This window comes from Staurois parvus, unplaced genomic scaffold, assembly GCF_062004578.1.
Source record: "Staurois parvus isolate SC_StPar_1 unplaced genomic scaffold, SC_StPar_1.0 ptg000106l, whole genome shotgun sequence".
Taxonomy (NCBI): domain Eukaryota; kingdom Metazoa; phylum Chordata; class Amphibia; order Anura; family Ranidae; genus Staurois; species Staurois parvus.
In genome coordinates, this window is record NW_028317902.1 from 7,734,962 (window position 1) to 8,010,882 (window position 275,921).

Genomic DNA, 275,921 nt, shown 5'->3' on the forward strand with positions numbered 1-275,921 from the left:
TCCCTTACCCACCTCTGTCTCTCTCCCTCACCCCCCTGTCTCTCTTTCTAATCCCCCGTCTATCTCTCCCTCCTTTTCTCTATCTCACCCCCCTTCTCCCTCTCACCCCCCTTCTCTCTCACCCCACCTTCACTCTCTCACCTCCCTCTCTCTCCCACCCCCCTTTCTCTCTCTTACACCCCCTTTTCTCTCTCTCGCACCCCTCTGTCTCTCCCCCTCACCCCTCTGTCTCTCTCCCTCACCCCCTGCCTCTCTTCCTCACCCCCCCTCTCTCAACCTCCCTTTCTCTCTGTACCCCCCTCTCTCTCACCCCCCTGTCTATATGTCTCTCTCCCTCACCCCCCTTTTTCTGTCTCTCTCCCTCACCCCCCTCTTTCTGCCCCCCCCCCTCCACCCTTCTCTATATTACCATCTGCCCCTCTCTATTTAATTTACATTTTTTTAAATATTTAATTTATTTTAACAAAGTAATGTTTGCATTTTCATTTTATTTATTTGCGGAAAAAGGCCAACCAAATCTTCAGCACCAGGCCCATGATGCTCTTAATCCGGTCCTGATCACAATCTGTGAATGGGGAAAGAATCCAATGACTGATCAAACTCTTCACCACTCACAGATCATGTTACAAGCACCGTAATCAATGAAATATTTTTTTTTCTCAATGGACGAGAGGGCAGGAGGAGCATGTCCCTGTTGGATCATCTTTAGTGCAGCTGAGCCCAGAGACCTGAAATTGTTAATCCCCACAGAAGTTCAGCAGTGGGAAGAGGACAGGGCAGCCCTGCAGTGAAGATTTCTACAAAATCAAGCAGCCCGCACATCATGGGTCATAGTCCACTACAGGTAAGTAATGCAACTGAAGCTGTGGAGAAAAAAAATGTTTTTAGCTAAACTCCAGCTTTGGGGCCAGTTCACAACAGGATGCACATTAAACACGGGTTTACGGCACCCAATTCAAAGTGCACTGCAGTTGTGATCTGTAGTGGGTGTCAATATTAGGTTAATGACACCCCAAACAGGTCGGAAACACAGTGCATTTACCTGCACTGGATTGATTGCATGGAATGAAAGTACCATGCAATATGGTTGCAGTGAGTTTCCAAAAGTAGTGCATGCACTACTTTTGGTGCAGTGAAGTACAATTTCAGCCCATTTAAAATGAATAAGCTGAAATTGCATCACACAGAACTGCATTCCTGTTCAATTCCCAGTGTGAATTGGCCCTTAATGTGAAATAAGCATTTAACTGAAAATTTTATTTTCTATTGAATTATTTTTTTATCACAAAAAACAAGATATAATGCATAATATTTAGGATACATTTTATACACATCTTGTTCTTGATTTTGTGTCTTGCACAAAAAAGTTGGAGCTTTCCCTTTGCATATTTGTAGCCTTAGATGGACTGTAGATGGCAGCGGATTTCCCCCTATCTAAGTTGATGAAGCATAGGAAAAGCTATGACTGTAAAGATGTATTGTGATTTGTGTGTAGAATCCATAATGAAATGTATACATGTACATAATGTATACAAATATTGTAATATACACATGTAATGTGTAGAAATGATAATATTCCATTTAGAAAACAAAACTGAGACGATCCCCAAACTGGCACAATGTGACATTTACTGCCTCCTCCCCCCCTCCGCTGCCACATTTGGCACCTTTGGGGGGGGCAGGTACCTTGTTTTGACAGGCACCCACTCCAACTTCTGGCTGAGTTTGCCGTGGTGAACTGAGCTGGAAAATGTCAGTGTAAAAATGTCCACCGCAATATCGCAGCCCCACTATAAGTCAGTGATCGCTGCCTTTACTGGTATAAACAAAATTCCAGCATATGTCCCATAGTTTGTAGACGCTATAACATTTCCACAAACTATTCAAGATACACATATTGGGATTTTTTTTTACCAAAAATATGTAGCAAAAATAAATTTTGACCTCAGTTTATGATATTGATTTTTAAAATGTTTTATTGGATATGTTTTATAGTAGAAAATAAAAAATATTGTTTTTTTAAAAAAATGTTTGTTTATAAAGCAAATAGTAAAAACCGCAGAGGTGATAAAATACCACCAAAAGAAAGCTCTATTTGTGGGGAAAAAAAGGACATACATTTAATTTATGTACAGCAATGCATGTTGCGTTGACATGCAATTGTCAGTTAAAGTAACGCAGTGCTGTATCACAAGAAATGGCCTGGTAAGGAACGGGGGTAAATCTTCTGGAGGTCATGTGCTTAAAGCAATTATGTTGCCAAAATAAAAAAAAATCTAAAAAGGTAACCTGTAAATGAAAAGAGACAATACTTACCCAAGCTCTCAGTCACTATTAGGGATGGAGATCCTGGTTCAAGACGAGCACAGGTTTGCACCAAATTTTGCTTGTTCAGGTGTTCGAATGCCAGACTTTCAACCCACTTGGCAGTAACTGAACATCATATACAGTAGCGGATGTTTCTCCTGCTACTATAACTGCTATCAAGGTTGAATGTTGGCACCCACCCTCATCCTTAGCAATCCAATGACACCATCTCCTTCATTTATTGGCTGGAAATTCCCGGCCATGAAAACATAGTGGCCGAGATAGTTAAGAAAAAAAAAGTGTGGGGTTTCCCTCCATATTTTATACCAGGCCCTTCAGGTCTGGTATGAATTATAAGGTGGATCCCATCCAAAAGCATGAAGTCCCTGTTAAATTTCATACCAGCACCAAAGGGTCTGGTATGGCATAAAAGAGTGACCCCATTGCAAAAATCAAGAAATATAAGCATGGGATACCCTCAAAAATCCACATCAGACTTTTATCTAAGCATGCAGGATAAAGCCAATCCTTAACTGGTTTGAATCTCTGCTGATTCAGCAGGGATTGGCTGAGATTTGAATCATGTATGGGCAGGGGCGGACTGACCATTTGGAAACTCGGACACTGCCTTAGGGCCTGTGACAGTAGGGGGCCCCATGAGATGCCCCTGGTACCTTTTTCATGGGCTTTTTTGAGTTTGGGCAAGGACACAGGGGCCCCATGATCCCCTATTGCCCAGGGGCCCCATGAGTTGTCAGTCCGCCCCTGAGTATGGGTACAACCAGCACGTCGGATTTTACATGTGATTTATTTCTAGTGTCTATTATAGCCATTAGCGGTTACAAATGTGTTTTCCCGACAAGGACTGCTCCCTTCGCCCTCATTAAAAAGTGAATAGAAAAATAATCAGCAGATATAGATACAGTATCTGGGCAGATGAGATTGTTTGGAAATCTCAACTTCTGCTTTAGTAGTCAAACTTGAGCTCTTCCTGCTTCCAAAGCTTTCCTAAGGCAGCCCACAGATTAATCTGGTTTTTTTTTGTTCAACCAGCCAATTGAATTAAAAAACTGACCTGATTCCCTAATCTACACATTCTAGGTGTATGGAGGAATCATCAGTCATTGTATTCTGACAACTGAGAGACTTCCCTGCTGTCACTGATCAGCACTGCCAGTTATAGCTTGCAGTGCTGATCAAGTGGGGAAAATCCAACAGGGCATTTGTATGGACGTCAATTGATATATTGGCATCTGTACAGTCACAATGCCCATACATGGATCAAAATTCATCCTGTCCCTGCTGAACCAGCAAATTTCAATCCATGCCTGGCTAGCTTAATGAGTAAGAGTATTGGGACGGTCCTTCCTGTAATAGGCCAGTACCGTTCATGACATCAATTGACCAGTAGAGGGGCTGTGGAGATGGAACGTTTTATAGGTAATGCTGAGATTTGAGTGGTATATCTGGATTTACTGACTGCTTTATAACACGGTTTTTATAGATGGAAGCCTCAGCATATGCACTGTTCAATTTTGTGACAGGTTTACTTTAAATATGCAGCTTTGTGCAAACTTGTGTGGTTTACAGCCATTTTGCAGCACACCCACCAACACCGTCAGAGGCCTTTATTTACGCCAAATACAAAACCACAAACTCAAGCTGGAGCAGGTGGAGTATTGTAGAGAAGAATATAAATTGGATGGAAAGATGCTGCAGAGCCACCTTGAAGCCCAGTCAAACATTTAATAAATAATGCCACACTGCAACTGAAAAACGTAGATGGAGGAGAAATTACTGATATTTTTGTGTTGTTACTATGTTTCTGTATAGTGTTGGCAGTTGAAGGCTGACTTTACTGAAAAATAGTTAGAAATGTAATGAGAATATACTCAGTGACATACAATATATGGACCTAACTGTAAAACACACTCAATATAAAATACCACTGATTAAAGTTGAACTCCAGGCAAACAGCTAAATAGAAAGATGTGATATGTATACAGGATTTGTCTTACCTGTCAAATGATTTGTATTTCTGTCCATCCAGGCCTGAGATTCTGTCCAGCCAGCCTGGTGGCCCAACCTTTCTCTGCTCTTTTTAAAGAGGAACCTGAGGTACCGGAGTTACAGTCTTTTTGGGGGGAGAGGAGTGGGTACCAATTTTTATTTGTACCCCCTCCCACTTCTGCAATCCTCACCTAGGAGTTTGTAAGGGGTAGGGGCAGCAGGGTGGTGGTTGTTTCTCACATCCTCCATGTTTTCCAATTAAGTCATTGGGTGCCAAGGTTGGGAAACATAAGAGGCCTACTCTAGGCAGGTTGTATAGGGTCTCTTTGTCTACTTCACACACATGGGGTACCTTTGCTTGAATGCCATTTTCACCAACGCCGCGGGACAAGGCTGAGGGTGCCATCAGGGAATACTCGACTTAGGGAGGGACTCTACTCTTAGAGGTTAAAGTACAGCATATATACTTGCACAACAACTGTTTTCCAGCTAACTCACGGGTCCCCGTGTAAATGTATATCTTTCAACTGTATCATGCAATTAGGAGGGCCATGCTGAACACTAAGCACAGCACAGCGTTTCCCACTACTGGTTCCGGTAGCAGCATTGAACCCCATCGTGCACATAACAGAGGGTCCAACGTTCACTTGACTTTAACTCTTGATTTTCTGTACCTCTGTACAGCATGGGGACCTCTGCAGTGCAATTCTGCTACAGTTGGACCACGGCGTAGGGAGTGGCGACAACATCTCTGCAGCTAGAGGCAATCCCACCTATCACAGGGACGTGTTCCGACAGGCTGCTTCCGAACGGTACCTTTGTTGTTCATGCAGGGGCAGACTGACCATTTGAAAACTCGGGCACTGCCCGACAGCCCGGGGTCAGTAGGGGGCCCCATGAGATGCCCCTGGTACCTTTTTCATAGGCTTTTTTGAATTTGGGCAAGGAAACAGGGGCCCCATGATCCCATATTGCCCGGGAGGCCCCATGAGTTGTCAGTCCGCCCCTGTGTTCATGACAACTGCAAGTATATCTTTCACTAGAAAGACTCTCTACATGCTCACTCTTCATCCTCTTTAACAACTTCCCAAATGCCCTATAGCAGAAATACTGCTACAGAGCAGCAGGGGTGTGCAAAATCACGTGTATATATATATATATATATATATATATATATATATATATACGTGATTTTACAGTTCCAGGTAAGGGGCGAGTGCGCCCTACCTACGCTGCCATTCACGGCTGTCAATCTCCGGGTTCCGGCTGGTGATTACTCGCCAGCGCCCGGTGACTGCCGAGGATCTCTGACGGGGAGGAGAACTGTTTTGTTTACTAACAGTCCTCCTCCCTGTCAGCTCATGCACACTGCTTTGGATGGCTGTGCACAGCACAGCCATCCAAACAGTACACTTACAGTGAAGCACACAAATATAGCCCCATAGTAAAGCCTACAGTTAACTCTTTGAGCGCCCCTCATGTTAACCCCTTCCTGCCCAGTGCCATTAGTACAGTGTCAGTGCTTTTTCTAAGCACTAATCACTGTATTGGTGTCACTGGGGATGTCAGTGACACCAAGTCAGGTACCCCCAGTGTCAGAATGTCCACCGCAGTCCCGCTATAACTCGCTGATTGCTGCCATTACTAGTAAAAATAAAATAAAAAATCCACTATATATACCGCCATTTGTAAATGCTATAACTTTCACGTAAACCAAATAATTTACACGTATTGGGATTTTCTTTTAGCAAAGACATGTAGCAGAATACATTTTGACCTAAATTTATGCTGAAATTTGATTTTTTAAATTTTGTTACTGGACATGTTTAATAGCAAAACGTCAAAAATATTGTTCTTTTCCTCCAATTGTTGGTCTTTTATTTATAGCGCAACAAATAAAAAACACACAGGCAATAAAATACCACCGAAAGAAAGCTCAATTCATGGGGAAAAAAGGACATAAATTTAATTTGGCGTTGCATGACCGCGCAATTGTCAGTTAAAGTAATGCAGCTCCGTAATGCACAAAATGGCCTGGTCAGGAAGGGGGGGGTGGAATCCTCTGGAGGGCAAGTGGTTAAACAACACATCTAGCTCACCTCTATACTCCCAGTCTGTTACAAGACAGCAAAGGAACAGCAAAGACTAATGAGGGCCATCTCTTTGCTCTCTCCTGGTAACAGCATGTTCCTCATATGAGTGCAGGACACCTGATTGGTCTCAAATACTGCCACACCCTCTATCAGTTGGAAGTTGCTGCACAGTGGGGGTTAAAGGATGGTTTAAGAACTTTTACTAGTCATATAAATAAAAATGCATAACTGCATTTATTTTTATTTTTTTTATTTGCCTGGTGTTCAGTTTTAACTGTCTGAATAAAATGATCAGAGACTGATACAATGTCTGTAAAAATTGTGAATTTACGCTGTCCTGGTTTTGAATGTTTTGTAGCAATAAGCAGATGAGTTCTATTTTAGAAGAATATTTTAATCTGCAGCTCATTTTGGCCAGAAAAGGACAAAAGACACCTTGTCTTCCAGAGAGCCTATCTCTGAGGTGGGCTGCTGTGTGCATAAGGAGGTTATAGTCAGCCTGCACCTGGGTCTGGCACACTGGAATGTCAGGGATCTGGGCTTGTGATCGACAGGACAGGCATGCAAGATAGCGCAGATGAAGCCTCTGTATACCTGCCATTAAAACATTGTTTCTGCAAACACTACCTTATCCGGAATGAATAGCATTATTATGTTTAATAAACTGAGATAAAACTCCAAATTTTCTTAAATCATATAAAATGAACGGTTTTGTGTTCTAGCCATGGTGTATCTGCAAAATGCAATACTCATCCTTTCTTTGATGCTATACTTTGCTGAATCATTGCTTTTCCATCCAGTGCTGGTCCTCTTCTTGACTGAATGACACCTAGTATCATTCAACTTACTTCCTGTGAGTCCAGGATGTCAGGGACCCACCCCTGGGGGGATGTCATCAAGCCGCCCCCATGGACTCACAGTAGGTTGCTGCAGGGAACATCACCATGTCATTATGTGGCACTGCTCGCTGCAGCAGGAAGGACCCACCCATTGCCGAAGAGGGAATTAGAATCAGAGGACACATGACATCATACAGTCAGACCAAACACCTCTTTTAAAAACATATATATACAAATATTTTAATGTTGTTGGGGTCTGTGGTGAAGGGGTACTGAGGTGTAGGATGCTTAGAATAAATAGCTCCTTAAAAAATGTTTGAATACAACTAAAAAAATGTTGGAATACAACTAAAATATGTACCTCTCTCTGAGTTTGATGTATACACTGCATCAGCATTTAGCAGAATGAACAGAGCTGATGAATTACAGACGTACCTCAGTTTACGAATTTAATGCATTCTGTGGGACTTTTTGCTTTGCGAACAATTCGCAAACCAAAACGCGGTTTCCCATAGGAATGCATTGAAGACCAATTAATCCATTCCGGAGATCAGAAAAAAGTAAAAAAACATATTTTACTGTTCAAAACTCTTTATAAAGTGCACTTTAAAGGCATAAATACTGTACAGGGACATGATTAAAAATTAATTCATAAATACATTGAAAACCAATTAATCCGTTCCAGAGGTCAGAAAAAAGTAAAAAAAAAGTATTATCTGTTCAAAACTCCTTATAAAGTGCACTTTAAAGGCATAAATACTGTACAGGGACATGATTAAAAAAAAAAAATAGTAAATGCACTGAAAACAAATTAATCCGTTAAGGAGGTCAGAAAAAAGTAAAAAAAAGTCTTTATCTGTTCAAAACTCTTTATAAAGTGCACTTTAAAGGCATAGTACTGTACAGGGACATGATTAAAAAAAAATTTGTAAGTGCATTGAAAACCAATTAATCCATTTTGGAGGTCAGGAATAAGTAAAAAAGTCTTATCTGTTCAAAACTCTTTATAATGTGCACTTTAAAGGCATAGTACTGTACAGGGACATGATTAAAAAAAAATTGTAAATGCATGGAAAACCAATTAGTTTGGTCGTATTGCGAAACAAATTCGTAAACCGAGGCATTATTTTCAATGGATTTTCATTCGTAAACCGAAAATTATTTTAACCGAGGCGTTCGTAAACCAAGGTACGCCTGTACCAGTGTGTTGCTGCTTCTCCATTGTACTCAATTGTAGGCTGGAGGGGGGAAGGTGACACCACTGTGTCAACATCCTGGCTGTGCTGTCTAGTAGAGGTATATGAATCGCACAATTTACTGAACAAAATTGCAAATTCTTAGCAGACAATATAGTAAACATGAGTATTTCAAATGTATTTATCTATGTAGCTGGAGTTCAGTTTGGATAACACATTTATGCAATTTTAAAAGAGAAATATGACTTTTTTTTTTTAATCATACTTATGTAGATGGATGTAGCATTGAATCCAATGCTGCTTCTGCCACTCGCCGGCTCTAAGGGTGAGAAATGAGCAATCAAATATTCATTGATCGCTCTGTTCTGCCCGCCTTTCTGAGCAGAGAGCGGTGACTGTCGGTCACCACTCTATGCTCGCGCCCCCTCCCAGTGATCATTGGAGCCCTGGGCTGTGGAGGGGGTGCGAGCGTCTGGCTCAGGTTTTTAACGGCTTGCTGAGACGCAGAGCCAGGTGCCGGTCCAAGCTCGTAGGTGGATCCCTACCATATGTTTGTGATCCTTCCCCAGGCTGGACTGGCTCTGTGATGTCAGCCAACAGCGGGCCTAAGGCCACTGATGGCTGAAAATGGGTCACAGGAGTGCAGAACAAACTGCACTCCTGTGATTCACAGGATGAGTACAGCCAGGCTGTACTTTTCCTTTAAGCATATTAAGACAAAATTTTTAACCTAGCCATAGAAATGAGACAATGGTTAAACATCCAGGCCCAGTCTGGGTATACATGTTGTTCTTTGCCACAGTTATTGAATTGCTTGGGAGGAAGGAGGTGAGCCTGACATGCTTCAACCAATCATGGCATATGCTTATCAAAGGGAAGAAATTGTGATTCTATAATGTTTTCTAAACTGTCCAATCATTTTCTCTCCTGAGATTTATCAGCCAGGATTGTCTCCAATTGTACGTCTACCTGAATTTGTCTCCAGACATGTCCGAAGATGTCCAGATCAGAAGGTAATCTTGTGCTTTAGGCTATATTTATTTCAGAGGTATTATTTGCCAGTGGTTAAAGTGATCCTGTCACCAACCTAGAATAAATATAGGTAAAAGCACAGAAATTCAGGTATTTTAAATGCTCACATACAGTGTTTTTCCTTTTCCTAAACAACTATTTTATTGATTTGCAGTGGTATTAAACTACAAAATTTGATGACTGCACAAGAGTCAATTCCCTAACAGAGCTCCCTCCCTCCTTCAAAGCCCTCCCATTTTGTGGGAGTGTCTAATTACTTTCCATGCTGACCCAGCATCTCTGCCCCTCCCATCACCTCCTTAACCTCTCTGTAGCTGCCAGGGGAGGAGTGAGGAAAATATTATAGAGTGATAGCTCTGAATCTGCAGGGACTGCTAACATCACATCCAAGATGGCACACCCCACAACAGTCTCAGGGATTTTGGATACCTACAGGTAAGTTGTATACATACTGTCTAGTCCTTCCCATTTCCTTTGCCAGGCACATAGGCTCATTTACTCGTTTCTCTAATAACCAGTCCAGGGGTATTGTTTTTTGTTTGTTTTTTAATTTTTGGAGAACTTGGATAGGGCTGAGGGAGATGAGTGGGGCACTCCAAAAAAAGGCACTATGTACACTTCAGGACTTGATCTAATCTTCACAATAAGCTATGTCTGTACTTGAATCAAACAGTGGACTTCAGGATTAAGGCAGTAGTAACATTTGTAGTAGTAGCAATAACTTCCATAGAACCCCAGAGCAGTGTCTCTTTAAAGTAGGCCAGGTGGACAAAGCTCTTCAGAACACCAGACAGTGTTCCCTTTGCTAGACCCACAGCTGACCTCCTAGTACCAGAAGGAGTTAAACAGCGCATAGTCTCTAAGATTCTTTAGTCTGTACTCACAAGGCCCAAGAGCAGCTGGATGCCTTCCTCTGTGACACCAGACCAGATCTTCAGTAGACAGCCCCTCAGTTAACATAGAAGAACCCAGATCTCATAATCCAGGCCCTCAGGTCTGCATAACTCCACTACTGTCATCCAGAAACCTCCATAGTTTCCTGAATACAGAGGAAGCTATAGGCAGACTAGCAGCACCTGAGCACAGCGAACAGACCTAACTAAATGATCAGAGCTCACCAAGTACAGTTATCTAACTATGCCTTTACATAACAGATAATTACAGCCACTCTGAATACAGAATGTAATTAAATTTACCTATCAAAAACACAACTATTTCTATCTATCTAACACTAGCACCTACCTAGGTGAGAGCTACACTCATATGATCCTATGGAAAGATTGTTGTTGAACATGTGCTGTGAAGGGCTCCATTCAATCGACTTTTTAGGAAAAAGCACAAAAAATATAACAGAGTGCAGAGCGTTGGTATGAACATGACTAGCTTTCAAACAATGGATTGCAGTTTTCCAGGGCTGGAAATTGCAGTCTTCCCTGGGGATGACTACTACTTGCCTAAAACCACATGTGGAAAAGGAGCTAGGAGGATACCAAACGGGATTTATGACTGGAAGGTCAACAACAGATCATATTTTCTTTTTGAGTTAAGTGTATTAAAGACCTTTTAGAATACAAACACATCACCTGTTTGTTGTTTTTAAAGCAGTATAAGATAGTATCAAAGAAACATTTATATAAAGCCATAAAAGCATGCCAAAAAAAGCTAAACAGTCAGAAGGGTGCAACTTACCAGGCCAAATAGTACAACACAGATATGCATCTAAATATTCTTGGCAATGAATATTGTTAATGTACTGTAGCAGAAACATCAACATTACCTTTAGAAGTCTGATTGCATACAAAATGATTCCTCCTATCCTCATTGGCTGGAATTATTCTATTTTTACTATCTGACAGCTCACTGTACTGCTGTTTCATGTAACTGTCAGCCAGTAGAAAAAAATAATTTCAGTAAGAAAGAGGGATAATGACATTGTAATAATACCCAGGCAAATACATCCTTGCCAACACCTTCCAGTGACCCTTTAAGTGAGGGACCTTTAATGCCTGAGAGGGGGCTTCTGTATCATGTGACTGCTGTCATTGGCCCTCACAGCAGTCACGTAATTGGGGGCCCATCATATTAGCTCCCAAACAAAAGCTGTGACAGTGTGCTGCAAAAGAGCCGAGTGAGTTTTAAAACAACAAATATGAAGACTTTCTAGGTTCACATCGAGTGAGCCTAGAAAGAAAATGGCAGCTGCGACTAACATTGCTTTGTTGATAAGCCATGTTGATGGGCTAGATTACAACGAACAGTGCATTAAGGCACTTCAAAAGTCCAATCCAAATTGAGCTGTTTTGACATTTTGACTATACACTTGATATAGCTTTTGACAATATGTATTTTTTACTTGAAATGTGTAATTTAAATACCTCAGCATGCCATACCTATCTAAGCATTCCTTCACTGTCACTTACATGTCTACCTCTTCCTGTCCTCTTCCTCTTTCTGTAAGGATCTCACAAGGCCTTGTCCTTGGACATCTTGTGTTCTGTATCTACACCTTTCCCCTTGGTCAGCTGATAACCCTGCATGGCTTCCAATAATATCTCTATGCTAAAAGCACCCACGTTTCTTTCTCTAATCCTAAATTCAATGCTTCAGTTTTCTTCATACTTTAATCTACTAACTGACATATCATGGATGTCAAACCACTTTTTAAAATGTATTCTTTTAAAAACCGAGGTCCTAATGATGTCTCCCTACCCACTGACCCACACACACACACCCCAATGCTCCCTCCCCAGGCTTTTCTTTCAAGATTAATAGAACAACAATATTTCCCTTCCCTCAAATCAGGGTGCTAGTTGTAATCCCAGACTCTGACCTCCCCTTTAAGACCGACATTCAATCACTTTCCAAATCTTGCCACCTTCACCCCTTTTTAATCAATGACACTACCAAACTATTAACTCACTCTATTGTTATTTCTTGTCTCAGCTACTGCCACTCCCTGCTCGTTGGCCTAACTCTACACGAGCTTTCTCTCCTTCAGTCTATCATAAATGCTGCTTCCAGACTTATCCACCTTACCAACCAATCCCTGGCTTTCAACTGACCAAGGAATACAACAACTTAAAATATTAATTACTTTTACCCTCTTCCTGCCCAGGCCAATTTTCAGCTTTCAGTGCTGTCACTGATGACAATTGTGCGCACATGCATGCTGTACCCATATGAAATTTTTATCATTTTTTTTTCACACAAATAGTGCTTTCTTTTGGTGGTATTTAATTACCACTGTTTTATTTTTTGCTAAACAAGTGAAAATTAAAAAAAAAAAAGTTTTTCTTTATTTCTATTATAAAATTTAGCAAACAGGTAATTTTTCTCCTTCACTGATGTGCATTGATGAGGCTGCCCTGATAGGCTGCACTGATGGGCACTAATAGGTTGCACTGATGAGGTGGCATTGATGAGGAGGCACTGATGTGGCTGCACTGATATGCAGCACTGATAGGCGGTGATGGGCCCTAATAGGCAGAACTGAAGTGCATTGACGGGTGGCACTGCTTGGCATAGATTGGCAGCACTGATTGGCAGCACTTTTGGGGTCTCTTTTTACAGTTGCGGTTATCAGCAGTAGTTTCCTCACACTGTAACAAGTGTATTTACATGGTGAATATATCACAAACCCCAGCGCATAAGAAAAACTTTTCAATAGGTGATATAGGTAAAAGTATGCTGCTGAGCACCGATGTAATACACAAATTAATAGAGATAATATATAAACAGCGCAAATCAAAAAACCTCCTCACCAAATATATAGCATCAATCAACAAAAACAATAACAATATATAAATCAATATAAATATCGTTGAAAACAAATAATTTATAATTTTTATTTTTATATATTTTTTTCTTTATTTTTATTTTTATATTTTTTATTTTTATGTTATTCCTTATTTTTATTTATATATATTTTTATTTTGGTTTTTGCATTGCGAGTATGTGCACATATGTGTGTGTACATGTAGTGTACATTGATCCCGTATGTGTACACAGTATATGTGGATTTGCAACCTATATTGCTTTTTTTGGAATTCCTGTTTTAAACATATATTTATATGGTTTGATCATTGGTCAAGTGATCTTGCAGTTAGTCTTATGACATTGTTTTTTAATATTAATAAAGGTTTAAATGGTGAATTCTTGTTGAACCATATATCGGTTTACTAAGTGTGAAAGAATCTCACGCTGGGGAGCAGAGGATGACAGTGAAGGAGTAAGCGTCATATGGGTAATTAACATATGGGAGAAGAAGGGAGGGATCCTGTGCTGTATAAAAAGCGGCTGATGACTGGAAGTGATGTCTTGAGAACGCCCTGTGGGAGGGGTGAAACGCGTCGACGCACTTCCGGCCTGCCGTCCATACGCCCTGCATCACTTCCGGTGAGTGGAATGCACGCTGAGTGGTGCGTTCCAGGTGGCCATCTTTGTTGCTGGAGCTGTGTTCTGTTATCCTCTGAAAACCAACAGGCTGTGAGGTCTCTGGATTGAAGTGTGGATATGTGGACTTGTGTGAGCCAATGAAGGCAATAAATCAATGCTTTTTATTATCTTTGAACATGTGAGTGGCCTTAATTTTAATATTGCATATGGCAGTAGCAATATCACACCATGGTATTTTTCTCTTTTGCACCGCTGTGGAGCTCATATTAGGAGTGAGTGGAAGGAGAACAACAAGCCTTAAAAAGCGGATAATGAGCTCTGGGGGATATAGAGGGGGTTTAGGATCCCTAAAATCCTAAAAGGTGCAATACTCACCAATATCTGTGAGTGCGGTTGATGTTGATTTTACACTGGTGGATAGTGGAAGCACATTTCTTTGGGAGAAGATTGTTTTATTATATTTTTTGGGAAGAAGGACTCTTTTATTTTATTTTTATTTAAATTTTTTTGTACACATTTAATATTTTTTTGGACACCTTATAAATTATAAATTATTTATTTTCAACAATATTTAATATTTTTTTGGACACTTTATAAATTATAAATTATTTATTTTCAACAATATATATATTGATTAATATATTGTTATTATTTTTGTTGATTGATGCTATATATTTGGTGAGGAGGTTTATTGATTTGTGCTGTTTATATATTATCTCTATTTACCTGGTGATCACCTGTGATTGGACACAGTTGATCACATGGTAAAAGGCTGCTATCTTTGGCCCTAGGACACATCGATCAAAGACAGCGCCGGGTGAGCACCGCGGAGGGCACGTTCTGGGAGTATGTCATATGACGCCCTCCCTGAACTGGACAACCATGCTGTAGCTGTCATTCGGCTGTAGTGCAGTCAAGGCGTGGTTAACAATTTAAAAAGCCATTCACAACCCCCCGCTATATCACTAAGCTCATCTCAAAGTATCAACCAAATTATCCACTTTTCTCCTACCATGACCTCCTGCTCTCTTGCTTCCTTGTAATCTCCTTTCATGTTGACATCCAGGACTTCTCCAGAGCCTTTCCCATCCTCTGGAACTTCCTACCCCAAGTTTTATGGCTATCTTCCACACTGTCTGCCATTAGATGATCCCTGAAAATGTATCTCTTTAGAGAAGCCTATCCCACCTCCTAGCTAGAAACTAAATCTTACATTCTCGGGGCCTTTCTAACCCTTTCATCTTGAATTGTATTGTGATTGTACTGTCTACCTTTATTTTGAAATGCAGTGCAAACTGTTGGCGCTAAATTAATTCTGTAATGATATACAGAACATTGTTGGAAAAGCAAATAACATGACATTTTAGAAGGGCCACAGAACATTAGGTACTCTACATAGCAGATACTGCATAGCCACATATCTAGAAAATGTTCTATGTATATAGAAAATCTTTCCACATAACAGAATCTGATGAATTCATGGAAAATGCACTCTAAAATATAGATCAACAATAAAGAATAAAATGCCAAATTTTGTATCAATACAAACATTCTTTACAAAGAACACCTGGGCCTAAAGACAAAGCATTTTTCACTATAGTATTGCACTGTAATTAATTGATCCATTGATTTTAACAACCTGAGCTTAGGGCAGCATATAGTAATTAGCATGGCTTTGCAGCACAGCACATAACCATTTCCTTTATTTGTTAGTTATTCCATAGCAGGGGTGGACTGACCATTTGGAAACTCAGGCATTGCCCAAGGGCCCCATGTTTGGGCAAGGACACAGGGGCCCCATGATCCCCTATTGCCTGGGGGCCACATGAGTTGTCAGTCCACCCCTGTTCCATAGGTGGGATTTCTTCACTTGAGTCTGCTTTTTGTGGCCATTGCAAAGGCACTTATGGATTTTCAGTATATTATGCATTTATAACATAAGGAGTACAAGGTGAATGTGAATACTTAAGACATGAAGGTAGGTGGGAACCAGTCATGAAGGATGGCAGGGACATCTCACCAGTGGAGTCCCAAGAGATATTAAAAGCCAGTAAATGATATAGCCCACCAGACTCCTACAACTAAAATGCTACTTTTCAGTAGACTGATCCTTTAACTATCTATCACAAAATGCAGCTATAATGCACCCTTCACTAATATGTATTTCATTTCTTGTCCAAATGGTAAAATCTCTGAGAGTGAAATCAATGTCGTGTTTATCTCGAGATGTAGATACCTGATGTACCAATTACTTTAATTCAGGGGCTACCGTATATCTTTACACAGAACATATATAACCAAATATAAATCAAAGATGTTATGATAGTACTAAAAATTGCATGCATTTTATGTTTCTTGAAATGCAGAAAGCCTAATGTTTGGAGATTGTATATAGATCACTATTGCTTATCCTTCCAGCTGCTATGTACAACATTCTGTTTATCTAAACCTTGGAGAGGAATTAGCTTAATCTTACCTCTCTAGAATCTCTTTGATGCTGGCATTCAGTGGAATGTTTTGAGCAGTTAACCCTATAGCAATAGAATAGAACTGAACATGCAAAATCATCATTTTTTTCAAGGAGAACAAGACAAGTATGTTGGATGTATTTAAAGGTGGAATAAGTAAGCAGGTTTCAATCTTCTCTTTGCATGTACAATATGTTCCTATTAAAATCAGTGAAGAATCAGTGAATCTTCAGGCACATAAATTACCAAAGGCAAATTGGCTGTTAATTTTGCAAGGGAAGTTTGACTTTGAAAGGGGTTTTTCCCTTAACTTAGTGAATGTGGGGAAAAAAAATCACTTTTCAAAGAATACCCATGTGCAAGGAAAATAAAAAAAAGAGCAGCAATGTTGCTTGCACATGATTAGATGATGGAAGTTGGCAGAGCTTAACCTCATTCTCTAAGGTAAGGGAAAATTCCCTTGCAAAGTGAACAGCAGATTTGCTTTTAGTAAATCAACCCCTCGACCCCAATATTTTCACAGTTAAAATGGCCTAAAGACATCGGAGAGAATTCCAAAATCATTGTATCCATTTCCAACTAAAACTATTTTATCATTTTTAGTTGCATGTTGTAGCTTGTTGAAGTACAATAGGACTTGCTATTTCAGAGACGAATAACCTGCAGCGGAGAGCTACAGGTCATTTGTCTGTGGTTTATAGCAAGTACCCCCCTAGGTACAGTTGTGTTCAAAATAATAGCAGTGTCTTGAAAAAAGTGAATAAAGCTCAAAATCCTTCTAATAGCTTTTATTTCCATACACACAAATGCATTGGGAACACTACACATTCTATTCTAAATCAAAACATGAAGAAAAATATATCAAATTTGTGTTGTTCCTCTAAAAAAATCGAAGAAAAGTGAATATTAGACTGTTCAAAAAAATAGCAGTGTTTGTATTCTTCTTTACAAACTCAAACATTCACTATATAAACTGAAAAATGTTTGAAGATTTTGCTTTCCTTTGAATCACTTAATTAATATTTAGTTGTATAAGCACTGTTTCTGAGAACTGCTGTACATCTGTGTTGCATGGAGTCACCCAACTTCTGGCACCTGTGAACAGGTATTCCAGCCCAGGATGATTGGACTACATTCCACAGTTCTTGCTCTATTTCTTGGTTTTGCTTCAGAAACTGCATTTTTGATGTCACCCCACAAGTTTTCTATTGGATTAAGATCCAGGGATTGGGCTGGCCACTCCATAACGTCAATCTTGTTGGTCTGGAACCGAGATGTTGCATGTTTACTGGTGTGTTTGGGGTCGTTGTCTTGTTGGAACACCCATTTCAAGGGCATTTCCTCTTCAGCATAAGGCAGCATGACCTCTTCAAGTATTCTGATGTATTCAAACTGATCCATGATCCCTGGTATGCGATAAATAGGCCCAACACCGTAGTATGAGAAACATCCCCATATCATGATGCTTGCACAACCATGCTTCATTGTCTTCACAGTGTACTGTGGCTTGAATTCAGTGTTTGGGGGTCGTCTGACAAACTGTCTCCGGCCACTAGACCCAAAAAGAACAATCTTACTTTCATCAGTCCACAAAATGTTGCGCCATTTTTCATTAGGCCAGTCAATGTGCTCTTTGGCAAATTGTAACCTCTTCAGCACATGTCTTTTTTTCAACAGTGGGACTTTGCGGGGGCTTCTTGCAGATAGCTTGGCTTCACATAGGCGTCTTCTAATTGTAACAGGACTCACAGGTAACTTTAGACCTTCTTTGATCCTACTGGAGCTGATTGTTGGCTGAGTCCTTGCCATTTTGACTATTCTTCTATCCATTTGAATGGTAGTTGTTCGCTTTCTTCCACGTCTTTCAGGTTTTGGTTGCCATTTTAAAGCATTTGCGATCATTTTAGCTGAGCAGCCTATCATTTTCTGCACTTCTTTATATGTTTTCCCCTCTCCAATCAACTTTTTAATCAAGGTATGCTGTTCTTCTGAACAATGTCTGGAACGACCCATTTGCTCAGAATTGCAGAGAGAAATGCACTGTAACCAGCATGTACAACATTTGCTGCCTTCCTTCCTTAAATAAGGGCAATAATTGCCACATGTTTTTCAAAGAATGACTGACCTCACTAATAGAACCCCACACTGCTATTATTTTGAACATGCCCCTTTCAATGAGTGATTCAATTACACAGAATCAGCAGCATGCATGTCATGACTGTTGGGTCTGTTGGATTTCTATTACTCTACTACACCTGCTAGTACATTATTTGCAATGTAGAAATATCATTTCTACCAAAAACAGTGATTGATCAGGTTAGTGATGTCTGACTGCTATTATTTTGAACAGAACTGTATATCTATATATTTTGAGCTGAGGGTGACAGAGCAGCCAATTAGAAAAAATATGTTTTTCTTTACTGTTGAGGTCAACATTTAGCTCTAACACTACCTATAAACAGGGATGGGCAGTTGGATGTGGAGGCACAATAACATTGGCAAAATGTCCTGCTTGAGCAGTTCACACTTGAGCATAATATCTTAAGCAGATGGAAGGAGGATTTCCCTACTTCAGCTTGTATCAGAAAAAATTAAGAGAGGTGGGATGGAAGTCTAATCAGGATAATCAATTTTTCCCCTTCTCGGGACACAGGTGTGTCCCGAGGTTATCAAAGGCTCATAGATGTATGATAAAGCTTACCTCCATCCTTAATAATCTTTTATGTTGTGGCAGCCTCATCAACCAGTGGAGAGACACAGGGGTTTACTAAAGGGTTTACTAAAAGCAAATATGCTATGTATGCAAATAAATTTTCTCCAGAGCTTCGTGAATGCAACAAAATGCCACTCTGCAAAGAATAACCAATTTTGCAAGTAAGATTAAAAAAACTGCTTTTTGCTTGCACATAATTGCATGATGGAAGTCAGCAAAGCCTCACTTCATTCACTAAGAGCTGGTGAAAGTTTCCTTGCAAAATGAACAGCCCAGTTACCATTAGTAATTCAACCCCAAAGAATTCCATATGATTTCAGCTTCGGAGCTATTGACCATTTTAGCACGCAGTTTTTTATGGAGGAGATATCTGTTTTTCATCATATGGCCACATTAAATTGCCCGTGTTTGTGACAGGTTTATCGTAAGATGTCTATCAGTACATCCTCATAGAATGTAGCCACTTTTCAGTTGATCATTTCCCACCCGACTCAGTTGATTTTTAAATCAACTTTTGTGAAGCCAGGTGGTGCTTTCTGGGCTGCACATGGCTGCCTATGGCAAGATGAGGGTTGATGGTTGAAAGTAATGGTAACGGAAAAGACATACAGTGGCTATAAAAAGTCTCCACACCCTTGTTAACAATGTCAGGTTTCTGTAATGAAAAAAAATGAGACAAAGATAAATAATTTCAGAACTTTTTCCACCTTTAATGTGATCTATAAATTGTACAACTCAATTGAAAAACAAACTGAAATCTTTTAGGGGGGTGGGGGTAAACTTAAAAAAACTAGCTGGAACTGGGGCCTTAGTCAAGGTAGAGGGAATTATGAACAGTTCCAAATACCAGTCAATATTGGCGCAAAACCTTCAGGATTCTGCTAGAAATCTGAACAAGAAGAGGAACTTCATCTTTCAGCATAACAACAACCCAAAACATACATCCAAATCAACAAAGGAATGGCTTCACCAGAAGAAGATTACAGTTTTGGAATGGCCCAGCCAGAGCCCAGACCTGAATCTGATTGAACATCTGTGGGGTGATCTGAAGAGGGCTGTGCACAGAAGATGCCCTCGCAATCTGACAGATGTGGAATGTTTTTGCAAGGAAGAGTGGGCAAATATTGCCAAGTCAAGATGTGCCATGATGATAGACTCCTACCCAAAAAGACTGAGTGCTGTAATAAAATCAAAAGGCGCTTAGTGTAAGTATTAGTTTAAGGGCGTGCACACTTATGCAACCATATTATTTAATTTTTTATTTTTACTTCCCTCCACCTAAAATATTTCAGTTTGTTGTTCAACTGAGTTCTACAGTTTACAGGTTACATTAAAGGTGGAAAAAGTTCTGAATTGATTTATCTTTGTCTCATTTTTTTTACATCACAGAAACCTGACATTTTAACAAAGGTGTGTAGACCAGCATTTTAGCCATTCTTTGCTGCATTAAAAATAAATAATTATTTTTTTTGGCTAGACATACACTTTCAGGGATACCTAAAATAGCTCTGACATTATTAGGAAATTATGATAAGATAAATATGAAGACCATCTTTGTTGACCTGTTGTGATATTGTAGTTGCCTTGCTGTCATGATAATCTAATGAATTCAGTACTTCTTGAGCTACTGACCTGACATAAGCATGCCCCTCAGGAGTTCCAACTGTCTTAGACCCCACCTGCTGCATGATTGCTCTGGTTCACTAACTCATAATTCATAGAAATCGTGGATCGGTAGGACTTCCAGGTGGCTAGAATTTGTAGAAGACAGTCAACAATGGCTGTCCTGCCCAAAGGCTTTCTCAGATGATATGAGATTGTTGGCGCTGCAGTGAAAGTAGATGTTATGATCTCCAGTGAAGAAGACAGCAGTGTCCAATATAGCTTGTACTCCTTCATTCTTACAATCATTACCCTAACCCCACATAATGGACATTGGATCCTTTCACTACACTCATACATTTGTAGAAATAATGTTAAGGTATTTTAGGTACATGGTGATTGTTTTGAACACAAAATCTAATGATCCGCCTATGTGTGGTCTACTTATGTTTGGTGTTTAAGAACTATGTCATACGTCCACCAGTTTCAGACCATCCTAATTCAAAAGAGGCATCTGATGCCCAATGGACAGCAGTTCTCTGATAGCAAATACTGAGGTCTGAATGATATTAATCAGTCTGCAGTGTAGAGAAGCCCCTGCAGGGCTCAGCAGGCATGCTTCATCTAGGGTTTCAATAACAAAACCTTTTTAATGCGTCTGACTAGTCATCCCCAGCTTGAACTCGGCTCTGCCGGCCAGTGCCGAGTAACTGGATCTCAGGAGGTGCACAATGAGAATACTATTTTGGGTGAGATGTTATCACATTAGGGTTGGCCTGTTGCACGTGGTCACATAGTGTTTAATCCAAGGTGGCCTGAGATACTGTCTTTATTCTTATTACAGTATACATGGAGCTTTGATTAAATGCAGTACAAATTGATAAGTGGGTAGAATAAAGGAAGCATGCATAGACAAGATATACAGTATAGATAGATAGATACTGTAGATAATTACAAAAATTGTAAGGCAGGGATGCCGTATTCCGCTTTGCTAGTGACAAATGAGATCCACACATCATGCATATGAAATGCAAGCATGTGCCCAACACAGAGCCACACACAAGCATACTGTACAATGGAAGTAGCAGCATATTTCTAAATATACATCCTCTAATGTCACAGGAGAACGTGAGCATTGCTCATTGCTCTAAAAATGTTTTAATTCATTTATATTGTTAGATTATTAGCCTTTGTTACTCAGACTTCGAAATGTGCCATTGTAACAGAAATAAATAAATAACAGAAATAAAATAAATATCAATATCCTTAATAATCTAATAGTACTATTTTCCTGATAAAATAAATAATTAATTTGTTGCATTCATTTCCATACTCAAAATTTGATATGCATGCGATCATGCAAATCTGAAACCTGGCGATTCTGTTATTCCATCTACACCTAATTATTTCTAATACGATATATGCAATGTCTTTTTCTAATAAAAATTTTAATAAATATATATATATATATATATATATATATATATCTCAAAAAATTAAAGGAACACTTTGAAAGCACATCAGATCTCAATGGGGAAAAATATGGTACTCAGTAGTTTGTATGGCCCCTACATGCTTGCATGCATCCCTGACAACATCAGGGCATGCTCCTAATGAGACGACGGATGGTGTCCTGGGGTATTTCTTTCCAGATCTTGACCAGGGCTTCATTGAGCTCCTGGACAGTCTGAGGTGCAACCTGGTGGCGTCAGATGGACTGAAACATGATATCCCAGTGGTGTTCTATTGGATTTAGGTCAAGAGAGTGTGGGGGCCATTCAATTGTATCGATTCCTTCATCCTCCATGAACTGCCTACATACTCTCGCCACATGAGGCCGGGCATTGTCGTGCACTAGGAGGAGCCCGGGACCCAATGCACCAATGTAGGGTCTGATAATGGGTCCAAGGATTTCATCCAGATACCTAATGGCAGTCAGGGTGCCATTGTCTAGCCTGTAGTATCCCTCCATTGATATGCCTCCACAGACCATCACTGACCCACCAGCAAAACGGTCATGCTGAATGATGTTACAGGCAGCATAATGTTCTCGACCTGCTCTCATCTGTGAAAAAGCACAGGGTGCCAGTGACAGACCTGCCAATTCTGGTGTTCAAATGCCAATTGAGCTCTATTGTGCCAGGCATTGAGCACAGGGCCCACTAGAGGATGTTGGCCCCTCAGACCACCCTCATGAAGTCTGTTTCTGATTGTTTGGTCAGAGAAATTCACACCGATAGCTTGTTGGTCATTTTGTAGGGCTCTGTCCAGCCCTGTCCAGCTCTCCTAGAGTAACTGCCTGTCTCCTAGAATCTCCTCGATGCTCTTGAGACTGTGCTGGGAGCCATGGCAAACCTTCTGGCAATGGCACGTATTGATGTGCCATCTTGGAGGAGTTGGACCTCCTGTGCAGCCTCTGTATGGTCCAGGTATCATCTCATGCTACCAGTAGTGACACTGACCCCAGCCAAATGCAAAACTAGTGAAAAATAGTCAGAAAAGATGAGTAGGGAAAAAAATGCCAGTGGCCTCCACCTGTAAAACCATCACTGTTTTGGGGATTGTCTCATTGTTGCCCATCTAGTGCACCTGTTGTTAATTTCATTAACACCAAAGCAGCTGAAACTGATTAACAACCCCCTCTGCTCAGTGGTGTATTTAGGTTTTGTGCTGCCCTAGGCAACATAAAAATCATGTGCCGCCACAGTCACCGACCAACACCCCTCCCCCTTCCCCCTCTCACGGAGAGAGACAGACATTGACCAACAACACCCCTGCCGCCCCCATATATAGATAGAAAGGAAGATCCCTGGGAATGAGAGCCAGGCTCTACTTACACCATCAAGCAGCCTCTCTCATATCCCACCTAGTTCCCATCTCGTGTGTCCTTTCTATCATCTCTTCGTCTGAAGGGAGGTGCTGCCCCTCCTGAAAAATGCAACCCTAGGCAAGTACCTTGTTTGCCTTGTGGTAAATACATACTGCCTTTGCTACTTAACTGACCAAATCAATATCCCAGGAGATTAACTGACTTGATGCTATACTCTGATTAAAAAGTGTTCTTTTCATTTTTTTGAGCAGAGTATATATATATATCAAATAGAGCCACCATATTTAGGATGTCATGCTGCTTGCTGCATTGCAAATGAGTATCTGTGCAGCAAGTATGGTAGACAGTTAACTAAACATTTCCTAAGTCCTATATCATAACCAATGGGATGATTTACTAAGGAAATCAAGACTGTTGCCTTATCTGAATGAACATTCACTGAGGTTTGTAAATAAGATAAAGCTGTGTTTACTTAAATCAACCAATCATGAGCTAAAAAATAAATGTATTCTTTCAATTTATTAAAATCTCCAGGTCTGTGGTGTACCAGCTAAATTTGAGGACTAGTGATAACATTGAGCAGATCCAGGTTTGATTCATAGCCTGTCCTATTCAACATTCAGTAAACAAGAACTTTGTGGCTCACTCCACTGAATGGGGAACAAAGCTTCTTTTGCATTTTAGGCTATTTGTAGTGCTAATAGGTAACCTAATGTCAGTGAAAAGGAATGGAAAGGACACTACTGCTATGAAGAACTAATGCCAACATACAAAAAACACTACAACCACTTTACTCCTGCACTAGCAAAGGACTCAGTAGACCCAATAGGAATGTTCTGGAATTTTCTGGAATATGCACCGCTTGCTGCCCTCAACAGACCAGGGTGGTCCAAATACACTGGATACAAATGGAGAAACAGAAAAAGGGCGCACTGACCTAGTGAATTATCATTTAAAATAATTTAATGAAGAAACAAAATAGGTATCATACTCACAATGGACATAATAACACAGGCATGTCAAACTAAACAAGATGTATGATCCAAACAACATCTGAGTCCATACGATGGAACCCTGGATGACCAACTGGCTAACGCGTTTCGAGGACACAAACTCTTCCTCAGAGCCCTGTGTTATTATGTCCATTGTGAGTATGATACCTATTTTGTTTCTTCAATAAATTATTTTAAACGATAATGCACTAGGTCGGTGCGCCCTTTTTCTGTTTCTCCATTTGTATACAAAAAACACTGCAGGGACAGGGTTTTTCATGTAGCTTTGAAGGCAACATTGATAAGACACATGATAATTTAATTATGAATTAAATTACAAACTGCAATTTTTGTATAGAACAGTATAGCACAGTATAATACAGTATCTTCTCCTACAGAGACTTGGCAGCTCTTTTAAAACCCCCAACACACATGGATAATATGGCTGCCATGACCCCTTCCTTTTATAGTGTGGGGTGTGGGTTATCTATTCCTTCTGACCATTGGCTGTTGTGACCAGAAGCAAAAACTAATGGGTTATTCATAACTGCTGGTGCAAACTGCAAACATATCAGTTAATAGTCTGGAGTTTGACCTAGTTGAAGATCCTGGGGATCTGCTACAAACCAAAGCAAAAGTAAACTCAAATCTCATCCCTAATGATGCTACTGCCAGACATTGGTGCAGTTACAGTATATCTTTTTAGTAAACTTAACATGACTTTTCTCCACTCTGAGAATTTCCTATGGTGCCATACCAATACACATTCAACCCTTTCTGCCTCTGCTTGCCAGTTAACCAAGAAAGCACTGGAAAATAAATGATGTCAAACTTCACAACTGTTCACAATCCCGAAAAGCAGCTTCCAAACTCACTTCCAGCTCAATGAAACAGAGAAACAAGATGGCTATATTCCTGGAGAGGACTGGGAGGACTGTTACCACTAGACAAAGGATTGGTTTCTTTTTATTGATGTCAGAGTGACCCTTTTCTGCTTGGGGCTTTTTGGACCATATAAGTACCTTGTCCGATGCGTTTCCTATTGTGGATTTGTAATTCTGTCAAATTGGCAGACACCTACATTTTTGATTGAAGGACCTCTTCCACTTCTGTCTGGATTCAATGCTCATGTTCTCCACTGGCCTCCTACAAAGTCATTGATGTTACTAATGGAATATATACTTTGTCTCCCTGAAGAAGTGGGCTGTGTCCCGTGAAACGCGTTGGAGAAACAAAGTATCAACTTGGAATGATTATGCCAACTATGATATTCATGCTATCAAAGGCCATATTCTGCAATGTTATACATTGATTTTGTCTGTTAAGCAATACATGCTTTTTATGATGAATGTATTATCTGCTCAACTTTCATTACCACAACTGTGGTTTGAATCTTAATCATAAAGCTGTAGTTGTTATATCCTTCGAGTATTTAATTTTTTGGTATGGTGTCTTTAAAACCCCATTAGTCTTTCTAGTTAGGGTTATGTATTTTTCTGTGTCTTATTATTAAAGGGCGTGGCACCAATAAATCCTACTAGCAAGGAGGAGACCTTACCCCATCACCCATTCTCTTTTTCCTCTAATATTACTTAAGATTAGTAGAGCTGTGCCAATAGCGTTCTTGTAATACCCAATAGGAAACACACTGACCAGAAGTTGTGACCATCTAAAAGTTAAAATGTAACAGAAGAGGAACCTTATTCAATGAGTTTTAAACCAACACAATAAAAAATAAAGGAGCATAAAAAGCAGAGCTCACATGCACATAAGAACATTAGTAGATGCACCCTTATGTGTTTAATCCCATCACCTATCTGATCTGGCCTGTGTTGAATTTAACAAATCTGATTGCATGAAGACCCATTGCTATTTTCTCCTTGACTTCCTGGATGGGAGACCTCACAAGATTGGGAGCATTTGTTCCTCTTGGAGAATGATGTAGATATTACTTTTGATGGACCGTAAGCGTAGTGAGCGGGAAGAGCAGTGATGCTGTACAGAGAGGGCCCAGTGCTTTTGAGCTTGAAAGACTGCTCTCAAGGGCATTTTTTAAGCGTTTATTCATTCAGGAGTTATCATTAATACTACCAGTGTGTTGGCTAATTTATTCTGGTGAGTGTGTTTTGGGTACTACATGTGACCCTATGACTTAACTTCGGGTCCTCGCTCTCACTTGTGCAGCCATATCTGGTGGATTCCATCTGGGGTGCAGGCTAGGTTGAGAGTCCATCTAAACTCCTGTCAGAGCCGAGAATGAAATGACATCAGAGAGATATCAGCAGCCTCAGTCTATCTCTATCCTGGCCACATCCATTACGTGTTTCACCACCTGGTGTAGCCAGGATGGAGATAGACTGAGATTGCTGACATCTCTCTGATATACAGGGTTGTTTGGTGTGCAGCTTGTGGAACACTTCGTTCATTCTGTGGCTTGGGTACTACATGGAAGGTATTGACTTTGGTTTACTAATAATATTACTTGTAAAACACTGCTTGATAGTTTAAAGACATAATAACCTACCTTTATTTAACAGGTAGCGTGCAACTCAGTCAATATAATGCTATACACTCAACTCAATGGAAACAAGCCCTGGCACCATCTCAGTACCTGAAACTCTCTCCAACTTCTGCTGGCTAGGTTCCACCCGCTGAACCAATTGCTACATGAATTGGATTCCTATGGAAAAAGTCCTCAGTCATGTAGATATTCAAAAATACTTTACCTTTCAACTGTAGGCTTCATTACAGTGCAATGCTATAAGCAATGCTATTGCTATATGAAGTTCTGAAGATAGAAGTCCTCAATGTAACCCCTGAATACCAACATTATGTACTGTAATTCCTTTTTTTTTGTTTTTTTTTAGGCAAACCATTATTTGACAGTTTAGAGCTGTTGTGATTCACACGTGCGGTCCGGATTGAAGCTCAGGTTGCTAATTGATACGGTAGCTGTTCACAGGTTCATGTCAGGTTTATATCAGGTTCAGGACAGGATTAGCTCAGTATCATATCATGTTCACACATATGCAGTTTAGGAACGGTTCCCATAGCAGTCAACAGCCTGTAGTCTGCACCTGAACCAGACCGCACTGCTCAGAAACCAGACAGGACTCTTTAAAACCGCACTGAATATGCACCGGTTATGCACCAAACATATGTGAACAGGCACCATAGGAAGCAATGGTATTTCACATGTCATATGGATTGGATGAGGTTCAAACCGCATCCAATCCAGATATATGTGAATGGGCACTTAGTGTATTGCTAGGTGCAGAAAACATGCACAATAGCTGTTTGTAAAGTATACGTGGGCTGTTAAAATATCTTTACATAAAAAGTATTGTCATATTTATTTATTACCAAAAAGAAAAAGTTTACAGAAATGTTAAATTTTTATGTCAGATACAGTACATTAGAAAAATTGCAAATTAATCTTTTGTATTATTGTTTTAAACCAGGAGCAGGAGCTTTTCATATTTTTCAGCCCCCCCCCCCCCCCCCCCGTTCATTTCTGATGTAAAATGCCTTTTGTTTAAAGAACTTAAAGTGGAACTTCACTCTCTGACTATTTTTTATCCTTATGCATGCTGCTAGCACTAGTAAATAGTGTTGATAGGAAAATATATAATATTTACTTATTTTATCCTTTTTTCAATATACATTTTTTCATTTATTTCCTTGTTCAAAGGCTTAGGCAAATGATGTCATACATCCCAGGAGTCTTCAGCAGGAGAGGAAAGATTTTCTCAATAAAGCATACTCTCTTGCATGCATGCCTGAGATAACGGCTGATGGATTCCAGGAAGTGAATGCTACATGAAGCATGTGCCCGTATTTAAGGTGATTGTAAAGGCTTCCATTTAAAAAGAAATAACAAACAGGTTATAATTACCTGTTCTGTGCAATGATATTGTACAGAGTGGCCCTGATCCTCCTTTTCTAGGGTCCCCCCGTCTGCGCTCTCAGCTCCGCCACTTCCTTTGGGGGCACATCTCCCAAGCTGAGCGAAGTGCGTTTATAGACAAACACAGTAGGGTTCAAACCCACCCTCACTCCCTCCTCACAGGATTTGATTGACTGTAGGTGCTGCTGCTGCCTTTGTGCCTCTATAAGGAGGGAGAGAGAGAGCAGTGCTAGCTGCAGACAGGCACAGCACTGGACCAATATAGAACTCAGGTAAGTGTAAAGGGAGGTGGAGGGACGATACACTTACTGAGACAGATTTGATCTTAATGCAATGAATGCATTAAGGTAAAAATTATCTTGCCTTTAGAACCACTCTAATTTAAAAAAAAAAATTAAAGCAAAATTTTAAAAACATAAACATCCAGGAAAAAGAATGCATATAAAACTGAGCCAAAGCCATTATAGTTATTTAACACTTTGTAACATTTTTTGATACAACAACATTAGTTTTTTTATTATTCCTTGGTGTATTCTATTTAAGACCCAGGTCAGACATTTGTGGTGCTGGAAATGCAGTGATACCTGCGCATTTCCTACACCTCATTGCAATTGCTTTGTTTGCGATCTGCTGTGGGTGTCAATACAAAGTTAACACCAATCCAAACACATCGCAGTGCAGTTTTGTCGCACCGGGTCTCATGGTACAAAACTACCATGCGACGTGGCTCCAAAAAGGGGGCCTGCACTTCTTTGGTGCGATGCGGTGCCATTTGAGCCCATTCAAAATTAATAGACTCAAATCACACCGAATTGAATCACATGTGAATTCCACAGGAATATAGTGCGATTCACATGCGGTTCATAGTGTGATCCTATGCTAAAACTGACTGAAAGAGTCCTGGAGTTAAAATATTGCCCATATTCCGTTACACTATTACATAGGCTATCCTCCCTTCAGTCTATTATGAATGCTGCTGCTAGACTCATACACCTTACCAACTGATCAGTGACTGCTGCCCCTCTCTGCCAATCCCTTCACTGGCTTCCACTAACCCAACGTATAAAATTCAAAATACTAACCACAGCTTACAAAGCCATCCACAACACTGCCCCTAGCTACATCACCGACCTCATCCACAGATACTGTCCAAATCGCCCACTCCGCTCCTCCCAGGATATCTTCCTCTCTAGATCCCTCATCACCTCCTCCCACGCTCTCTTCCAGGACCTCTCTAGTGCCTCTCCCATCCTCCTGAACTCCCTACCACAGTATGCCCAGTCAGCCCCCACCCTGTCTGCCTTTAGGCGATCTTAAACTCACTTATTCAGGGAAGCCTACCCCTCTTCCGCCTAAGAACTGTACTTGAATCACCTCCACCAGATCTTTCCCTGCAGCTTTCACCTTTTGTATCACCTCCCCCTTCCTTTAGATTGTAAGCTCCACGAGCAGGGCCCTCATATTCCTTCTGTACTGAAATGAATTGTAATTGTACTGTCTCCCGTTATATTGTAAAGCAATGCACAAACTGTTGGAGCTATATAAATCCTGTATATTAATAATAATAATAATATGGTTACCATGCACTATTGAATTTTGTTAAATAAACCAATCTATCTATTATTTTATAATAAATATATATATATAATATTATGTGTACATTTGGCAATGCTAATGCTATTTCCTAAATGCTATTGTGTTGTTAAAAAAAATTAATAAAAACATTTGATTTTGCGTATTTTATTCTCTACGTAATATACAATTTTTGGGCTAGGTTCATCTTTCAGAACGTTGGTGTGGGACTCATAAGCAGAAATAGCTAGAGCATACTTTAAGCATAAACTTAATGCACGGCTGAACACTCCTTGCTCAGCAGCTCCTATGGAATGAATGACCCCTTGTTTTCAGGAATACTTTTCAAACAGAAAGAAACTAGATCTATTCCATAGATCCCAATGAAACTTCTTGAAAATGTATTTTCTCCTCAGTTTGACCGCACGGTGGTATTTGATCGCTTGCATTGTTGTGACGCGGCTTTTGTGCTCTCACCACAGTCTGGGGTGAACGGTACTTCAGCTTGTCAATCTCACCTGAGAGAGGAAAAACATGGAGGACTCAGCCCAGTAGACAGAATCCCTCAGTGAGATCACTTGCTTTATATGGAAAGATAGGATTTATTGTAGTTTAGATTAAATTATGTTTCATTTATGTTTCTAAATGTTTCTAAGGATTCACAGGAGAGCTATAGTATTAGTGTATATGTTATTTGTGAGACAAGCAAAATTTTCACTGTTACATGATACAGGAAAGGCTCCAAACACTTGACTGGCCTTATCCTCCACAGCAGTATCGGATGCCAACTAGGGAGCCTGTCTCCACTCCAAGTGCAGTAACTAATGGGAGGGCGCACACCAGTGAAGTCACTGGATAAAAACTATTCTAACAACTGCCAATATCTGTGATGAAGCCCATCGAGATGAAACATGCCAGAAGGGTGGTTCCTTGGTAGGAACTCGCTGCTGGATGATTGTGGTTAAATATAGTTTTCATCCAATCATGTCCTTAGAATTATCCAGTGATGTCATTCATCACAGTGAAATTAATATTTCTAATTAGATATAAACTTGGTGGATGGTTATTATGGTGCGCTATTGCAGGTCCAAGCATTTTGAGTGCATTCTGTATACTCTACATTTACATCTGAGTAGCTACCATAAGTCTAATTCTTCTATGCATTATTGCTTATGTTATCTTATTATTATTATACGATATGCAGATACTCACCTACGCTCCAGCAATGCTATATCTGTGAGCTCCCTTAGCGGGCTAAAATCTTTTCCAGGTGCAGGGTCTTTGACCATCTGTATTGGCTGGTAGGGTATGATGTACCTTCCATGCATGCACATGTGAGTTTATTTGTTCCAGCACTGAGGTGTGCATGCAGTCAATGGATTTTTAATAGTTATCTGATCTTAGTCAAATTCCTGGAAGACTGGCCCAGAAGGTGTGCCTGGGGAGAAGATAAAACTTCTGGAACATCTGATCAGAGCTTTCTTCACCTGGAGCTTCTCCCCTCGGAGGGGAAAGCGTGTGTTCCAGAGAGTTATTGCTACTAGGCCTCAACATGTGCTATGGGTTTAGGGCCTAAAGAAGGTTTGCCTGAAAGTAACGTGCCTGTGAAAGCTTGGCTGGAGAGGTGCTTTTTGCCTGAAGCTCCAGATGTAAAAGTATTTCTTGAGAATGAGACGTCAGAAGATGCTGCAAGGGCTGTGACTGTCATAGGTTCTCAGATTGACTGGCTGCACCCTTTTTCTTAAGCATCATTTTGTGGCTGTAACTATAGGGCTTTATACTGCTGGCAAAAGTTTATTCAGGAAGCTGTACTCCAAGATTTTTGTACGTGCCTTTGGGTATTCTGCACCCTAAACCCTCATCAAGTGAGCAGCCTCTAGACAGGTAAGGGGGGTACAATTGATTTCCAGCAGCCTCTCTGGGGGTTAGTACTACATTTAGATGGGAGGGGAAGAGTTAAAACCATTGGTAACAGAAAATAAAATGATAGGAAATTCAAAATGGTTTTGTTTTTCTCCAAAACAGGAGGTAAGAGGTTATTCTTCCAACAAGGACAGCATTTTAGTAGGTTGTCCAATTCAGTAACAGTTGTCCAAGGGGGTGGGGGATTTTCTCAAAATGTTTGTTGTGTCTCTGGGACAAAAACTGATGGGAAATCTCCCCTATGGAGCATGGAAAATGAAACAAAATAAACTGACAATAATTCATTCCCTATGCTAGAGAGAATTAAACAAATGTTTTGGCTTTAGATATACATCACATTTTATGTTTTATGATTGTTAAGAAATATGACCCTTACCCTCTGCCTATTTTGCATATGGCTATTATGGTAATACAGAAATGCACAGATTTAGTTATTGCATATTCTACAATTATAACATGTTACATGCAATTTGTAAGACCTGGTATTTTAATTTTAAAAATGTTGCAAATTAAATTAAATATGACTGCCATATTCAATGGTTAGCCAAGCCTTCTTTAGTGAGTTGGTTATGACCCACAATCATTTTTGTAACTTTAATTTATTGTGGACACACATTATTCAGATTGTTTCTTTACACTCACTTGTTTTGCTGCCTGTTTCTTTAACATTTGCTGTGTTAAAGTGCTACAATCACTAGGAGACCCTTCACATTTCACACACATCAGGGTATGACAGATATCCATGTCTTGGATATCTGAATACCCCTGCCCCTCCTTGTGCATGCTATGGGTTAATCCCCTGGCCCCTCCATCACTATATCCTATAGTGATATATGTGGCTTGTGAACCACTACATAGAAATATAGAAACATAAAAAAGTGACAGCAGAGAAAAAAAAAACAAGAAATGGTCCATACAGTGGTGAACCATAGAACAATCTCAACCATGGGCTATAGGTCTCAAGCAAAGAATCTAGAAATGTATAATGGGCAGACAGGTGACGGACTAACAATCTTCAATTGAAGGAAACACTTTATTTAAAATTTTAAAAGGCAAAAGAGTCACCTTGCTGTGAGATTCTTGCTAGCCACTGGCATTTTTTTTACATGCTGGAATATATTAATCTCTGTAAATTGCATCATTTTGAGGCTCTAAGGAAATGCCTTTCCTAATAATATTTTACCTCCAGCCCTTCTATTCCATTTTCAGCTCAAGAAATTCATCCTTGCTCTTGTCTTTTGACAACAGCATTAGGAGGACCCAAGTGGGCAGTTTGACCCCTGCTAATGTCTAATATTTGGCTGCATAGACAACAGACTTTTGTAACCTTACAATGCTGTTTAGAAAACATAAGGAGGGTTATCAAGATAGCTTTGCAACATGTGAGCCAAATTCATCAGCTTAATAATATGAATGTAGATTCCATACAACACAATGGTTCTATGTCATGACTGCCAAAAGTTTTACAGCTTTTTATGAGTCTCTTTCTTAAACCTTACATTATTTTGAAAGTCATCCAAACAGAACCAATTTTGGTAATTTTGGAAAATGTCAGTATTTTTTCTCTCTTTATTTTATCTCAGACCTCTGAAGAGAGAAGCTAAACATAATTTGCTTCATCCTGAGAGACAAGAAAATGGTGGTGGGCAGAGCTGAATGTACAAATCTTTATTAAATATTCATAAGACTTAAAGAGAACGATAACTCTTTACTATTTCATAGCAATAACAGTTGTGTAGCGTCAGGTGTGTCCTAAAGTGGACCTGTGCTTGCAAAATACTTAAAGTGGACCTTTCCTCCCAACCTAAAAATCCATAGTGCAATAAGCTTTGCATGCTGAGCGATGAACATCCAAGACACACTTGGGGGGAATTTTTTTTTTTCTCAATAGATGATAGATCAAGACCAGATGTTATCAGTGGGCCAGCAGGGAGTAAGGAAGAAGCCGGCCATTGATGATGTTTTATTTTACATGGCGGTGCAGGTTTCTAACCCATGGAAAAAATGACAAGAAAGTGGCAAGTAACTTCAAATAACTTTATTGTTTAAACTAATGCTGCATTAGTGTAGTCAGGTTTGCTAAGAAGGGAGATACGATTTAATATTTATATTGTGGTCTTTAAAGTTTTGTAATACCTAAAGCGAATGCTAATAAATAAACTAGCTGAAACTGATGTGCACTCAAGGAAGATCGTAATAAAGTATATAGAAAGCCAACCCTTTTTCTGTACTTGGATAGAATTTTTGTTATCTGTGTCTAATTAGGGAGATTCCCTCTTCCCATCCTGTTAACCAAAAAAGTACATTTGAACACACACAGAAAAATTGCACTTACAGTGTGTCTATGGTTCACCTCCAGACTAAATAGAACCCCCCCCGGGGCACAAGGGTGCTGATAGGGGTAAGGCACATTTAGGTCCACCTTAGCCAAAAGGTCCGGAGGATCCCTCTCCTCATGGTCAGCTGAAGAGAACCAATGAATACTAGGTGAGGAGCTCTCCTGACGACAGACCCCCAAGGAAGGGGAGGAAGGAAACTAAAGGCCAAATAGGTTAGGCCCGAAGACACACACCCATGGAGAGAAACATAAATAAACGTGCAAAACAAAAGGGTGACAGTACACTGGTTGGGCCTTGCAGCTTGGTAACAAAAACTGCCTCGGTCTCAGTCAAGAGGTCCACCCCATTAGGCGTAGTGCAGAAGAAAGCATTTGGTGTCGTGGCCTAGTGCAGTTCACACAGTGGGATCCCAGACCCATGGTGCTACTCCAGCACCCACAGGGCACTACCCCCGGGGTGTGTTTGACATCTCAGGCTCTCTGCCTTCCCAGGCACTGCCTAAATCAGAAGGCACAGGGCCCCGCTGAACCCTCCATGTCTGGAAAGTACTCATGAATTACCTCATATGTGGTGCATGCTAAATTTGATTTCCTTGCCCATTAAGAAGATCCCTCAGGACCCCCATCATACCAGCAGGAATACTATACAGCCAGCCAATCCAGCTGTAAGGCCAGAGTGATGGCGGGTCACCCCTACTGAACACTGATAAGAACAGATGCTACTTTTGATCTTAGCCAAAAGGCCGAGAAGCACTTCTTGTACAGTTGTAGAGTTGTCACAGGAACAAGTGCCCTTACTGGAAGATTCCTCTTCTATTTTTGTACTGGTGGTGACTTCAAATATTGGATTTACCCATCACTATAATTCCCGATGCCATTGGTGATCAGGCCAATTTGAGAGAATGAATCTCCTTAACGAGGACGCAGACAGCCTCCAGTGTCCAACCACTCCTATAGCATGTACACCTTTTGACCATTTCCTCTAGTAACTTTGCAGTCATATACAGGGTTACATACAGTATACTGTATTTTGTATGTTTAGCTCGGCCTAAAGACCTAAAGGCCCCATGTCATTCACAGCTTTACAGGGACAGTGGGCCAAAATCCTACACTAGTCCCACCAGATACAAACACATTTCAGGTTCTACTTCTCAGGACATTAGCCTACATAGAAGTAGTTGGTCACTACTTCTGTGTATCTTGTGTCAAGTGCTTTTCCTTTTTAGAATTTTAGAACTTGGAATAGATAGGGTTAGCAGCCATTGACCTGGGCTTGGTAATACTTGCTGCCAACGCATCAAACCACATATTACATGGGTTTTGACATGCTTCCATTGACTTCTTTGGGCCTCTCCATGCACTAAAACACAGAAAAAAAGTGTACATTTCATATTTTTCAAAACATACTGCAATGAGATGGGAACAGACACTATTTTAAATTATAATGGGGAAGTTGGATGAATGCATTTTAGCATATTTTTATGCATGTATTAAAACAACAAAGTAAATGGGCCATAAAATAAAAATATTAAAATAAACTACTTCAAAAACAAATCTAAATAATGGAAAAAAAAGGTAGATTTTTTTTTTCAAGCATGTTTTGCCCAAGTAGTTTAGAGAGTGAATGTGAAAAGTTTCTACTTCAATAAAATTTGACAGACAGTAAAATAAATAATTTTGCAGCAAAATCAATGTGCGGATATGATTTCGCTCATCCTTAACATTGGTAAGTTAATACTTACCAATCTCTGCCATTACAAACTCTTGTGAAGTTCTTATTTATATTATAATTCTTCTTTAAGGCTTTATTGTTCAATGCCCAGTGAGTCACACAAGTGAAGTACCATTTCATGATGATACACAAAATATTTAATATATAAATATAAAGCTGTATACTCGGTGTTGTAACACGAGTGGTTTATATTGCATGATGTACAATGGAATCTGATACTGAATCTTCTTTCTGTTCCACACATTTTTACCTCTTCCACCATGTGCTGAGAAGATAAGCTGTGTGCAGGTCAGTTCTCTAGTTAAGTCTGTCATCAGGTGCTAATTTATGCGCTGGCTGATCTACTACCCCCCCTCTTATCTGAACATTTGGACCAGGTGTCACCTGGAATCCAGCCACCTCCTCAGGAATAAAATAATATGTCCTCCATTCATAGAGCTACAGAGCTTGGCCAGTTCAGGTCGCCAAACTGTGCTTTAACCCTTCCTTTGATGTGTACTGTTTCAGCAAAAAACAACCTTGAAACAAGTTGTGGACATTAATTGCCCTGAAAGGAACAATTATTGCAGTTTTTATAATTAATGCCTACAAACTGAATTTTCAGAAAGTGTGTATGTGTTCAGGTTTTGCAAAATGGCCATATACAACAAGATCAGGTTACCTGACCTAACTTGAACCAATTCAAAGTTCAGGCCAAATACAAATGTTTAATTACTTCAAAAAGGCCAGATGATTGCTGATTAAATGGTCACTGCAGGAGAGCTGCACAGACAGTCCTTAGAATTCATAAAGACTTAGATTAACAATTGCAGTGGTTGAGCAGCATTTTTACCCCCTCTAACTGCCTACCTTAAAGCAGAACTCCAGTCAAATTTAAAAAAAAAGTCAGCAGCTACAAAAACTATAGCTGCTGACTTTTAAAATACAGACACTCGCTCACCTGTCCTTCGATCCAGAGGTGTCCTCACCAGGTTCACTGGCTATCCTCTCTTTTCCAGAGGCTGGCAGCTTCACAGCCAGGTGCCCACTGTGCATGCAAAAGTAGAACTGCGCTTTGTGAATGGATTTGTAGTCTTCTGGGTAGAGGCGGTGCTTCCACAAGGTAAACTAGGGGCGCACTGCCACCTAGTAGCCCCTGGGCACAGCACAGTGGCTCTGAGGAAGAGGCAAGTCCTCGAAATGCGTCAGCCTTTTGGATGTCTATACTCCCTATTGCGGACTGTTACTCAGCGCGGTGTTGACCCAGCTGTTCTTTATGATGTGCCTTGACTACATTGTCGTTTGTGAGTACAACACATACTTTATTTTTTATTAAATATTTTTTATGATAATGCACTAGGCCTGTGCGCCCTCTGTTTTCTCTTTCGGCACTCTCTGTGTTGGATGTCGCCATGTCACGAATGATCCTCCAGCTGAGGAGAGGGGTGGCAGAGGGGAGGAAGAAAGGACAGAGGAAGATGTCAGGTGTCATTGTAGCAGCTGAGTTGCTGCTCCTTCTAGTGTTCCTCTCAGACTCAGTCTCTTACTGCAAGCTGGCTGGCGGCTGCTGATCACTGTGGAGTTCCAGCCTTTCTCTTCCCATTCATCAACAGATGCAAAGCTGCAGCTGCGGAGGAAGGTAATGTTTGACTCAGATGTCTCGTGTTGGTGTGAGTATGACCCGGCCGGCCATCCATCAGATGTGCAATGTGTCAGGGAGTGATGACGTTATCACAATCCCACAGCCTGCTGTGCGTGTGTGGGTTTTATCTCCCCCCATTGCATGGGGAATCCATCATCCTTCACTCACTGCAACTGTCACCCTGCCACTGCCAGCCACAGATACAGTCTGTCCGTGACACTGATTTATGTCTTTAATATTGGTGCTGGTGGCATCTTATGGCACTTATTTTTGCAAATTAAAAAAAGTATTTGTTTATTTGGTGGGGGGGGATGCAAGTAGCTGGTCTTGCCAAAATAGCCTAGCATTGGCCCTGCTTCTGGGACCTGTTGCGTGGGTGGGAGGGCAACTTCTGCTTCTGATCACAGCCTAGGTGATCACAGCAGAAAATTTGAGTACACACTCCCCAACTGTGCCAATCCTTAATGAGGAGCAGGCAGGGGATGAAGCCTTACAGCAGAACTTCCCCTTTTGGGTGGAGCTCCACTTTAGGGATGTGCATACACCATAGCCACAATGTTCCCTGTGCCTGTGCTACAGAAAATCACCCCCTGCTGCGTTCGGCATGCAGTACATATTCAGGTGCATAGGGCTGTGCAGTAATCTTGAGCCAAATGTTTTGCTCACGGCCATGGTGTGGAATTTCTATTCAAATAGCACATTGGCTGCCAAGAGAAACTCAGGAGGTGTCAGTATTACCTCCTGAATTCCTGTCAGCCTCCTCTGCACCGCTCTATGAAAAGCAATCCAGCACAGATTGCTCTTCACAGAGTGAACATATGTAAACAAGCCCAAAGACTGTTGTAGACGGAAACCTATCTTCCGCCCGTGCAACAAACAACACAACTTGTAGAGCGACATTCCAATTCTATCAGCCTATTTGGCCAGCAAAAAATAAAAACGGCATTCAGGTGGCAGCAGTATCGCCTCCTGAATCAGCCGCATGATTTCCACCTCTTCCCTTTAAAATAGATCACATATTAATTACACAGGTTCTGAGGCTAATTTAATGCACATAAGGCATGAGGTTCAATTACCACCTTAATTAGCCACAGAACCTGTGTAATTAATATGTGATCTGTTTTAAAGGGATGAGGTGGCAACTTTACCAGCTGCGCCTGCACTGCTTTGTGAAAAGCATTTGACTGCGGAGAGTAACGCATGTGTAAATCAGCTTAAAGAGCTACACTCATCAGAAATCTGTGCCCCGTCCATGCAACAACTGGCACAGCTTGTGTAAGGCTCCATGTACACGGGACACTTCTGAACGATGGAAACTGACTGCTGGAAAACGTAGGTTAAAAAACGTCTGTTTAGCCACATTTGCATACCACGTTTATGCACGTTTATGAGCGTTTGCGTTTAGAAGCGTTTTTTTTAAGATTACCTCAGGAGTCCTTCCAAAATGCCCAGAATGCACTGAAAAACAGTAAAAAATTAACTATTTCAGACATTTTGAGAGAAATAGAGAGAGCAGAAGCAGAGAGAGCAGTATTTGTTGAGATTAGCTGTCCTTTTTTTTGTGGTGTTTGGATGTGTTCCAGCTCATTTCTGTGCAAAAATTATTGCAGCAGTGTCTAACATATTTTCTTTCATGCAAAACCTCAAAGTATGGTGTACCAGGTGCATTTGAGTACCGGGAAAACGCTTTGCATGCATTTTTCATGATGAAAAAAGGCTCTGGACAGCATCTGGAAATGGAAGAGTTAAAAAAAAATATCCAAACATAAACGCTTATAAATGTGGCTAGCCACGTTTACATGCGTTTACAAGTGTTTGGCATTTGAAACGCTGATAAAATCTATTCCTGCACACGTTTGGTGCGTTAAAAAAAATGACTGTAAACTCAACTGCCTGTAAACTACTGTAAACGACATAGTGTACATGGACACATAGGAAAACATTAGGGAGAGTTCAGGGGCTGCTGAAAAAAATGCAGAAAAGCTCCTAAACGCAAGTTTATCAGCTGCAGTGTACATGGAGCCTAAGAGTCAGGTAACTGTTAAGAAGGCATGTATGAATCTGTTGGAGAATAACCTCAGACAGAACCTAGCCTATGACATAATACATACAAATCGGCACAATTTATTCCAATATGGAAGAGGTCCTATTTATCTGTGCTTTTGTTATCACAGATATAGCGGCATTTCTTTTTTATTTATGGTAGTATTTTTTAATAATTTTTAACAGCCACAGTGTCAGAACCTAAAAGTATTGCACATACAAATTACCTGAATTGGTTGCATTCATTGGAAATAGAAAGGAAAGTGTTGTACAGCTTTCATGAATTTGGGGCAATGTTTTTTAATATGGCCATAATGCCAGAAAAGTGACACAAACGGGCGGACTGACCATTTGGAAACTGCCCGAGGGCCCAGGGTCAGTAGGGGGCCCCATGAGATGCCCCTGGTACCTTTTTCATAGGCTTTTTTGAGTTTGGGCAAGGACACAGGGGCCCCATGATCCCCTATTGCCCGGGGGCCCCATGAGTTGTCAGTCCGCCCCTGGTCACAAATGCTTTAATAAATCACTTTCAGTATTTAGCAACTTAAATAATGAATCAACAAACTCTATTAGGTCTACGTGCCCTTTCATATGGACATTCTGTTCATTCAAATAGGCTTGCGGATGTAAACGGGCTCTTGTCACTTTACATCCACCTGTATCCATACCTTTAAAGTTCAGTTTTTTCAACAAGACTGTCAGTGTTCTTTTTTGCTTAGATGGATCTGATCGGATATAAACGGATGTAATTCATATACTGTATGTCTGTTCCATTTATTTCCGTTTTAGGCAAAAAAACAAACAAATTTTTTTGCTTCTAAATTTGTCACCTATGATGAGTTTCTTTAACAATTTCTGTAAAAAGTTGGATGCAAAAACAGATGTAAATTGATGTAAGCTAAAAACGTGACCTAAAGAGGAACTTTACCCATAACATTATGATAACAGTTAATGTTCTTTAACAACGAAAATACAGTACATTCCACATTAATATTTATGCTGCCAAATTGAGTATGTGCTGTAAATTGCCTCCAGTATGTCTTCTGTTTCTTTTGCTGGAGACTGCCATTTTATTGAAGCCCAAAACAGTCACTTCCTAATTGGAAACTCTCCCCCTCTCCTTGGACAAAAAACTGTATGTCACTTACTCTAATTAAAATGTGTGCATTTCCAGCCTTGATTGTATGTCTTGGCTCAGCTAGAGAAGAAGGCTGACAGAAGCTTTACACTGCTGAAGTTCATAGTGCTGCTGTTGCCCAGTGAGAAAAAGATAAGGCACTATCCTTGTGAGTTTAACTCTTTTGTGTCTCCATAGCAGCAGATTTTGTCCTGCAACCTCTCTACTTTTCTTTTCTCTCTCCTTATTCAGTGTTCCCTCAGCACAATCTGTGTTATTCCTGTTGCGTCTTCCCCCCTCATCAGCAAAAGCTGTCAGCTAATCAGCCTCTGGTGACTTACTGATTTTAGGCACAGTGCCAAGAATATAGGACAACTGAGGCTGTGCAAAGCAGAGTGAGACAGTGTATTACTGGATTTTAAACAATATAGGCACTTATTTCTAATGTTTTACATAGCTATACCCAGTGGTGTATTTAGGTTTTGTGCTGCCCTAGGCAACACAAAAGAGCCTGACATTGACCAACAACACCCCTGCCTCCCACCCAAGAGAGCCTTCCACTACCACTGCCCCCCATACACCAGCCACTATCCCCCATGGCAAGAGAGAGAAAGACACTCACCTTCACAGCTCTGGACATCCCCGGGAATGAAAGTCGGGCTGTGCATACACCGTCATGAAACCCGCAGCCTCTCTCAGAACACACCAGGTCCCCATGCCGTGTGTGTCCCTTCTTCTTTCCCTTCTTCTGAGGGGCAGTGCTGCCCCCCCCTGAAAAATGCCGCCCTAGGCAAATGCCTTGCTTGCCTTGTGGTAAATACACCCCTGGCTATACCGTCACAAGGGGCCAGCCTGAAGTGATCTATCAGGACTTAATTTTCTAACTAAAGTTCCACTTTAGCTGCTGACACAGTGTGAAAAGAATATTTTCAGACAACATTTACCTAAGGTCCATGCAATTTTCTAATTTGATTCTATTGAGAAAACATGTGACTCCTGAGTTGTGTGAATCTTTTCTGAAAACATTTTTATGCAAAACTAGAAAAAAATACAAAGTTGTGACTTTACATACACTTTAATACAGGTGTGCAGATATAGCCGTTTTGTGGTTTGATTTGAATTCAGTCTCTTTCGTATCAAAGTAAGAAAATATTCTGGTGTGCAGCATATTCAGGCTAATATGTCGCATCAGGCCTGAAATAATACGTCAATGCTGATAAATCCAAACCTAGCCCTTCATATTTTGCTATGATATATAATTTTCTGAACATACTAAATCTGTAATGTGCTTTAAGCCCAAAATTACAATACTATTGCAGATATAGAACGGGCAAAAGATAATCTTTTTTGTACTGATAAAGATATCAGATAAAGACACAAAGCCAGGATTCTAGATTTATCCAGGATTTTTTGAGACAGTTTAATCACGGCTAGAAGCATACCTAATAGCTTCTGGGTCCTACAGTAAAGTCTGATAAAATATATTAATCTAAAAAACCTTTGTTGTTGTTGGCCCTTAGGCTTCTCATTTTTAAATTTCTTGAGTTTTCTTTTTCAGTACAACCAGAAGATAACAAAAAGAAAATAGAACTAAAGTCTTTTTTTTGGTAGAATGTAATGAAGGCACACTGCCGGTAAATAAGAGGATGCAGCTACTGTGGATGGACACCTAAACCTCATAGGTCTAGTACCAGCTGCCCCTTCTGTGCACTGTTTGCCAAAGTAATAGGTAATAGCAGGGGTGCTGCTATCATTTTGAAAGATTTAGGGCACCCTGGGGCACATTGGAAAATTAATTATGTGTCTGCCCTCACAGTGGGAGTGGCTTAAAGGGAGATTATTAAAGGAGATGCATAGTCACAGCATACACTTTCATTTTGTAACATCAGCATTGTAATACCAATACAAACAATAGTTATTTTTGACAATCTAAGATAGGCTTACTTGAAGATTTTTCTTTCATGCTGTGATTGCTAGATGTCTGATGATCATCTCTTTTACAGCTTTTTGGATTTCTTGCATGCTTAGCGTCTTTACAACTGCTCATTCCTTTGGTTTACTTTCAATTTCTGAGGACAAATGCTCTGGTGTCCTGCTGCCTCAAAAAAGTAATTCCTGTGCTGACTTGGTGTCCTGAAATTTCTCCTCTCAGCGCCCCTCTATTTCAGAAGGCAGGCTCTGGGAAATGTGTGACACAGCAGTGCTAATTCCCAAGGCATAGTGAAAAGATGTATATTTATAAAAACAATTTGTAATTTGTAATTCACCCAGTGAAAGTTTATGTTCTTTGAAAATAGGGCAAAAAAAGAATGTTATTAACCACTTCCCGCTCAGCCTATTGTCAAATGAAAAGCTGGACAAGACCTTTGTAGTGGGGCCGTGCTGGGGTGTGATCTGTCACCAGCTGTATCCAATGAATGATCACAGTACTGGCCCGCTGCCGATACCATGTGATCACCGTGACCAATCACAGCAGATCACATGTCAATTGTAAACAATGAATGGCTTTGATTCATGTCATTCATTGTGTACAATTGTATTGCTAGCTGTGATTGGTCACAGCGATCATATGCTATAGACAGGGTCAATCACAGCCCATATGTACTATGTTATTAACTGTGGCTAATCATAGATAATCACAACAATACACACTGAATGAAACAATTTTCATTCAGAAAAAATGGATATTCACTGGTATAAGCAATCATAATGTGTAAAAAAAAAAATCCTGATTCCTTCCCCAGGGTAGTACAATATTACTATGATAACACTGTATTCCTCTAGTCACAGTGTGTTTAAACAATTGTAAAAAGAAAACAATTTAATAAAAAAAAGAAAAGAAACTGAAAAAAAATAATTAAAAATTATTTTTTTTGTTGTTTTTTTTACATATTGTCACTAGTCAGTGTTCATGATCAATGCCACACCAGTTATATGATGATGCTGTACTGCACTGGTGACAGTATGTAAAAAAAAAACATTGTGACAAAAAAAAAAATACAACTTCAAAAAACTTGCCATGCCTTTTACTAAATACCTTGGACTGTCTACTTTCCATAAAAGGGGTCATTTGGGGTTATTTGTACTGTCCTGATAATTTTTCAGATATATAGCTCATAGTTTGTGAACTATATAACTTTCCTACAGACTAAATAATAGACACTCTTATTTTCATCAAAGAAATGTAGCAGAATACAGTTTGGTCTAAATGTATGAAGAAAGATTATTTATTTGCTAAATTGTATAACAGAAATATTTTCTGTCTTTGTTTGTTTATTTAGCAAACAATAAAAACCCAGTGGTGATTAAATACCGCCAAAAGAAAGCTTTATTTGTTTGAAAAAATGATAAAAATTTTATATAGGTACAGTGTTGAAATTGTCCTAATTGCGAAAGTGCTGAAAGCTGAAAATTGGCCTGGACAACAGGGCTGGATCTAGGAGGGTGCTGGGGTGGGCTATGCCCCTCCAGAGTTTAGTTGTGCACCGCTAGGTCTCCAAGTGCATCCACTGATCCACTCTGATGAGGACAGTTGATGTAAGGAGGAACACTGATGGGAACACCTGATGTAAGGTAGCACTTTACTAACAGCCTAGTGCATAGTAATGTTTCTCCGGTTGTGGCACAGTGTGACAGACTGTCAGAGACTAACACACAGTATTGCCATTATGCCACCTGACTTTTTTTCGTTGCACCTCCAGATCAGATAGGCTAGACCCGAACCTGCTGGACAGGAAGGGGTTAAAGTGCCCTGCATTGAAGTGGGTAAGCTGTTCTCACTGCCGGACAAATGTTTTATATTGATTTAAAATGTGGCCACTAGATGGTGCTAAGTATCATAGGAATTTCTATCGCCATCTAGTGGTCCTCTATTAATATCTCCACCAGACATTCATCTAAGATAAGGATCTGGTATAGGTAAAAGAATCCCGTTCCTAAAGCTGCCAAAACAGTCATTTGTCTGCCATTTAAACTGCATTTTGTTCTTTGTAAATGTCAGTTTTGCTATAGTAGGTTGTATACATTGTACAGATGCACCACTTCAGGTACAGGGCATTCCCAATGCATGTTATTTAACCCTTTCCCTTCCAGGTCTGTATGTTGTTAGGACCTGACAGGAGGTTTTACACACACTCCTGGTGGTTGCAGCCACCAGGAGTGTTTGTATATCTGACAAGCCAACTTCTGGCTGTCAGATGGAAGCAATCTGGTGCCTCCGCAGCCACTGAATTGCTTCCATGCTACCCAGTAACAGGGATCACGGACTTTGCTTACCCTTCTGCAGGCCTGGAACCAGCAGATGGGCTGTGGAAATTTATTTTAGAACTTTCATTTCTGCAATGTTGCCTAATTCTTTAATGGGTAATGGGGACAAAACAATGTTTGCTTTTGACCGTAGTGAGAAGAACAAGGTAAAGGATAGGAATTTTATTTTTGTTTCTTATCTTAATGAACACAATTCTAACTGTTATAACTTTGATTTGCATTATACGTTCATTAATTTTGTAAGCATTAAAAAAAAGAAACTGTTTAGCATGGCTGGGAATCCAATCAAAAGCAGGTCTGGATGAAATTTTTAGGATCCTTCAAAGAAAATTAGTTGACTCAATAATGGCATTATCAAAAGATCTGGTGAATGATTTTTTGGAATTCAGTATGAATGTTCCAACTAAATTGGAACTGTGCTTGGCCAGCCAGAGTTTAGCAACTGAAATATTATAGTGTGCAATATAGCAATCAGAACGTTGTTATGAATGGATGAATGGCACAGCTTGCAGGGTGCTAAGGTCAGGTGTGACCACATGGTTCAGAATCAGGCATTCAGCAAAACCAGAAGCATGTCCATTAGTGGTGAGAGTGAGTTGGATGGCACAAGCAGCAAGACAGGTAAGTGTTCCATGTTTTTCAGGTTGGACATTATTTAGTTGTAGATGTACCATCTTTATTGGTGACCAGAAGTTAATCTTACCCATTGATACATAATCTAAAACCCACAACCACTATTATGTTGGCTATCAAGACCAAGTCTCCCAAACCAAAAAGGCGGGTTGATTCAATCCAGATGGGAGACCTGAGGCACATGCCCCCAAAGATAGGGTCTAGTGAAGTCACTGGGTAAAGGAGATATAATTAAATTTATAGGCAATCATTTGAATGTGGTGGTTTTATAAAAAACCTAAAATCCAATCTTATAGAAAACTTTTCAGCACAATATACTTAATAAAGTGATAGTTACATTGAATAGCAGGCATTTACAAATGCTGCCTGTTAGCTTCACTTTCTTTTAGGGTATCCCAAACAGTAACCAAGCCATTATGGCCATTGGTTTTGGTCTCCTGCTTTAGTCTCATATGCTCCTCTATTGGTCAGTAATGCTGCCCATCACACTGATAGGCCAATTGTGAGTTGTAGATAGGGTTGCCACCTCATCCCTTTAAAACCAAACACATAATATCTGTGGCTGATTAAGGAGGTAATTAAACTCATTTAGTGCCTTATGTGAATTAAATTAGCCTCAGAACCTGTGTATTTAATAGTGTTTGGTTTTAAAGGGATGAGGTGGCAACCCTAGTTGTAGAAATTGATGGGAGTTCGGACCAGAGCCCGAGACTACAGAAGCTGGATGCTATTTGGTTAATGAAGCACGCCAAGCTTCAGGGCTAACAGAGTGCTCTAGACCATGGAAAATGGTTGTTGGTTAAATTCTTTTATGGGAAATTCCTCACACAATATGGAAGTCAGTAAACCCTTAAATCAGTTCTAAATTTGAATATGTGTGAATTAAGGTGATCCTTGACTTCAGGAAGAATCGTATTTACAAGCCAACTGCATTACCTGGACAATGAACTGCATTACCTGGACAATGGAAAGGCAGTGTTCTGGGTTATAATATGATTATTGGATAATTTCCTTGCCTGCTGTGTGGATTAAGATACTCTGTGATTATCTGTGGTTTATAAATTCTTCAGCTCATGTCATGGAAAAGAGCTTGTTTTCAGTACTCTGCATAGTATAAATTCTTTGCTGGTGTGGCTATGGAGAATCGAACCTTTTATTTCATTTGTGTCTTGTACTACGTACTATTGCTGTTAGGGTCTGAGTACGGATCTAACCAATCAGATTATATTTCAGTATCAGAGGGCAGTTGGTTAGAAAAAGTTGAATTCTGATTGGTCTATATGGATTAGTGATCAGCACACATTATACTTTACTTTAAAGTATTTGTAAAACTCAAACAATAAGCTTCTTTTGTTTGCTTTGTAAAATATACCATTAAGAGCATTTTGTTCAATAGTGTTCAATATCTGTTCAATAGTGATGGGTCAAACACCCCCCTGTTCGGTTCGCGTTCGAACATTCAAACATAACGAAAAGTTTGACCGCAAACTTCGACCAGTGGGGACAATTCACTAAGCTGTATCTTACCACATCTGAGTATGCAATAAGATACTGCACAGCTACTAAAACATTTCTTAAGTAAAAAAAGTGTGGATTTTGAGGGGAACCCCCATGCCAAGAATGTAAAAAAAATGGTGTGGGGTCCCCCCCAAAATCCATACCAGACCCTCATCCGAGCAAGAAGCCCGGCAGGTCAGGAAAGGGGGGGGGACAAACAAGCACCCCCCCTTCCTGAATCATACCATTCCACATGCCCTCAACATGGGGGGGTTGCTTTGGGCAGGGGGGCTCTCCCCAGAGCACCTTGTCCCCATGTTGATGAGAACAAGGGCCTCTTCCACACAACCATGGCCAGTGGTTGTGGGATCTGCGGGTGGGGGTGCTTATTGGTATCTGGAAGCCCCCTTTAACAAGGGGGCCCCCAGATCCCCCCCTCATGTGAATGAATATGGGGTACATGGTACCTCTACTCATTCACAAAAAGAAGTGTAATGTAAAAAATGATGGACGTTAGTCTTTGACAAGTCTTTTATTAAAAATATAAATTAAAAAAATGTCCCCTGAAGTAGATCCAACGTCAATTGTGATGCCCACCACCACCGCCAACCCCAAAAAAAAAAATGCTCCGCTTTTGACGCTGGCTCCAGCCATCTAACAGCTGCACCAGGATGACAGTTCTTAAATACAGTGATGATGTCACAAGGGGGTGGGGTCACCCCTGCCCCCTTGTGACATCATCATGCACTGTGATTGGCCAAAGCATTGCACCTGACCTGTGCTCAAGTGCATTGCTTTGGACAGTCACAATGCACTATCAGGGAACAGTACATTGTGGGGTACGGCGAATGAATAGCCCACCAAACACCCTTACCGTTTGTGTGTTCGGCGAACACACGAACGGCCGAAGTTACTTACGTTTGACCCGAACATTTAGGCCAATGTTATTGTTCAATAAATGCAGATAAATAACTTTACCCTGCCAGAAGTTAAGTGCTGTAATGTGCTCTCTGCAGCATTATCTTAAACTAAGTTATAAGGAAGTGTGACAAAACTACAGAACACCTCCCTCTCTGTTATGGAGAAGAGGAGGTGTTCTGTTATCCTAACACACGTCCTGCTTTAGGGTGACAATGATTCTTCTCCATTGATACAGTGAGTGTTGGCATCTTAGGGCAGTAAGAGTTTTACTGGCAGGATAATCAGGTGTAAAAATAAAGAAAAAGAAGTCTTGGAAAAAAGAAAACTAATGCAGCCACCTTGAATATTGAACCTTGAATATTGAACAGATCTAATAAAATGTTCTAAATGGTATATTTAACAGACCAAAAAGAGACAAAGAAAAGAAGTTTATTGTTTGAGTTTTCCATATATTTGAAACTACAGTGAAATGTGCACTGAACGCAAATCCATATCGGCCAATCAGGATCCATTGTTTCCTAACTAACTGCACTCTGCTACTAAATAGAAGCACTGATAAGATACAACCGGACAGTATATATTTTTTGTTCCTGAGTTAAGATTTCCTTTATGCATAAAGCCAAGAAAAGCAGCAATTTTAGAAGTAGAGATCATAGATCATTATACCAGCCTACAAATTTCTTTTATGACAGGTAGTGGTATTGCCCCCACCCAGGTTATTCCTTGCCCCCCCCCCCTGTGCCCCTCGCTAAATTAGGCTGCTAGGTTATGGAGGAACTATTAGGGTTGCAGTGAGCAGTCCCTCGCATTCTGCCACCAAAAGGGGGGGGGGCTGACAAGTTGAATGGGTCCCTGCTGCCATCACAGGCATTATTGGGGCCCCTCCTGAATGCCCAAGCACCCGTGCACCCAGTGGGGTGTAGGGGGTACAGACCGCACCCGGGTGACACCCACCAGAGGGGTGACCCTGAGGGCTGTCTTTAACGTGAGGCAAAACGGTGCAAGGAGGCCCCAGCATTTAGAGGAGGAAGATATAACTTCTGATACTTCTAGTACTTCTAGTGCTGTACTTCATGGCTCCAGGCTTCCTGCTGACCACGGAACAGGCCGGGAGTCTGAGAGAATCTCCGTGCTGTCCGGACCGGACAATGCTGCTAATGTGAGTGAGGGTCCTGGGGGGAAAGTAAGCAGAGGAGTCCGGCTCCAACAACCGCACAAAGAGGAGGGCAGGGATCACACAGGTGTAGAGAGAGGAAGGACAGGCTCTCCCATGTCTCAGAGCTGTGTACACTGACAGCAACATCACCACACCATCTGCAGTACTTGTACTGTAGTCTCTGATACTCCCCTGTAGTATGCCTGCAGTCTCAGACCATCTCCTGTAGTATGTCTGCAGTCTCTGACCATCTCCTGTAGTATGCCTGCAGTCTCTGACCATCTCCTGTAGTATGTCTGCAGTCTCTGACCATCTCCTGTAGTATGTCTGCAGTCTCTGACCATCTCCTGTAGTATGTCTGCAGTCTCTGACCATCTCCTGTAGTATGTCTGCAGTCTCTGACCATCTCCTGTAATATGTATGCAATGTCTGTTCATCTCCTGTAGTATGTCTGCAGCCGCTGACCATCTCCTGTAGTATGTCTGCAGCCGCTGATCCTCTCCTGCAATATGTATTCAGTCTCTGACCATCTCCTGTAGTATTTCCGCTGTCTCTGATGATCTCCTCTAGTATGTCTGCACTCTCTGACTGTCTCCTGCAGTATGTCTGTAGTCTCTGATCCTCTCCTGTAGTATTTCTGCAGTCTCTGATCCTCTCCTGTAGTATGTCTGCAGTCTCTGACCATCTCCTGTAGTATTTACATAGTCTCTGATGACCTCCTGTAGTATGTCTGCAGTCTCTGACCATACCCTGTACTATGTTTGCAGTCTCCGATCCTCTATGTACTATGTTTGCAGTCTCTGGCCATCTCCTGTGGTATGTCTGCAGTCTCTGACCATCTCCTTAATTATGTCTGCAGTCTCTGACCACCTCCTGTAATATTTCTGCAATCTCTGATCCTCTCCTGTACTATGTCTGCAGTCTCTGATCCTCTCCTGTAGTATTTCTGCAGTCTCTGATCCTCTCCTGTAGTATGTCTGCAGTCTCTGACCATCTCCTGTAGTATTTACATAGTCTCTGATGACCTCCTGTAGTATGTCTGCAGTCTCTGACCATACCCTGTACTATGTTTGCAGTCTCCGATCCTCTATGTACTATGTTTGCAGTCTCTGGCCATCTCCTGTGGTATGTCTGCAGTCTCTGACCATCTCCTTAATTATGTCTGCAGTCTCTGACCACCTCCTGTAGTATTTCTGCAATCTCTGATGCTCTCCTGTACTATGTCTGCAGTCTCTGACCATCTCCTGTAGTATTTCTGCAATCTCTGATCCTCTCCTGTACTATGTCTGCAGTCTCTGACCATCTCCTGTAGTATTTCTTCAGTCTCTGACCACCTCCTGTAGTATTTCTGCAATCTCTGATCCTCTCCTGTACTATGTCTGCAGTCTCTGACCATCTCCTGTAGTATTTCTGCAGTCTCTGACCACCTCCTGTAGTATTTCTGCAATCTCTGATCCTCTCCTGTACTATGTCTGTAGTCTCTGACTATGTGCATTGTTTACAATAAATCGACTGACTTAGTGGGGTTGATTTACTAAAGGCAAATAGACTGTTTGCACTGCAAGGAAATTGCTTAGTTAATGTTGTAAAAATTCACTTTGCAAAGCATATCCAATCACGTGCAAGGAAAAAATATATATTTTTGCCTGCACTTAATTAGATGATGGAAGACAGCAGAGTCACTAAGATAAAGAAAATCCTGTTGGAAATGTAGCCCAGCTTACATTTTCTTTGTTATTTCCCCCCCTCTTCGCTGCAGCCAAGGCAGGCCATAGATTATTCAGTGTTCTTTTGGGTTGCAAGAAAGAAAATCGCTTTTTTCCCCTATAAACACAGTCAGGCCAGGTTCACATTTGTGCATTTTTTTATGCATTTTGCAGGAACGCAGTGCATGTCATTTATCGTGATTTCCTATGGATCACGTTCACATCTACGCGTTTTTTGCGGGTGCATTTTTTGGAAAGGGTCACAGACTTCTTTTCCCACAGCAGTTTTCGTTTTAGTCCAATAGACTTCGATGGAACCACATTTAAAACGCAAGTGCTGCATTTTGCGTGCATTTTTTATGCATTTTGAATCTGTCCAGCAACAAGTTGGCCAAAAAAAAAGCAAAATGCATCAAAAACCAGCCGTCCGAGATTCGATCCATCTATGGCTGGTCTAATAAATGGACAGGAGTGGTTGCAGTAGGAAGGAAAGTACACTATAGGGCTGTGAGCCTGATTAAGCCCTGCCCACCATCCAATAGACTTCAATGGAACTACATTTAAAACGCAAGTGCTGCGTTTTGCGTGCATTTTTAATACATTTTGAATCTGTCCAGAAACAAGTCGGCCAAAAAAAAGCAAAACGCATCAAAAACTTGTAAAAAACGTGCAAAAACGCAAAACGTACCGACCGCAAAAAGCACTGCAGAAACGGATCAAACGCAAACTGCATAGGTGTGAACTTAGCCTGAGTGTTGATGAGGAAATCCCTCCCATGGAGCTATTGTATTATGCAGACAGGAAGCCTTCCAGTCCAGCAAAACACAATGATTGCTGCTAGTGGCTATAATGGCCGTAGTAATCGCCATAGTAATCGCATCAGAAAAATCTTGACGGCTGGTTGTACTGAAGTCGATCCATCAATCGATTTCAGTACAACCAGCCTGCCCATAGATGGATCGAATCTTGGCTGCTCTCTTCTGAACTGTCCGAGATTCGATCCATCTATGGCTGGCCTAATAGATGGACAGGAGTGGCTGCAGTAGGAAGGATAGTACACTATAGGGTTGTGAGCCTGATTAAGCCCTGCCCACCATTCAGAGGACACAGAGGAAGAGGATATGGATTGCTGTGCCTTCTGGAAATGACAAAACGCCTGCTAGGAGAAACTGGGGTTGATGGTAGATGTATTCTTCACACTGTGGCACAGTTCTGTAGAAGGAGCAACAGGAACTACATTTATCAGGGTGCCTAGGGAGAGAAGACAGACCAAGGAGGAGGGGGAAGATAGCTGAGAACCCGGAGGAAGGGGAAGATAGCTGAGAACCCAGAGGAGAGGGAAGATAGCTGAGAACCCGGAGGAGGGGGAAGATAGCGGAGAACCCGGAGGAGGGGGAAGATAGCTGAGAACCCTGAGGAAGGGGAAGATAGCTGAGAACCCGGAGGAGGGGGAAGATAGCTGAGAACCCGGAGGAGGGGGAAGATAGCTGAGAACCCGGAGGAGGGGGAAGATAGCTGAGAACCCGGAGGAGGGGGAAGATAGCTGAGAACCCGGAGGAGGGGGAAGATAGCTGAGAACCCGGAGGAGGGGGAAGATAGCTGAGAACCCGGAGGAGGGGGAAGATAGCTGAGAACCCGGGGGAGGGGGAAGATAGCTGAGAACCCGGAGGAGAGAAAAATCACACGTGCAGAGACAGAGGTTGCAGGCTACAAAATGTGCTGCAGACTCAGGCATGAAGCAGAAAAGGATCTCAGGCTGGCTGTTACTGGATCAAAGAGGGTCACTGAACGCAGGCATGAGGTCCCAGATTGCACACCTCCCTATGTGAACCAAACTGCTTTATTTTTAAATAAAGTCTTTCCATTTTTATTACATACCATTTTTGTACCCAGTGGGTCTCCGTGCTTCCCTCTGCAATGCGGGCAGATCATAGTTGGTGGGAGGGGCTGATAGGGTGCTGTACATAGATATTTGAAAATATCACAGCACCCTGCCCTAGTGTAGGTTTTCCGCTGTGTTTTGCGTTTTGCAAAAATGCCCAGCAGTCCATTTTCCATGATTTCCTATGGGACAGGTTCACATCTCAGCATTCGCTTGTGCTTTTTGGAAAGGGTCAGGGACTTTTTTAAACACAAAACGTTGTGTTTTTGGTTCTATAGACTTCAATGGAGATGCTGCAGAAAAGCATGTAGTGCATTTTTGATGTGTTTTTGATGCGTTTTATTCTGCCTAGCAACAAGTTGCCACAAAAAGCATGGCAGAAACAGATCAAATGCAAACTGTATAGGTGTGAACCTAGCCTTAGTACTCCTCTCCAGACCCCTCAGTCCTGAAGCAAGCAGTGGGATTACTGTTGGGAGAAGTTGTACAAAATATCAAAATGCCTTGATTGGTGAATGTCAGTCTAGAGGAGAGGGTGTTCCTAGAAAGGCCATATTTGCAAAAGGACCACCCTAGGTAATGCCCACATGTGATGCTGAACCTTCATGATTGAAATGACTGAAATCTAACGAATGAAAGGGGTGGGCCAAGGACAGTCAGTTTAGGAAGGAAAAGGCAAGAAGATATTGGATATCCTGTCAATCTGACTGCAGCTTTTAATGCACACTGTGAGAAGCTTACATTGTGCAGTGAAATCAGAGTAAGCAACATCAGTAGAGGAGCTTGTAGAACTGTGCAAGACCTAAGTTCAGCTTTAATTTTCAATGTTAACTGGTGTGCACCAAGAAGAAGAACACTGGTAAGATGTATAATTTTTCATCTATTTCAATAATAACATTAAACCAGGAACAATCAATGGGCAAAAAAATGCTTGAGATAACCTTCTTCCCCATCCTAACATGACAGTAAAAAGAAATAAGCTATTTTTTACATAAATAAATGCACGGATGTGCAACATTAAATACTCCCAATTGGATTGGGTTGTATGCTCAGTGTCAAAGGTAATGCAACTAATACACTGAATTCATCAGTCTACGTCCTTCCAGTGCATGACTGGTGGTACAAGAACTTACAACTAAATGGATTTACTAGTTAAAGTCTCATATCATGCCTTCATATTCGCCGTGGGCCAGGGAGTCTTGTGTCCATGTCTATTTGGAGTCATCTGCTTTACTGCATTTTCCATGGTAAAACAAGTCATTTTACAGTATTTCATGAAGCCCCTTTATATACAATGAACACAGTTAATATGGGTAACTAGACCACTGGATTCATTTCAACTCCGCTCTTTTTTATCAGGCAATTGCTTTTTATGAATTAATCCCATACGTCATTTCTTGAGATGAAGGCTCAGGTTGTATAGATCAGGTCTCAGCTCAGCAGGAGTTTTTTAATATTTCTTCATGACGTCCAATGATGTCTCCGTTGTCTAAAAGCAAAATAGTACTGTTCCAGTGGAAGATGGTTTCATTTTCTTGAATAGATATTTGCAATGTGTGTCGTATTTCAGGATGTAAAATAGGAGTTTTGCATGGAGTAGAGACGATCAATGGGATTCCCCACTCTGGATTGCAGAGAACCTACTTCTGGTGCTGCTAAGAGACATTCACCAAGGCTGAGAGATGCATCATCGCTATCCATATCATGGAACAGGGTCTCTCCACCTGAAAAGATGTAAAACCACAAAATGTAACTGCTATCAACTGCTTAGAAAGAACAAACTGAACAGTGCTGTCTAAAACAGTGATGTTAACACTATGGTAAATATTGTAAGTATAAGGACCCTTTTACACCAGAAGTGTCTGTTCTGATTAGTAGAGGATGCGTGAACAGACGTCACTTTTATGACATCCATGTCTCTTAGTTTTGCTCATCCAGAGCTTAATAAATCCATGTTAGAGCTATGTGCAGGCAGATGTAAACAGACTTGCATCCATTTACATCCGACTACCCCAAATCCATTATGCTTGTGTAAAAAAACAGAAAAAGACATAGACCTTTTTGTTTTTGTGGGGCCTAGATGGACATTGAGGTAATCACATGTAAACAGACCCACATCAGCCTGCTCAAAGCCTGACATGAGGCTTCCGTTCAGACCTGTCTGAAAGGTGGATTTGATCGGAAGGCCCATTTTAAACAACATTGTCCTGGATGCTTTATTATAACAATGTTAGATCTCAAAAGATAATTGTATACCACTTCTTTTGGTCAGGGATAAGTTTCAGGTCCCATGGGTCGAGATAAATAAAAAACCTAAAGGATTTATGTGGCACAGGAACCCTTGGTAGTGTGGGGTGGTGGTCATGGAAGAGTCAAAGCCACCAGAAGTATTGAATAGACATTTATTGGTAACACCAAAGATGCATTTATTGGCTAATACCCCTCTTCATCAGTGTATGCAGTGTTTTACAGAGGTTCTGTGCCTCCTGGTTGTGTAGCAATCCTCAGGTTGTGTCTGTGTAAACGCAACCAGGAGACACTAAACCTCTGTGAGACACCTCAAAAACTGATAACTTTGCCCCTTCCATGACCACCACCCCACAATATCAAGGGCAACTCTGCTGCATAAACCCTTAAAGGCTATTTCTCTTCATCCACAAGTTCTACCCACAACCCTAACATCTCCCCTGAGGATTGGACCACTCAGTGGCATCGTGTATAACTGTCCACTTCCTGCATGGAGACAGGGATATTCTCTGCAGTCTAATCTGGATGGTTGCATTTACCATAGTTGGCTACTTGCATCCATACCGAATTGAAGTGCTTCTCATATCAGATCATCACACTCCTAAAAATATTTAGTACATTATAAGGGTTCTCTTGTTTCTCCTCTTGTCTTCTCTTTTTTTCTGGTGAACATTGCAGAGTTTTTCTACTGCCTCAGCTGCTATGGAGGATTACCACTCTACAAATATCAGATTTCAGGTCCGCACTGTGTGGTTAAAAGTTCCCAGGAGCCTGGTATGGAAATCTATTTTAACTCTCACTGCAGCCAAAACAGACCTCTCAACTTAAATAGACTCTTGGGTTAATTTGATAAAGGAGTTTAGAAACTTTGCACAAAAATTGTATAAATATCCACTTCAATTATTCAATTATGTTCAGATGAAATAAATGAAAAGGAATTTGCTTTTCACGGTTGCCTTTGGAAACTCAACCTCTTTGTTTGAAGAAACAAGCAAACAAACTGCTGCAGGTCTAAAGTTCACACATCTTGAGATGCCTTCCTTAACTGTAGAACCTCAAAAAGCCTTCAGACATGGCCAAATGCTGGGCAATTATGACACGTTCTCATACTGCCTAAGTTTGCCCACCCCTTCCTGCCTTCTGGACATTCCTACTGGCTAGTTTGGCAGCCCATCAGAGTGATAGGCTAATAGGAATTTGGTGGGGCAGGATTTAGCAGCAAGCTTTCATACTACATGGAGACGTTGAAGCTTTCTACATCAGAATGGCCCAGAGTTCAACTGTATCTGTGGACTTTTTGAAGCTATTAGGGGTATGTGCTGGCACTTCAATGTGACCAAATTTTATAAATAAAGTTTTTCTTGTTCTAGAGATATTTAGATTTAAAGTATATTGCTACATTTTCAGACAAATTGAGATAACACCAACTTTATATTTTTTATGCGTTCTAATTCACATAGTATAATAAAAAAAAATAAAATAAAAATAGCTTCTTACCAATTTATTGGCTTTTTACTTGTTTCCCCCTTGTATGTGCAGAGCTTGAACCAATGTAAGTATACGTATTTTATGCCCAATGGGTGATCACTGTGATCTTCTGGGTCATGTGTGGCTGCTCCACTGTATACTGACCACAGGTAGGCACTTGCTCAGCACTGCCTCCATTTACTGAATGCCTTATATTTTTTCAGTGTATACAAGATGTTTTCTGACTGAACAAGGCAAAGAGGAGAGGCAGGAATATCACAATCTCTACCTTATCCAGTCAGAGAAAGCCTTGTATTCATTGAAGATACCTGGAGTATAACAGCAATTACTGTACTAGCGCCAACTACTACAATGATTTCCAACTTCCACAATGGTCCCCCAGATATGGGATTTGCATACTTACATTGGTGTACGCTGTACCAACGAAACTATGCAATTAAGATCATACCTAGAGTTCAGCTTTAAGGAGGGGACTGGGGATTAATGTTTGCGATAATTAACCCTGTCTGTCCTGTGCTGTCCATTTTTCATTTGCAGTTGTAAACTAGATGTACAGGACTGTTTGTCCTAACAAAGATTACAGATTCCAAGACACACTGTTAATGCAAGAAAAAAAAAAAACAGCCTCACTTTGTTCCTTGTCTTCACATTGCAATCTATTCTAAGCAATAGACCCTGCGTATAATGTCCTATAGAAACCTGCTTCAGAAAAACAACTAGAAAGGTGAAATTCTTTAAAATGACTTTTAGGTTTGCCTTGTGAATGGGAACACATAACAAACATGCACTTTGGGTTTCTCACATGTGACTACAACATTGAAAATACACTTTAAAGAACAACTCCAAATTAGGAATTAAAGGATACGTTCACCTTTAAAAAAAATATATTTTTTTGCAGGTAAAAAATGTGCATTTACTAATTTTTTTTAGTAGCCTAAAAGCATTGCGGCAACAATCAGCAGATTGCTGGTGCCATGCAGGACTCCTGCAGACTGTCAGGGTCTTTGGGTGTTTGCTCGTACATCATACATGCAGGCAGTTTCACACTGACAGAAAGAATCAGTGAACTACCAGCACATTCCACAGTGCTGTAGTTCATTGAGAACTACAAGTGAACAGCCGCAAAGGATGCTGGTACTTGTAGTAGATTAATTCTCAGAACTATGTGAATGAATGACACGGCCGTGTGAGTGGAGTCCCGCATGGCCATGCTCTTTTCAAAAAGTGACAGCTAGTACGGGGATCTTCTCCCCATACTGCTGTCACAGGGAGAGAGGGAGAGGGAGAGATGTTACATGTTCCACTCTAAAAATGGATGGAACATGTAACAGGTTCCCAAACTGTAGGATTCTGCCACTTTGAAAAATGTTCAGGATTACTAGGGGTTAAGTCCAGCAAGGTTCATGCCACCACATGGACTTATCTCTTCAATTTACAACTGACATTTTTAAGGAATGCCTGGATGAAAGAAAGGTGAAAACGAGTATTTTATTTTAAAAATCCCTATTGTTTTTGATACACCATGTGCTAATAAACAAACTATATTAATTTAGGATTTGCATTTACTATAAGACTCTACTCTTACCCTGCCCGCATCATGTTGTGTTTTTAGTAGCCTCAGAAGCTGCTGCTTATAGCATTTATTCGACATATGCATTTGGCTGTATTGCTAAGTACAATGCAACACATCTCAACCAAAATCCATGCTATTCCGATGCTTTGATGTGTGCTGAGCTTGAACCTGAACCAGGGGCGGACTGACAACTCATGGGGCCCCCGGGCAATAGGGGATCATGGGGCCCCTGTGTCCTCATCCACACTCAAACCACACCCAAAGGTACCAGGGGCATCTCATGGTACCAGGGGCACCAGGGGCCCCTGGTACCAGGAGCATCTCATGGGGCCCCCTACTGACCCTGGGCCCTCGAGCAGTGCCCGAGTTCCCAAATGGTCAGTCCGCCCCTGACCTGAACTATACATTTTGAAACTTGATTTTAAGCAGCTACACTTAGCCGCTACAGACAAAATGTTGAAGTGTAGCTCAGGGCAGTTTGGTCTCTTAAATAACTGTTTATACCAGCCCTAGGCCAAACAACATGCATTTGGTCTACGCTATATGCTCCATATCTTTTTGGGAATCCAGTAAGACCAGGTCATGGTGCTTAGATCTCCTCTCACTACCCTTATGTATATGCAGAAGAGAAAAATAATAAACCAATCTTCAGTATTATGTCCTCAACTCAGCTTTGAAACCTTTACAGAACTATATTGTGAGATCCTGGTAAATGAACAGTATGTCATCTTGTTTTCTTGGGAATACATGGACTATATCTGAAACAAAATCCCAAAAACAATTCATGTAGAATATTTCTATAGAAAGGAAAAAGAAGTAACCTTACCATAAGGATGCATGTGGTCTCCTGGCATCTGTGGTGGAGTGAGGCCTTGCTGGAATGGGTCTGTACTGTACATGTTCTGTTCCACAGACAGTAGTTGTTGTTGAGGAAGAGATGTGAACACATTCATGATTCCTTCAATACTGGAGTTACTTGAACTGTGTGTTTGAGCTGTAAGGCATTAAGAAGTCATTGTAATTTTAATGTATACATATACTAAATGTGGACAGAAAAGAAAAACTTCAAACTCCAGGACTGAAGCTGGTCCTAGGACCAGCACAAGTTAAAACTAATTGTATGTTAATTCCTACATGGGATAAACCTATCCCTTCTACAAATGCTAGTTTCCTGACTCTGGCTGACTTCAGGACCTTGAGATCACAGACCTGGAACAACCAAGCAAAAGATGAAAAATGTCCTTATCTCTACACCTGTTCCTGGTTAGTTGCTCAAAGTACTGAAGCCAAAGCTTAAATTGTATGTAAACCCGAAGAACAAATTTCTCTTATATGACATCTTTTTCTCTGTTAAATATACACCTGTTTATATATACACGTTTTTGCTGTATACCGTACATTCAATGCTCTCTTTATGGACTGCAGAGCACTTTTAGCCGGTGTTATGGAGATCAAGAGAGGGGGAGGTGTTCTGTCACTTCCTGTTCTAGGGTGACAATGTGGTGGCAACTTTGGGAATACCAGGTAAATTCTGGAAATTAACTTGAGGATAACAAACCTTTTATTTAACCAGCACTGGTTGAAACTTAGCCATACTCATGTCTGCAAAGTCTCAACAGTTACGTCACAATGCATATTTTTCCTCTTTCACTTTCTGTACATTCAAAAGACTTTCTAAACTGTGCACAATATAGCCTTGAATACCAGCTACAGATAAGGATACCAGCTACAAGCTGGAGCACATTACTTCACAGGAAATAAGGGAGGGGGGAAGTGAGCTGATGACCTTGCTTTTGCAAATACAGGCTACTAGGATTAATAAAGTTTAAAGGGAAACTCTGCAATATATGGGTGCTGCCACAACAATACTGCTCCTCCATTGACAGAGCACAGTGAGTGAGTACTGTCACCCAAGTACTGGAAGTGTGTTAATGGTTTATTCACTAGGTGAAAAAAGCCTGAAAAAAGAAAACTAAAGCCGGCCATAGATGGCTCAGAAGGGTCCGGCCAAGATTCAAACCATCTATGGGCAGGCTGATTGTACCCAAGTCGTTTGTTGTACAACTTGGGTACAACCAGCATGTCAGATTTATACACGCGATTATTGTTACATTTTTGTTCTTGAGATTGGAAATATGACCACCAAAAAACTAGCAATTTCAGAAGTAGAGGTTTGCAATGACAGTCTACATATTTCTTCCATTACTGGTTTTCTATAGGAATGCAGTAAGTTAGAGGATAAGTTCACCTTTAAAACAAAAATAATAAATGCAGGTAAAAAAATGTGCATTTATTATTTTTGTCTACAGGAGCCTGGAAAGGATTGTACCAGTGATCAGTAGATCAAGCAGACCTGACAGAATATCTGCTTGCTGTATGGGATGTACAAGCAAGCAGATATACTGTCAGGAAGCTTCAATGAGCTACCACAGCACCATCTGGACTTGCAGTTCATTCATTCATGGCCGCACTGTTTTCAAATCTGACAGATAGTACAAGGAAACTTTTCTGTCGGGGGGGGCAACTGCGGCTATGGGAACATGTTACATGCTCCACCTTAAAAATGAACATGTAACATCTTATCCCTTAAGCATTTACACAACTTACTTGATGTGCCAGATATTAAAATACCAAGCATATTAGGATTCCTACCATATATGTTCTGAATAGATACACTCACTGGCCAGTTTATTAGGTACACCTGTTCAATTGCTTGGTAACACAAATTTGCTAATCAACCAATCACATGGCAGCAACTTAATGCATTTAGGTATGTAGACGTGGTAAAGACGACTTGCTGAAGTTCAAACTGAGCATCAGAATGGGGAAGAAAGGGGATTTAAGTGACTTTGAACGTGGCATGGTTGTTGGTGCCAGACGGACTGGTCTTAGTATTTCAAAAACTGCTGATCTACTGGGATTTTCATGCACAACAATATCTGGGGTTTACAGATAATGGTCCTAAAAAGAGAAAATATCAAGTGAGCAGCAGTTGTGTGGACAAAATGCCTTGTTGATGTCAGAGGTGAATGGGCAAACTGGTTGCTGTGACATGCGGATGGTAGGGTCAGAATTTGGCGTAAACAACATGAAAGCTTGGATCTATCCTGCATTGTATCAGCGGTTCAGGCTGGTGGTGGTGTAATGGTGTCGGGGATATTTTCTTGGCACTAGCAAGGTTTACCTAATAAAGTAGTCAATGAGTGTATATTGTTCTAATTGGGATTATTATTATTTATTATTATTTTACAGGATTTATATAGCGCCTACAGTTTGAGTCCTCTGGGAGTCCTGCTCTGAATCTTGCCATAGTTATCAGGAAAAGCTTGTCATAATGGAAATGTGATGATATAGTTGCACTCAGAATTAAACGTTCACCAAGCTAGCTAGACCTGCTATTTGTACCACTCATGTTCTTTGAGACTGCAAGCTAAACCTTTATTGACAATCTGCAATATTGTAACTATTCAACAATAAAGTACTGTATTTCAATCTTATATTGAATCTGTATCAATCAGGGGCGGACTGACCATTTGGAAACTGCCCAAGGGCCCGGGGTCAGTAGTGGGCCCCATGAGATGCCCCTGGTACCTTTTTCATAGGATTTTTTGAGTTTGGGCAAGGACACAGGGGCCCCATGATCCCTTATTGCCCGGGGGCCCCATGAGTTGTCAGTCCATCCCTGGTATCAATCATTTCATACTACTAGGATTATTCATTTGATATGTCCTATTTTAATTGTTGTCATAAAATGGTTGCAGGTATCCAGAATACGCATCCTTGGCTTCCAAAGTAAGCCTTTAAAAAATGCTGAGAAAACTTGTACAATCGCCCTTTCTGGGAGCACAACTTACTGAAGTTTATGTCTTTATGAGTAAGCATTATTAACAGCAAAAATATATATAACATATCATCTTAATAAACTGTATTTATAATTTAAAGAGAATACAATATATTTAATACACGAAAATATATGTAAACTGCATACTTTTTTTTATCCCCTTATCAAAATCCTAAACTCGCCCCTTGTATCCCTGATCACCTGATTGAACTGAATTGTACGTTTTTCTATTATAGAAAGCCTAGCAATGCTTTTGTAAAAGGAGACCCCTCTCCCTAATCTTTCCGGTAGGAGTGACAACAAATTTTCAGCAGCAGGAAAGCCTTGAGGGGCCAGTCCCTGACTCATTAAAGCGTGCATTGCCGGGAAGAATTGTTACCATACCTGCTGGTATCCGTGAAGGGTTTTGCTGATCTTGCTGCTGTTGCTGTTGCTGTTGTCTCCTTGCCAACTTCTTCATCTAAGTAAAGCACACAAGTGAGATTCTAGAAAATAAGCATGCTTGCATACTATTCTAGTAATTCATTCAGGTAATGTGCGCCATATAAATATCTAGTCCGGGAACTGCATTGTGTACTCTTTGCACAACTTCATAAAGAGAAACCATTTGTACTTGCATCAGAATAATAAAGATTTTCTGTGTATACAATATGCAGTTTCTACACTTTTTTCAAACAATTATCAAAGTGATATTACAATAAGTAGCAATGAGTAAATCTGTCCAGGTTCAGTTAGCCAAAAGTATGGCAAACATTGTTCAAAATTTAACAAACCTGAAGTTAGATGAGATTTGCTTTGAAGTCTCTGGGGAAGGGGGTCAAATCTTGTTAAACTGGCCATTTTTAGGGCTATTAGGCAAACTGCTATCAATAAAGGCACTACTATGGGGGACATGTACCAATGTACGAAAAAAAAAGTGTTCAGTAGGGAGAGGGTCATTTTATGTGGCTTCAAGGGCAACATTGAAATGACAAAAATACTTTACAAAACATGCTTGTGGACATAAGCCAATTTTTTTTTCTAGATTTGGATAGTGAGATGGGGAATTTGAATTCCTGTCAAGTTTTTAATGATGTCTGTAACTCTATTAGAGACATTTACCCTTCCTTGCTTCCCAGCTCTTCCCCCAGCTTCTTCCCAGAAGCAACACAAGGTAAGGGGGTGCACTGTGATGTAAAGAAAAAAGGTGGGGGACCCATGACTTCTGATGGTGAGGGCTCTTGACATCTTATGTAAGGGGGGCTGGGGTGCTCTGGATATCTAGTTTTACAGACACAACCAGCCCTTTGTGGGCAACCATAATGCTGATGTGGCCCGCAATGAAATTGAGTTTGACATCCCTGCATTAAGCTGTTAGTTCCCTGTGGTTTAAGGAGATGTTAATGGTATGATGTTGTCTGCAAAGCACAGTCTACAAATGTAGAGCACTGAATACATGAGTGAAATAAGTCACTATGTATATAATCAATATTCTATACCAAATACTGCAGCCCTTAGAAGATGTAAAGCTTCCAACGTATCACTGTAATATATGGCATTGATTACATAGGTCTGCTTGGTGTCTCACCTTTGCTCGTTGATTTTGGAACCAGACTTGTACCACACGAACACTAAGACCAGTTTCTGCCGCAAGTGTCTCTCTCACCTTAACCAAAGGAAACAGATAATTGTTCAGCTTTCAGATTTGGGTGAGACAAATTGGATGGCAGTCAGGCAAGCATACACCACCTCATCCAAAATGGTGTTTTAAAAAAAAAACATTATTATAGAAATGCATAAATCTCTAATGCCAGAGGTACAATATGGGGTTGATTTACTAAACCTGGAGTGTGCAAAATCTGGTGCAGCTGTGCATGGTAGCCAATCAACTTCTAACTTCAGCTTGTTCAATTAGGCTTTGAGAAAAAAACCTGAAAGCGATTGGTTTCTATGCAGAACTGAACCAGATTTTGCACTCTCCAGTTTTAGTAACTCAGGTGTCCGTTTATGACAAAGAGAATAGCTGCGATTCCGAGGATCGCAGATATTCTCTGGTCATTCACAGTTTATGACACTCAGGAGATCAGTGGAGAACTGTTCAGCTCTTCACTGAAGATCTGTGTTCTCCCTCCAGATTTTCCAGCCCAGAGCCGGCGAATCAGAGGAACCGCAAACTATGCAACTATAATTTACCTCTGCTTAGTAAACTGATCCTTTACTATAATCTCGGGAGATTATAGTAAAATCAGCCGTTTTCTACCATTTGTAGACCGTTCTCCAGCGTTTGGAGACCGTTCTCCCTTCGTTCGGAGAACTGCTTCATAAAAGGCATTCACAGGAGAACTGTGTTCTCCGAGAATGCCGGAGAAATGAGCAGCGATCATTTATCCCTGGTTCATAAACGGACACCTTCATCCCCTATGAACCATAGCAAATGAGAGATCTTTTTTTTTCTGAAGTCCATTTTTTTTCTGCAATCTGAGGTCACCACAATGTGGTGTATTGCCTAAGTATGCTATTTTAAATATAAAGTCAGTGGCAGTAAAAGTGATACTTTAGTTATAGCCAGGTGTTAGGGAATTTTATCACATGCTGTTCTCTTTTATTTGTGAGAAGGTCCCTACACCTGATATCCATAGGACTTTCTGCCTGAGAAGGTCATAACAAGAAGATACAGGAGTTTCCAAAAGACATGAGCTAGTAGGCTATTCAGCCAACCAGCTTGCACCCATAATTAAAACAGCAGTTTTGGCTGGCTGATTGTATATTTTTAATGAATAATTTGGGTTCATGTATTAAAAATACTAAAGCGTATTTTTTTTCTGCCATCCTGGAGTCAATACGTGAATGAGTTTATCAGGAAGTAGTAATAGAACAAAAGTTTTGTGATTGTAGAATATGTCAAATCTAGGTAAGGTGTGCTCTTTGCAAGCCCTGAGATATGGAGTGTTCCATTAAACAGCAATATTCACCAATCATTTCAAAGTGAAGATAGAATAAATATATTAAATTTCTGTGCAAAAGTTAAAATTATGTTACACAAACCTTCATGTTTTAATGATTTCAATGCATAGGCAAGGTGCATATAGACTTTTGAACTCCAGGCGTTCTTAGAGAGATAGGTAGGGCTTTTTGGCAGAAGAGATATGCAAAGCCTCTTCTGCCAAAAAAAGTCTTCCTCTTTCCCCAAGCCAGGGGCGGACTGACCATTTGGAAACTCGGGCACTGCCCAAGGGCCTGGGGTCAGTAGGGGGCCCCATGAGATGCCCCTGGTACCTTTTTCATAGGTTTTTTTGAGTTTGGGCAAGGACACAGGGGACCCATGATCCCCTATTGCCCAGGGGCCCCATGAGTTGTCAGTCCGTCCCTGCCCCTAGCATTTTTTTTTTACTGTGTACACTGTACAGTGCATGCATTTTACAGTATACACTCTCTGTACCCTCATTCTAGGCACTTTAAAGATGGGGCAGGTGCTGGGGAACAGATAAGTCCTGTGTGCATGCCCAATGGCCAAAGAGAATCGCTTCCGGACCAAGACAAATAGGCAGCAGAGAGGATAGTAGCAGGGGGTGCAGATGTGACAGATGCCTGAAATAGTACTGTAAATGCTATAACCTGCAAACATATTTGCTCTAATCTGCAAGTATGCTGTATATGCTACAGATTATGGCAAAAAGTGTACCACCACCAATGAAGTTTAATTTTGCTAGAAAGTTAACCTGTGCCAAAATCATACACACTAAAGTATTGCCATATTCCAAACAAGCAGTAAAAGCACTTTAAAAGGAGCCCTCATTCATCCCTGTATCTAAAAGCATTGTGGAGAAATTTTATTTTCAAAGCACACAACACATTGTTGAAATCTTAGTTGTTTCCTTATTACTTTCTGTTGCATTAGAATCTTAGGCGTTTACAAGACCTGCACTTTAACTAAAAAAAATTCCCCTAAAGTGCAATCTCTTGGAATAAGGATGTGTTTTCTAGCTGATGGGTCGTTTAGCCTGGTATTGATATGAAGGAAAAAAAATATAAGCAAAAACAGATTTTCTCTAAGTTGTTCCTATTTTATTATGGTTATCAAAAAAAGTGCTCCATCTAAAGGGTTAGTTCACCTTTACAGAATAAAATGTAAAAGTGAAGTAGCATCGTACACCCACCACCCCCCTCCAGGTCCCTGCTGTACTTACCGCCGGTAATCCTGGCAATCCTAAATTATCAGGGCTCCTTAAATTGGTTCAATGTTCTGGGGATTTGAGAATTTTGCTCTTCTCTCTCTTCTATACACAGAGCTTCCGGGACAGACCAGATCACTGACAACAGAAGCTCTGACAGTTCAGGATTGCCAGGGATACAGCGGGGAACGGGGAGGGGGGTTGGTTTGAGGGTTTACAGTGTGTTAGTTCACCTTCACATTTTTTCTGTAAAGGTGAACAAACCCTTTAAGGGTACGTTCTCATACTCCAGGTCTATTCACATCACCGTGCTTTGCTTCCCAATGCAACAGAGATCACCCAGGTTTCAATGGTTTCTTGTTTCCTCTGATGGTCCCAGGCACCACTGTCCAACACTTCAAGTAAGCTTGAATATATATATACTTATATATATAACTCAATATCTGTCACTATGGTCAAACCAAAGTAAATGTGTGGTTTACTGTCATACTAAGGAAGACAGAGTATCTGCTCACCTTTCTGCATGGCTTGGAGGAGACCTCAAATGACGCTTTAAAGGCTCTACGCTGCTGTGTTGTCAGAATGGTTCTGGGTCTCTTAGGCCTTTTCTGATCTTTGCCATCTTCTCCTTTGCTGTCTTCAAATTTTCCGCCATCTTCATCATCATCACTTTTACCTGATGGTAAGTGAAAAGACAATACAAACTCAAAAGAACTGTTTTTGGCACAAGGCTCCCAGCTCATGGAATGCTGTCCTACACTATCCCCACATTAACTCTCCTGTAGTCCTACCACTAACACTCAAGCTATCCTTCTATGTAACAATAACCATCCTTTATTCAAAACGTGCTCTTCATTTGCATACTCACCTCTCTTGTATGGGAATCCTCTGTGCTGAAGACTAACCTTTCCATAGAAAAGACAATCTTCCTGCTTTCATTTGTGCTCTAACCATAAATAATTTGCATGTCTATACCAATTTCTTCAAGCAAGGAATACAAATCTTATTTTTTTATTTATTAGGAAACAATGATTTTACATGGGATGTAGTTTCTACAAGTATGGTAAGGAATTTACAATATTAATTGAACTGTTATATGACCTGTTCTAATAACAATTTTCTCTGTTCCAAAACAATCAATCTGAATAAAATTTTCATTCTGCAACTGTACTTTCCACTGCAGGCTTAAATCTAATTGGTGGCTGTGAAGGTATTCAGAATACTTTGTGAAACGATACGTTAAATTGAATTTGAAACCCAGTTTTGGATAGAGTAGAGATTATTTTAACCCCTGTTCATTTTTTAGTTTGCGGTCTGTGTCCCATTAAGGAGATATCCCCTCACTTCTTTCCCTGCAGAAGAAGACCAGGAATTGAGAGGAATTCTCTCCAGAATGAGAAAAAATAGTCAGTTATAACCAGGGGCGGACTGACAACTCATGGGGCCCCCGGGCAATAGGAGATCATGGGGCCCCTATGTCCTTGCCCAAACTCAAAAAAGCCAATGAAAAAGGTACCAGGGGCATCTCATGGGGCCCCCTACTGACCGCGGCCCCTCGGGCAGTGCCCGAGTTTCCAAATGGTCAGTCCGCCCCTGGTTGTAACTGAAACAGGTTTACCCATTTAAAAAGATTTCCCTTTGTTCCTGTTTTGTTGACCAAAGTAAAATGTCCATCACCTTCTGTCCCTATTACAATAGTCAGGAGTGAATCCTCTTAGCATGAGTATAGACAGTAATAAAGAACTTAAAATGGAATTTTAATACTTTCTATCTATGTACAAAAACTAAAAAGAAACTACTTTAAAACATTTTGGAATAGAAGGTGATGATTGTCATGAGCCTCATTTGTGGCGAGAGTTCCCATATGGAAGAAAAATATATTTGAAATATATTTTTAAAATATATTGACATATATTTGAAATGCTACAATTTTGGCCATATTCCATATATTTAAAAAAATAAATAAATAAATTATATATATATATATATATATATATATATATATATATATATATATATATATATATGTGCTGCATATGTTGAAATGCGTTTTTATTACAAAATATATGAAAAATATTTTTAAAAATACATTTCAAATATATTATATTTCTTTAAAAATACAATTTAAATCTACATTTTTGGAATGCATTTACAAATATATGTAAAAATATATGTTAAAATTACTTTTTTATATGTTAAGAAAAATCTGAAGAATATATTTTAAAAATATATTTAAAAAAATATTTTTCATATATTTTTTATTATATAAAAAACGAATTTCAACATGCAGTGTATATATATATATATATATATATATATATATATATATATATATATTTTTTTTTTTTTTAATATTGAATATGGCCAAAATTGTAGCATTTCAAATAAATGTCAATATATTTGGGAAGAATGTTTTTAAAACATCTCAAATATATTTTTCTTCCATATGGGTTATAATTAGAATTTTCCATTTTCAGCCTTGCACAGGAAAAATAACAATTGCAATCAGATGTCTTCCTTTAGACTATTTGAAAAATAAATAATTTGCATAATAAAAAAGACATCATTTTTCTTTCAAACACTTTTATAAATAATGATCATTATTTTTGCTGCTGTGATTTTTTCTTTCTTTCTTTAATATGCTTTTATAGAGCTTCATGTGGTATAAAAAAAGATAACCCAGTCAATACTCTGTAGCTGGTCATATTCTCATCTTTTGATTAATTGTGAAGATATAGAAACACATCGGTATGTTTCCTGCTTTACCAACCACAGAGGCATCTCCCATCCATGTTTGAGTTGTATAAAGCAGTATCATAAAACAAGAGGGTGCAGTTCCACCCGAAAGCATGAGAAACTGTTACCACTCTTCCTAATACTTTGTTTAAGATAGATTTTGTAGATGTTCTTGCTTTTTGCACCCCCTAGAGATGTAGAGCAAAGGATGTGCTAGCTGTTTGCTTAGGCTTTAGCAATCTGCCTATATATGAGAACTTGGATGGATCTATAGGCAGCCTACAGCAGCCAACTGAATTCCAGCTAGGGCATGTACAGTACTGTACCTAGCCAGGTAGGAGGTGGATATGTAGACAAAGCAAGAGCACCACACAGCCCTGCCACCTAGGGCAATGAAGCGTTTAATCCAAGGTCTACATGTTTCATTACTAAAGTGGTGGGATGGATAAAGGGGGGCTTTGGGGGAAAACATTATAATGTCAGTTTCACCAGTCCCCCTTTAAGCTGACTATGCAAGCTACAGAAATGGATTTCAGTACATGAGCTAAATATTTATTTTAAAGCTAGACATTTCCTTATTGTGTTGTTTAAATACTTCTTTCAAACATATTTCTTAAGGGACTGATTTAAAATGTGAGGCTTATCTGCAAAACTAATGAATATTTTAGTTCTTAAACTACCTGTAATGGAACATAAATTATTAATAACACTTTTTCTAGCTTTCCATTACAGCCAATTTGGAAAGGAAATGATCGCGGAATTAAAAGAGCAAATTCATAAGCCCACAGGACTTGATTTAGAACATAGTACAGTACTGTAAATATCCTCTTAATTAATAACCAAATAGGAGATAATCAGCACAGGGTTTTCCTATTATGGTCAGAATTAGATTATTTTTAAAGGGAGCCTGTCAGAACAAATTCCTCCTATTGCCAGCTCTGGGATAGGCCCATTACTCTGCAATATGCTACACAGGAGTGTACTGCTCCTGAACTAGTACAGTGACCAGGAATTGGTCTATTGAAACCTCTAGCAGTGGCTGAGGACCTTGGATGTGGCAGGCAAAAATCTTTTTCTTGAAAATTGATCATAGGACAGGCTTTAAACTATTATTATTTAACAGTTAAATAACATTGAATAGGTTCAATATTATTTAACCTGTACCTAAGCCATCACTAGGTTCCTCACTTGTACTAAACCTCACCCCAATTCGTGCTGCTTACTTACCTCTGTTGCAGCCTGCTCAGGTGTGTACATCCCTATTGATGAAATTCATTCCACCAGGGCAGTACAGAAAAGATATGCAATTTTGATATACAATCCCAAGTTTATGGTGCACAAATCAGTGAGAATTTTGTTGGCAAGAATGTAAACACCAAAGTGAGCCATGGCTGTGCAGAGGTAAATAAGAAGCTGGAGTGTATGTGTGTGTCAAGCGAGGGGGTTAAATGCCATGTGGGACATGTAACAATGCAAAAAATGTTTTTTTTTTGTTTTTGTTTTTTTGTACCTGCTGTGGAGAGAAGGTTGTTAATGTGATTTAAAGGGCAACACTAAAAATACACAAATCCTTTAAATCACATGCTTGGGGGGTGCCATGATTAAATAATGCCATAAATGTGCATGTGAAAATGCAAATGCAATAAGTTGTACTCCTTTAAAAGTGACATTTTGTGTTTACAAACTGTGGCCAGGGATCTGTCATTAAGCAGTGGTAACACTACCGCCTCTAAATATCAGACCGTCCCAGCTTCCATATGTACACAAACCCATAGATCTGTCCTTTAGTGGTGCTATCACTACCATCTCTAAATGACAGATATCCACCAGTTCATTATCATAGTTGGTCAATAACATTACCCAGTATTCCACCAGCTTTTGTATGTAAGAAAGCCAGCAGGGATCCTGGGTTTCTGTCATTTGCAACATGAGTAGTGGAAGGTTAAGATGGTCAGGCATTGCAGATCTAAGGGGCAACATCGACGGGATTCACTCATTGTGATTGATATTGATCTACATTACTGGACAATATGGTTGATCTTGGATTTACATTGGGGAACATTTTTTTTTTATAATAAAGGATGTTTTTCACATTATATGTGTTTTCTATTTATATTTTTTTGTGAATGAGTAACAAGGGGTACTATTTATGGAGCAGCATCTGTGAGCCCCCAGAAGGGGACTTCCAGATAACAAAGTCCCCAAAGAATCCCACATCCCTTTTGGGGAACAGGATGTGGCGATAGTATATAAGGGGATGAGGTGTCTTTCGATAGGGAGAGCATTTCCATTCCCTTGGCATGGTGAAGTTTGGCATGGTTTAGGAAGGGAGGTGCACACTTGTTGCCCACTACTTTCCTTGCCAGCCAGGCTGCATTGCTGCATAAGGATCTTCTATGAACCTTTAAAGGGTCTCCATGTGTTTAATGTTTTCTCTTAAAGAGATTTATTGGAATTTAAAAGAATGGCTTCTGGCTGTGTCAGCCAAAGGTTCAGTCTGGTTGGCTAACTGGCCAAATCTGCCCATTTCTTTGGCCTGTTCAGCAAACTGGGAACGGCCAAGGTTCAGGTTAGACTCATGGATGGCCCAAAACACATTCCTTGTAGGGAGGTGAGAGGATGAGTAGAGGAACTGGGCCACACAGACAGTAATTAGATACTCCCAGAAGAGGGGAGGGCTATGACATACATGGAATTAACAAAAAAAATTAATACTGAAAGCATAAGAGCTGACTCCATTAAAGGTTAAGAAAAAATGTTTTGCTCAAGGTGGCGAATTAGAATTATTGCTTATTCTTGCCTAAAGATGAAAAGTCAAAACTACTATTGCCAACAACTTCATTCTCCTGCTAATTTCTTCCAGTTTTAATCCATCAGCCTCATAAAGTTTTAAGAAGTTAGTAGTTTAGTAAATCAAGTAATTTGAGATCACATAAAGTATTAAAATGGATAAATCTTTTACTATGAATGTTCTTATATATGGATTATAAGGGTAAAATAAAATATTTTTCTTCAGTAAGCTACTTAATATTGTATTCTGTATGTGCAATTAGAGCACTGTATCTACACATTGAAGGCCTGTCTATCAAAAGACCAACCAAGAAGTAAGACTGGAAATGAGCAAACAAGAGCCCACTGGGAGCTCTCCACACTATGACACCCTAATATCGCACAGCTTGTCACCACCTGCCAGAAAAGATCATATTCAAGTTGAATAATAGTAAAGAGCTCCTAAAACCAATGCAAATTCAACAAGGGGAGACTTTTTAATTAGTGAGAAATCTGCAGTCTTAAATGTCTTAGGCACTAGAAGGGATACTTAATTAAGCCTTAACCCTCTTCTCTTAGTCCTGCCTGAGAAGCCGAAACCATATTGTGCTTGGTGACCTTTACAGGAGCTGGTCTTGGATGGCTCTAGACAATTGTAAGGTCCATATAGTACAAAGGATGTTTATTATCACTATGAGATGAAGATGAAGAATAAGGGGCATCCTGAATAATGAAGCTGCACTTACCAATCTCTTTCTTTCCTTTCAAATCACTGCCTCTGTTGGTTCGGGAGAATTAGAAGAAGAAGCAGAGTTAGGGCACTTAATTGGAAATGGGGATGGTTTTTGAGTTGGTTCTGTTTACATAGGATTGAGTGCTTGAGTTGACAGAGGCTGTAATTGAAGTGTGAGCTTTGGAGATTAGCTGCAGCATATGGGATCTGTGGCTCTGCTCTCCTCCTTTCTACGTTTTCCAATAAAATTGGGTTTAACTTATGCTTCCCCTCTCTTACCCTCTTGTCTACAGAGAGCTCTTTCAAAGTTAGACATCAGAAGGATACAGAAGGCGATACAAAGCAAGAAAGACCAATCATGGAGAACGGAGAATGAAAATGATCATGAATAGCCAAATTCTAAACGGAGTCTGCAGAAAACTATAAACCTGTTGAACTAGCAAATATTTTATATATATATATATATATATATATATATATATATATATATATATATAAATTGTGCTGTTAAAGAACCGTATTTATGTATTGCACACATAGTCAGCTTGTAAAGTGCCATCATAAAACAAATCATATCATTTTAATTAGACTTGTATTGAATCTTCCTACTTGCATTTATTTTACCTAGTAGAATAATGTTTCGTAAGCTCTATCTAAGTTACTAGAATTGGTGAGAAGTGGCAATGAAAAAAAAAATTAAAGATGTAAACAACTTCTAACATACATAAAAGAAAATAACCATTAAACATGACAAAAAGCAGATTTTGTTTCCAACTGCTTACACCTAACACAAAATGTACACCCAGAAATGTAATAAGAAGCCACAAAGCCCAGGCCACATACAATTAAAGTTCCATGGCCAGTTTTGACTTAATAATAAAAAAAATAATACTAAGTAAAATGTGCTCTTTATAAAACGTACATTTTTTAAAAAGAAAAAATTCATAATATACACACTTTTATATGACCTATATGGGAAACTCTTTAAGAAGCTGATAAAAAGCAACCATAGCAATTCTTTTAAAAAATATGCTTTATTCTGTATAAAATGTGTTCTGGGCTTATAGCTGCCGAATAAGGTTGGGGAGCAGTTACAGTATGCTGTGCCCCATCATTTCATAGAAGACCCTTCATCTTCAACAGTAAAGTCAAAGTTTTAGGCTCACAACTATGTTATTTACTATTAAATACGTTAGTGAAATTATTAGAAATACTTTGATTTACAGTGCAGGAATTAACCATAAAATGTTGATAATAAATAAAAGTGTTCCTATTAAATGAAGATCAAGACAATTGATATGACAATTTTAAGTAAGGGCAGGATTTACCATAAGGTGCAGGCATTAGGTGACACAGGCAAATAGATTGGCTTCCCTGTATATTTATTGACAACACTCTTTTGTGTCTTCAGAAAGGAAGTGAGGGGAAAACGTGCTCAACAGTGAAACTGGCCAACATAATTTTTAACCGTACCACTTTATTGAAAACAAACAACAAAAAGTCCCTGGAGTTGCACTTTGTTTAACTTTGCACGAGACATACCTGAGTCAGAGGCCGCCGGGCTCACCAGGCTGAGCAGATCCCGTTCTCTTTCATAGTCACTTTTACAGAGAAGCTGTCCATCTTTCAGCACAAACTCATCACCTTTCTGAAGCTGCCTCTCACATACACAGCAGCAGAAGCAGGAGAGATGATAAACACTCTTTTGTGCCCTCATGACAAACTCACTGGGAGTGATGGTGTCTAGGCAGGACCCGCATTTTACTGCGAAGAGTCTATAAGGAAAAAAGAGAAAAAGTTCTAATATTGTACACATTAGGGCTGACAAATAATAATCAGGAGCATTTCCCATTACCTAGCCCTTTATTTATCCTTGTCAAAGCATATTACCATGATCTAATATTTTAGTTAGGCAAATGACCAGGCCATGAAATGCCTTATTTAGATGACGACAGCATAGGCTGTTGAGGTCATTGTCAGTCTATCATATGGTTCACAAAGTATACAAATTGTAGTACTTTACTTGGTAGCCTACCTAGCCATCCATGGCTCATGAAGTAATAGATACCTGATGTTAATATAATGGTTTGCTTACACTTAATGCTATTCAGATATGCAGTGCAATGTATTTCTACAGGGTAAAGTGAACTGAAAAGTCCCAGGACATGGCTCTGTACACACCAATGCATGTGTTGCCTATTTTAATGCATGTAATTTGCTGCATTCCTGATCATGGTAATACAGATCATGTACGCTTTAACCAGAACAGAATATGCTATGTTTAACCTAATTTGAAATATAGTTCAGAAAAAAAAATCCAAGGTGACCTGGAAGTTTGTTGAGTTGCCCAATACAAAGATATTACATCACCTGTTAGACTACTATGCACAGAAATATTTAGATAACCAGTCAAGCATGGGCATTTGTAATCCTCCACATGTTCACATTTAAATTGCAATGCTGCAACTAGGTTTACATTTACCACAAGCCACAGTAGGCTTGTAGCTATAGGCTACACAGGGAAAGAGTTGGCTTTTTCCTCTGCAATCATTGACCACATATTTGTTCCTCATCATTAGCAGAAATAATGGTCATCACATATTTACACAGACACAATATTCTAAGCCAGGCATACACCTGTAAAATAAGTAACTGTTCTGAGTAAATCAAGGTAATCCAAGCAGTGCAGAGTTTGTTTGGTCACTAAAGACTGTGTGCTGAATGGTTCAAGTGATAGAAATGCCAGGTTATTAAACCCCTGCCTAAACTTAGTGCCGACAGCAAAGACCTCAGGTTGCTTCATGCTGAAAATGAATTTACTTTTATGTAACCCTGAGAGTACCTTTGTTATATTACAACTTTTTAAATGTATGTTATCAGCACTGAGCATAGGCAATGGATAAGACAGCTTGTGTAGATGCTGAAACTTGTAAGGGACCTGGATTGGATGGCAGTTTGCGCAAATCATTCAGGTCCTGAACTGCTTTTTCTTAAAATAGAGCAACCATATATCTGCCTTTGGTCCACCATCTTGGGCACATTTCTCCCTGCCATAGGGCATCTCTCTGCATTCCTAGCTAGAGGCTCATTGTTCGAAATAATGTCCACTCCATTTGCATTTCTCAACAGTTCACTGCCTTCACCAACTTTTTCCAACAAACATCACATTTGACATACTGACAGCATATTGCAGTGCAGAACACTTTGTAGTTAATCATAACATCCTGATAGCAGTCATAGACAGTGTAAAGCACCATTTTCCTTAATGGAGCCATCTTCCCTACTCTTCAAGGAAGCACCAGCAAATTGGTTCAGCTCCCTTCTGGAATGCTCAGTTCTAGGCCCCAAGGCCTTACTACTCCAAGCCACAAACCCACAGCTGAGGATCAGGGATGGCAAGGTCCCTCCAGTTAGCATCCTGCTTGATCTCAAAATGTCCCATTCTCATTCTCTTGCACTGCTGGGCACTCTCACTTACTATTCCTGGGATATGCTCTTCATGGGCAGAACCAGGGTGTCCCGTTCTCATACCCCACTCTCCCGGGCCCCATCCACAGCTGGTATTATATGGGCCTTAGCTTCACCCATGACATCACTACAGGAGGGTCAAAACTAAAAGGGGCATGAACACCAGCCAACAAACTCAACCTATTTTTTCTAATAGGACAGGGAGAGAATATAGGCAAACAACCAAGCATTAATATAACAACAGCTTTCAAATAAGTCTTAACAATAATACATTTAGCTAATTGTTTTAAAATGTATAAATACCTGGAAATTGGTAAGTTAGACACTATTAATGTTTGTGTATATGCAGATGCCCAATAATATTTTAAGATAATAACGCTATCATCAATGTATCATGTTCAGATAAACAACAATTAATATTTAAAAGCTGAGATAGTCTAAAAGCTTATAAGGTCATAGAACCTATGGAAAATATTCAGTTGGTTAACCCTATTTTGGAGCATTAGAGTAAGATTGTTTTACTTTTTGGCATCAATCATTAGCATAGCCACTATTCAACCTGTCCCAGGAAACAGAGGGAAGGTAACAGATAACTATTGATACACTGCATAACTGCTCAACCTGTGGCTTGTGGGCCTTCAGAGCCTTCTGATGTGGCCCTTGACCTTGAACCAGGGAAGTGTACTTCTAATCTATCCTGCACACCAAAACTCCAGAATTCAGGAGTTTTGATTCACTTTCAGAAAGTGCACCACACCTGCAAGATATAATAGAAGTCTATGGCAAAGCCGAGCTAACCCACAAGAAAGCCGTAGGTGCACTGAGCTACATCTGCTATGCAGGTAAGCCGCAGAGCATCAGTGCTCAGGACAGTAAGGGCTTGGTTACATTTGCAGTTTGGGGGTGGTATAAAGCCATAGTTAAGATGTGTTTTTATCCCACAACCCTACCCCCGAGCACTAGGGTCAACAAGGTGAGAACAAAAGAACACCAGTAACCTCCTGCGCTCAGAGACCCAGGTCAGGAAAATTTGGACAGACCCCTGCTTCTCAGGAGTTATAATGCAATGGTATGTTATGTATATTTCTTTGTTACACATTTTAATACTTATTTATTTGTATGCGCTGTAAACAGGGATTTTAATCATGTATTTCCAATAAGTGCTATGAAAAATTATTATTCTATAAAAATTTTTATCCATCTATTTATATATCTATTTGGGCTAAGCATGCAGAACGTGACACCCCTCGGGAGGGAGGATTTTACATCATGTTAAGTTGGCCCTGAAGAAGAGCAGATCTCTCTTCGAAACATGTCAGCCATTTCTCTAGCGTCTTTCTTCAATCGGGACTCGCACAGAACTCTGGTTCCATTGACCAGTATTTGATATGACATGTTTGTGATTTTTTGGAATTTTTTGAGTATACATCTGTTTTATCCTTTAATAAATACGTTGTTGCTGAGGTAATGCACAAGGCTGGTGCACTTTTTTTTGTTCTTGCTTTGAGAACAAAGGAAGTCCGACCGGCTGCACTCCAAACAATCCACTTTATTGAACCAAGATAAAACCAATACAGACAATGGAAATACAGTGGGGGACTGCCAGGTAAACGTGTTTCACACCAAAGACAGTGCGTTATTCATTACCCAGGGTCATCAGGGGTCGCAATGGTGACCCCATCCCATGCTCCAGTGGGCCCATGTGGCCTCTCTGTCAAATTCTGTTTTACACTTGGACAGGAGGGGCGGCATATACAGGAACCAATCCTCTCCATTTTCCTGCTGCAACTGCTGATAGCCAGCTTTTCTTTCTTCAAACCCCCACCACCACCAACATTAAACTGCAGAAGGAAAAAGTTCAATATGCCATTCAAAATAAAAATTCAAAATTCTGAACCTGTTTGTTGTGGCCCACGACCAGTTATCAAATTTCTTAAGTGTCCCTTGCTCTTCAAAAGGTTGTGCACCGCTGCTGTATAAGCATTCTCCTTTTCCTTTTTATTTTGAAACTGTTTTGCATTATTAAAGTATGCCATTTTTGTAGTATGTTTTATTTGTGAATGCTCTGTCTTCTTCCGTATCTTTAAAGTCGTAAAAGTCAACTCCAGCCTAAATTAAAAACTGACTCTTTAGATGTACACAGAGAAAACTGTCTTATTGCAATGCTCAGTATTTCTATTTTTTCCCAGGCATTAATGTTCTGTACCAGTCTTCCTCACTCTTTTTTTCAATAATTTAATAGTCCTGGAATGTACCTGCTTAAAATGCTGGACCATCCACTTGCTGTTTCCCACATGCAAAATGTATTGAGAAAATGGCAATACTAAAATGTTTTTTACAGCCATCAATACATTTCAAACCAGCCTTGTACATTTGAATGTGATTTATGATACAGGAAGCAGAGAGAAGATGCACAGGCGTCAGAAAGTATACTCCTCCTGCTCTCCTCCTGATCATGTGAGGTGGTCTGTGTGCTGCTGCTAAAATGGATTACAAAGAACCAAGAATAACGTGAATTGATTGAATTACTGATGTAAGTGCAGCTACAGTGTGCTGGAATGTGTTGGTAGCTTGTTATTAGCTCACTGTTTGTGTTTGCTTATTTTTTAGTTTTGCACTTTAATGTAATGCATTTGTCCCTGATGCTTGAAACATGTTTATATATGAGGATATCTAGAGTATCTAACTTGCCCTCCGGAGGATTTTCCCGTCTTCCTGACCAGACCATTCTTTGCAATATGGCGTTGCATTAATTTAACTGACAATTGCGCAGTCATGCAACGTTGTACAAAAAATAAATTTATGTAATTTTTTCCCCACAAATAGAGCTTTCTTTTGGTAGTATTTGATCACCTCTGTGTTTTTTATTTTTTGCGCTATAAACAAAAAAAGACTGACAATTTTGAAAAAAAAAAACAATATTTTTGACGTTTTCCTATAAAACATATCTAATGAAAAATTTAAAAAATCAAATTTCGTCATAAATGTTGGCCAAAATGTATTCTGCTACATGTCTTTGCTAAAAAAAAAAATCCCAATACGAGTAAAATTAATTGATTGATGTGAAAGGTATAGCGTCTACAAATGGCGGTATATATACTGGAATTGTTTTTTTTTTATGCTAGTAATGGCGGTGATCAGAGACTTATAGCAGGACTGCGGCGGGCATTCTGACACTGGTTGGGAACTAACTGCCACTGACATCCCAAGTGACACTAATGCAGTGATCAGTGCTAATAAAAAGCTCTGACACTGTACTAATGACACTAAGCAGGAAGGATTAACTGTGTGCTGTGTGTGTTTTACTAGGGAGGCATGCTGCTTTGTATTTCTCTGCTTTGCAGAGAAATACAAAGCAGCATGTTCTTGCTGACAGGAGAGATACCTGTGTTGTTTACACACAGGTCAGCTTTACATGGCGATCGCCAGGTGCCAGCGGGGAATCTCCAGCTGGGACCTGGTCATTAACATACCTAGCTGCCAATGGCAGCGTGGGTAGGTTGAAGCGTGCTCTCCCTACCCAGAAATGCAAATCATGTATATATACGGGGTTTTGCGCAGCCCTGCTGCCCTGTAGCAGTATTTCTACTATAGGGCGGCAGGCAAGTGGTTAATACATGTTAACCCTCTGAATGTTGCTGGGCCTGGTAGTAGATCGTTGATTGCTGCAAAGCAGGATGCTGTTAGCACAGAGCTGCCTCAGTAGGCCATCTTAGTTTTGATTTGTTATAGTATTCAGGATTGTAACTTGTGCAAACGTTGAGAAAAAGACCAAGCAATGAGCATTGAAAGTTTTTCCAGCACTGGATGAATGCTGGGCACAAAGTGACCCTGACAACTATTAACATCCTCTGGTTACTAGGATATACTACACATACAGTAGGTGGTACTAGGCCTAGGCACCTTGGTCTTGAGTCACCAACACCACCATTATTGGAGGTATAGTATTGAATATTTACCAATATGTCTTATAGTGGCCAAATATAGTTGAAATAATTTTTTCCAGTTTCCCCTCATAGAACTTTTTCTCAGATGAACAACCAATGTGCAATGACCTGATTTCCTCTATGACTTGTGTAAAGAAACATTGATGATTCAAGAAGTCAAGCCTTTAGCGTGGAAAAGCCTTGTTATTTAAGGCTCTCTAGGCATTCAGTGGTAATCCAATGAAGGGCTATTTCCCATAAATCAGTAAAGCTGACCCATTCGACTAACCATTCGAGCTCTCGGGCACTGCCCAAGGGCCTGGGGTCAGTAGGGGGCCCCATGAAATGCCCCTGGTACCTTTTATAGGCTTTTTTGGGTGTGCTTTGAGTGTGGGCAGGGAAACAGGGGCCCCATGATCCCCTAATGCCTGGGGGCCCAATGAGTTGTCAGTCCGCCCCTGAGCTGACCATATATGGGGTGATTTTCTTTTCTACAACCACAGGTTGCAGGAAAGGATATCACTCGATTCCCTCATCAACACAGTGTTGATGGGGGAATCCCTCCCGTGGAGCCATAGTGTTCTCCCGGCAGAGATGGGGGGGCAGGGGGAGCAGTATCCACTGGGAAAACACAGTGATTACTGCTAGTGGCTATAATACCACTAGCAATAATCGCATGTAAAATTCAACAGGCTGGTTGTATCCAAGTTACAGAAAAGAAAATTGCTTGATTCCCCTATCAGCACAGTCAGTGTTGTGTATACTCCTCCTCCAGTCACAGGGTAAGGGCTGAAATGTTCCATCATACTCAAAAATATTTAGGCTTCTTTTTTTGCAAAATCTTTGGAATTTGTTTCAGTTATTTCCTCTGTATTATCATAGCAAACATACACCATGTATGCTTATTTTCATGTGATTATTGCTAGCGGCTATTAGCCGCTTGCAGTAATCACTGTGTTGTCCCGGCAGGGACTGCTCCCCCTGCCCCCCCCCCCATCCCCGCTGAAGGCTGGTTGTACCCAAGTTGCAGAAAATAAAATCGATTGATTCCCCCATCAACACTGACTGGGTTGAAGGGAGAATCCCTCCCACAGAGCCATTGTGTTCTCCTGGCGGGGATGGGGGGCAGGAGGAGCAGTCCCCACCGGGAGAACACAGTGATTATTGCTAGCGGCTATAAAGTAATAGCCACTAGCAATAATTGCATTTAAATTACGACATGCTGGTTGTACCAAAGTTGATCAATCAATCAACTTGGGTATATTCAGCCTGCCCATACATTATTATTATTATTATTATACAGTATTTATAAAGCGCCAATAGTTCACTCAGCGCTGTACATTACAATGGGGGACAGAGCATGTGACAGAACAGTAACAATACAATGCAAAACATGGGGGGATCGAGGGCCCTGCTTTTTCGAGCTTACAATCTAGGAGGGAGGGGATGGTGGCACAGGAGGAGAAAGCTGTGGGGGATGGAGTGGTAGGAAGAGTGGAGGTCGTCGGCAAGTTAGCAGGGGGTGGGGTAGGCTTCCCTGAATGGGTGGGTTTTCAGGGTGCGCCTAAAGGAGAGGAAAGTAGGTGATAATCTGATGGGTTGGGGCAGGGAGGTCCAGAGGATGGGTGACACCCTGCAGAAGTCCTGGAGGCGGGCATGGGAGGAGGAGACCAGGGAACTAGAGAGAAGGAGGTCTTGTGAGGAGCGGACTGTGCGTGTTGGGTGGTACTTGGATATTAGGTCGGTGATGTAGTTCAGAGCAGTATGGTGGACGGCTTTGTATGTCAGTGTTAGGATTTTGAATTTGATCCGTTGCGCAATTGGAAGCCAGTGGAGGGATTGGCAGAGGGGGGTGGCGGAAATGGAGAGGTTGGAAATGTGAATGAGTCTGGCAGCCATATTCAGGATCGACTGAAGCGGGGATAGCCAGCGGGAAGGCAGGCCAGTAAGGAGGGAGTTGCAGTAATCGAGTCGTGATATGATGAGGGAGTGGATGAGCTGTTTAGTGGTTTCTGGAGTTAGGAACGTGAGTATTTTGGTAATATTGCGGAAGTGGAGTCTGCATGAGTTTGTTAAAGATTGGACTTGGGGCTGGAAGGATAGGTTGGAGTCCAGAATGACACCAAGTACTCTGGCCTGCGGGGCGGGTTTGATGGTGGCGTCGTTGGACATGATGGAGAAGTCAATGGTTTGAATCAGTCTTTGGCCGGCTTTAGAAACAATTTTTCCTTAAGCATTAAAGCTGTATCATCTATTAGACCCACTTAGAGAGCCAAAAGAAGGGCAACTTGGGTAAACTGTCTATTGCTTCACTAGTGTTATCCGGTTTTATGAACAGCATCTATGGTGTATGTTAACTATGATAATACAGGGGAAATAACTGAAACTAATTCCAAAGATTTTGTAAAAAAAAGAAGCCTAAATATTTTTGAGAGTGATGGAACATTTCAGCCCTTACCCTGTGACAAGTCTGGAGGAGGGGGATACACAATGTGTACAGATTTCATTATTAGAACAGAACAGAGCTAATCTTCTTAAACCCAGCAATAACATGGCTGAAGATAACAGCACCTCTCAGCTGAGCTGTATAACCACACACGTCCCATAACACAAATGACCCTTTACAAATCCTGATCCTGTCCAGCTGTTTAATCAGCAGAAGGACACCAAGTTACACACTGCCTATTTATTCGGATATTGCATCTAAAGGCCACAACACAAATGCTATACTTCTTCTCGGTCTGCTCGCTTTCACATATTGTACATGAAATGTGTTGACATACAAGAATGTTAGAAGAATACATGATGTTCTCAGTCATAAAAGTTATTTAAACAATGCCCATGGAGGAGAAATAGAAGGTATACAGTAGCCTTTTCGTGCATAGGTGCCAGGTAACCTGTATTTGGCAACATAGACCCATTAGACATATGTTTAAAATGTGGGGATTGTGTATTTTGCGGTTATGTTTTTTTTTTTTTAAAAGGCTGACACGTACATATGGACATTGATTAGTACTACTTTTGTTACACACAGTAGATATAATTATCTGTTTTGTTCTTTCTATATAAATGTGGCACAGTACCAGTAAATGTCTTGTGTATGCTGGGTGCAATTCTAAGTATTCTGTAGGTAAGGGTGCTACCTACTAGTCCTTCTCTTTTTCTGTACGTTGGGTGTAACTCAGCGACCCTGATTTCACTAAGTGAATGTGCTGACAATCCCCTTTACAGAGAATACCCAAACGCTTACAAGGAAAATTAATATTGCAAAGTGAATACACTCAATTAATTTAGTAAATCAGGGTCAGTATCAGGAGCGGACTGACAACTCATGGGGCCCCCGGGCAATAGGGGATCATAGGGCCCCTGTGTCCTTGTCCAAACTCAAAAAAGCCTATGAAAAAGGTACCAGGGGCATCTTATGGGGCCCTCTACTGACCCCGGGCCCTCGGGCAGTGCCCGAGTTTCCAAATGGTCAGTCTGCCCCTGGTCAGTATACAGTATGTTATTATTCTGTATGTATGGATGCTGCCCTATAGTATCTTTCTGTATGCTGAGTGTATAGCACTTACCAGTTAAGAAGCTGCAGGAATTTTGGGCCTTCCTAGTGTCACTGTTAGTATACTAACTTACTGCTCCAAAGCACTTACCAGCAAAGACAGAATGAATGACATCCACTCTGTCAGTCTTTGAGTGCAGTTTTTCTAGCTCAAATCCCAAAGGAGAGAGGGATAGGGTTGCAGGATACCCAAACAGTGACCAAACTCAAAGAAAGAACTAGCTGCAGACCCTCTCACAAGCCAGAGATGTGACTTTAAGCTGAAACCTGTAATTATTCAATGTTTTCCTTTAAGCTGAGACCAGCAATGGATGGAGCAGTCTTTTATTCTTGATGGTGCTCTACTTTTACAGCCTCCTTCCATTCTTCTAAGCCCTAGCATAGACCCATTCCCATTCCTTGGCATCTGGCTCTGGAACTGTTCCCTCCCCAGGCAGAAGGTCTGGTATTCTATTGCAGGATCTCCTACACTGGCAAAGCCTGGGAGGCAAAGGCCCTCCTAGAAAGGTTCCCCAAATATTTATGTCCTTCCCCAGTTCACTTCGCTGGCAATGAATCTCCTAGTGATCATGATAATAAATATTCATAATTCATAATGCAACTAATGTGATCCCAGTGGTGACAGAGAAGGGCAGGTGAGGGGTAAACAATGATGCTGTCCAGGCCGCAATGCCCTCCTTATCAACCAAGGACATCATTGGTTGTTAGGATACTGGTGGCTGAAAGGTTATAATGGTGTACAATGAAAACTTGTGGTTTTATGTAATTAAAAGGCAGGCTTGATCCACCCGCTGGCTTGTATAAATTTTAGGGCACTTTTTAGACATTTTACCAAGGCCCCCCTGAAGAAACCTGAAGGCACCTTGGTTAACAAAAAAACAATAACAATCATAGCTCAGACTAGCTACAGCCCACCAAATGTAAACTGTCCATATATGGATCACAATTCAGACAGTTCAGTAGGGAATGGCCAAATTTTGTTCCATGTATGGGCAGGCTCGATTGACTTGTGCACAACCAGCCTGTTGGGTTTTTCCCAGCAGCTCAAAGTTAGTGTATGGTAAGGGATGAGTAAAATCAAGGGACCAGCCCTGCTAAAGAAGAGAATGTGTTCAGCACATACCCCAGCCTTCCTTTACAAACCATACTAAGTGTGAAATTTGGCCACACAAGTGCCTCTACTCTGAATAGTCTTAGGGGCCTTAATCCATTATCTATAGTGTGTTAATATTTTTATTTATGTAATATTTTAGGTTTTATATTGCAGAGGGAGTACTGGTCTCTTCAGGTACCTGAACCCAACAAACAGAAATGGTACGTATCCACTGTCATTTGTCTGTGTCAGTGATTTGTAAAGGTAGGGGAGCATTTTTACCAATATGGCTAGAGATGAGCGAATTATTCAAAAATTCGATTCGGCTGATTCGCCGAATTTGCGGGAGAAATTCGATTCGATGCAAATTTATTCGCTGCGAATTTAACTTATTAAAAGGGTTTCTAGGCTTCAGAGAGCCTTTATATTAGTGCAGAACACTGTACCTTTAATTTAAATGCCCTTGGAGTCTGCTGGGGAAGAGAAATAATACTGTCAGTCAGTATGACATGCAGATGAGTGCCGTCGATCTTAGAATCACCGCACACTTCACTCATTTGGGCAGTCACGGGGCACGACGAAGAAGAAGAAGAAGAAGAACAAGAAGAAGAATGAAAAGAAGAATGAAAAGAAGAAGAAGAAGAATGAAAAGAAGAATGAAAAGAAGAAGAAGAAGAATGAAAAGAAGAAGAAGAATGAAAAGAAGAAGAAGAAGAATGAAAAGAAGAAGAAGAAGAATGAAAAGAAGAATGAAAAGAAGAAGAAGAAGAAGAATGAAAAGAAGAAGAAGAAGAATGAAAAGAAGAATGAGAAGAAGAATGAAAAGAAGAATGAAAAGAAGAATGAGAAGAATGAAAAGAAGAATGAAAAGAAGAAGAAGAAGAATGAAAAGAAGAATGAAAAGAAGAAGAAGAAGAATGAAAAGAAGAAGAAGAAGAATGAAAAGAAGAATGAAAAGAAGAAGAAGAAGAATGAGAAGAAGAATGAGAAGAAGAATGAAAAGAAGAATGAAAAGAAGAATGAAAAGAAGAATGAAAAGAAGAATGAGAAGAATGAAAAGAAGAATGAAAAGAAGAAGAAGAAGAATGAAAAGAAGAATGAAAAGAAGAAAAGAAGAATGAAAAGAAGAAGAAGAAGAATGAAAAGAAGAATGAAAAGAAGAAGAAGAATGAAAAGAAGAAGAAGAAGAATGAAAAGAAGAAGAAGAAGAATGAAAAGAAGAAGAAGAAGAATGAAAAGAAGAAGAAGAAGAAGAATGAAAAGAAGAAGAAGAAGAAGAATGAAAAGAAGAAGAATTCCAGTACAGCAAAAAGTGTCACTGCAGAGAGCTCCGCTATTTCTGACAGTTCTCTGACAGTTATTTCACATTTACAGCGGTTGAAACATTGTATCTATTTGTTTCCGAATAAAAACATCTGTATCCTAAATGGAAACAAATAGATACAATGTTTCAACCGCTGTAAATGTGAAGGAACTGTCAGAGAACTGTCAGAAATAGCGGAGCTCTCTGCAGTGACACTTTTTGCCGGCTGATCGGGGAAAATTCGATTCGTGCATCCGAAGTTTGCTAAAATTCGGATTCGGTGCGAATCAAATTTTTCCTAATATTTGAAACGAATTCCACTTTGCGAAGTTCGATTCGCTCATCTCTAAATATGGCAACCACTAGTCAATAAAATTTTAGTTTACTGTGCTCAAATAAATGAAAGTATATTTTTTTGTGGCTTCTTTGGGTTCCTGCAATTTCTCTAGTGTTCAGCCCTCTGGCCAATTAGACTTAATTTATGTTTTTTTCTAAAACTTAACTTAAACCACAGTGATTTATTAAATAAGCAAATAAAATAGCCTTTGCTTGATTTCAGCTCTGTAAACTATATTATTGTAGTGTATGTCCAGAGGAATGAAGACGTATTCAGCAGAAGTATGCAGCCACGACTATCTTAACAAGCATGTATATACTAATGGTTCCGGTATGAGCTTGATAAAAAGGTACATCCCAGGCCTCCCCACTGACAGAAATAAAACACACTCTGTATATCGAAACTATTCCCAAGGTCAGGAAATACTTTAGTCCTCCTACAACGCTTCACACTATCCTTTCTACAACACATACATACTGTAAATGTTGCCATCTACAGTCAGATGTCTGTATTCACTCTAGAATGCATATATATTAAAACAAATGCAATTTTGTTGTGGAAGTATTGGGAAGCATTTTCTGAGCTTGAATTAGCATTTATTTGACAAACTGAAATTCTGGTTAACTGATAAGATTGTGAAAAAATCAACACCGATGTGCAAAATACAATCAAGTAAACAGACTTACGTTTAATCAGAATAAAACTATTCTTCTTTGAAGAGAAATACTAAATATGTATCTTGTAAGCCATGATTATTTTCTGGACTAGAAGAGCACCCAATTTAACATGTTTTCACAGTCAGTATTTTGTCCATGAATGGGCTTCTCCAGGCCCCCACCGTAAGAAACCTCCGTAGGCAGTCACCATTAATACTGCTGATATTGCTCAGATGTCTGTGACATAATGCCTCACCCTCCAGTCTCAACGTGTAAATTGAACTATTGGAACCACCTGTTAAGAGCCAGAAAACTATCAAGAATGACTGTAAAGGGATGAATGATGTAATGAATAAGTTCCCTAAGTTCATGCATACCCTGCAGCCTAGCCATTTTACCAATAACCAGGTCAGTACAGTTCTGTTCTAGCTAGGATAGGAACAAGGTGCTTTCTGCACAGTTCTGCAGGTTAGTGAAGATTTCATCACTGCACTGGATGGGGTCATCCCTTCTGCCACAGATATTTATCAAAAAGTGACACTCCGGTCTACTTGGTCCTGCAGCAGATGCATGGGATGCTATGGATGTAGTTAAGAACCTAGCAATGTTACACTGAAGAAGTGTCTCCTCTCACACTCAGCTAGCCTTCTTTGGTACGCAAAAATAAGAGAAATTAATCAAGCTTGGGACTTTTAGGTGTGAAAATGGCTCCTTAAAATACCAAAGCTTGTTTAATTTCCTTTGTTTTTGGGCATGATATTGGGAATGTGATGCCATGTGAGGGACTATCAGTCCTATTGTTATATACGGTATATATTCTAGCTTTCTTTGTTGGCTGACACTTTAATTCCACTTATATTTTAAACTACTGATTGATTGATTGATTGATTGATTGATTGATTTGTTATTTATTTACTTGCATAATTTCTTTGTAACAAGGGCTGTGTCTTTTTCTATATGTTTATGTAGTAGCTAGAGTAGAAACACATACTGTATTTTAGTCAAAGGTTGACAGCTCAGAATTATGAGATTCTATTGAACTGTTATCAGATGAAATTCTGTATATTTTTTTGCCTCTGGTAAAAGTTTATTTTTGCTCTGCTTTTTGCACGTTTAGCAAATCAGTCTTAAATCACAAAGAAAATAAACAGGAAAAATTTCTCTAGCTCTAGTTCTTTTATTTAACTGTTATCGGAGATCGGTATATTTTTCCTAACATCAGCCAATTAAACAGTTTACTTTCTTTAGTTATTACTGTATATATCAGCTGATCGGCTAGTCTGGGTCTTTGCTAGGCATGTGTACCTATTATCTGGTCACCAACATAATAATTAACAATCCCTCTCTCGTTACTCTCTATTTTCTAAAGGATAAATGGAACTCCATATTATAATAATATGGCCTTCAGAGAGCCCAGAGTGGCATGTGTTCCCTGATACTGTAAACCATGGATCTTCCTGCAAGGCTAGGCAGTCTGCACCAGTCATGACGCACTATGAATGTTACCCAGCCAAAAATCCAAAGGACACAAATGATTTTCAGCCCTAATATGCCCAGACAAAAAGCCAGGGGTTATCCCTAAAGTACAGTTATAACTATGCAGGCACCATCATTTTTTGCTTGATTTCAGAAATGATCTTTCATACTTTTTTTACAGGGTAAAAATGTTCTGTCACATGACCATGCATTCTTTCTGACAATGGGGGTGGGTTACAGGACACTGTATAGAAGAACAGTGTGCCTGTATTCTATAGCCTATTCAGCTAGAGGCAGGAAGAAGGCTGTGCTTGAGCAAGAGGAAGAATGTGATTGGGAGGAGGTGTGTGCCAGACGCAGGCTCTGATTGGTAGGAGAGAGTGGTGGTTGAGTACACTTTTCAATACAGGCATGCTGTGTGCTTGCACAGTGTCCTGTAACTCTGAATGTCCAGTCAAAGGATGAAAACTAACAACACAAGCAAAGATCAGCTTTTGTGTTTTGTGTGGTCAGTTTGGAACAAGAAAGAAAGGTGACTAGCAGGATCAACCAGGTACTTCAGGTGGAAGAAGTACATGAAAATGATAATGTCCATGCTGTAGACCCCTATTGGCAAACTGCACTAAACAAAGAATAAGTACATCCCACTACAAGTGTTTGGACTAGCTGATAATATTACAGATGCTGTATTAACTTGAAAAGGTGCTTCCTTTTCTGTTTCTTAACAGAAAACCTGAGACAGTTCCCTGACAATATTGTAAATACCAGGTTTATTCTATATAAAGAATGTACATCCTTCTTTTATAAATCAATTAATTAACTAAACCCCACACTGCATCTCATACTTAGGGCAAGGTCATACTACCCTATTTAGAAAGACTTAATGCTGCTGAAAATTAATAACATTTTGTAATAGATTTTCCAGGCCCTTTGTCAATGAATTCTCAGAGCAGTACTTGTGATAAAGGTAGAAAAAGTCACATCAGCATACATTTTTTATTAATAGTACAACCGTTGTTCAGAGATATTTATTTCAGGATCTTCAGCAATAAAAATTCTAAATGAAACAAACAACATGCTACCACATCCAATGCATGGAAAGATGCTTAGAGAGAAAGCATGACATCGCTCTTACTGCTATGAAGACACATAAGAGTTGGATAAACAGTAAGAGCTGAAAAGTTCATTTAATGACTTCAAGCCAGATGGCATCACGTCTTTCCAAACCTTTCTGGAGCTATTTATAGAAAGTGATCTAATTACATGCACAATTCATAGTAATTGTAAGTAATTTAGCAGTGGATGCCACCATGGCTAGACAGCACATTAGGAAAGTAAACCTGTTTGGAAAACATTGCAAAGGGATTTAGGCTCAATAAAGTTACACTGTTTGAAACAACTAAATTTAACACTAATTTGTTACTAAATTTTGCAGCAACAGATTGTCTAATTTCTTCTAATTAGTCATCTCCCTGAGACCTTAAATGGTGTGAGAGTAAAATCTTTGAAGTTATGTTATAAAAAAAACAGAGCAAGCATAAAGCTATTGTCTATGAAAGCCAATCATGTTTCCTGTTTCATTTTCTTTAAAGTTGAAGCAAAAATCAGATTGGTCTGTATAGGAAATAGTGCCACTTTTTATATGGTCTAAATCACCCACAAATATCCAAAGTTACAGCCAAATAAAAAACTAGTAGTACTTAATTCAGACATTTAATCAATTGTTTTTCCTATATGTTAAAAAATATGTGTGCCTTTGTGACAATTTAAAGAAAAAAGTATACAATCCACACTGGCTGTTTGCATGTATTACTTGCAAAAGTTTCAAATCTCTAACGAAACTTAAAGGATATGTTCACCTTTTAACAAAAAATAATATATGCACATTTTTTTGCAGGTAAAAAAATTAGCATTTATTATTTTTTGTTTATGGAGTCTCTAAAGCGCCATATAGGTAAAGTTGATCCAGGGAATATCCGATTGCCTCTCTGGGGATCAGGAAGGAATTGTTTTCACTGCAGGAGCAAATTGGATCATGCTTTGCTGGGTTGTTTTTTTTGCCTTCATCTGGATCAACTGTGGGTATAGGATTATAACTTTTTTTTTTTAATGGTTGAATTGGATGGATTTTTGTCTTTTTTCAGCCAGACTAACTATGTAACTATGTAAAGCATTTCACCAGCGATCAGCAGATCACTGAAGCCATGCAGGTCTCCCCCTGACCTGTCAGTATATCTGCTTGCTCTTACAGCCTGTACTAGCAAGCAGATACTACTGACAGGAAGGCTGCCAGGACTTGTAGTTTTCCCATTCACAGAATGCTGTGAATGAATGACGCAGTCAGGTGGGCGGAGCCCCGAAGAACCACTTTTTTTTAAATTGTGACAGCTAGCAACAGGGGAAGAAGATCCCCCTCCAGCTGTCACAGCAGGCATCAGGGGGGTGCTGGGGCCAGTCAGATCATAACATGTTATAACCTGAATATGGGTGTAAAATGTAACATGTTAGGAAAGGTGAACTTATCCCTTAATTTACTGAAGAAGTAATATTTACTGTTTTTAGTCTATGCCTGTAAAACGTCTAATACACAATCACATGCTGGGGAATTAAAAAAAGAAAAAGAAAGAAGGGACTTTATCTACATACGTGGCATGAGCACAGGTTAACTTTAATAGGAATTAAAATTACTTTTGGCACTGGAACACATATCTGTGTCATCTTTTAGACAGCCAGTCAGGATCCAGAAATACACGGTATTCCATTTTACACGGATACAATAGTATTGTTGCCTACTGTGTATATTTGTTAATCTTCATCTGTTGTTATTTTTGTATATTTATGCTGTGGTTTAGGAAAAGATAGTAGAGTCATTTTGTAGACAAAATAAACAGTATATACTTTTGTGCCAAAAACTGACTTTAACGATAATTTGGGCTCCGGACAAAAAAGTGTCTGGTAGATCACTTTGGAATGTATTAGAAGGGCATTTCACTAAGTAGTGTACCAAGTATTCTTAGCTAATAAATTGGTTTTGACAGTTCAGGAAATACAACATTTTTGATGCGCTATGCCAGGGGTGAAAGCCAAGAGTAAATGCAACTAGACTGAAAAGCCATCCCATGAAAAAGATGTGCAAAACAGGATCAATAAAGACACCTGACGCAATTCTTAAAGCATTCGAATTTTAAAGCATTTCTTATAAAAAGTTTATGTTTGCCTATACTACTTGGAGGATATATTCACAAAAGTGTAATTATGTAATTTTTTTGGCCTACTGCCCAAGCACAAACACTTAAAGTGGAAGCAAACCGACTTTTGTATCTTTTACCTACAGGTAAGCATATAATAAAGCTTACCTGTAGGTAAACGGAATGTCTCCTAAAGTTGCACCGTTTAGGAGATATTCTCACTTTTTGACAGCCTTGCACTCTGAAGGAACAGCATACTGTTCCATCAGGGCACTGTGCTGTGGCCCAAGACTCGGGAGTGACGCAGGAGTGACATGGGAGTGACGTCATCGCATCTCGGGCAGTCAGATGGCTGGAGCTTGCAAACCCTAAAAGACCGGGTGAAGATGGAAACCTCTGGAGGGCTTCATTTTAAGGTAATTCCTTCATAATGTGCTAGTATGCCATGCACATTGTCTTGAAGGGAATTTTTACCATTTTTCTTTCAAGCTGCAGTTTACTACCGCTTTAAGCCAGGTACACACGTAACGAAATTCAACCAGTTCGGCAGGAACTGGCCGACATTGGGTATGTGTGTACTCTTCTCTGTTCAACAGAAGCAGATCTAACTGTTGGCATCTGTCGAATTGTCATGCTGGAAAACTAGCATTACCAGCATCAGTGCTCACAGTCAACCACTGCAAGCGCTGCTCAGTGTATTCTGGGGGGGAGAATCCCTTGCTCATTGGAGGGGGGAGTCCCATCAATTGTGCTGATGCTGGGATCTCTCAGGTGTTTTTCATTCAGCCTGCTGGTTGAAAAAAAAAACTATGTGTGTATACCCAACTTTATTCACTGTTGATAGATAGATAGATAGATAGATAGATAGATAGATAGATAGATAGATCAGATGAAGAGTAGGCTTTTTGATACCCTGAATACTCCTGTCCCATACAAATGATGACAAGGGAAAATGGGACAAACATTCTGTGTGTCTCTACCAGTCAGACAGGGAATCCAATTAAATACTGCAAACCAGGAGTGTATAGTTTGTGCATTAATTAGAATGTTTGCCCCTTCTTACGTTCCCTAGAAGTGAGCAGTGTGTGTGACAGCAGGGGGGTCCCCAGCACCGGCTCAATCCGCATAAAGCATTATTGCCCCCCCCCCTCCCCAAAGCCCTTGTACAGCTGCAAAGTCTGCGATTATGGTAGGTCAGTCCCTGCATAATATTCCATTACATTTTTTTTAAGTGTATGTATACCCTAAACCTTTTTGTTCTTTTTAGAAGGGGGAAAGATTAGAACCCCTGTCAGGTTTTCCTGCTATTCAGAGATGACTTTGACGCAGTTGGCCAGCTTAAATATATATTGCAATATATGTGAACTAAAAATCCCTTTTTTTTTTTTGCAACGTTTGCTGGAAAAGGTAATTAGCAGTGTGCAGAGGGTTCCCCTGAGATTTCTACTGTTAAAGAGATGTCCCCTGTGAGGATAACATTTTATCAGACAGGAAAAGTGTGAAACTTTCACAACAGGGAAATCACAGTCAAGGTTGAATTAGTATTTCCCAAATGGCAACAAGGTGTTTGTTGAGCATTTATTCAACATTCAATGTTGCCGATACTCTTGTGTTTGTATTTTATGTACATTGACACTTACTGTATATTATATAGATTGGCATATGTCATTATTTTTATGATATGAAATGATGGCCATATGTATGAGCCCTCAGGGTATGTAAAATGCCACCCGAACTGCTAATGTTACCCCCAGAGGTGAAGGCCCATTATAAGTGTGCCACAAAAGACAAGTGTTGATCTCCTTCAACAACTCCCCCCACACTCTCCTTTCCTTTACCTCCTCGCTGAGTGTGTAATAGAGGTGTGCTGGCCAGTGTCATTGTGTCATTCTCTTCATCTCCTCTCTTCCATCGCTGTGTGGTGAGCTGCTGCAGCTGTGGGGTTTTCTCCTCTCCAGTGCAACTGCACTCTGTTAGAGCAGGCTGTGTAATTCCCATACTCACTCGTGGCAAGCAACACAGGGGCCAATCAGAAAGGCTGGATGAGGATCATGGGACATGTAGTCCCCTTAGGAGTGCTGCCAATAGAAATTATTAGAACTGCAGCCCCCACCAAGGCCTACAGAAGAAGAAGGAAAACTGAGGCAGTTCACCAGAGGTCTGCATAGAGAGAGCATGAGGACCTCTACAGCTACACCTGGGGACTACCACGCATGACCTATGGGCTAAGGGACTATGCCACTACCAGCATACAATCAATCATTTGCTAAGGACTACAGTTGCCCAGGCAACCCAAAACTGATCAGACATCTGCCAGAAGGATCACTGCCATTGTGTCGTTTGGTAGGGTGAGAGGGCCTTGTGGCCATAATCTTTCACTATTAGAGAGTCTTTTAGGAACTGACCACACAGTCAACAAGTTGCTTTGTTCCTGATTGCAGGTTTGACTGGGACTGAGGTACCTCTCAGGGGACATTGCACCACATCTTAGGCATTCTCCTACAGTGCACTCTAGACTAGTTAAAATAATTACAAAAACAAACAAAACTACCTGTGCCACTGATATTTTCTTTGTTTTTCTTTGTTCAATGTATAAGGAATAAATATATGTTTGTTATAAGAGTATTACAAACAAAATAACGCACAACACACAGTGGTATAGCATTATTTGTATGTTTGTAGCACATCCACAACACTTTGAATACAATCAAATAGTTATATTATGATTCAAATGCAGTTAATGCTTATATGCACTCTTTATTGCTGACTTTGCTGATTCATGAGATAATTCCAGTCTAGTGGTACAGAGCTCTATCGTAACTAACCTTGGCATAGTGAATATACTGTCTAGCAAACTGTGTGTTCATTTATGCTCAAACCACCAACCCTAACCAGGGGCGGACTGACAACTCATGGGGCCCCCGGCCAATAGGGGATCAGGGGCCCCTGTGTCCTTGCCCACACTCAACAAAGCCTATAAAAAAGGTACCAGGGGCATTTCATGGGGCCCCCTACTGACCCAGGGCCCTATGACCATAACCAGTACCAATACATTGAGTTAATTTGCCACTAAACGGTCTTGTGTCTATTTCCTGATACTAACTCACAGTCAAGTTAAAGGTATTCACACTTGTCTTACTATAACTTCCTGCAGTAACTTTCACTCAATCAGGTGTGTCAAAGGGCATGAGGTTGTTCACAGAGTCAAGACGCAGAACAGAAAACCCAAATTACCAAGCTGTTCCTTTGGTGGTAGTGCTACAGTAAGAGCAACCCAGCTTTTAAAGTTTGTGATACTCCATAGGCATCCCAATTTTTTCATATCTGACAATAATTATCTATGTGCACTTTTACATTGTTGCTGCTCTCTCCCTTTTCTCTCTGCTCCTCCCCGGTTCTTATCTGTTTCCACAGCCAAGTCAAATTCCTCAGCTAATACACTAACCCTTTTCTAAAAGACTGTGCTTTAGGCAGTTTACAGCACGCTCATGGCCCCCTATACCCAGCAGGACAGTGGCAAAGTGAGGAAGGAGGTAGGATTGGTATAAGAGGATTTAACACATGGATCTAACTGATTCCTCTATGCTTTTATCCCCCCCTATTGTGAAGTTACCGGTTGACATTCTGTTCTAGTAGACCAACAATAGCATTACTCACATATTCATTTTTTTTATTTTTCTTTAATTAAAATAAAGGATTAGCTATATTATAAAACAACCACAAGAGATGGAGAACAAATGTGTCTGTTTTCAAGACCTTTACACAGAGGGAAGAGCAGCTGCAAGATGGTAAGGCATGGTATAGACTTTACCAGTCTGCATGGTAGTGAGCCAAGAGTCTCAGCTGCTTCTTTGCTTTGCAGACACATAAAGATGTTCTCCCCAAACGGGCAAATTTTTATCTACTTTTTGGAAAAGCCATAACATCTATATAATCTAAAATTAATTTCTAAACCTACCCCAAGAAAATTATAATTGAAATCAGTTGTATGGGAAATGTCTTCACATTCTTTTCCCTAGTTCTTATACTTTAGGCCCTGAAACATTTTAACACTGCACCTTTACTGCCTCCTACAAGTCTTTCTTTGCCATGTTAATTGATAATAATAATGTGTAATTACCTAAAATATTCATAGGTCACTAACAATTTTGCAGTTCATACCAACATCACTCATAAATGTCTTCTAAATAGTGCACTGAAATTATCCAACAGCCTCAAAGACTAAATGCACATTATACCATGCATTGTGGTGGTAAAGTAGAGTATACTGCATACAATAATTATTAAATGAATGCTGATGGCTGGGTCACAGGAAGAATAGTAGTGATGATGACATGGAGGATAAATATTAAAGGTTTCATTTTATTTCACACCTTTCTTTCAAAAAATTGTCATTGTCTGTCATGAATGTTATCAAAGTTACATATTGGAAGCCATAGGCATAAGAGATTTAAATATCCAACATCATCTTTTATCAAATAAGAAGTTGCTTACCCAGATTTCACCATGAGCCGGACACTTTTTTATTCAAACACTTTCCATTCACGTTGTGACCTTGCACACTTAACCTCTTGCGCATAGCTTCTTAAGTGGTCTTACCTACAGATACGCTACTTCTTAAATCACTCCAGAGTTAGAGAGGCATACAGCAACCATGTTCTCCCTTTCAGAAACTCTGCATGTCAACGACTTCGCATAAACATCTGACCTCAACTATTTATACTATCTTTTTATTGACCATACACACAGACCTGAGAATGGATACAGACAAATGGGCAGCAGAATTAGGTGTTTCCTAGACTGACCAAGACTGAGAAGGAATTTGCACCACTATACATAAGGGCTCCCTGAATGTCACAATGCAAGAACATAATTACAAATTGTATCTTCAAAGGTATAGAGACCCCGCTTTCCTTCACAAACTCTTCTTGCAAGTATATATTGCAACACTGTTGGAGATGTAATCCTAGAGCAGGGTTCAATGTGGTGGGAGTGTCCTGCTCCCCACTGCAATACCTACTTCATTATTCCAAAGTCATGAAGTGTTCTTACCATAAATTGTTGGCTATGCAGCACATGTGCACACCAGTGTTCTGGGAAAAAAGAAACACGCTCCAACGCTAAAAGATTGTTTTGTACGCTTAAACAGGATTGAGGATATGTAGGAAATTATTCACGTTTCACAGGACCAGCTGACAGCATTCAATAAAACATGGACACGTTGGCTTTATTATAAGACTATGGTGGAGTATAGGGCTGGTACTTTCAATGCCCTTCGCCCACCTTCTCAACACACATAGGTAAAAAAACTTGATTGCCTATCTGATTATACTCTGAGTCTTGCCACTATTGCCTCAACCGTGTGTACGGTGCAAAGTGAACTGTCTTGAACAAATTTTGCAAGGTTCCCCCCCTGTTTCTAGCACATTCATTTTTTCTTCTTGAGCACCAAACATCCCACCTTTTTTTCTCTCTTTCCTATTCTTCTCTTCTTACTCCCTCTTTTTCTTTACTCAGATTGCTATTGGTGACAGAACCCATATTACATGACTTAGATCCCCCCTCCAGTTTCACTATTGGACCTAAAGGAAGGTAGTCGAAAAGTCTCCTCCTATTATCAGATGTATATACATGCAATCTCTTTTGAGGTACAATGGCTGGTTAGATGGCACCAATTGCTTGAAATCCATAATCCATATTTCTCAGGCTTATATTTTTGTGTTAGTTATGCTTCATACTCTTGCCATCCTGTATAGCTGCAAATTCACATTTTTTTTGTTCCACTCAGATGATTGTTCATTGTTATTCTATTGTTCTTATAATCTCAATTTATGCCTCTTTAACAATTTATGTTATTCTCATACCAGAATTATCTTCTATTGCCATGGCTTTGTTTCTTTTGAGGTACAATGGCTGGTAGGATGGCACCAATTGCTTGAAATCCTTATTTCTCACCTCTACTTGGAAATACTTGTGGAAATATTTCTTAGGTTTATATTTTCATGTTAGTTATGCTTCATACTCTTGCTATCTTATATAGCTGCAAATTAAACATGTTTTGTTCATTGTTATTCTATTGTTCTTATATTCTCAATTTATGCCTCTTTAACAACTTATGTTATTCTCTTGTACCATAATTATCTTCTATTACCATGGCTTTGTTTCTTTTGAGCTACAATGGCTGGTAGGATGGCACCAATTGCTTGAAATCCTTATTTCTCACCTCTACTTGGAACTACTTTGTGAAAATATTTCTTAGGTTTATATTTTCATGTTAGTTATGCTTCATACTCTTGCCATCCTATATAGCTGCAAATTAAACATTTTTTGTTCATTGTTATTCTATTGTTCTTATATTCTCAATGTATGCCTCTTTATCAACTTATGTTATTCTCTTGTACCAGAATTATCTTCTATTACCATGGCTTTGTTTGCAATGCTATAAAACCAAATAAAATTGAAAGAAACTAAGAATTAGGACTCATGCACACATGACATTTTAAAAACACTCCTCCTCTTGGCAGCAGCGTTTTGGCAGAAAAAATGTTCAACGCTTGTAAAAGTGTCTAATGCTTTTACAAGCATCTAGGTGAGTTTACAGGTGTCAAGTGCTTAGGCGTTGATTCATTTCATTAGCCAGAATAGTAATTTATTCTGGCCATTGAAATTAATTAACACTTAAGCGCTAAATGCATCTAGCGTTAACATACGTTTAAGTGCGTTTAGATTCATTTTTCTGCCAAAACACTGAAGCTCCTGGATGCACTGGACCTGGAATTTTTTTTTCCTGCTGGTAAACTCCCCTGCCACTAAAAGCTGCTAAGTGTTCATGGACACATAGGATAACATGGAAAGGCTTTTGGAAGCAGTAAAAAAAAATGCCTCGCACCCATGAAAGTGGAGGCAAACATACTCTGGATGCATGAGGCCGCAGGCTTACATATGACTGATATATAAATGTTTTTTTAAACTGTATTTTCCCTGGTTTTCCATGGTGTGAACAGTAATTTAGTTTGGTCAAATCTACAGTATACTGTATGTAATTTTATTTCTTGAAAAATGCATGGTATGATTATAAAACATATTGCCTCACACACAATAAATGTTGGTAGGCTTATTAAATGAAATGATGCAGCTGGCATTGCTGACCTCCTTCAAAAAATATTAGTTGCTTGGCTGTCATGCTAATACTATTGCTTGAAAGTCACCCTCCCAGAACAAGAAGGCAGAACTGGAGGTTTAAATTCACTCTAACACTGGCTCTCAACTCACTCCAAGTTAGTGATACAGAAAGCATTGAAGGCACATGACCATCCTGGTAACCAGGCAGCAATCATTTTTATGATGAAATTGGAAATGGCCTATGTAATTCTTCTAAAACAGTTTCAAAGCAATTATTTTGTATTCCGCAAAATGTTCACATCTCCCAAAATTGTAAGGCAAAAACCGCACCCACTCAGTCATAACTCATAAGTCGGGGTTGTGCTTCCATAAAGCAAGGAAAGCACTTGCCAGCACGTACCAGTCTGCCAGCAAAAAATAAATAAATAATATAATTTATATACATATACACACACACTCACTGGCCACTTTATTTGGTACACCTGTTCCATTGCTTGGTAACACAAACTGCTAATCAGCCAATCACATGGCAGAAAATCAATGCATTTAGGCATCTAGACGTGGTGAAGACGACTTGCTGAAGTTCAAACTGAGCATCAGAATGGGGAAGTAACTTTGAATGTGGCATTGTTGTTGGTACCAGATGGGCTGGTCTGAGTATTTCAAAAACTGCTGATCTACTGGGATTTTCATGCACAACCATCTCTAGGGTTTACAGAGAATGGTCTGAAAAAGAGAAAATATCCAGTGAGTGGCAGTTGTGTAGATGAAAATGCCTTGTTGATGTCAGAGGTCAGAAGAGCATGGGCACACTGGTTTGAGATTATTACTGGTCCAAACAAGCTTCTTCACTAACACCTGCAGCAGCTTTCAGCACTGTATTAACTGTATCCTCAGCTATATACAGTATATAGCATCGTGTTCCTGCAGCGGGACAGGGAATTCCTGATAACATCACAATCTCTGACTCCACCAATTAGAGGAAGCTGTGTATTTATATCACAAAATACAAAGCCATCTGAGAATGGCTGGGCAGCACTCAGCCCGACTTGATTTTGCTCTGGGGGGGGAGGGTGAGGAGGTCCCTGTCCTGCTACTGGAACACAGCACTGTATAATGTATGTAGGTGAGGCTACATACAGTTTATACAGCGTTGACAGCCACTGCAGGTGTTAGTAAAGTAAGTAGTTCAAGCTGGTCCAAACAAAGAATTTAAACTTCACTAAAACCTGGGGATCAGCTACTGTATAAACTGGCTGTACACTGTTCGATTTTTTTTTTTTGTTCAGCCAGCAGGCAACAGATTTACCTTGTATACAAGGGAGAGGTGCAGCGCTATCTATATGAATATACTTATATACTTAAATATAAATAAAAGTCAATAAAGGTGCTATTATAGTGCAAATGGTGACTAAATGATAAATTCAGTCCATAACGTGCTCAGAATCCAAAAGAGTCCTTTAAGAGCTCCAGTCCCTGGATTCGTGGATAAGGTGATAAAAGTAAGAATTGCGCACTCACCAAATGTGCAATTCAAATGCGCATTAACAGCTGATATTCCAGGGTCCTCATATGGATCTGGTCAGGTCTGGTCATAGAAAGCCCTCCGCCACCTGGTAGTGTACTCCACACTTAGAGGAAAAAGCCGTTCTGCAGATGTAAAGGACTCTCACTGATAGGCATTGCAGATCCTGCAGGCAGTGCTGTCCTCATCTGATCAGGGTTTCTGATTTACAGATTTACCTTGTTTGTGTGGATGGAGGAATCACTCTATTGGGACATTGTAATTCCCCAATTGCAACCACTGCTGTCAGAATACACTGATCAGCAACTATAGCAGATTGGCTGCAGCCGATGATCGAATAAAGTTTTGCTTCTACAGCTCCCTACACACTGAAAGCCACCAGTATAACACTTAACCTTCAATAGAAATTTTTAATAAAATGTATATTGATAACTGTGTGTTGGGCAGCACAATGGCTAAATGGTTAGCACTTCCACCTGGCAGTACTAGGGCCGTTGGTTCAAATCCCAGCCATGGCACCACCTGCATGGACTTTGCATGCTCTCCCTGTGCCTGCATGGGTTTCCTCTGGGTACTTTGGTTTCCTCCCACACTTCAAAGACATGCTGGTAGGTTAATTGGCTCCTGTCTAAATTGTCCCTAGTATATGTATGAATGTGACTTAGGGACCTTAGATTGTACACCCCTTGAGGGTTAGCGACTGATGTGAATGTTCAATATATATGTAAAGTGCTGCATAAATTGATGGCGCTATATAAGTACCTGTAATAAATAAACTGTGTGTGTTTTTTCACTTTAAGGGAGGCGTTATCCCAGACTCCAAACCAAATTACAAGTTAGGCTCCATGTACACTGTAGCTGCTAAATGGACATTTAGGAGCTTTTCTGCAGTTTTTTCAGCAGCCCCTGAACTCTCCCAAATGTTTTCCTATGTGTCCATTTACACTATGTCATTTACAGTCGTTTACAGGCAGTTGAGTATACAGTCGTTTTTTTGAATGCACCAAACTTGCGTTCAGGAGTAGATTTTATCAGCATTTCAAAGCCAAACGCTTGGAAATGCGTGTAAACACGGCTAAACAAGGCTAACCGTGTTTATAAGCATTTGCATTTGGAATTTTTTTTAACTCTTCCATTTCCAGATGCTGTCCAAAGCCTTTTTTCATCATGTAAAGTGTTTTCCCGGTACTCAAATGGACCTGGTACACCATACTTTGAGGTTTCGCATGAAAGAAAATATGTTAGACACTGCTGCAATAATTTCTGCACAGAAATGAGCTGGAACACATCCAAACACCACAAAAAAAAAAAAGATAGCTAATCTCAACAAATACTGCTCTCTCTGCTTCTGCTCTCTCTCTCTCAAAATGTTTGAAATAGTTACTTTTTTACTGTTTTTAGTGCATTCTGGGCATTTTGGAAGGTCTCCTGAGGTTATCTTTAAAAAATGCTTCTAAATGCAAACGCTCATAAAAGCTCATAAACACGGTATGCAAATGTGGCTAAACAGACATTTTTTAACCTACGTTTTCCAGCAGTCAGTTTCCATCGTTCAGAAGTAACCCAAGTACATGGAGCCTTACTGTATAATGATATCGGTGGTCAATAGTTGTCCAAGAAAAAAACTCCCCACTGCAGTACTACAAAATCACTTTGTGCAGGTCCAGGGAATTTTTTAGGCAGCCTCACACCCAAATGGAGGTCCCTGTATTTAAAAATCATGAGCTAGAGCAGTGTTTCTCAACTCCAGTCCTCATGGACCCCCAACAGGTCATGTTTTCAGGATTTCCCTCAGATGAAACAGCTGTGGTAATTACTAAGGCAGTGAAACTGATCAAATCACCTGTGCAAAATAATGGAAATCCTGAAAACATGACCTGTTGGGGGTCCATGAGGACTGGAGTTGAGAAACACTGAGCTAGAGGTACATTCATGCCCAATTAGATCAGACGGTAAAAAAAAATCTTCATTTACATTAGTAGATATATGGCACAAGGAAACACATCACTTAGAAAAATCACTTAGAAATGGAAAATGGAGGTATCTGGCATAGATTCAGACAGCTCAGTAATTAGAGGTCCACAGCATCACTGTGCATAACACTTGGAATGACTTCAAAAGACCACCAGATATCAAGAAGTCATCAAAACCCCATCCCCACTATACCATGTGAAGCCCCAAAGTAATGTTTCCAAAAAAAGTGCTCCCATAAAGATCCTACATTTTTCTCAAAAAGAGATTTATCAGGGGTGCAAATAAATAAATATAAAGGTACCACCAACATAAATAAAGAAAACAAGACGACAAATAAAGGGGTGCAAATAATCCCACATGGCAATTGTTCCCACATAGTCACTTTTGACAGACGTTGTTCAATTAATCACCTTATGTTGAGCAGGGTGGTCAACACACTGATTGGAATTCATCTTGTCCCAGCTGAAATCGCTGAATTTCGATCAGTGTATGGCCAGCTTTTCCAGCCAACCAACAAGAGCAAACAAAATAAACAACAGAAACAACAAATGCGCCTTCATAAGTAATTACAATAGAGGTATAACTGTCAACAAGTACATGTCAAGCTCTTCAAGAAATAATTTCAAATTTGAAATGCATGCTGGGGGTATGTTTTCTAATATCCCATGCTAAAATATTCTATCTAGGTAGCTTTCATTATTATTTAAGATATTTAAAGTTCTACAGTGTTTAAAAGGGGAGGAAATAATCAAACATATCTCATATAACAAGTCTGCATTGCTATATTCCTCAGGGAAAGAAAAGGGAACTGTTGAAACTTTACACATACCTCCTGGGGCACACTACTGTATGGGTCTCTACCTTGGCCAAAGAGCTGTCTCCATAGCTAAAAGCTGCTTCACGTGACTGTTTGGCCTTCAGTTTGTTTTTCACCTTAGTAGTTAACATGACCCTTTATTCTCTCTCCCTGACCCTCTCCTCCTGTGACAGACAAGTTTTCGTTTAATACCTGGCAACCAAGGGAGAGTTAAGCTTCCTCAAATATGAGCGTTTTTTTGGCTGGAATGGCACAGGGCCGCAGCCCAGCCGAGAGAGAAAAATTAAACACCACAGGCCGTGGCTCCAGTGAAGAGGAGATAAAGTGTTCCCATGGAGTAGGCCGGGCACAGCTTTTCTCTAGTTAATACTTAACAAGGCCCCTCAACAAAGACAGCCAATGTAGCTTGCACTCAGCAAGCTGATTCCCAGCATTTTGCTGTGTAATGGAGAATTCCTTCCCCAGTAACCCCTTCACTCCCACAAATCTGTCAAGTCTCACTTCACTTAACAGTTAATCAACTGACCCAAGTCTTGTCCAGCCTTTGGTTTCATACTGTGAGCTGTCAAAGGCAGTATAAGTGATATTTTTCTCTATTTAATGGAGAGTGCTGTTGTTATTAATTAAATTCCATTAATGCCTCTACACGACAAAATATCTCTGCCTCTTGCCTTAAGCCTGAGATGACCTGATGTACCAATGAATAAAGACGTTCAGATTCTGGACAATCCTGGTGGTAAATCAGCCTTTGTTGTCAGACAGGTCTTTGTACAACATTCTAAACAAGCCAGCATATCAATGAATGAGACCTCTGAGATTTGTCACTAAAGACCCTCCTGAAATGAACACCCGTTATATTGTAACAAGCTGCCTGCAGAAACTAAAAGAATAAGAGCATCCAAACACTGAATTTGTGTGTATGTGTCAGATGATCCATGCCAACAAAGTCTGCTGCTTGGAATACATATAATTAATGACATTTTACCAGGCTGGGTGGCATATGTTTGTGCAGGGCAGCAGCTGTAGGGCGAATTTTATAGACGTCTTCTGTCTTTATTTCCTCATTTTTTTTGTCGTCAACCTGTTTGTACTAATTACTGCCTATGTGGCTCACAGATATGTGAGTGATAGACACATTGCATTTCCCATAGTAAGTTTAACATGCATTGCAAAACAAGCCTAAAGGCATTCTTTTTTTGTGGACCTACAATACGCAGGGGGATATTTATTATTAGCAGGTGAGTTTAGGCACATTTGTAAGGTCTAGATGTCACTGTTTTGATCAGCGATCACCAGCCAATTGTATCACACATTTAGGGAAATTAAGTAAACCAGGAGCAGGCTGGGAATGCACATAAATGTAATTGAGGAATTTAAAATTAAAATCCTCACTTACACTACAGCATGGCTCTGTAAAAGTTAAAGTATGTAGTCACCGAATGTGCATGAGCTAGCAGGTAGATCCTCCATAGGGATCAAAGCTCAAATCACTCGCCATAAATTTGTGACTCTAGCATTTGCTTATGTTTTGATAACAAGTGCAATGTATTTTAATAAATATTATATATAATTTTCAAAATTTGCTTTTGTGTTTAAGCCTTAAACATTTAAAGTAGATCCAAAACCCAACTGAGTAACATTTAGTTCTCTAAATCAAACTTTTTACTGTTTTTGCTTTTTTCACCTTTTTTTTGCTGATCTCCTCCAGTCTCTTTATATCCACTTACTGTCTACAAGCACTAGCTACAGCAGTAGCTACACGTCACTGCTCAGAGTGTACTTCTGATCTTTACAATGGCAGAGTTTACAATTTTAACATATCAACATTTTAAATGTAATTAGGAATTAATTATTTTAATGGCGGAACTTGCCTACATAATTTGTGTCAGTGTGGACGGTTTTAGTCTTCACCAGAGGTGCATGTGTCAGGATGACAATACAGGAGAGCAATTGGGAAACAGGGACAGAATGTAGTTGTCCTGCCCAACAGGAAGTGACTGTACAAGGACCATTCTCAGAAGATTTCCAGATAATATTTTATTCAAAGTTTTAGATTTTAAAAAATGGCATTTGGGTTTATTTTAAATATTTAATGATGAACGTCTGTCCCATTTTTTAAAAAAAATTAACAAATGCTGTAACTGTTGACTTTTGGAAAACAGACACTTACCAGCCCAGGAGTCCACTGGAGCTAATCCTATGCTGGGCTTTGGATCCTTGGTGCCACCATATTGGATGAAGGAGCCACCTGTGACTTCCTGAAGCCTCACATTCACCTCCCCACTGCACAGGTGTGAGATGCTGCAGCTTCTTGGGATGTGTGACTTGTCCCAGGAGGTTGCCGGCCAAGTTGTTGTCATTCTTGCTAAGGTAAGAATTAAGTAAGTGGGAGTGGGGACCTGTCAGAAAGAGGTACCTACTCCCAGAAAAAAGAAGGAGGGACATGAGCAGAACTTTCACTTTTAAGCGAAAGTCTGTTTAAAGTAGATGCATAATTTGTGCCACTGCTATTTTCACATATTGTAAACTGCCTTCATCTAGCTCATCAGTAACAATGTTAAAGCAAATAATTTAACAAACATTTGAATCCTAATATGCTTTGTCATTATATAACATTTTTTAACCCCTGATCCAATCAACCACCAATCAATCCATACTTGGGTAATTCGAACATTCTGCAATACGATTTTACCTACGGTATGTCATCCTGTTATATGCCTGCCATTAAATGATGCAGACACACATACAGTGAAGCAAAAAAGTATTTAGTCAGCCACCAATTGTGCAAGTTCTCCCACTTAAAAAGATGAGAGAGGCCTGTAATTGGCATCATAGGTAGACCTCAACTATGAGAGACAAAATGAGAAAAAAAATCCAGACAATCACATTGGCTGATTTGGAAAAAATGTATTTGCAATTTATGGTGGAAAATAAGTATTTGGTCACCTACAAACAAGCAAGATTTCTGGCTCTCACAGACCTGTACCTTCTTCTTTAAGAGGCTCCTCTGTCCTGCACTCATTACCTGTATCAATGGCACCTGTTTGAACTTGTTATCAGTATAAAAGACACCTGTCCACAACCTCAAACAGTCACACTCCAAACTCCACTATGGTGAAGACCAAAGTGCTGTCGAAGGACACCAGAAACAAAATTGTAGACCTGCACCAGGCTGGGAAGACTGAATCTGCAATAGGCAAGCCGCTTGGTGTGAACAAATCAACTGTGGAAGCAATAATTAGAAAATGGAAGACATACAAGACCACTGATAATCTCCCTCGATCTGGGGCTCCACGCAAGATCTCACCCTGTGAGGTCAAAATGATCACAAGAACGGTGAGCAAAAATCCCAGGACCACACGGTGGGACCTAGTTAATGACCTGCAGAGAGCTGGGACCAATGTAACAAAGGCTACCATCAGTAACACACTACGCCACCAGGGACTCAGATCCTGCAGTGCCAGACGTGTCCCCCTGCTTAAGCCAGTACATGTCCGGGCCCGTCTGAAGTTTGCTAGAGAGCATTTGGATGATCCAGAAGAGGATTGGAAGAATGTCATATAGTCAGATGAAACCAAAATAGAACTGTTTGGTAGAAACACAACTCGTCGTGTTTGGAGGAGAGAGAATGCTGAGTTGCATCCAAAGAACACCATACCTACTGTGAAGCATGGGGATGGCAACATCATGCTTTGGGGCTGTTTCTCCGCAAAGGGACCAGGACGACTGATCCATGTACAGGACAGAATGAATGAGGCCATGTATCGTGAGATTTTGTGTGCAAACCTCCTTCCATCAGCAAGGGCATTGAAGATGAAACGTGGCTGGGTCTTCTAACATGACAATGATCCCAAACATACCGCCCGGGCAACGAAGGAGTGGCTTCGTAAGAAGCATTTCAAGGTCCTGGAGTGGCCTAGCCAGTCTCCAGATCTCAACCCCATAGAAAACCTTTGGAGGGAGTTGAAAGTCTGTGTTGGCCAGCGACAGCCCCAAAACATCACTGCTCTAGAGGAGATCTGAATGGAGGAATGGGCCAACATACCAGCAACAGTGTGTGCCAACCTTGTGAAGACTTACAGGAAACGTTTGACCTCTGTCATTGCCAACAAAGGATATATAACAAAGTATTGAGATGAACTTTTGATATTGACCAAATACTTATTTTCCACCATAATTTGCAAATAAATTCTTTCCAAATCAGCCAATGTGATTGTCTGGATTTTTTTTTCTCATTTTGTCTCTCATAGTTGAGGTCTACCTATGATGCCAAATTACAGGCCTCTCTCATCTTTTTAAGTGGGATAACTTGCACAATTGGTGGCTGACTAAATACTTTTTTGCCCCACTGTACACACAACCACAACATTTACCAATGAGATCAAAAGACCACATTCATGTTCAAACTTCGAATAATAGATCCAAATTGATTGATGTCCCCTGTAGTATTCTATGCTTAGTTGAAGAGTTAAGCATGCTAGCATTATTTTATTTTAGGAGCTATCTCTAAAAATAAAAATGTGAGCTTTGAAGACTCCATAATCCCACTGTTTGGAACAAACCACTTGGTGATAGGCTAGGGTTTCATGCTGTGCCGCCTATCATTTACCTAAGATTTAGACACCACAACCTCAGGTGGGAGCAGGAATTCATATGATGTCTGATGTCTACAATTCAAATACATGCTACATGAAATCAAATGCAATTGTGTACACTACACTTATTTTGACAGGTAAAACACACTGGGGTTCATTTACTAAAGGCAAAGCTGTTCACTTTGCAAGGGAAGTAGTCTCAGTGCTCAGTGAATGGGATAAGGTTTCTTTTTGCAAAGAATAACAAATCACACGCAAGGAAAGTAAAAAACAGCATCTTCACTTGTGCACTACTGAATGATGGAAGTCAGTAGAGCTGGGCAAATTCCCAAGCAAAGTGCAACTTCCCTTTGCAAACTAAAAAGTCTGTTTTATAGCTTCACTGAAGACCTGGATTTGAGATGCAGCAACCACCTTTAGTGGTTAATTAGTGACTTTCTGTTGAACTCTTAGTAGATTCAAACCTTTCTGTATCTGCCTTCAGGCCCATGATATTGCCATCATTTACTTAATCAATATTGCGCCATACTCTTATATTATTTTTGAAAAGTCTATTTGCGTAGTAAATCAACCCCATTGTGAAATGAATTGCCTTCTCATATGAATCCAAAACTGATCAGTTCTCAACACATGCTCTTCATATATTTATATCTTTAAAGGAAACCTGTCTTGACAGGGTCATAGAGGCTGCCGTTCCTGACCATTCTTTTTGAAAATGCTAGCTGCTTGGTTGTTTTGCTTTAATGCTTCCTGAGTCATTAGCAAGCAATAAGTATAGAAATATGGACTTTGGACTCTCATTTCAATGTGAATGTTCTGGATCTGTGACTGTTTCACTAAACCCACATCATAAAAAACTATCAATGAATGCTGTATTACATTCTGTTCATACTCAGTCACTATGAGATTTATTTTCTGCACAAAAACTGGTTGACCCTCCTGTTCTCTCCCTTCAGTTCATGTCCCCAATGCAGTTGGGGATTTTGCAAAGCAGTGTTGGCAGCTATTGCACATGCTCAGATTTCAGTGAATTTCTAAGCATTCCCTTCCTATCACATCTGAGCAGTCCATGTGACTATGGAGTCACACATGTGGACAAATACACAGTGGTAAAGGAAAGCCCACTCCCTTGCTCCTCCTCCATGCCCACTAACCAGCTAAACACAATGGGGATGGGATATTGCATCTTGATTGAGGGAGGCTTTGCCTCCCTGTTATTCTAAGACACAGACTGGAGGAGCATGACACAGCCTATGACTGGCAGAAATCCACCCACACCATGTAATTGGCAAAAATAATAAATATTTGATTTCAAATACATATTTGTATAATGATTTAAAAGAGTTTATTCATATTAATTATTTTTTTTACTCTGTATCCCAAAGGCTGTTTTGTTTTGTTTTTTTTTATTTTAAACATGTGACCTTTAGAAGAGGACTAGAAGCTCCACTGGCCACTGTTTCCCTGCAGACAGATTGGGAAAGAGCTGGGTCATGTGACAGCTGTATATCAATTCAAAAAAATGTTTTTTTTAATTTAAAAAAAATGTGCCATCATCCACATACAGAAACAGTAGGGAGAATGTAAATGAAACAATGAGTTTACTATCACTTTAAAAAGGATTAATTCCAGACACAGGCAGACAGGAAAAAAAAAGACTTTTTAGAAAGAGTTCTGTAATGGAAGCTCCTGTACTGCTCTCATGACAGACTCACTTTATACATTAAAATTTGATCTCTGTGACTTCTTTTTTTCTTTTTGGCATCTCGACAAGTAAATAAAAGATCACATAGTACCGTCCGTGGTACTTTTTTTATTTGCACCAACTTACAATTTTTACGGACAAGATTTCGGAGTATGTCCCCTTCTTCAAGGTCCAAGCAGTACCAAAATAGAAAAAAAGTATCAAGGACAGTACTCAGTTGTTTTTGTCAGAAGTGCACTAATGCGGCTACAATCACCTCAAGCATATATTTTATAATAAGCCATTTAAAGGAATCTCATCTATGATGCATGTCTGTCTATCAGATGAGAAAATAAAATCACGAGCCATTGGCTGTCATGGTACAAAGCAGTTTTATATGAATAAATATAATAAAAAAGATGCTATCTTTTATATTAATGTTTAAAAACTAGGAATTCCAGACATGTGTCAGAATAATGTTCAATGTTTGGTTCATAATCAGTGATATTGGCACCTATTTTATTGATATTTGTTTGACTAGTATTCTAGTTTTCATTCTCAAGGATCTCTTGAAAAGCAAATCAGCCAACTTCAGCTAAGCAGAATCCTATATTACCCTGAAAGAGCTATGAAGGAAACATGAATTAAACAATGGCACAAAGCCTGAAGACAGAACTGATTAAAGCCAGAGGGATAAATATCCACAATTAAAAAGCTAATATCTGGAACGTACTGATGCAGAAACTGTCCGCTCTTCACCAAGAGACTAAACTATTCCGGAGGGAATGGGGATTCTTCCAACATTTAAAGAATCATTTAACTTAATGACATAAAATATTCATTTTATAGATCTTTTTCCACTCAGTAAAACAGATGGTTTTCCAAAGCACCGCAATATACTAACCATTAATAAGCTTGTAGCTGAAAAAGGTGAGCAAACATTTATACACGTATGTACAGAAGGCAACCTAAAGAAATAAAATGTATGCTAATCGAGTACCAGAGTAATGTTCCCACCAATCAGCTGAAGGGAAATCTACACATACAGAAGTTTTTCTTGAAATTGATAGGGCCTCTCTAGGCAAAACCTTTTATTAGTATCAAATGGATTGCAGGTAGATTAGAGCCTCTGTCAAACTTTTTTTTGCTGTCTTTGTCCTCACTGGGGAGATTTACACCCTCTTTGTCCTGCTTCCTTGGTTATTTTAAGTACTTATGTAGCACCATCAATTTACACAGCACTTTACATATATATTTTACATCAGTCCCTGCCCTCAAGGAGCTTACAAGCTAAGGTCCCTAACTCACATACACATACTACGGCCAATTTAAACTGGATCCAATGAACCTACCAGCATGTCTTTGGAGTGTGGGAGGAAACCCACACAGACACATGGAGAACATTCAGAGTGCAGGCAGGTAGTGCCATGGTTGGGATTCAAACCAACATCCTTGCACTGCTAGGTAGAGGTGTTAACCACTTAGCCACTGTGCTGCCACTGTCCTGCTGATTATTGTCACTCAGAAAGAAAGTAGGAGGAAATACAAAATTGATTTGAAAAAGAGTTGTCCCCAAAACAAGAGATAAGGGGAAATCCCCCAATAGGGACTCCTGTCCTGGGGACAACTATCTAAGAAGGAATTCTCTTTATTTTGGCGAGGAGACTTCCTCTAACTTCCTGTTCTGTCTCTGAGTATAAAAAAAAACGAAAAACAAAAAAACTGACAGAGTTTTCAACATTCTATACCCCCCTCAAAAGATGGCTATACTTACACTAAACTAAATACAGATGTGCTTGAGGAGAGTAAAATGATTCCAATAAATACAAAACTGTGACTTTTTATTTGTTTACAAATTTATATACTGATTTTTTTATGTTTTTTTATTTGCTCATATTAACTATTTATTTTATGACATTATTGTATTGTAACTTTATTTAAAAAAAAAAATAAAAGTTCTTCTGCAACATTTAGGTTGCAGAGCCTGCTGGGCTTTCCAGTTAAAAAAAAACAGCACTACTTTTTTGCCTGGTAACTATATCCGTCTAATTAGAAATCCATATGAAGCTATGGGGTTATTTACAAAAACGGCATGTTGCAAAATTTGGATAGTAATCAATCAGATTCCAGGTTTTAAAGTGAAAATTATATTGAACAAGCTGATTGGTTAGAAGCTGATTGGCTATCATGCACAGCAGCACCAGATTTTGAGTGTACCACTTTTAGTAAATCTTCCCCACATGTCCATACAGACAGGCACATATTCCTTGTCTGCCTCATACAGCTATACTGTCTGTGTGAGTGGAACAGAAATGCAGGAATTCAAAATAGATAGGCTGTCTGGGCTAGGAAAGATGTAGTAGTAAATCACAGGAAAAAACCTAGAATCAGCAGGCTTTAATTTGGCCCCTGCTGGCCGAAAATGGTAAATATGAACATTCAATACTTAATAAGTACCAGAATAAAAAAGAGATTTATAAAAAATATTATTTATTTCCGTATTATCTATTATTATTTTTTACATTATTGTTTTCTTCCTGACAAAACAGAACAAAGAAAAGCAAAAAAATATATGTTAAAACACTATACATTCTTTATAATGGGAAAAATATTGTTTTAGTCAGCTTGCATGGTATAATAAGTATTTTTCCACTTTAAGTCTATATAAAGTTTGGTGAATATACTACAATGTTCACACTACAGAAAATAATATATAAAGCAATAAGCACTCACAGTCAGATGAAACAATCACCCCCTTCATTCAACACCCCCTTACTGTTCATATTATGTACATTATATATCAAATTATAAAAACACTAGTGCTAGCACCAAAGGTCAAGAATACACGCTGACATAGGCAAAATACAATAGATTCTATTAGATGACATATATGGCAGCCGCACAGTATGGGATCAGCATGAGGCAGATAAGTATGTAATAGAACATTCTTTTACAGAAAGAAGAGCACAAATACATAAACACACTTCATATTTTTGTGTAGCACAAATTAAAAGAAGGGTATTTAGTTAATTTTGGCACAAATGGTGCATGTTAATGGAGTATAATAACACATTTTGCATGATGCTAACAAATACTGATCAATGGTGTATAATGAAGCAATTTGCTTGATCATCTTTAATTTGTAGAGATTTAGAAGCTACAAAAAAATCTGCATCACATGCGCTTCAAAAATATTCCAAGTTTGAATCCTATCAGTAAATGTCGCTCAATCTGTATTTGTAAGAGGTAGTATATACCTTCACTCCATGCATAGAAAAAAAACAGAACTCACATGTCAAAATTAATTTACCAGTTATCTTATGGTTTGCCTGGTTTATGGAATATATGCATTGGAGATGTTTTGTATGTGATTTATTACATGTATTTTGTGAAGAGCGATCGAGTCAATTATCCAGGGCCGAGGATAAGGGGGTACCACCGGTCCAACTGTATGGGGCCCAAGCCAGCAGGGGGGCCCAAGCAGCTAGGTGAATCAGATGTGGGCAGGGAGGGTAATTGGCATGGTGGGGAGGCAATTACTGGAACTGATTCCCTGTATTGTTCTCTCTGCAGCAGCTGAAGGTATATTATTATTAGCTCCTCTCCCTCCTGCTGGCTTTCAGCTGCCACAGAGAGAGCCATATAGGCCACACCAATCACCCTCCCTGTGCACCAAACATATCCCCCTCCCAGGTTGCTGCTGGCTTCTCTCCTCTCCTGCCCACCAGCAGCTGCAAACACACAATGGGATCCTTCAGAATGGAGAATGGGAGAAGGGTACAGTAAATATGTCACATTTACTAGCCCCTTCCTTTCCTGAATGATCACAATGAATGATCAATACCAATTGTTCACTGTGTTCATTCATAATTAATGCATAGTAAACTGCTTTAATTGGGGGAAAGGGGGGGGGGCTGTCAGCTTGGCTGTATGGGGCCCTGTGGTTTCTAACAGCAGCCCTATAAATATATATATATATATATCAGCAATTCGTCAAATATGCCCAAATCATTACAGTATATCCAAACTTAAGAGCAAACGTTTTCTATTTTTCTATTTTGCAGCTTACCAGTCGTCACAAGTGACTGTATTTGTTTTCTTTTTTCCAGATTCTTCCCTTTACTTTCACCTGGTAAAAGTGCCAGTAACATATCTCCAGTCCTAGGATGACAGCGCTCACTCACTACACTGTATCAATGAGGTAACAGCACTGTCACCCCTGGAGAGGAAGTTTGTTAATACTACAGAACACCTCCACTTCTCCTCTTCTGCATAAAATAGAGGGTGGGTGTTCTGTAGTTTGCAGAACTAGGCACAGCTGATAACATTAACAGTAATAGGCACTAGGACCCTACATGTTGAACAGTGTCATAGGTACCTTCATCCCTAGTATCATCTAATCCAACACAAAACCCTACTTAAATAAGTAGGATTTTTCAGACGGAGCCCCCAAAAAATAACACTGATAATATTTTTTGAGATTTCACTATAGCAAAAGTAAATAGCACAGAACGTTACAGGTTCACAGGATTTCCATTAAGAACAACAGCTATTGTTTTACGTTTCTTAAACAGATACTGTATATCAGCACTTTTAATTGGTTATTTAAAAGAACATAATGGAGCAAGTAATAGGCATTTATTGTTTGTGTTTACATACCCTATAATCCCTGTTTCATAGCTAAAATATAGAAGCACACTTGTAATGTAGATTAAAGCCGGCCACAGATGTATCGAATCTTGACCATTTCAGCAGGAACCAGATGAGATTTGATCCATCTAGGTGCAGGCTAGTTGTACTGAAGTCAATCCCTTGGTCGACTTCAGTACAACCAACCTGTCATATTTTTTTCATGCAATCACTGCCAACGGCTATATCCACTAGCATTAATCATTGTGTTCTGCCAGGAGGGAAGGTTATCCACTGGCAGAACTCAATACCACTCTGGGAAAGAATACCCCATCAAAATTGCCTGTGTTGATGGGGGAATCAAACTGTTTTCTTTCCTGCAGCCCATAGTTGCAAGAAAGGAAATAACGTAGTATATTGCCTGCTTCACTTGCAGTTTAGGAAGATTTTATTTCTGATAAAGAAGAAAACTCTTGAAGTATACAAAAATACAGATATAAGTAAAATGCTAAACCACAGATGCCTGTCATTTTAATAACTTTTGGCATTTGTTTTTTTAATTAAAAGTTAGTCGCTCTATTCTGCTATATAAATGTCTGCCAGGTAGTTGTTCCAGCTATAAAACTCACTCAGAAGAAAAAAATGAAGAGATATAATCAAATATAAACATAGGTGTCATGGAAAGACTCAGAAAAGAACCTTTTTATAGGCTACACCAATATGAAACCACTTCAATTAAAAAAAAATATATTTATCCCACATAGACGCAGGCACATTGACATCCAGAGTTAGCAATGACTTACAATAAAAAATATTCAGAAATGATAGAAGTTTACAGTTACAAACAATACATCATTTATAAATAATTATAAAGTGGAGAATCTGACATTTGCCAAAAATTCTCTACAATTGAAGCTTTCAGGTGCATGTGTTTTTGTGAAGAGCATATAGCGCTCCTGATCCATCACAGCTGCTAGTCTAATTCCAGCATCCTGATTTTTGTTATGATGCATCCCTGTCTGTCTACCTGCAAACTGATTGATGTGGCCAGTCTCTGGGTCGAGACCAAACCTAATTTAAGCCAGCCAAGCCTGAAGTCTCATGCTTGTGATAGAGCTGGTTTCATGTGCCCAAGCTCCCTGTTTTTCTCTTCTGCTTTTTTGGTTTGGAGTCCCTCATTGATGACCTCAGATCGGATATCAACTACTCTCTGAACTTTGCCTGCCTGACTATGGATCTGACTCTGACTATCCTGACCCTTGCCTGACTTGTACCTGGACTGTCATTGAACCAGTCTGCTGTCTGACAACCTCAAGTACCTATTTGTGGATCGAGGTAAAGGTAAGGGCCTTTTACCATGTGATCAGCTGTGTCCAAATACAGCTGATCACAGTGTAAACAGGAAATGCCAGTTATCAGCAGTACTCTCCTCATGTTGACAGCACTTGAGGAAAGGAGAACCAGTATGTGGCATTCCTCAGAGGGGACATCTACACTGATAATCAGGGCACTGATCTTCAGTGCCCTGAATATCAGTGTAGGCACATCAGTGCCCATCAGTGCTGGTTAATAGTCCTCACCAGTGCTGGCTAATAGTCCCCACCAGTGCTGGCTAATAGTTCCCATCACTGCTGGCTCTCAGTGCCTCCTCAGTGCTGCCTATCAATGGCCATCAGTGCAGCCTATCAATGCTCATCACTGCAGCCTCATTAGCACACATGAGTGAAGGAGAAAAATCACTTATTTACAAAACTTTATAACAGAAACTAAGAAAAACTTTTTTTTCAAAATGTTTGGTCTTTTTTAATTTGTTTTGCAAAAAAATAAAACTCCAGTGGTGATTAAATACCATTTAAAACAAAGCTCTATTTGTCGCATAAAAATGATAAAAATTTTGTTTGAGTGTCGCACAATAGTCACTCAAAGTGCGACAGCGCTGAAAGCTTAAAATTGACTTGGACAGGAAGGGGGTAAAAGTGCCCAGTAGTCAAGTGGTTAAAGCAGAACTCCAGCCAAAAATAATACTATAATCAATAGTCCATTTAAAGATAAAATAACATATGCAACTTTTGTTTCAAAATTCACCTTCAGCAGAAATTGTACCCACAGTAGATGTTCTCAGACTGATGGCCAGCATCATTTAACCCACTTCCTCTGAGTTCCAATTTGTAGTACAGGGACTGCAAGAGGCTGATATCAGGCCAAATTCAGGTACTTACACCACTTGCATTTACATCTAATGATTGTATACATGATTAAACAACAACATTAATGTGTGTCTTTTATATCTGCCTAAAGTAAAGGTTTATGTTTTCCAGTTACAATGCATATACAGCTGTGTTCAAAATAATAGCAGTCAGACATCACTAACCTGATCAATCACTGTTTTTGGTAGAAATGATATTTCTACATGGCAAATAATTTACTAGCAGGTGTAGTAGAGTAATAGAAATCCAACAGACCCAACAGTCATGACATGCATGCTGCTGATTCTGTGGAATTGAATCACTAATTGAAAGGGGCATGTTCAAAATAATAGCAGTGTGGAGTTCTATTAGTGAGGTCATTCATTCTTTGAAAAACAGGTGGCAATTATTGCCCTTATTTAAGGAAGGAAGGCAGCAAATGTTGCACATGCTGGTTACAGTGCATTTCTCTCTGAAATTCTGAGGAACATGGGTCGTTCCAGACATTGTTCAGAAGAACAGCGTACCTTGATTAAAAAGTTGATTGGAGAGGGGAAAACATATAAAGAAGTGCTGAAAATGATAGGCTGCTCAGCTAAAATGAACGCAAATGCTTTAAAATGGCAACCAAAACCTGAAAGACGTGGAAGAAATTGAAAAACTACCATTCGAATGGATAGAAGAATAGCCAAAATGGCAAGGACTCAGCCAACAATCAGCTCCAGGAAGATCAAGGAAGGTCTAAAGTTAAATGTGAGTACTGTTACAATTAGAAGACGCCTATGTGAAGCCAAGCTATCTGCAAGAAACCCCCACAAAGTCCCACTGTTGAAAAAAGACGTGCTGAAGAGGTTACAATCTGCCAAATAGCACACTGACTGGCCTAAAGAGAAATGGCGCAACATTTTGTGGACTGATGAAAGTAAGATTGTTCTTTTTGGGTCTAGTGGCCGGAGACAGTTTGTCAGACGACCCCCAAACACTGAATTCAAGCCACAGTACACTGTGAAGACAGTGAAGCATGGTTGCGCAAGCATCATGATATGGGGATGTTTCTCATACTACAGTGTTGGGCCTATTTATCGCATACCAGGGATCATGGATCAGTTTGAATACATCAGAATACTTGAAGAGGTCATGCTGCCTTTTGCTGAAGAGGAAATGCCCTTGAAATGGGTGTTCCAACAAGACAACGACCCCAAACACACCAGTAAACGTGCAACATCTTGGTTCGTGACAAACAAGATTGACGTTATGGAGTGGCCAGCCCAATCCCCGGATCTTAATCCAAAAGAAAACTTGTGGGGTGACATCAAAAATGCAGTTTCTGAGGCAAAACAAAGAAATAGAGAAGAACTGTGGAATGTAGTCCAATCATCCTGGGCTGGAATACCTGTTCACAGGTGCCAGAAGTTGGTTGACTCCATGCAACACAGATGTACAGCAGTTCTCAGAAACAGTGCTTATACAACTAAATATTAATTAAGTGATTCAAAGGAAAGCAAAATCTTCAAATATTTTTCAGTTTATATAGTGAATGTTTGAGTTTGTAAAGAATACAAACACTGCTATTTGTTTGAACAGTGTAATATTCACTTTTCTTCAATTTTTTTAGAGGAACAACGTAAATTTTATATATTTTCCTTCATGTTTTGATTTGGAATAGAATGTGTAGTGTTCCCAATGCATTTGTGTGTATGGAAATAAAAGCTATTAGAAGGATTTTGAGCTTTATTCACTTTTTTCAACACACTGCTATTATTTTGAACACAACTGTAACTGAATTATTTGGCTGTTCAACTCACTGTCTAATCATTCAATGATACCTCTGTGTCTATATACAATCTTGAAGTCCACCATGGATTCTGACTAGTACAATATAATGGAAGTCATGAGTGCTCAGATGTTAGAAAGATAAATGGATCCATCCAAATTTTTGGAGATGAAGTGAAAATCAAAATCCATCCAATGACCATTGTCAGCTGAACATGTTTTGGTATTAGTGTTTAGCTATATCTAGAATCAGATAGAAGGACATATACTCCTTGAATCCTCAGGGGAGTGTAGAGGACTATGTAACCCTGTGTTTATATGAGCAATCTGAAGATCAGAAGAATGCAATCTTTGGCTTCGTATACAAAATAAGTTCTATTTAATTAAAAAAAAAAAAACAATCGTCCAAAGTAAGAGAATATAGAATTGGGGTACTCAACAAAATTAGACAACTGGAAAGTAAAGAATAGCTAAATGCTAAGAATTTGCTTTGCACTGGTGTCTCCCGGCCCTTTAAGAGTTTCAGAATCCAGGAGGTGGGCGGGGTTTTAGGGTCACATGACCACCGTGATTCGCCGTCACATGATCGGAAAAGGTCCCGATCGAAAGGGGAGATTATGACCTTTCCATGAGTCACGGACATATGTGCTGGGAGCGCACAGGGCACGCGCTCTCAGCACATATGTATTTTATAATTGCATGCAAATATGTGGCCACTCGGCGTCAAGGCCCAGATGCCGAGAGGCCGCATATTTGCGTTCGCTCGGCGTCAAGGGGTTAACACACATACATGTTAATAACCAACACAAGAATAGAAAGGAGAACTGTGCACATTCATATTTACAGCAGTATTAAACCCAAAACCAAAAATTTAATATCTTGCAGCTTACCAATCATTAGATGTGGTGGCTGCATTAGTTTTCTTTATTTTAGCTTTTTCCTTCTGTTCTCACCTGGTGTTCTACCCAGTAATACACCTCCTGTATTAGAGTGCCTACATTCTGGATGAAGGAGCACCTTGGGACAATAGCATTGTCAGTATGGGGGGGGGGGGGGGTGTTAGATATCAAATTTAAATACACTAACAAATTGAAGTCAAACACCAGCTTACACTATATATGCAGTTACAGCATACACTTTTTTTTCCTTTTGGGATAAAGGATTTATATAAATGAATAAAAATGATCATTGTAACCACCCCTGCTAGTGTTGGTTTGTCTGTAACTGATACATCTGATACAGAGCTTGTTGGTTTTTTTCGTTTACAACAGAATTGCTGGCCAGATCACCAGATGAAAATAGAAGAAATAAAGCCTAAAAAATAAAACTATTTCAGCCATCACATCTAAGTAAGCTGCAATAAAGTAAAGGTTTGCTTTTGGGTTTATTGCCACTTTAAATATTACTCAATAATCTTTATTCTTTTGTATACTCGATGTTCTTTACTAAGTAACTATAAATTCAAAATATAACTCTGGATCCAAGAAAAAAAGGCTCCTCATCTAACTCTGGTTTTTCAGATTTTGGTACATGCTGCTGGTTTAAACTGCCTGATAGTTTTTACAATTCTCAGAGAATTTATTGGTAAAAAATTTATATTTCAGTTCTAGGCATGCACAGTAGTTGTGACCATTCTAAGCAGTTCCCACTTGGATTTTTTCTTCTATATTATAAACGTTTCAACAAGAGTTGTCCAGACACTAAAAGGGATGTTAAAGGTTAATTTGTTTAATTAAAATACCAAACATGTCATACTTACCTGCTCTGCTTTTGCACACAGTAGCCTCAATCCTCCTCTTTTCAGGTTTCCCACCGACATTCCTGGCTCCCCCCCCCTCCTCCCTCTGAGTGCCCCCATAGGAAGCAAACAACTGCAACGTTCCATCTCCCATAAATCCTTATTAAGTACATTTTACAACATGATGATCAGTCCATCTACCTTAATGTATTCATTATAACATATTCCAAAACGTATCACTATAATTTTAGATTAAAAAAATCAATTTGTATAATAATTCCCTGTTGCACAATAACTTGCGTTAAGTCATTAGGTCCATTTTATAATCAAATCCAATGTGGATTTAATGAGATGTGAACAAACTACCATATTAAATGTTTGTTGGATCAGCTGAAAAGTGAGTTGGTTAAACAATCATGGTAGTAAATTTTTGCCCATTAGCTACCAGCAGAAAGAAACATCTTCATACTTTTAAAGACAAAAAATGCCCTGGGGCAAAGGACAGTTGGGGAGCCCTAAATTTTCCACTAACTGGTGACTGTGCTAACTCTTTCTTTGTTGCCATTATTAAGTTTGAACTGCCATCAGTTATGTCCCCACTAGAGACTCCACAGGAGGCTCATTGTAGCTCCAGCCCCTGGCTGCAGTGCTCATTTTCTTCCTTTTCTGTTCTGATAATGTAACTTTTATACCATTGTTGTAACTGTTGTGCTGTGAAAATGCATTGGTAAGGTTAGAGTCGAAGACTAACTTTATCTTTTTCCTGGTTAGTACACTCATACTACTACAATATTATAATGTATATGAATAGTTATGGCACAGTTTTTGACAAAGGATAATAAAACAACATTGTTATGCTAAAAACACAATTTTTACTTTAATACATTTATTATAATGGACACCAACCCCAATTATAACATCTCTATTATAAAACAGGCATCTAAACTCATTTACTTAACAAGGTAACTAGTAAATTATGGAAACTGTGAGCAGTTAGAAATCAACTGACATTAAGCCAAAAGTAGAACTATAGGCACAACTTTTTTTTCCATTTTGGGTTAGAGTAAGGGAGGGTTATAACCCCTCTGGGATTTTTTTCTGCCGTCCACGTCCCGTTGTGGAGATTTCCCTTCTCTCCCTGTCCTATATCCATACAGGAAGTGAGAGGAAACCCCTGCAAATTAGGGGAATTTCTTAGAGACCCCCAAGTCACCAGAACTAGTGTCCCCATTGCAAGATTTCCTCCTCTATTAGTTTTTTGGGGACAACCAAAAAATAGAACTTTTCTTTTACATTCACTTTCATTGATAATGGTAAACAGGAAAAAATAGAGGGCAAATCTCCTTAATGGGGACACAGACAGAAACAAAAACTGACAAGCATTCCAGACCCTCTCCACTCTATCCAAAACTAAGAAAAATGTTTTGCCTTTAGTTGTACTTTAAAGCCCTCTCCACTCTATCCAAAACTAAGAAAAATGTTTTGCCTTTAGTTGTACTTTAAAGCCCAACTCCACCCAAAACTTTTATTTAGCTGTGGGCAGAATGGGAAAGGGTTTGAGCTCCCTGCATGGTGTTTATTTGACTCTGTTTCCCCTTTAGAAATATTTTATCTCACTTTCTGTAAGGACAGGGAGCAAAGAGAAATCTCACAAATGGAGCAGACTGCAAAGAAACCATTTTTTTTTCAGGAAAATGTGAAAAGGGTTAGAACCTCTCAGGTTATTATTACTGTCTGTGTCTACATATCCTGGAGACAACTGATCTTCTCATTTCATGACTTGTAATCAATGGATGTCACAGGGATAGGTAGTATGGTAAAATATTTCCTACAAAGTCAGGGATAACAATTAATTTAGACAGAAGTACTTATTTTCCTTAAGTATTTGCTTAAAACTAATTAGCTGATGGAACTCCATATAAATGTAATAATAAGAAAGCAACTGTGTAGCATGATTTATTATTCTTCTATTTGCTTGTGAAATGCAGTACGTTTTGTAACAAACAGCATTGTGCAATAACAGAATGTACATGAACACACTTTGATGGACATTGCGCATGGCCAATGCGGCTCAGTGGGGGTTCCATTCTTAGTAATGTTTTACTTCCTGGTTTTCAGGTAAGGCTCAAGAAAACTAGCTTCAAGGAAAGTCTTTTAGCCCTAGAACTTTGGAAAGCTCAATGTTTAAAATAAATTTGTAATTTTCTACATTGTGAAAATCTAACCTAACAAGCGTAGATTAGGCACCTATCGGTGCCTTGGCTTAACAAATCAATACCCTAATAACCCCCCTAAGTCTCAGTATGCATCTTTGAACTTTGGAAATGTTGACTTTGGAAACACCCTAATTACATCTTATAGTAGAATGTAGGGAGGCTGTCCATATACTGCTTTACACTGCATTGAGAGATTTGGTGAGAAAATTCCTGTGTTGACTTTTCAAAAAGTTGCCTTCTACACACTGTAGGAGAGACGTTTCTTAAGTTTGTGGGGTGCCCCGAAATACCCAATAGCCTAGTTGTCCACTGAAAGGTTTCTTTGGGTGCACTGATAATCTCACTTTAAACTTTTTGAGATGAATGTAATCCAACGCCCAAATTAAATGGCCCAGTCTGCCAAACTTCAGGATCATTTAGATGGGCAGTGATAAAGTAGAATATGCCCAGATGTAGTCAAAGGATTACCATACCACTTAGATGATCAAAGTAAATAATCATCAGCACTCCACAACTTTTAGTTGAAAAACACCTGAAAAAACACCTGACAAATGTTGCAAAACTGTGCAATCCTGCTCTAAAAAACAATAAAAAATATGCTTGAAAACGTGACACTTAGGCTACGTTCACACTAGCCTTGTGTGCAGGCGGCAGAGAGGCGTTTGGGAAGCGTTTTTACCGCTTCCCAAACGCCTCTGCCAACTCTGCACATTACAGCACATGGTGCTGTTCTAACAGGAGCGTTTGCGTCGCGTCGCGTTGCGTCGCGGCAAAACGGATGCCTCTGGTCGAGTCAGGAGGCTTTGAAGCCTCCTATTCTCGTCTATGGTGCTGCTCCGCAAACGCCCGGCCGGCGTTTGCGGTGCGGTTGCGACGCGGTTGCGGGGCGTTTGCGGAGCGGTAACACCACTCAAATGCATTATAGGCGTTTGTGGGGCGTTATTAACGCTCGGCAAACGCCTAGCAACCGCCGCTAAACCGCGCATGCGTTTGCGGAGCGTTTGCCGAGCGTTAAAAACGCTCCGCAAACACCGGACCAACGCTTGCCAAACGCTATAGGGGCGTTTGGCAAGCGTTGGCAAAACAGCCTAGTGTGAACGAGCCCTTAGGTGTGAATGTAGTCTGAGTCCATGTAACAGGGTGACAACATAGAAGAGTAACTTGGAGGCAAGGTCAGGGTGTGGTCATCCTGTAGCAGAAAGAACCCTTAATGGCAGAATTGCCAGGTGTTATTTGATTGAAAGTGGCAGTTTAAAAAATATCGTAACCAACTTTTGAAGTTGCGCAAATATGTTAGAGTTTCTATGGGAATTTAATGATTCAGCTTACCGTATATATAATTTAATGCAGTAGGTCTAATACAATGATACTGTAGATGTAAAGATTACAAATAGAAATGTATTCTCTTTTACAGAGAGTGTGAAACCAATAAACTAGGAATGCACTAAAGATGATTACTAGATTAACAGATATTTGGTAATTTACTAAAACAAGACCAACAGGGAGCAATAGAATACCCTGAAAGAACAAGCAATTTACTTAAAATAACGTATTACACATATAATTATGATATTTTAGTGCAAAAATATTTTACAAACACAAGGATATAACTAATAGGATGCATATCATGTAAGCAGCAGCTATGACTGTACCAGAGCCTATAATTTAGCCTTTCATTTTATTACCACTGTCTCTCTCAATATTTCCCTTGTAATTAAAAGAATCATCATAAGGGGACCCAAATCCAACTTTTATGACCGTGTTAATTTCCTGGTTTGTAAATAAACCCTTCTCCCTGAATTACTTTTTATAGCTGCTGTTTATTGTACCAATTATGGACCTTGGCTGGAAAGTTAAATACAAGCTCAGTTACGCATTGTTAGCGACCGCGAGAGCTTGTGTCACGGACGATGTTCCCAGCCCTAGATCTTTTAATGATCATGTTTATCACCAGGAGATGTGTTTCAAGACAGGTTTTCTATTGTACTAGATACAGGCTAGTTACAAGCCTCCAAGTATTCCTGCACGGACTGGAAACATGAAAACTATTGATTTAAGCTCAGCAAATTTCCTTTTCATCTGTTTGCTAAATACACAGTGCCTGATTTAATAAAGTTGAGTTCATGCTGCAAGTGAGGGTCAGTAACGTTCATTCTTCCTTGCAAAATGATGTTCACTTGCTTGTACATACCCAAGCATGCATGCAGGGACAAGTTCCCTCTGATCAGCGAATGACCACTTGACTGTAGGGAGAGTAAGGGAGAGTATCTTGAGCATAAGCACATCCTTTGGAAAGTGTTCATTAAACGCATTATTCTGGACATTTTTGATTTGGGATATGGACTTTATTTAGTGTGTATTTATTTTGCATGGGACTATTGGAGATTTATCTAATTTATTCATATTACACGATGAGGAGTTAGCGCACTACACATTCAAGTGACAGTGGTTGCAGCAATCTCTCCTTTTTTGGTTTAATTTTATTTTATCTATGATGTAGCAGCACACGAGTGTGAGCCTTTTTTCACTTTTTTGACCACCTGAATGTAGTTTACACTTGATTAGTTAAGAAGTAGTCTAAATGGACCTAGCATATAAAATTAACCTTCAGAGAGTTTAGAATCCACCTACATGCAGTGCAATGAGTGCACCAAAAAAAGGTTCAAGTCCAAGGTAATTTAATGATAAACTTGATTCTTAGCAGAATAAACCCAATGCATTTTGGGGGACAAACATACTTTCTCTTCATCAAACAGGGCTTAAGAATTATGACTGTGCATAAATGGACTCAAGTGAGCAGATACCAAAAAAACTACACTGTGGTTTACTGCTTAGAAAGTTTCAGGTTTTGACAGTGTAAGTGAATGCAGCAAAGGAGGCCATTTTAATAAGTTCAGCCCTCATTACAACAACCCAGTCAGTGTGCAGTCATCTCAGCAATCACCAGGCTACTGCTCCCTACAGATGCATATCCTCACATCCCATGCCGTGAAGCCACTGTCCAGTGTCCCCCTCCCAGCATGATGTATACCCCATCCTGCTTCAGTGGAACAGCCTACATGATATGGTATTGTGCTCTGAGGGTGGTGGCTGGTTTACGCAGGCAAACAGTGGCATATGAACACATTATTAGCAATATTAGTGGTGTCATTCTTAGTGATGCAACACTAGTAATGCTTAAATTAGTGTGAAAGATGAAAAGTGGGGGTAGGGGTTTCTGGCAGACTTTAGCCACAAGCTTTCAAAATTAATGGTCATTTGGAAGGCTAGTTGCTGCCTCGATCAAGGAGCCATAACTGAAAGCCAAACCTGGTGAAACCAAGTATTTTATTTAAAATAAGGCACTTTATTATAACTTATTGTAGTTTAGCAAACTAGATGCCATTCAGTTAGAGTTTACATCTCCTTTAAATGGTTCTAAAGACTCACAGTTCTATGCATGAAGGTAAAAAACCTTCTGTGTGCATCATCCCCCCCAGCCCCCCTAATGCTCACCTAAGCCCCCTTTCAATCCAGCAATGTGCAACTGGAGTTTCGGCTATCCTGTGAATACCTCTTCTCATTGGCTGAGACAGAAGTGGGAGTCATTGGCTTCCACTGCTGTCATTCACAGCCAGTGAGCCAATGAGAAGAGAGAGGGGGCAGGGCCAAGCCGTGGCTCCGTGTGTGAATGGACACACGGAGCAGCAGGTGCCCCCAGAGCAAGCAGCTTGCTGTGGGGGCACCCAACAGGAGGAAGGGGCCAGGAGAGCCTGCAGGGTCCCTGAGAAGAGGAGGATCTGGGCTGCTCGGTGCAAAACTAGTGCACACAGCAGGTGCAATTCCATTGCATAGAACAGGTCAGTATAACACGTTCGTTATTTTTTCTATAAAAACAAGTAAGCCTTTAGAATCACTTTAAGGAATTATTAAAGTCACTTTTTTCTTTAAAATAACAAACATGTTATATTTGACCTGTTCTATGCAATGGAATTGCACAGAGCAGCCCCGATCTTTCTCTTCTCAGTTCCCCCGCCAGCAATCCAGGCTCCTCTTCTTCTTGGCATGCAACAATAGAAAGCCACTTCCTATCGTAGCATACCTGTGTGCTCAGTCTCAAGCACTGCTGTCTGTGTCTATAGACACAGATATCGAGGCTTGGTTCCACCCCCCGCTCCCTCGTCACCGGATTTGACTGACAGCAGGGGGAGCCAGTGGCTCCTGCTGCTCTCAGCAAATCCTTTGAGAGTGTGGAGAAGAAGAGAGAGCCACTGCAGATGAGCACAGCACTGGATAGAAATCGGGCTCAGGTAAGTATAAAAAGGTATAAAAGGGCAATATAAAACAGAAACATTTTTTACTTAAATGCAAGGAATGCATTAAGGTAAAATATGTTTAAGCTTTACAACCACTTTAATATTACGACTTACAGTATATTTGCGTTACTTATGATTATACAAGCCTTTTTGTCTAAAGTGTTACAACGAATTCTTTCTTGGCTAGTTAAGTGCTTCAAGTATGAGAAGAATCTTACCAAGACATGACCCTGAGATGGAATAGCTCCATAGACAGACTTCATATTCATTTATGCCACTATAAGATTACAAAGGCTCTTCATTACTGCTGAAAGGGAGATCCAGGTCTTAGGATGTATACACTAGATTGTATTACCTGTGTCTTAAAACATGACACTTAAAAGAAAATCATTTGTAGAGGGTAAGAGAAAGCCAGTGATTTCATACTGCTACATACATTCAAAATCATTATGTGTATATCTTTGGATCATTGCATATGTATATATAATTTATACAAATCAGGCATGTGGACAAATATGACAGATAAGATTTTTTTTTCTTCAAATCACAAATCTTCTCTTCATCCATAGATACAGATGTGCAATTTGAAAAAAAATAGGTTAAAAAATAAACTCTACTTTTCAATATGTGAATTAGTTGGAAATAAAACTTTTAGTGCATACTAATTGCTTAGATATCTAGCTTTCAGCACAGTTATTTAGGCACAGATTCTTCTCAGCATGCTTTGGGTGCAGGTATTTTTTGAGCAACACAAGTATTAGGCACATAAATAAGCAAGCCATAGAATAATAGATTTTCTTTCATTCCACTGTGTGCCAGCAGAATACAATGATTACTGCTAGGGGCTATAGCTGCTGGCAGTAAGCACATGCAGAACAATCCAACAGGCTGGTTGTACCCAAGTTGATCAATGGATTGACTTGAGTACAATCAGCCTGCCCATACATGGATCAAAAGTGACCGGTCCCTGCTGAACCAGACAAATTTCGATCTATATATGGCTAGCTCTAGTTTCATAGGTTAGCTGCTGGCTTGAACTGAACTTGTACTTGTATAATAGGTTCATATGACTTCCCCTCTCCCCAGCTACACATACTCACCTTCCTTTCACTCCCAGAAATACTGTTGAGCCACTGAGAGTGAAAAGAAATACTCAGAATTTGCTGGTATAGGAAGCATGTGACTTACTCCCCTTCACATCAGTACTAGTGTTCGGTAATTGACTTACTGCTGTCATTTGTGGGCATGAATTGAGTAGTCAGCACTGTGTAAGCTTCGAGGACAAGTTCACTTTTAAAAAACCCAACCCCTTAAAGTGCAGAGTGCTATGTTAAAGAGGTTGTAAAGGCTTCATGTTTTTTCCCTTAATGTATTCTCTGCATTAAGGTAAAAACACTTTTATGTGCAGCTCCCCCCAGCCCCCTAAATACTTACCTGAGCCTGATCTTGATCCTGCACCGTGCCTGAGAGCAATGGCACTGCTCTCTCTCCCTCCTCACTGGCCATTGGCTTCTACTGCTGTCAATTAAATCCAGTAACAAGGGAGCGGGGCAGGCTGAGCCATACTGTGTGTGTGTCAAAAGACACACACAGGCCAGCTTGGGTTCAAGCCAGCGCATGTGCCAACATACAAAGCAGCTTCCCATGGTGGCACACGGAGAAGAAAAGGAGGCTACAGCACTGGCTGGGGACCCCAGGAGAGGAAGATCGGGGCTGCTCCATGTAAAACCATTGCACACAACAGGTAAGTATAACATGTTTGTTATTTTTTTTAAACAACCTTTACAATCCCTTTAAATGCCTACCTTTTCCCCCATTGTGTGGTTCTGCCCCTTCTCTGGCTCTTTTCTGCACCATACCATTTTCTGGAATATGAATGAAGGATGCTATCGTGATGACCATTAGGGAGGGTCCATGACACCCCACACTCACACTATGTTCTCAGTCTCCTGGGTTGAATGAAGTTGGGTGTCATTCAACCCAGAACTTCAAGGACAAGCTTGAGCAAAAAAAAAAAAAATGAATACAGGGAACATATCTAGAGAGGTGGTGAGTACTGAAGTCTCAGCCAGGAGTGTATTTACCACAAGGCAAACAAGGCACTTGCCTAGGACGGCATTTTTCAGGGGGGCAGCACCTCCCCCCAGAAGAAGGGATGAGAGAAGGGACACGTGCGCCAAGAGAAATAGGTGGGATCCGAGAGAGGCTGCGGGCTGCTTGATGGTGTATGTAGAGCCTGACTCTCTACTCTCGTTCCGGGGATGTCCGGAGATGAAGATGAGTGTCTTTCTCTCTACGTAGTGGAAGGCTCTCCTAGGTGGAGGACAGGGGTGTTGTTGGTCAGTGTCAGGCTCTCTCCACAGGAGGGGAAAGGGGGGGAGGGGTTGGTGTTGGTCGGTTTCCATGGGGGCAGACGATTTTTGTGTTGCCTAGGGCAACACAAAACCTAAGTACACCACTGGTCTCAGCTGCATTTATTACTTTACCAAGACATGGGCTATGCTTTAAAAACTTTTTTTAACAAAGTTAAAGGCTTTATTTGGAAAGCTAGTTAAGTGTTAGGATAGGTTAGTTGTAAAATATAATTTTTAGAGCTTGTTATTGCAGCGCAGTGTGATTTGCTTATGTGTCATAGTTCAGCTAAGAGAGATGAGTTATTTTACTGCCTACCAGCGATAAAATATCTCCCAACACCAGAACCATAATAATATCCAGCATTTTAAATTTGCCCACCAGCACCATAATATTTCAGAACACTATAATATTATTCATCATCTTCATTATTAAATCCACCAGCACCAAAAACAAGATCCACCAACAACAATATAATATTCACCAGAACTGTAATATCTTCTAATACAATTTTTAACATACATCAACATTACAGTCGTGTCCTCCAGCACCCATCGGCACCAAAATAACATCCACATGAACCAAAAATTAATATCCATTAGCACTATAATAAGTAGTATTACCTTATATACTCCAGCAGCCTAAAATCTCCCAGTTTACACTAAACAAATACATGGCCCATCATACATTGAATAACATACACAGCAATGAAGGGGATGATAAGTATATAAGTTACTAAAATAAAATATAGATATATAAATACTAAAATCTAGATGTACTACGGAAGGATCTGCAGTTTTGAAGGCTAACAAGAAAGAGCAGGAGCATAGTAACACTATGGAGGCAATTGCAGGCATAGGCTCTCTACCGGGATTACATGTCATGTTCCTCAGGTGATGCCAGAGGAAAAATGAATAACTGTAAAAGGCATACATAGCAAGCAAGCCTTGTGTGCACCTGTATATGTATATCAGTATTTTGCAAGGTGTTACTGATCTGTTAAAGTATATCTAATCCCAAGAATAAAAAGCTATATATTGCACATCACTAGTCCCTAGATGTGGTGTCTGCATTAGCTTTCTTTTTTCAGGATAAGTACATTTTCTGCAAGTACAGAAAATTCTCTGTTGATCTTTCTGGAACATGTTATCTTGCTTCCAATCTCTCTTCTGTGAACTAACATTGTCACCCTAGGTGATGAAGTGTGTTAGTGGCAAGCAGGGGTGGATTGACAGCTCATGGGGCCCCCGGGCAATAGGGGATCATGGGGCCCCTGTGTCCTTGCCCACACCCAAAAAAGCCTATGAAAAAGCCAAGGAAAGGTACCAGGGGCATCTTATGGGGCCCCCTACTGACCCCAGGCCCTCAGGCAGTGCCCGAGTACTCGAATGGTCAGTCCGCCCCTGGTGGTAAGTGAAGCTAAAAAGACCAAAAAAGAAAACTAATGCCGTCACCACATTTTAGGATTTGTGAACTATAACGGCAGCATATTACATTTGTGTTTTGGTGTTTATATATTGTTTAAGACACCTCTAACTCCTTATGGATTGTTTTAAAGTGATTCTAAAGGCTTATTTTTTTTAAAGAAACAATAACAGACATGTCTATACTTACCTGCTGTGTGAAGTGGTTTTGCACAGGGCAGCTCCGGATCCTCCTCTTCTCAGGTCCCCTGCCAGAGCTCCTGGCCCCTCCCTCCTGTCAGGTGCCCCCACAGCAAGCAGCATTTCATTCACACACAGAGACGCGGTTCGGCCCCACCGCCTCTCTCTTCTCATTGGCTCACTGGCTGTGATTGACAGCAGTGGGAGCCAGTGGCTCCCGCTTCTGTCTCAGCCAATGAGAAGAGGGAATCCCAGGATAGCCGCGACTCCAGTGCACATCACTGGATCGAGAGGGGGCTTGGGTGAGTATTAGGGGGGCACTGCTGTACACAGAAGTTTTTTTACCTTGAGCCTTTACAACAACTTTAAATATGATTATAGGCTTTACCTTAGGCTCATGCTAATGTTGCTTTTCTGTAAATGTAAAAAAATCAGGAAACATGTCTATTATACATTTTTACTATCATGTATGTCTGTGCTCAAGGACATACTGTATATAAAGGCACGCCATACAGAAATAGAGAAAATAAAGAGGGGGCAAAATGTGGCCATGTGGTCTACAGACCACAGACTCAGTTTAGTTTTTGGAAAATCTGTCTTCCAGTACATTAAAAAACAAATAGGTTCTGAGCTGACAATAATATTGTTGATTCAAACCAAAAATGGCACTTCTAATAGGGCTTAGTGTATGCCCTTAAAAATGTTAATGTATGGTTTAGATTTACATTTTATGTATTTTGCATTTATTCTCAAAATTTAAAAAAAGGTAAAAATATACTTTAAACAGTGTTAAAGCAGAATAAAACTTGTATTAAAAGTAAAACTTGATCGGTAGGATTTTTATGACAGAAAGACCCTATTGGTTGCTTTTGACATAATTGATTTTCTTTGACTGTCAGAGCTAATGTACACTGAACCATGGATGTGCAGCTCTGCATACAATTACAACACCTCAATGTGCTGGGATATGATTCCTGTGTGCATGTGTGGGAGTGACATCAGTGCGGCCCTGTCGATCAAGCAGGTGAAAGGTCCGAACCCAGAAGAAAGACTTAAAGAAGATGGAAGTGCCCATGACAGCTGAGAGCACTGACACCACAGTGCTGGAGGGGATCATTTGGCATAATGTGAAAATATGCTGTGTATACTAGTACATTATAGCATAAAGCTGTCAGGGACCATTTTTTATTTATTTATTTTTTTTTGTATGGCCATTTTTAATTCCTCTTTAAGGAACCAGGAATCACCAATATCATGAATTGCAGGAAGCAATGAGTATTACTTTTATTCTATAATTGAAATATACAGAACAGTTGAACAGCTATTTAAGAAAACTTTCTTGCTTTGCATGAATCCAGCTGCATCTGTATCAGTTCATTCACTGACCTTAAGCTCTACAATGAGATAATTCTCCCTTTTTATTATTACGCCGTCACAGCATTGAACTTTATCCAAGTAGGCTGCGGCAAAGCCTTCCGATTACTTGCCCTGGGTGGTGAATAATTAATGTCTATTTTAATGTAAAGCTTTTCCTACAAGGGATCGGAGGATGGCTAGGGGAATTACACATTACGGAACTACTTATATGTCTGGCTCTTTAGACGAGATTTCAGTGGTCCCTTGTGTATGAAGCAGAAGGTTGTTAAAAAGCTCAGGTCATCCAATGTGCCAGTAATGTTCACATTAACTCAGAGGAATAAACACATCCACAAAAATGGACTTCATTTCCAGGTCAGCCAGACGTATTCATTAAAGAGAAAGTACACAAGTGCCTGAATTTTAATTCTGTCTTTTTCTGTAACATTCATAGTGCTAACAAGGAAAAATCTTTTTAAAATTTCTTACCATTTGGCAATAGAGTTTGATTGCCATGCTTTACTAAAGTAGTCATTTTCATTCTAGCTTCTGTTTAATTTAAAATATGTGTAACTCTTAATTCAAATTTTTTGATTTGCTCCTATTTGGTTAATTATACATACTATTGAAAGCTTATTGTTATATAGTGTATATTTTATAAGTGAAAAAACCCTGTTGATATGTTCAGGACTCTTGTGAGCTCTCTTTATAGTGATGCCTGCCTCTGCTGATTATTATGAGTAGGCCTTGCTCCAAATTCTCTTTGTAGACTAGAGAACATCTCTCAGTGGCACTATGAGGTCAGACAAAACCCAAACTGTGTGTTCAGAATGGGGAAATGGAACTAAACACAATGTCACCCTCCTTTTACCCAAATTCACAACTTGGTTCTTACGACATATTTAACAAAAAGCAGATAAGTTAGATGGAATACAGAGATATCAAACTTAAAACAACTGCAAAACCAGGGTGACCTATAAATGAACTGCACTAAGGTAATTCCATTTATATGCTTAATCCAACACTAATGGAATTACATTCCTAAAAAGTAGCCTCATTAATGTAGGAGACAGTACTACTAAGTTAGACGCCAAAAACATGACCATTTGACAAGGTCATAAAGGCTAGTAGGACCCATTAGACCTCCTGGAAGAAACATACGTCAGAAATATATAATGTTTAGTATCTAACCAATCATGATTTCATTCAACTAAATATTATACTGGTTTGCAGATTGTGCGACCTTGTCATATGGAATAATACAGCAGATGTGCTCAGGATAGTTGAAGTAAGGGTGTGTCAGCTGGGCATTTTAAAACACACTCCTCAAACGCTTTGATTGGGTGGAGTTAGTCCTGTAACACCCTCTCCAGGGTCAGGAAAAAGCTGTCGATCTAGTTCTCGTTATATCATTGATATCAAGATAAAAAGTTTACTGAGAGTTACATTCTGAAGGCCAGTAATTCTTGCAATATCAGATTCGACCCTATCTGCCAGTGATCCAAACTCTGAACTGTTCAGGCGGACTTTACCAAAGGATTATTTTACTTTTAATTTACTGTTACTTATGTCCGTTTTCTTAAAATACATTCTGTAAATATTTCCTGCACCATTTTCCTTTTCATTCACCTGATATATTAAAACTGTTGTGCTGAATCTCTGAACGTTCAAACTAGAAATGAGAAACTCTGTCTCTTTAAAGAAGCTAGGGCTGTGTACATTTCTGTCTGGGCTTGGCAGCGAGTGATACAAACATTTTTAAAAATGTCAGATTTGCAACAGTGGATGCTGTGGATGGTCCATGTTTCTATTAAATGCATGGACCATCGTGTATGTGTTTGAGTGTGTGTAAGTGAGAGGTTAAATTCTCAGTTACCTGGCTCAGTGATGATCACTCTCAGTGTGCTGGTGTTTATATTGTTGTCCTACAAGCTGGAAACTATCAGCCCCTAGTGAAGAGAGAAGGAAGTGCTAGGTAGTCATAACACATTTTCTGTCCTAGGGTGTAAATATCCTACTCCATAGATACAGCCAGGACTGCTGTTAGAAACCACAGGGCCAAATACAGCTAACCTGGCACGGCCCCCCTCCAAAAAAAATGTAGTTTACTATACTTCAGTTATGAATGAACACAGTGAGTGATCAGTAACAATCACTCATTGTGTTCATTCAGAAAAGGAAGGAATGTGATATATTTACCAGATCCTTCCCCCACTCTCCATCCTGAAGGATTGTGTGCTTGCAGCTTCCATTGGAAAGGAGAGGAGGGGTTACAGCAGCACTGCAGAGGTGGGGCAGCAGGGGGAAATGTATGGTGCACAGGTAGGGTGATTTGTGCATGGAGGGGCAATTACTGGAAACGATCCCCTGTATGGCTCTCTCTGCAGCAGCTGAAAGACAGCAGAAGGAAGAGAAGAAGCCAGCTTTCAGCTGCTGCAAAGGAGCCATACAAGGGATTGGTTCCAGTAATTGCCCCTCCCCACGCTATGTCGATCACCCTCCCTGCCCACATCAGATTCACCTAGCTGTCTGGTCCCCCCCCTGCTGGCCCCGTACAGGAGGACTGGTGGTACCCCCTTATCCACGGCCCTGGATACAGCACAGCCTCACTAGCCAAATATAATATGCAGTCAACTGGAAGAGGTAAGCAAGTTTTGGCATTAACAGGAAGTCAACAGGTAGAAGCAAGCACATTTTGGCATTAACAAGAAGTCAACAGGAAGAGGCAAGCAGGTTTTGGCATTAACAGAAAGTAAACAGGAATAAGCAAGTTTTGGCATTAACATGAAGTAAGCAGGAAGAGACAAGCAATATTTGGCATTAACAGGAAGTCAACAGGAAGAGACAAGCAAGATTTGGCATTAACAGGAAATCGACAGGAAGAGGCAAGCAAGTTTTGGCACTCACAGGAAGTCAACAGGAAGAGGCAAGCAAGTTTTAGCATTAACAGAAAGTCAACAGGAAGAGGAAAGCAAGTTTTGGCATTAACAGGAAGTCAACAGGATGTGGCAAGCAAGTTTTGGCATTGACAGGAAGTCAGCAGGAAGAGGCAAGCAATTATGGCACTCACAGGAAGTCAACAGGAAGAGGCAAGCAAGTTTTGGCATTAACAGGAAGTCAACAGGAAAAGGAAAGCAAGTTTTGGCATTGACAGGAAGTCAGCAGGAAGAGGCAAGCAATTATGGCACTCACAGGAAGTCAACAGGAAGAGGCAAGCAAGTTTTGGCATTAACAGGAAGTCAACAGGAAAAGGAAAGCAAGTTTTGGCATTAACAGGAAGCCAACAGGAAGAGGCAAGCAAGATTTGGCATTAAACGGTAGTCGAAAGGAAGAACAAGCAAGTTTTGGCATTAACAGAAAGTCAACAGAAAGAGGAAAGCAAGTTTTGCCATTAACATGAAATCAACAGAAAGAGGCAAGCCAGTTTTGCATTAACAGGAAGTGCCAAAATGTTTCATGTTAGGATGGATTAAGCCATGATAAGAAGGTATGGAAGACTGCTGCAGGTATATACATGTAGGTGTTCATATTTTATGTCTGCAGTTTTTGTTCTTTACAGATTCTCTTTCATATATAATGTGATACCAGCTACACCACTTATATTAAATATATGGCTAGATGTAGAACAGGTAAAATGGAAAATATAGTAGTACAAAGACAAACTGTTTGCATATACAGTCGTCATAAGCTTCCATGGACCAATCAAAATTTCTGGATTTGTACATTTGGCTATACATAGTCTAACCTTTCACTGTCCTTCTGTTCTGTGCTTGCAGATGGCTTCTTTTACAGATTTCATAAAAGGTTCATTCTAAAATAATTACCTCTGGCTTTGCCGTGTGCTATTCCTATGAATATTATGAAATATAATCAGCATCAGCCTCAACTTTAAATGTGTTAACACATCTCCAACTTTCAGGCCCAGTCTCAATGTTGATTTTGTATCTGTGCACTTTGTGCTGAATTTCTCTCTGGCAAAATATTGAAGTGCAACGCTAAATGTGTTTCTGTAGTGTCAAAACTCACAGTCAGTTTCCAAGAAAGATTCAGCCAAGATATTCTCAGGTGTAACATTAAATCCCTTCAACTTTTATGCAACAACAAAACAGTAACAGATCTAACACAGTGACTGGAATAATAAAGAAAATGTTTTCATTACTTCCTTAAAGTGTACCTAAACCCTAAAACTAAAATTTCAGTCATTAGATTTGGTGGTTGCATACATTTTCTTTTTTTAGGCTTTCTTCCTTTTGTTTTCACCTGGCAATTCAGGCCCTGAATGAAGGGGCGTAGTTACCACAAGGCAAACAAGGCATTAGCCTAGGGTGGCATTTTTCAGGGGGGCAGCGGCATCTTTCAGGGAGGCAGCACAGCTCCCCCCAAAAGAAGGGTTGGAAGAAGGGACACATGCAGCATGGGGACCAGGTGGGATCTGAGGGAGACTGCTTGATGGTGTATGCAGAGCCTGACTCTTGTTCCGGGGGATGTCCGGAACTGTGAAGGAAGGTGAGTGTCTTCTCTCCCGCAAGGGTGGGGCTGCCAGTGTATGGGGAGAAGTGGTAGTTGAAGACTCTCTCAGGTGGGGGGGGGGGCTGGGGTGTTGTTGGTCAATGTCAGGCTCTCTTCGTGGGGGAGGGGGGTGTTGGTCAGTGTCAGGGTCTATGTGTGTGGGGGGGGGGGGTTGTGGAACCGATTTTTGTGTTGTCTAGGGCAGCACAAAACCTAAATACACCACTGCCTGAATGGCTATATTTATATCTTCACTGTATCTATGGAGGGAGCTGACATTTTCTATAAATATTCTTAGCCTGAAAAATGAAAATAGGACAGCCACCATACCAAAGGACTGAATAGCTGCAATACACTTTGTACACAATTATTAGGCAAGTTGTATTTATGAGGATTAATTTCAATATGGTACAACTACAGTGCTCTGGGTCAAACCAAAATGTTAATAAACCTCAAACCTGAATATTTAAGAAAAAGTGAGGTTTTGGTTTTCTTAGTAAAATATCTATGTGTGCACAATTATTGGGCAACTATTAGTGTGCAGAATTATTATGCAACTAATAGAAAAAAATTCAGCTGGTAAACAAACAACTCAAAATTTACAAATAAACATTTCTGACATTAAAAAAAAAATCAGTGACCAATATAGCCACCCTTCTTTTCAATAATAGACATAAACCTCCATTCATGGAGACTGTCCATTTCTTGATCTGTTGGCGATCAACTTTTTGTGCAGCAGCAACCGCGGCCTCCCAGACACTGTTCAGGTGTACTGTTTTCCTTCACCATAAATCTCCCATTTAAGAAGGACACACATGCATCCAATAAGGTTTAGGTTAGGTGAAGAAGAGGGCCATGTCATTATTCTTTCATCTTTAATGCCTTTACTGGCTAACCACGCAGTGAAGTACTTCAATGCATGCGATGGAACATTGTCCTACATAAATATCATGGTCTTCTTAAAAGGTGCAGACTTTTTCCTGTACCACTGCTTGAAGAAAGTGTCTTCTAAAAACTAGAAGGTTTGAGAGTTGATTTTGAGTCCATCTTCAACCCAAAAAGATCTAACTGACTCATCTTTAAAAACACCAGCCAATACCAGTACCCCACCTCCATCTTGCTGCTGCCTGAATCAAAAGTGGAGCTCTGTGCCCGTTACTGATCCAGCCATGGGCCCATCATCTGGTCCATCAAGTGTCACTCTCATCTCATCAGTCCATAAAACCTTGGAAAAATCTGTCTTCGGATATTTCTTGTCCCAGTCTTGATGTTTCAACTTATGTGTCTTGTTCAGTGGTGGTCGGGTTTCAGCCTTCCTTACCTTGGCCATGTCTCTGAGCACTGAACATCTTTTACTTCTGGGCACTCCAGGTAGGTTGCAGTTGTGGAATATGAAAGCACTGGAGGATAATGTGTTCCTGATAGCTTCACGTTTGATTCTTCTCAAATCATTGGCAACTAATTTGTGTTTTTTTTTCTCAACACATTTCTTGTGACCCTGTTGACTATTTGCAACAAAGCATTTGATGGTTCTGTGATCACGTCCCAATATCTTAGCAATTTCAAGAGTGCTGCATCCCTCTGAAAGACTTTTTACAATTTTTTACTTTTTAGAGGCAGTTAAATCTCTTTTTTGGCCCATTTTGCCTGAGGAAAAGAAGCTGCTTAATAATTATGCACACCTTGATATATGATGTGGATCTCCTTAGGCCACACCCTCCCTCCCAATACACATCACTTAATATGCTTAAATCTAATAAGCATTCAAGGTTATACAGCTTGGAGTTGGACGATATGCATAAAAATGATGATTTGGTCAAAATACTCACTTGCCTTATAATTGTGCACACAGTGTATAACACATTTTTGTTTTCACACCAATATTTTCATGAATGCTAGAAGTCTAGAGATTTCTTGTACAGTCATGAAAAAGCCAATATTATGATATAGTCTCATGATCCCCTGAGAGGCAATCAGCTATTCCCTGGATCAACTTTACCTAGAAATATTAGTAACCAGTTATATTCTTTGTAGCCAAGAAAGAATCCAGGCCTTTTATAAAGCAATCCCCTGATGACGTCAATTGGATGACGAAACATGTCGGGTGGAGCTTCGGCATGTGATGTCATCACGTTTTTTGAGGGGGCGGCAGCCATTTTCTTGGTTGGAAACTTAATACAAATGCAGGTAACCATGCAAAACAATGTACGAGTAACTTGAAATTAGACTGGAGGATTTTATTACTCAAATACTACGCTATGAGTGCCTTTTTCTCTTTTATCTTTTACTTAAATATTGGATGAGAGTAATCTTCTAGGACCGACTTCAGATCCTTAAAGGGGAATATTGATATCAACCTGGATGAGGACTGCTGATTCCATGATTCACATGTTCATTTCCTATTGGAGTTGCCTATATTGACCGGTGTATTTCGGTCAGAATTTCTGGTAAGAGGCTGAACCATTCGGGTGTTCTGGTGATGGTGGATCGTGGAAATACTTTTGGGACTTTTACAAATTGGAATTTGTTTATGTCTATTGGATTATTTGTTTTTTCTGATTAGTGCTGCATTTTTATATATTTTTTACTAATCCACTGAGCTGGCCAGAACCAACTCTTGAGGGAGTCTATTCCATATTTTCACAGCTCTTACTGTGAAGAAACCTTTCCGTGTTTGGAGATTACATTTCTTTTCCTCCAGACATAAAGAGTGCCCCCTTGTACTCTGTGATGGCCTCAAGGTGAATAACTCTACACCGAGTTCACTGATGTATTTATACATGTTGATCATATCCCCACTTAATCTCCTCTTCTCAAGAGAGAATAAATTCAGTCCCTATAACCTTTCCTCATAGCTGAGCTCCTCCATGCTTCTTATCAGTTTGGTTGCCCTTCTCTGTACTGTCTCCAGTTCCCCAATGCTCTTTTTGTGAATTGGTGCCTAAAATTGAACTGCATATTCCAGATGAGGTATTACTAATGATTTGTACAGGGGTAAAATGATATCTCTCTCTCTGGAGTCTATACCTCTTTTAATACAAGAGAGGATTTTGCTTGCTTTAGAAACTGCAGCTTGGCATTGCATGCCATTATTAAGCTTGTGATCTACCAGAACTCCCAGATCCTTCTCCACCATTGATTCCCCCAGTTGTACCCTCCCTATTATGTATGATGCATGCATATTCTTAGCCCCCAAGTGCATAACCTTACATTTATCAACATTAAACCTCATTTGCCACATAGTTGCCCAATTAAACAGTGCATTGAGGTCAGCTTACCTAATAAGGCATACCTGGGTGTGATCTATATAGTGCATTGAGGTTGGCTTGTAAATTGGAGACATCCTATAAGGACGTTATTCCACTGCACAGCTTGGTGTCATCTGCAAAGACTGAAATGGTATTTTTAATCCCAGACCCTATATTTTTTTATAAATATATTAAAAAGTAAGAGTCCCAAACAATGAACCTTGGGGTTCACCACTACCAACCCTAGACCATTCAGAGTATGAATCATTAACCACTACTCTCTGAATACAACCTTTTAGCCAGTTTTCTATCCGTTTATATACAGATTTTTCCAAGCTTGTAGACTTTACCTTACACATTAGCCGTGTGTGGGGAACTGTGTCAAATGCTTTTGCAAAATCCAAGTATACCACGTCCACCGCCACCCCTCTGTCCAAGGTTTTGCTCACCTCCTCATAAAAATATTTCAGATGTGTTTGACAACTTCTGTCTTTCATGAATCCATGCTGTCTGTTACTTAAAATATTTTTTTTCCAGCAAGAACTCATCTGTGTGGTCTTTTATTAAGCTCTCCAGTATCTTCCCAACTATAGAAGTTAAACTAACAGGTCTATAATTACCTGGTAAAGATTTTGATCCCTTTTTAAATATTGGCACCACATTGGCCTTACATCAATCCAGTGGTACTATACCAGTCATAAAAGAGTCCCTAAAAATTTGAAACAATGGCTTTGAAATGACAGAGCTCAATTCTTTAAGGACCGTGGGTGTATGCCATCTGGTCCAGGTGCTTTATTCACCTTTATTCTGTCTAAATATTTCTGGATCATATCAATTGTGAGCCAATGTGGATAATCTGGAGCTGTGTCAATACCATGCCCATTATGGACAAGAGCTCCTCCATGCTCTTTTGTATACACAGAGCTGAAGAAGGTGTTTAATAAATTTGCCTTCTCTTTGTCCCCAGTCACCCAGTCTAGATTATTTTGTAAAGGGCCTACATGATTGGACCTGACCTTTTTACTATTAATATATTTGAAGAATTTTTGGGGGTTTGTCCTGCTATCTTTTGCAATTTGTCGTTCATTTTCAATTTTTGCAGCCATTATTTAATTTTTGCATATGCTGTTATATTCTTTGTAATTTTTAAACTATGATAGCATTCCTTCATTTTTACATTTAATAACAGCTCTTTTCTTATTATCTATAGCTTTTTTAACTTTGGCCGTAAGCCACATAGGTTTGATTTTTAGCCTTTTAAACTTGTTGTTCACATACAATCTGTGACGGGAGTGACTTTGAGGGTTGGGGAGTCCTCTGTCTCAGCTCACAGTCACCCTGTGCCTCTTAATGGTACAGGGTGGAATGTTCTAATATTGGGGTGGGGTTTGTTCATTGTTCACTGCCAGGTGGTGCATCCCATTGTTCTATTGTGTGTCTTGCTTGAGAGCAAACTATTATGGGATGGAATGTTTGTGTATTGGTGTGGGGATTGGTCATTGTTCACTGCCATGTGGTGCATCCCATTATTCTATTGTGTGTCTTGCTTGGAAGCAAACTATTATGGGGTGTAATGTTTCCAGCAGCTCTTCCCCCTGATGGGACAGCCTGCTAATGTGTTTCCTGTTACTGGGTGTATTGCCCTGCCCTGTGTATATATCTTGTTTCTATGTTAAAATAAAGCAGTCTATTTCCTGTTTGGTCAGCGGTGGTGTCCATGGATCTGTGTTCAGGCAGGGAAGCTGGAGTCTAACGGAAATACCCAAGTGCAGTCTGGGTCCGGTTCCGTTACACAGTCTTTTTGAAGAACTCCCATTTCTGTGTTGTGTTCCTCGGTGCCAATATTCCCTCCCAGTCTAAGTCTTGGAGAGCAGCTCTCAGCCTTGGAAAATTACCAACGATGGACACTACCAATTTTGGATTCTCACCTATATAGGTATGCCTGGGCAGCCACAGAATAGTTAGTTAGGATTACTGAGTTGCATTTTCTGTTGTTATGTCTGCAAGTGTTTCAGTAAAACGCGTTAACCATACAAGCCTGGTCTGAAGTTATTCAATGGGGTGCATGGTGATAAATGGCATATGAGAGAACAAGGCCTGTAAAGCACACAGAGGGTATAAAAGTGAGGCCACTACTAAGGGTTAACTCGGCAGGAGAGTCAGAGGAAGAGAACAGTTGCCACAGGTAACCAAGTACTGGTGGGAAGTTAACAGCAACCAGTCAATAAAGCGTAGTACCTATGGCAAAGATATGATCAGTGTTCTGTCTTCCTCCCTAGCAGTAGGTTCCCACAAAAATGTTTGGGACTGAACCCACGGTACAGAGACCCTATGTACCCAGCCGCATAGTACGGGAAAGCGGAATTAATGTTATGTGCATGCATACGTTCTGCATTAGTGACCCCAATTTTTTCACTGGGAGAGAGGTGGCAGAGTTATGCTGGACTGGTGGAGAGGGCATGGGCTCAGCATTGTCCCTACTAAATGCAACATCTAATGAGGATGTTGCGTAGTGACATTGGACCAAGACTCGGTATGTTCAACTACGACACACAGTATACAGCTTGTCTCTAAATCAGGGTACCACCATAACGTTGATATCACATGAGCGTGGTCCCACCTTTTCCAGGCATTGACAAGCGCATACACACGTGAAAGCTACCCCCATGTCCAGGAATCTGTATCCAGTCAAGCCTTGATGTCACCTCCCAGTGACATGCTATTGAGGATCATCTTCACATTCTCTCCCTGGTTAAATGGGGACTCAGTGATGCAGGTCCAGTCTCGGTTACAGAGGGGCAACGGCCACTAGGGAGGGGCTCACTACGGCGCCCCTTGCTAATTGGCGCACACCATCATCCCTGCCAGTCACACTGAACATGCCAACTGGCAGCTTGAGCACCAACACGTTTCTGGTTACCAATGGCAATGGCACTTAGATCTTCCTTGCAACACTTCTCATTTGCAGATCTTCATAGCACACATTCCCTGTTGTAAGCCCTTGTTTTTTTAATACACCTGCCTTGCATGCACCCCATTGAGAGACTTCAGACTCGGAACTTTTACTGAAGGTTCTGACACACACAAAGTTAACAGATCACAGTGTTGCACAGTTCATTGCACACACAGTTCAGATCATTTTAACTAACTAAACTGGATCAGGATGTTCCAGACTGCCAGCATCATACTTCTACACATGAAATTGTCCTCTTATAAGAGTCCATGTGTAGGCTTCAGCACCCTGGCTGGGTATTCCAAAAGGGTGGGCATGTGTTTTTAAAGAGGATTAATTCTTGCAGCTGGGCTTCCTGCTAGTTCTCATATGGAAGAAGAGCCTGGAAGATTTCCTCCCCTTGTATTTATGGGTCAGGTAACAGGACCATGAGCACCTGGGAGTAACAGCTATAGCCCCTGTCTGCCTCCATACATTAACTTTAATTACCATTATCTAATGCTGTTTAGTGACTGGCTTACGTAATTCAACTCTCCAAAAAATAAATATATAAAGGAGACGTTAGTAGCTGATGTTCTCCAACTGTTGAAAAACCTTCCAGAAGTGCTTCTACACCAAAGACTCTTCATTCAACTGCAGATGGTCATATAGTAAATATGGTACAAGTAAACTCATAGAAAACTAACATAATCATCAAGAGCAAGCACTTAAAGGTGTACCATCAGCAGTCACCAAAATATGTTCTGTAAGTCAGAAAAGTGTCAAAAGTCAGAAGCACTGCATAAACACTTGTTAAACACTCTAGTATTCCCGAAAACACATATGACATCCCTTTAGAGCAGAGCTTTCTCAACCTTTTTAAAGTGAAGGAACCATTGAAATAACTTTCTGGTATCAAGGAACCCCTTGTAATAATTACTATGTCTACAGCTCACCAAACCTTACTAAATGGTCACTGGGAAGCATGCTCCTTACATTTGTGGTCACTTTGAATATTGCCCCCTTACAGATAGCAAAAATTATAATTGTTGGTAATGAAAGTGTTAATAGTGCCCTGTAGCTGGCACTAAAGAATGATACATATCTGGATCTTTTCTTGGTAAGAAAAAATTTTAGCATTAGCTAACATATCAGATATGAAGTCTTATTCTAAAGTGAGAGGTATCTAATAAATAAGCGCACCATATATTTACATTCAAAAATGAAAATATTTGCCTAAAGCTTAGGTTGATGGATGATATGATTACAATTCCGACCAATCTGTGAATCTTGTTTTGAATGTTTCTGCCAGTTTCCCATGCATTTACCTCCTGTAGTCATACAAATCTGCTGATTCGTAACATCCAGTATGACAAAACCAATGCTGCGACCAAGTCAAACAAATGTTTAGCCAGGCAAATAATTCAGAGTGATGCTTATGTCTTGGCTTATTCTCTAAGGGCAGACCGTCTGCCAGGCTAAAACTGATGAAAGGGTTATAATATGCACCCCAGTCTACTTGTGCCCCAAGAATATATCTGAAATAGCAGCAACATCATTTTCCAAAACATCACTGTATGCTTGGGATGTAAAATGTTTGTTTTATTCAAAAATGAGTTTCAGCTCAGCAGTTGGCCACTTTGATTATATTTCCTGGTGATATCCTTGACTCACAGTCCAACTGCTCAAAGTAGGAATGTATATGTACTGATTTATAGGCATTTTTTGTCAAGCAGCCTAAAGCATAGTCCTTAACTACATGGGAAATACACAGCTACAAGGCTAAAATCACTTGTAAATGATTATGAAAAGCTAAAATGATTGGAAAAAATTCAACATTGCATGCTGAACATTTTTAGGTGCCCAATGTCCAGTGTGGTCACACACTGTTGTATCCTTGTTTCATCAAATGTTCACCTTCATCCATTTGGAATTCTATTATGGATATTTGTCCTGTTACTGTACATTTGTGGTACTATCAGGGCTCGATATCCATCACTAAAGCCTGTAGGCATGCAACCTTAGGTGCCCAAAGCAGCACCCCCTGTTAGGATAATACCATTTACGCAAACTGTTTTCTTGTTTTGCTGACCCTTACCTAGAATGGTGTGTGTTGATGCCCAGCAAGCGTAGAGATGATTGTATTTCTACTGAGGAGGGATATGAAATAAATGTATGTATAATTATTGTAAAAAAATTTGTTTTTGCTTAATATTCAGTCTCCTGGCTTTAGCCTTCTATAGGCAGATGCCTACTTCAACTAATGAATATTTAGCTTTGGGTGTTATGTGCAAGAAAGTAGCTTTTTCTTCTAGTCTATAATATTTTAAAACTTTTTACTTTGATCTCCAATAAAACACTATATCAATAAGACATGATATGGAAAACACACATAATATGCACATTGGTGGTATTTAGGATGTTAAGAGTCTAGTGCTTACAAGCCCCCAAAATTTGCAATAATAATAAAACATTATTTCCCCATAAGTGGATCTGGTGATACAGTTCCATACAAACATGACTTTTTCATTACTTTTTCATTACTTTTTCTTGTCTATTGGTGTTTATGATAAATTTATAAAACAAGTGTCCCAAATATAGAGATGCATCACGTAATCAAACAAACATATATCAACGAATGCAATGTAGAAATACATAAGAGGAGCTCTATGTATCCAGAAAAAATACTTAACTTAATAAAAGTTACTATTTAATTTGCTAAATTATATAACATTGTGTTAGTCTCCTTATAATTAATAGCACTGTATATAATTTACATTGTATTTAGGCCATAACGCCAACTCATAGTATTTGAATGTATTGCATTATATTTTGGCAGTCAACTAAAGTGTTGTACTTATCATTAGATAGTGAACGGCTAATCAGTGGTAGCAGGTGATTATGCCAATTGGAAGATCATTTAAAAGAATCCTAGCCAATTACAAATGAGTCTGACCAAAATTTGTGATGATTTATTGTTTTTCACACATTGATAACATGTTAATAAAGCTCTTCCAAACACTAGTAAATGTGTTTTTGGTAGTGATGCTTCTAACAACTCCATGTGAAATATGGGTAGCCTATCTAGGAAAAGTTTTAGAGCTAATGGATTTGGGTAAATCCGATTAAGTATAATTGATTGTTTTTTAGCTATATGATTGAAAAACCCAGTTTTCTGAAGCCTTTATTAATTCTTCTCCCATTGATATCCAAAACACCAAATAGTGCAACAAGTAGTTGACAAAATAAGCCACTGAATGCTTAGCTATAGTTACCAAGATATTTTACCCAATAAAGGTGAAACTAGTCCATGTTAGACTTTCCATATTCTGGGCTATTTAAACAAGCATGAAATCCTATTAAACATAACCAATGTGGGATTATGTAGGAACTGTAACATTATCTCCCGGTAAGTGGTAGTTGAAATACTGTTTGGACAAAATGTATAAAGTTGATTTATATATCAATACCAACTTTATTTAATTCCTTTTCCACAAATATATCGTCCAGTAGCCTACAATCTAATGAATGTAACCAGTCTTCAGCCAAGAAATGGCAAGAAAGACATAGGATTACATTTGCATGAATGCAAAGTGCAAGAACATCATTCATTCACAGATGGTAGTATCTAGTGATCCATCTAAATTACCCAGTATTGACATGAGAAATAAAAATGACTTATTCAGATGTAATTTATTTACAAATTCTATCAGGCTGGACTGGATTGGGGACAGGGAAGTATTAGACTTGCAGTGTGGTGGAAAGCCAAGGTACAATATAAGAGTAACCATACTAAAGGCACATTTAAACTTTAAAGCAGAATTCCAAGCAAAACCTAGCTGCACTGAAAAATGCTCCCTCCTAACACCTATTTTGACTAACTTGTATAGGAAAAGATCTGTATGCTTACCTATTTTCAGGCCACTCTGGTCTAGTAACATGATCTGGATCCCATCTTTCAGCCAGTGCTGGCTGCAGGGGAGAGGAGGAAGTGCAAACAATGGAGGAGCCATATGAAAACCTATGGGTGAAGTCAATGCTCCCATTACCATGCCAGCCATTGTTGAGCACTCTCTCTTCCCTCCCGCAACTGCCACTGGCTGACACAGGGAAGATCAAGTGACTGAACTGGAGCAGCTTGAAAATAGCTAAGTATACAGATCTTTCTTACACAGGTTAGTCAGAACAGGCATTAGGAGGGGGAAAGGAGCATTTTTAGGAGTAGTTAAGGTTTGCCTGAAATTCTACTTTAAATTGAGGAAAAATAAATGGAAGTACCATGAGTCCAATCTTTAATATATCTACTATATCTACAATTGCACAAGTCAAGGTCTGGTAAATGGAAACCTCTATTACTGGTAGGCTGCACATTTTTTTGCAATCTGATAGTGTAAACTGTCTAACATGTAAATAAATTTAGGGTATTGTATTGCTTTAAAGGAGAGCTACAGCCTCTGTAGGAATCTTCCAGGAGTATCAGATTCCTAGTACCCCCATATTATGTGCCTTGCCAGTTCCTACATCTACTATCCACCAGTCCTACATAGTGATGAAGGACTGGTGGATAGACATCCCATACTTCAGGAATTTTCAGATCTTGAAAATTCTCCTGCTGGCTATAGCTCTTGAGAGAGAGAGATTTGTTTTCAAGCAACAGAATTGCTTAATTATTTAACCAATAGCTGCCCGGCCAATAGCCGTTTGGCGGCTGGCAAAATGCTGTAGATTTCCGGATGGACGCCATATGGCGTCCTCCCGGGCATGTGCAGTTTTCGTGCTTGCAGAGCCGCGCAGCGGCGCGATCTGTCACCGGCCGTGTACCTCAGACACGGCCGATGACAGATCTGAGTACCGGCCCCCCGTTGCCGGTACCATGTGACCTGCTGTGACCAATCACAGCTGGTCACATGACAGTTGTATACAATGGATAGCTTCATTCATGCCATCCACTGTATACTGTCTAGCTGTGAATGGTCACAGTGATCACATGCACATGTCATGTGATTAGCTGTGGCCACATCACAGCTAAGCACAAAAAAAAAACAAAACCCTGAATTAATTGATGTCATTCAGGTAAATGCTTGCTTATAGCAAAGTAATTCTTTGCTATAAGCAAATTGTGTAAAAAAAAAAAAATACTGATCACTTCCCCAAAGTAGTACAATGTTACTATGGTAACATTGTACTACTTTGGACATAGTGAAATATGAACAAAAAAATCTTTAAAAAAAAGAAAAAAAATGTAATATAAAATTAAAAATAATAAAAAAAAAAATATATATATATATATATTTTTTTTTCTTGCTGTCACCAGTCAGTGTCCCTGATCACCGCCATGCCAGTTATATGATGACGCTGTACTGCACTGGTGACAGTATGTAAAAAAAAATTGTGAAAATAATTTTTTTCATTTTTTCATTTTCCGAAAAATTATGACAAAAAAAATACAAATACAAAAAACTCGCCATTCCTCTCATGAAATACGTCTGACTGTCTACTTTGCAAAAAGGGGTCATTTGGGGGATATCTGTACTGTTCTGACATTCTTGAACCTCAAGAAATTAGATTGGCTGTCAGTACTTCAGGATTGATCAATATTCAGATCTATACCATAGTTTGTGAACTCTATAACTTTCCTAAAAACTAAAAAATACATCCTAATTTGGGTTATTTTCACCAAAGACATGTAATAGAATACATCTTGGCCTAAATTTATGAAGAACAATTATTTATTTGCAAACTTTTATAACAGAAACAAAGAAAAACGTGTTTTTTTTTCAAATTTTTCGGTCTTTTTTTGTTAATTTAGCAAAAAATAAAAACCCCGGCGGTGATTAAATACGACCTAAAGAAAGCTCTAATTGTGTGAAGAAAATGATAAAATTTTAGTTTGTGTACAATGTTGTATGACCGCGCAATTGTCATTCAAACTGTGAGAGCGCTGAAACCTGAAAAATGGCCTGGGCAGGAAGGGGGTAAAAGTGCCCAGTATGGAAATGGTTAACCTAGTGGAAGTATTACAATACATATTGTATATATAGAGATTTGCTAAATTACAATGTTCAGTTAGGAAAGTAAATGTTCAGCGAATTGAAAAATGTAAAGTAAAAGTGAACTTGGCTTGGTAAATTCCTGAGCTTGGTTGATTGTTGCACCAGTATCCTTAATTTAGGACTTGCAGACATTCTGGAGGTTAAACTTGACATGTATAACTATCACCAAGAGTCTTGTTAGCTCAGATGATATATCTTAACATATAAGTTTAAAGAATAAGTCACTTCTCATGTACAGTGGAAAAGCCTTTTATATAATTCATAAGTTTAGGTAAAGCACTTTTTACACAATTACATAGTCTAGCTTGGACCAATGTAAGTATGTACTGTATGTGTCACACCTGTGGGATCCCTGTGGAAGTTGGAAATCAATATAGTAGGCACCGCTACTATAGCAATGCTACCATGCTGCTTGCTGAACACAGACAACCATTCAGAGAACACTTTGAATTTTCCCATTTAATGCAAAGTATTCTCTGCTTGGACAAAGTGGAGAGACACAATGGGATCTCCACCTTGTACAGTCAGAGAACTCTTTGCTTTCATTGACAAAATGTTCTATGAATGGTCCCTGTGCCAAGTGAGTGACCTTCTCTATTTACTAAGAAGCAGGAAAACCATTCAGTATGGGACTTGGAAGTTATCGGTGATCACTGTAGTCACGGTGCCTGTTACAGTGATGTAATTACTGCTTACATTGGTTTAAGATGGACTAATGTAACTATGTAAAAATAGTCATACTTGGAATTCAGCTTTAAATTGGGACATTTATTTTCACTTTAGTTGTCCCTTAGAACCAAACATAAACATGTATCTACAGTAAATACAGCAGATGTAGCTTTACTCGTAGATGATAGAGATGAGAATATGACTAGGGGGGACAGAATAAATGTCAGGTTTTTACAGGTAACAGTGAAGTATTCTGATATCCTCCAGGCTGTCTTGCTTGTAAAATGAAAATGCATCTCTGTCTCTGCCAGACTTACCCAATCAAGCAAGTGTTAATGCAGAATGACTAAACTCTGGAACTTCTTCCAGTTCTCTGAGAGCTTTGTGCACAGCTGGATGGAGGAGATTGTTGTGAAACATCTGGCCTATCCCTGGAGCCCTTCTGGTTACTTGTCGAAAACCATGTTCTGACTATAGAACTAACGAGGCCTAAAGCTTTTAACCCTTCTACCAATGGAGAATATTACATATCTACAATCCAATATACTTTTCTGGCAGTAAACTACTATAAGGCTTATTCAGTAAAGCAATGCACTGGCAATGTGCAAAATGCAGCAACTTAGGTTGTACTGTATAGCATCCAAATTTCAGTTGATTATAGTCAATTCAGTTTATGATTTATTGAATAAGGCAAAAAGCCAATTCAAGGTGCACTATCATACAGCAACCAATCAGTAATCATATTTCAGTGTTCTAAACTAAATTAGGATATAATATGGTTGCTTGGTGTGTTGCTGTACGCTGCATTTCATTACCCTTTGTGAAGTCTTAATAAACAATGTCGATTTTGACAGGTGTAAGCAGAGGCATTAGTTGAAGTGTGTGGACCCTGATGCAAAAGTTAACCTGCCCCCCCAAAACTACCACCCACTGCTTCCACCGCACACCAAGATACTTCTGCTGCTGGCTGCACATGCACACAAGATGGGGGCAAGCTAGCGATACTCCGAGCTGCTGGGTGAAAGCAGCGGGCATCTATGAAAAAAAGGAAACTTAGAGAGCCTGGCCTGGGCTCCTGAGTGTGAAAAAATGAGGCAGGGTTGTAACAGCGCAAACACTGCAAAGTCCTGGGAAATGGTAGTATGGGGTGATCGTGGTATTAGTGGCTACTGTATGAAGAGCGTAGGATTCCGTGTGGCACTGAGGGCAAGGCTTCCAAATAAGCTGTAGCAACCTCTGTAGATGAGAAAAAGAGAGAAGTGCCTCTAAGTGCAATAAGTCTTTTTATTCAAGTCTAAATGTAGAAACACTCACATATGTGAAGTAATCATAAGCTTAAAAACCGTGGTTAACAATAGTTAACGGTGGGGTGGTAACCCGGGTGAAGAACTGTCATCTTACTGCGATGTGGGGAGGTCAGCTCTCGGCTGGAACAGGGTGGTGGCTGGAGGGGAACAGCGGTGAGGCCAGCCGGCGTGCAAGTCCTCCCTCAGAGCCGGATGGAACGTAGCGGCAGCGTGGCCGTGATGATGTCAGATCCCAGGGTGCACTGCAACACATTTCGGAGCATGCACTGGCCGTGGAAGGCGGAAGTGCGCTCCTTTTTGCGCTCCTGAGTGTGCCTTCTGACTTCCATATTCACTTACAAGCCCACCACTTTCAACCGTCAGGTCAGAGTGTGGCCAGCCTGCCCCCACTGTATGCACATACATAGTTGAGCAGGGCAGAGACGCTGAGCAGAAAGTGCACCCACCGCTGAGAAAAAGAGTTTACCTGTAACCCTGTGTAGGTGAAACTGGGAACTCAGAGGGCCTGGTACGGGCCTGGGTGGGCCCCACCAAGTGTGTACAGCCACCTTTACTAGCTGCACATTCTAACCTTACTTTTGCTAGCCTGCTACTCCAAACAGCCAACAGAAGTGAAGAGGGTATCCTTGTGTAAGATCCCAGTCGCAGCTTGTAGCCTAATCTAGGCTGACAACTTTCACCATGACCCATAAAACAATGATGGGCACCTGAAAAGCCCATCACAAAGCGCCTGCAATGCCATGCAGGAGCAAAGGGAGTGATCTGCATGCACCACATAATTAGAAGCACCATGCATTTCACTTCATCCTTTGCATCTAAACAATGTGATAGGGTAACAAAGGAAATGAGAATATGTGCAGCTGGGGAGGGAAGTAGTTATGTAAACATGTTATCTTTGCATAAGCAAAGTTTGGATACACTTTAACTTGTGGAAGGAATAAAAGCCCAAGTGTGGATCCATTAAGTTGCTGGAAGTCATTGACAGTTGATGATTCCAGCATAAGCAACTGCAGGAAAATTAGGGAAATATGAAGTCAACAAGGGGCAAAATGAAAGTGGTCGTAAACCTCTGAAATTAATCATGAACAAAGCATATCTTTTCATAGCGTGTACTTGCCTCTATCCAAGGCACCAAGTGTCATTCTCCCTGCTGTCTCCTTCCTCTGCTATCTGCATGAATCACTTCTAATAGGTTGTGTCAACAGCAGACACACAGAAGTTGATTGACAGTCTCAGCTGTCCATGTTCCTATAGGGGGTCTATCCATGACCTCCACTCAGGTCTTAGATTACACTGAGCTCTCCTCACTATGCTGTGCAGTGTGTGACATCAGATTCCTACCCCCTGCCTTCTGCAGCTCAGATAAAGCATTTGATCAGTGCATTTTAGAAGGCTTTAGAGGGTGCAGGGCTGCAGTTGAACAGGTAAAACTTATGTAGGAGGAGCTGTTTTATCTGTGTGTATCACTAGAGGTAATTCACATCCACTTTAAGGTGGTTTTTGTGGTTTTTCCGGTGCAGTGGATTTTAATTGGTTTCTGAGACATATAGAAGCCTTTTTCAACTATCATGTACCTGCTCTTTTGCCAAAAAACAAAAAAAAGAGTAAAAAAAATAAAGCGACAGGACATAAATAATGATCAAATGTGCACATAAAAAAGAAAAACACACAAATTCAAAGACAATTAAATAGATATAAACTAAACTACCTTAAATTACATACCCACAAAAATAAAGAAATATTTTTCAAGTAATTTTTTTGGCTCAATGAAAGAAATCGAGTTTTGGTTTCAGCAAATTTTTTTTAGACAGCAAATTAGGCCATACTGCTGATTTTTAAATTGGCCCCCAATGTATTTTCTCATGTTATGTAACTATCAGGCTTAATAAGAATGGCAATGTTGAAGTGTAGTAAACTATAACATGCATTCAAAAATATTTTGTAATCCCTATGACTGCTCCAAAACAATTGAACATCATTACTGCTGTTTTCATAGACATTTAAGTATAGGTCTTATTAATTAACCTTGATGGCTTAAACAGCAAAGACATAACAACAATCTTTTTATGGCTACAAATAAGCTACATGTAGAAAATTTGTTAAATATTTGAAAATGCTGTTTTGCACTATATTTTGTCCTGGAGGCACAGGTGTGGAAGATGTTGTGCTCCTGTCATGTTAAGCCTGTAACAATGTTCTGTTTGTTTGATCTTGCTTGGCTCAGGCTTGCGCTAAATCCAGAGATGATTTCTAAGCATCCACTGTGCTCCTTCTATTTCTTCATCATGAAAAGTTCTATTGTGCATGAAGACATCTGGAGTGGGGACTCGAGCACTGTCCAAATGCAAGATTTAAAGGTTATGTCCAGAAGTGTTAGCTGTTAAAGTCAGATAAACAGTCAATTTCAACAGAGGGATCAGTAACCCCAACATATCAAGGCTGACAGTGGGCTGGACTGTTGTGCTCAAGAAGTTTGTATTGAATTGATGTATTCTGTCACTCATTGCAATGACAGTTTGCCAGATTCATATTCTGTCAATGTTACAATCTCTGTGAGGTCACTTAAATGAAATCTCCTCTTAGAAAAACACGCAATCCACCATGTTTGATCTCTCTGATAATGCTAGTTGCCTGTTTGTCATACTGACCCTTTTACTTTGGGTCACTATCCTTTACCCTCCCTAGCGGTATGATTATTTCTGATTTTTGATGCTGAAAGCGGTACCATTATTTTGCATGGAAATATGTAGTTTTTTTATTGTAGGCTGTAATTTTTAGGAATAACTCACAGATCTCTGTCCGAACAAGAGTCTATTAAACATCCCGGGTATGATAAAATTTGAAACACGAAATCATAAATTATAATTTAATAAATAATCATAAAAAATAATAATATAATAATAATACATTTATTTCAATAATATAATCAAACCGAAAACACCGAAATTTGAAATATAGCGCCATGTTCGTACATTGCTGAACAAAGTCGCAAAATCGTTTTCAGTGTCTGATGAGGAATTTCCCCACGAATCATTATCACTCAATTCTGCAAGTGGTTCTGATTTACTATCGCTGTTCTCTAGCTGATCTAAACCCGCTTTTGACCTAAAGGGACACTTTTTGGACGCCATGGACGTTTCTCAGTTTCCAGGCAGAAAGAACAGACAAAATGCAGGCAGGGCACAGGATAAAGCACTCGGGACAATATGTATGTGAAATGGGTTGAAACAGCAATGTTTTACTATGAAAAATGTGTTTTGAAAAAAATGAATTTTTTTTACATTTTCAAATTTCCCGCCACCGGCGGCGCCCGTACGTCCCGACGTCACAGGGACCGGAACACAGAAGCCGGATGCCGGCATCGGCCGGAGGAGATGGCTGGGGACGCTGCAGGGGACACATCGCAGGAGCGAAGGACAAGGTAAGCTCTGCAGGGACTCCCTATGCAGTGCCGCATGGTAAGCCCGAGTGTAGCTCGGGGTTACCGCTTTTGGCACTGACATTTTACCCCGAGCTACACTCGGGAATACCGCCAGGGAGGTTAATAGGTACACAGAAACAGGACACACAAATTTTCTCTATCTTTTCTGATCCACATACTGTACATCAGGGGTAGGCAACCTAAAGAGGTGAAGTTCTACCTGAACAACAAAGGAGAAGTCAAAGATCACCGGGCGTGGTGTTGCCTCCTTGCACTTGATTTAAACCTCTAAATGCCGTACTACCGTGTCACAATCGTGTGCATTGCACAGCAACCATGTTTGAATTAAGTGGTGAGGAGATAAAATATCGCCTCCTTGCCACCTGTCAAACACACTCAGATCACTATTCAGTGGAGCAGTAGTGCCTTGTGAATGAGCCCTTGCCTGCCAATCGCAACCCATTCAAGTAAATGAAGTCACTCTGCAAGTTGCCTGCAACTGTATGCTTCTGCGGGGTCCAAGGGGTCAAAGTAGGTGGTGAGAAAGCAACACAACGCTGCCTGCTTTATCCCCTTCTTTTCTGTACTGCACAAGGTTGCAACGCTCTTGCCGAGTGGCCTCATTCACTTGAATGGTTCATGCTTAGCACAGCAACCCCACAGGGAATCTGCAGGTACACTGCACTGCACCTGTAGTGTGGGTAAACCGCAGCTCATCAGTGTGAAAGCAGCCCTTTACTGTTATGCCCAGTGTGTTGCTTCCCACTGACATGAAGATCTCTTGCTGTGGCACCACTCTTGAGGCTGACAGCCAGGATAAGAGGTGGAGTGCAGTTGGTATCACACAGCATGGGAGAGGAGCCGGCACTACACTGGAGGCATTGGCTTATGCGGCTCTTGCTCCCTACTACAGCTCCAACTTTACAAGTAGTCCCTCTGCATTGCATTCTGTTTGATGCTCTGGGATGGTGGGTGGGCAAGGCAAGACGACCGCAATCTAACAGTCATCTGGCCTCAATCTACTGGTTGCTGACTCTCACTGTAAATGTTCCAGGTCAGTGTCTCAGAAAGAATAATCACCAAGCAACTAATACTTATGGAAAGAGATCGGGAATGGTGACCCTTGTATTTTTTTTTAGTGGAGGTTAATTTTAAAAGACTAACAAGAAGTGATGCTTTAATTTAAAGTGATTCTAAAGCAAAGAATTAAAAATATATATATATATTGTTATAAATATATATATATATATATATATATATATATATATATATATATAACAAAATATAAAAATATAACACAGAGCACTTGCTCAGCCCCACTCCCTGCTCTCTCCTCATTGGCTTATTGGCTTTGACAGACAGTAGCAGGAGCCAATGGCTCCTGCTGCTGTGTGAGCCAATGAGGAGAGAGAGAGACCTGGGAGAGACACTGTTCTGATGCACACTGCTGGATCGCAATGGGGCTCAGGTAAGTATAAGGGGAGGTGAGTTGCATGCAGAAGGTTTTTTTTACCTTTCTGCATAGAATGCATGAAGGTAAAAAAAACCTTGAGCATTTAGAACCACTTTAACAAAGGCAGACATTTCTACCCTTGTTGGTTATCTGCATATTAGACATTATTTAAAGCTCAATTCCAGGACACTAGTAGCCCCATTTATAACTGCTGGTATGAAAAAAACCTTAACCAACCATTTTACCTACCTGAAGCTGTGGTCACATGACATCACCAGCCTGATCCTACTCTTTTCTTCTGTTTACTTCCAGTGGTCCTGGTTTCTGAATGATGCTGACATCTCCTAGTTTTGGAAATGGTACTTCCTCTCTTTTAGGCTCCAGAGGCAGGGGAACTCACAGGGGCAGTGGTGCCTAAGAAGATAACGAGTGGGGACAAATGTCTGGTTCCCAAGGCAAGATATTTGCCTAGCTCATAGACGATACTGTGACTTTGATCCATTACATTGCGGGATTGCTTAGGAAAAGGTTTTGGAATCTAGACTGAGGAGTAAAGTAGATGATGCACAATGCACTATTTAAATTATTATTATACAGGATTTATATAGCGCCAACAGTTTGCGCAGCGCTTTAAATATAAGGGTTACAGTACAATTACAATACTTTCAGTACAGAAAGAATGTGAGGGCCCTGCTCGTGGAGCTTACAATCTAATTTAAATGTAATTTTTGCCTGGAGTTGAACTTTAAAGAGAACCTGTCAATAAGGTATGGAAGCTGATGTGTCCTACTGGAGTTTGACAGTCAGGGAACAGCTCTACTTCCAGCAACTTAATGCATCCACTCTTGGGTTTTTATTCCTTCCACAAGTTAAAGGGAATCCAAACTTTGCTTATGGAAGTATAACAGGTTTACGTAACTACTTCCTTCCCCAGCTGCACATACTTTCCTTTGTTACCCTACCACACTGTTAAGATGCACAGGATGAAGTGAAATGCATGGTACTTCTAATTATGTAGAGCATGCTGTCAGGGATGCGGGTATGACCAGAAGTGTGTGGACTGACACAGGGAAACGCAGGCTTCAGATATAGTAAATAATATAATTTATTAAGACTAACAATACAAACGCAGTGCAAAACTAAACATAAACACAGTGCAAACAAACTGAACCAAACCTCCAACAGATAACAAACATACAATACAAGAGTAGTCAGGCAGGCCGGGTCGGTAGCAAACGGGCAAACGGAGTACCAGGAGCAGGCGGGAGAGTGGTCAGGACTAGCCGAGGTCAGTACAGGCAGAGCTCAAGCAGAGTCACGACAGAAGTAACAGGATCAGGAAACCAGGGCCAAGCAAACAGTACAACAAGGCACTGACTGCAGGTCTGGCCATCCCTTAAATACACCACCTGCAATCAGCCCCAGGTGGTGGCTAATTGCCGGAGTGAGCCTCTGGTTGTCGAGAGCACCCGCTGGCCAGTCCTGGTACTGCAACCCACAAGGCAGGTGAGTCCCACCATTATTGGCGAGTCCATTCCTGACACATGCAGATCACTCCCCTTGCTCCTGCCTGGCATTGCAGGTGCTTGGTGATGGGCTTTTCAGGTGTCCATAATTGACTTATAGGTCATGGTGAAAGTCCTCAGCCTTGAGTAAGCTACAAACTGCGACTGGAATCTTACACAAGGATACCCTCTTCACTCATGTTGGCTGTGTGGAGTATCTGACGTAAGGCTAGAATATGCAGCTAGTAAAGGTGGCTGCAAACACTTAGTGGGGCCCACCCAGGCCCGTCCAAGGCCCTCTGAGTTCCAAGTTTCACTTGCACAGGGTGACGGGGCACACTCTTTTCCCCAGCGGTGCACTTTTGGCTCAGCGTCTCTGCCCTGCTCAACTGTATACATGTACACAGTGGGGGCAGGCTGGCCAGTTGAAAGCAGTGAGGAGTAAAGTAATTGATGCACAACGCACTATTTAAATGTCATTTGTGCAAATGTCAGTTGAACTTTAAAGAAAACCTGTCAATAAGGCATGGAAGCTGATGTATCCTTCTGGAGTTTGAAGATGCAAGTTCTGCATATGTTAGTGATCATTTACCACAGTGCATATTATGAGCTCCATTACTGGCCTTTCTGGGTGAGTGATCCACTATGCACCATCAGGACAGTAGGAAGTCCCAGAATGTGCACCTGCAAACATTAGTTGGCACTTTCAGCTGCTGATTTTCATTCATAATTCATATCTGAATAAATACATAAGTAAGAAATAAATTTCTGGTGTGGCACTTTAATCTCAGATCTATTATTCAATATTAACAGGTAGATTTCTTTTCCCCAAGTTCTTTGGGCAAATGGTGTCAGGCAGGGTCTGAAGGCCACAGACATGAGGATCATTGTCCACCCAACCAACAATAATCTCCCCATGTCTTGAAGAGACATGAATTGCAGTTTTGAACTATTATAAGCCAGTGCAGAAAACTGATAATTTGCCTCTATTTCAAAACTCACCCATGCACCCCTTACGGATACATTTTGAAGGTAGTATTATGTTCCAGCTTCTAAACAAGCAAGAATTGGTAGCATTTATAGATCGGGATGTAGCTTTTCTTGCATCTACTTTCACAATGGTCCTAATGCTCATTTCGTGCCTGCAACCACCATCTCCCTCTTCCTCTCCATCAATCTAACTGAAGATGTAGCTGTGCCTCTATATTGTAGTCTCAGTAATCTTGTCCTCTGTTCTTCAGTACTACTAACCCTGTTTCACATATTTCTTTTCTAGCAACTGCCTAGTGGCTGATCCTCACCTTGGGGAACCTCTTAGCTTCTGTGCCAAGATGGAACCAGGGCCCAAGAAAGCAGTGTATGTCTCCTTGCATGTTGGGTTATGTGAATCAGCATTTATGGACAAGTAAAGTAATGGATTGATCTTAATATTTTACTGTGAACTACAATAGGCATTGGAATTGTGCATTGCTTGCATTAAGGTAAAAAAATGTTTTTAGTTTCCCTGTGCTCCCCCTTCGCTGTGTGAAGGGGAAAACAGGGGAGAAGAGATTCAGCGCTAAGCATGGCTGCATCTCTTCTCCCCTCTCTTTCTCCTCACACAGGGACTGGAACAGCAGCAGTAGCCATTAGCTCTTACTGCTGTCAATCAAATGCAGTGAAGAGGAAGTGGGGGAGTGGGCTAAACCCTGCTGTGTGTGTCTATGGAGCACGGCTCCGTAGACACACAGGTTGGGAGCGAGCATGGGGCCTGTGTCCTCTAGCAAACTGCTTGCTATTGGGACACTCAAAGAAGAGGGGAAGCCAACATCGACAGCGGGGGACCCAGCAAAAGGAGGATTGGGGCTGCTCTGTGCAAAACCATTGCACAAAGCAGGAGAGCATAACATGTTTGTATTTGAGTTAAAAAAATTCAGACTTTCATAATACTAAGTCTCTGCTTCCTTTCAGCCCACCCTTACAGCTCTTTCTAAAATGACAATGTTAGCCATAACAAACACACATCTATTTCGCAATCTGAATCAAGATGCTCCCTCAATTTGAATCAAGATGCTGTTACTAAAGTGACTGTGCACTGCTAATTAAATTTATTATTTAGTATTTGTAGCTTCTAAAGCTAGCATAGAAATTTAAAGTAAATATATTGTGGTTTTACGTATAATTTCTTCTTTCTTTCTTTTTTATAGTCAGGACTAAACAAAACAGGCTTCTGTAAATGTTTTAAAGGCTTTCAGTTTGCTCCTTTGATGAAAGAAGCCCATTGTTTACATAGCTCACTCACTCATCACAGTGGCCAATGGTGTAGAACAAAGTTTAATCTCAAACAAATATATGCTCACGACTGTTCTGCTGTACTTCTTCAACAAACCCACAGAAGTTGACTTACTAAAGGATTTGAAAATGTTCTGATAAAATGGAGGAGTCACTTTAACTATCCAATCATGAGAAAACCAGCCTCATAGTGTTATGAGAATATTTAATGTTCATTTGTATGTAGCATTAACGCTGTAGGAACCACTGCTAATAAATGGTTCTTCCCCAATAGTACAGGGGCCGCCAATCACCCAAGCAAAGGTCTGCACACTGCGGGTGTGTGGAACAGTCTAGGGGTTGTCTTTTAAGATATATTTGCTTAAAGAAACTTTGAATAGTGATGGGGGTTAGGGCATGAGATGCTCCAAAATACTTGAAACTCAATCATTAGAGTTCAATTCAATTTTTAGATAAACTTGACTTGAAACTTTTCTCACAGCTGGGGAACATGGAGCAGGTTAAAGAATAGTCTGAGGCCTCACAGCAGGGGAACATGAGGCAGGTATCTTTGAAATCTGGTTACCTTGCACTGATGCACAACTTCTGGTACCCAGTACAGTTTCCAGAATGTTACACAGTCACATAAATCAGTTTAGGGTCTTTACCATCAAGTCCCCAGGACAGCTTCCACCTTGCAGCTTCCCCTGGACATGGCCCAGTGAGTGAGACAGCACCTCTCCAGACCAGATCTCTTTTGGTGAGGTTCAATAATCAGTTTTTAGCTGGGTCCATCCAGACCCTCAACCCTAACAACACTGAGGCCTCTAGAACAGCTGTACAGTTCCTCTGTTTCTGGATCCCTCCTGAGGAGAAGGAACCCTGCTCTTCAGTTTCCCAGACTATTTATCGCCATTCCAGCCCCCTACTGGACACTCCTCTCCAGAGATTGGCTGGCACCCAATAAGTATTCAGGCTGTTTGTTTTGCTCTTGAAGCTTCTTCTGTAGGCAGAGAGAAGTAATGAAACTCTCAGTTTATGGGATGATGAACAGCCCAGAACAAACAATTATTGTTCCCTTGATTACAGAGCCATGAACTACATCTAACTAGCATCCTATGTTAGGAGGGTGCGACAGCTGAAAAAATCATTGTACATGTAAAAAACAGATACAAATACACAGTTTAAAACATGAAAAAACAATGTAAAAATTAAATCCAAAGCCACCATTGTTTTTTTTTATACCTGGATTGCAACATGAAACATGGTCAGTGTCCACAGCACCCCCACCTTCACACTGCCTTCTCTCACTTACATAGTCGCAGCAAAGGGACTTGTAGTTCTCAATGGAGCATAAGTGCAGTGACATCAACGCACTGGTAGTCCATTGACACTTCCTCCAGCCCTGTAGCTGATTGTTCGTACCCTGCTCTGGATCTGAGGTGGAGGAAGAGTCTGTAAAAGCCTGATCACTACACTTGGGATCCAGTGATCGTGGTTGCAATACTTTACAGGCTAAAATGCAAAAAATCATGCTTGTACATTTTTGCTATTTGCAATATGTTTTTTTTTTGTATTTTGTATTTTTTTTGCAAAATGTGGGATAGCCTTTATGCTAAGTAATAAAGCATTAATTTATATGGACTCCATTCCTCAATTTGTGTGGATGGGAAATGCTGCCATTCACCATGCAACACTAGGATGTACACTAGGGTTGACATCTCATCCCTTTAAAACCGAACACATATTAATTACACAGCTTCTGAGGCTAATTTAATGCAGATAAGGCACTAAGTAAGTTTAATTACCACCTTAATCTGCCACGGAACCTGTGTAAATAATATGTGATTGGTTTTAAAGAAATGAGGTGGCAACTCTAATGTACACCACAGGCTGTTCAAACACCTAACTCTGAGAAACACTGCCTTACAACAGGAGGCCTTAAAACCACTATTTATGTCACTACTGACCTAAAATGTTTTTTTTAGTGATGAGAACTTTAGTTACAACTATGCTTTATATGCAGGATCAATTAGCCAGGGGCGGACTGACACCTCATGGGGCCCCCGTGCAATAGGGGATCATGGGGCCCTCTTGTCCTCACCCACATTCAAACCACACCCAAAAAAAGCCTATGAAAGGTACCAGGAGCATCTCATGGGGCCCCCTACTGACCTTGGGCCCTCAGGCAGTGCCCGAATGGTCAGTCTGCCCCTGGTCCCAGCAATCTATCATGTCAGATTTTGATCCTTCGGAAATGATAAACCCCCATTCAGGAAAAAGCTTGATATCTCCATCTGCTCTGACTGCAATATATCTCAGTTTCTATTTCCAGTTAATATAGGTTAAGTAAATTCAGGTCTTGCCTCTGCACTGTTTGCTGCACAGCGCTGTCAGAGAAAAGAAGACGTGGCTATGTTGTATCATCACAGCCCTGCAATGTCTTTCAGCAAACTGCTGGAAGCTACAAGGACATGGAGGAAGATATGTGGACAGAGGCAGGTAAACACTTCCACACGCCTGCAGCTAATTGTGAAGTGACTCAATGATCACATCATCCCAGGTGAGAGATATCACACAGGGGCTCCAGAGTCCACCAGTCTACAACTTAACCCTTCAAGCATTGCAAAAGGAGGGCCTCATAACGACACTGCTTAATTATCTGTACTGTATATTATTATTATTACTATTATTATTATTAATGTATTTAGAGATAGGGACCTGATTTGATCCACTCCAGTAAAGTCCTCTCATAGGTCCCTCTGTACGCTATAAAAAGCACTTGGCAAGAACTTTTACAATCATCATTGCATTGTGTTTTTAGAGCATGCATGTGCCTGGAGATGGCAAGCCTACGTTTATGTGTAGCCATTAGGGAAGGTTTAGACCTGCCAATTGCATATTGCTATGTATACTATGTATATCGCTTGTATCTTTTAGTATTCTATAATTCAATATAGACTGAAGATCATGTGACAAGTTGCTGTTTGTACGATGTTTTAGATTTTGTGGAATGTATCCATATGCATTTCTAGACATAATTTTTTATTATTATGACTATGTTTTTTGTTCATTCTTGTGGCCCTGATGAAGGTGGGTTGGTGTTGCCCCTGAAACGCATTGAAGGCTTTTAGGACTTTTTTTCGACAATTAAAATTATCCAGGACCCCTTTATCTGATTGGTCTGACACTCCTTTCTGTATTTTTACAATTGCCTATTGATGTCTGTGTCCCAGCTGGGGAGTTTCACCATCAATATTTGCCCTAGAAAACACTGTCATCTGGACAGAGAGTGATGGTAAATCCAAAGAGGGGAAATCATCAAATAAGCACACATGTACCTGTGTACTTTGCCAGTGTTTTGTTGTCATGTCCCAACGTTTTCTTGAGACGTGTTACTGCCATCCATTTCAAAATTACCTTATGTTTATCCTTAAATGGTACATTTTCTCAATTTAAACATTTGGTATGTTTTCATTTTTCTATTGTGAATAAAAATGGGTTTAGGAGATTTGCAAATCATTGCATTCTGTTATGTAGATATTACACAGCGTCCCAACTTTTTTGGGATTGGGGTTGTATCTAAGAGGTGAATTTTGCTCACTTTGCAGAGTTTTCCTTTTAGTTTTTTGGTGAATTTGCAAGATAGGAAGTGAAGCAAAGTGCTAGATTATGAACGCCGTTCAAGCTGGGGAAGTCAGACTCCTGCAGTCACCAGGGAGAAAAATGCTGGCTGCCATAGGTACTCATCTGATGCGATGCATGTATAAAATCAAAGAAGCACCACACTCCCATCCAGCCAACCTAGTATAGACCTGAAAACAGCCTCAGCACATGAGTCTCCGCCAAAGCCATGCCCCCTGACATGTTTTGCTCCGCCCACCAGAGCTTAATCTTAGAATCTTAGCGTAGTCTCATAGGCCACAGACATCAAAAATATAATATTTAAATATTGGTCCTAGAAGTGAAGGCAGCAGCTGCACAATTAAAAAAATATTGCATTTTGATTCTTTAATATTTGGCCAGGGCAACCGTAACTCATTGCTGAAAAAAATTACGTTTTTTTTTTTTTTTTTTACTAATTTAGATTACACAAACAGCTGAATGATTCAGAGGAGTGAATCATCTACTTGCTCCCCCTCTCTCTCCATAATGAAAATCCAAGCCCACTTATCTTTAAGCCCCCCAACTCTCTAAAAAAAAAACACTAAGGGTCCTTTCACATGGAGTGGACCTGTTTAATGGATCCACTTGCTCAGCGGGTGATCTTTCCGCTGATCCCCACTGAGCAAGCAGATGACAGCTTTGTGTCTGATCCGCTGCTGCAGAGCAGACACAGAGCTGCTCGCACTCCTTAATGGGCGGTAGGATGAAAATGGACCGCCTGTCCGTTTTCATCCGACCCGATTCAGTGGACGGAAGGGGAATTAGATCCCCATTTGTCCTTTTCTGGCGGATCGGATTGAATGTTGGCAGATGTAGATGGGCACATGTCCGTTTACACCTACTGCTCTATAGAGGATAATGGAGGTTCCCATCGAGTCCGCCTGAAAAAATGGGCAGGTGGACCCGATCGAAACGTACGTGTTAAATAGCCCTACCTGAAAGCAATAAGTAAATAGAACATTGAAAGAAAAAACATTTAAAAATATTTACCTTACATCCCAGATTCTGACACGTTCACCTAGGAAAAGACAATGTCACTAGACCTCTGCAGGATACTAAGAAAGTTGAGGATCCTAAATCCCATGACAATGTACTTCAGCATATTACTGGACTGAATTCTCATGAGATTTGGAAACCTTAGCCTTTGTTGGATCATCTAGTTAGATGCAGTGATGTCATCCTGACCTACAGTAAATGGCTTTTTTTACATTCTTCTTCTAATGTTCTCTTTTCTTTTGCTTTTATAAGCATTTTTAATAGGATGCAGAGGGTAACTTTAATATAAGCAGACTTTGTATTTTCATGCGAACTCACTTAATCTTCTATGCCAGTGGTCACCAAACTGTGGCCCGGGGGCCAAATGCGGCCCTTTGCTTGTCTTTATCCAGTCCTTGGGGCACTATTCCTCCCAATGATACAAGACACTATTCTGTCAGCTGACACCAACAATGGGGCACCATTTCTCCTGTTTGCACCTCCTATGGGGTACCATTTCTCCAAATGATACTGTACAAACAATGATGCACTATTCCTCAACCTAATACCAAGTGTCATGTTTACTCCCACTGATGCCAGGAAAATTTCCACTCTAAAGTCTGAAGGACAAAAAACTGGACCTCTGTTTAGAAAGTTTGGTAAATAGTCCTCCTTGTGCCCATTGTAAACTTATTCACAGCACTGGAGTCAGTGGAAATGATACTTTCTTGTAATTGCATGTTTTCAATGTTTCCCACACAATGTAGTTGCCTAGAGTAAATTTTAACATTATCGTAAGTGGAATCTCCCCCGACATAAGCTATTATAGAGGACCTCTTTACAGAAAGTGTATTCAAAAATCAGATCATGTAAATAGAGTAGACTTTTCTATTACTGTATATATTCATTGGCTCCTGGACAGCACTGTTGTCTAGAATTAATTTTAAAAATATTCTAAGAGTATTCTTCCAAGAGATAATTTATAGGGATCCTTTAAATCCTAAACCCATTAATAAAATTAATATTTAGAGAATATAGCATCCTACCAGTCCTTAAGCTGCTTTCGTTTTTTTAAAGTATTTTCACTTGGCGTTTTTGCCACTTCCTGTCCTAGAGCGACAATGCTCACTGACCCCAGGACAACAGAAACCTCCCCATCTCCTCATGGAATGCATTAAAGTGTTACTAAACCCACAACAGTAAAATCGGTCTGTATGCAGTGAAGCATGCTTGTTATACTCACTGTGGAATCTAAGGGGTTAATCCTCTGCATTGTGTAAAAATGATGTTTGATCCTATCTTCTCTGATCCTCCCCTTCTGCTAATGTCCCCCTCTTATCTCCTGATAAGACATATTATGTGGAGACACTATCAGGGGTGGACTGACAACTCATGGGCCCCCCGGGCAATAGGGGATCATGGGGCCCCTTTGTCCTTGTCCAAGCTCAAAAAAGCCTATGAAAAAGGTACCAGGGGCATTTCATGGGGCCCCCTACTGACCCCTCGGGCAGTGTCTGAGTTTCCAAATGGTCAGTCCACCCCTAGGACACTGTGCACATGCTCAGTTTGGTGTGTATTGCTAGAAAGGTTTTTTTTTTTTCTTGGGAGAGTGCATGTGATTAGCACAGGGCCAATCAGCACTGTCCAGACAGAGGTCGTGGGATTTGCATTCTCCCAGAGCAGAAAGAAAATTCCTCCTACAAGCTTTAGCTAGTGGTGGGCTGGACACTGATAGAAGTCATAAGACTGCTCTAACTGCTGATGAGAAAAGGTATTTAGCAGTTTATATTTACTAAAATAATTACACTTCCATGTTCTGTGTACTGTGGGAGACCAGATATAGTGAATGCAGGGTCCTGGGGTTAGTAACACTTTAAGGTAAAACATGTTTAGGCTTTAGAACCATGTTAAATCCAAAAACAAAAATGTATCATATTGCAGCTTACAAATCCTTATATGTAGTTACTGCATTCATTTTTTTTCAGACTTTCTTTCCTTCATTTTCACCGTGTGATTCAGCCGCTAAGTCTGTTATTTTTCAACTTCCTTTAACAAACCAAGCTGTCCAGCAAAAGTGGCAGTTAGAGGGTTGAGACAAACCATTTAACAATGACAAGGGTGTTTACAATGGTCATTTATTTATTTATGTGAAATCTTTATCCCAAAAGGATAAAAAAGTGTTGCTGTAAATGCTTAAATTATATCTAAACCTACACCTTGTAAAATAATCCATTTATTTTAAAATAGAAATAAAAGGCAAACATTTGAGTATAGATAGAAAAAACATTATAAATACACTTTTCCCTTTTTTTTTATAAGTGATCACATTCCCTCTGTTCTCAGCTGCATAAGAGCTAGGGGAGGAGAAACAGCAGGACACTCATCTTCCCAGTGAATGGCTATGCAGGGGGAGGCATGTCAGGACAAGTCTGATCATTGGAGGAGAGCACACTGGGGTTTATTTACTAAAGCTGTAGAGTGCAAAATTAAGCTCACATCTGCACAGAAATCAATCAGCTTTCAGGTTTTATTGCCAAAGCTTAACTGAACAAACTGATGTTAGAAGCTGATTGGTTTCTATGCAGAAGTGAGCTTAATTTTGCACTCTCCAGCTTTAGAAAATAACCCCATCGAATTCTCAGCAAAGCTGGAGAACTGACCATGCTGTGCTCTCATGCCTAGTGTGGTCACATTTAAATAGGAAAACAGAGAGACTGGCAAGAACACCAGATATTTCACATAAAGGAAGCAATACAAAGAGAACAGGATACTTTTTCGTACAAGTACATGGTACAGCAGGCGCATATCAGAAATATGAAATGTTGGGTTTACATACTCTTTAAGAACATCTAGCACTAACCTCCCCCCATAGTGACAATGCTACTGTATAAGGGTGTCTCCATTGCTCCTCCATCCATAGTGGAGACACCCTAAGACATGAAGTGTGTTACTGGCCGGCTCACCAGGTGAAAATAAAGAAAAAAATCCAAAAAAGAAAACCAATGCAGCTACTACTTTTAAGGACTGGTAAGCTGCAGTATATTACATTTTTGTTTTGTGTTTGTGCCATATTAAGGATAGTAATATTGCATTAAAATTTACAACAATCTGTTTTATTTATTTTTGTCACCTGCAGAGGTTATACTAACTTGTTCTCATTCAGCACTGAGAAGTGCCCAAATTTGGAACAAAATGGTGCATATCAATCACATCTTTGATACTTACACCAGTAAATGTCATATCTATACTCTGTACTGCGGCAATCTTCTATTCCAGACTAGATTTACCTGCATTACTGTCATAGTTTGAATGTTATTAAATGGCTAGCAACAGATGATTCAGCGTCTAGTTGTGAAGGTCCATCAGTTACCAGGAGTAGGCAGTGATAATCTGACTTAACAGGATTTGTTGCTCTGTCACACAGAGAATAGTCTCCACAGAGTCCCATTAGTCACCAGTATTAGGAAAGGAGAAAAGGTTGGGTGACGCCTATTGTGAGACTCACAGTGGGGATCTGGAGATCACAGCAAGAAGACACTCACTGCCTGGGGCAGAGGAAAAAAAAACACATAGGAGTAAAAAAACACAGGGCAACAGTAAAACAGTTACATAATCTAAGTGGATCTTCCTTGCTTTGATTTTTTTGGATTTTTTTTTACATAAGTGACATTTATACAAGAAGAAGAAGAAAAATAAAATTAAATAGCTTGAAGAAAACTATCTTACAGATATTCTGTGTGCCTTTAAATAATGAATCATGTTTTGCTGTGTATTTAAAAAACATTGGGCCTGATTTACTAAAGAATATGCACATCAACCAGCATTGCGATCATACCTAGTCAAGCAACTTGCATCCTCACAGAACGCAAAATTCATTAATAAATGTGGTTTGCTGTAGAATATACACACCGGCATCCTAATTACGCCAGCATGCCCAAAATGAAAATTTGCTTTTTGTTTATGGTTTTGAGTCTCTTTAACCTTTAGAGGATTTACCCCCCTTCCTGACCTGGCCATGTTTTGCGATACGGTGCTCCATTGCTTTAACTGACAATTGTGTGGTCATGCAACACTGTACACAATTAAATTTATTTCCTTTTTTTCCCACAAATAGAGCATTCAGTGGTATTTGATCACCTGTGCAGGTTTTTTTGTTGTGCTATAAACAAAAATTTTGAATAAACAATTTTGAAAAAAAATGTAAATTAATTGGTTTACGTGAAAGTTATATCTTCTACAAAAGGCGATACTGTATATATATAATTATATATATATATATATATATATATATATATATATATATACTTAAATTTGTATTTTTTTTTATGCTAGTAATGGCGGCGATCAGCAATTTATAGTGGGATTGCGGGACTTTGGCAGGCATTCTGACACTGGGGGGGAACTGACTAACTGCCACTGACATCCCAATGACACTAATACAGTGATCAGTGCTAATAAAAATCACTGACACTGTACTAATGCCAATGGGCAGGAAGGGGTTAACATCTGGGGAGATCAAAGGGTTAACTGTGTGCTGTGTGCTGTTTTACTATGTGTGCTGTGTGCTGTTTTACTAGGGAAACATACTGCTGTGTATTTCTTTGCTGTGCAGAGAAAAACAAAGCAGCATGTCCTTGCTGACAGGAGAGACACCTGTGTTGTTTACACACAGGTCTCTCCCCTTTCAGTGATACTCTGCATTCGCCAGGTGCCAGCGGGGGATCCCCGGCCAGGACCCGGTGATCGACATCTGTAGCCACCAATGGTGGCGCGGGTAGGGCGGCATGTGTGCACTCCCTACCCAGAAATGCAAAATCATGCATATATATGTGATTTTACACAGCCCTGCTGCCTTGTAGCAGTAGTTCTGCTATAGGGCGGTAGAGAATCAGTTAACCAATTATTAAAATTTTAAGTGTGCATATAATGTAATGTCAAGAACTGTGGCCAAGTGGATCATCTACTCCACATCCTATGGGGATGTCCATCCCTCACCAGCTTTTGGAGGAAAATATTCCAACTCTTCTCCATATGCACCGGGATATTGATATCTCCTTGCCTGGCATTGGCCTTACTCAACATTGGTATTGACAAACTCACATATTTGTCTAGACCAGTTGTCACACACATCTTACTAGCTGCTAGATCTATAGCTCTCAGAAACTGGAAATCTGACATGGTACCAAACCCTTCTGATGTAATAAATACAGTCTAGAATAACTACACTTATGAAAGGCTATTAGCCATAAATGCATTAAAACATGATTCATTTAACAAATTTTAGAATATTTGGACTGAGAGGCTGCCTTGTAAAACTGAAATGTTACATCCATGATAGTTATTGTACTTTGAAATCTACTGTGAGACCTGTGTTCCTTTGTTGTAATACTGATATAACCAGTAAAAAAACTTATTGATTAAAAAAACAAAAAAAGCAATTGAGACTGTAGAAACCCTTATTTGTAAAAGGACTCAATGATCAGTTTTCAGAGGGGCATGCTTCTGCACAAATGCAGACGTTCAATTTCTAACTGGCAAGGAGATTCCTTATGTTGACAGTTAGAGGAGCGATTCCAGTATTAAAAATCCCCCTACATATACGTCCTTTTTTCTCTCAAACAGTATAGTGTTATGCTGCTTAGCTCCGTGTATGAAAATTTAGTTGACCACAAGTGAGCAACATGTGCTTTCTGTTCTCCTCTTGTTACAGATATTGCAGGCTGCATCTTTGTCATACCTCACACAATAATCCTGTAACAGTTACATTTTTTTATTTTTAATTAAAACCACCACAAAAAAGATGATGCGTACATTCCATAATGTATCCTATATGAACAAAAGCAATTCCCATATTCACATTGCACACATTTCTAGATTGGGCTTTACAATGATGTGTGCTGCAGCAACCTCCAGCTGGAACATGCACAGTTAAGTGTAGAGATTTGCCAGCACACCACAGATCTTCAGATTAAGTCCAAACTAAATGTTTTTGCTCTAGATCTGATCATTCTTCAATGAAAAAAAAATGTTTGAATGTGAATCTGAAGATCTGTGGTGTGCTGAAAAATATCTATATTTAACTATAGGAACAAAAGGCATGCAACAGCATTATTTGGATATTCCAGTGCACACAGCAAACAAGGACCACACTATACCCATTGAACATCAATGTACAAGTGGCTGGACAGGAAATTGCAACTACTCTAGAAATATACTGTATATCAATACATGCACAAGGCCCCTTTACAGTGTATCCAAACCCAAAACAAAAATGTAATACATGGCAGCTTAGATGTCCTTAGATGCAGTGGCTGCATTTGTTTTCTTTTTCTTTTCAGTTTTTTTTTTTTACTTTCACCTGGTAAACCTGTGAACAGAAAATGTTGCTTTTTATGTCCACACTACTTTCTCTATTATAACTATGGAGGCAGTCATGGTTATCACACAGGCAGGGGCGGACTGACCATTTGGGAACTCGGGCTCTGCCCGAGGGCCCAGTGTCAGAAAGGGGCCCCATGAGATGCCCCTGGTACCTTTTTCATAGGCTTTTTTGGGTGTGGTTTGAGTGTGGGCAAGGACACAGGGACCCCATGGTCCTCTATTGCCTGGGGGCCCCATGAGTTGTCAGTCCGCCCCTGCACACAGGCTGGACTTGCCTGACTTTATTTAGCCCCTTTCTAATTGCAAAAATATGGAATCCATGCAAATGTGTCCAAATCTCAAAATAATATAAAAAGGATAAAAAATAAATCAAAACTTCAAACACAAAAAGGAGATATCTCCCCAAATGGTAAAGTAACAGCAAACTGTGTTGTGCTAAAAAAAATGTGTAATAATAAACTAATTTATAAACATATCATTAATTAGTGATCAAAGTAATTCATAAAAATGTCATAGCCCTTTGTTATAAAAAAAAAATAATTTATTGGATTATTAGTTGTAGATTGTAGTGGACTGATAGCTTTGGTTTTTTTTTTAATACTATCTGTGATCCTGTTAGGAGAATTGACCAATATTTCCTGTTCTGTCTGACACCCCTCACCTCTACAGGAAGTAAAAGGAAATCTTACTGACAGCAAAGAGATTCTAAACCTTCCTCTAAACCTTCATTGCTCTACTCGAAAATGTGCTTTACTTGAAGTCTGTGACCCACTGAAAACTTAAAATTAAACTGTATGTAGTAGAAATATCTGATATACCTTTTTCCGTGCCAAATCAAACTTTCCTTTTATATAATATTGTACTTTTTTCTTTATCATATGATACCATTTAGTGATGTAATTGACAGTGGACTGACCTGATGACACAACAAATCTACATCCTGCACAGGACATAATAGATTTAGACGTAGCATCAGGCACAGTAGGCCTGTGCCTAGGGGCTGTATTCCCTACAAGCCTTTATTTCCTTGCACAGCATGTAGGCAACCCTTCTATATTTTCATAGGCACACAAAGTCTGATTTGTAACAGATGGAAAGCTACTGTTCATGCCGGAGCTTTATATTTTGCTCTGCAATACAAATACAAGTAAATAATCAAAGTGTCAATAGTTACTGATCTATAGGTTCTGGATATATAGATCACACCCAGGTATGCCTTATTAGGTAAGCTGACGTCAATGCACTGTTTAATTGGGCAAATATGTGGCAAATGAGGTTTAATGTTGATAAATGTAAGGTTATGCACTTGAGGGCTAAGAATATGCATGCATCATACATACTAGGGGGAATCAATGGTGGAGAAGGATCTGGGGGTTCTGGTAGATCACAAGCTTAATAATGACATCCAATGCCAAGCTGCGGTTTCTAAAGCGAGAAAAATCCTCTCTTGTATTAAAAGAGGTATAGACTCCAGAGAGAGAGATATTATTTTACCCCTGTACAAATCATTAGTAAGACCTCATCTGGAATATGCAGTTCAGTTTTGGGCACCAATTCACATAAAGAACATTGGGGAACTGGAAAAAGTACAGAGAAGGGCAACTAAACTGATAAGAGGCATGTAGGACCTCAGCTATGAGGAAAGATTAGAGGAACTGAATTTATTCTCTCTTAAGAAGAGGAGATTAAGGGGGGATATGATCAACATGTATAAATACATCAGTGGTTCATATAGTGAACTCAGTGTAGAGCTATTCACCCTGAGGTCATCAAGGAGGACAAGGGGGCACTCTTTATGTCTGGAGGAAAAGAAATTTAATCTCCAAATATGTAAAGGTTTCTTCAGAGTGAGAGCTGTGAAAATGTGGAATAAACTCCCTCAAGAGTTGGTTCTGGCCAGCTCAATGGATTGCTTTAAAAAAGGCCTGGATTCTTTCTTAGATACGCAGAATATAACTAGATACTAACATTTATAGGTAAAGTTGATCCAGGGAATATCTGATTGCCTCTCGGGGGATCAGGAAGGATTTTTTTTCTCCTGCAGGAGCAAATTGGATCATGCTTTGCTGGGGTTTTGTTTGCCTTCCTCTGGATCAACTGTGGGTATAGGATTATAACTTTTTTTTTTAATGGTTGAACTGGATGGACTTTGTCTTTTTTCAGCTAGACTAACTATGTAACTATGTATATAGTTTATCACATATACCTTGGTATGCTGCATTTACCATGTTGTCATATCCTACATATCTTTTTAAAGGGCGCCATGAAAGGGACACATATACTTTCTGGGAAAAAGTGACTACAAACTTCGTGTTTTTTGGCAAATTTCTGATAAAATAGCCAATCCAAAACAACATCTCAACTGAAATTTACAGTAATCACCTAACTAAATTAATTTTAGCCAGTAAGATGTAATCGATGGTCCCTAGGACATTAGCACACAGATCTACTGTCTGCAAATTTGCATTTACTAAAGGAAGTATTCTGTATGTAAGTTATTATAATCAGATGATGACAGTCTGATTTTGGGGGTTGGCATATATTAATCAAATAGATATTTATTCTATGGAATATGTGATGCTGCTAACCATGGATGAAGCCTTTGTAGCGAGGACCCATAAACAGACACTACATGATATCCTTATACACATTAATAGTCCTGCAAATATAGTTTTCATGAAATCATTTTTATCTGTTATTTTCTGACTCATTGTAACATCCTCTCTGAGCTCCCGAACTTCTTTTTGTTTGAAATGAGAAGTGCATGTTGGTTGTGGTCATATGCACTGCTACAAATCCCGTAGCTCAGTAGCAATCAAGAAAGAATGGCTACATTCCTACATGCCATGGGACCATGCAGGACAAACTTAGTCACCCTCTACAGAAAGTCAGATCACAGCAGAAAAAAAAATGATAGATTTCTTTTTGGGTTTTTTTAAACCAGAATTCAGTGTCACCTAAAGCTGTGATATCAGATGCCATTAGTGCTGGATGTTTTCATCATGAGATAGTTGGTGTTTTTAAACGTGCCCTCCAGAGGATTTTCCCCCCTTCCTGACCAGGCCATTTTTTTGAGATACAGCGCTGTATTACTTTAACTGCGCGGTCATGCAACACTGCACCCAAACGAAATTTATGCCCTTTATTTCCCACAAACAGAGCTTTCTTTTGGTGGTATTTGATCACCTGTGTGTTTTTAATTTTTTGAGCTATATACAAAAAAAGACCGACAATTTTGAAAAAAAGCAATATTGTTTACTTTTTGCTATAAAACATATCCAGTAAAAAAAATAAAAAAATCAGATTTCATCATAAATTTAGACCAAAATGTAATCTGATACATGACTCTGCTGAAAACAAATCCCAATACCTGTAAATTAATTGGTTTACGTGAAAGTTATAGCATCTACAAATGGCGGTATATATTCTGGAATTTTTATTTTTTAGACTAGCAATGGCGACGATCAGCGACTTATAGCGGGACTGCGGCGGGCATCCTGAAACTGGGGGGGAACTGACTAATTGACATCCCAATGATACTAATACAGTGATCAGTGCTAATACAAAGCACTGACACTGTACTACAGACACTGGGCAGGAAGGGGTTAACATCTGGGGCAATCAAAGGGTTAATGGTGTGCTGTGTGTTGTTTTACATTATGTGCTGTGTGTGTTTTACAAGGGAGACAAGCTGCTTTGTATTGCTCTGGTGTGCAGAGCAATACAAAGTAGCCTGTTAGTGCTGACAAGGGAGAGATCTGTGTTGAGGCACCCCATTCTAAAATGTGAAAAACTATTCTAATAGTTTTATAGAATGTAGCAACATCCACACATGTAGGACACCCAGCATTAGAGGTGATTTATTCTTCCAAATACACTTTTGCACACTAGTACTGAATAGTATTTCAGCCTTTCTCTTATCCCTCAGTTTTTCTCCATCACTCTAATGTGCCAAGGCACCCCCGAGGGAACCTCAAGGCACCCCAGGGTGCCTGGGCACCCTGGTTGAGAAAGGCTGGTTTACACATAGACCTCTTGCCTTTCACTGTTCCTCGGCGATCGCTGGGTGCCAACAGGGAATCTCAGGCCGGGACCTGGTGATCGACAGCTGTAGCCCCCAATGGTGGTGCAAGTAAGGCCATGCATGCATCCCATACCCAGAAATGCGAAATCACTTATATATGTGATTGTGCGCAGCCCTGCAGCAGTAGTTTTACTATAGGGTGGCAGGGAACCAGTTAAAATTCGTTTTAATAATAAACATGACTAACTTGCACTGTATAATATTTATCTTTTCAAAATGTATGAGCATTATATGTCAGCAAAAATCTCCCCCCACCCCAAAAAAAAAATAAAGCACTATAGCGGGCTATAGAGGGCTACAGGATCGCAGTGTCGGGGCCCTGCACTAGAGATGCCACCGACTGTGCAGTGTTTGCTTACCCACCCACTACCCAGGCTCTTTGCTGAAAGGAGATAGAGGAAGATAACAAACACTGCACAGTAGCGATCTGGCAGTCCAAATCCAGGAGAGCTGCAGTGGCAGGAAAAGGAGCTGGAGAGGAAAGAGCACAACCCGTCTCCTCTCAAGATCTCACACTAAGCTGACAGGAGTGGTGAAGATTAGAGATGAGCGAATCGAACATGACGAAGTGGAATTCGTTTCGAATATTAGGAAAAATTTGATTCGCGCCGAATCCGAAAATTAGCAAACTTCGGATGCACGAATCGAATTTTCCCTGATCGGCCGATTTTCATCCCTTCTACAGCCGGCAAAAAGTGTCCCTGCAGAGAGCTCCGCTATTTCTGACAGTTCTCTGACAGTTCCTTCACATTTACAGCGGTTGAAACATTGTATCTATTTGTTTCCATTTAGGATACAGATGTTTTTATGCGGAAACAAATAGATACAATGTTTCAACCGCTGTAAATGTGAAGGAACTGTCAGAGAACTGTCAAAAATAGCGGAGCTCTCTGCAGATACACTTTTTGCTGGACTGGAATTCTTCTTATTTTCATCCTACTTCTTCTTCTTCCTCTTCTTCTTCTTCATCCTCATCCTCATCCTCTTCTTCTTCTTCTTATTCTTCTTCATCCTCATCCTCTTCTTCTTCTTCTTCTTCTTCTTCTTCATCCTCATCCTCTTCCTCTTCTTCTTCTTCATCCTCATCCTCTTCTTCATCCTCATTCTCTTCTTCTTCATCCTCATCCTCTTCTTCTTCATCCTCATCCTCTTCTTCTTCTTCTTCTTCATCCTCATCCTCTTCTTCTTCTTCTTCTTCATCCTCCTCCTCTTCTTCTTCTTCTTCTTCTTCTTCATCATCATCCTCATCCTCTTCTTCTCCTTCTTCTTCTTCCTCACCATCATCCTCTTCTTCATCCTCATCCTCTTCTTCATCCTCATCCTCTTCTTCTTCTTCTTCTTCTTCTTCCTCATCCCCATCCTCTTCTTCTTCTTCATCCTCATCCTCTTCTTCTTCTTCTTCTTCATCCTCATCTTCTTCTTCATCCTCATCCTCTTCTTCTTCTTCTTCTTCTTCTTCATCCTCATCCTCTTCTTCTTCTTCTTCTTCTTCTTCTTCTTCATCCTCATCTTCTTCTTCTTCATCCTCATCCTCTTCTTCTTCTTCTTCTTCATCCTCATCCTCTTCTTCTTCTTCTTCTTCTTCTTCTTCTTCTTCCTCATCTTCTTCTTCTTCTTCTTCCTCATCCTCTTCTTCTTCATCCTCATCCTCTTCTTCTTCTTCATCCTCATTCTCTTCTTCTTCTTCTTCTTCTTCATCCTCATCCTCCTCCTCTTCTTCTTCTTCTTCTTCTTCTTATTCATCATCCTCATCTTCTTCTTCTTCTTCTTCTTCTTCTTCATCATCCTCATCCTCACCATCATCCTCTTCTTCTTCATCATCCTCATCCTCTTCTTCATCCTCATCCTCTTCTTCTTCTTCTTCTTCTTCCTCATCCTCATCCTCTTCTTCTTCCTCATCCTCATCCTCTTCTTCTTCTTCATCCTCATCCTCTTCTTCATCCTCATTCTCTTCTTCTTCATCCTCATCCTCTTCTTCTTCATCCTCATCCTCTTCTTCTTCATCATCCTCATCCTCTTCTTCTTCTTCATCCTTATCCTCCTCTTCTTCTTCTTCTTCATCATCCTCTTCTTCTTCTTCTTCTTCTTCTTCCTCACCATCATCCTCTTCTTCTTCTTCATCCTCATCCTCTTCTTCATCCTCATCCTCTTCTTCTTCTTCTTCTTCTTCTTCTTCTTCATTCTCATCCTCGTCCTCTTCTTCTTCTTCTTCTTCCTCATCCTCATCCTCTTCTTCTTCTTCATCATCCTCATCCTCTTCTTCTTCTTCTTCATCCTCATCCTCTTCTTCTTCTTCTTCTTCTTCTTCCTCTTCCTCATCCTCTTCTTTTTCATCCTCTTCTTCCTCTTCTTCTTCTTCATCCTCTTCTTCATCCTCTTCCTCTTCTTCTTTTTCTTCTTTTTGTCTTCCTCTTGCAGGTCACTGCTCATGCGCAGATTTTTTATCGGCAAAAAATCGTCCGATTTGCCCACTATTGCCGCGAAAATCGGCCGATCGGCAAAATCGGCCGATTTTTTTTTCCAACTTTATAGAAAAAAAAAACATCCAAAATACCGAAAAACGGCCGACCAAATAGCCCACTAACGATCCGAAAATCGGCCGATTTTATTTTCGGCCGAAAAATCGGCCGATTTTCGACCCATCTATGGCCTGCATTAGGGCCACAGAGACTTTAGGGCCACAGAATCGTTACTCAGGGACACAGAATCGTTACTCAGGGACACAGAATTGTTACTCAAGGACACAGAATTGTTACTCAGGGACACAGAATCGTTACTCAGGGACACAGAATCGTTACTCAGGGACACAGAATCGTTACTTAGGGCCACAGCTATCAAAGAATCGAAAATTTAAAGTGACATACACCCTTTTTTTTTTTGGTGGCTGTCGTGCACAGTTGGTGCTGCAGTTTGCCGATTGTGCAAAATAAACTGACTTTCTGCTTCACAACCACTATTGTACGTTCAAAGAGTTAAATCCATTTACACGCCGGCTGGTGGTAATATTTTTTGGGTGATTAGTGCATTCCAGTGACACAAACGTACAGTTTCCAGCCAACGGCAAGCTGCAATTGACCGATTGTGTACAATAAACTGACTTTCTGCTTCACAACCACTATTGGCCTTCAATTGAAGCTGCTTCCGCTCCTCCACTCTGCCATTGGACTCTTGATAGTCGTCTCCCCACGCTGCTGCTGGGGGGACTTTTTAACCTAGGCCTGTGTATGGCCTTCAATTGAAGCTGCTTCTGCTCCGCCACTCTGCCATTGGACTCTTGATAGTCGTCTCCCCACACTGCTGCTGGGGGGACTTTTTAACATAGGCCTCTGTATGGCCTTCAATTTAAGCTGCTTACGCTTCGCCACTCTGCCATGGGCCCCTGTACCGCCTCCTCATGCTGCTGCCAGGTCCAGAGTGTGTCATGGGTCCCTGTACGGCCTCCCATTGCTGCTGTCTCCATCGCCACACTCTGCCATGTGCCACTTTCAGGTCTCCTCACACTGCTGGTGGGTTCCATTTTGTCATAGGGTGCTGGCAGATTACGGGCTTCCCATTGCTGCTGCCAGGCCCGTAATCTGCCATGGGCCCCCGTACCGACTCCTCATGCTGCTGCCAGGCCTGTAATCTGTCATGGGCCCCTGTACCGCCTCCTCATGCTGCTGCCAGGTCCAGAGTGTGCCATGGGTCCCTGTACGGCCTCCCATTGCTGCTGTCTCCATCGCCACACTCTGCCATGTGCCACTTTCAGGTCTCCTCACACTGCTGGTGGGTTCCATTTTGTCATAGGGTGCTGTATGGCCTCCCATTGCTGCTGCCTCCACCGCCACACTGTGGCTCCACACTCTGGTTTTGGCCCCGTGACTGCCCAAATGAGTGAAGTGTGCGGTGATTCTAAGATCGACGGCACTCATCTGCATGTCATACTGACTGACAGTATTATTTCTCTTCCCCAGCAGACTCCAAGGGCATTTAAATTAAAGGTACAGTGTTCTGCACTAATATAAAGGCTCTCTGAAGCCTAGAAACCCTTTTAATAAGTTAAATTCGCAGCGAATAAATTCGCATCGAATCGAATTTATTCCGCAAATTCGGCGAATCAGCCGAATCGAATTTTTGAATAATTCGCTCATCTCTAGTGAAGATGCCGCCACTACTCCTGTCAGCCTGTAGGCAGGAGCTCTCCATATGGCGCCCCCCACCGCACATGATACCACCGCGCCCAGTGTAGCCGCCCCTCTCACCCACCCCTTGTCCCATCCCAGATGGTAATTAGCATCAAGAAAAAAAGTCACCAGGTGAGTTTCCGGAGAGATGTGGGAACAGTTCTCTGCAGTAGGAGAAAGCACTGTGTTGGATCAGACAGGACACTGACTTCTTACTCATAATGTATTTATGTGTTTCTATAAAGTTGCTTTTTGGGAATTTACAAAATACCTGATACTGCAAAAAATATGGTTAAAACTTGTACTGATAGTATTTAGTATACAAATTACTTTTTTCTGTCACATGTCAAATGCACACGAACCCCTCTGACAGCTGATGACTCAGAGGTTGTTAAGGACAAGGCGGCCACCCACTGCTTAACAACACATAACAGTTACTGACAGATACCAGTACCTACCACATGCCTGGACCACTACTTATTTACCGCATGGATTAAATTATTTATTTCCTTTTGTGAATTGACTTTAAGGTCTTTCTTATGTGGTATTTACTGAGCGTTTTTGCTATTTTTGGTATGGTATGCGATATGTGGTCATGTGACCGACATAACGCATGTGATAACATTTAGTGAATTGTGACTTGTAACTGCATAAGGAGGAACCTTTAATTCAGACCCCGCCCCCCACCAGCTCCACCATCTTTGGCCAGCCTTCAGGATCTGCTGAGTTTCACGTGTGTGTATAGACAAAATGGGGTAGAGATCATTCTTAATTGTACCATCTTCACACACATACATAGAAAACCCATGCGTGCATAGATATGCCAAAGGTTTCTGCCTGGTCCCAAAGGCATTCTTGCCTATTGGAGAAAGGAGGAAGTACAGTTATACAACAAAGAAAACAAGCACAAAAAAAGAAATCTTTGTGGGAAAGAGCTTGAGCCAGGTGGAAAAAATGTTTTTGAGGTGAAGGTAAAAAGTGTTATTTGGAGTTAGGCTATAATTTGTTGGTTGCTCACTTAAAATCAATCTAAAACCACAAGACCATCTAGAAACTACCCCGTCCAGAGGGTGACAACACTGCTATGATTTCAGTGCAGAACAAACAGCAGTGTCACCCTTCTGAAGGAAGTTTAGTAGTGGGATCAAAGTAAAATTATGTTACAGGGGGACTCTGTGTTAGTGTGTTAGTTCTATCGATAGGCCACATCATACAGTATATGTGTTTTCATTGACCATAGTATTACGTTAACTACGATCAATTCTGTGGTCTCACTCAGCATCAGTGCCACATATTTGCTTTAGTCTGAAAATAAAGCAGTGCAAAACCTGAAAACACTTGTAACCTTTAAACCTAAAAGACTGAGCCGGAGCGTCCGGAGACACTGCTTCTGCTGGGGGATTGTGAAGATGACAAAGGTTGCAGCCACAGGGCTGACACCCAGCAGGGGCTTCTGATTATGGCCCACTTGGACATTCCAGAAATAGCTCTTGTGATCCCTCAGAGTTTACACAGAAGCAGATTCAAAGAGCTAATTAAACCTTTAAGCAAAACTATCTGTAGACATGAATTAAAGTACTTCGAGAAATGTTCAACAGCTCGAGAGGGAGCTCTTTGAACCAACAAATATAAGTCTGTATGTATATGTACATACAGTCAGTAACAAAATAAATCCCACATGTCCTCAGACTGACATTTATGGGATTCCTTATGAAAAGACACCTTCCTAGCTGCATAAATACTATGGTTTGTTGTTGTTATCAGCTCTATCAGAAATAGTTTATAGTAAGTCGGCAGGAATATTCAATACATATACGTTCATAAGCAAATGTCAATTTATTATAGAGATCTTTATTGTATTCACTTTGTTAACTTTGTAACCTTATTTAATTTTCATTATTACTGTCTGTCTAAAATCCAGATATATTAATAGTGTTACTTTTTCATTTTATTTTTTCAGATCAGAGCCAGAATTTCTTAACAGTTTCTGGTTCCTATATATGAGCAAGCATTCATTAGAAGCAGTATTTTCTAGATCGATCTTAGCCACACCAATAATTAAAGAGCCATGGGTACCCAACCATGCTAGACCATGCCATTCAGCTACTGGGAGGGAAAAGAATGAGCACTGTTTAAGATCTAAGTTGTAACTTGGAGCTTACACAGAGCTGAGGACTCAATTTGCCCTATGTGATAATGTTGGGTGTCTGAGTGGTCATTCACCAAGCACCAAGGAGTATATCACATGCTACTTAGAAATGACAAGTATTTCTCATTGTTCCTGGTAGCCAAAAGGAGCGATGATGTGCAGGTGTGAAAGAGGTAATGGTACTTTGGATATAAAATAGGGGCTATTACACAATAAAATTGTAGATAGACCTTATTCTGATCCTGGGCTGCTTTCAAGAGGTTGCTTTGTAGATCAAAAACACTGGGGTAAGTTTTCAAGAGTGCCTGATACAAAGGTGCAATCTAAATATTTAGTAAATTGGAATATTAATATAATGTTGTATATGAGTAACAGGTGTTACTCATTAGTTTTTACTGTTACTCATATTTAAGAAGCATTTCACTTGGACCTCTGAGTATCATGAGTATTTGTACCAGGCGCTCCTCAATATCCACCCCAGAAACAGAGTACTGAGATTGAAAAAGCAAAGAGTATATGAGAATTGACTCTTGGTGGGGCCACCATTAAAGTGGATCTGTTGCTTTGCCCTGCATGGGCAAAGGACATGTTCCCTTCAATGTCCAACTCCAGCCTTTTGTTTTGGATAGGATGGGAAAGGGTGGGAACCTCTGACAATCTGTCTATTTATTTATTTATTACAGGTACTAATATAGCTCCGTAAATTTATGCAGCTCTTTACATATATATTGTATTTTCACATCAATCCCTAACCCTCAAGGGGTATACAATCTAAAGTACCTAACTTACATTCATACATACACATACTAGGGCCAATTTAGACAGGATTCAAATAACCTACCATATTTTCCTTTTGGAGAGATTGCCTATGCCTTACTGCCCTGGTGATGGATGTCATTAAGACATGAAATGAGGGGAACTCTCCCAAAGAGGAATCCAAACAGACCTAAAACAAGCAGTTGTGACGGTGGCGCAGGTGCTAAGGTGCTGGGCTTCCATGCATGAGATCATGAGTCCAAACAGACCTAAAGACCAAACAGGGGCTTTTACTCTGCCTCCCTCTATCCAAAATGAAAGGGAAAACAAAAAATGTTTTGGTTGTAATATAAATTTAATGGCAATCTGTATAAATGTGACCCCCCCCCCCCCAAAAAAACAAAAAAACTAGTCATCTGCTTCCTAAAAAGTCAGTTGTCTGGCTGTTATGACACTAGCTTGCTTTAAATACTATAGATTTGATTGGCTAAAGGTGTAGAGACAGTTTTTTTTGTTTAAAGAGAATGTTCACAGAACTTAGCAAATAAGGTAAAGCTGTGCTTACTTCAACAATCCAATCATATGTATGTAAAATCCTCTTTTTTTATCCCCTTTGCACATGATTGCATATATTCAATATGAATATAGCTCAAATGTATTTACTAACATCTGAGTACATTTATATTTACTAAATCAGCCTCTTTGAGTAACTGACCTGGAACAGGCATGAAGAATTGAGAACAGCCCCCAAATTTCTCTTAAAATGAAGTTAAACATAAAAAGTAAAAAAAAAACAAAAAAAAAAAAACTGAGAGGTAAGATTGTTATGCTGAGGACACCCTATTGGTTTATTCTGCCATAAACCCTTTACCCTGACTTTCAGCTTTTCTGTACACTGAGCCCAGTGGTGTATTTAGGTTTTGTGCTGCCCTAGGCAACACAAAAATCGTCTGCCCACACGAACACCGACCAACACAAACCCCCCTTCCCCCTCCCATGGAGAGAGAATGACATTGACCAACAGCAGTCCTGCACCCCACCTGGGAGAGCCTTCCACTACCCCTCTCTGGCAATAGAGAGACACTCATCTTCACAGCTCTGGACATCCCCGGGAGCGAGAGCCAGGCTCTACATACACCATCAAACAACCCACAGCCTCTCTTGGATCCCACCTGGTTCCCTTGGTGCACATGTCATTTCTTTCATCCCTTCTTCTAGGGGGAGGTGCTGCCCCCCTGAAAAATGCCACCCTAGGCAAGTGCCTTGTTTGCCTTGTGGTAAATACACCCCTGACTGAGCCATGCATGCGAACTTCAGCGCACATTAATGGCACTTGTTTGTGCCATGGCAATCTCACTCCTGTGCCAGAGTCTGCGAGCTTGGAGAGAAGACCGGGTGGAGATGGAAGTCCTGTCTTTCATAATGTGCTAGTATGCGATGCATACTAGTACGTTATGACTTTATTTTGCAGGGGCAATTTTTTTTTGGCAGTTTACTACTGCTTTAAAGAGGAAGTAAAATAAAGTAAATAATTGCAAGTAGGCAATTTTTGTATATGCTATGTCTTTTCTGCAATAAAACTAACAAACCTGCTAGTTCTCAATCTTCTTTAAGAACTCCTTATTGTCAGAACGAATAACCTCCCATATGCATGTGCAGGGGGTTAGGTTATTCTGGCCCAGTCAATCAAGATGCTGAAGATCTCAGATGAAGATTGGGATAAGATGTTGGTGCCGATAAAGCAGTGGAAGGAGGTGAGTATAGTTCCACTTTTCCACTTACCGTACTTTACATTTTGTGCAGACAACTTAAAAATAAAATTAATTTGATAACTGAAATGTACACATAAAAATGCTGACTGTTCTTAAGCATCAAACTATGGGATATCATTCATATTATTTCCTTCTACAGGCATAAAAATACAAAGGACAAAAAATATTATGAATGCGATAAGAATTTATAGCTCAGAATTTTGCAACACTATTCAGTATAATAAATCTCTTGGGGCACTTCAATATATACCAAGTAATAATGAATTTTCATAGCAAACTAAATTACTTTACCCGGTGGCAGTTTATTCAATGATCAGAAGACAATTTTCAACAAAAAATTATCATTTTGTACAGTCAAAGGGGTCAAGTGAGGAAATATATCAGAGAGAGAAGAAAAAAGACAAAAATAAGGAAATAGGTAATATAAGGAAATGTTCAGATTGATTCAGACCACATGCATTCAGGGGAATTTAATGAGACCACGGCAGCCAGAATCTAGAGTAGCTGTGCATGGTATCCAATCAGCTCCCAGCTTTCATTTTTAAAACTTAACTAAAGCTAAAAGCTGATTGGTTACTTTGCATGGTTGCTCCAGATTTTGCCTGCTCAAGTTTTAGCAAAATTCTCTCATTGTGTTTAGCATGCATTGGCACATGTTAAATGCACTTGAGTTGACATGTATTGGCACCCATTTGGATGTCAGCAGGAAAGTCCCATTTTTTAAAAATGTGATTTCTACTAGGTGACGGGATGAGATGTCATCACCTACTCATCAAGGTACCTATATGAACACTGATGCATTGACGTTCATTTTTTTAAGGGCTCTTTCACACCAAGTACACTGGGATTGCATTGGGCACCCATTATATTCAATGATCAGAAGACAATTTTCAACAAAAAATTAGCATTTTGTACAGTCAAAGGAGTCAAGTGAGGAAATATATCAGAGAGAGAAGAAAAAAGACAAAAAGAAGGAAATAGGTAATATAAGGAAACGTTCAGATTGATTCAGACCACATGCATTCAGGGGAATTTACTGAGACCACAGCAGCCAGAATCTGGAGTAGCTGTGCATGGTATCCAATCAGCTCCCAGCTTTCATTTTTAAAACTTAACTGAAGATAAAAGCTGATTGGTTACTTTGCATGGTTGCTTCAGATTTTGCCTGCTCAAGTTTTAGCAAAATTCTCTCATTGTGTTTAGCATGCATTGGCACATGTTAAATGCACTTGAGTTGACATGTATTGGCACCCATTTGGATGTCAGCAGGAAAGTCCCATTTTTTAAAAATGTGATTTCTACTAGGTGACGGGATGAGATGCCATCACCTACCCATCAAGGTACCTATATGAACACTGATGCATTGACGTCCATTTTTTTAAGGGCTCTTTCACACCAAGTACACTGGGATCGCGTTGGGCACCTATTGCCAATGCACAAAATGGTAACAGTCATGTTCCCTATAGGGTCAGTTCACACCTCTGTGGTGCGCTTCTGTGCTGGTGTGCACTGAAAACAGTACAGCATGCAGTACTTTCCTTTAAAAATTACAGCATTTCTTTCAATGCATCACACCATGCTGCGACCAATAAAACTTTATGAAATGTCACTTGTGACTATTTAATAAAGCTCTAAAGAAAAAAGAAAAAACTAGTTTGAAAAAAATTGTTTGATGAGCCAGGATCAGTTCATTGGCTCTGTATCCTTCCAGCACACACCAGCAACTGTGGATTCAGCGCAGCTTCTGGTGTGAAAGAGCCATTACCAGTTGCATTACATTGATGTACATTTTTTCCACAACAGAAGCCAAAATACTTTATTGTTTGTATCTTAAAGTGTTGTGAAACCCAGGACCCTGCATTCACTATATCTGGTCTCCCACAGTACACACAACATGGAAATGCAATTATTTAGTAAATATAAACTGCTAAATACCTTTTCTCATCAGAAGCAATATATAGCAATCTTGTGACGTTTGCCAGTGTCTGGCCGAGCATCTTGTAGGAGATGTTTTCATTCTCCTCTGACTGTCCTCTGAGGCAGCATGACCCCTGACCCTCTGTCCGGACAGTGCTAATTGGGCCTGTGCTGATCACATGCACCCTCCGAAAGAAAAAAAAAAACTGTAGCAATACACACTAAACTGAGAATGTGCAGAGTCACTCCTAGGGCTCTGTACTATCAGCAGATGGATTGGGGACAGTAGAAGAGCAGGATCAGAGAAGACAGGATCAAACAGCCTTTTTACACAGTGCAGAGGATTAACCCCTTAGGTTCCACAGTGAGTATACCAAGCATGCTTTACTGCATATACAGTAGATTGTAAGCTCGAAAGAGCAGGGCCCTCGAACCCCTTGTGTATTGTATTGTTACTGTCTTGTCTCATGTTCTGTCCCCCTTGCTACTGCACAGCGCTGAGCATACCCTTTGGTGCTATATAAATACTGTATAATAATAATAATAATAATAATATACAGACAGTTTTCACTGTTGTGGGTTTAATAACATTTTAATGAGTGTTGTAATGCATTACAGCATGTTGCCTTGCATTTAAATGCAGCATGTTCCTTTTTCACCCAGCACACTTCAACAAAGTGGATTGGTGTGAGCTGGGCCTTTTGGAAACTATAGATTCCAGCTTGTCATTGCTTTGAGCCTCCATTGAGCAAGGCAGCCCAACGCAGCCCAACATAACCCAATAAATGTAGCGTGAATTCATCACCAGCCTTAGGACACGGCCCCATAGAAGTCTGTGGGCTGTAAAGCAAAGGCATGGCTAGGGCAGTGATATTATACAAACACCATAGCCGGGGTCCATCAGATCAAAATGTGAATGTATCTGTGCAGGGAAAGAGTGGGTACGGTAAAATCAAGGCGAAGGGGAAATTGTATCTATCCTGTAAATTCTGTTTAGTCACTTTTCCCTTGAAACCCAAATAGCAGATGCCCACTTCATAGTAGTTGAAGCATTAGAGATATCAGAAGATATACGATCATTACATTTAGACTTTAAGTCAGGGGTGTCAAACTGGCGGCCCTCCAGCTGTTCTGAAACTACAAGTCCCATCATGTCTCTGCCTTTGGGAGTCATGCTTGTAACTGTCAATCTTGTTATGCCTCATGGGACTTGGAGTTTGGCAACAGCTGGAGGGCCGCCAATTTGACACCCGTGCTCAAAAGGTGTCAGGAGGACTTGATTTTTATGGCTTTGGCAACACATTCAGTACCCTGGACAGGTCACCACATTTATATAGGTGCCTTGATAGACTGATTGGTACGATCCACATGCTTTAGAGTAAGCACTATAGTATTTCACTAGTACTTCAGGTATTCTTATAAAAGAACTCAAGTCATTGTAGCAACTGAAATATTGTACACCTAAATTAACTATTTTTGTTCATTTAGTAGTTCTGTATTAGTAAATTACACTAAATAAAAACATGAAAGGAAACAATACTGTATTTTCTTTGATCTCAGAACTTTTTACCAGAACAAAAAACTTTTTCATATACAGATTTATAAATTTTCATTCTAGTGGCTATCTATATAACTGGCAGTTTTATTCACTGGAAATCGACTGGTGAGATTACAAGATAAAGCCCATTTACTAAAGGCAAATAGACTGTGCACTTTGCAAGTGCAGTTGCATTTGAAAGCGCAGTTGTTCCAGAAATTTGGAAAATGAGGTGAAGTTCTGCTGACTTCCATCATCCAATCACGTGCAAGCAAAAATGCTGTTTTTTAATTTTTTTTTACTTGCATGTGGTTGTGTATTTTTTGCAAAGAAGCTTTGCCAGCAAACATGGTGTTAAAACAGCTGGTAAGAAGACATCACAACACTTCCTTGCTGCCTGGCAGTAGCCTCTGATGTACAATACAAATGCAGATCAAGCCTCAGAGTAAAGAGAGATTTAGACGTACATCTAAATCTACCCTTATTCAAAAACTAAATCTAAAAAGACACACGTGGATTAGAATTTTTACTATATGCTAAAATTCAGAAGTACTGTTCATCTACACCAGTGTTTCTCAATCTCTTTTCAGTCAAGGCACCCTTTGAAATTATGGATAGTCCCGAGGCACCCTTTAAAATTATGGACAGTCTTGAGACACCCCATTCTAAAATGTGAAAAACTATTCTAATAGTTTTCTATAATGCAGCAACATCCACACATGTAGGACACCCAACATTAGAGGTGATTTATTCTTCAAAGCAAATACACTTTTGCACAGTGGTACTGACTAGTATTCCAATGTTTCTCTTCTCCCCCATCACTGATGGAGAGGGGCATGGGAGGGTCAAACTAGGATGCTGTTCAGGCAGCTGGCATCCTCCTGATCAACTGATGATGTAATTGGTTGTCAGGACACCGGCAGCTAGAAGGTCGCAATGTGCACAATGTAAACCTGTGACTTTGTTAAAAGGCAGGCTTGTTCCACCTGCTGGCTTATATACAGGTTTTGGGTAATTTTCTGAAATTTTACCAAAGCACCCTTGGAGAAATCTCAAGGCACCCCAGGGTGCCTGGGCACCCTGGTTGAGAAAGGCTGATCTACACTACTGAATACAGACAATTGTACAGTGTCACATTTGGTCTAAATTACATCTGTGATGAATTCCCAATTTTTACAAACAATTTGTGAATGTTGCTAAAACCTTCATACATATTAACTAGCCATAATATCTAGTGACCATTGTCATTGAGAACAAATAAATGTAGTTATCATGTTTCAGTATATCTGTCAGGTTTTGATTTACTAAAAGAGAAAATGATGTTCGCTTAGCTCAATGAATAAAGTGGTGCTGTATTAATTCTAAGGTCCCATGTACCCTTGACGTCTATCCCTGGTACATGTGGCTACTGTGGGCAGAAGACATAGGTGTCCTGTCCAGCCAACTGACAGTTGACGCAGATGGACAGTGCTGGACAGTGCTGGAGAGTGCAAATTTTTAAAGCAGTAAGTACATAGGGACGAATGCCTGGAACACAGACTTCTTGACTTTTGTACAGCTATATGCACCATCCAGTCCCATACAGCCACCTCAGCTGCCAGACTCTCATAAAATTTGACAGGCTACCGTTAGCTGGACCTGGGCAGACATGGGCATGACACCTTTGCCTTCCTCCCACCAGAGCCCCATGTCATGATTTTGACTTGTTCATGAATTGATGTTTGAAGCAAACATACTGTACATTCACCATATTCACGAAAGCAGCCCATAGCCAGAACAAAAAAATTACTCACTTTCCCCATCCACACACTTTAGAGGTGGATGGGGGAATATTCATCACTGAGCTAGTTCATCTGTCCCTGCTGAACCGGACACATTTTGATCCATGTATGGCCAGCTTAAGTTAAGTGATCATTTATTTTGCAATGTGGACATTCTCTACTATTTTAGTAAATAAACCTTCGATGTTCAGTATTCTGTAGATTGGCACCGTAAGGTTCACTCCAAACATTTCAACCTTCAACCATACAATCTTTATACAATCAACCTTAGATTTGATAAAAGTAATCTATCAAATCAAGTTTAATCCAATTGGACACGCACTTGCCTTACATAGTTGTTGGTAGTTTGTAAAGTGCATGGTGAGTTTAAAGAGCATCACCAAACTCTTAGGAATAACATAGTGTATGTTCTTTATCAGTTACTTTTAGGCTGCCAATTAATTCAACGTTAATCAATTTCTGTACATGTGAATTTAGAGAACTGTTTTGAAAAATTATATTCCTTTACAATTGTATTAAAAGAGAAATTTAGTGCATCGGATAATATCCAGAGATCCATTGATCTGGTTGACTTGGTTAACCGGTCTTCCACCCCCACCATTTTATTGAGCTTAGATGCCCAAAGAGCTTTTGACCGCCTCAGCTGGCCTTATATGTTTATGGTCTTGGAGAAGTTTGGCTTCTGTAGCTCTTTCGTAGCAGCTTTAAAAGCTCTCTACTCTTATCCTTCCTCACAGGTCAGACTGGCCGCTTTTCTCTCACCCCCTGTCCAGATGGTGAATGGTACGTGACAGGGATGCCCACTCTCCCCTCTATTCTTTGCTTTGAACCATAGGCTATTGCAATCCGGTCCCACCCCGACATACAAGGCTAATATCTCATGGCCTTGAGTACAAACTATCCCTACAATCTCTCTCCCAGTATTGCATAAACTTTTACGTCAGTTCGGGACCCTCTCAGGTTACAAGGTTAATACCTCCAAAACTGAAGCACTCCCACTTCACATCCCACCAGCTGTTCTCTCGTCCCTCCAAGAATCCTTCCCTTATCAATGGTGCACCCATTCTCTAAAATATTTGGGTACTAGCCTTACTTCCTCCTACAGTTCTATATATGATGCCAATTCCCCCCCCCCCCCCCATTTATAGCTATCTCCCGCTCCTTGAAATTTTGGGATACCCTACCCATATCATTCCTGGGACGCATCAACGTCATAAAAATGACTGTACTACCCAAACTCCTGTATTTATTTGTGACTCTCCCCATTCCTGTTCCTATGTCCAAACTACACTCCCTCCAGAAATCCCTTCTACACTTCATTTGGCATAATAAGCAGCATAGAATTGCACGTAGTGTACTAATTTCTCTGCGTTCTAGGGGAGGCCTAGGGGCACCGGATACCGTGACCTATTACTATGCTACCCACCTCCGCTTTATTACATCATGGTCCACCCAATTCCCTCCCAACCTGTGGACTGAGATTGAGTCCTTACAACTGACTCCGACTCATCCTTGTTCTCTCCTCTGGTCGACCTCGGTGGTGGTAACCCTATCTGTCGTTTCTTCTTTGGCCCCATGCAATTCTCTATGAGTATTTGGCAGAAATGTAGGACTAGGTTTGCATTGACCTCAGACTGCTCCCCACTGACTAATATCCTTTTTAACCCCAACCTTCCAGTTACATTGGCCATGCCCCAGGTGCTCCCTTTGGTCACAGCCAATCTCTGCCAACTACGCCACCTAGTACATCCTGTGACTCGGAAGCTGCAACCATTCTCATACCTCCAGAAAAAAGATCTACCATCCCAACATTTTTATATCTACCTCCAGATACGCCACTTTTTCTCTACCATGTCCCCCCCATTGACTCTTGGGAAACCCACTCCCTTTGAGCGTATGTGCATACAGGGTCCACATCAAAAGGGCATAATTTCTAATACATATAAACTTCTTATGGATGCTTCCCCCCTCTCTAATGACACTCATCATTATATGCGCAAGTAGTCCCAGTTTTTGCAATGTGACATTGATCTGACGCAGTGGAAGAAAATTTGGGAAAACACATCTAAATCTTCTATCTGTGTGGTTTATAAGGAAAATACATACAAAATTATGATGGTGTGGTACAAAACTCCCGATGTAATTCATGCCTTTAACCTGAATGCTTCTTCCAACTGCTGGCGTTGCAGGAAAGACTTTGGCTCCCTCGTCCACATTTTTTGGACTTGTGGATCCATTGTTCTTTTCTGGGAAGAGATTTTTTCCTTTTTACAATTGCTATTGCATACCTCTCTCCCCTTTGAGCCTCTATACTTTTTATTGAGCCTGCCATTCTCAGGTCTTCCCAAAATGGCCAGGAAACTCACCACACATATTCTGACTGTGGCTAGAAGAAGCATTCCTATGTGCTGGCTATCTTCTATACCTCCTTCGATGCCAACTCTGTTTAAAATTATTACTGATGTGAGACAGATGGCATACATGCCTGCTCTACACGCCTTTTCGATTGCTTTGTTCGAGGCAGTGTGGCACCCTTGGGACAATTTCACCTCCTCCCACCTTTCTCCAACTGTACGGTTCTGATGGCCTCCCCACTGTTGCTATGTGACATTATTATGTTTGTAACCATGCAGATTTCACCATCAATGTGCTCCCTTTTTCTCCTGTGTTCCTCTTTCAATTTACTGTTTGTATGTATATATGTGAAAACCCATAAAAATTGTTTATATTAAAAAAAATAGAAAGTGTGAGAACTGAGCAATCAAACGCCACTGATCTCTCAGTTCTCTCCCCCCACACTGAATAGAGAGCTAGGACTGTCAGTCTCCAGTGCTTTGCTCTGCCCCCAGCACTCACTGGAGCACTGGGCTACAGAGAGGGAGAGAGGGGCTGGCTCAGGCTCTCAGTGGATCGATGAGAGGCTTAGCCAGCTGCTGGTCCAGGTATCTGCATGGATACTGACTTTAAAGTCGAGATCTTTCCCCAACCTTGACTGGCTGAGTGACTTTAGCCCGCTGTCTGTCACAGGAGTACAGAACCAACTGCACTCCTGTGATACACAGGAGAAGTACAGCCAAACGAGCTGATTTAAAAAATCAGCATAAATCCATGATTATCTACTACCTCATGCATCAGATATTGTGCCTCATCAGTCCAGAACTCGAGAGACAGCAACTTTGATTGTCTCAAAACCAACTGTGTATCATGTCAACTGATTACGAAGAAGGAATTTAATATACACCGCCAAGGTCATTTATTATAAAGTGAGATTATATTCCAAATATTAATCTGGAGGCTGCAGTATATTCATTGTAAGCATGCCCAGGTATATCTTTAAAATGCCCTTTACTCTTGTCATGAATAGTTTACATATAATTGATGCCAGGCTATGATATGCTCACTGATAAGGCCAATAACAGAAAATGATAAATTTACTGTATGCAGTATATCTGATAGAAACAACATACGATCCTAAAAGTGAAGATCATCGAGACAAAGGTCTGACCCTGAGATTTCCCTACACACAGATGACTGCCTGACAACTGTCCAATTGGGAATACTAAAACCAGCATTTGCTAGGCTTTACATGGCTGATCAGATGATAAAAAACACTTTTCAGTCTTGCACCCCATGCAGCTATAGACTGCCAGTAGTTTGGGTCTACTGATAGTTTAAAGAACAATTTCAGGCAAAATATCAAACAAATCAAAGAGCTATCTGAAGGTTTTCATTTATCCAGCTCATGGTATATCTAGCAGTAGTTAGTCACATTCAATTAGATGTGTTCTAAAATGCTGAAGTAGTTTTTCAGCTTGTCCAAGCCACTTTTTCAGTTCCTGAACTGACAAAAGGTCTTCAACATTACAGCACACGTCCAGCTGAATGTAATCAACTACTACTAGATAAAACAGTGAGCTACAAATGCTATCCAGTAATTTCCGCTGATGCGGTAAAATACAAATGTTTGTTATAAATTAATTTTTTCTGTAATTCACTGTAGACAAAATTCAGAGTACCCCACACAATCATTGGAAGTGCATTTTCTAAATCAGGTGCTGTTTAGCTTCTCTCCTGCAGGTATCTCCAGTCACATTACAGCTTTCAGGGTGGATTTGAATCTGTTGGTCCAATTCATATATCTTAAATTGCTGTAACCTGCACTGGGTGTGTTTAAAAATGCATGTACTGTATCATGAGTAGAAGTTTTAGCTTGGCCTTTCTCAACCTTTTTAGCATGGAGGAACCTTTGAAATAACTTTGAGGCTTTAGCGAACTCCTTCTAATAATGATTATATTTACAGCTCTCAGTACATTAGTTTAATGGTCAGTGTGAAGAATGCTCCTTACATTTGTGATCATTGTGAAGCTTTCCCCTCTTACAGATAACTAAAAAGATCCTTGTGTCAGTGGTTACTCATCCAAGAGTCAGAAATTGCTTATTGCCCAGGTAACCCCAAGCAACCTGTGGAAGAAACCCTAGGGTTCTACAAAAACCTGGTTGAAAAACCCAGGTCTAGCTAGTACGCCCACAAAGAGGACTTGGGTGGACTGGTGTACTACAGTACTGCCCATATAAATAGCTGAAGTACTAATAGGATAGATTGTGCTGTCTGCATGCAGCTAAAGGTTTGATATTCAATTCTGATGGTGCGTACCTTTAACGTTAATATGCAATCAGAACTTTGACATGCAGTAATTCACAATCTAGATAAAACAATGTTACCTGTATTCCAAATTCACTCTGGGTTCTGCCATGTAAAATCATCATCTGCAGTTGCCAGACACAGATTGGTGCAGGGATCTCCAGGCTGCACATCTTTTATATGCAACTCTTTTTTGGAGATTTAAATAAAAGGTACAAAAACCATACAATTTCTGCTGCCAATTGTTCTACAGTGCCATCACTTCAGTACATCATTTCTCTAGCCACTCAATATTCTGATATTGCTTCATATGCAACAAATTGTTTCAAAACTATTCTGTCATATACCTACCTGGCTGAGAAATTTCCAATTGTATCAGCATCTGATATTCTTTGGTCTATGGGCCATACTTTTATTTAAAAAAGACCAAAACTAATACAGGGCCCAGGTATCAGAGAATATGCACCTTTATTATATGTTTCTCAGCAATGTAAGTATCATAATGACAGATGTCAATAATGAAGTACATATTGGGATCGATTTTCTAAAAAATTAAAGCCTGTTCGACTAAATTTATATTTAATTTGCAAATTGAATTGTAGCAAATAAAATCAACCTGTGTTAACTTGTATCCCCCCATTAACAAAAAATAGTATTTTTCCTAGAACATAATTGACACATTAAAGTGAACACAGTGTCATGGTATTATACTGTACAAAGCTCAGTAATCATTTACTTTTTCAAGTTGACAGGCTCTACTCCTTAAGTAAATAAACACCACTAAATCAAGGCCTTTTAAAATGTTAGTAGAAATGTAAAACGTTTCTAAAAGCTTCTGAATATTTTGGGTCAAAAGTCACTCATGACTAGCTCTTGCAGTTCCAGGTAGCCTTAATAAATGGAAAGGCTGATTTCAGCAAGAAGAGGAAACTTGGTGATCTTCCAGCAAAAATATTGTACTTTTACAAACTCTTATCCCTTCTAGTGTATAAAAGAAACAAATAGTGATCTTATCTGATATTAGATTGGGGAAATAGACCCTAAAATTGTCTCACAGCTGCACATCTACAATTACAATGCACAATTGCATAATACAAATATCCATAATGTTATTGCAGCAATATAATGGCATAATGCCATATATATCAAATCTTGTAAACCATAATTGGTTTTATTTAAGCTGGCATTACATCTTGCTAAAATTATTTACACACACACACACACATATATATATATATATATATATATATATATATATATAAATATAAATACACATATATATATATATATATATGTGTGTATATATATATATATATATATATATATATATATATATATATATATATATATATACACACACACACACATACATACATACAATTTGCCATCAATAATGACATTTTATTCTTGCATATAGTATGATATTGGATCAAATTGCACAATGTATACAGCACAATTACAAATAATTGAAGAAGTATAAAAAGATTTTCCAGTTCAATAATTGCACCATTCTTACAGGTCAGACTATTATTATTATTATTAATATACAGGATTTATATAGTCCCCCCAGTTTTCACAGTGCTTTACAATATAAAGGGAGACAGTACAATTACAATACATTTCAGTACAGAAGGAATAGGAGGGCCTACACAGTAAAACTTTTAAATCCAACTGATCTTAAAAAAAATTAAGGATGAAGTTGTCAAAGAAGGACCTGGACAAAAAAAATTCCCAAATGACAGAAGTATATATAAATATATACATCAGCAGTATGGCACTGAACTCAATTATCAAAGCTTTAACACAAGAATAATGATCTTTATTTCAGCCATGTGAATGTAATGTTAACTGGAAATAATAACTGTCACTTATATTGAAAATAAGGATCTGGTCTTAGCTTTATGAATTCAACCTATTTTTTTTTTCATTATTATCATGATGCTCATGTATAAAGACAGAAGGAAAGGCATGAATCCTGGCAACCAATCAGATTGCATCTGTCATATTTCAGGTACCAACTACAAAGCAGGTGTACATAGAAGTCTAATTGGCTGCTGTGGGTAACATCTCCATCTTTCTATTAGGCAGTGCAATAATATTATATGTATTGATGGGGTCACACTACACAGATGCCTTGCTGCTATTCCAAAAGAGCAAATACTGACATCGATACAACATTGTCATAGGAGCAGCATGATATGGTTTTTTGGAACTTACTTCTCATAGTCAGCCCTGCAGTAGAGTTTCTTGTCTCGATAGAAGCAGCTGCTCTCCAGGGGCTCTTTGCAGGCACAGCACTGAGCACACTGTTCATGCCATAAACTGTCACTGATCCTCAGGAGGAAGCGATCACAGATCACCCGATCACAGCCCTCACACACCCACTTCTGATCCAGAGCTCGTCCTGCCATAGAAGAGGGCAGATTGATAAGTCTCCCCTGCTATATACCTTCTATACAAATCCCCAACACCAGATGAACACGATGATTTACTAAAACTGGAGAGAGTAAAATCTGGTGCAGCTCTGCACAGAGACCAATCAGCTTCCAGGTTTTATTGTCAAAGCCTAATTGAGCAAGCTGAGGCAAGAAGCTGATTGGCTACCATGCACAGATGTACCAGATCTTGCCTTCTCCCGTGTTAAATCAACCCCAGTCTGTATCATCTACTGCCTTCCTGCATAGGTTGGCTCTATAAGCCTCCAGCCTGCCAGACACAAAACATCGGGGCGCTTTGTTGCTCCACAACCATCAAAAACTTGTCATTAAAAGAAATAAAAAGCAAAGTCAATAAAGTAAAGCCAATAAAGAAAGTCATTTGTTCAATCCTGTACAATCTTAACCAAAGAAATAAAAATCAAAGTCAATAAAGTAATGCCAATAAAGAAAGTAATTTGTTGAATCCTGTACAATATTAACACACACACATATATATATATATATATATATATATATATATATGTATATATAAAATCAATAACTGATTTGTCGTGATCTGTGTTGCTAATCATCTCAAAAAGGACATAATTATATTAAGCCTATTAAAGACAATTTGGTAAAAATGAGGAATTGCAATGTGTATATTATATTAATTTTGTAGACTTGATTTTAATGGTAGAACAAATATTCAATGTAAACGTCTGATAAATGAGCCCCCCTATTCCTTTCTTCTATAGAACCATTATTTCACTTAATTCCCCTGCTGGACTACAGTCAACTCCCCATCATTGCACAATAAAATACAAAATCATTCAATATGACACAAATGGCGTTGTAAAACAATCCATTTGTTTGTCTCTATTTCTTTTTCTTTCTGTGGCATTTCTAATCTTGTTAATTTAGAATAGTTTACAATGTATTATTTGAAGTGAAAGTCTATAGTGCAGCCAGAGAGTTTGTTACAATTACTATACATTCTCTACTAGTACTACACCGTTTATTATTATATATGTGTTGCTTGGGGTAAACTGTGTATTTCATCTAATTATCTCATCCATCCTTCATATTTCTGCTGAGGCTCCCGAATGTCATTGTCCCAATTTCACTGACCTCAGCTGTCAAGGTGACTTTCTCTTTGGATCTGAATCAAGTATATATATAAAGTTTATAGTGTATATACAGTATAATGCAGTCAGTTTATTCATCTTAATGTGGCCATATTTGGATGTATTACATATATGTGCTAATTGCATTTCCATAATCATTCACACATTCAACACTAAGGACTATTATAGGGTGTATGTCTCTGGATGAGCAGATATATGAAGCGGATTCCCTCTATTGATGGGGGTCTCTCAGCTGCTGAGAAATCTCATAAAAAAACATAATAGATGTAACCCTCAGGCATGAGAGCCAGAAGGGGTTAATATTCTTTATTAAATCTGAGGAGCCCGAGGTGTGAGTCCTGAACCCGACTGCAGAGCTTCATTACTGTGTCTGGATGGGGGTGGAGGGGTTCTATCTGTCTAGTATTTGTATTCACGAATGGCCCAAAAGGCAAACTTAAAAAAGTTTTTGTTAGTAAAGCACATAAAAAAGAAATACACAAGTCACAGCAATATATATGTATATCATGGGTAAAGTCAAATGATCCTATAACTACATCTCTAGCTTTCTTTCATTCTATCAATGGCCAAAAAGGCATCCCTATGTGTTAGTAAAGCACATATAAAAGAGCAATAGCTACTATATATATATATATATATATATATATATATATATATATATATATATCATGAGTGAAGTCAAACGATCCTATACCTGCATATCTATCTATCTATCTATCTATCTATATACCAAAAAATTTTAAATGTTAATAAATGTTAATAAAGTATATAATAATGACCAGTATCTACTATATTCACATCTATATGTGATTGTTTTCTACCAATATTCCCTCCTTCTTATTTATTAAACAAATAATATTAGTATCTTTATAATCCTTCTCTCCATCCTTCTGGATGGTTTTAATATTATATATGTGCTCCCTATCTTCTATCTAATTATCTATTATCTCTCTTTTATCTTTTACATATTTTCCCCTTGCTGCTTGGACTGATGCAATGCATGCATATATATATCTTTTTCTTTTTCTTTTCTTTCTTTCTTTCTTTCTTTCTTTCTTTCTTTCTCTCTTTCTTTCTTTCCTTATGATTATTATCTCCTGTCATCTATCATATATATATATATATATATATATATATATATATATATATATATATATGACTCAGTCCATCAATCTATCTATTTAATATTTGCATTTGTATTAATCAAAAGGCATACTTAAAAAAATAAAATGTTAATAAAGTATTAAAAAATTACCAGTATGATATATATATATATATATATATATATATATAAATATATATATATATATATATATATGTGTGTGTGTGTGTGTGTGTGTGTGTGTGTGTGTGTGTGTGTGTGTGTGTGTGTGTGTGAGATCCTCTAACTCTATTTATCTATCTATCTAGTATTACTGAACTAGAATAAATATATACGGCTAGTAAAATCACATACACAGCTCTGAATAGACGTATAACACGCCTATATAATACTAAAGACAATTAATGATCCTTTTATTGTATCCCTCTTCTTCTTTTTCTCTCTCCCCCTGCCTATTCCATATATCTTCATGATTTTCATTAGTACAGGCTTAGTTCAGGGAACCTGGTATTAGTAAACTATAACAAAAAATATAAATATAGACATAAAAATACTCCAATGTAATAATGTAAAGCCCCAAAAATCCTGTAAATCTCTCTCTCTTTCTTTCTCTCCCTCTCTCTCTCTTCCTCTCTCTCTCTCTCTCTCTCTCTCTCTCTCTCAATCTCTCTCCCTCTTTCCCTCTCTCCCTGTTTTTTCCTCTCTCTCTTTCACTGTCTGTCTTTATGTTTTTCAAGAACCCAGTTCAAAAAACCAAGTACTTCTATGTGCTATTCTATCTCCACTCTTATCTAATATATATCTTCATCTCCTGTATGTTAATGATCATATACCTAGTTTAAATAACTCCAGTTTCGGATGTACCAACGTTTTATATACTGTTACCAAACTTTTATTTTATTATTACCTGTGCTTTAATTGCATATACAGGATTATAATCGATCGCACGATGTCTTCTACATAAACATTCAATTACAGATTTAAATAACGTCAAACCTCCGAATAAAAAGCTTTGATAATGAAAAGTCATGGGTGACCCGGACTATTCACATATCTGGTGATAACAGAATTCATGTGATATACAGAAAATGACTGGATCTATAGACACACACAGCTCTCCTGATCTACAGCCGATGGTCATAAGAGAATAAGCCCCGATCCTAAACCCGATCCCAGCCCTCCCTGCCGACACTCACCGAATAAAGACAGATTGGCGGAGTTCTCAATGACATTCTGGATATTATCCCCCATTTTCAGCCCATCAAGCATGGTGACACACTGGAAGTACAAACAACACATCAGGGACTTTTACAAATGTAATGAAGTCTCAGCGGTCCATGGGAGACCTTCTCTGTACAGAGCAATGAAAATGGCATTATACTCAGAGAACAAATCAAAGGGATGGAGTGCCTCTAAAAGTCTGTTCTGTATAGAGATTCAAAAAGTGAAGCTGTTTCTTTATTTCAAAATAAAATTATATAATTTATTGGAGTCTTTCATATCATACAAATATCTGTATAACAGTAATTGGCAATAAATGAGTTAACAGTGTATATACAAATCGTAGGAAGTGTGTGATTAATAATTCTTATCATTTTCTACAGTATTATGAACATCAGCATTATATATAGAAGAAAACAAGTTCTAGGTCTCCAGCGTATACAAAAGAACATTACATATACTTGGGGTCTATTCAACAATGTTTTACCCAACGTTTACACATATTCACATTTCAGATCGAAAAATGTGTGAATTTTGGAGGAAAGTGGTGTCAATCTTGGGTGAGAACACTTCCAAGTCCACCTTTTAGATTAACTTTATGTAAGCTAGAAAGTCCCTTAATTGACAGGACATCACTGCAAATAATTTGTTTATTGGTACAATTTAAATAATATTGCAACTAAATGAAAATTAATGAAAATGTAATAGCTAAATAAATAAGCAATTAATTGATTCATTAAATGGAAAGGCAGGTAAACCGAGAGAAACGATTAAATGCCCTTAGATGCACAGGGAAAAAAGAGTTTAATTAAAACAGAAAATAAGCACAATATTGTAGTTGTTATGCTCAAAGCATTCAATTAGAATTAATTCATAAAAATGAAAGGTGATCTTTAATTGGTTGGTATAAGAAACAACTCCAGTTTTGTGCTCTTTTTTGTTTCTCTAGTTTTGCTGAGTCGACACAAAGAGTAAAGAGAAAACTATGAAAGGCACAAGATAGATGACAAAAATAAAGAAAGATGGAGAGAGAGAGAGAAAGAGATAGAGGGGGGAGGGAGAGAGAGAAGGAAAGAAAGAAAGAAAGAGAGAGAGAGAGAGAGAGAGAGAAAGAGAGAGAGAGAGAGAAAGAAAGAAAGAAAGAAAGAAAGAAAGAAAGAAAGAAAGAAAGAAAGAAAGAAAGACAGTCCAAAGAAGAGGGTACGTAAATAAGCAGAAGATAGATAGATAGATAGATAGATAGATAGATAGATAGATGCCTAGACAGATAGATAAATAGATACTGTAAGTTCAAAGGAGAAGGTAATACATATTATGAGAAAGAAAGAAAGAAAGAGAGAGAGAAAGAAAAGTAAGAAAAAAGTTCAAAGAGGAAGAGAAGTATATGATAAGCAGAAGACAGACAGATAGATAGACAGACAGATAGATAGATAGATAGATAGATAGATAGATAGATAGATAGATAGATAGATAGATAGATAGATAGATAGGGCATGCTGATAAATATGTGATAGAAGAAAGAATGTGATAGAAGAAAGAAAGAAAGAAAGAAAGAAAGAAAGAAAGAAAGAAAGAAAGAAAGAAAGAAAGAAAGAAAGAAAGAGAAAGAAAGAAAAGAAAGAGTCAGGAGGAGCAAGGGGAACAAATGTGATAGATCGATCGATTGATCGATAGATAGATAGATAGATAGATAGATAGATAGATAGATAGATAGATAGATAGATAGACAGACAGACAGATAGCATACATATAATATTAAAGCCATCCAGTAGGAAGAGAAAAGGATTATACAGATATTATCTGTTTAATAAATAAAGTAAGAGGGAGTGAGGTTCGGTAGATGACAATCCCAGATGACAGAAATGTTGGTATTAGCTCCCAGACAGAGTGAGATCGGACAGACAGACAGGCAGATGAGACAATACACAGGTAGATATGACAGATGATGGTTGTTAATAGGGGATTTGTGGGGTCCTGACAGATGATGCATCGCCCGGTGTCGGACACTCACCCAGATGTGTGGTCAAGAGGAGGAGGTCATGCACAGATAGTGATGGATCTGATATAAGGAGCGGACTGTGTGCTGACACTTGTCTCCACCTCCTGGCTCCAGGTTAGAGGACAGCCCCCCTCCGCACACTCCGCTCTCTGACACCTGTCACTCTTCACTGGCCGCCTGCTGGGAGATCGGGGGGAAGCCCGGTGACTGAGATCACATCGTCCTATGTGGGATACCTGCCACCCAGAGCTGTGATCGGAGCTCAGGGATCCCTGTATCCAGTCTGCGCTCCGGTCCGATCAGTGTGCAGGAGATCCTGGACATCACCTCCCTCTATCAGAGAAAACTTCCTGATCTTCCTTCCAGTTTTCCTTCTTCCCTCTCCCAGACCCGCCTCTCCTTCTCCTCTGCCTGGACTACATGACTTCCTTAGCACACACATCACTGGCCTCCCATCACTCCCAGCTTTCTGCACTTCGTCATCATCGTGGATTTGGGAGGTTATACTGTATACATCGAGCATACACCAGATCCCAACCCCAATCCCTGTCTCATCTCATCCTGGCCTCACAACTTTCCTTTTTATTGGCCGATCAATGTGAGACTAGATCAAAATGATCCAATCCACAAATAAATGAGTAGACATACAATAACTTCCCTTTTGGATCGATTTAGACCCCCATTAGTTTCAATCGGATTCAGTTACACAGTTGACCTGCAATGGTGTAAAATTCTTGATCGTTTTGTATCAATTCTGGACTCTGAAGAACTGCAAGAAAAAAAGCAGCAGATAAACAGGTACAATTTATGTAGGAGGATTTGTTTTATCTCTGTGTATCACATGAGGCCAGTCACTTCACTGGGTAAATGGAAGGGTTTACAGCCACTTTAACCACTTGCCTACTGGACACTTTCACCCCCTTCCTGCCCAGGCCAATTTTCAGCTTTCAGCAGTGATACCCTGTAAATGACAATTGCGCGGTTATGCAACACTGTACCCATATGAGATCTTTATCATTTTTTTTAGACAGATAGAGCTTTCTTTTGGTGGTATTTAATCACCACTGGGTTTTTTTTATTTTTCGATAACGAAACTAAAAAGACTGAAAATTAAAAAAAAAAAGCTTTTCTTAGTTTCTGTTATAACGTTTTGCAACTAAATAATTTTTCTCCTTCACTGATGTGCTGATGAGGCTGCACTGATAGGCAGCACTGATGGGCACTGATAGGTGGCTCTGATAGACAGCACTGATAGATGGAACTGATAGGTGGCACTGATGAGGAGGCATTTATAGGTGGCATTGGTGGGTTCTGACAGGCATCATTGATGGGCACTGATGAGCACTGATAGGTGACACTGATGGGCACTGATAGGTGGCACTGACTGGCACTGATAAGTGGAACTGATTGACACTGATAGGTGGCACTGCTGGGTACTGATAGACTGCACTGATGAGGAGGCACTGATAGCTGGCACTGATGGGCATTGACAGGCATCACTGATGGGCACTGATAGGTGGCACTGATTGGTGGCACTGATAGGCAGCAATGATGGGCACTGATAGGCAGCACTGACTGGCACTGATAGGTGGCACTGGTTAGTACTGATAGGTGGCATTGATGGGTACTGATAGACTGCACTGATGAGGAGGCACTGATGGGCATTTGCAGGCATCACTAATGAGCGATGAAAGGCAGCTCTGATGGGCACTGACAGGTGGCATTGATAGGCGGCAATGATGGGCACTGAAAGGCAGCACTGATGGTGGTGCACTGATGATCAGTTGCCTGATTATCAGTGTAGATGTCCCTTCTGAGGAATACTGCTTACCTGCTCTCCTTTTTTCATGCGCTGTGAGGAGAGGACTTCCGATAACCGGCATTTCCTGTTTACATGTGATCAGCTGTGATTGGACACAGCTGATCACATGGTAGAGCCTATTTCATTGGCTTTACCATGACTGGTGATCCACTGGGTCAAGGGACGCAGCGCACCACCAATTGTTGCACTGCACGCCCTCTGGGGGCACGCATGAGCAGCTAGAGTGGGAGGATGTCATGTGACGGTCTCCCAGGACAAGAGAGTTCCTGCCTGTCTGTCATTTCCCTATACAGTGGGTGGGAGGCGGTTAGATCATGAACAAAATCAGATTTCAATCGATCAGATTTTAAGGTGACATGGTGGAAACAGAGATCAATCAGAACCTAAAGTGGTTGTACACCTTCACATATACCCAGTGAAGTTACTGGCCTCAGGTCATACACAGAGATGAAACAGATCCTCCTACATAAATCATACCTGTCTGTCTGCAGTATTCTCTTCTCTACATCTATTCAAAGTGCTGAATTTATAAGCTTGTCTGAGAGTTCAGAAAAAAGGGGGCGGAGAGCTAAAGTTACACTCTACAGAGATCAGTGAGGGAAGCTCTGAGAGCTGATTGGAGGGAGGAGACACACCCCCTACACACAGCTCACAGGAACAGAGCTGAGGCTGTCAATCTGCTGGAGATCCCTCCGTCACCATTTTTGTCTTGGTGTCAGGAAAACTTGTCAGAAGTAATTCATGCTGTTAGTAGAGGAACAAAGCAGTAGACAGAAATTACATTTAGTGCTCTTAATTGAGACAAGGACACACTAGAGAGGGATATGCTTTGTTCATATTTCATGTTTGAGGTTTACAACCACTTTAAATATCAAACAAAATCCACTTCCCTGTTTGTGGGCACCATGTTAATCAAATGGATTGTCAACTATAGATTTATTATTCCTATAGGAAGCAATTGATCAGAAAAGAAATCGATCATTTATTAAAGTGTGTATGCTTTGAAAAAGTAGTATCAGTTTTTTAGCGGATTTGGAGACTTTTTTTTGCAGAATTTGGTTGTTTAAAGTACATTATATACTTTGTTCCATCCTCCTGGGTCCCCTGTAATGCTAGCTGTGATGTCAGACAGGCCACCCCCCTTGGCCCATGGCCGCCCGGAGCTGAAGTTGCTTTGCATTGTAGCGCCTATCTCTGGCTCCCAGCACCTGCCCAATGCAAGCACCAGCAAGTGGAACGCAGTGGGAGGCGAGGCAAACGCTAGATGCACTCTGCTGCACTGGGAACCAAATACTGCAAAAAAACAAACAACATACTTTTCAATCTTTTAATACTATTCAGTCTTTTTTAAATCTGTAGATTTCAAAATAATATCTAGTGATCCTGCCATGAACATCATGTTTTAGGCACTTCCTGCTAGGGTGACAGCTGTCTCCTAATTATGTTTCTGTGTTGTCATTCTATCACATGTGCTTCTGGTTGAGACCACAGGCAATCACACTGACATAGAGCAGTTATGTGCAGCTGATGCTGTAGCAAAAGGAAATTTCATCAAATCCACTATGCACTGGGGACAAATTACTTTACAAATGCAACTTCCCTTTCAAAATGAATAGCCTATTTGCCTTTAGAAAGTCAACCCAAGCGTGTTAGTAAACTAAATATCATCCAGTTGGGGTTTAGTTCAACTGTAATTCAAACAGTTGATTTACTAAAGAAATAAAGCCTGTCCTTTAACCTCCCTGGTGGTATTATTATGTCAATATTTCTGTGCTCAAAGCGGTACTTTTTTTGCATGGAAATATGTCGTTTTTTTATTGTAGGCCTGTAATTTTTAGGAATAACTCACTGAAATCTGTCCGAACAAGAGTCTAGTAAACATCCCGGGTATGATAAAATGTGAAAAACGAAATCATAAATTATAATATAATACATAATCATAAAAAATAATAATATAATAATAATAAATTTAATTCAATAATATAATCAAACCAAAAACACTGAAATTTGATATATAGCGCCAAGTTCGCACATCACTGAGCAAAGTCGCAAAATCGTTTTCAGTGTCTGATGACAAATTTCCCCACAAATCATTATCACTCAATTCTGCAAGTGGTTCTAATTTACTATCGCTGTTCTTTAGCTGGTCTAAAACCTCTTTTGACCTATGTAGCAAGCGTGCACACAGAGATGGATACGAACCTCCATTTTGGCAAAGGATCGTCCATCTTGTACAATTATATCTTTTCTCATCCCCCTCCCTCGCTGTGGGGTGACATGTGGCCTGAGTGATGACAGAGGTCACAGGCACCCAAAGCACAGCAGGGAGCACCGAGCTATAAAACCCCCAACGGAACTGGGGCCTAGCTGTCTGTTGGCTGTGCAATTTGGGATATCGTAAAAGCGTAAACCAAGCCCTTCACTGAGTTCAAAGACATTCTAGAGAAGTAATAAACTAGACACCACATTCAAAATCAATTTTCCCCCTATGATTTGATATCTTGGAATATGAGAGACTTAAAATCCAGGCACATCGTCAGATTGGCTAAGTTAATACAAACCATTTGATATATTATATTCCCTAGCTGGAATATATAGGAGGGCAGGAAAGTATACCTCCTGAACCATTCAAGTGTATATAAGATGTTTCATCTCTAACCATTCTGCAGATGTGGCTGAGTATTAATATACTAGTGAACAGGCCAGCAAATGCCCAAAGAATAAATTATGAATCCTAAAATAATCTAGGAGGGATTTTTGTTCTAGCTTGGGTCTCCACATACACCTCCCTTCCCAAAAGGAGACCATTGGTTCTCTGTTGTAAGGAGACACCCTGCTGAGATCCTAGAAAAGGGCTGTTATGCTTGGAGTGTGAGAGAGAGAAAGAAGAGTCTCCCGTTTAACATCGAAACTGACAGTGCAAGACAAGAACTCCTTTTTTAGCTCGTAAGACTTGAAACTGCTTAAACCAAGGCTGACTGGCAAGTACTTTAACCCTTTAAACTCCTTTCTGTTATCTCTTTGCTGTGCTACTGTTCTCTGTATATTTATATATATATATTGGTTACATCTTTTTTCTGTAAATATTTTTATCACACCCTTTTGACCTTTTAGTAATAAATCTTACTTTCTGAAAGTGTTGAACTGTTTCTAACGCCTTTAATGCAAACTACAAATTCATGCCGGTGAAGAATGCTACTGTGTGTGTTTAACCCTCTGTATAACCTGCCTGCAGTGACAGTGGTATACAGATGATTATTTCAACCATCATAGTGTTATTGCTGATATTGCCGAGTTTTCTCTTTCTCTGTACAAAAAGGAGGTGGTGGCAGTGTGAAGGGTTAATTACATAATTAACCTTGCCCAGTAGCAGTCGCGCTCAGGCTGCAAGTACCCAGGTTGTGGTCTATTAGCTGGAAAATCGGTGTGCAGGGTGCAGGTGGGCGTGGCATTATTACGCACGTGACATTGCGGTTTTAGATTGGCTAGTCCTTCGGTCACGAATTTGGTGAGAAGGGCAGGGGTCTGACGCCTGATCGTCACAACCTAAAGGGACACTTTTTGGACGCCATGGACATTTCTCAGTTTCCAGGCAGAAAGAACAGTAAAAATGCAGGCAGGGCATAGGACAAAGCACTAGGGACAAAATGTATGTGAAATGGTTTGATACAGTAATGTTATACTATGTGATTTTAGTGCATTGAGTGAATGTCACTTTTTAACATTTTTAAATTTCCTGCCGGTTCCATCCCCCGTACGTCCCATATGTCCCGACGCTCGCAGGGAACGGAACCCGAAAGACGGATGCCGGCATCGACCGGAGGAGATGGCCAGGGGATGCTGCAGGGGGGTTATCGCGGGAGCGCAGGACAAGGTAAGTGCAAGAGGGAATCCCAGAGCAACGCTGCAGGGTATTCCCGAGTGTAGCTTGGGGTTACCGCTTTTGGTACTGATAGTTAACCCCAAACTACACTCGGGAATACCTCCAGGGGGGTTAAGCTAGGTGATATAGTGACACTGTATTCACTTCAGTAATACTTTTTTTTTTATTAACTGCCATATGATTGAGTATGCCAAAGAAAACAACTTCACCTTTTTTACTATCACTAAATTTGCTAAGTACAGCAGAGTACAAACTCTCTATACCCCTGATGCCTATTGCATCCACTGACACCAATGCTGGGGGTTATTATTGCATCCACTGACACTAATGCTGGGGGTTACTATCGCATCCACTGACACCAATGCTGGGGGTTATTATTGCATCCACTGACACCAGAGATGGGGGTTATTATTGCTTCCACTGACACCAATGCTGAGTGTTATTTATGCATCCATTGAAACCAATGATGGGGGTTAATAATGCATCCACTGACACCAGTGCTGGGGGGTTATTACTGCATTCACTGACACCAAAGCTGCGGCTTATTATTGCATCCATTGAAACCAATGATGGGGGTTATTATTGCATCCACTGACACCAATGCTGGGGGTTATTATTGCATCCACTGGCACCAGCGCTGGGGGTTATTATAGCTTTCAATGACACCAATGATGGGGGTTATTATCACATCCACTGACACCAATGCTAGGGTTCTTATTGAGTCCACTGACACCAAAGCTGAGGGTTATTATTAGGTTCACTGACACCAATGTTGAGGGATTTTATAGCACTCACTAACACCAATGCTGGGGTTATTATTGTGTCCACTTACACCAATGCTGGAGGAAAGTTTTGGGTGCACTGAGACCAGTGTTGAGAGTTCTTATTACGTCCACTGACACTGCTGTGTAGGGTTCTTTTTGTATCCCCTGACACCAAAGTTGAGGGTTATTATTGCACTCATTGACATCAGGGTTGGGGTTTTTTATTGCATCCACTGGCACCAATGCTGGGAGTTATTATTGTGTCCACTGACACTAATGTTGAGAGGTCGTATTGCTTCCACTGACACAAATGTTGAGGGTTAATATTGCACTTAATGACAATGATGGGCATTATTATTGCATCCACTGACACCAATGCTGAGGTTATTATTGTGTCCATTGATGCCAATGCTGGGGGGAATTCTTGCATCCACAGGCACCAATGTTGAGGGTACTTATTGTGTCCATTGATACCAATGTTGAGGGTACTTATTGTGTCCATTGACATCAATGTTGAGGGTTATTATTGCACACACTGACATCAGTGCTGGGGGTTATTGTTGCATCCGCTGACACCAATGTTGAGAGTTCTTATTGCATTCACTGTCATCAATGATGGGAGAGGTGGTTATTATTGTGTTCACTGATGCCAGTGTTGGGGGTTATTAACGCCCAACTGACACCGATGATGGGGGGGTTATTATTCTGTCCACTGACACCAATATTGGGGATCAATATTGCATTCACTGAAATCAATGCTGGGGGTTATTATTGCTGCTCTTAATACCAAAGCTGGGGGTTATTATTGCTGCCATTGATACCAATGCTGGGGGTTATTATTGCTGCCATTGATACCAATGCTGGGGGTTATTATTGCTACCATTGATACCAATGCTGGGGGATATTAAAAGTAAAGCACAACAGATGTAGAATATGGTCACTAATAAAGTGATGGTCATTTAAGGAGTAAATGAAATGGTGTTCACTTTGAAGGTAATATATTACAGCTTCTACATCCTTAGATGTAGATGGTTGCTGCATTAGTTTTCATTCTCAAGCTAAGAACATCTTTGCCAAGTACAGAAAATACTATTTGATCTTGCCAACAATAATGTGACTTTGTCACTTGCTGTGAGATAAACTGGAAGCAAAGACAATGATGTATCTTTTTTGTGTTCACTAATTATCCCATCTCCCATGGAACAGAGATGAAAAAAGGAAGAATTTGTAGTCAAGCCTATGTAGCAGCCATGGTTCCTGCCATAGGTCCATTGTTGATGTAAGCATAGCCACCCAGGGACAGGAGGGGGGTAATTCACAGAACTACCAGGTGAAAATAAAGAGAAAAAAAAGACTGAAAAAAATCTCAAATTCAGGAACCTCCCTTAAGACTTGGTAAGTTTGTTTTTTAATTTAGACCCCTTCCCAACAGTTCAAAACATCTGGAAGGATTGGTAATCATGTGATTACTGTCACAGCAGTCACATAATTGGAAGCTGGTCCCACCAACTACTGATCTGTAGCATGGGTCAAGAGCTGTCAGGGACAGCTTGGTCTTTCCCACATGGAAGAAAAATATATTTGAAATATACTTTAAAAATATTCTTCCCAAATATATTGCCATATATTTGAAATGCTAAAATTTTGGCCATATTCAATATATTTAAAAAAAAAAATAATAATAATAATAATAATAATAAATTGCATGTTGAAATGCATTTTTATTACAAAGTATATGAAAAATACATTTCAAATATACTGTATGTCTTTAAAAATACAAATCTGCATTTTTGTTTAAAGACATACAGTATATTTCAAATGTATTTTTAAAAATATTTTTCATATATTTTGTAATAAAAACACATTTCAACATGCAGTATATATATAAATATAATGTGAAATATATTGAATATGGTCAAAATTGTAGCATTTGAAATATATGGCAATATATTTGGGAAGAATATTTTTAATTTCAAATATATTTTTCTTCCATATGGGTTGAGCACATAGTGAGTGAGCTCTTAGCACATTAACAACAGCAGCCCAGCTGCTCATATGTGCAGTCTATGCAAATTAAAGCCCATCCTTTTGCTGCGGCACATATGTGTCGGGTGGTTGTATAGAGGTTAACAATGTGCACATGAAATAAAAAATGGATATTTGCTTACACATGACCCTGTCAAATAGACTTAGAACATCTTGCTTGGGGGCATCTTTGTGTTTTCATCTGATTTTCTCCTTTTTTTGGTTTTGCCTATTTATTAATGTGTCTATTAGTTCAGCAGAATGGATTCCCAAATTTGGCCACTGAATAGTCCATTGCCTTAATGAGAGTTTTTGTTTCAGTAGTTCTACACAATAAGGGCTCTATTTATAAAACAAATTGCTGCGTGATTGTCACAAGGAATCGCAATTTATGAAAAAAACACCATAATGTGTTTCATTTGTTTATTTCCTATGTTCATCTAGTGGCTATTATACAGTATTTTCATGATAAAGGGAACAGTTTGGGAAAATACTGCCTTATGACCACTAGATGGAGCTGACAATCATAGGAAATAAATATATTAGACACATCACAGGGATTATTTGTGATGGCTGTGCGGTGTGGATGCTTGTGGCATTTGTACAGCAATTTATTTTATAAATAGAGCACTTACAGTGTATAGAAAGGAATTTATGCTTTTTTTTTTGTTTTGGACTGGTTAAAATTTCTGCCAAACGTCCTCTCTGCGAAACAGAAAGTGTCTTGGAAATTCGCTTTAACGAATTTCTCCTTACCGTGAGTACTCGCAGTTGGATGCGCAGAAATCCCCCATAAAGCTGTGTGAATCTCGCTTACCACGACTGCAGCTAAACTACACGATTCCTGCCCATCCAACTACTTTTAGCTTCTGTTGAAATGTGGGGATGATGGAGCTCCGTTACCCTAGAATGATCAAACAACACTCTCAGGATGATGGTTGAATTCACATAAGGGCCGGTTTCAGACTCAGCCCCTGGTTTTATTAAAAATACACACATGCCCCCCACATGAATAAAGTCAATCCCCTCCCACCGAACAATGCAATGGGGAGTGCCTATACACAGGATGTACATTCCGATTGGAGCATAGCCTTTCCTATTATCTATCACTGGTCCTCCCCCATGAGCCTTCTGAGGTCAGCAGACTTCCTCCCCTTCCCCTCCATGAGCCATCTGAGGTCAGCAGACTTCCTCCCCTTCCCCCCCATGAGCCATCTGAGGTCAGCAGACTTCCTCCCCTTCCCCCCCATGAGCCATCTGAGGTCATATTTCCTGTCCTACTAGCTCCCATTGGCATGCAAATCCTTTGTACAAGTATTCCCTAAGCTAAACACCAGTCTGTACCTGGATGGGCCCGATACGATCTTTATTAAAACACATCCATCCAAGATACAGTTTCAAGTTGGTAATGGGTTGTAAGATATGCATAAGCCTACACGTGGAGTTCACACCGCTTGGCGCCTTGCGTTATGAAGCCCATGTGGTACTATGCTGCTGATATGTGGATACAGGCCCACGGTCTACTGCCAGCGACATTCGTATCGAATGCCGTGGTGGTATACACGCCGGTCTATAAGCGCAGATCTGCCATCTCATCCATTACCAAGCTGAGTACTGTAATACATACATTGTACATGCGCATGGCCCAATTGCAGCCTTCAGAGCTTTAATTAAGCCACACGAGAGACATATGAATAACACGAATATATGACACATTTAAAGTTCGACCAACAATACAAAATTTCCATGACATTCCCTCCTGTTTTATCATATTCTCCTCGTGTCCCTTCTTGATCTTCTTCAGCTTGATGGGTGTAGTCTCAAACCTCAAAGAGTTCCTGTAGTTGTCCCTGAGAATAAAGCTCCACGGGGTACCTGAAACAACAAGACCCGACGCAGACTCGACACAAACAGGCTTGATTGAAGCAATGATCCTCAAGAGCGTTGGAACCTTCACTACAGGAAGGCTCTTGCAAAAACCACAAACAGACTTGTGGTATGAATAAGGCTTGTGATCCCACGGTGGTCTGGGGAGATCCAGCAATAGATTCTCAAATTGCCCCTGCAGACGGGGCCACACAAGGCTGGTCTCGACCCAGACAGTTTTCCAAATCGCAGACACAAACCATGATGAGGCTTGAAGCTTGCTTGAAGGTCTTGGAGAATGTGGTCTTCAGAGAGATAAATTAGAGGGAAGCCAGGACGTAATCTGTAGAGAAGGTGGTTGGTTGGTGAGGTCTTCCTCCGATCAGTGGTTGGAGTGGAATCCCAGGAGCGGGCATGGAGATGTGGTCGTCTGCCCGAGCTTGGCTTACACGGTCGATGAGGCAACAGGAACATCTCACCGCGGCATATAAAAGGCAGATGAAAAAGAGAAGCATCAGGACATACACTCCCACTTCCTTCAACCAAGATCCGATGGAGAACAGGAAATCTCCCAATCCTCCCAAACCCTTGAACGGATTCCAACCCTCACTAGCTATAGCTCTAGCTTTTCCCTGTAGTTCACTAACTTTGTCCATATGGGCCTGGACCTTGTCATCGGTGTCTTCTATCCAAGTACAACAATCCTCTCCGATGAACTCACAGAACCCCCCTTTGGCGGCTAAAAGATAATCAAGGGCCATCTTCTCCTGAAGCACTAAAATTCCCATCTGCCGTTGTTCTTGGGCAATTTCTCTGACAGCCTCTACGGTCTCGTTAAACATATTATCCACGATGACAGAAAAATTGTTCAGGCGCTTCATAAGTTCTATTCCCCATCCTGTCCATGAGGGGAACCAAGCCCATGCCTGGTCGCCCTCAGAGAACAGCTCTCTGCGAACTCTCCCTGCCATCCTTACCTTCTTGTGGACCATCAACTCTTCATGATCCATCACTACATAGGATGCGGGGACTAGCTTTATGAGGGCACACGAACCTTTCGCGTTCTGGGGAAATGTTCTATAGGCTGCCGAACCACACAGAAAATAGTATGGACCTGTCAGAGCAGAGCAGGAGGAGTTCCTCGTTCGGCCTCTGGCATTGAGCAACAGTTGCACAGACTGGGGGATTGCTCCCTCAGTCTGCACATCACATCCGTCCTTCCAACACACGTGGTCTGGTCGGTCAGTGTGGTTACTGTCAAGGTCCTACCTTTTCCCTGTGGTTATGTTACTTCATGTGCTGGTGTCCATCTTGGATTCTGCTGTGCATGATGGGAGCCCTTTTATGCCTTCAGGTTTCTGTGGTCCATCCTCCAGAGGGGTGTGGCTGATGACATATAAGCCTGTGGCCCGCACATGCTCTTTGCACTTGTGTCTTGTGTCTTTGTGTTGCTGTTACTCTGTTCTGACTCTCGTGACTCTCCTGGTATCTGATTCGGCTTGTCTTGACTATTCTTTGTATTCTCCTTTGATCTGACCCTCTGTTGCTGAACCCGGCTCGTGACCTGTGATTCTCGTCTGCTGTCCTGTACTGTTCTGTCCTGTTGTTGTTGACCCCGGCTTGTCTGACTACTCTTTTGTCTCTTCCACCAGCTACACGCCATTGGCGGCGGCCATTACCGCAGCTGAGGTGTCTCGGGGGCCGCGACCTGGTTCCTGGCTGCGTCAAGTCCATCCCCACCATCAGGGGCCCTGGTGAAGGGCAGCCTGGGACTTAGACTCCGCGCCCTGAGGGACTTCGGTCTGTGGGTGGTGGTTGTCGTCAGCCAGTGCGTTACATTGTTAGGCCTGCCTGTCCGTTCCTCAGCTCCTGCCCTGACAGTTACTCAGAAGGGAAGTCTGGTTAGTCAGATTGACAGTTATACCTCCCTCACAGGTGGTAGTCCCAACAAACTTGTTACCTGTGCCAAAGCTGATGTTAAAGCACACCTGAGGGCTGCCTAGCTGTCCAGTTACCCATAATGGACTGACGAGGGTCCTACAGGAGCTAGAGCTAATATTGGTGCTAAAACTGATGTTACCTGCTAAAAATGTGTCATTAAGTTCTACCGACAAATGTCTACGTGGGGGCTGACCAGGGGTCCCTTGCTTTTTCATGCCGACGCGGATGTCATATAGGGCATGAACAGCGGCCATTGCGGACATGTGATGACTGGATGGGGGCTTAGAGCATACCCAACAGTTGGTTTTGTTGGCGGTTCTGGCTAAACGCAGGTGCATTTTAAATAAAAGGTTGGGGTATCTGCCGTCTTTTCCTCCGTTCACACACATGTATGACATACAAACAAAAAGCAAAAGGAAAATGACACCCCTCATTCTCTGGTGTAGCTGAAAAGCTTCTTGCAGTGGCTTGCGTGCACCCAGTTGTCTCGTCCCTCGAGCTTGAGTGAGGTAGGTGTCGTCAGCTGGACTTGGTATGGTCCGGTGAACCGTGGCTCGAGTCCGGTTCTTTGATGTTTCTTTAGGACGACCCAATCACCTGGCTGAATAGAAACAACACCTGTTATTGCATTTGGATCGGGGAGCGATTCGCAAACCCGATGGTGTATCTTCTGCAGCTCCCGTTGCAGAGATTGCACATAACCTGTAAGCTGTGAATGCAAAGACGACAACTGTTGAGGAAAGTACAACCCTGTTTTTGGGAGGTCCCCCAAACAACACCTCGTAGGGTGACAGCCCATGTGGTTGCCGAGGGGCATTCCGGATGGAATAGGGGGCAATGGGGAGACACTCAGGCCAAGGTTTTTGGGTATCGGCCATGATGTTGGAGATCCTGTTTTTAAGGATTCCGTTAAGACGTTCAACCTTACCGTTACTCTCGGGATGATATGGGGTGTGTCGCCGCTGACTCCAGTTCCACCAAAGAAATGCAGTCGTGTCCTTTGGAAGAGAGGTTAGTAGTGGACAAAGAAGACATGTTAGCAGAAGAGGTGTTAGTATTGTTAGTCGTGTTGCAAAATTCAGCACTGTCATTGCTGTCCTCCCCCCCCTTCTCATCTTCCAACACAGGAAGAAGAGAAGCTGGGTTAAGAATAGTGCATCGTTTGATAGTGAGGTTAGTAGGGGTTAGGAGGGCTTTCCCCTGAGAGGGGTACCTTGCCTTGGATGTCCTGTTTTCGCAGGACCGTTCTTGCTGCACCGGTGTCGGTGAGGCAAGGGAGGGGATATTTTAATTCCTCTAGAAAAAGATGGATCTGGGCCGACACCGATTTGTCAACTTCCTATGAGAATTCATAGGAGTTACTTACCATGGTGGTCATAGGGGCGGAGGACTCATCAGGAATGAACTGCCACCGACCTTTAGGTAATTGGGGACAGCTCCTCCTCATGTGCCCCGTTTGGTGGCACTGGAAGCACCTGGGTGGGGGCCTATCCTTCCTGTGACCCAGATCCCTTGGTTTTTCGTGTGGGGTCTGGGACATAAGAACTTTGGCCTTGTCTTGTTTTCTTCTATCCATTTCCCTCTCTATTGCCGCAAGAGTGGAAAGGATAGCAGGGATAGACATCTCATTATATTCGGGTCGGGCCAGAACCAGCCTTTCCCAAATTTTAATATTGATGCCTTCCAAAAATTTGGCCCGCAACAGAATGTGCGTCGCGGTCACCTTTACCCCTTCAGTTGGAGCATCAGGTCCAACTTCCAGATCCGCATCCAGTGCCGTCTGCTTGAGACGGCGCCAGAAGCAGGCGCTTTCCTCATTAGGACCCTGGGTGAGCTTCATCATGTCCGTAGTAGAGGTAGCACCACACATTTCTGGAAGCTTTGCCTTTAGCTGTGTACAGAACTCTTTGCCCCCTGAAGTCATCTTCTCATGCGTGGTTATAGAGCACCCTGCAATCACTGTACTGGCCACTTCCATGCCCACCTTTGCCCGCAGGATCTGCGCACAGTCTGACCCGCTCATACCATAGCTGAACTGGTTTTGTCCAAACATTCGAGCAAATCCTCTCGGATTGACTCGATAGTCCGGGAGCTCAGCCAGAATAGTGCGGATCTCTGCCGCGGTGAAGGGGACATGCCAAACTACCCGTTCCCCTAAAGTCCGTTCCCCCTGTGCATTGGGAGGACCTTCAAATTGCTGCACTCTGACTGGATAGGCCTCGGTCCGGGAAGAGTGCAAGGGCTGGCCCAGCTTCATCGGTGGGCTTAGATTAACCACCTCGCTTACTGCACCTTCAGGTTTGAGGTCCCTCAGATCAGGGTATAGCTGGGGGGCAGGGGTCTGATCAGTGGTTCGTAGCGCTTTGATGCAATCCGCCCTGTTTCTTAACCGGGTGTCTATTCCCCTTGATTCACAGATAGTCTGCAAATCGGTTGTTGAGTAGGCTTCATAGTTGGAAACAGAAGGAGCTGGGGTGAAGCAGGAAGAAGGGAGAGGTAGAGGCTGAGGCATAGATACAGAAGACACAGAAGGTACATCAAGAGTGACGTCACTAACAGAAGAGACAGGTGCAGTTATACTTCTCTCAGCCACTGTTGGTTGTTCGGGAACCCCAGCAGACCCTGATCCTGCCTGCCTTAGTAGAGTCAGCCCTGAAAGAGCTTCCTCCACCTCTGACACCGGATCCTCCTGTTTTATTCCCTCTGGAGGCCAGGTATACATCACCTGGTTCTTCCGGACAGACACCAGTTTATGTATGCCCTGCTTCCCTAATCGGATTGACCTGTGAAGCCATAGCTGTGCGATCTCTAGTTCTGACGCCTGCATTCGTGGTCCAAATTCAGAGATGAATTTTTCCCACCTCCATGCGTCAAATGTACCTTCCCGGGGAATTTCCCATCTGGTACCCTTCGACCATTTATTCCACCTTTTGAGGGGTTCTGTAGACTTCCCCCCCAAACTCACCTTCATCAGTTGTGCAGCTGTCCTTACCCTGAAGAGGGCTGGTTCCCCCTCTCTCTTCATGGACTGACTACTGCCCATCGTGACTAGTCACTGGTATATATCCCGCGTCCGGGTACCTGTTTACCCCCTGGAGCACTCGGTGGGATCCTACCGAGAGGCCTGATTCCACCACTTTCCCAGCACAGCGTAATTTATGTGATACTTATCGATCACCCGAAGCGCATCAAGTGGCGGTCAGACTGAGAGCACACCTCCCACTCCCACAGCGCAATTTATGTGATCCTGACCACCCGAAGTGTTTGTGGTAACCAGGCTAAGTGTTATACTTCCCTGGACAGCCCACTCGCACAGCGCAATTTATGTGGTTCTCATCACCCACTGTGTTTGGCAGGCCACACCGCACAATGATGAAAGTGGCTTTTCTCTCCCTGCACACAGTAGCTAACACAAGTCAAAACAAAAAGAGGGGTTCTTGGATGTTACTTAGGGGTCACTGGTTGGCCGGAAACCTGCTAACTGACCTTTAGGAAATTTGTGTAAAGAAAAAAACTTTCCTAATACACACAGAAAAACCCTTTTTCAACCTGAAAAACTGTTAAAAAGGACAAAGTGGATCCTTATGAAAAACACGGGACGTGTCACAGTAAAACAATTACACAGAGGTGAACCAAAAAACTGCGCCAAGAATAACCCGTTGCTGACGCGAAAATCAATCCTATCAGCGCCGCTAAACGATCTGCGCTACGCACGCGATCTTCACTGCAACCACCTAAAACCGTTTACACAAAAAGTCTGCTGGACGCGAAACACGCAACGCAGCAGCTTTAAAACAAACCCGCTTTACAATAAGGAACTACTTTTAACAAGAAAAAACACAAGAAAAACATAATCACTATACAAGAAATCTATGTGCAAAAACCCAGACTTCACTGCGCTCACTAAATGTGGAACACGTGAGGGAAAAACTCGCTTAACACACTTTAAATTGGCTGGCAATACGCAAATTTAAAGCTAAAAGCAAACAAATGAAACTGTAAAAAATTTGGATTAAAAACACAATATGGGTCAAATGCATATAGGAAACTTCATGCACATTGCATAGAGATTACTGCACATGTGGTAGTCAACAAAATGGCCACCAACAGGGAAAGCACATGGTCATTAACAAAATGGCCACCAAACAAAAGGAGTACATGTGGTTAGTCAAGAAAATGACCCCCCACAGGGAAGCACATGGTAACACTAGAATGGCCCCCCACAGAGGAGCACACGGCAGACTCTAGCCTCAAAATTGCCTCTAACCTCTTACATAAAACAGACTTTTGGACAGAACATACACCGGACAATTGCACAACAATCTGAAGTACACATACAACACAATTTGGCACAATCACAGAACAGATATAAAACACCAACATGTCACACTAACATGCACATGTAACAGAAAGGACCCCCTGCTGCATGCTTGCTGGGAGCAGTAGTACCACAAAACATTGCACAGACTACATACAAAGATCTTACAACAGTTAACAATTAACCTAAACCTTTCAGCACTGTAATAATGACCTCACGTGGAGGGGGGTAGAGCAATCACCACAGTACCTACAACCCACAAATACTTACCTAACACTATGCAACAACTTTTACCCACTAAAACATATACCCGTTTAATTTTTGGTTGGAAGATTTTTAAACTTGACCAAATCCAGCCAACCAAACCCACCCCTCTGCTGCTCTCCGCAGAGACAAACCCTTGTCTTTCACCCACAAATCAAGAGTTTAGGACAAAAAACTAGGTCCTTGCTAAGCGGTAATTCTTGTTAGCTAACCGAGAGCGAAATCAGCCACACGAACGTGCAAAAAGCGATCCTCTTAATGGCAGAGAGACCTGAAATGTGCCGGCATACTTTTTGCTAGTTCATGATGGCCCATTCCCCCCTCGTGCTTGGTTAGCTATGCAAGAATACGCGTTAGTATCCACCAGGCTCGCCAAACTGTCTTGGAAATTTGCTTTAACGAATTTCTCCTTACCGTGAGTACTCGCAGTTGGATGCGCAGAAATCCCCCATAAAGCTGTGTGAATCTCGCTTACCACGACTGCAGCTAAACTACACGAACCCTGCCCATCCAACTACTTTTAGCTTCTGTTGAAATGTGGGGATGATGGAGCTCCGTTACCCTAGAATGATCAAACGACACTCTCAGGATGATGGTTGAATTCACATAAGGGCCGGTTTCAGACTCAGCCCCTGGTTTTATTAAAAATACACACATGCCCCCCACATGAATAAAGTCAATCCCCTCCCACCGAACAATGCAATGGGGAGTGCCTATACACAGGATGTACATTCCGATTGGAGCATAGCCTTTCCTATTATCTATCACTGGTCCTCCCCCATGAGCCTTCTGAGGTCAGCAGACTTCCTCCCCTTCCCCTCCATGAGCCATCTGAGGTCAGCAGACTTCCTCCCCTTCCCCCCCATGAGCCATCTGAGGTCATATTTCCTGTCCTACTAGCTCCCATTGGCATGCAAATCCTTTGTACAAGTATTCCCTAAGCTAAACACCAGTCTGTACCTGGATGGGCCCGATACGATCTTTATTAAAACACATCCATCCAAGATACAGTTTCAAGTTGGTAATGGGTTGTAAGATATGCATAAGCCTACACGTGGAGTTCACACCGCTTGGCGCCTTGCGTTATGAAGCCCATGTGGTACTATGCTGCTGATATGTGGATACAGGCCCACGGTCTACTGCCAGCGACATTCGTATCGAATGCCGTGGTGGTATACACGCCGGTCTATAAGCGCAGATCTGCCATCTCATCCATTACCAAGCTGAGTACTGTAATACATACATTGTACATGCGCATGGCCCAATTGCAGCCTTCAGAGCTTTAATTAAGCCACACGAGAGACATATGAATAACACGAATATATGACACATTTAAAGTTCGACCAACAATACAAAATTTCCATGACAAAAGTAACATGTCATGTCTATGTTTTGACTGTGATCTATGGCTGTACATGCTCTAAATGCTTTTTTTGTCTTCTCTTATAACAATAAAGTATTTTTTGGAAAACAAATCTCTGCCAAACTTGTATTGCTGTCTGTTTCAGCCCTATTTTACTCCTGGTGACAATTATCGATAAGTCAGATAGTGATGACAAACCCCAAGTTTGAAAGTTTCCACCAGAGTATGACGTCAGGGTAAATCTTCCAATGTTAAAGAAAAAGTTCCAATAACAAATGTCTGAGAAGGGAATTCCCCTCACTTTAGGTGAAATTTCTTTTGCTTTCCTGTTGTATCTCCAGAACAGGAAGTAAAGGGAAATCTCCCTAGAGGAACGCAGATACCTTGACTCTATCTAAAACTGAACAAAGAAAGGTTTGGTCTTTACATCATAGATTTACTTTTAGTGCATTCTTTGGGGTTTGTTTACACATGCATTACTCTCAGAGGAACGATCAGTGATGAATTGCTTTTCAGAAGCTTTTGACAGGCAGTAAGAAGGTGATGAGAAGAGAGTCAGCAGTGCCACTCTAAGTGTACATGGTTAAAATCAGGAAGATTTAGTGGTAAAATTGTACTCACATAGATAGGTAACAGGTAGGCATGTCAAGTAATGGAGGTCCAGTAGGATCATCAGGTCCTTTGGCCGCGCTCTGGGTGTATTCCCGCCACTCTGGTGGTGTCCAGGACTTGGGGAGTAGCAGAGAGGCACAGGGAGGCTTGCAAGGATGAAGTCACCGCATGGACCGGGTTTCCAAGATGGCACACGTTTGGAGCATACTCCTTCATCAGGCCTGATGAAGGAGTGAGCATGCTCCAAACCGGGTTTCCAAGATGGCATGCGTTCGGAGCATGCTCACTCCTTCTCTACCTTCATTAGGAGTATCTACAAGCTCTTACAGCCGGCTGCCTCTTCAGACAAGTCCATACTACTACAAGCCCCCCACTACAGATGGACTTGGACTCCACCTCCACATGGACCTTCTACTAACCCCCATTGCTGATGGTCCATACCCAAACGCACACAGGGTAGATGCGTCTTAGCGCTCCCTCCCCCCACTCACCTCTGAGTGAGAAGGTGATGTTTCCTCCTCACAGCCTGTTTTAACCTCTAAAAGCCAGCACCAGCATGCTGCAACCATGTGCTTTGCATGCGTTTACAGGGCAGTTGCGGCACAGCTCCATTCACATGAATGGGTTTGGTTTGGCAGGTGGTACTGCACACCAAAAGAAACAGGGGTATCATACTTCACTGTGCTACAAAGCATCACTGCTGTGCCACATATACTACCCTATCTAGCTTAGGAAGGGGTCATTGGTGGCGGCACAAAGTTTTTACCCCCCTCATCCGCAGGTGTATACTTAGCTTTAGAGAAAATATGTCCACCTTATAAGTTTGCTTTGGCATATAGCTGATTTAAAATATGAATACCTATAGATTGCCGTACATGTCTCCATTGCAGATTTGTTCTTTAGGGCCTCTTTCAAGGAGTTTCTTTCCCATCAGGCAAGTCTATGGGAATGCAAAACCCATTTAAAGCAGGTGAAATGCAACTCAGAAGGAGGCCAACTGCAGGGCAAATGTACCTGTCAACACAAGCCAATAGCCCCTTGACGCAGGACCATGTGTTCTATTACATTCCTATAACAGATCCCAAATAACAGAAGAAGTCCAACAGGAGTTCTAAACCAACCCCTCCCATCGACCCCCCCCCCCCACACACACACACACACACACACTCTCTCTGTCCAAAACTTAGAAAAAAACATATAATATAACAAACATTTTATCTAATGCCACTTCCGCTTTACATGTCAGACAAGTCATTTTTTAGCAGGGACAGCTAGCATCTCCAGAATTGCTGCCCATAGTGCTTTTGTTGCTAGACATAAAATGATTGTGCTCAATGACAGATCTGTGTTAAAGAAAAATTGTAATTTGTTGGCTTATTACAGTATTTGGAGCTAGATTCAAACTTGTCAGCTTTGGTAGCTACATTAAAGTGGAAGTAAAGTCGTTTTTTTCACTTGTACTTATGGGTAAGCCTATAACAAGGCTTACTTGTAGGAACCAGGGGCAGACTGACAACTAATGGGGCCCCCGGGCAATAGGGGATCATGGGGCCCCTGTGTCCTTGCCCACACTCAAAAAAGCCTATGAAATGGGGCCCCCTACTGACCCCGGGCCCTCGGGCAGTGCCCGAGTTTCCAAATGGTCTGTCCGCCCCTGGTAGGAACTGTAAATTATTCCTAAACATGCACTGTTTCGGAGATATTTACTTGAAAAAGACATCGGCACATGCGCTCTGAAGGAACGGCATGCCCGTGCTGTTCTTTCAGAGCTGTGTAAAAAGTGACTCCTGCACACATGCATGGAAGTGACGTCATCGCGGGTCAGCCATTCAAGCCGCTGGAGCCCGCGAACCCTAAAGAAGGACTGGGTGAAGATGGAAACCCTGTCTGTGGTGACAGAACGCCCCTGGAGGGCTTCATTTTAAGGTAAGTTTCACATAATGTGTTAGTATGCAATGCATACTAGCACATTATGTCATTGTCTAGCAGGGTTTTTTTTTTTAAGGTTGTGGTTTACTATGCTTTCATAATGTTATCTGCTGATGACTGTCATATTGGTAATTTATAGATTCAAACCTCGTGCATGCTCAGAAACGTGTCGCTTCTGGGTGACGTCACGACGGCGTTACATCCACGCCTGCATTCCACTCGGCTTTCCAGGACAGAAGTGCCTGCCAGCTTCTCTGCTCCATACTGCCCGCCCATTTATCGTGCCACAGTGCTGTGCTTAACATCGGGATGGCTCCCGCCACCCATTGAACATGTGAGCATTATCTTACTCATGAAATGTGAGTGCATTTTACCTCTGTTTTCTCTAATAAATCACTACAGTCTACTTCAGGGCCGTGGATAAGGGGGTACCACCAGTCCTCCTGTATGGGGCCCAGGCAGCTGGGTGAGTCAGTTGTGGGCAGAGATTGTGATCAGCACGGTTGGGAGGCAATTACTGGAACCAATCCCCTCTATGGCTCTCTGCAGCAGCTAAAAGCTGGCTTCTTCTCCTCTCCCTCCCGCTGGCTTTCATTTGCTTCAGATAGAGCCATACAGGGGATTGGCTCCAGTAATTTCCCCCCTGCCACACCCATCATCCTCTCTGTGCACCATACGTTTCCCTCTGCTGCCCAGGTTCACCTGTGTGACCCCACCTCCACAATTTTTCCGGGTTCCCTCCTCTCCTTTCCATCGGCAACTGCAGTCACGCAATAGGATCCTTCAGGATGGAGACTGAGGGAAGGGTCCGGTAAACATGTCACATTTACCCCTTCCTTTCCTGAATGAACACAATAAGTGACTGGTACCAATCACCCATTGTGTTCATTCATAACTGAAGCTGTATGGGGCCCCATGGTTTCTAACAGCAGCCCTGGTTTACTTAGAGGGGCTGTATTTCTCTTTCCTTACATGATACTGGAGCCGGCTTCTGCTCTTCAAAAGGCTTGCCAAGTGGATGTACTTGTTACACTGGACTGTAAAATTTACTTCATTGATCCCTGCCTGCTTTCATGCGCCTGTTATTATCTTTATTTAGTCAAATACAGCCAGAACTCTGCACATACAGTAGCTACTAGCAGGGGCGGACTGACCATTTGGAAACTCAGGCACTGCCTGAGGGCCCGGGGTCAGTAGGGGGCCCCATGAGTTGCCCCTGGTACCTTTTTCATAGGCTTTTTTGAGTGTGGGCGAGGACACAGGGGCCCCATGATCCCCTATTGCCCGGGGGCCCCATGAGTTGTCAGTCCGCCCCTGGCTACTATATTTTGTAAGAAAAAACAGAGAGTTGTAGTTGCTACAAATCACTGTTACAAAGTTACTAGTTGTGCCATGATCCTAAGGTATATGTCAAGATAGCTAAACCCAAGAACAACAAAGGAAGACATTGCAGCTTACTAGTCCTTGGAGGGGGATGGATGCATCAGTTTTCATTTTGTCAGGCTAAAAACATTTTCAGTGAGTACAGTAAGTAATGATGAGCTGAATATATCTGGGTTCAGTTCGGGACAGGTTTGCAGATATGTAATGAATTTTGGGTGCAGAAACTGAACCCCATTGAAGTCAATAGGTGTTGAATCGTAAAAAATCAGTAAAACTCAATTTCTAGGATAATAGGCAAGGAATTGTGAAACAAATGGCATGGATACTGCCCTGAGGAAATTGTACCAAAGCAAATGGCTTTAAACTCCATATGGCTGGGAGCAACAATTTTAAGAATGCTTAAAGTGAAACATTAAAAATGCACAATTCCTTTAAAAAAAAAATTGCCTGGGGGTGCTCCTAACCGTGAAGTGGCAGCTTAATACTACAGCAAAACCGACATTTCCAACATAAATTGCTGTTCTGTGGATCTGGTGAGTTGAGGCTGTCCAAAATGAATGTTGAGGATCCTTCTCACTTGTTTCTCTTTTGGAGCACCATAAAACGTTTAATTTGGAGTGGAGCACTGTATGGTTTATTGGAATCTCTGTTCTGATCACATTATTTTTAGGAATGGTGAAATGGACACTCTGGTTGGGTGTTTTTAATTGCTAATGTAAATATTTGAATTAGTAAATACGGTTTATTCTTCTTATTTATATATTTTTACTGTCGCTTTTATTAATAGTGTTTTTTTAGCACTGCCTTGCTTATTTTATATATTTTTTGCACATATTAATGCATTTAGGGTAGCTGCTAAGAAAAAATATTTTATAAAGGATGGTGTAGCGCTGTAATTGCTAAAATTTGTTTGTTGTTTGATTTCGGTGGGAGCTGTTCCTGTGTCCATTTAAAGGGAGAGATCCGTCCAGCCTGGGATCATTCGGGGATATTGACTGCTCTATGACTCCTTGAGGGTCCAATCTGTGAGGTGAGTGCACACACCAGAAGGTGATGGATAAATTGGCACCATATGTATGAGCACTCAATATAAAGTTGAAATATAAAGTTGGACAATTGAAAAGTCTGGATTTTTTAATATATTTTTTATTTATTTATTCTTTATTTTATATTTATATTTTATTTTTTATATATTGTTCTTGTGCAATATTTTTTCACTTCTTGGGACTTTTTTTGCTATTCATATATGTCACAGTTTAATACTTGGTCACTTTGATTGTAATTATTATTTTTGGATTATATTGCACTTTATAATTAAGTTAATGAGGATACACAGGGTTATATAATTTATTCACAATAATAAGATTTAACAATATTTAATTTTAGCACTTACAGCGCTACACCATAATTTATAAAATAATTTTTTCATCTCATCTTTTTTTGGTGTTAGCAGCTACTTCATCCCCTGAGAGGATATTTGGCAACGCAGGAGTCCACCCCTCATTTAATTGCTAAGAAAAATTATTGTCACTTTAATTTTATTTTTCTGTTGTCTTGGGTGTAGTGTTGCCTGTTTGCATTTTCAAAAAAAAAAAAAAAGCTGTCTAACCCTCTTGCTGCCTGAACCATTGTGGCTTTATTTGCACACACGTTTAAAATTAAAAATAGGTCTGAAGATGAGTTAAAACTCCCAAACAGTATGTGAGGTGTGAAAATTGAATTCCTGAAATGGACTGGTAATAACCCCTTCAATCACTCCGATCCATTACGCTCCCCAATCCGCAGAGCCGATCCATCTTGCGGGGATCGTCGGCTTGCAACCTATATGGGGTTAAATAATCTTGCAACATCGGTCCAGGGATGCGACGGGGACACAGGGAGGGAACAGCCAGGCTGTGTGTGCAAGACAGGGACTGCCCACCTCTGGAGGGGTGACATCATGTGTTACCTCACATCGTCGGCTTTACTTTTTGGTGTCATCCGATGCGGCGCACCCCCCCGCACCCACCTAGGGATGCCACTGCCTACCAACATGTTTTTGGAGTGTGGGAGGAAACCATAGTACCCGGCAGGGGCGGACTGACAATTTAGCCACTCGGGCACTGCCCGAGGGCCCGGGGTCAGTAGGGGGCCCCATGAGATGCCCCTGGTACCTTTCATAGGCTTTTAGGGTGTGGTTTGAGTGTGGGTGAGGACACAGGGGCCCATGATTTCCTATTGCCCGGGGGCCCCATGAGTTGTCAGTCCGCCCCTGGTACCCGGAGGAAACCCACACAGGCAAAGGGAGAACATGCAAACTCCAGGCAGATTGTGCCATGGTTGGGATTCAACCCAACAACCCTAGAGCTGGCTACCATGCACAGCTGTATGAGATTTTGCACTCTCCAGTTTTAGTAAATCTACTCCTATAGCTCATCAACAGAAGCCCGTATGGTTTCTCCCAACCCCTGTCAATGTCACCTTTGCTGGCCAGATAAGTTGATGTGGAATGAAATGGATAAATATAAACATGAAGAATATATAAAATGGAGGAAAAACCTAAATTCCATCATTACTTATATTCACTAACAGTTTTCAATAAACAGTATTTTTGCAATAGCCGTACTTTAATGACACACGTTAAAATCACTGCTGTGTAAAGTGAAGACAAGTTCAGATGTCAACCAAAAAATGGTACAAAGAGCAAAGTCAAGGTGTAAGGACTTCTTCATACAATTGTTTTCTATGTGCCTTGATCCCACCCTTTATGTGGATGGTGTGCAGAAAAAACAGCTCAGCAGACATGGTGTGAACCAGTTCAATACCAGTTAGATTTCAGAATGCTGAAATCAAGTCACTGAAAGATGACATGTGATTGGCTGCTTTAGGTTACTCCTAAAGCTTCTATTAAGGCTAGGTTCACATCTGTGCAGGTGGTGTTGCTGCGGATCCGCATGAAAATCTGTGCAGCCGCACCACCCGCACAAAGGAATGCGGACCCGCAGGCAAGTGCCATTAATTGTATTGGCACGCCACCCGCACTGGAAAATGCAACCGTACTGGGAACCGAGGTTCCCGTGTGGGCTGCGTTTTCAGAAGAAGTGCAGGGACTTCTTAAAATGAATAGGCTCCCATGCCTGTGCAAAACGTGGCCCGCACGGCCGCATATATGTGAATCAGGGTTAAAGCAGTATTAAACTCAAAACCAGAAAAGTACTATAGTGAAGTTTACCGATCATTAGATGTGGTGGCTGCATGCGTTTTATTTTTTCAGGCTTTTTTCCCTCTATTTTCACCTGATAATCTGGCCAGTAACGCACCTCCTGTATTAGAGTGCCCCTACTCTGGATGAAGAAGCACAGGTTGCACCTTTGGACTGCAGCATAGTCAGTCTTGGGGAAGGGGAGTGTTAGCTGTACTATTAGATTTAGATACACTAACAAAGTGAAGTACACTGCAGTTACATGAGCAGTTACTGCAACAGTTTTTTCTTTTGGCAGAAAGGTTTAACCTAAACCCCTGTCAGTGGTAAATGGTTTGTCTCAACCCTCCAACTGCTACATTTGTAGGACAGCTTACTCTTTTGAAAAATAACAGACTTAATAGCTGGATTACCAGGTGAAAATAAAGGAAAGAAAGCCTTAAAGTGTTACTAAACCCAGGACCCTGCATTCACTATATCTAGTCTCCCACAGTACACAGAACATGGAAGTGCAGTTTTTTTAGTAAATATAAACTGCTAAATACATTTTCTCATCAGCAGTTAGAGCAGTCTTGTGACTTCTGTCAGTGTCCAGCAGAGCACATGCTAAAGCTTGTAGGAGGAGTTTTCATTATGCTCTAGGAAGATGCAGAACCCCTGACCTCTGTCTGGACAGTGCTGATTGGTCCTGAGCTGATCACATGCAATCTCCCAAGAAAATAAAAACCTCTCTAGCAATACACACCAAGCTGAGCATGTGCAGAGTGACTCCACATGATATGTCCTATTAGGAGATAAGAGGGGGACACTAGAAGAAGGGGAGGATCAGAAATGTCAGGATCAAACAGCCTCTTTACACAATGCTGAGGATTAACCCCTTAGGTTCCACAGTGAGTATAACAAGCATGCTTTACTGCATATACAGACCGATGTTACTATTGTGGGTTTAGTAACACTTTAAAAAAGAAAACTAATGCAGCTACCGCATCTAAGAATTGGTAAGCTTCAATCTCCAAAATAAACTGAATTCTCCTCCTAAGCATATGAAAAATATCTCAGCCGCACTCCACTCCTAGCTCCCTTTGCCATATCTATTTGTTGTCAATAAAATGACTGCCTACAGCAATGTCTCCACCTGGGATCCAACCTTCCTTGGCACGTTTTACCACGAGGATCCTTGTGAGCAAGCCAGGAGTGGTGAAACGCATCGAGGAAGGTTTCCCATTTGAAGACATTTCTGTATGCAGTCATTTTTTTGACAACTAATAAATACAGCAAGAGGAGCTAAGTGTGGAGTGCGGCTGATACATTTTATGTATATCTGATGAGAACTGGAGGTGGACCACAGTGGCCAGCACCCAGATTGTCCATGTACTGGTGGTGGCGAGTCTTGAGTAGAGCTGTAGATTAGGTTGTGTCTCCTCCTAGGCAATCATAGGAACAGTTGTATCCAAAGTTGTCTGATGACAACTTAAAACATTTTTGGTTTCCCATAAATTTCTGTGTCAGTGATAGGAGTCACCAGGACATACAGGAAGGGGTAATCTACCCAGCAGGGACACAGAAACAAGAACAAGTTGAAACACTTGACTTGTATTCTACTTCTTCTCTACTTCATCCAAAACTAGATAAAAAAAGTTTTGGCTATACGTACATTTCTCAGTTCTAAAAATGGCTCAGCTTCCCATCTAACAGTCTTAATGCATTTGCTCTACAAGCGTCTGAGCACACAGATGCATACTGATTGCCATACACTGTGAGATTGTATATTCCATGCAGTGAGGAGCTGAGCTTCCACTGAAGGACTCACTCATGGATAAGTAGTGCAAAACACCAGCCTTCCAATTTCCAATTGAGAAGAATGGAGGATCAGCTAGCTCAAGCAAGTTTTTCAAGAAGCACGATGATCTCCATGAGTGGATTAGTGGAAATAAGTATTTCCAGTTTTGGAAGTACTCATCATTTCCTTTGAAGGCACCCTTACATGATTTAATCAGGGTATGCAGAGGGCTGCTGAATCAGAGAAAATAGCAGTCAGCAAATATTCTGAACACCTCTGCCCCTTTCACAATGTGGAGAAATATTATATAATGTGGTAAATTACTTTTTTTCAGAAACATATACCATAGATATATGGCGCGGGAGGAGGTGTATAATACTCCAATATACATAGTTTAATCTCCCTAGCGGTCTGATTATGTCCATATTTCTGTGCTCAAAGCGGTACATTTTTTTGCATGGAAATATGTATTTTTTTTATTGGAGGCCTGTAATTTTTAGGAATAACTCACTGAACTCTGTCCGAACAAGAGTCTATTAAACATCCCGGGTATGATAAAATATGAAACACGAAATCATAAATTATAATTTAATAAATAATCATAAAAAATAATAATATAATAATAATAAATTTAATTCAATAATATAATCAAACCAAAAACACTGAAATTTGAAATATAGCGCCAAGTTCGCACATCGCTGAGCAAAGTCGCAAAATCGTTTTCAGTGTCTGATGACGAATTTCCCCACGAATCATTATCACTCAATTCTGCAAGTAGTTCTAATTTACTATGGCTGTTCTCTAGCTGGTCTAAAACCGATTTTGACCTAAAGGGACCATTTTTGGACGCCATGGACGTTTCTCAGTTTCCAGGCAGAAAGAACAGTAAAAATGCAGGCAGGGCACAGGACAAAGCACTAGGGACAAAATGTATGTGAAATGGTTTGATACAGTAATGTTTTACTATGTGATTTTAGTGAATTTAGTGAATGTCACTTTTTGTCATTTTCAAATTCCCCGCCGTTCTGTCCCCCGTACGTCCCAATGCTCGCAGGGGACGAAACCCAGATGACAGATGCCAGCATCCGCCGGAGTACATTACAGGGGACACTGCAGGAGGGACATCGCGGGAGCGCAAGACAAGGTAAGTGAAGAAGAGATCCCGGAGCAGCACCGCATGGTAAGCCCGAGTGTAGCTCGGGGTTACCGCTTTTGGTACTGAAACTTTACCCTAAGCTACACTCGGGAATACCGTCAGGGAGGTTAAAACATTTGTATGCATTACAGTCTACAATAGGCCAAGGCTTTCATAGCAAGAAAGTGGCAGCAGTCCTATAGACCAGTGTTTCTCAACCTTTTTTAGGTCAAGGCACCCTTTAAAATTATGGACAGTCTTGAGGCACCCCATTCTAAAATAGGGTGCCTAAGACTGTCCATAATTTTAAAAGGGCCCCCCATTCTAAAAGGTGATCAACTATTCTAATAGCTTTATATAACACAGCAACACCCACACGTGTAGGACTCCCAACATTAGAGGTGATTTATTCTTCTAAAGCAAATACACTTATGCACACTAATACCGAGTTATATTGCAGTGGTTCTCTTTCCGTCCGTTTGTCTCCAGCACTGAGCTAATGTGACCCCAGCATTGACAAAGAGGAGCAGGGGAGGGTCAAACTAGGATGCTGTACAGGCAACCAACATCCTCCTTATCAACTAATGATGTCATTGGATGTCAAGACGCCGGCGGCTAGAAGGTCGTAATGGTGCACAATGAAAACCTGTGGTTTTGTGTAACTAAAAGGCAGGCTTGTTCCACCCTCTGGCTTGTATACACGTTTTGTGCAATTTTTTGAAATTTTGCCAAGGCACCCCTGAAGAAACATCAAGGCACCCTAGGGTGCCTGGGCACCCTGATTGAGAAAGGCTGCTATAGAGTGTAGCAAACTCTGTCAATCTGGAAAAGGAACTCAAGGGGACACCAACTAAGTGCAGTATTAAAACAAAAGTTAAAATGCCAATGGACAACTCACATGTAAAAAGAGAAAGGCATACATATCTAATTTGTCTGCAGTCTGATGGTGGGCACAAGTCAGGTTCTCCAACTGGGCTGATATTTCTGCTATTCACCACACTCAAAGACCATCACGACCAGAAGTAGCAGGGCTAGTGTGGCACCCAGCTGGATGTGACATCACCAAGGAGCATCTGGAATGGTCGTGGCTACGTTTTTCAAACCTTTCACTTCTTTATCAAACCTTGTGTTTGTTTTTCTGAAGCATAGGGTCTTGTTAGCTGATGGTGGAATGTTGTGATTAAACATGGTCTAACGCTGGAGTAGTTCAATTTTTTATATAATTTTATTACAAAAGACTAAAGCTGACCATACACGTGTTGATCTTCAGACGAGAATATTCGTCATACAAAAGTCACACAAAAATTCTTTGAACATTCGGTGTATGGACGAATGTTGTTCGAAAATTGTCTTTTGCTTTTAACATTCGGCTTTAAAATGAATGTAATTTCTGAACGATAATCACATATACTGGCCGAAAATTCTTTGATCAAGGAAAGTTTTCCTTCCTGCTCCTTTGAATTTTCCCTTCACTGCAGTTGAAAACAAACATCGATTTGACCCCACTAAGGATTAGAAAACCAAATGAATATTCTTGAAACTAAAATTCTCAAACAAAAATCTACATGTGTATGGCCAGCTTAATTTATAGGACCATTATTACATTATCATTCTTATTGCATTCTGATTACTGTACAGTTGCAAGAAAAAGTATGTGAACCCCTTGGGATTACGTGGAGTTTTGCATGAATTGGGCATAAAATGTGCTCTGAACGTCATCTAAGTCACAACAATAGAAGAACACAGTCTGCTGAACATAATACTACACAAACATTAGATGTTGCCATGGTTTAATTGCACATTGGGATGTCTGGTGTGAATCGCTCTCTTAAGGTCATGCCACAGCATTTCAATTGGGCTGAGGTCAGGACTCTGACTGGGCCACTCCAGAAGGCGTATTCTGTGCTGTTGCAGCCATTGTTTTGTTGAATTACTTGTATGCTTTGGGTCATTGTCCTGTTGCATCACCCATCCTCTGCGGAGCTTCAGTTGGCGGACAGATGGTCGTACGTTTTCCTGCAAAATGTCTTGATAAACTCTGGAATTCATTTTCCCATCAATGACAACAATCCGTCCAGGCCCTGAGGCAGCAAAGCAGCCCCAAACCATGATGCTCCCTCCGCCATGTTTTACAGTGGGGATGAGGTTTTGATGTCGGGAAGATTGACTTCAGTGTGCTGTGCCTTTTTTTCTCCACACATAGTGTTGTGTGTTCTTCCCAAACAACTCAATCTTGGTTTCATCTGTCCACAGTATATTTTGCCAGTAGTGCTGTGGAACATCCAGGTGCTCTTTTGCAAACTTCAAACGTGTTGCAATATTCTTTTTGGACAGCAATGGCTTCCTCCGTGGTGTCCTCCCATGTACTCCATTCTTGTTTAATGTTTTCCTTATTGTAGATGTGTCAACAAAAATGTTAGCATGTGCCAGAGATTTCTGTAGGTCTTTAGCTGAAACTCTGGGATTCTTCTTTACCTCATGCAGCATTCTGCGCTGTGCTCTTGCAGTAATTTTTACAGGACGACCACGCCTAGGGAGAGTAGCAACAGTGCTAAACTTTCTCCATTTGTAGACAGTCTGTCTTACTGTGGACACATGAACATCAAGGCTTTTGGAGATACTTTTGTAACCCTTTCCAGCTTCATGCAAGTCAACAATTCTTGATCGTAGGTCTTCTGAGAGCTCTTTTCTGCGAGGCATGGTTCACATCAGACAGTGCTTCTTGATACCAGTAAACCCAAAACAGGTGTGTGTTTTTTAAGGGCAGGACAGCTGTCAGCAACACATCCAATATCATCACACTGATTGGAGTCAAGGTTGGCTCACTCCTGGCTCCAATTAGCTCTGGGAGAAGTCATTAAGCTAGGGCCTCACATACTTTTTCCTCCCTGCACTGTGAATGTTTACATGCTATGTGCAATTAAACCATGGCAACATCTAATGTTTGTGTAGTATTATGTTCAGCAGACTGTGTTCTTCTATTGTTGTGACTTAGATGACGTTCAGAGCACATTTTATGCCCAATTCATGCAAAACTCCCCAAGGGGGACACATACTTTTTCTTGGAACTGTATGTGGTTAATAAATGTAAGGTAATGTTTGTTAGAAGGTTTCATTTTTCTATCAGGTGCCTTGTATTCATATTTTTCTCCAGATGTACATGTAGTGATTATCACTGTTATAAGCAATCATAGTGTGTAAAAAACATGTCAGAATATCTGCTTGCCGTACGGGATGTACGAGCAAGCAGATATACTGACAGGAAGCTTCAATGACAACAATGGCGCTCCACAACGCCGTGGTAGTTAATTGAGAACTACAAGTCCACCTCCGCTAAGGCTGTTGGGACTTGTAGGCACTCATTCACAGAACTCTGTGAATTAGTGACGTGGCTGTGTGGGCAGAGCCCCACACGGCAGCACTGTTTTCAAATCTGACAGATAGTACGGGGAGAAATTTCTCCCCGTACTATCTGTCAGAGGGAAGGGGGGCGGTGGCTATTGGAACATGTTAAATGTTCCACCCTAAGAACATGTAAAATGTTCCAAAAGTGAACTTATCCTTTAATAACACTGGAAGACAACTGGCCCTACCACTGCTGTCCTGCAGGACCTGCTTACCCCTTGCTATCGCCAGTTGCAGCATCTCTGCCTCTCATTGTTGTATTTTTTGAGAAGGTAAATAGATTGCCTAGCATTTTTGGTGACATAGGGATGAATGTGTGGTGCGTTTGATGCACAGTAGTTACTGCAAAGCAGTGCGCTGGCATTCTGCGTACAAAGGGCAGCCAGCAACTGTAATTTGTTTTTTCCTCTAGCGGGAAAAAATAGAAAGGCATTAAATTAAATAAAAAAAAAAAAATCATGAAATTAATAAATAAATGAAAAGACGTTGCAAGCAAGCACATGTGCTGCTGATACGGAATAAAGAGTCCTACAATGAACAGTTTTCTCTTTGGTACAGTGATCACAGGCGGTGCACAAGGGTATGTAACCCACCACACTGCAATTTATACAATAGTGATGCATTGCACTGTTTAGCACAGTATAGAATAGTTTTGCACTGTATCTCTCTCTACACTCTTCCTACACTGATTTTTCAGCTTTTCCTAACCAGCTCCAACACACACTGATAATGTGGCCCCTGGGAGCTCAACCTTCTATAGTGAGGGGACTGGATTGCAAACAGGAAAAATGCAGCGTTAATTAGAAAGCATAATAATGTCCAAAATTAAAAGTCCATGTAAGTCCTCAAACACATAAAATAAAATACAAGAGAAAATCCTGATTCTATGAACCATCACCATACTCCCACAAAAGATTGGCCCCTTACCGGACACTTTGACCGTATATCGCCGGTCAGTAAGCGTAGTGTAATAAGGAATCAGTATGGCGAATACTCTCCAGTAGATATCCTCTCCCAGATGCAGGATAATATCTCCGCTTTCAAAAATCTCCAAACCAGACACTTTAACCATATAGCACTGACCAGTGAGCGCAATGTGATGGGGAATCAGTATGGCAGGTAATTTTCAATGGAAATCCTCTCACAGATACAAGATAAATAATTTCTCCAGTTTGAATCTTTCCAAACCTTAAAGAATCTCCCATCCGACAATCAGATAAGGGATAAAGAAAAAAGGCAACTCATGGTGCAGTAATTAATTAAAACTTTGGCAGATTTATTACAAGATCAGCCCTGAATTGACAGTGTTTCAAGCCAAAACCATGGCCAACATCCCTCCAGAATGCAGTGACATCACACGCCGAGGCTCTACCCAACGTGTTTCATCATCATAAAGATGTCGTCAGGGGCGTGGCCAGCGGGACGCACCACCGTCTATATTTAGGACATGGAGGGACACTTCCATTAATCGGGATGTGTTCCACACAGCGGAAGGCATACAGAAAGAAAGAGTGGAATGGACCGCAAAAGGGTCCGCCCACACCTCTTTATGTGCAAGCTGCTTTTTTTGTTTTATTACTTTTTGATTTTTGAGTGTTGCTATATCCTAGCGCAGGTATTGTGTTTTATATAGGGGACTGGATTGCCCATTCTCTCAGATTTTATTCTTTCATTAGCCCATCTGATCACAGACGAAGGTTATGTAGTGCCATATAAGTTCAGGCATACATTTCCAACCATAAATTCAGAGTGTAGCTGAACTGCCAAAGTGTGAGATCAACCTCAAACCAAAGGTGGCTCCAAACCTGAACCTTATTCTTACCTATCAGGCACTTCCTTTTGCCAATGCTACAATGTATGTAAGAATTAAACTGATTGTAAAGGCAAACATTTTTTTAATCAAAATAAAAGGATGTTATACTTACCTGCTCTGTGCAATGGTATTGTACAGAGTGTCCCCTTACTTCCTCTTCTGGTGTCCCCTGCCAGTGCTCTCTGCTCTTCCTTTCCTGTCAGTGTCCCCTCAGCAAGCTGTGTGCTGAGGGGGCACTCATAGGGGCGTGCTCCTGAGCTGGACTATGTGCATGCATAGACGCATACAGTGTGGCTTGGTTATACTCCTCCCCACTGCATTTGACTGCCAGCAACAGTCCAGTTGCTCTCAGGGTCTTCTGTGAGTAGAGGTAGAGAGAGAGCAATAGTGCTGCCAATGGGACAGTGCTGGATCAGGACAGAAGCCTGTTAAGGAGAGAAAGAGAGAGAGAGAGAGGGGGGGGGGGGGGGGGCGCAAGTAGAGGGGAGTTTTTTACCTTAATGCATAGAATGCAATACTTTAAAACCACTTCAAGTAAGAATTTACTATATATTCTGATCCTAGGAGTTTAATATGAAACATTGCAAAGACTTAAAATATATTTAAAACAAGGTTACATAAACTTCATTTATATGAATATAATTAATTTCAGCAAAGAAATAGACATAGAAGGACTCTCAGCTGATATAGAAGCATAACATGTGCATAACAGTGACCTCTAGCGGCAATCAAAAAGTATGACAATAGGATTTTGCAGCTCTATAGCTAGTAGAGTATTTATTATTCCAGGTACTTATATAATGTCATCAATTTATGCAGTGCTTTACATATATATCATACATTCACATCAGTCCCTAACCCTCAAGGGGCGTACAATCTAAGGTCCCTAACTCACATTCATACATACACATACTAGGGACAATTTAGACAGGGGCCAATTAACCTTACCAGCATGTCTTTGGATTGTGGGAGGAAACTGGAATACCTGGTGGAAACCCATGTAGGCAAAGGGAGAACATGCAAACTCCAGGCAGGAGGTGCCGTGGTTGGGATCAGAACCAACAACTCTAGTACTGCCAGGTAGAAGTGCTAACCATTTAGCCACTGTGCTGCCCATTATATCGGAATAAGACTAGCCATCAATTAATGCAGAAAGTTTGGAGTTTAAGTGATACTCTTTGATACATCGAGTTATTAATGATGCACATTTTTGGGCTTACATCTTTAATAATTCAAGTTAGCCAATAAAGCGTATCACTTAAAGAATATCTAAATCCAACATTCCATATTCCATTCCAACATACAGTAAAATCAGACACCACACCTTCGCTTGCTGAGATTGGCTCCAGAAAAAAAAAAAGCACTTCCACAGCATAGTGTATTTAAAAATAATGCCTATTATTTGATCCAAAAGTTTCCCTAAAAATTATTGGCAATAAAGTGTATCACTTAAAGAATATGTAAACCCAACATCTTCTATTCCTGATATGTGCCTGCTGTACCAAGTACTTGTATGAAAAGGTTTTCTGTTCTCTTTGTATTGCTTCCATTGCGTAAAATATTTGGTGTTTCTGCAAGCCCCTCTGCTTTCCTATGAAAAACTGACCACACTAGGCATGAGAACTCATCATGGTAAGTTCTCCAGCTGTGTTGGGAACTCACTGTGCTCTCACCTAATGATTAGACTTGTTCTGACACCCTCCACCCTACCATTCACAGACCAGCTTTATTGCAGCTGAGAACAGAGAGTATGCAATTGCTTATAAACAAAAGGGAAAAGGGTGTTTATAGTTTTTTTTATGCACAAATGTTTTGCCTTTCATTTTTATTACTGAATGTTTTTTTTAAGGTGAAGGTTTGCAATCATTGCTCCAAACTTTCTGCATCTTGATCTGTAAGTAGGGAGATACAGTGTGTACCAATTGATAATAAAGGTGTGCCCTCTAGTGGTTAAAATTGAAACTGAAAAGAAAATGTTCATGCTACTGTCACCATTTATTTATGTACTGCATTCTAAAAAAATTAGCCCAAAAATAAAATCAAATGGCAAAATGTGACCCAGCCTCTGAGCCGTGGATTGTAGAAGACAACGCTGGATTTGCTGGACAGGTGAGGATCTTAAATGAGGACAACATTGTCTACAGAAGTGATGTAATAAACCAGGGGTCTCCAAACTTCTCAAGCACAGTGCCAGTTTACTGTCTTTCTGTATTTAGGTGGGGGCCAGACTGTGGCCAGTGGGAGAAGAAAATGATGAAAATTTATTGTAATGGGAGGAAGAAGGCCCCATTGTTGGTATCAATGGGAAGAATAGTGCCATTGTTGGTGTCAGTGGAAGGAATGGTGTCCCATAATTGGTGGAATAGTGCCCCAAGGGCCATATAAAAGCAAGCAAAGGGCCACATTCAGCCACTTTCAGCCTCTGGGACACAGTTTGGAGACCACTGTATTAAATAGATACATTTATAATAGGCACTTGTAGCACCATCCTACAACTACATGTTGGACTAACAAAACAATACAAAACTTTCCCTTTCAATAATTCATAAGCACAGGAGCAGGTATGAACATCACACTTTACTTTTCAAAAGTTTATAAGCATAGAAGCTTGTCAAAGTCCTCCATATCTGTTGATGGACAGCAGAGTCTTAGACATCCGGTTGTCAGATCGCAGCTGAAGCACAGCAATTACAATGCTGTAGAACTCCAAGAACTGTAGAATACAAAGTCCATTTCTTCATCCAGACTCTTGCAGTTCACAAGCCATGGATGTGCAGACACATAAGCACCATGGTAGACGGAACTTTTGCTTATTTGTACAGACAGTCCAGGTACTTGACCACCAGAGCAGATAGGACAGTTCAGGTACTTGACCATCAGAGCAGATAGGTCAGTTCAGGTACTTGACCACCAGAGCAGATAGGACAGTTCAAGTACTTGACCACCAGAGCAGATAGTACAGTTCAGGTACTTGACCACCAGAGCAGATAGGACAGTTCAAGTACTTGACTACCAGAGCATATAGGACAGTTCAGGTACTTGTAATGGTGTGAACCTCCTGCACTCAGAATAAATCCCAACAAAAATAATACAGAGAAGCTGCTAACATTAAATCATATACCAATGAACATAGGATTTGAGTATGGAAATAAATGTAGCGCTACTCGCATATATTCCTATATAAAAGTGGACAAATAAAAACCTGGTAAATAAAATATCAAATAAGTGAAATAGTGTGTCCACTTAGGTGAAATCATGCAAATAACTAATGATACAATAGTGTGAGGGGATCTAAGCTCCAATAGTGAGGGTGAAAACAAAATCCTTCCAACTGAAAAAATAAATTCAACTGCAAACAATATGTGCTTCTAAGAGTATATATATATATATATATATATATATATACATATATACATATGAAAGGTGCACATTAACACATAAATATACTTATAAATACCCCATATAGTGAATAAATCAAAACAATGTGCATATATGTGAACCAAGTAAGTGCAACTGCACACAAACAAAGTCTATTTCGTATAAAGTCCAAACACAAGAATGATCACACTCTGATGAAAAAAACACTCGTGCTGATATTTGTGTAAAGAAGTGGGTTGGTAGTTGGGCAGAAGATCATCCGACCGCCGGCTGAATCAGCCTCTCACCTTAAAGACTCGACCCTTGCGAGTCAAAACGTTTAATAGGATCCCTCTCACAGATCCTCCAGGTCAGATGTCACTCCAAACGACTGCTCCCACTGTATATAAATCTCCCTCTAGGGATCAGCACTTCAATAATGGCTCCTCTCCAGGCAGGATCAAATGCTGCGCTAACAACTCATATGGAACAATTCTGCTGCACGGCCAGCGACCCCCGGGCACAGCACAGGCCAGCCTACAGGACATTTTTTTCCATACTCAAGTTCAGGTGCTTGACCACCAGAGCATATAGGACAGTTCAGGTACTTGACCACAGAGCAGATAGGACAGTTCAAGTGCTTGACCACCAGAGCAGATAGGACAGCTCAGGTGCTTGACCACCAGAGCAGATAGGACAGTTCAGGTGCTTGACCACCAGAGCAGATAGGACAGTTCAGGTGCTTGACCACCAGAGCAGATAGGTCAGTTCAGGTACTTGACCACCAGAGCAGATAGGACAGTTCAGGTACTTGACCACCAGAGCAGATAGGACAGTTCAAGTACTTGACCACCAGAGCAGATAGGACAGTTCAAGTACTTGACCACCAGAGCAGATAGGACAGTTCAGGTACTTGACCACCAGAGCAGATAGGACAGTTCAGGTGCTTGACCACCAGAGCAGATAGGACAGTTCAGGTGCTTGACCACCAGAGCAGATAGGACAGTTCAAGTGCTTGACCACCAGAGCAGATAGGACAGCTCAGGTGCTTGACCACCAGAGCAGATAGGACAGTTCAAGTACTTGACCACCAGAGCAGATAGGACAGTTCAGGTACTTGACCACCAGAGCAGATAGGACAGTTCAGGTACATGACCACCAGAGCAGATAGGACAGTTCAGGTACTTGACCACCAGAGCAGATAGGACAGTTCGAGTACTTGACCACCAGAGCAGATAGGACAGTTCACGTACTTGACCACCAGAGCAGATAGGACAGTTCAGGTACTTGGCCATCATAGCAGGTGGAACTTGCACAAACAGTTCAGCTGCTAATAAGTGGCAAAATCTTTATTGACTATTGCTGCTGTCAAAAGCATTTGTCTCCTTTCTCCAACATGCTTCTGGTTGAGGTCAAGGCAGGTGTTTTATCAAGACAGTCAGTCCAACATTCCATAACTAAAAACAATGCCCATATAGCCTATTATACATTTCTTAACCAGTAAATCCATGATCCCTAGTGACCTGACCTAACAGAAAAACTCAGCTTTCTACATTAAATGCCCAGTCACACCGGTGCGATTTCATAAAATCGCATCTAATGAATGTGAATGTCAGTGTCTTAACGTGCGGTTTGCTGCAGTGCAATTTCTAAAGTAGTTCTTGCATTACTTTTTCTGAAGTTTTGTTGCAATTTCACATATATAGAATGTAATGAAAATTGCACTGCGAATTGCAAGTAGCAATAAAGTCTTCAGAAATCGTATCTGAAATCATGCTGAAATTGCACACAAATCACTCAATTTTAAATCGCAGCGGTTTGACCTGTGACTAAGGGTGAAATATTGTTACAGGAACACAACCCATCTCCCACCTGAACTTTACATTACTCTGCATCTAAACTAAACTATGTCCAACTCCTAGATTGTAAGCTCTAACAAGCAGGGCCCTCTGTTTCCTCTTGTACCAAATTGTATTGTAACTGTACTGTCTACCTTCATTTTGTAAAGCGCTGAGCAAACTGATGGTGCTATATAAATCCTGTATAATAATAATATAATAATAATATAGACCCAACTTCAAATTACTTAATGTGTATATTTCCTCTGTGTACTCCGGTCTCCTCCCGCACTCTAAAGACATTCTGGGAGGCTAACTGGCTCGTCTACACTGACACTGGTATGTGTGTACAAATCGCCCATGCATAATGTGTCACCATGTTCTACATGAAAATCTCAAACCTAAACCATCGGGGAGGATTGAGGAAAACCAAACCTGGGAACCTATTTTATTATGATTTGTCAAGCAAATGTAAAGAAAAACTTGATCAAGTGTATTGAACATGGCTGCAAAGGATCGCTGATTGTCAGAGATAACAATGTATATTTGCGAGAACACCTCATCTTAAAGGATTCACTTTTAAAAATTGTATCCTTTGCAATAATGTGTTTGAGATTATTATTATTATACAGGATTTATACAGTGCCAACAGTTTGCTCAGCGCTTTACAATATAACGGGAGACAATACAGTTCAATACAAGAGGGATAGGAGGGCCCTGCTCCATGGAGCTTACAATCTAGGAGGGGATATCATTTCCTTAATAGACAACACAATTAGCTTAAAGTGTTAAAAAACCCACAACAGTAAACTCCGTCTGTATATGCAGTAAAACATGCTTGTTATACTCACTGTGGAACCTATGGGGTTAATCCTCTGCATTGTGTAAAAAAGTTGTATGATCCTGACTTCTCTGCTCCTCCTCTTGTTCAAATGTCCGTGCTGATAAGACAGACTGAACCCGTAGCCCTTCTGCACATGCTTAGTGTATATTGCTAGATAGTTTTTTTTTTTCTTGAGAGAGTGCATGTGATCAGCACAGGCCCAATCAGCACTGTCCAGACAGAGGTCAGGGGTTTTTCATCCTCCTGGAGCAGAAAGAAAACTCCTCCTACAAGCTTTAACCAGTGCTCTGCTGAAGTCACAAGACTGCTCTAACTACTGATGAGAAAAGGTATTTAGCAGTTTATATTTACTAAAATAATTGCATTTCCATGTTTTGTGCTGTGGGAGACCAGATATAGTGAATGCAGGATACTGGGTTTAGTAACACTTTAAATCCAAACTGTCATTCATGTAGTAAAATGTACTTCAAAGCAAATACCAGTTGTGTGTAAAACTCAAATCAAACCTTTAAACTGATAACATTTTACTTGTATTATTCTTTCTCGCCCTGTACTGTGCACATTCTGTGAGTTCTGTTTTTCAAACGTATGCGCACTCTGCCAGTGGTTCTGCCTTACAGTTCCACTGCGATGATTATGGCAGAATATACCAAGGCACATTGGTTGTCATAATGTAGCTTAAATACACACAGAAAAGGACAATACAGGGATGTACAACCACCTTTTATGTGTAAATGTTTGCGTATTCTTACACTCTTCAAAGCATTAGAAATATGCAAACCGTCCCACATGTGGAAACAATATTACTGTTGATCAAACACCATACCTCCCAACTGTCCCTGTTTCTGAGGGACTGTCTCTGATTTGGAACAAAGTCCCTCTGTCCCACTTTCCTCCTCATTTGTCCCTCATTTTCGTCTGATCTATATAGTTGTATATAAAATGAATTATTAATGTTTCAAAAAGTGTTTCCCAGTGCTAAACCTTTCATCCAGTCTGTAAATTGCATTTGTAAACTTCAAAAGCCAATATAACTGTATAGCAGTTGTAAAAAATAGCACTTGGGAGTTTAAATAATCTTTTTTTTGTATAATTCTCCCATAAGGGGACATTGTGGGGGGGGGGGTGTCCTATGCCTACACATATTTGCTAACAGGTGTCCTTGGGGGGTATGCAGACACTAGTTTTTTTCTTTCTATTGTTGTTTCAGATTATTCTGAGGTAAACTAATAAATTATCATGCAGCATTAAAGTGTTACTAAACCCACAACAGTAAACCAGTAAAGCATGCTTGTTATACTCACTGTGGAACCTAAGGAGTTAATTCTCTGTATTGTGTAAAAACTCTGTTTAATCCTGACTTCTCTGATCCTCCCCTTCTTCCAGTGTCCCCCTCTTATCTCTTAATAAGACATAACGTGTGGAGACACTCTGCACATGCTCAGTTTGGTGTGTATTGCTGGTATATCCTGAAGAAGTCACGTGATTTAGCGTGACGTAACGAGTAGGTACGCGGGGAACTTCCCATACGTGGTGCCGTCACTGCCGGCGTGGGCGCCATCTTGGTGCACACTATACCCATGCAGTACACCCATAGTGTGTGGTGAAAAGCGATTATTGTACTACCTAAATGTGAGTGGGCATTTTTATTTTAGTTTTATATTTGGCTTTATTAAAACGTTATTACACCATGGAGGATCTCTTTGCTTTGTTACTTTGATCCTGTGTGGAGGGTAAGCGGTGTTGCTGATGCCAGTGGCTGGAGGAGATCTTTAAGGAGAAGAGTAAGTGCCACCATTGATGACACCAAGTGAGGCAATTGACCTACAAAGAGTATTACCTGTGAGGATCGTGGTGCGATCCTAAAAGCGAGCTGGCCCATGTGGTCACTGTAAGGAGGTGAGGGGGCATTTTGGCCATTTGAGGATTTGCACCTGTGATATGACCACAACTACACAATATCACCTGCACGATTTTGATGTTTGGAGCACTATTTGATATTTTTAATTTTGGACTTTATTCATTTGTGTATATTAGCATTTATGTGGGGTGTTCTGATTTTTCTTTTTCTTTTAGTGTGAACCATTTATGTTGTCAAGTGTGGTACACCTATCACTTTGTAGGATTTTATCCCTGTATAGGGATACACACACAGCTTTGCACCATTTATCTGTGATTTAGTGATCCCCCAAGTGTGGATTGTAGGGGGGATTAGGGATTTATTTATGGTTCATGTGTTTGTAAATATGTATATCACTGTGTCATTTTACATGTATAGATCCATTTAGGATCCTATCACTTTGTTGGAGGAATTTAGTGTGTACGTACTGTTATTTGTAGCGCTGCACTATTATATATTCTTTTTAAGTCCTATACACCTTGGGTTTTAGGTATAAGTGCCAGCAGTTTAGGGTTAGGGAGGATCCATACAAGCGCAGGAGGACCTCATATTATTGCTAGAGAGTTTTTACTCTTGGGAGGGTGCATGTGACCAGCACAGGGCCAATCAGCACTGTCTAGACAGAGGTCAGGGTTTCTGCATCCTCCTAGAACAAAATTAAAACTCCTCCTACAAGCTTTAACCAGTGCTCAGCTGGACACTGATAGATGCCACAAGACTGCTCTAACTGCTGATGAAAAAAGGTATTTAGCAGTTCACTAAAATAACTGCATTTCCATGTTCTGTGTACTGTGGGAGACCAGATATAGTGAATGCAGGGTCCTGGGTTTAGTAGCATGTTAAAATTATTAGCTGCTCTGTTTACAATTGGTTTTAACAGCAACTTTCATCATATTTGTATATTACATAAAAAATAATGACAATAACAAAACGGCATGAATTGTCCATGAAGGCTGTAATCCTCGTCTTTAGTTCTTGGACATCAAACCATATCAGATAGGTGGTTTGATGATGTTTAGTACTATCTAGGAACTAAACAAAATAAAAGGTCTTAGTGAGCTATCATTACAAATAAACAAATAGCTAGCAACAAACACACATATACAAAACACTTTCCAGAAAATACAAAACATATGACTATCATTTTGTTGATTCATGAGTGCACTTTCTATGATCCATATTTAATGAGCTCATATCAATTCATTAATTAATTTTAACCACGTGGATTTTCATTAACTACTTCAGCTCTGGAAAGTTTTCCCCCCTTGCGGTGTGATCAGATGCTTTCCCAATTTTGAAATGGTGCTGTTTGTATCTGGTGAAACTGAAATAATGAAATTCTCGTAGCTTTTGGTTTCTTAGACCATAGAGATGATTGGAGCCATTCCATTTGGTGGAAAGGGACAGCCCGAGAAAGCAGTGGAAGGCAGATGGAAGGGGTGGTCTTTTCCCACTGCTTGTAAGAGCGATCCAGTAGCTAATAAGCTGCTAGGATTGCTATTACATGACAGCCAACCACCAGCTTAAAAAAACAATATCAGGATCATGTCTGTAGCTGCAGGCATCATCCCAGTATAACCACTCAAAGTCCAGTGACATACCAGTACATTGCTGGTCCTTGTTGGGCATATATGTAACAGCAGAGAACATGGGCATATGATGAACTGGGTCTGTGGACCAATATGACTGCAATTCATTCTTTTTTGTAATGCCCATGTTGAGGGTTAGGCCTAAAAAAGTTTTACATTCAGAAACCATGATAGGTTTCCATACAAATTGTCTGGCAAGAGCTGAATTTGGGTGGGCAGCGATGTATTGTTGCACGTATAAATTGCTTTGGCCCACAATCAATTGATACAAATCTTCTGTGAAAAAAAAGCATAGGGACTAAACGCTAGTGCTGGCAGTGAACGGGGCTGATCCTTCTAATACTGTGTTTTTGGGGACACTATAGTAAGGAGGCGCTAGTATAGTTCTGTTTGTGGTCAATATATTGATCTGTGCAAACACTATACTAGTAATGACGGTCATCAGCAACCTATAGTGTGAGTGAAATAGTGTGTGAACGAGGGGTGGACTGATCATTCGAGCACTCGGGCACTGCCCGAGGTCCTGGGGTCAGTAGGGGACCCCATGAAATGCCCCTGATACCTTTTATAGGCTTTTTTGGGTGTGCTTTCAGTGTGGGCAAGGACACAGGGGCCCCATGATCCCCTATTGCCCGGAGGCCCCATGAGTTGTCAATCCTCCTTTGGTGCGGACAATCTAACACTAGGTGACCCTGTCTGGGAGGGGCGCTTACAGACCTTGACGCTATCTGATGTCACTAGTGGCAGCATTACAGTGATCATTGAAAAATTCTACATATTAACACTGTACTGCTGGGTGATGGGGTTATCCAAAGGTTACTAGGGGCACTCAAATGGTTAAATGTGCTAATCAAAAATGTAGTGATTTTACTCAGTGTGGTGTTCTGTCTTCTCTCCCTGAACTGGCCTAAGGGGCAACGGGGGGGGGGGGGGGGGAGCACACCTGGAAATAGAAAGTAACGTAGGAGTACTTTGCTTTGCCCAGAGCTGTCACTCACCCACACATTTCGGGTGGGTGGTTAAGAAAAAAAAAACCTTAAAAAAAATAAAATATTTGCAATATTTTATTTATTACAGGTAGTTATATAGCGCCGTCAACTTACGCAGCTCTTTACATATTAATATTGTACATTTGCATCAGTCCCTAACCTTCAAGGAGTGTACTATCTAAGATTTCACATTCATGCACATACTAGGGCCAATTTAGATAGGAGCCAATTAACCTACCAGCATGTCTTTGGAGTGTGGGAAGAAACCCACACAGGCACATGGAGAACATGCAAACTCTAGGCAGGTAACACCATGGCTGGGACTCAATCCAACAACCCTAGTGCTGCTAGGTGGAAGTATTGACCATTTAGCCACTGTTTTTTTTTTTACATTATTTTTTTTTTTTTACCATTAAAAAAAATGCTTTCATCAGAGTAGTTCAATGTTACTATAGTAACATTGTAGTACTCAAGGGGGGGGGGGGGGTGATCAGGGATTTTGTTTTATTTACACTTTGCATTGCAGGAGCAATAAAGATTATTGCTCTACAATGCAATGCTTGCTTTGAATTGTCATGGATGGGTTAAGTTCATGACAGTTCAAAATACAGCTGGTAACATGGTACAGGGTGACATGGTGCAGGGTGCTGTGATTGGCGCATGTACCATGTGAGAGCCATGGGCCAATCACAGCTCTCCAGGAGCAGAAGCAAAGCTGTTATAAATCAGATTGATTTAGCATTGTGATCATGCCCCCCCCCCCTGTGTTAGTACAGGCAGAGCGATGTACCAGTACTTCATTTTGCCTGTAGCTGCCGCCTGTCTGCAGTAAAGTACTGTGGGCAGTTAGCAAGTGGTTAAAGGACATCCATCAAAAGCTGTCAATATTTCACCATGGTTGAAATGACATTCACAGATTCATCACATTTGTGCACAAACATTATACATCACCACCCATATTGATTTTTCTGTTTCATTGGACTGGAAAGTTGGTGTAAAGCATGTATTTATTTTTATTAAATATTTGGAAGTGTTCAGTATAGTTTGATGTTTAACCTGTTAAGGTGCCTGAGGATGAATTAACAGATTTATTATATTAGCTGAACTCTAGCTAATGTAATGAGACCTCTTATTGTTTCTTTAATAAGATCATTTTACCACAATACTGATTTATTCTTAGCTAGGTAAATATTAATTTACAAGGGTGTAATAGTTGTTATTGATTTCAGAGATTATGATTAGATTTCTACTTCTGGGGGTGGGTGGTAATTTTTCCGTGTTCCTTTTCTCGTTGGGTGTCAAGTATGGGTCACATAGGAGGCCTACTCTGGGGTGGGTTCTTTTGCGCTACAATAGGCACCTTGAATAGGGTAACTACCTTACACATGGGGTACCATTACTGAAACATACATTTGAACTCTAGTGGACTCTCTTGACATGCTGATGACAACTTACTCCTGCAAGAGGCTATCCCACCTGCCACAGGAACATACTCACAACAGGTGTGGTAACCACTTGTGTCTTCATGCCCCAATGTGTTTTAATTGATCCACGCTGTAGATTAAGTAGACTAAGTGTGCTGGTTACTTACATACAGGGGCGGACTGACCATTTGGAAACTTGGGCACTGCCCGAGGTCCCGGGGTCAGTAGAGGGCCCCATGAGATACCCCTGGTACCTTTTTCATAGGCTTTTTTGAGTTTGGGCAAGGAAACAGGGGCTCCATGATCCCCTATTGCCCGGGGGCCCCATGAATTGTCAGTCCGCCCCTGCTTACGTACACTCATTTAGTAACTTCAGACCAGGCAAAGGCAAAATTTCATAAGCTATACTTGCATGTTAATTTGCATAAACCCCCAAAAATCCATACCAAACCTAGAGGATTGAGGGGAATCCCCAAACACTCTGTTTACAAACAGAACAAAGCCAGCCGGAGAATGCAATTTACATTTTTCTAAAGTCACTTTTGCTTTAGTACATTGTACAGGTGAGCTATTTCATGTGCACACCTGTACAATGCACCTTGTCACCAAATGTGTCCTATATACTGTATGTAAGCTATTTTGATTTGAGCACAGACACAACTCCATTTCTATTGCATAGTACAGATCAATCACCAGACCTGAGTCTCCTCTCCTCCAACTCTATTTGTCTGCCCCATATTGGCAATATAGGTTTGATCTACTAAAGCCAAATAGGCTGTTCAGTTTTCAAGGGAAGTTGCACTTCGCAAGAGCATTTGCCCCAGAGCTTAGTGAATTTGGTTAAATTTTGTATTGCAAAGAATACCCAATCAATGCATGAAAAAAAACAAATTTATGGTTGCACATACAGTAGTTGAATGCTGAAAGGCAGCAATTTCCTGTGCAAAGTGCAACTTCTTTTGCAAAGTGAATAGCCTATTTGCATTTAGCCAAATATACACTGCTCAAAAAAATTAAAGGAACACTCTTTTAAAATATAGAGTATAGCATCAAGTCAGTTAAACTCCTGGGATAATGATCTGGTCAGTTAACCTCCCTGGCGGTATGATTATTTCAGATTTTTGGTGCTGAAAGCGGTACCATTTTTTTGCATGGAAATATGTATTTTTTTTATTGTAGGCTGTAATTTTTAGGAAAAACTCACTGAAATCTGTCCGAACAAGAGTCTAGTAAACATCCCGGGTATGATAAAATTTGAAACACAAAATCATAAATTATAATTTAATAAATAATCATAAAAATAATAAAAAATTTAATTCAATAATATAATCAAACCAAAAACACTGAAATGTGAAATAGAGCGCCAAGTTCGCACATTGCTGAGCTCAGTCGCAAAATCGTTTTCAGTTTCTGATGACGAATTTGCCCCACGAATCATTATCACTCAATTCTGTAAGTGGTTCTGATTTACTATCGCTGTTTTCTAGCTGATCTAAACCGCTTTTGACCTAAAGGGACACTTTTTGGACGCCATGGACATTTCTCAGTTTCCAGGCAGAAAGAACAGACAAAATGCAGGCAGGGCGCAGGACAAAGCACTAGGGACAATATGTATGTAAAATAGGTTGAAACAGCAATGTTTTACTGTGTAAAATGAAAAAAAAAAAAAATGACATTTTTTAAAATTTTTAAATTTCCCGCCGCCGGCGGCGGCGGCGCCCGTACGTCCCGACGTCACAGGGACAGGACACAGAAGCCGGATGCCGGCATCGGCCGGAGGAGATGGCCGGGGACGCTGCAGGGGACACATCGTGGGAGCGCAGGGTAAGGTAACTGAAGAACACATGCCGGAGCAGCGCCGCATGGTATTCCCGAGTGTAGCTCGGGGTTACCGCTTTTGGTACTGAAATGTTACCCCGAGCTACACTCGGGAATACCGCCAAGGAGGTTAAGTAGCAGAAGGGGTTGTTAATCAGTTTCAGCTGCTTTGGTGTTAATGGAATTAACAACAGGTGCACTAGATGGGCAATGATGAGACGACCCCCAAAACAGGGATGGTTTTACAGGTGGAGGTCACTGACATTTTGTTCCCCACTCATATTTTCTGGCTGTTTTTACTAGTTTTGCATTTGGCTAGTATCAGTGTCACTACTGGTGGCATGAGTTTATACCTGGACCCTACAGAGGTTGCACAGGCAGTCCAACTCCTCCAGGATTGCACATCAATACGTTGCATTGCCAGAAAGTTTGTTGTGTCTCCCAGCACAGTCTCAAGAGCATGGAGAAGATTCCAGGAGACAGGCAGTCTAGGAGAGCTGGACAGGGCTGTAGAAGGTCCTTAACCAATCAGCAGGACCGGTATCTGCTCCTTTGTGCAAGGAGGAACAGGATGAGCACTGCCAGAGCCCTACAAAATGACCTCCAGCAGGCCACTGGTGTGAATGTCACTGACCAAACAATCAGAAATGGACTTCATGAGGGTGGCCTGAAGTCCTCTAGTGGGCCCTGTGCTCACTACCCGGCACCATAGAGCTCGATTGGCATTTGCCATTGAACACCAGAATTGGCAGGTCTGCCACTGGTGTCCTGTGATTTTCACAGATGAGAGCAGGTTCACCCTGAGCACATGACAGATGTGAAAGGGTCTTTAGAAGCCATAGAGAATGTTATGGTGCCTGTAACATCGTTCAGCATGATCGTTTTGGTGGTGAGTCAGTGATGGCACCCTGACTGCCACTCGGTATCGGGATGAAATCCTTGGACTCATTGTCAGACGCTACGCTGGTGCAGTGGGTTCTGGATTCCTCTTGGTGCATGACAATTTCTGGCCTCATGTGGCAAGAGTATGCAGGCAGTTCCGGGGGGATGAAGGAATTGATAGCATTGAATGGCCCCGACACTCGCCTGATCTAAATCCAATAGAAAACTCTAGGACAGGCCTTGAAATTTCCACTCACTTGCTCGCCAATGGCAAGTGGAAATTATGGTGAGGGTGTCCCCCAGGGGCGTATTTGCCACGAGGCAAACAAGGCGTTTGCCTAGGGTGGCATTTTTTACAGTGGCAATGCCGCCCCCCCTCTTTCTCACGGAAGGGACACTTAGTACAGGGGCAGGCTGCTGTGTCTTACCTGGGTCCGCGACTCTGTGTCCCAGTCCCACGTCGATCCGGTCCACGAGGCGCTGCTGGAGGAGGGGTAGGGAGGTTGTCAGCGGGTCCGGTGTCTTAATTTCCCTGGATTGCGATGTGTGGGTGGGATGACATGCCGCCCCTGTCATCTTGCCACACCCCCGGGCTCACTCAACAGCCTATGGCAGCTTGTCCCTCCCTCTGCAAGCTCTGCCTCCTTGCCGATGATTGGCCCGCCGGAACTGTAACTCAGGAAAGGCACACACGCGGCCAATCACTGGTGAGGAGGTGGAGCTTGGAGAGGAGGAGCCAAGCAGCAGCACGAAGATCAAAGAAGTGAGGGAGCAGCCGGCGCAAGTAAAGAGGAGAGCGGCCAAAGAAGGAAGACAGCTGACTCGTAAGTGTCTGTGCTGTGCAGATGGTGCTGCTGCTGCAGTCAGGTATGTTGGCTGTGAATGGGAGAGGGAGGGAGCGAGCCCAGGCTGGAGCAGGGGACAGCAAGGTTGGTGTCAGTGGGAGGAATTGTGTCCCATCATTGATGTCACTGATACCAATGATGGGGCACTATTCCTCCCACTGACACCAATGATGGGGCACTATTTCCCCCCACTGACACCAACGATGGGGCACTATTTCTCCCACCACTGACACCAATGATGGGGCACTATTTCTCCCACCACTGACACCAATGATGGGGCACTATTCCTCCCCCCACTGACACCAACGATGGGGCACTATTCCTCCCCCCACTGACACCAACGATGGGGCAGTAATCCTCCCCCCACTGACACCAATGATGGAACACTATTCCCCCCCCACTGACACCAATGATGGGGCACTATCCCCTTCCCCCCCACTGACACCAATGATGGGTCACTATTCCCCCCCACTGACACCAATGATGGGTCACTATTCCCCCCCCCCACTGACACCAATGATGGGTCACTATCCCCCCCCCACTGACACCAATGATGGGGCACTATTCCCCCCCCCCACTGACACCAATGATGGGGCACTATTCCCAGCCCCCCCACTGACACCAATGATGGGGCACTATTCCCCACCCCTACACGCTGACACCAATGATGTACATGTGTCTGTGTATGTATGTGCATGTGTCTGTGCATGTGTATTTCTGTGTATGTACATGTATCTGTGTGTATGCATGTCTGTATGTGCCTGTGTGTGTATACGTGTGTCTCTATGTGTGTGTGTACATCTGTCTCTGTGCGTGTGTGTACAGTGTATATGTGTCTCTGTGTGTGTACAGGTGTCTCTGTTTGTGTGTGTTTGTTGGTGGCGAGTAACTCTTAAGGCCTGGCTAGTAGCTCAGGACTTAAAATTTTAAGCCCTGCTCTATGATATCATGTTTCAGTCCATCCGAAGTCACCAGGTTGCACCTCAGACTGTCTAGGAGCTCAGTGATGCCCTGGTCCAGATATGAGAGGAAATACCCCAGGACACCATCCGTTGTCTCATTAGGAGCATGCCCAACATTGTCAGACATGCATACAAGCATGTGGGGTCCATACAAACTACTGAGTACCATTTTGAGTTGCTGCAATAAAATTTCAATGGACTAGCCTGCTGCATCATTTTTTCACTTTGATTTTCAGGGTGTCTTTGAATTCATTCCTCTCTAGGTTGATAATTTTCAATTCCATCAAACAATGGGGCATCCTTACGTTCCTAACACATTACCCAGTCCATATCAGTATAGATATCCAGCATGAGATTTTTCCCCGTTGAGATCTGATGTTTTCAAAGTGTTCATTTAATTTTTTTGAGCAGTGTATATTGCAATTAATGTGAAATAAGAATCCATATTTTCATGCAAAAGTTTAATAGAAATATGAAAGGATTTATAGCAATGTGCAGAGGATTGATTCAGAATTTTCGCCTTACACAACAAGCAGAATAAACAGGTAAATAACATTTTCATTAAAGGGCATATAGATATATAATAATAAACTTGATTATCAAATAGACTTTTCTTGGGTATATAAATAATATATGTGTATTTACAGTCAAATGCAGTATATATTTGCATACAGTACATATCGTTGGCCAGCGATTGCATAGTTACTATGGAGAGATATGCTTTATAAAGAAAGAAGAACATTATAAGTGATCAGTTCAGCTTTTATGATATGTATATGACTAAACATTTGAAATAAAAGTGAATGGTATATTAATTTTGTATTAATTGTTTTATTTCAAGGACTTTGATAGTTTTCTTAAGTTTCTTAGTATCTGTTTAGATTTTTAAAGTAACATGTGGACTATGGTGCTCATAGCAATAAAAGAACTTGTTAACCTGTACTATCTGATAGCCATCTAGGTAATCTTGATGTATAGAATATGCGCCATAGATGGTCCATTAAAACTCCAAGAATTATTAGCACAGGAAAGAATGCAATCCGGTATATGAATAAGGAATGTGCATGTCAGAAGAAATTGGTCAACTTCAATAAAATGAAACTAAGTCATCAAAAAGCATTCCCAACGTGTATTTATTCATTGGTAAACAAAGGACTTTGAAGAAAACAAAGCCAAGGTTACATTATCCTTTATTGCCACTAGTTGTCAGCCTTGTTTAAGGTTTAGATATATTCAGTGATTTCAAAGTTGCTGGATTCAAAATGTAAGAACAGGTCAGTGTAGGTTCAAAAGAAAAAAATATTAGGAAAACTATGTTAAAATCAGTTTTCAGTGGTCATAAATGCCCAAACATCTTTTGAATATCTTTTTAGTTTTCCTTTGTCTCTCTAGCACATTTTTCTATTTTCTGATTGGTAAGGTGCTCTTTATTTTTGAGAATGTAGTTTTTCCCTCTCTACAGTATTTGATAGGCCAAAAAGATATAATCATTTTTAATTGTGGTTGTTTTCATGAAATATTTTGGTCAATGGTTGTAGCTGTCTGTTCCTATCTAATGTGTGCTTTTCATATTAAAGCTGTTCCACTAATCAGAGTTTAAAGAAGATTTCTTCCTTAACGTAATTGATGCAGCATAATACATTCCTTGCTTTGTTATGCCATATGGACTCTGTCAACCTTTGTAGTGAATGTTCCTCTCTTAAAAATAAAGCTGAAAATTTTGGTAAGTACACCCTTTAAATAATAATGAATCAAATGCCCAGTATTCAGGTTTTGGGGTATGCTGGTGAACCTTACATAAAGTTTGGGTGCTGATTCTGAACCCCATTAAAGTGAATAGGACCTGAAAGTTAAAAACAGTAATGGCCATCTTCTAATATAGGCCAATAGCCAAGAATGGTAAAAAATGGAATGTTGGGCTGGGCATTGCATTTTTAACATATAAAAAATATATGTTAGAAAGTCCAATTGGCAGGAAATGGAGATTTTAATAATAACCACCTCCTGCCAGAGCTATTGAAATAAAACAGCCAGGCAGGAGCACAACTATCCTTGGTGGACATCATGTCCCTGATTTCCTAAGAATTGAGTCTACTAGCAGACGCTGAACATTCAGGCAGACTCAATTCAATCAATCAAGACCTGTCAGTCTTCAGAAAGGCATCTAGCAAGCTCATTAAAAAGAATCTACTTTGTAGACTCTTTCCTGTTCATAAATACGAAATCGCGTGGTCGCATTTCTAGATGCAATGCCGGATATGTTCGCTAGGCGGCGCACAACTGCGGGCTTTGTCCAGTTGGCGTTTATCTGTTTGCATATGAGAATACTTATAATTTACAATAAAAAGCACACCTATATTATTATTATTATATTTGTTTTTCTTTTTTAGGGTCACTGGCGGCTTACTTCGTGATTGACATTGGATCTACTTCGGGGGACATTCTTTTAGATTTTTCATTTAATAAAGGACTTGTCAAAGACTGTGTCACTTTTTGTACCCCATACTTATTTACGTGGGGGGGCGGGATCTGGGGGCCCCCTTGTTAATGGGGACTTCCAGATTCTGATAAGCCCCCTGCCCACAGACCCCCACAACCACTGGTCAGGGTTGTGGGGAAGAAGCCCTTGTCCCACGCCATTTTTTTTTATTTTGGCGTGGGGGTTACCCCTTAAGATCCATTCCAGACCAGAAGGGCTTGGTAAGGATGGGAGGGGGGTCCCCACATCGTTTTTTTTTTTTTTTTAATTACTGACCTTTATTTTTAGATTCAGCTGTCAAAATATATATTATCTAGACCTTCGAAATATGTAAAATCATCACAGAAATAATTATAAAGAATAAGAAACAAAATCAGAATCAATAGAACTAAGGAAATCAAATTAGAATAAAGATATGCCTAGCTACAAATAGTGCTGTTTGTTAAACACAGTAGATGCGATCGAGTGCCGTCTGTCAGTGGACTCCACACAGAGATTTACTATTGAACAGCGTCTAAAAAGAAAGCGCCCACAGCAGACGGCTAAAATTTGTTCTGCACATGCGCATTTATATCCGTCCATAGATGCTGGAAAAACGTCTAGTTCTTCACTGTCATGAATTCCTATAAAAAAAGATTTTTTACACATTGAAAATTTTTTTTGAAATGTAAGATATTGTTTAAGTAAAGTCCAGATATTTTTCAAAACAAATTTCAATGTGAACATGTTTCTGCAGTGATTTTAAGTTGTGCTAGACGTGTTTCTAGCACGCCTGCTTTCTTAGACTGATTCCTGGATTGTGCCTGGTTAGTAAATTCACTTTCGCATCTACTTGTTAGACGCTTTCTTTAGTAAATGTCTTTGCCATCTAAAAGTAGACGGACGCTATTGGAAAGTAGAGGTTAGCCCACAGAAATGCGCCTAGGCACATTAGTAAATCAAGGCCCATACAGTATGACATCCTCTCAGTCGACATGCAGTGGCATGATCTGTGACCCAAATCACTGGACTGGGCAGCTGATATCCCTGATACCATGTGATTGCTGTGACCAATCACAGCAATCACAAGTCAGTTGTAAACAATGGCTTTCATTCATAGCCATAGTTACTGTTGCGATTATCTCTGTGATTGGTCATAGTGATCACATGGTACAGGGCCAATCTCAGAGGACACATACTATGTAATAGCTGTGGCTAATCACATCTATCACAATAGTACACAATGGCACATGAATGGATGACCTTCACAAAGTAAAAATAATTACTGATACAGTGATCATTACTGTAAAAAGCAATTACAGTGTAAAAAAAATCCTGATCACCTCCCCTGAGCAGTATATAGTGACACTGTACTGCTTTGTTGATAGTAGGTAAAAAGAATGTTTAATAAAGTGTAAACATTTGAAAAAAAAATTTTTTTCTAACATTCTGTCACCAGTCAATGTCTCTGATCACTGCCACACCAGTCATATGGTATGTAAAATAAAATGTGAAAAAATACATTTGATTTAATTTCTTTAATCTTTAAAAAAAATGATGTAAAAAAGCTCACCATGCCTTCAAAAAGTGGTCATTTTTGGGGAGGGGGTATTTGTACAGTCCTAGCATTTTAGGGCCTCAAAAAATGAGATGAAGTAATCAGTACACTGGGATTGATTAATTTTCAGATAAACATACCATAGTTTGTAGATTCTACAACTTTCACACAGAATACATTACAGATGTAATTTACGCTGCTTTGGGTTATTTTTACCAAAGAAATAGAAGAATACATTCTGGCCTAAATTAATGAAGAAAGATTTATTTGCAAAATTTTATAACAGAAACTATGAAAAAATGTGGGGATTTTTTTTTTAATTTTTCGATATTTTATTGTTTATATAGCAAAAATATAAAAAAAACTCAGTGGTATTAAATACCACCAAAAGAATGCTCTATCTTTCTCAAAAAATGTCAAAGATTTTATTTAGGTACAGTGTTATGTAACACCCTGCAGTGATACCGCTTGCAGGATGTTAAATGGAAAGAAGATGGTGGAGTCCTGTTGTGCAGACCCTGTTGCAAAGCTTTGTGAGATTCGTGGGCTGACTGCAGGACTTTGCTGTTTGACAGCAGGCTAACAAACTACATTTCCCAGAGGAGCTGGCATGTGGGCGGAGGCAGATAAATACAGAAGCCTGGGAAATCAGGGCAGGAAGTTAGGGGTGAGAGCTGGAGAGCAGAGAAGCCCATGTGGGACACCAGATGACAGAGCCAGGCTAGACTACAGACAGAGAGAAGGAGAAGCTGCTGACTGCTGACACCACTGACAAGTCTGGTGAACTGTCCCATGGGCCGCTGGTCCAAAGTGCTGCTGTCCGGCGGGATCGCTGAAGGAGGAACTGCAAGAACACTGGGGGCCCCCATCTACAGAGAGACCATCAGCTACCTGATGCAGCTCCTCCAGGGGTAGTGCTATACATAGGGGAGCCACTTGTATCTTTGCCCAGGTCTCCCTTTGCTTCACCCCTGCAGCCAGGCACAAAGTATTTTCCACAGCGAGGTAAAAACACTCACTCATTGTGTTCAATTACCAGTCTAGGGGATGTTTGTTTTTTGAGTTTTATTATAGAACTGGGGATAGGGATTGGTAATTTAGTAGGATACTCCAAAATTAGAACTTTGACCGCAGGTGGCAAGAGTTCCTGTCCCCCACTCTGACATTTCAATTTGGTTTCACCCACATAGACACATAATTCATTCACAGAGATCTGTGAACAAAGAAACTACATGCTCCTGTTTGCCACCATGGCAGACGGCTTGTAGTACTCCATAGAACAGGAGAGTGCTGCTCAGCATGCTCATAGTCCCTTCACACTTCCTATGGCTCTGAAACTGACAAGTCATATAGAGGTATGAACACAGAGCTGTAGGCAGTGTCTGCAGAATCCTGATGTTGCACTACCTATCTACTGATTGCAGGTGCATTGCTATGAAGGGTCCTGTTAAAAAAATAAATAAAGAGGATACCTTGCTGGGGGACCCCTGGAAAAACACTTTGTCACCCATTTGAAGAGCAGGGGGGATTTCTCCTTAAAAACTTGGCATGGTGGTTGTGGGAGTCTACAGGCAGGGGCTTGTTAGAATCTGAAATCCCCCTTTAAAAATAAAGGTTCCCCCTGATACTGGTCTCCCTGCTACATGTGTTCTTTGTACCCCTACTCCTTCGCAAAATATGTAAACAGTAAATAAATATACTTTCTTAAAAAATATAAAGCCTACAATGTAAACCCATCATCAGTCACTTCATCCAGCAATGTAGAACCTCATCAATCACAATGAACGACACCCACCCGTTTGTCAAAAAAAAAAAACCCATTGACACCCGTGATCCTGATGACTGCTTGCCATGAATAACAGCTTCTGGTCTCCACCAGGAGACGTAGGGTATTCCAGGTAATATTACTGACTAAATATAGTATAGTATGGATTTGGGGGTGAACCCCGTTCTTTTCTTTCTTGATTTTTGTTTTTGTGTGCAGTTTCCCGTAAAATACATACCAGCCCATACCTCCAAACTTTGGAACTTGATAATGAGGCATATTTTAGTTTAAGTAACCTTGCGATGTACATAGCATGCAACAGCAAAGAGTGGGTGTAGGTAAATTGTAGGTGTGGACAAACTGTTAACAGTAGGAAGGGCTTAAGGGGCATGGTTAAACAAATAAAAAAGGAAGTGTGTTGTGCTGCTACTAGTATGTAAATAAAAGAAAAATAATCACCATCCCAAATACTCCATAGAGTACAAGATATAAATACGTGAATCAAAAATATATATTAACATATATCCCACACAATCAACATATATAAGTCCTCAAATGTCCAACAGAATGCAATTAGTGTTCCTCCTGCTGGAGACTGTAACCTCTCCCTGGTGCTGTCAAATCCACTCTCTGTGCACCACCGCAAATTGTGTGTCTGAAATGAACCCTCACCTTCCCGTATGGACCTATTTAATTAAAAACAGGTCAGGAGTGCTTTCTCCCCATCTGTGGGGGATAAGTATAGGTGTCTCCAAGGGTCTCTAATCTCTCTTTCTCTTCCATTGCAGACTGGTAATGGTAAACTCCCACTGCTGTCAATCTGTCAGATAGAACTCACAGGAACAAAAGAAGCCGCCATAGTGTAGTAAATATTTATTATTATTATTATTATACAGGACTTATATAGTGCCCACAGTTTGCTCAGCACTTAACATTATGGAGGGAGACAGTACAGTAACAATACAGTTCAATACAAGAGGGATTAGAGGGCCCTGCTCCTTGGAGCTTACAATCTAGGAGGGAGGGGACAGTGGTACAAGAGTTAATTAGCTGTGGGGGATAGAGTGGTAGGAGGAGTAGGGGATTCCAGTATTAGCTGGGGTCGGGGTAGGCATCCCTGAAGAGATGAGTTTTCAGAGTGTGCCTAAAAGTGAGCAGAGTAGGCGATAGCCTGATAGCTTGGGGTAGGGAGTTCCAGAGGATGGGTGAGGCCCTTGAGAAATCCTGGAGACGAGCATGGGAGGAGGAAACAAGGGAGCTAGAGAGTAGGAGGTCTTGCGAGGAGCGGAGAGTACGGTTTGGGTGGTATTTAGAGACAAGATCGGTGATGTAACTAGGGGCAGTGTTATGAACGGCTTTATATGTCAGTGTTAGTGTTTTGAATTTTATCTGTTGGGCAATTGGAAGCCAGTAGAGGGATTGGCAGAGAGGGGTGGCAGATACAGAGGGGTTAGTAAGGTGAATGAGTCTGGCAGCAGCATTCATGATGGATTGCAGTGGGGATAGCCTGCGATGAGGTAGGCCAGTGAGGAAGGAGTTACAGTAGTCAAGGCGTGATATAATAAGGGAGAGAATGAGTTGCTTAGTGGTTTCCGGGGTTAGGAACGGTCGTATTTTGGAGATGTTGCGGAGGTGAAGTCTAAATGAGTTTGTCAGTGATTGGACCTGGGGCTGAAAGGACAGATTGAAGTCTAAAATACCAAATGATTTTTATTAAAATTACACTAACATAAGAAGCTGGTAATATGCCTCTAAGAAGCACAAGGACTCTGACATCGAGCAATCTGTGGTGTCTCCGACACGTTGGCTCTCCTGTCACCCAAGCTCCTTCCCACGCGTATCGTCACAGACCACGTGACTTCCTCATATTAATAAAAATCATTTGGCATTTTATGTACTGCACTATGGCAGCTTCCTTTTTTCTGTGTGTCAGTGTCCCCACAGTCACTCCCCTTATATCAGAGTCTCCAAAGTCACCCCCTTTACATTAGGGTCCCCAGAGTCACCCCCTTACATCAGGATCCCAAGAGCCACCCTCCCTTACATTAGGGTCCCCAGAGCCGCTCTCTTTACATTAAGGGGCCCCAAGTCACCCTCGTTTACATCAGGCTCTTCTTACATACTGGTCCCTAGAGGTTCCTCGTCTTTACATCAGGGTCCCTAAAGCCCCTCTTACATCAGGGTCTCCAGAGCCACCTTCCCATACATCAGGGTCCTCAGAACCACCTCCCTTTACATCAGAGTTCCCAGAGTCACCCTATCTTACATCAGAGCCCCCAGAGCCGCCCACCTTTACATCAGGGTCCCCAGAGTCACCCCACTTACTTTGTGGTTCCCAGAGCCACCACCCCCTTACATCAGGGTCCCCAGAACCACCTCCCTCTACATCAGGGTCCCCAGAGCCACCCTAACTTACATCAGAGCCCCCAGAGCCACCTCCCCTTACATCAGGGTCCCCAGAGTCACCCCCCTTACTTTGTGGTTCCCAGAGTCACCCCCTCCTTACATTGTGGTTCTCAGAGTCATTCCCTTTACCTCAGGGTCCTGGAATTTGATGAAAATCTCAGGGTGATTCCATTTTTTGGGAAAGGATGGGAGGTATGCTCTATGTCTTAAAACAGCTACCCCATTATGAACCCCAGGCTTTCAGTGTCTCCTGGGCATGATGACCACTTGCAGCATGGTTCCCCAGGCTCATAGTGTTTGCCAGGGCTCTCATCTGTCCTCCCATGGGTCCCCGCTCACTCTTCCTACTCTCTCTCAGGGCTTCCAGACATGCTCCTGATCTGTTCTCAAGCTCCAGGAACCCAGTCACCAGTAGCAGTAGCCACAACAGCTCCTTGAACCCTCTCTCCCTAGGCTCCTGGTTTCTCATAGTCTCATTGAAGATGGAGCACTGGCAGCAGGTCTGAATTTCTGTCCTTTTCCTCTGACTATGGGGGGGGGGGGGGGTGGTATAGCAAGCGTGTGGTTGTTTGCTGGGATTCCAGGCAGTCCAAAGAACCAACCACTAGTGCATATAGTGGTGGGCAGCGGTGAGGTTGGCAACCCTGACAGGGCTCCAGGATTCCAAGCTGGATTGGCGGGAGACCAGCACTTGATTGAAATCTCGGGACAGTCCCGCAGATTCCAGGTTAGGAGTTATGCCACACCTGCTGGATCTGATATGGGATTTGGGGAAGGGGGGGGGGACCTCTTAAAATCTATTCCAGACCTGAGGGGCCTGGAATGAATTTTGGGGGGAGGGTGGATAACAAACCTTTTTTAACACTATCAATGCCCCTTTGTTTACATTCACCTGTCAGGGAATCCCCATCTGACAGCTGAATGGACTGGAATGAGTCACCAGGAGCAAGCTGTTACATTTAGCAGCAGTTGTAATACCACTAGGTGGAGGTTCGGATTCGCCTAACACCTGTTTAGTTCTCCCATTTGCCATACCTCCAAATAGTCAAAAGTAGGTTTGAAACAGCATGTTAGCTCCAGGTTCAGTGCAGAGAGCAGGGATTAAAAGGCTGCGGGGTACAAGTTAAAAAAATACAAAAAATACAATAAGAAAAAACACAAAAAATATGTAGAAAAATTTACATTGTTTTCACAATTATTTGTTTATCTTCTCATTGAATCTATTTAGTCCTCTGTGCACCAGTCTTGAAGTGGCGTACTCAGCGACATGAAATACATTGATGGTGTTTTATTACCTTTGTCAATAATATCCTGCTACAAGCTTCATAGTCCACAAACGACTCCAGATCTCTAATTAGGTACTAAGCTCCTCTTAGGAGATCTATTACATTGCTTGAATAAAATAATTCAATGTTAATATACTGTTAAATTGTTTTTTAAACATTTAGTAATATACATACCATAAAAGCTGAACTGATCTATATACAATCATTTATAATGATGCTTTTTGTTCTGAATAAAACATATCTTTCCACAGTAATGTAGCGCTACCCTGTAGGGAGCTGCTTTTGGTTTTGGGCCCTTTGCTCTCAACTAGCCCTATGCGAGACCCCACCCTCTATGACACCACCAGAATACCTTGTCTGGAAACATCCGGAAGTCGCACAAGAATTATGCACACTACCCTTTAAAAAAGATAAGCAGACTGTGTTGGCAGATTAAGGGCACAAATATAACAAAGCATACTGGTACATAAAATAAGTCAGCACACATAAACACAACAGTAAAGGGTACAGAAGGGTCTAGAATCAAAAGCAGCTTACCTTGTGATATAAGGAGTGTAAACGGTAGCTCTCCATTAGATGTTACACTTCAAGTGACCAAATGAGAATTACAAAGCAGTGGAGCAGGCTAAGTCACTTGAGAGCTCTTAAACAAAAGGGCTAGGCTTAGGCCTTCAAATATAAACTCTGTAATAGAAACAAAGTTCTGCGCTCAGGAATAGAGTGACTCAACCATGTCTTTTATGATGAACATCTGCCGGTTATGTTGGGGCCCTTTAAATCCCTTGGGTAATGCGGATGAATTAAAGGGTGCCATTCACCAGCAGTATATTATAGGAGTTGAACTCAATGGAAATGAAACTCCTTTGTTGCAGCAGATGCAAAGAGTGAAGCAAGCCCAAATGTAGCAGCTGGTGTACAAGAGACCAGAACATTATGCAGCAATGGGAGTCAGGTAGAAAGCAGAACAAAGTCAGTTTGTAGTGCAATGTACAGGGGCCATTAGTTTGTAGGGTAGTGAACAGAGGTTTATCAGGGCAGTGGATAGGGGTCAGCAGGGCAGAGGACAGGGGTCAGCAGGGCAATGGACAGGGTCAACAGGGCAGTATACAGGGGGTTAGCAGGGTATCAGAGGTTAGTAAAGCAATTACAGTATAGCGGTCAGCAGAGAAGAGGACAGGGTCAGTGCTGGCAGGGCACTTAGCAGACTCCTTCCCAGCACAAATACCACCTCCACCCCCTACTAATACAAATATCCTCCCCATTCCCCCTCCCAGCACAAATCCCCCCCATTGTGTTTCCAGTACAATTACCAACCCCCTTCCCCTGAATCTTACAGACTTCCCCCCACATTTCAGTCGTGCCCCTCTGGCAGTAAACTCTGGACAGGAAAAGTGGCAGCAGCTCAGGCTGAGCTCATAATAGCTCATCATACAGTAGATAACACTGGATCGCTCTAACATCAGACAGTGCACTGTATGATTACCTATCCGCATTTCCTGCTGCAGTTCTTGGAGGAGATGGGGGCTGGTAATCATACAGTGCATAGTCCAATGTTAGAGTGATCCAGTGTTATTTGCTGTATGATAAAAGATCGCTGTTATGACAGGAGAGAGAGAACACAGCTCAGCTTGAACCGCTGCCACTTCTCCTGTCCAGGGTTTACTGCTTACAGCCGGTCTTCCTGTCAGCAGACGTGGGCACAATGTCCTGAGGAGGGCCAGCCAGGGGGGCATGACTGAAATGTGGGGGGAGAGTAAATTAAACTCCTGAGATATTGATATAGTCTGTTAAGTAGCAGAGGGGCCTGTTATTCAGTTTCAGCAGTGTTGGTGTTAATTAAATTAACAACAGGTGCACTAGATGGGCAACAATGAGACGACGCCCAAAACAGGAATGGCTTTACAGGTGGAGGCAACTGACATTTTTTCCCCTACTCATCTTTCCTGACTGTTTTTCACTAGTTTTGCATTTGGCTAGGGTCATTGTCACTGCTGATAGCATGAGGCGATACCTGGACCCTACAGAGGTTGCACAGGCAGTCCAACTCTGTGTCTCCCAGCACAGTCTCAAGTGCATGGAGGATATTCCAGGAGACAGGCAGTTATTCTAGGAGAGCTGGATAGGGCTGTAGAAGGTTCTTAACCCATCAGCAGGACCGGTATCTGCTCCTTTGTGCAAGGAGGAACAGGATGAGCACTGCCAGAGCCCTACAAAATTACCTCTGGCAGGCCACTGGTGTAAATGTCTCTGACCAAACAATCAGAAACAGACTTCGTGAGGGTGGCCTGAGGGCCCGATGTCCTCTAGTGGGCCTTGTGCTCACTTCCCGGCACAAAAGAACTCGATTGGCATTTGCCATTGAACACCAGAATTGGCAGGTCCGCCACTGGCGCCCTGTGCTTTTCACAGATGAGATCAAGTTCACCTTGAGCACATGTGACAGACATGAAAGGGTCTGGAGAAGCCGTGGAGAATGTTATGCTGCCTGTAACATTATTCAGCATGACCGTTTTGGTGGTGGGTCATTGATGAGAGGCATATCCATGGAGGGACACATAGACCTCTACAGGCTAGAGAATGGCACCCTGACATTAGGTAGATTAAAACCTTGGACCCATTCTCAGACCCTACGCTGGTGCAGTGGGTCCTGGGTTCCTCCTGGTGCATGACAATGCCCGACCTCATGTGGCGAGAGTATGCAGTCAGTTCCTGGAGGGTGAAGGAATTGATACCATTGAATGGCCCCAACGTTTGCCTGACCTAAATCCAATAGAACACCTCTGGGATATCATGCTTCAGTCCATTTGTCACCACCAGGTTGCACCTCAGACTGTCCAGGAGCTCAGTGATGCCATGGTCCAGATCTGGGAAAAAATACCGCAAGGCACCATCCATCATCTCATTAGGAGCATGCCCCGGTGTTGTCAGGCCTGCATACAAGCACGTGGGGGCCATACAAACTACTGAGCACCATTTTGAGTTGCTGCAATGAAATTTCAGCAAAATGGACTAGCCTGCTGCATCATTTTTTCACTTTGATTTTCAGGGTGTCTTTGAATTAAGTCCTCTGTAGGTTGATCATTTTCATTTCCATCAAATAAGGAGGCATGATATTTTTCCCCATCATATATATATATATTATACAGTAATTGAATGTTGATACACATTTTATATATTCGAGCAAAGTACATTTGATAACTAGGTTTAATAATATTTAGGTTAAAAGTTAAAAGTTATTGTTGAATTAATGAGTAACTAGTTGATTAAACAGTTGAACTAAATCTTATCTGCATGATCTTTATTCAAAAGTTATTTACCTGACTATCCTGTTTGCTGCATAAGGCAAAAGTCATTAGTGCAAAATTTCAGATACACCCTCTGCATGTTTCTATGCACCCTTACATATTTTTGGCAATATCTTGAGTTAAAACAAGTATCCTTGGTTCACATATATTCTCTTAGATTGTAAGCTCCAAGGAACAGGGTCCTCCTAACCCTCTTGTATTGCACTGTATCGTAGCTGTATTGTCTCCCTTTATATTGTAAAGCACTGAGCACACTGTTGGTGCTATATAAATCATGTATAATAATAATAATAAAGTGCAATACATGTTCAAGCTGCCCAACTGTGTCAAAATAATCCATACTCTACTGTACAAATTAAATGACAACAAAATACTTGCTTGCTTATAACATATTTTAAAGGACATGTAACACCCTGCTGTAATACTGTTGCAGGATATTAAATGGACACAAGATGGCAGTGTGCTGTAGCCCAGTTATACTGACTTTTTTGAAACACTCTGTGGGATTCGTGGGCTGTTTACAGGACTTCACTACCTAATATGGAGTTAAGAAACTACATTTTCCAGAGGAGCTGGAGGATGGGTGAGGGCAGATAAATACAGAAGCCTGGGGAACTTGAGAACAGGAAGTCGACAGAGAGAGCTGCAGAGCAGGTGTAAGGAGAAGACTGTACAAGATGTCAGAGGTTCAAGCTGGGCCAGACCACAAAGAGTGCAGGAGAGAGGAGGAAGTGCTGACACCGCTGACAAGTCTGGCGGACAGCCCTGTGAGCGGACCGGAGTGCTGCTGTCCAAAGTGATCTCTGAAGGAGGAGGAAACGGGGGGCCTCATCTACAGAGAGGCTTTCTGCCACTGACCAAGGCCACAGATCAGGTGAGAGAATTCCATACTTAAGCCATCTAAGTTGCACATGACATTTCCAAATCCAGTTACTTTCTACTCAGCCTGACTACTTTTGTTCTTTTAAGTTACATGTGTTAAGGCCCAAGTTGTTTGGCCTACTACTTTTTACAGTTCCAGCATATCCAATCATAAAGGTGCCCTCTGCAAACCCAGCTGTATTATTGCTCCCATTATAGTCTGCCCATTCGCCAAGGTGCTACTCCAGTGCTGCAGTTTGCTACTGTGGTTCAAGGAAGAACCAATTTCTACAGAGGTGTGTTTTGCCCATTTTTATTCTTAGCCAAATCCTACACCCCACCCTGTGTTTGCCAAAGGGGTACCATTCAAATTCAATATCACTTTAAGGGGCAGCTCCCTTCATTTGTATTCACCCTTTGCCTCAAGGAAGATTTGAATTCTTATGTACACCAACTAGGGCCCCACTGAGCGTGCAGAAGATCAGACACTGCAGTTAAAGGGACATTGGCCTATTTAATTAAAGAGCTCTTCTTTTCCTTAGAATTAGACTCAGCCTCCAGCCACTGAGAGTCCAAAGTGAGTTAGGCTCTCTGCTTGGTAGTTTTTTTTTTTACTCACTAGGGAAGAAACATCTTAAAACTGGGGCTATTGTTTAAATTCTGAATTTCAGGACATGTTGTGACCCTTACTTGAAGTTACTAGAGTGAAAGCTGTTATCTTATGCACATATTTTCCAGTTGCTTTACTGTGCTTACATTTGACCTCAATACAACCAAAATATAAGTTCACTCTTAACTGTGTGTGAGTCTATTTATGATTCTTCTGGTCAGAGGTTTAAGGTGGTGTCACCAGGAGTTAGGCTTCCAGAACGGGGTCAAAAAATCAGGAGACCTGACAATTAGTCCCGAGGGAGTAGTGCTACAGACATATAGGGGTGGATTTATTAAAGGTAATTATGTTGTTCACTGCAAAGGAGTTTTCACTTTTCAATAAAAGCCTTACTCTTTAGGAGGTGGATGAGCCTTTAATAATTTATTCGTGTTTTTTTTTACCAAATAGTCACTTAATCAGTCACTGGCATTCAAATTCTCCCAGTGCATACAAATCCAGACTGGTGTGGAACCAAATGTATCCATATTCAGTTCAGTGAACATTTTGCAGTTTGAGTCCAAAATTCCAACCCCATTGAAATCATAGAGAGCTGAATGTTCATCATCATAAATAGACATTTTCTAAGCTAAACGTCAAGGGATTGAGAAAGAAAGGGCATGGGGCAGGGCACTGACCTGGGGGACATTATCCCAAAAAAGAAAGATTTTTATAATTGATTGTTCAACAGGGAGAAGTTATTGTAAAGTAGCTCAAAGGGCAATATAAAAAATATGCTTGGTGACTTATTAAAGCTATACATTTAATTACTCAACATTATGACTCACAGGGACAGAATCAGCAATTCCATTTCCTAGCGTCACATAAATTGCATGTTCAATCATTCACTTTACCTTTATATAATTCTTTGGCTTATGCTGGCTACACACTGATTGAAATGTGGCTGGTTTAGCAGGGACCAACCAAATTCTGCTACTTGTATGGCTGTTCCTGCTTGACAGAAATCAATAATTTGATCGACTTATGTCAAAGGGACAAGCTGGAAAAAAATTTGTCTATCAGCATCTTCTGACAGTGGCAGGTCCCGCTGTCAGAATGTAATGTCCTGGTGGGGGGGATTCCTCCATTCACCTCATTTGTGCAGATGTCGGGGCTGGGCTCCTGCTACTTAATGAGCAGCTCTTTTCTTTCAGTGTTCAGAAGCTGCTCGTTTGTCAGTTAATTACCAGCCACTCGTTGTCTCCACAGTGACTCACCTGGATACCATTACCTGCCTCATTAGTCCAGCCTACAGCCAGCACTTTTTGCTATTTTAGTAGCTTAGCTCATTTCCTCTTTTCCCACATGTGGTCTATGTTCCAGTGTACAACTCGGTCTGGCTGACTTCTCTTTTGGTTCCTGTTCCTGAATTTTGGCTCCAGACTATGCTGACTTCTGGATTTCTGACCCTGGCTCACCAATTACCTGCACTGGCATCCAAACCCTGGCTTCTGTTTTGACCACGTTCCTGATGTATGTTATATTTGCTATTTCATTAAAGGTGTGATTTTAATTGCACTTTCTGTCTCCACCTGGTTTATGGTTCCTGACAGCAGAATGAAAAAACCTAACAGTATATGCCTTAACATGCAGTAGCAGAGCCCCAAAATAATTTTGTAATAGGTAGTTTTTTCAATAATTGATTTTTTCTGTGTAGCAGTAATAAGCCTTAAAGTGGTTCTAAAGGCTTAAGGTTTTTTAACCATAATGCATGCTATGCATTAGGGTAAAAAACCTTCTGGGTGCAGCTTACCCCCAACATCAGTTATACATACTTGCCTGAGCCCCATCTCGATCCAGCAATGTGCATGAGAGCAGCAGCTGTCCGGGGTCTGTCTCCTTATTGGCTCACACAGCAGCGAGAGCTATTGGCTCCTGATGCTGTCAATTACAATGAAGAGAGAGCAGGGGGTGGTTAGCAAGAGGTGGGAGGGGCCTGACCCAAAAAGAAGAGGATCAGGGATGCTCTGTGCATAACCATTGCACATGGCAGGTAAGTTTAACTTGTTTGTTATTTTCTTTTAAACCTTTCCTTTAGAATCACTTTTATTAAGCCTTGGGAGCATAGAGGCAATACAGCAAAAAAAAAAAAATTGAATAGTATATACTGAAAAAAATCTAAAGCTCTCCACTTCATATATATTACCAAATGGGCACTAAGCATTTAGAAAAACACACAACACTGTGTTGTGTAAATAGTTGAACAAAATGTCAACAAAGTGTACATAAAAACACTTTCAAATTACAAACCTACTATGCAAAGCTGAGGCAGTTGTTATGTCAAGTAAAAAGAAAAAAACAAGAAAAACACAATGCCATGCTTCAGAGCCAAAAGCAAACATTTTCTTGAAGTTGCTGGAGAGCATGCAAATAGTTTGATTGGGGCCCAGAGCAGAAATGTAAGAGGGAGAAATAAGTCAATTCTAACCAAGTAAAAACAATGAGAGTATGATGTTCCAAACATTGTAGAAACTTGCACTTGGCTACTATGTCAGAGGAAGAGTTGAAGCATATTCTATTCAAATAAGAAAAATAAATTCAGTTTATTATGTCAGAGCCACTAGCCAGAAATACTGAAATGATTAGTAGGACAGTATGTACGCTTCATTTTCTTAAATATGACAGAGATAGATCCAACAGACCTGATCTGGGACTCCGCTCTCTCCTGGTTCCTACCTATCGCAGCGCTCCTTCAGTGTTACCTATAACGCTGCAACCTCCTCTTCACTTCCTCTCTCTGTAGGGGTCCCTCAAGGTTCTGTCCTTGGACCTCTTCTCTTCTCCATCTACACCTCCTCCTTTGGTCACTTGATAAACTCCTACGGCTTCAAATACCATCTCTATGCTGAAGACACACAAATCTGTCTACCCCTCACCCCTTCAGTCTCCACTCGCATCACCAACCTACTAAGTGACATATCGGCTTAGATGTCACTCCACTTCCTCAAACTCAATCTTTCCAAAACTGAGCTCTTAGTATTCCCCCCAGCCCGTGCCACCCCCACTGACTTCACCATAAACATTGATAACACAATCATCAGTCCCTCCCCTCATGCCAGGGTACTAGGTGTAATCCTAGACTCTCATCTGTCATTCCAGCTCCAGATCCAATCACTGACAAAATCATGTAGACTCCTCAACCTCCTCAACATCTCCAAGATACGACCGTTCCTAACCCCGGAAACCACTAAGCAACTTATTCACTCCCTTGTCATATTATGCCTCGTCTACTGTAACTCCCTCCTCATTGGCCTACCTCATCGCAGGCTATCCCCACTCCAGTCCATCATGAATGCTGCTGCCAGACTCATCCACCTTACTAACCGCTCTGTATCTGCCACCCCTCTCTGCCAATGCCTCCACTGGCTCCCAGTTGCCCAACGGATAAAATTCAAAACACTAACACTGACATATATAGCTGTCCACAACACTGCCCCAAATTACCGATCTTGTCTCTAAATATCACCCAAACCATACTCTCTGCTCCTCGCAAGACCTCCTACTCTCTAGCTCCCTTATCTCCTCCTCCCATGCTCATCTCCAGGACTTCTCAAGGGCGTCCCCCATCCTCTGGAACTTCTTACCCCAATCTATCAGACTATCGCCTATCCTACTTACTTTTAGGCAATCACTGAAAACCTATCTCTTCAGGGAAGCCTATCCCGCCCTCTGCTAATACTGGAATCCTCTACTCTTCCAACCACTCCATCCCCCACTGTTATTACCTATTGTACCATTAACCCCTCCCTCCTAGATTGTAAGCTCCAAGGAGCAGGGCCCTCAAATCCCTCTTGTATTGAACTGTATCGTTACTGTATTGTCTCCCACTATAATGTAAAGCGCTGAGCAAACCGTTGGCGCTATATAAATCCTGTATAATAATAATAATAATAATTGTTTCTCACATCATAGACCTAAACAATTGTAAAAAAAATGATGCAGACTTCTTGAAATCATTTTGCTTTTCCATTTCAGCGTTTACAGATAACATCAAGCCATGCAGTGGAATTACAGGATGTCCCCAATTTACAAGCTGTCCTCTAAGATATGGTGCCATCCTGCTCCACTACACCCAGCTGAGATGGTACCCCTGGTCTCACATGTCCCAGTCCCTGACCCCGAGGCTGCAAAATGGCTACTTTAGCAGCAAGGATTGCTGTCTGCTGCACTGAACCCATTAGAACTCTTTTTTTCCTGGTTAAGTTATATATAATATCAGTCAAAGATGTGGGATAAACAATCTCCAGAATCCAACAACTCAAATTAATGTTTGTGCCTCCTCTTTTGTAGTTTCTGTGGCAGGTCCCTGGACTTTTCTTTGTTTATAGTCCATCCTTTGTTCTCCATGCGCTGTATTGGAAGGTGCAGCACTTTAGTTGCATCTTCTTTTGTTCCAGAGATCATGATGTTATTGATATAGTGAAACATAGTGACTTTTGAATTCTGGGTAATTAAATCTCAGGCAAACAGTCCATGGAAAATCATTGGGGAATGAAGGTACCCTTGAGGAAGCATGGTGAAGTATACTGGCAGCCACCCCACAAAAGGCAAACTAGTCCTGACACTCTGGGCCTAATAAAATTGAAAAGAAAGCATTAGAAAGGTAAAGTTACCATTTTCTCGTGGATGGAGATCATATCAGGTACAGCTGACTTCAGTGGAGATGCCATTTTATTTATCCCTCTATGATTCACAATCATCAAATATTGCAATTTGGGGGTTGATTTACTAAAGGCAAATAGCAAGTGCAGTTGCCCAAGAGCATGTTAAATGAGATGAAGATTCCCTTTGCAAAGAATACCCATCATATGCAAGGAAAATAAAAAAAAGCAGCATTTTTGCTTGTACATGACTGGATGATAGAAATTAGCAGAATTTACCTTCATTAACTAAGCTCTGGAGCAACTGCACTTGCAAAGTGTACAGACTATTTTCCTTTAGGAACTCAACTTTGTGTCAAAATATTATGATAACCTTTATATTACTCATTAATCAAAGTGGAGTTGTGACACAGAGTTTTTTTTTTTGCTTTGGAAACATATGGACTTTGATTAACCACTTTAGCTCCAGAAGGTTTTACCCCCTTCACGACCAGGCCATTTTTTTAAATATCCCAAATGAGAGGGGGAAGAAATTGAATAAAAGAAGGAGAAGATGTAGGGCTGGGAAGAAATTACAAAAGAAGGTTCAGTTGGGTGAGGGAATTTTTAACTTACTGCAAGTGGAGTATCCTTTGATAAGAATGAATTAAAGGTTTTGGATAAAGGTTTGAAGTTTGCTCCCACAAGGAATCTTAATAAATTTGAGACATACTACATATTAATATACAGAAGTATGTACGGACATAAACATTAAAAAAATATTATTTATCAAACCCAGTAGTGAAATCTATGGAGAAAGAAAGTGAAATACACTGCTCAAAAAAATTAAAACAACACTTTGAAAACACATTAGATCTAAATGAGGCAAAATCTCATGCTGGTGATATATACTGATATGGACAGGGTATTGTGTTAGGAACATAAGGATGCCCATCATTTGATGGAAATTAAAATTATCAACCTACAGAGGACTGAATTCAAAGACACCCTGAAAATCAAAGTGAAAAAATGATGCAGCAGGTTAGTCCATTTTGCTGAAATTTAATTGCAGTAACTCAAAATGTTACTCAGTAGTTTGTATGGCCCACATGTGCTTGTATACATGCCTGGCAATGTCGGGCATGTTCCCAATGAGAGGATGGATGGTGCCCTGAGGTATTTCCTCCCAGATCTGGACCAGGGCATCACTGAGCTCCTGGACAGTCTGAGGTGCAACCTGACTGCATCGGATGGACCGAAACATGATATCCCAGAGGTGTTCTATTGGATTTAGGTCAGGCGAGCGTGGGGGCCATTCAATGGTATCAATTCCTTCATCCTTACGGAACTGCATGCATAATCTCACCACATAAGGTCAGGCATTGTCATGCGCTAGGAGGAACCCAAGACCCACTGCACCAGCGTAGGGTCTGACAAAGGGGTCCATGGATTTCATCTCGATACTTAATGGCAGTCAGAGTGCCATTGTATAGCCTGTAGAGATGTGTGAGTCCCTCCATGGATATGCCTCCTTATCCTGTTCCTCCTTGCACAAAGGAGCAGATACTGTTCCTGCTGATGAGTTAAGGACCTTCTGTGGCCCAGTTCAGCTCTCCTAGAGTAACTGCCTGTCTCTTGGACTCTTCTCTATGCTCTTGAGACTGTGCTGGGAGACACAGCAAACCTTCTGGCAATGGAACGTATTGATGTGCCACCCAGGAGGAGTTGGACTGCCTGTGCAACCTCCTTTGGGGTCCAGGTATCGCCATATGTTACCAGCAGTGACACTGACCCTAGCCAAATGCAAAACTAGTAACAAACAGTCAAAAAAATGAGTAGGCAAAAAAATGTCAGTGACCTCCACGTTGTAAAACCATTACTGTTTTAGGGGGTTTGTCTCATTGTTGCCCATCTAGTACACCTGTTGTTAATTTTATTAACACCAAAGCATCTGAAACTGATTAACAACCCCCTCTGCTACTCAACTGACCAAATCAATATCCTAGGAGCTTAATTTACTTGATGCTATACTCTGATTAAAAAGTGTTTGTTTAATTTTTTTGATTAGTGTACATAGTACACTGAAAAATAAATTATTGATTAACCCCCAAAATAAAGATAAGAAATATGTAAAAGCACTCAAAAACATGGTACTGGATGATACAGAAAAGTTGAAGATGAAGTAAATAACTGGGGAAAGGGAAGACATAATAATCAAACCAGCAGACAAGGAAGGAGGTATTGTGGTCATGAATAAAGAAAATTATAAAGAGGAAACAGACCATTGCTGCGTGACAAAGATACGTATAAGGTATTGGATACCGATCCAACATTGATATGCATGAATGAATTGCAAAAATTTGTTAAAAAAGGTTTGAGGAAGGACATTTTTAAATTAAAAAGAAGCAAAATATCTGGTTCTGCTGTCTTGTAGGGTTCCAGTTTGTACTACTTACCCAAAATACAGTGCCTTGAAAAAGTGTTCATACCCCTTGAAATTTTCTTCATTTTGTCATGTTACAAAATCGTAAATGTATTTTTTTGGGATGTTACGTTATAGACCAGTAATGGGCAAACTACGGCCCACGGGCCGTATACGGCCCGGCGGACCTTTTAATCCGGCCCGCGGATGTGGCTGTCAGGATGTGTGTAGGCGGGGCAGCGTGACGAATGTGAGGGGAGGGGAGCTAGGCTCCTCTCGCAGTCTGCCCTGAAGACCGGAACGGCGCGGGAACACAGCGAGAGGAACGCGCGGAGCAAAGGTAAGTGAATTGACACGGGGGACTTGGCTTACTACTTGGGGGGGAATAGTACTGTGGGGGATGAAATACTATATGAGGGATGAATTAATATGGGGGATGAATTAATATGGGGAATGAATTACTATAGGGGGGATGAATTACTATATGGGGGATGAATTACTATATGGGGGATGAATTACTATGGGGGATGAATTACTATATGGGGGATGAATTACTATATGGGGGATGAATTACTATGGGGGATGAATTACTATGGGGGATGAATTACTATATGGGGGATGAATTACTATGGGGGATGAATTACTATATGGGGGATGAATTACTATGGGGGATGAATTACTATATGGGGGATGAATTACTATGGGGGATGAATTACTACATGGGGGATGAATTACTATATGGGGGATGAATTACTATGGGGGATAATTACTATGGGGGATGAATTACTATATGGGGGATTAATTACTATGCTTACTATGGATGACACATACACATCATTCATCTACTCTTGGTCCGGCCCCCGGGTCCAATATATGAACCCATTGCGGCCCTCAAGTCAAAAAGTTTGCCCACCCCTGTTATAGACCAACACAAAGTGGCACATAATTGTGAAGTGGAAGGAAAATGATAAATGGTTTTCACAATTTTTTACAACTAAATATCTGAAAACTGTGGCATGCATGTGTATTCAGCCGCCCTGAGTCAATAATTTGTAGAACCACCTTTTGCTGAAATTAAAGCTGAAAGTCTTTTTTGGGGATGTCTCTACCAGCTTTGCACAGCTAGAGAGTGAAATTTTGTCAGATTTTATGGATTTAGGTCTGTACTTTAACAGTAACAGCACTCAAATCTTTCTTGCTGCACTCAAAATATGGACTCCAGCACTTGCTGAGGTGCCACCCTTTGATAGATCGGGGAATCTTGATACTAGCAGAAAAGAAAAAAACAGGGCACACTCTCCTTGTGCATTACTGTGATAGTATTAAATTTATTAAAAAAATACAAATACATACTCACAAGCCAAAAAGGTCATAAAAACATAAAACATTTTTATCTATACATACATACAGGGACAAGTATAAGAAGCCAGGGTGGCCACAATCATAACTCAAAAACTATGCATAGTTACCAGTGGTGTCAGGACAACATATACATTAGAGAAGGTAGGATACCCTCAGGACCAAAAAGAAGAGTCGAGATGCCCTAAAGATGAGGGGACTACTCAATTTGCAGCCATATCTGAGGCTGTACAAGGCTCGGCCAGCCATTTGGACCACACTCTACCATATTTTTAGGACTGCCTCTGTTTATGTAGGTATCCTTATATAGCGGTAAGCTATTACTGACTAACCATTTCCAAAATGTGAGAGAAGGGGGGCAGGCTTTTTTCAATTTAATGCTATGACCTTCCTTGCGTAAAATAAAAGTAGGCTAACTAAAGTGTGTTCAGCTATTGTGGGAAGAATGTTGCCAGCCAAGCCTAATTGATAGTGACAGATTGATAGGGAGGGCTGTAGGGGAACTGAGGTTAATTTATTGTGCAGGGACGTAACCTCTGTCCAGAAATTGACTATCGCTGGGCAGTGCCAGAACACACGAGTAAAATCTCCAGGAACGCCTCCACAGCGCCAACACTTCGGAGAGTGTGAGGAATCCATCTTATGTAGTTAGGCCAAAAATTTTAATTTGGTCTCATCTGACCAGAGCACCTTCTTCCACATGTTTGTTGTGTCACCCACATGGCTTCTCACAAATTGCAAACAGGACTTTTTATAGCTTTCCTTCAACAATGGCTTTCTTCTTGCCACTCTTCCTTAAAGGCCAGATTTGTGGCGTGCATGACCAATAGTTATCCTGTGGACAGATTCTCCCCCCTGAGCTGTGGATCTCTGCAGCTCCTCCAGAGTTACCATGGGCCTCTTTGTTGCTTCTCTGATTAATGCTCTCCTTGCCCGGCCTGTCAGTTTAGGTGCACAGCCATGTTTTGGTAGGTTTGAAGTTGTGCCATACTCTTTCCATTTTCGGATGATGGATTGAACAGTGCTCCCTGAGATGTTCAAAGCTTGGGATATTTTTTTTATAACCTAGCCCTGCTGTTAACTTCTCCACAGCTTTATCCCTGGCCTGTCTGGTGTGTTTTTTGGCCTTCATGATGCTGTTAGTTCATTAATGTTCTCTAACAAACCTCTGAGGGCTTCACAGAGCAGCTGTACTTATACTGAGACTAAATTACACACAGGTGGACTCTATTTACTAATTAGGTGACTTCTGAAGGCAGTTGGTTCTACTAAATTTTAGTTAGGGGTTTAAGAGTAAAGGGGGCTGTATATAAATACACACAACACTTTTCAGATATTTATTTGTAAACTATTTTGAAAACCATTTATCATTTTCCTTCCACTTCACAATTATGTGCCACTTTGTGTTGGTCTATCACATAAAATTCCAATAAATACATTTACATTTTTGGTTGTAACATGACAAAATGTGGAAAATTTCAAGGGGTATGAATACTTTTTCAAGGCACTGTACATAAGGATGAAGATAATTCACTGGGTAGGCCCATTGTGAATGGGATAGACTCGATCTCTGCAGGACTGGGCCAAAATATAGCCCTTTTTCTTCAATAAATCCTGTTGTTTAATTGATGGAGGCCTACGTTTGGGATACAAAGCATCTCTTACAGTTATTGTCTGATAGTGCAGCTGATGTAAATTCCTTGTACATCATTTTCGAACATGATGGATAGGAGCAGTGAAATGGGTCTTAGATAAATATACACCACTTGGAAGGAAGAATAGGAAATATACACTGGAATATCCCATATTTGCACTGAAACATCACCTTTGATACAGGACCCTTTTTTGTAGCAATTACGGTACATGGCATTGCAATGGGAGCAAGGTTTACAAGACAGACCGGAACAATTAAAATATTACAAGAGATTCATTGACAATGTTTTGATTATATGGGAGGGGGTGATTAAAAATGAGCTTACAAATGTTTATGCGTAAGATGTATAATATTGAAAAAGAAAACTTTTGTTATGTAAAAAATGACCGAAAAAGGATAGAAAGGTAGCAGAAGTCGGCAGCTCACTCGTTGACACTCTGGGGTTGATCTACTAAAACTGGAGTGCAAAATCTGAGGCAGCTCTGCAAATAAACTAATCAGTTTCCAGTCTTTTTGTCAAAGCTTTGTCAAAGCTTAATTGAACAAGCCAAAGTTAGAAGCTGATTGGCTACCATGCACAGCTGCACCAGATGTTGAACTCTCAAGTTTTAGGAAGTCAACCCCAGTGTCAAAACATGTCACCTCTTTCAGGCAGAATGTTTGAATGTCATGTCAAAGAATACAAAGCATTCTCTGATTGGATGAGATAGAGAGAAGGGGCAGTGACATCATAATTGGAGAACACCTTGTATTCATTGAAAAGAAAAAAACAAAAACACAAGACATTCTTTAACCTCCTTAGCGGTATTCCCGAGTGTAGCTCGGGGTAAAATGTCAGTACCAAAAGCGGTAACCCCGAGCTACACTCGGGCTTACCATGCGGCGTTGCTCAGGGAGTCCCTGCAGCACTTACCTTGTCCTTCGCTCCCACGATGTGTCCCCTGCAGCGTCCCCGGCCATCTCCTCCGGCCGATTCCGGCATCCGGCTTCCATGTTCCGGTCCCTGTGACGTCGGGACGTACGGGCGTCAACTTTAAAATTTTTTTTAAAAATTTCATTTTTTTTTAAATGACTATTACATAGTAAAACATTGCTGTTTGTCCCTACTTCTTTGTCCTGTGCCCTGCCTGCATTTTGACTGTTCTTTCTGCCTGGAAACTTAGAAAAGTCCATGGCGTCCAAAAAGCGTAACTTTACGTCAAAAGCGGTTTTAGACCAGCTAGAGAACAGCGATAGTAAATCAGAACCACTTGCAGAATTGAGTGATAATGATTTGTGGGGAAATTCGTTATCAGACACTGAAAACGATTTTGCGACTTTGCTCGGCGATGTGCGAATTTGCCTCTGTATTTCACATTTCAGTGTTTTTGGTTTGATTATATTATTGAATTAAATTTATTACTATTATATTATTATTTTTTATGATT

At 40.7% G+C, this 275,921-nt stretch overlaps 1 protein-coding gene and 1 non-coding gene across 2 annotated transcripts; both read right to left on the reverse strand.

The window, feature by feature from the left end:
* Positions 1-34,783: 34,783 nt before the first annotated feature.
* Positions 34,784-34,972, reverse strand: LOC149467568 (U2 spliceosomal RNA). Its single transcript, XR_016311920.1, has one exon. It is a non-coding gene; the product is annotated as a U2 spliceosomal RNA (small nuclear RNA).
* An 18,608-nt stretch (positions 34,973-53,580) lies between these two features.
* Positions 53,581-200,625, reverse strand: LMX1A (LIM homeobox transcription factor 1 alpha). The gene is made up of 9 exons (XM_089671575.1): positions 200,272-200,625; positions 198,236-198,317; positions 194,590-194,776; positions 73,872-74,104; positions 66,607-66,767; positions 63,508-63,585; positions 62,325-62,400; positions 58,926-59,093; positions 53,581-54,515 (listed from the first exon to the last, which is right to left on the reverse strand). Exons 2-9 carry the CDS (start codon positions 198,306-198,308, stop codon positions 54,358-54,360), a joined length of 1,134 nt encoding a protein of 377 aa, XP_089527701.1. The 5' UTR covers positions 198,309-198,317; positions 200,272-200,625; the 3' UTR covers positions 53,581-54,357.
* Between the last annotated feature and the right edge of the window lie 75,296 nt (positions 200,626-275,921).

What these genes read in the sequence shown, in the direction of transcription:
- LMX1A (XM_089671575.1), bottom strand. Translation starts at nt 198,308, where the DNA reads ATGCTTGATGGGCTGAAAATGGGGGATAATATCCAGAATGTCATTGAG. An exon ending in CCTCCAAGCCATGCAGAAAG is followed by an intron (nt 63,586 to 66,606) that starts GTGAGCAGATAC and finishes CCTTTGGTTAAG; the next exon opens with GTGAGAGAGACACTTGCGGC. An exon ending in TCCAAAATCAACGAGCAAAG is followed by an intron (nt 62,401 to 63,507) that starts GTGAGACACCAA and finishes TGCTTTACTTAG; the next exon opens with ATGAAGAAGTTGGCAAGGAG.